Here is a 268994-nt window from a genome sequence, read left to right as displayed (position 1 = left end):
AGCACCCATGCTTACTGCATTACCTAGGTGATGTGGTAGCCACCATTAGTGGGACCACATGATCTAGTTGAAAAGATGTAGGGGAGAAGAGAGCTTGAGCTCTTGCAAGCACATACACACTCACACACACCCTTGAGAAGAGCACACAAGGTGAGAGGCTGAAAATTCATCTTCTTCGTTCACACAACAAAAGAGGTCTACAAAGAAGATAAAGTGACTAACACACATAATAGAGTATATACAAGTAGTCCATAATGTGAGCACGCTAAGAGGAGTGGGTAGATGTGGACTAGTCAGTGTAGTCCAGCTGTGCAGAATCTCTGGTGAAGATATGTCGGTGCTGGCTACCAAACCCGCCAATGATATAAATGTCGAACGGTCATACAGGCACCTCGTGAGTGTCAGCTTATGCAACCTAATCTTGTGTGCTGATGTAGGCCAAGTCAATGTCACCTACCAAGACTCTCTCCCTGATGATGAAGTGGTAATGTACCTCAATGTGTTTCGTCCACACATGGAAAACTGGGTTCCTGGCCAAGTGTATACTCTAATATATGACAACCTTTCTCTCCACATGCAACCCCAAATCAGCACAAACAAGTAGCTTGCGTAACCAAGCTACCTCACATGTTGCCATCGCAGCTCCTCTGTACTCTGCCTCTGTACTCAATAAGGCAACTCTGGGTTGCTTCTAACTACTCCATGTCACAGCAGCACTCCCCAATGAAAACATAAATCCACTGGTAGATCTCCTGTTTGAGATACTACCTGCCCAATCTACATCTATGTACCCATATAGCTCCAATGATTGGTACACCTGCTGCATAATCAGCAGTGTAGATGTGGACTAGTCGGTGTAGTCCAGTTGTAGAATCTATGGCGAAGATATATCAGTGTGCCAACTACCAAACCCGCTAGTGATATAAATGTCGAGAACGGTTGTATAGGTGCCTTGTGAGTGTCAGCTTGACATCTCAACACTAGTCTATTTGTATGGCAGGATAGGCAATTATAGAGTCACTGTTCATTATTGATGATGGAGCCACCCATAATTTTTGAGTTGTAGCTACCAAGACAATAGCCTAGAGTTTGTGCATGAGGGGAGAGTGGCGAGGCTGAGCAGCACGAGGTTCCAATTGCACCCATGATTTCATCCCTAGAGTTGTGCCATGCCATCAACGTCGACAATATATAGCAAGTATATATTTGTACTCTCTTGCAACAATTTATTTCCATAGATGAAATAAATGTGATTGATAAAGTTTTTGTATAGTTGAAACTAATTTAAGTTGTGATAACTTAAATGGCCTTGGTCCAGATCATTGTTTCCCAAAACCTATTTTATTTTCTTATAAACAAAATGTAAATACCAATGCTAAAACCGAGACAATAAAATAAAAGTACGTAATTGCTTTGAGTGATTTATTGTGAGAGTTTAGGGATGTGTTTCTCGATGATATTCTAGATGCTGTTCCATCGTATAGGGAGCTTAACCATGGCATTGATGTGCTACCAAGGTCAAAAACTATAAGCAAACTTGCTTATAGATTAAGCCACTCTGAGGTAAAGGAAGGTGAACAGCAGTTAGTCGAGTATATGAAGAAAGGGTTTATACGCCCGAGTTCTTCACCATGGGCATCACCCACTCTTTTGGTAAAAAAGAAAGATGGGTCTATGAGGATGTACATAAACTACCATGTGCTTAATATTACGATTAAGAACAAATACCCAATGCTATGCATTGACGAGTTGTTTGATCAACTTAATGGTACAAAATATTTTTCTAAGATGGATCTTAGATCGGGGTATCACCAAGTTAAGATGAGGGAACAAGATATTCCCAAGACTACATTTAGGACTCGTTTTGGACATTACGAGCTCCTAGTCATGCCGTTCAGCTTGACGAATGCTCCAACAACATTTATGATGCTAATGCACAAGGTTTTACGTCTATATTTGGGAAAATGTGTGATAGTTTTCATTGACGACATACTTATATATAGTAAGTCGAAAGAAGAACACTTATAGCATTTACACTCAGTGTTCAGACTCCTTAAGGAAAATAAGCTATTTGGGAAGGAATCCAAGTGTGGATTTTTTTTGAGGAGATATTTAGGCCATATTATCTCCGTGGATGGTATGCGAAGGATCTAACAAGGTGGATGCCATTGTTAGATGGCCTGAACCTAAGAAATCTCGAGGAACTACATATTTTTCTAGGCATGTCAAGGCTCTACCGATAGTATGTAAAGGACTACGTGAAGATTGCAATCCCCTTAACCAATGGGTTGAGCATAAAGGATAAAACTATTCATTAGGGGAATCCTCAACAAAGAAGTTTTGAGAAGCTCAAGGTGGCCATCCCAATGGCACCAATATTGAGCATTGTGGACCCTAATGAGCCATTTGTTTTGGAGATTGACGCTAGTAGGGAGGCCATTGGGTTGGTTTTACTGCAAAGGGGATGCCCTGTTGCATTTAAAAGCAAAAAGCTTGACCGTGCCTGCCGTAACTAAACTTACGAGCGAGAGTTACTTGTGATTGTTCATGCTCTTAAAAAGTGGCGACATTACTTGTATTTCACTACTTTTGAGGCCCATACGGATGAAAGTTTGAAATGGCTTTCTAGTCATGGTGAGTTAAAAGCTTGGTGAGCAGAGCTCCTACAAGAGTATGACCTTAAACTCTATTACCAGAGAGGTAAATTTAACGTAGGATGCATTGAATCCCATGCCAATGGTGAATGAGTTAAGTTTCACTACCTTCAAGAGTGATTCTCTGGAATCTCTACATGGTTTATGTGATCATGATTCATCATTTTCAAAGGTATGGTGCACTGTATGCTTATAGACAACATCAGCCACCTCCCTTGTTATAAAGGAATTTGACAAGCGTATGCACTTATTGCCCTCTCATCATGCAAATGGCAAGTTATTCCTCGCATCTAATCATGTTTCTCTACTAAGAGCGCATGGAATGTCCTTGCCTCTCTATATCAGATCTGTAATGAAGCCCGAGTTGCCTATCTTTGGAAAATGCTTGACTTGGAGCATCTAATAGAGGGTGAATCTATGGATGCATTTTTGATCCGTGGTCAAGGATCTACGCGAGAATAGCTCATCAAGATTGATGAGGTTATTCCGGATAGTTCTCTTTTCTCTACCATTCTCAATGGCTTGCCTAAATCATATTAGGGATTTGCTACCACACTCCGCCTCCTAATAAAGAGCAATTCAGAATTGTATACTTTTGATGAGTTGGTGGCTCTCTTGCTTCAGGAAAAGTAGTCTAGTTCCAATCAGAACAATATGCTTGCTTCTAATCATGCATTTGTTGCCTCCCATCATGTGGTAAAGGCAAATTTGGGGCTCCATCTCCTGCTAAGCCTAAGGGCCAAGCACCAACCCAGTTAGATAACCCAAAACCCAAAGAGGAGCTAGCTCAGGAGAAGAAGAGATGCAATTACTGTTAAAAACTTGGTCATGTTTTAGAAGACTGTCAAAAGCAAAAGGAGAGTGAGAAAAAGAAGAAGCAGCAACAAGGACTTGCTGCCACTACAAGTGATAATGCAAAGGAAGCCAATTTTGCACATGATGGCTATGCACTGATAGTAACATGTAGTGATCTACCTTCCTCTTATCTGTCCTTGTCAGATGCTGACCGGCACTTTGATTCTGATGCCACTAAGCACATTACTTAATCCAAGAAGCTATTTTCTACCTTGCACGATGCTTCATCAAGGTGGAACAGTTTTGTGTCCTAACAATGCATCCTATGCCATCAAAGGCATTGGCAATGTGGAATTGACTTCATGCTTTGGGGATCCTTATACTCTTGCTAACACCTTATATGTACCTAGAATCCGCAAGAATCTCATTTCTATCTCAACACCACTTACCAAAGCTAGCTTGAAAATTTAGTTTTCTGATCATTGCTATTCTATTCATGATAGAACTAATTAAGATGTGCTTTTCTTATCTAGTACACTACGTAATGGGCTATACGAGCTTGACATGTATGAAAGAAGTACTGATCCTCATGCAAATGCCCTAACTATTTCAATGCCACAGATTTAGCGTGACACTCAGCTTTGGCATGCTCACTTTGGTCTCTTAAATTTTCCATGTCTTCTGTGGTTACATCATCAAGCTATGGTTCATGAGTTTCCACCTATGCAACTCCCCCACAAGAATGTATGCGAGGGGTGTATATTACGAAAGATACATCGTAAGTCCTTTCCAAAAGATGGCACTGTCCATGCTACTCGCCCATTGTTGGTTCACGTGATCTCCGTGGTCGTATGCGAGTTCCCTCTTTCAGTGGTGGACATCTGTACTTCATGACTTTTATTGATGACTATACACGCTTATGTTAGGTTTAAGGTCTAAAAGTTAAGTTAGATGCCTTCTTAGCTTTCCGTCAGTTTCTTCCTCTTGTTGAAAATATTTGTATGAATTTCATCACACAATTCCAACCTTTTACTATTACTTCATAAAATTTTGACATTTTTGGCTTCTCAGTTGATCCTCATTAGCCAATTTGCTCTGATACCAGCAGGCAGCTGAAAGATCCCTGCCCTGGAGGGGGTGCTAGCAGCGGATTCGGGGGGTGCTAGCAGCGGAAGTAGCACTCCTTGCGCGCGGTGCAGGGTCCTCTCACTCGGGGCCTCGCCCATGGATATCCGGATAGGAGACCAATCCCTCGGTTCTTCCAAAACCGAACCCGAAAAAACTTTCCTTGCCCGAAAAGCACGGGTGATTCCTCCAGGATATTTTTACTCTAACGTAGTCAAGGTCATTACTAACCAAACTGATCTGACCGAACCTATAAAGACACTCGGTCAGATCAAGGAAGAAACTTGCAGAGATCAACGCTTTTTTCCCCATCGAGAGGCACAATTGTTGATTCTTATCCATAGAACAATTACTATCCGGGATTTACTTCATCTATCGTATTATAACAGAATTGAGTCTCATTTTACGGATCCATCAGTCCAGCCTAACCCCCCATGGGTTAGCCAACCACTGTAGTGACGGGATCCAATTTAGAATTTGGTTAGGTTTTGTCCTGGGTACCAGGGAAAAGAGTTCCTAGGCCCCCTAGCCGGATATTCATGCAAATTTAACACCAGTCATGCCACTTACACACCCAATATGAAATTGCCTTTTTCACAGATTCAGCCATCTTTAAAACAATCATTTAATGAAACCATAGTATCACTGATCACAATTCTCCAAAATATCCGGTTGAATCTTAATTTCCAATCATTCCTTCATCGGAGTATCTATAGCATCATTGGCAACCAGAACACTCACCACCTGTCCACTCAGGGGCCTTTTCAATAGTTCCTAGCTCATAGTACCTGGCAATATATTCACTTATAAAAATCAAGATGGAATCTCCGTTGAAGATCAGCAAGATCAACCAACAGATCCATATAAAACAGCTGTTGCAACTTTATCAGTTAGGTCTCCACGACCTTATTCACAAGATGGTCAAAATGCTTTCCCAGCATTCTTGACATAAAACAGTCATTTACAAACAGGTCACAAATACAATTTCTATAATGAACTCTAGTCTTTCCACATTATCCCTCATCAGTCCACATTACTTATTCCACATTCAATTCATATGTGTACCCATTCTCATCCAATCACATCATTTTCCATCTCATCACATCAGATTCATTCACATCACATATCATTCATTCACATCCCATATCATTCATTCACGTCCTGATTCACATGTCATCACATCTCATCCATTCACTCATATCGACGTCACATCCTTTCACATACACATTCGCATTCATTATTCCACCTACACCTCCACATTCGTATATCCACATCCATATCCACATCTATACATCCACATCCACATCCGCATTCATACATCCACATCCATATCCACATCCATACATCCACATCCACATCCACATTCACACATCCACATCCACATCCACATCTACATCCATACATCCATTTTCACATTCACATTCATACATCCACATCCATATCCATACATCCATACATCCATACATCCATACATCCATACATCCATATCCACATCCACATTCATACATCCACATCCACATCCACATCCACATTCACATCTACATTCATACATTCACACATCCACATCCACATTCATACATCCACATCCACATCCATACATCCATATCCACATATACATCCATACATCCATTTTCACATCCACATTCATACATCCACATCCACATCCATACATCCATATCCACATCCACATTCATACATCCACATCCACATCCACATTCATGCATCCACATCCACATCCACATCTCCATACATCCATTTTCACATCCACATTCATACATCCACATCCACATCCACATCTCCATACATCCACATCCACATCCACATTCATACATCCACATCCACATCCACATCCACATCCATACATCCACATCCACATCCACATTCATACATCCACATCCACATCCACATCTACATCCATACATCCATTTCCACATCCACATTCATACATCCACATCCACATCCACATCCATACATCCATATCCACATCCACATTCATACATCCACATCCACATCCACATCCACATCCATACCCACATCCACATCCCTACACCATTTCCACATCCACATCCATGCATCCATATCCACATCCACATTCATACATCCACATCCACATCCACATTCATACACCCACATCCACATCCACATCCCTACATCTATTTCCACATCCACATTCATACATCCACATCCATATCCACATCTATACATCCACATACACATGCATATCCCTTCTTTCATATATACATCTGTATTCACATCCGTGTACTTCCCATCTCACCCTTTCACATATCCTCTTAACCCTTTTCTCATCTCATTATTCACATTTACATCTATTTCCATTACATCACATCTTATCACATCCTATTTTCATTTTATCACATTCATTCACATCCTATCGCATCCCATACACACATCCATTCTCATCCTATTACAACCCATACACATCCTATCACATCCAGTCATCACATGCTATTACCATTTAATAGTTTTTTCTAGATTGATACCGATAATAGGACTTTTTCTAGATTGATACCGATAATAGGACTTTTTCTAAATTTCAACCAATTGCTTGGCCTAATTCAAGATTCTTTTTCTGACAACTAGTTCCGTATTCCTTCTCAATTCCTCAATTAAATTATATTCAATATTCTTCTTTTGAATAAAAGAATTCATGGGATTTGTAGAAATCAATTCTACCCATATTTCCTCTTATGGTAAAATAATCATAAATCGAATTTATACTAAAAAATTCCTCTTCTTCCCATTCAATTTCTAGGATCCCAATTACCATGGGAATTCCTCTTTTCCCATCAAAAATTTCTTATAAAATAAATTCATTTAAAATATCCATTATTTCAATGTGCTAGAAATTTCTCTTTGTCCATCTAAATGATGGAATTCCAAATGCAATAGGAATTTCTCTTTTAACATTTAATTATTTCTTATAGATAATTAAATTTATCTAAAAATTCATCTTTGAGTTTAAATGAATTACCCCATAATTCCAATATGATAGGAAATTCTCTTTTTCCTATCCAATGATGGAATTCCAAATGTAATGAAAATTTCTCTTTTAACATTTAATTATTTCTCATAGATAAATAAATTTATCTAAAAATTCACTTTTGAAATTAAATGAATTATCCCATAATTCCAATATGATAGGAAATTCTCTTTTCCCATCCAATCATGGAATTCCAAATGTAATGGGAATTTCTCTTTTAACATTTAATTATTTCTCATAGATAAATAAATTTATCTAAAAATTCATTTTTGAAATTAAATGAATTATCCCATAATTCCAATAAGATACGAAATTCTATTTTTCCCATCCAATCATGGAATTCCAAATGTAATGGGAATTCCTCTTTTAACATTTAATTATTTCTCATAGATAAATAAATTTATCTAAAAAATTATTTTTAAAATTAAATGAATTATCCCATAATTCCAATATGATAGAAAATTATCTTTTTTCCATCTAATCATGGAATTCCAAATGTAATGGGAATCCCTCTTTTAACATTTAATTATTTCTCATAGATAAATAAATTTATCTAAAAATTCATTAATTATGCATAAACCTAAAAATCAATATTTCTATGATTACAATGAGAATCAATCAGTTTATCTAGGATGACAATTCCTAGAATATGGTAGGAAGTCCTCTTTTTCATACTTTGAATGAAAATGTTTTATGTGTAATTTTTACAAAAAATTTGCCATAGCTCCGCTGCTATTACTGATAAATCTCAATTTATTCATAAAGAATGAACTTTAACATTATGGATATGATTAGAATGATCCCTAATTGGATCATTAATCCATTATGGATTGAATCATAAATTTTCATGAAATAACTAACTTAAAAGCATAAAAAAGCTATTAATTTAGCCTCCAATTAAACAAGCATAGAATTTATTCTTGGATTAGGGAAAAGCTTCATGAGAAGCTTCATTTAGATTGAGAATAGGTCATGGGAATGACCATTCTTTGAGCGAGAGAGAGAGAGAGAAATTACATAAAAACCATTAAAATTAAGCATAAATGAAAATTTATGTATTTCCTTACTACCATTTGTTAATTAACTTCAATAGCATTAAAAAGCCATTCCAATTAAGCTTCTCAAGCTTGAGAGGGGTTGAGAAGAGAGAAACATTGAGAAATTATAGAAAAAGATCAAATTCACCCTTTACTTTACAAATTGCTTGATTCTTTGATCACGGTAGAGGCCCCCAACCAATCAATTGGTTTGGTATGTTGATGGAGCCACCAATGGAGATTGAAGAAAGAGGGAAGCTCCAATTTCTTCAATTTGGAGAGAATTTTAGAGAATAGGAAAAATTATCATTATTTTAGCATAATACTAGCATAGTATAGTTCTCATATTTTTTACAAAGAGCTAAGGATCTATTTATAGGAGAGGGAGGCCTCTAACCAAGTCCAACTAATTTCTAAAATTTTCCAGGTTCAATTTGGTTGAATTTGGACAAGATTTGGACCTAGTTTGGTTCCCTTTTGATTTGGTTTGATCCAAGAGAGAGGAGAGATAAAAATATCACATTATTTTTTAGTTTAAAACTCAAGCATGTGAAGTAGGCGCCTCCTTGAAGGGACTCCCCTTCCTTACACATGTGTCAAAATGGAATCATTATACCCAAAATATCTCATTTTTTTAGTAATACTCATAGTCTTTTACTAATAAACCTTGTACATAGTCAACTCTTCATCTTATGTGGGTGTTTACTCATTTTTGGGTATCTTCTTTTACAAATTGGATTTATCTCCTCCCCACACATGGATTGATCCTATTGGCCCATAGGAACCTTAATTGGACCATAATCCAAAAATTTCTGAAAATCTAGACCCTTAGGCTAAGGTCCTTTATACCTATTTCCAATTAATTCCAATTGCACATTGGAAAGTTCTTTTTGAATTCATGTTTCAGGGGAACCCATTTTAGACACTAGGAGGATTTTTATATCCAAAAATATCTCAATTTTGGACTACCTCCCTCTAGACATTTTCTCTCTCTAGATCAAAACAGGGTAAAACAGAATCTTTCTTTTATTTCAGAGAGGGGAATAATTATAAGATTACAAAGGGAGATTCTTACTCCTGTATACCTGAAAAGATGGGGGGGAGGAATCTTACAGTTACTATTTTTACCCTGTGCTAGTAGGGGTTTTTTCCTCATGAGAACACACCCTTAGTGTGTTAGCCTCGTCAGTCCTCTAAGGGCTACTAGTATGATGTACTCCACATGCTCATTATCTAATTGAGTACATTCCAGCTATTGATATCATCTCTATTGCTCTTTAAGCTTGTGTGTGTGTGTGTGTTTTATATGTGAGTCTTTGCAGAGCATCTCCTTTCACATCCAACACTTCCGACCTATAGATTGTTGATTTAGTTATGCATCGCTAGTCTTGGTCACCCTAACTTCACCTCTCTTATGCTGTTACATCATGAGCTTATGGCATCTGATGCAAAATTGCATGATGTTACTATGCATGATATTTATCATGGAGATGATCCGTACTCTAAATCAGGATTGTCAATTGGTGCTATGCCTGACATTAATCTTGGTGATGATTTGTCTTCAATTGATTATGCTTTAGAGCAGTTGTTAGCAAAATTGTCTCTATGGCTTTTACATTTGAGGGTGGACACATGATGTGTATTGCTCTGATGGTGATGCCTTAATCACATGCATTTGACCCCTTAGTTGTGTTATGTCTTGGAGACATACCTATATGCAGTGATGTTTTACTTGCTAAGATGTATTACTTATGCTAAACTAGCTCCTTGTTTGAGTTGCCTTACCTTTGCAGCTCATTGACATGGATGCTAATAGAGTCAGACTGTTACTCTATCTTTAGCTTGGTTGCCTTATCATTATGCATAATTCAGGATTTCTTTACATCAATCTATGTGGGATTATGCATTTTTTTTACATTGCCATGCTAAGAGGTTTCCTTACAGTCTCATGGTCTAGTTAGATGTAGCCAGCTGATTCCACTGTTGAAATATACAAGTGAATAGGGTGTGTGTGGGAACAAGCTCTTGGATAGAGGCTGTAAAAGAGGAGATGTAATTGTGAAAGAACCTGTGAAAAGGTTAGAAGAATCTACTGGGAGAGAATAATGGGTAGCATGAGGGAATTTAGGAGTGTGGAGATATTCTGGGAGATATTCAGGGAAAAGAGAAGAGGTGGAGAGAATCAGGCAAAAGGTGGAGATATTCTGGGAGTGAATCATGGAGAAATCAATGGGATTTGATGCTTGATGTAAACTCTATAAATTGAGGCATAGCCCTAATGAGAATTTGCTGGTTTTTGAGTATCCATGCCTACATTAATCTATGTGCTAATTATTCACTAATTACGTCTTAATCACTTGTTAATCACTTTGTTAATTATGTTGATTCTAGTGTTTGATCCACCATAGCTCATCATTTAGCTCAAATTTTAACATGGTATCAGAGCCATGCCTAGAATCAACCAGATTTATGAGCCCATTAGTGAATTAATCAGGATTAGTAGGTAATTAGCAAAAAATCAAGTTTTTTAGTGAGTTTTCACTCTTCCCCTTCACCCCCAGCCAGTGGAGGGTCTCTAGCACTTAGCACACATCACATTAGGTCACAAGCTTCTAGCTTAAGCTAGCCAACACCCCTGGCTACCAGCCCATCGAAACGGCGCAGCAAACCGCCGGAGGAATCAGGAGATTTCGCGTTTTTTGCAGGCGCCTTTTTTCTCTGCAGTTTTTGCCATTACTACTTGCTCAAGTCAAATTGCTTCAATTCCTCCTAGCCCAAGGGGTAATCAAGCATGCTCTACAAGCTGGTGAAGACAGAAATCAATTTCATCAAGTCTACAGAGAGATCCAAGCTTTTCATCAAATCTGCAGGTGACTTTGGTAAAACAGAGATTAAGCTTTCATTATTTGGTCAAATCTTGTGTTTCTTGGCTTAATCCTCTACTAGACTCATTGCTATTAATGCCTTTGAAATCATTTGAGCTCATTTGAAGTGGAAGGCACCAGATCTGGGCTCCCCGCATACTCTGTTTTCTGCACACAAACCAGAGCATTAATTTGCTAATCAGTGATTAATCAGTGCTAATCACTGTACTTTGATACAATTGAGGGTTCAAATTAACCATTAGGTATCTGATACAGATCCCTAAAGCTTCAGATTGCAAATCGGAGTTGGTTTGATACTCCAACCATCCCGTACAAATTGGTTACTCTCAATTTAATGTAATTTCTGGTGATTTTATGCTGATAAAATTGTTGTAATCATCTATTAAACACCAGATTGAGTTGTAAAAGGGTAGACACTGCCCTTGAATCTTGAATTTGGATCAAGAGGTAAGACCCCCTTCACATCACCATGAATTCAGCACAGGAAATAGCCAAATTTAATGGAGAATAGTTTTATACATGGCAAACAAAAACCATGTATTTGCTGATGAGGAAAAATCTGTGGGGATTAGTTGAAGGGAGAGATGAATGCCCAGAGAGAGGGAAAAATGAGTGGAAGAGTAGGAATGAAAAAGCATTGGGGCTTATTGCACTCAGTTTAAATGATGAGATCATTCATCATATCACAGGGATACAGTGGGCAAAAGATGCATGGGATGAACTCAATAAATTATTTGGTACACAAGCAAAAAATTCCAAGATAAATCTATTAATGCAATTCTACAAACTGGACATGAAGGAATGTGAACCTTTAATCACACACTTGAACAAATATAAAAGCATTAAGCAACAGCTGGCAGCTATTGGCAAAAAGGTAGAAGATGATGAAGCATTAGCTGTACTTTTGAAGAGTGTGGACAAAGGAGATTATGAAAACATTGTAGCAACACTAAAGAATGTACTTGAATTGAAGATACATGAGATAGAAGCAGCTCTACTGGAGCAAGAGAGCAGAGGCAAAGGAAGAAAGAGCTCGACTCAACAGCAGGAGAGGAAAAAGCATTCTTCACCCGAGGAGGATTCTCTCGAGGACGAGGACGAGGAAGAGGCAGAGTAGGAGGGAGGACCTTCACTTGCCACAAATGTGGAAAGCCAGGACACATGGCGAGAGACTGCTACAGCAAACCCAGTGAAGAAGGAACGACATCGGCAAACTTCATGGAGGCTCCAAGGGAAGTGGAGTCGGATCATCTTTTCTGAGAGAGAGAGAGAGAGACCCCACAACCCAATGTAACCTGCCCCAATAAAGTAAAACCACCTCTGAGCCACCGATGATGTAGGCCAAGTGGTAGATGTATGTGTGAGCACTTTAGTCAAGGTCGCGGGCACTTATAGTAGCCTTGGACACATAGAGAGAGAGAGTGTCAAGGACTATGGAGTTTAGGGACTTGAGGCACTGGTCGCGGGCTATCAAGTAAGAGGGAAACTTGATATAGGGTCCAAGTGTGCTAGGATTATTCACTTGAGGGGAGGTGTTGAAATATGTGTGGGAACAAGCTCTTGGATAGAGGCTGTAAAAGAGGAGATGTAATTGTGAAAGAACCTGTGAAAAGGTTAGAAGAATCTACTGGGAGAGAATAATGGGTAGCATGAGGGAATTTAGGAGTGTGGAGATATTCTGGGAGATATTCAGGGAAAAGAGAAGAGGTGGAGAGAATCAGGCAAAAGGTGGAGATATTCTGGGAGTGAATCATGGAGAAATCAATGGGATTTGATGCTTGATGTAAACTCTATAAATTGAGGCATAGCCCTAATGAGAATTTGCTGGTTTTTGAGTATCCATGCCTACATTAATCTATGTGCTAATTATTCACTAATTACATCTTAATCACTTGCTAATCACTTTGTTAATTATGTTGATTCTAGTGTTTGATCCACCATAGCTCATCATTTAGCTCAAATTTTAACATCCACCTTGTTGGCTTGTCCATTGACAAAGATTATTTTTCAGATGTATTGGCATTCAGTGGACCTAAAAAATTTATCTCTTTATGTTGTTCATATTGCTCACATTATTTGTTTCTTGCTGACTCAATTGAGCCTATTATGGCCTTGAATCAGTCCTCAGCTTTCTGCTGCCATTTATTCAGATTCAGCAGCCCAACTTTCCCGTGTTGCTCTAATGCCATGGATGATGTGCTAATTGAAGATTATGCAGCCCAACTTTCCCGTGTTGCTCTAATGGCCTTGAATCAGTCCTCTGCTTTCTGTTGCCATTTATTCAGATTCAGCAGCCCAACTTTCCCATGTTGCTCTAATGCCATGGATGATGTTGCTCTAATGCCATGGATGATGTGCTAATTGAAGATTATGCAGCCATTGTGATCTCTTGCTGGACAACAGACACATGCTGCCTGGTCATGCATCTTGCTGGGACAACAGTCAGACACATGCTGCCTCTGGTCATGCATCTTATTTTACTGATTCTGCCCTTGTTGCTTTCGAATTACATGAGGAGACACCTTCTCTTCTTTTTGACAATTTGACATTATTTGTTTCTTACTATGACTCAACTGAGCCTATTTTGGCTCTAAATCAGTCCTTTGCTGGCTACCATTCAGTCAGATTCAGTAGCCTAACTTTCCCATAATGCTTTAGTGCCATGGGTGATGGGTTGATTGAAGAGGATTCAGCCATTGTGATCTCTTGTTGATAGCAGTCGAACATGCATTGCCTCTAGTCATGCATCTTATTTTAATGATTCTACCCTCGTCGCTTCAGCATTACATGGGCTACCTTCTCTTCTTAATGCATTTGAAGCAGATCATTAAGTTACAGTCATGCATACAACCTTTTTCTCCTGCTGACATTCAACAGATTTAGCAGAAATTGGCCTTGATGATTTGCTTGTGACGTTAGAGCATGCATTTAATGTTTAAACATTGGGCTTTTACATAATTTAAGTATCCAATTCATAGCAATCGAGGGGGGCCTCCTGCTACCTCCAATGAAGCTTTTGATGCTACCCCTTATCAGTGAATTATCGGATGCCTTTTTAACTATGCACTACCCATCTTGTGTTCAATATGCAGTGTCACAGTTGAGTAGACTTCAGCATTTCCCTAGCTTCAACATTGGCAAGCAGTGAATTACAAATGCGTTTTCTTTATGCTTGTTGCCTACACTAACAACTATCAGGCGCATGATGTTTTGACACTAAGGTGTCTAACAGTGGCTATTGTTTCCAATAGTAGCCACTTCAAGTTATGGAGCTGAGTACAATGCAACACTTACATCTATTGTGGAATATGTATGGCTCTGCCGTCTATTAGCAAATCTTGGTATTAGACAGCTGTCTTCTACCACCATTTTTCACTGTGATAATTAGAGCACATATGTAGTCGCGCAGACATAGCACATTTAGGTGCATTATCATTATGTCAAGAAAGGCCCCATGGAAGAGAGATTGCCTTGACCTATGTGCCTACACAGGCCAATGTAGTAGAGGGGCTTATAAACTCTTTCTAGGGTAGTTTGCTACACCTTATGCATGTTTACACCATTCACTTCAAGGGGGTTTGTTAGCCTAGCTTGCCTAGAAGTCCCTGGTGTGAACAACCCTACACACAAGAATGACAACAAGTCAAGATAATGAAGCAGCAGAGGGACATCTCTTCTAGATCAACAACAAGCAGCAACAGAAACCTCACCACCTTACCCTATGATTGTAAAAGGTCACCAATGAGTAGACCTAGTTCTTTGTATTATGTTTTCTTATCACACTTGACCACCAATGAGTAGACCTAGTTCTTTGTATTATGTTTTCTTATCACACTTGTCCGCCTGAGAGTAGCAATTTATGCACCCAGGGGAGTGATGACATCTTGCATTACCACACTCAACCACCCAGTAGCATGTTGCACTAGGGGGGGTGATGGATCTATTGTAACTCACAGCCAACCACCTTCAAGTAGCCTATACATCATGGCATCAAGGGGGGGTGATGGATCTATTGTAACTCACATCCAACCACCTTCAAGTAGCCTATACATCATGGCATCAAGGGGGGGTGTTGAAAAATGTGGTGCCATGAGGACAAGTTAGGGCAAGGCATGAGTAGAGGATCAGGATTAGGAGCATTTAGCCACATCACACTTTGGCATTATCCCACATGAGCACATATGCAAAAGTTGTACCTCCCTTATATAAAAGGGGTTATTTTCAAGGAATGGAACAAGCTGCTCTTAAGCTTCTCTATGAGTACAAGTCTTCCTCAATGAGACTATGGAGGGCCTAGATAATTTATTACAATTACCACACCATGAATTAGAAGGTGCAACTGCCAACAGGTGCCTCCATTTGGGAACAGGAACAGAGGGTGTGGCATTGTCACTTGTTGACCACTCACATGCTTAATGATAGAAATGCAACACTATGGAGACAGGTCCAGGAAGCCATAAACCAAGTTCAGACACTCCAGGAACTCTTGGCAGCAACAGAAGAAACCCATAGAGATGTGATCTTAAAAAGTGTAAAGGCTTCCAAAGAGCAAGAAAAAAGATACCAGGTACTAGAGAGAAATAATCTAGTCCTCAACCAAACAATAGTACAAAGAATTAAAGAAAATACAGAACTAAAGGCGCAAATGGAGCGAGCCAAAGAATAGATTCAAAAAGAAGTTGTGCACACTAAGGAATAGACCAGCATCCATGCTCAAAAGCTTTAGGAGGTACAATGTACATTCCAATCCAAGGAAGAGGAACTAACAAAGAACTTAACATCTATATCTGCATCCCTCAAAGACACTGACCACAAAGTGCTTTAGCTTTAGACAGAATGGGAACAAATAAACAAAGCAAATGCAGAGAAAGTCAGGGCCTTGAATGAGACAATCAATGCCAAATCTTTGGAGATGGAGAAGCTGGTCAATACCCACAAACAAGAAACGCTATAGATTACTCAACAACTCCAAACCGGCCAAGCATTGGCATCTAAAAGGCTTAAGAAGATCAAATAGTCTAATGAGTTAGAAGCATCAGCCCCAGAAGGGCACAAGAAGATTTGAGGAATTAGATGCAGCCAGAATGGTTAGAGAAACAACAATTTCAGATCTTCTAACAACCAAAGACTCAAGGATACATGAACTAGAGTGCCAGCTAGCTGTCCCCAAGAACGAAGTGAAAGTCGAGTTGCGCTTGCTTCTTGAGTGAGCCTTGAAGATAGGTTCATTTCTTGTGACTCCTCGGGCCCCTCCTCAAACTCTTACTCTCTTTTTGTCTACACTAACACTCTCTTTAATTCAATGAAATAAATTTGTCTGAAGACTTAAGCCTAAGAGATTTAACACTAATTAGGAAAAATACAAAATGCAATGCTGACCCTACCATTATTATGGGTATCTTCCGGGGGGAACCTAGTACTAACTTATCCCAAAGATGTATTCTTCTATCCATTAAACCCTATTGTTCTCAACCTACGTAGTTGGTGTTGGGTGTTGCAAAACTCAGACATCTTGGAAAACAGTGTCGATAAACTAGACTTGTTTGTACCAGATGATATTCCTAATACACCGACCAATTATGAGGTTGTAGCTCAAAGCTAGCTCAAAGTCACCAATGGATAATCAGTCATGGGTGTTTAGAGGTGCATAATACCCATCAACACTTAAATCTTTATGAATCTACTCTCTATCATCCTTTTGGCATTCTTAAACTTTATTGTTATATACATAAACATCTAGAAGCCATGCTGACAACAGTAGTCATCTATAACTTTGATAAAATACACATTGAATATCCTGACACCTCTCTTGAGGAAGTCATAGAACTCTAGGAGTTTATTAAGCTCAACAAACACACCCACCCACCCCCTAGTTCCGGAGAGAGGTTCAAGAGGAAACCACAAGTTCATCTAATCTTCCAGCTGTGTTTTCCTCTGAGTAAGTAAATAACTAAATCCATACCCTAGTGTTCCTCCTACTGAAAAATCCCAAGCAGATTGTCTATTCTCTCATCTTCCCTCTCTTCATTTAGAATTTCCCACTAACACTATCCCCCCCCCTTTGGAGGAGTTGCCAGCACCCCACCCGTCTCCACCATGGCCAACTCAAGAGGTATGTCACACTCAACCACAAGATAATATATATTCAACCTTTTACTTGATGATATTGTGCTTGAGTCTTTATTTGCTATACAGAATATGAAGAATTAATTAGTGTAGGAAATCCATTGTTGAAGCCAAAGTTACTATTCAAGGTGTTGATGCAAATCACACCATTTGAACCTACCAGGCGGATCCTACGAGAAGCTTACTCTGCCATAACCTCTATAAAATAGCCTTATGTACCATATTCTCTCTGAGCACCCATGTCAGAGTTGGAGGAACCATTGCCCATAGCTAGAGAGGGCACCTTATGGGAAAATGTGGCAAGCCATACGAATCTAGCTAATCCTTATTTGGCAAATTTACTTGAAATCTAGAGCTACTATTGCTTCCGCGGTGGAGAAAGGCACATCTAGTTCATACACGTGGGGCCTATACAATAATTGTCACAGATGATGCAAACCCCAAAATTGAAGATTTTGGTATACAGCCAGCATGGCGGCAAGAGTACTTGACAATCCCAAAATACAGTCACCAGTACATGTGTGCTCCGCCCACACAGAGAGTGGATCCATTGTATATGCCACTGAAATGAAGATGGATGCAACTGGAATTCCATGATGCAAAGCACAAGGATTCACGTATAAGCTATGTTGAGATGTCAAATTCAACATGAGCTGACACTCATGAGGTGCTTGCATGACCGTTTGACATTTATATCACTGGTGGGTTTGGTAGCTGGCGCACCGACATATCTTCGCCATAGATTCTATAGCTAGACTACACCGACTAGTCCACACCTACCCACTTCTCTTAGCGTGTTCACATTATGGACCGTTTGTATATAGTCTATTATGTGTGTTAGTCACTTTATCTTCTTTGTAGATCTCTTTTGTTATGTGAAGAAGAAGAAGAACTTTTAGCCTCTCACCTTGTGTGTTCTCTTCTAGGGTTTGTGTGTGTGTGTGTGTGTGTGTGTGTGTGTGTTCTCTTCTAGGGTTTGTGTGAGTGTGTGTGTGTGCTTGGAGCTCAAGCGCTCTTCTCCCCTTCATCTTTTCAAGCTACAACTTTCCTCTATTTTTCCCAGCAGCATTTTCAGATATAGGATAGTAAAGACATCAATTACTGACATGGATACGTGCATGGCGCCGCATCTCGGATCCCATTGTTGTGGCTAGTATCCAATTTTTAAAGTTGATCATGGTACTTCTTGACCAGCCCAAAGAGTGATATGATAGATATGAAGCAGATCAACCACTATTCAACATGAACCAAGGCCCCACTGATAGAGACATGATGTTATACTACCATCGCCTCCAGCTTACATGCATGTAACATTTGAAGATATGGTAGACACCGGGTTCTGGATATCACACTCTGCATTCACAACAATAAGAACCCTAAAAAATCTTCAGTCACGTTGCAACTTCTATCTTCACGAGTTCGACGACCAGGTCTTTAGGCCTCGGTGACCGGTTTTGAACAAAACCTACATCAGCTAGGGGGGATGTTAATCCCAGTTAGGATTAACAATTATGCTCCTCCATTTGAGGACATTAATAAGTGTCATGTAAAGGCACTATAAAATTTGTAACATTATGAGATACTGGCTACCCAAGGCCTTAGTTAGTAAGTGGGCACCCAAGTGTGAATAAGGGCCAATTGTATATAAGGTATTTTCTCATAAATGGACACAATCCCCCTTTGTGGTATGAGAGCTCTTGCCTTGTTTTGAGAGAGAGTGTGAGAGTGTACTCTAGTACATGTTTCTTCTCTATGCTTGTATGCTTGTGTAGAGAAGTGAGTGAGAGAGAGAGATTACCTTGTGTGGTGGTGTGAGCGACTCTACGGTGGCAGTGTGGAGGTGAAGCTTAGAGGATTGGAGCTTCTCTAAGTGAGCTTGGAGACCTCAAGGGACATGAGCTCAAAGCATTAGTAAGTTCCCTATGACGGTTGTGATCTATTGCTTCTTCCAAAGGTGAATGCTTAGAGTTCCTTCTTGGGAGGTGTGGTAGCCCATAACAAGGTCTTGCCTAAGGAAGATGTGGACTATGCAACAATGATAGTTCCAAACTCTAAGGAGTTAAACATCTTTGAATTACCCAATGAGAGCAACGCTCATGAAATGCCATTGGGAAAGTTGAAAACTTGATAAGCCCTATTCTCGATCATCAAGATCAGCAAGAGTCTCATGATTTTTGGTTGAATCTTAGAAATAGATATCCACCAAGATCTAGAGTTCCTACTATCATCAACGCCACTGAACCTCTCAAAGGGTCAGTAAAAGTATCTATTCCTACGTTTCTAAATTACCTCGAAAGTGGTGAGAACTTTGATTATAGGTGTTGGATTCCCACTGGTGACGGCGAGATCTATGAGATTTCCACAACATGCTCAAAAGATGGGAAAGGCAAAATAGCCTAGGGCATCTCACATGTTGCAATCTCTCATGTCAATGCCTATCAAGATGACATTGGGAGAATTTTTACAAGGCAATCCTACCTTGTGAGGGGTCTGTACAACATTGGTTAAAATCAAATTCCCAATCAAGTCCTTGGACATAGAGTCTGAGGGAGAATTTAACATAGATAGGTATGACAATTCTAACTCTCATGTGATGACTAGAGTAATCTTGAGGTGCCCATCAACAAACTTGGGTAGTATCAGTACTACGAAGGAGAAGATACTAATGCCACCATTCCTGTTTTCAGTCTCTGCATCCTTGATGGTGGGGCTGGTGTTAGTATTATAACCAAATCATGTTTGATGAGATGGGGCGAACCACCTTTGGAACCTCTACGGGTGTATCCATCAAGATGGTTGATGGCCCTATTGACAAGCCTCTTGGTAAGACCAGCCACACGACTATGGATAATTATGGTATGCACTTTTCCCATACATTTGTAATCATGGATTTCCAACATCCTACCAATTACAACATAATATTGGGAAGGCCATTTATTATCAGGCAATTGCAAATGATACATGACTAGGGTACGAACCATATTTACCTCCGTAAGAATGAACAAATAATTAGGGTAGATTTGGTGAGTCATAAAGCCTATCCAATGAGCCAAACTCCTTTAGAGTTGGATTCAAATACTACATCTTATACTGAAGAGTTTGTAGAAAGAAGTGTTTGTACGGCAAGCATAAAGCTTTGAGACTAGAAGTAGAATCTTTGAGGAAAAGAAAAACCTCATTGATGATGGGGGAATAAACATTGGTATAAGGAAAGTTGAAGCAGGAGTTTCTGAACAACAAAAAGAGATTGCTTCTCTTCTGGACCCCACTTACTGTGAGAATTTGATGTAGTTGTTGGCTACGATATATGTAGTTCCAAACAAGATTGGAACAAAATCCATGAATGCCAATAATGAGGAAATATCTCTTTACATGATGATTGCTTCTTTTTGCAAGATGGTGATCCTACTACTTTTAGATAGAAAAAGAAGCGTATTCAAAAAGCCAAGAATAATCTTAGAAAAATACAAAAAAGGCCTATCACTATCAACCCTACACCTCATCTAAAGCTTGAAAATGAAAAGAATTTCCTCCAATATGTTGAGGCCATGGTATCCTTTGACGATTTGAGTGAAACCTTAGGTGATGATATGAACCGAGTCATTCCATTTCATAGCACCTCTTAATCAACCTATTGCTTATGAGTCTCAAACCTCACAAAAGTTGTGAAGGTTTTCTCGAAAGAGAAGGAATAAAATTCTCAAGGAAGCTGAATTAGAAGCCAAATGGAAGGCTCAAGAAGAAGAACAGTTGTTGGAAGAGGATACTTCCAAGACCCTTAATTACTTCAAGAATTACAAAGTAGGTGAGTGCTTCGTGCAATGTGACGAAGCTCGATGAACTAAAGGTGAGGGCTTTGAGTCATCATTTGAAGGCCCCACTAAGGTTAAGAAAGTGGACATTGTAGACCTTGGTGAAGATCCCAAACCACTCTATATGTTAACCTATGAAGTGGTCAACAGTCCCCACACATAAATATGAAATACAATTCCTATTGTGAAGATTGACGATTGCTTGATTACATGATTATGATATATCCTTGTAGATGTCTTCACTAATGTCATTTGTCAACTCTCAACAATGGCAATATATACTACAAAGCATACCATAAGGAAAGGTACACAACTTCCAGAACCAAGGCAAGGTTCATGAATAGTACTTACTTATAAAAACTTATGTCGATCATGTGACTTCAAACCAAATAATTAATTAACCTTTGTGAATACTCCCTTTAACTAACGCATATGGCATGTTGGTGTTCAAAAGGAGGATATCTACTTCTTCACTATAGCCTCTTCAATCTTGTTAAGGATCCATGATGGTTTTGGTAGCGTCACTTTGTTGCCTATTTGACCACGTAACATGCATCTTTCCTATATCTTGTAGGTCCTTTCTAGCTGCCATTGTGTCTCTATTACCACACGTGTTGCCAAATGGAACTCCCAAAATTCTTGAAACCTTGAAAATTTGCATGAGATCTAGTAGATGATTAATCAAAGGGGGTTCCCCTTGAATTCTGCAAGCATACTATTCCAATCATGGATGATGCATGGCTAGTGTGACAAAGATCTTGTCCTATGAATACAAAATATGCCAAGTTTGTTAGAGAGGAGATTGATAAGTTGATCAATGCATGTTTCATTTATGAGATAGATAGAACATATTGAGTGGGTTTCTCCTATTGTGGTTGTACCAAAAAAGAATGGAAAACTCCAAGTGTGTGTTGACATGAAAAAGGTCAATGCTGGTTAAAGATCATTATCCTTTATCATTTACTGAACAAGTATTAGAATGAGTGGCAAAGAAAGGAAGCCTATAGCTTCTTGGATGGTTTCTTGGGCTATAACTAGATATAAATAGATCCTACCGATCAGCATAAAACAACATTTATCACCCGATGGGAAACTTATGCCTACTATAGGGTTATTCCTTTTGGTTTGACCAATGCTTTGGCTACATTCCAAATAGAAAAATGTCTAGACATAATGTCTCTACTTTTATAATGGCTATTCTTCATGGTGGGGATGTCAGCTTAGAAAGACCTAATGATCTTTTTGTTGGAATTAGGGTTGCAGAAAAGCACACAAAGCTTGGAGAAGAAGAAGCAAGAATGCACACAACACACAATTTATTAGATTGTGTCAATGTACAAAGATAAGTTAGCCCTAGAATGATGGGTGTATATACAAGCTAGGGAGAAAAACCTCCTAAAGAGAAAAAAAGTGCCCCGACGGTCCTAAGTGTGTTCACACACATCACTGCCTATATATATGGCAACAAATTCCCCCTGGGAGTAATGGTGTGAACGAGAGCTGGCACTCATGTATAGGGAAGTGCCATGCTTGAAGTAGATCAGTCCACAAAGGGGAGCAAGCCCAAAGCTTTACGGAAGCTTCGAACTTCTCACGAGGAAGCGCCTTTGTGAAAAGATCGGCGAGGTTATCATGTGTTGGCACATAGGCCAAGCTGATCTCTCCTGCTGAGAGTCTCTCCCTGACATAGTGATAATGCACCTCAATGTGCTTTGTGTGAGCATGAAAAACTGGTTTCTCGCAACTGCCAATGCGCTCTGACTGTCAGTGTAGATAGAGGTGGCAGACTCCTGTCCAACACCCAAGTCAGCCACCATAAGCCGTCTGAGCCACACACACTCAACCGTAGCTGTGAAAGTACTCAGCTTCACAACTAGAAGTGGCCATAGTAGGTTGCTTCTTGCTCAACCAAGATATGCATGAGCTACCGAGCATGAAACAAAAACCACTTGTGGACACTCTTGTGCCATAGCAACCAGCCCGAAAAAGCATGTAAATCTGGTGGCAACGATCCCCCCTTGGGATAAAACAACCCAAGATATATGGTGCCACTCAAGTAGCGAAAGATGCGTTTAATTGCCTTCCAATGCTGAGACCCTGGGCTATGCATAAACCTGCTCACCTGTGAGACTGCAAACTGAATGTCCGGCCTCGTAAATGCATACATAAATGAGGCAACCAACAGCTGCCTGATAGAGTGTGACATCAAAGTGATCTCCAGCATCATGAAGACTCAACTTCAAACCTGTCTCCATTAGAGTAGCAATAGGCTTGCAGTCTTCAAGGCCAAATCTCCGCAACAATGTCTCAATATACTTTGTTTGACACAAAGCAATACCTCCATCACACTGCTTAAATTGTATCCCCAAATAATGATGCAAATGCCCCAAATCTGACATCTCAAAAGAGGCATTCAAATCAGCCTTAAAATTAGCAATATGTCTCTCATTTGGTCCTGTGAGTAGCATGTCATTGACATAGAGAGCAATGATTAGATGTACATCATCCACATGTTTAACATACAAAGTGCTTTTTGTTGGACTATTCTGAAAACCATGTGCAGTTAATTATGCATGTATCTTTTCATACCAAGCTGGTGGAGCTTGCTTTAAACCATATAAAGCCTTTTTCAACTTGCACACTTTGTTTTCCTGCCCTCTTTGAACAAAACTACGAGGCTGCGATACATACACCTCCTCATGCAAATCTCCATTCAAGAACGCAGTCTTTATGTCCAACTGATGTACATTCCAACCATTATGAGCTGCCAATGCACAAATGCTACGAATGGTAGTCATACGACAAGTGGGAGCAAAGGTCTCATCAAAATCAAGTGGGAGCAAAGGTCTCATCAAAATCAATGCCCTTTTCTTGAGCATAACCCTTTGCACAACAAGTCTAGCCTTATAGCGATCAACACTGCCATCTGGCTTTCGTTTCAACTTAAAAACCCACTTACATCCAATGGCCTTTTTACCAATAGGCAAATCACACAAAGACCATGTACCATTCTTCATTATAGCATCATATTCACTTTGCATTGTAGCCAACCAATTTTCTGATTTTTGTGCCTCATCAAATGAAAGAGGTTCTTCCTCTTCACACATACTAGACACAGCCAAAGCATAACAATCTGATGATAAGAGGCATGCTGAAAACCTGAACGAGTATGACTAGACATAGGTGCATCAATTTTACTATCACGCAAGGTTTGCACCAGCCATTTAGGCATACCTCTAGCCTGCTCATTTTCAGCCCTATCCTCATAAATTATATCCTGTAAATTTGCATCAGAAATAGGCTGATCTATGATGTCATTTGAAATCTGCATAGGCTGAATATTTGTCTCATTAGGACTTACATTTGAATTCCCACCTGTAAATAGAGGCAACAGCGTATCAAATACATCCCGTGAGCTCACATCTGTCTCTTCGGTACATGATAACAAGGGCTGCACAGCATCTTCCATAGAAACAACATCTCGACTAATCAAGATACGCTCTGTGGATGCGGACGATACAATTTGTAACCCTTGCTCTCAGCACTGTAACCAACAAAAATGCATTTGACAGCCTTATCATCCAATTTTCTACGTTGTTGCATAGGCACTAAAGCATAGGCCAAGCAACCAAAGACACGCAAGTGACCAATAGAATGCTTCCTTCCATGCCAAGCTTCATATGGAGTAAGAGACTGCAAGGCCTTAGTGGGACACTTGTTGAGTACATATGCAGCACACATGATAGCCTTAAGCCAAAACACATGTGGAAAAGCTTGGCTCTTGACCATACATCGTGCCATCTCCATAAGTGACCTGTTTTTCCTCTCAGCAACACCATTTTGCTGAGGGGTATACGGCACTGTACATTGGTGTTTTATCCCACGACTAGCCAAAAATGCATCAAACTCTTTAGACATGTACTCCCCCCCTCGATCAGAACGGAGGGTGCCCACAATTGGATACATTTTCAACCATAAGCAAAAACTATTTGAAGCACAAAAACACTTCAGACTTTGCCTTCAGTGGATATATCCATGCATGCCTTGAGTAATCATCAATGAAAGTCACGAAGTACAAGTGTTCACCAAATGATGGAGTTTGCATAGGCCCACATACATCATTATGTACAAGTTGCAATTTGCGAGTGGCCCGCATAGAACCATCCTTTGAAAATGCAGAACGTTGCATTTTGCCCAAAATATAGCCTTCACAAACATGTTTTAATGGTGCCTCAAGAGGGGGCAATGAAGCAACCATATCAAATTTCTGCAAACGCAGCAAACTAGCAAAGTTCAGATGACCAAAACGAGCATGCCATAGTTTTGCATCTGAAACTGCCTTTTCATCAGAAACTGCATTTGCTGAATCTTCCACACACTTTGTCATAAGAATTGAGCCTATACAGCCCACGAAACAAGGTGCCAGATGCAATAATCGTATCACCAGAAGTCAAATCATGAATAGTACATCTGTCATCCACAAATTTGACTACAAGTCCAAGTCTAGCAAGCGCAGAGACAGACAATAGATTCTTTTTATCCCTGGCACATACAAAGCATTTGAAAGTGTGAAAACACTGCCATTTGTAGCAGTAAGCATAATTTTACCAACGCCCTTCACTGGGTAAGAAGCATTATTGGCACATATGACAGTATTCCCATTAGGGACAGCCTCAAGACAAGTGAACATATCACGATGCGAGGTAATGTGCTTTGTAGCACCACTGTCAAAATACCATACATCAGAGTCAACAGAAACTACCAAACATGCATCATGTACAGATGGGTCAAACAGATGCATTATGTACAGATGGGTCAAACTAGCAATACACGTTAAATGCCCACCATTCTGCATTCTGTATCCTGCACAACATTTGCAGAATCTGCATTTGTAGAAGCATCTGCTATTGTGGCTGCATTTGACTCTTTCTTCTTTGTCTCTTTAGCCTTTAGCTTAGGGCAATTCTTAATGACATGATCAGTTGCCTTACAATAGTTTCACCTGATCTTTTTCTTACCTTTATCAAGAGCCTTCTTAGACCTATTGTTGCTACCTATGGAAGGAGAAGAAGTTGCAGACCTACTAATAGGAGAAGAAACAGTGGAAGGGGCTACCTTACCACTTCTTCTCTGGTAAATGCCTGATTAACTGCACGCTGCACCTATCCCTGTTTTGCCTAGACTGCGCTTCTTACAAGAGCTTTTTGACTAAAGTATCATACTTGACAAATCAGGTCTGTCCTTAGTAACAAGTCTCCACGTGGAAGCAAAAGTCTGACATGACTCAGGTAAAGCATCAAGAACAGTTTGCACAAGAGAATGATCAGGAATAATCTCACTTGCAGAAATCAACTATTCTTTGAGATCTTTAATCTCAGCAAGAAAAACATTCATGTCATCATCTTCCTGCATAATCTTCGATTCTAGCTCTTTATGCAGGTAAGAGATTTTTGCCTCGTTATGACCTGCATACAAACCAGCTAGAATATCCCAAGCCTATTTTGCTGTTTTAGCTGAACGAATATGTGGAGTGATGTTACGTTTGACAGAAAGTGCAATAAAGGCATGAGCCTACGCATCTTTACCATCCCAACGAGCTTGTTCAGCAGTGGGTAAAACAGCAGCAACAGTAGAGCTGCTAGAACCTGCAACATCCTCAACAGATCCTACATCCACAGAACCTGGATGTACATCCATACCCTACACAATGTTTCACACTCCTTTTGCAACCAAAACATGCTGCATCATGTATGCCCAAAGTGGGTAGTTGTTGTCTCCATCCAATTTGTCATCAGCAGACAACATGCGAAATACATCATTGCTGTTATATCAGCCATGGCCACTAACTGAAACTGATGCAAAAGCTACCTGTAATGAAGCAAAGACTGAACAGAAAACAACTCGTGTTTTGTAGCACGGTCCATAATAGAATACGCATGTTTGTTTTGTAGAAAACTGCACTATCGAAATTTCTGCACAAAATGATGAAAACACCTGTACAGAACTTGTAATGTAAAAACGAAGCCCGAAACGACCTCAGATTGCAATTTCTGAGAATGTAAAGTCCTACGGGTCTATTTGCAAAGTATAAGAACCTGCACGTGCTCGTGAAAGCTCACCTCAATCATCGGAGAACATGAGTCGGAGGGTGCTGGCGGCGTAGCCCTGGGAGCCGATGCCGGCTTTGATACCAATTGTTGGAATTAGGGTTGCAGAAAAGCACACAAAGCTTGGAGAAGAAGAAGCAAGAATGCACACAACACACAGTTTATTAGATTGTGTCAATGTACAAAGATAAGTTAGCCCTAGAATGATGGGCGTATATACAAGCCGGGGGAAAAAACCTTCTAAAGAGGGAAAAAGTGCCCCGACGGTCCTAAGTGTGTTCACAATCACTGCCTATATATATGGCAACATTTTTTATTTCCCCATTGCATCCTATAGTTCTCAACTTTAGGGACGGGGTTCGGGTACTCCTTAATTCTCAAGATTTTTCTGAAGAGGGGGAGCTTATAGAATTAGGTCTACTTGAGGACTTAACTTTTGAAGCCCCAACTTCTAATGACTACTTAGAACAAAGCCTCTTATGGATGCAAATCTATGGAGATTATGAGGCTAGGGAATGCTATCTGTATTTAAAGGCTAGGCAAAGAAACCTCTATCACCCCTTAGGCATCATGAATTGTTCAGAATTATCCTATTGCATTTAGAAGGGTTGACACAAGGGGGGCAATCTTTAGAATGTGATCTACCCCCATCAATTGATGAAACTAAAGCCAATCAATGAGAAATGGATTTTGCACAACATTTTAATGGAAAGCCACACATCCGAGATGAGGAAGAAGGGTAAAACATGGGTTTGGACAGGTTTACATATCCATATGTCATGGCATTCTTTACTAGTACCCAGCCACCACAAGTGTCACCAGTTTGAAGGTCAAAAGAAACTCATAAGGAGGGTGAAGCTAGAAGAGGAGAAGCTGGGTACTAGTAAAGAATTCCATGTTGAGAAGGATTCGATTTATCACACCAAATTTATGCAAACAAGCCAAGGAATGGGCTTATGAAGTCCAATGGGCAATCATGGAACTCACACTTACTCTAAAAAGATTAATGCATTTTGTGGAAGGTCAAACATTAGAGACTTTGGAACAGGTGGCTAAATGTGTCAAAGAAATTGTTGCACAGGCTCTATCCCAATTGTCCAAGGTGGAAGGGGAGGTTAACAAACTTCCTTCCAAGCACCTACATTATCTACGAGCTATTGAGGACTCAATGGTGGCTAAATGTGTCAAAGAAATTGTTGCACAGGCTCTATCCCAATTGTCCAAGGTGGAAGGGGAGGTTAACAAACTTCCTTCCAAGCACCTACATTATCTACAAGCTATTGAGGACTCAACTTTGGAAGCCATGAGGAGTGAAAGACCATGCTCGGTTTGGGATATTGGCCTTTTTTTATCATTATTTTTAAGTCAAAACACCTATGGCGCCACAAAATTGGTTTACTACAATCAAAATGGTGATCTGCTATCTAAATTTATCTTAATGGTAACTTTGCAGTATGTCTTCAAGCAGTTGAAGAGGGATGATAGAAATTTGATACTATCTTTTCTACCCCATTATGCAATCCCCCCTCTCACATTTGGAATTTTAAGAGCCAGGAATATGGGATAAGGGATCCAAGGGATCTTTTATTATGGCCAATGCACCCATTTGTTCTTAATTTCTGAGCATGGGTGAGATTCATTACTCTCACACAAATATGGGATGATGAGGAAGAGCCGATAGAGCTGCAAGCCCTTATGGTGCTGTATAATTTTAGAAGTTCCTCAAAGTGGCTAAAGGACACTGTTTGGTCATCGCTGGAAGCTTATGGCATGCAAAAAGTCAGGAAATTATATAAACACTTGAAGGATGCAGATAGTGTTCTCTATCACCCTTTGGTAATAGTGAAGTTATTTTATGAAATTTATCGATTCCTAAAAGGAATGCTAATAGGAGAATCCTAAGGCTTAGATTGGACCATGGACTTAATTAACTACTCCAAGGTAGAAGCTATGGAGGTTCCTCATCTTCATTCCTTGTATAATATATTGGGAGAGCTAAGGTAGGAATCTCAGGTAGATAACCAAAGACTCATGGAGCTTACTTACCCTTGCATTGAGGTAAGAAATAGCATGCAGTTTATGCCTACAATGGAAGAAGGATTGCAAATAGTACCTTATGAGGGTCCACCACCTGCAGCACAATAATAGATAATGTTGGGCAAGAGGAAAACACAACTAGGTGGAAGGAAGCATCTCAAATTCCTATGGAAGAATAGGTTGATCTAGAGATGAATTTGTTTGATCCCGTAGATGACACAACAACATCAACAATAGAGGAACACCCTAGGTATAATATCTTTCACTCTGAGCAAGCAGTTCCTGATACTATTCCGAGAAAATTTTGTAAAAGAAGATATGTTCACTCAGAATGCCAAAGGACACTTACTTGGAATTAATCAAAGAAGAAAACCCTTGGTTGCAGCCCGTAGCTTTTCTTTGAGGCACTTATGTAGGTAAGCACATTTGATCCTCAATGCCCATATAACCCTACTTTAGGAGTCAAAACACCCACAACATAAATGATGGAACGAAGGCCTTATTTGGCCTATCCTCTAAGAGGTGATATGGTGGAACATATCAAGCAGCACAGGTGGAAAACAAATGATTTATGGGAGCCATTAGCAAAGTATACGCAGTTTAAGAATCCTCACTTAGTTAATCTACTTGATGTACATATTATTGCTTTCTTGATAGAATACTCCTTTGAAAGATGGAAAAAGGAACATCCACCCCAGTGGAGGAATGAGGAGGATACCCACTACCTCCAAGATACAATGAAAGGCAACTGGGATGGGAGGGAGCACAACTAGAATGGAGACAAAGCTACTTACAGGTGGATCACTATGCCTATGCCTACTACTATTTAAAGAGAATGGGGGGGTGAGAGAGAGCCAAAGCACCTAATTTGCTATCTAAATTTATCTTAATTGTAACTTTGCAATATGACTTCAAGTAGCTGAAGAGGGATGATATAAATTTGATACTATCTTTTCTACTCCATTATACAATTCCCCCTCTGTCACCTTTGGAATTTTTAGCCAGGAATATGGGATAAGGGATCCAAGGGATCTTTTATTATGGCCAATGCACCCATTTGTTCTTAATTTTCGAGCATGGGTGAGATTAATTACTCTCACACAAATATGGGATAATGAGGAAGAGCCGATAGAGCTGCAAGCCCCTATGGTGCTGTATAATTTTATAAGTTCCTCTCACAGTGGCTAAAGGATAGTGTTTGGTGGCTAGAAGCAAGCTTATGGCACACAGGAAGTCAAGAAAGTATATAAACACTTGAAGGATGCAGATAGTGTTCTCTATCACCCTTTGGTAATAGTGAAGTTATTTTATGAAATTTATCGATTCCTAAAAGGAATGCTAATAGGAGAATCCTAAGGCTTAGACTGGACCATGGACTTAATTATCTACCCCAAGGTAGAAGCTGTGGAGGTTCCTTATTGCTTTCTTGATAGAATACTCCTTTGAAAGATGGAAAAAGGAAAGTGGAGGAAAGAGGAGGATACACACTACCTCCAAGATACAATGAAAGGCAACCAAGATGAGAGGGAGCACAACTAGAATGGAGACAAAGCTACTTGCAGGTGGATCACTATGCCTATGCCTACTACTATTTAAAGAGAATGTGGGGGGGAAGAGAGAGCTTGAGCTCCTTGCAAGAAAACACACACACACACACACAAGAGAGTGCAAGACACAAGAGAGAGATGGATGGTTGAATTTTCTTCTCTCTTCTTCTCTTCTTTAACTAAAAGATAAGAGTACATACATAAAGGGAAAGTACTCTCCTACAAGAACATACAAAATGGTCAGTCTATAGTGTGAACCTGACTATATGAGATGGTGCTATAACTATGCCATAACTTTAGTACTCCAAAGTGGCTATCATACAGCCTATCATCCACTGGTGGCATATCAACCATGCCAGTGACATAAGTGCAGAAGCTGTCACCCAGGTGGGTCATTAATGTCTGCCGTAGCACTAGTTGAGCTCTATAACTCAACAATTTCCCTTGAGGTGAACTCCACACACTGCACTTTAAGTAAGCTCCTAAACCTGTGGAGCTTCTCTGTGCCCAATGCTTTCGTGAAGATGTCAGCCACCTGATTCTCTGTGCTGACATATACCACATCTATATCACCTGCTGCTAGAACCTTCTCCCTCACAAAGTGATAATGCACCTCAATGTGCTTTGTTCTAGCATGGTATACTGGGTTACTAGCCAACTGTATGTAGCCAACTGTATGCTACTCATGTTGTCACAATAAATGACAACCGCCCTATCCCACGAGCTCACCCATATCATCAAGTAGCTTCTAAAACCAAGCTATCTCGCAAGCTGCGCCCCATAGGAGCACCCCTGTACTCTACCTTTGTACTCGCGAGACAAGGCAACTTTTGGCTGCTTCTTACTGCTCTAACTCACAGCAGCACTCCCAAATGAGAATATAAAACCACTGGTAGATCTCCTGTCTACAACACTACCAGCCCAATCAACATCTATGTACCCATGTAGTTGTATCTCTATACTAGCCTCATAGAAAAGTCCATAATTAATTGTGGACTTTATGTACCTGAGAATCCGCCTATACGCATCCAAGTGTGGCTTCCTAAGGTCTTGCATAAACTAGCTCACAAGTCCAACATCATAACTCAAGTCTGGCCTAGTAATAGTTATGTAGATCAAGCTACCCACTATGCGCTTGTATGTAGTGGGGTCCTCCAAAAGCTCACCTGTATCTACAAAAATCTTTGCAGTTTGCTCTAATAGCACTAAAATAGGCTTAAGCCTGTTATACCATACTTGGACAACATGTCCAAGCCATATTGCCTCTACAATAACAAAATGCTATGAGGTGATCTCACCACCTCTATGCCCAAAAAATATCGCAGCTCACCCAAATCCTTCATCTCAAACTTTTGCTTCAAAAGCCTCGTCACATCCTGTGTGTCAACATCACTATCACACCAGTGATAATCAAGTCATCCACATAGATGACTAATAGCATGACCCCTCTATCTATCTTTTTCACATAAAGGGAAAAATCTGCATTGGATATTCGAAATCAAATGATAACAAGATACTCCCCATCTTGTTTGACCATGCTCTGGGTGCCTGCTTTAAGCCATACAAGGCTTTGCATAACTTGCACACAAAATTTGGGTGTGCATAAATCTCATAACCTGGTGGCTGTATCATGTAAACTTCTTCTTGCAAATAACCATGCAAGACAGCATTCTTTACATCCATTTGATGTAAAGGCCAACCCTTTGCTGCAGCCATAACAATGATAGGTCTCACGGTTGCCATTCTTGCAATTGGGCTGAATGTCTCTTCATAGTCAATGCCATAGGTTTGTGCATAGCCTTTGCCACCAATCTTGCCTTATACCTACTCACTAACCCATCAGTGTTATGCTTGACTTTATACACCCACTTACATCCAATTGCCTTATTTTCCTTAGGCAAAGGCACTAACTCCCATGTTGCATTTGTATCCAATGCTGACATCTCCTCATTCATGGCATCTCTCCATTTCTTATTTCCAAGTGCTTTCTCAAAACAAGTGCTTTCTCAAAACAAGTGGGCTCTAATTCTTGTATTGCTTTAACCATGTAAGCATAATGATGGGTTGTATATCCATCGTATCTCAATCTATCAACAAGGTACCTAACCCTCGAGGACTTGCATACACCTGGATCACTCTGTTAGGTGTCCTCAAAAAAGCCCTTGTTCTCCTTACACCAGGGTAACCATAGATGGAATGCCAAGCTCCTCATCAGGGCTCTACTTAGAGCCGCTAGAGTCACCATCCACATATCAGTGACCTGCTGACAAATCATGCACAAAAGGTTGATCTACCTTTTCCTTCCCTCTGCATGATTCATGTGTACCTACATTTGTCCTCAACCTCCCTAACCATGGGCTAACATTGGATCCACTACTAGAGGACTCTCCACATCCACTAAGCACCTGTGATGATTGCTGCTCTACATGTGATGCAGTATCAACACTTCTTACATCTGCATCTTCTGTTGCCTTCACTATTGGTGCATACTAGCTATTCATCTCGTCAAAGACAACATCTTTGCTTACTCGTATCTCACGAGTGGTAGGGTTATAACATCTCTAACCTTTTTGCTCCATAGGATAACCAATAAAGATGTATTTCTCTGCCTTTGGATCTAACTTTGTTCTCACTTCATCAGGAACATGCACATATGCAATACACCCAAACACTTTCAAGTGAGACACATTCGGTCTTATGCTTGTAAACTTTTGTTCAGGTGTCATACTATAAACATATGTAGTGGGTGTTCTGTTTATAATGTACACAACAATTGCTACTCCTTTTGCCCAAAAATAATGTGGCATATTCCTTTCATCCAAGGCACATGCCACTTTTGCAATCTGCTTATTTTTTCTTTCTGTAACACCATTTTGCTGTGGAGTGTCTTTTTATTCCCTGCTTCCTCAAGAAATCACTGAGCTCATTAGAGAAATATTCTCCCTCACCATCCGATCTTAGGCATTTTATTTACATGCCTTTTTTCTTCTCGAACAAGGCCTTAAATCTCTCAAAGTGAGCAAATACCTCACTTTTCTCCTTCATGAAGTAAACCCACACTTTCCTAGTGTGGTCATCAATGAATGTAACATAATACATGCAACTTGCAATTGTTGCAGTCTTGGTCGATCCCCATACATCTGAATGTATGACATCTAATGTCCTTGCACTGACATGCTTTTCATGTGGGAAAGCATGTTTGGCCTGCTTACTGTCAGGCTTTTTTCTGAGTGGTCTTTTTCGTCAGTGTACATATGGGTGCATGGCAGTTGTGCAGAGTTTTGCTCAGGAGAGCGTTGCCAGGTGTGTAGTGTGGATCGGTTTGGATTTGAGCCTGTTTACAGGCTTGTCTGGAAGATGGTCAGTTGCAGTTGTTCAGCCGTTCGATGGCTTGAAGTGTGTGGGCGTCCCAAAGAAAAAAATGGGCACTAACCAGTTTGTGTTGAAGGTATGGCATGATGGGCAAATAAATATGAAGGGGCCATGTGCCATGGACATAGTGTGAAAGGTGAGGGTGGCCATCTTAGGCAAAATAGAAAATAAATATATAATATTAAATGGCCAAAAAAAGCAAAGTTGGCGTGGAGCGCTGAAGCGCTGCCAACGTATACTCTAGAAGCAGCCGTAGGAGGCGCGAAGGCGAGCCGGCGAGAGAAAAAGAGAAGTGGCCGCGTTGTTTTGTTGGGGGGCTTCTGGGGGTCGCTTTGCTGGAGGAGCTCAGAGGCGCAGCTCTGCAAGCCAAGCCAAGGGAAGAAGTGGAGCGCAGCAGTGTTGGCCGTCGTCTGGTGAGCTGCAGCAGAGATAGTATGGGAGTCTCCCCGTGTGCGGGTGAGTATGAAATGCTGTGAGGTTGGTGGTGGGCTGGCGTGGTTGGAACGCAGCCGTATGAAGAGGAACTAGCAAGAAAGCAAAGCTGGTTGACAGCGCAGAGAGCTGAAAGCTTGTGGGCCGCCTTGCAGAGGCGTGGTTGATATAGGAAGAAGAGAAGTGTGAACAAAGAGGTAGCTGCAAGTGTCGCGTGGAGACAGGCTCGTGGGTATGAAGGCGCCAGAGAGATACTGGTGCAGCTGGTGTTAAAGCGTGGGAGTGAAGTGGGATGCAGATAAGCTGCAAGTGACAGGCTGGCTGGTGTGGGCCGCCTAGAAGACAGGACAGTGGACAGAGAGGGTGCCGAGTGAAGCACAGAGGGGACAGTGTTGCTGCTTGGTGGTGGGCCGGTAGCAAGGCAGATAAGCTGCCTGGGTTTGTTGCGGGCTGACTGAGGATCAGCACAGAGAGAGACAGAGATTGAGAGAGAGATGATGGTGTAGCTGCTGCTGACGACACATGCAGAAGTGATGGGCTGCAGAGGACTCGAGGGTTAGCTGGTGTGGGCGCCTTCTGGAGCGAGAGTGGCCGGGTTCATTCTGGTGTGATTGGTACAGCAGGCAGGCGAGTGTTGTGGTGATCGGGGATGTGGTGTATCCTCGGCTGACAGGCCTGAGTGAGTGTTTTGTGGGTTGTGTGAGTAAAGCTTCTGTGTCGGGAGAAGCTTGTATGATGTTTTGATCTGGAATAAATTGTTGGGTGGTTGTTTTGTCTACGGTGCCCCTGTTTTTTGCTGTCTGTCTGGCGTGGGTTGGGTGGTAAGTGCGAGAATTGTTCCAGCCGGTGGCTGGTGGTGCCCCCGTTCGTGTGTGTATTCCAAGTTTGCGAGGTGGAAGGGCTATAGAGGCAGGTTCTTTCTTCTTTTTTTCACCTCACATCCTTCTGGTGCCCCCACTGAGGAGTGGCTCTTTCTGGTATAGTTTGACTGAGGATTTCTCAAGGCATTGTGTGACTGAGGAGTGGCTCCTTCTGGTGCCCCCACTGAGGAGTGGCTCTGGCGTTGTTCTTTGCCTAGAAGGGCGTGTGTTCCACTGAGGAGAGCTCAGGGATCGTACAGGTTGTCATGATGTGGTCTTATCCGGAGTTTCATGGAAGGAAGGGTGAAGATGTGTGTGACTTTTTGGAGCAGATGGAGCTGGCATGCATTAGCAACCATGTCACGGATGAAGAGCAGGTTCTGAAGCTGATAAAGATTTTTTTGAAGGGAGATGCCCGAAGCTGGCTGAAGGGTTTTGAAGCAAAGGATACTGGTGTCTTGACCTTGGACAGGTTGAAAGAAGGCCTTTTGGAGCATTTTCAGCAAGTGGAGGATCCTAGTGTGCTTTGGCAGGAGATGAGCGTCTTGAAGCAGGTACATGGGCAATCACTGGATGATTTTGTGAAGGTATTTACATGTTTGTGGAGTAAGTGGTGTATGACATTGAAGCAGGGAGTTCCTCCTATGTTTCTGAAGAAGAGCTTGTTTATTGATGGTTTGCTACCCCATTTGAGGGTCAGAGTTGAGTTGAAGAATCCCAGGTCATTTGATGATGCAGTTAGGGTTGCTAGGGAAAAGGAAGGCAAGGTTTTGAAGCAGATGGAGATGGGTATTTATCCGTATGAGGGTGTTATGTCTGCAAGGGATATGCAGGTTAATTTGGTTATGGTGGGTAAGAGTCCTATGCAAGGTTTGATGAGACAGGAGCCTCAAAGGCCGATACAGGTGCAAAGGGGGATGTTCTATATGCCTTCTGACTTTTTTCCAAAGTCTTTAAAGCATGTGCAGGTGGATGAAGAGCAGATGAAGGAACGAAGTGAAGATGAGAAGTTGCCGGTGGATTCTTCTTTGGATTTGGAGGTCGTGGCTGTTCATGACAGTGATTTGGAAGGTTCTATTGGAGATCGTTTGGAGGATTTGGATGACATGCATGCACATGAAAGTAAAGAGGATGATGCTTTGGAATTGGCTGATGATAAGAAGGACGAGGAGCTGGATACAGGATGTTTTGAGGATGATTCTTTGCTGGATACAGAAAGGGAGGAGGATGGGGTAGAGACTTGTGGTGAAGTGAAGATGGCCCGTGATGCGAATGTGGAGAGCGTGGAGGAAGATCCTATTATCCTGGATTTTCTGGGACAGCTTGATGGTCTGGTACCTGCGCTGGATGATGTGGATGTTGTTCCATTGGATGCATTAGGTGCTGAAAAGTCTTTGGTGGTGGACAATGATACCAGGGGGGTTGGCAACACTGAAGAAGGTATGCATGAGGATTTGGCTGATGAAGAGCGTTGTGATGTGAGTATTGTGCCTGAGGATGATATGTGGGAAGTTGCTAGCCTTGATGAGCAGGAACCAGAGGTAGAGATGGATGTTGATATGGCTGAGAATGTAGCTAAGGCTACCTTACGTGTTGCTGAGATGCTGAAGGCAAAGTGCATGGATGACAAGGGTATTGAACCAGTTGAGCTGTATGGTTGTGAAGAAATGCCTGAACCAGTGGAGCTGGAAGTGCTGGTGGACACTCCCATTGGAGAGGATGTGGATTTTGGTGTGCAGAAAGGTCAAAATGCTAGAACTTGGCCTTCACAGGTGTTGATGGATGGGATGCTAGATGCTGCAATGCTACAGGTTTTGAAGATGGGGAGGTTTGCGGTGGGTGAAGTGGATGTGGATGATTTTCTGGATATGGTTGATGTTTGGTGTGCAGTGATGCAGCAATGGTGTTTGAGGGATGCTGGGGATTGGGATGGTGAGTTACAGATGTTCCCTTTTGATCCTGGTGGATGACTACTGGACTATGCTGAATGCTGCTGAGCATGAATGCTCTAGCAGATGGGGGGGTGGCAAAGTATGTCAGGCTTTTTTCTGAGTGGTCTTTTTCGTCAGTGTACATATGGGTGCATGGCAGTTGTGCAGAGTTTTGCTCAGGAGAGCGTTGCCAGGTGTGTAGTGTGGATCGGTTTGGATTTGAGCCTTTTACAGGCTTGTCTGGAAGATGGTCAGTTGCAGTTGTTCAGCTGTTCGATGGCTTGAAGTGTGTGGGCGTCCCAAAGAAAAAAATGGGCACTAACCAGTTTGTGTTGAAGGTATGGCATGATGGGCAAATAAATATGAAGGGGCCATGTGCCATGGACATAGTGTGAAAGGTGAGGGTGGCCATCTTAGGCAAAATAGAAAATAAATATATAATATTAAATGGCCAAAAAAAGCAAAGTTGGCGTGGAGCGCTGAAGCGCTGCCAACGTATACTCTAGAAGCAGCCGTAGGAGGCGCGAAGGCGAGCCGGCGAGAGAAAAAGAGAAGTGGCCGCGTTGTTTTGTTGGGGGGCTTCTGGGGGTCGCTTTGCTGGAGGAGCTCAGAGGCGCAGCTCTGCAAGCCAAGCCAAGGGAAGAAGTGGAGCGCAGCAGTGTTGGCCGTCGTCTGGTGAGCTGCAGCAGAGATAGTATGGGAGTCTCCCCGTGTGCGGGTGAGTATGAAATGCTGTGAGGTTGGTGGTGGGCTGGCGTGGTTGGAACGCAGCCGTATGAAGAGGAACTAGCAAGAAAGCAAAGCTGGTTGACAGCGCAGAGAGCTGAAAGCTTGTGGGCCGCCTTGCAGAGGCGTGGTTGATATAGGAAGAAGAGAAGTGTGAACAAAGAGGTAGCTGCAAGTGTCGCGTGGAGACAGGCTCGTGGGTATGAAGGCGCCAGAGAGATACTGGTGCAGCTGGTGTTAAAGCGTGGGAGTGAAGTGGGATGCAGATAAGCTGCAAGTGACAGGCTGGCTGGTGTGGGCCGCCTAGAAGACAGGACAGTGGACAGAGAGGGTGCCGAGTGAAGCACAGAGGGGACAGTGTTGCTGCTTGGTGGTGGGCCGGTAGCAAGGCAGATAAGCTGCCTGGGTTTGTTGCGGGCTGACTGAGGATCAGCACAGAGAGAGACAGAGATTGAGAGAGAGATGATGGTGTAGCTGCTGCTGACGACACATGCAGAAGTGATGGGCTGCAGAGGACTCGAGGGTTAGCTGGTGTGGGCGCCTTCTGGAGCGAGAGTGGCCGGGTTCATTCTGGTGTGATTGGTACAGCAGGCAGGCGAGTGTTGTGGTGATCGGGGATGTGGTGTATCCTCGGCTGACAGGCCTGAGTGAGTGTTTTGTGGGTTGTGTGAGTAAAGCTTCTGTGTCGGGAGAAGCTTGTATGATGTTTTGATCTGGAATAAATTGTTGGGTGGTTGTTTTGTCTACGGTGCCCCTGTTTTTTGCTGTCTGTCTGGCGTGGGTTGGGTGGTAAGTGCGAGAATTGTTCCAGCCGGTGGCTGGTGGTGCCCCCGTTCGTGTGTGTATTCCAAGTTTGCGAGGTGGAAGGGCTATAGAGGCAGGTTCTTTCTTCTTTTTTTCACCTCACATCCTTCTGGTGCCCCCACTGAGGAGTGGCTCTTTCTGGTATAGTTTGACTGAGGATTTCTCAAGGCATTGTGTGACTGAGGAGTGGCTCCTTCTGGTGCCCCCACTGAGGAGTGGCTCTGGCGTTGTTCTTTGCCTAGAAGGGCGTGTGTTCCACTGAGGAGAGCTCAGGGATCGTACAGGTTGTCATGATGTGGTCTTATCCGGAGTTTCATGGAAGGAAGGGTGAAGATGTGTGTGACTTTTTGGAGCAGATGGAGCTGGCATGCATTAGCAACCATGTCACGGATGAAGAGCAGGTTCTGAAGCTGATAAAGATTTTTTTGAAGGGAGATGCCCGAAGCTGGCTGAAGGGTTTTGAAGCAAAGGATACTGGTGTCTTGACCTTGGACAGGTTGAAAGAAGGCCTTTTGGAGCATTTTCAGCAAGTGGAGGATCCTAGTGTGCTTTGGCAGGAGATGAGCGTCTTGAAGCAGGTACATGGGCAATCACTGGATGATTTTGTGAAGGTATTTACATGTTTGTGGAGTAAGTGGTGTATGACATTGAAGCAGGGAGTTCCTCCTATGTTTCTGAAGAAGAGCTTGTTTATTGATGGTTTGCTACCCCATTTGAGGGTCAGAGTTGAGTTGAAGAATCCCAGGTCATTTGATGATGCAGTTAGGGTTGCTAGGGAAAAGGAAGGCAAGGTTTTGAAGCAGATGGAGATGGGTATTTATCCGTATGAGGGTGTTATGTCTGCAAGGGATATGCAGGTTAATTTGGTTATGGTGGGTAAGAGTCCTATGCAAGGTTTGATGAGACAGGAGCCTCAAAGGCCGATACAGGTGCAAAGGGGGATGTTCTATATGCCTTCTGACTTTTTTCCAAAGTCTTTAAAGCATGTGCAGGTGGATGAAGAGCAGATGAAGGAACGAAGTGAAGATGAGAAGTTGCCGGTGGATTCTTCTTTGGATTTGGAGGTCGTGGCTATTCATGACAGTGATTTGGAAGGTTCTATTGGAGATCGTTTGGAGGATTTGGATGACATGCATGCACATGAAAGTAAAGAGGATGATGCTTTGGAATTGGCTGATGATAAGAAGGACGAGGAGCTGGATACAGGATGTTTTGAGGATGATTCTTTGCTGGATACAGAAAGGGAGGAGGATGGGGTAGAGACTTGTGGTGAAGTGAAGATGGCCCGTGATGCGAATGTGGAGAGCGTGGAGGAAGATCCTATTATCCTGGATTTTCTGGGACAGCTTGATGGTCTGGTACCTGCGATGGATGATGTGGATGTTGTTCCATTGGATGCATTAGGTGCTGAAAAGTCTTTGGTGGTGGACAATGATACCAGGGGGGTTGGCAACACTGAAGAAGGTATGCATGAGGATTTGGCTGATGAAGAGCGTTGTGATGTGAGTATTGTGCCTGAGGATGATATGTGGGAAGTTGCTAGCCTTGATGAGCAGGAACCAGAGGTAGAGATGGATGTTGATATGGCTGAGAATGTAGCTAAGGCTACCTTACGTGTTGCTGAGATGCTGAAGGCAAAGTGCATGGATGACAAGGGTATTGAACCAGTTGAGCTGTATGGTTGTGAAGAAATGCCTGAACCAGTGGAGCTGGAAGTGCTGGTGGACACTCCCATTGGAGAGGATGTGGATTTTGGTGTGCAGAAAGGTCAAAATGCTAGAACTTGGCCTTCACAGGTGTTGATGGATGGGATGCTAGATGCTGCAATGCTACAGGTTTTGAAGATGGGGAGGTTTGCGGTGGGTGAAGTGGATGTGGATGATTTTCTGGATATGGTTGATGTTTGGTGTGCAGTGATGCAGCAATGGTGTTTGAGGGATGCTGGGGATTGGGATGGTGAGTTACAGATGTTCCCTTTTGATCCTGGTGGATGACTACTGGACTATGCTGAATGCTGCTGAGCATGAATGCTCTAGCAGATGGGGGGGTGGCAAAGTATGTCAGGCTTTTTTCTGAGTGGTCTTTTTCGTCAGTGTACATATGGGTGCATGGCAGTTGTGCAGAGTTTTGCTCAGGAGAGCGTTGCCAGGTGTGTAGTGTGGATCGGTTTGGATTTGAGCCTTTTACAGGCTTGTCTGGAAGATGGTCAGTTGCAGTTGTTCAGCTGTTCGATGGCTTGAAGTGTGTGGGCGTCCCAAAGAAAAAAATGGGCACTAACCAGTTTGTGTTGAAGGTATGGCATGATGGGCAAATAAATATGAAGGGGCCATGTGCCATGGACATAGTGTGAAAGGTGAGGGTGGCCATCTTAGGCAAAATAGAAAATAAATATATAATATTAAATGGCCAAAAAAAGCAAAGTTGGCGTGGAGCGCTGAAGCGCTGCCAACGTATACTCTAGAAGCAGCCGTAGGAGGCGCGAAGGCGAGCCGGCGAGAGAAAAAGAGAAGTGGCCGCGTTGTTTTGTTGGGGGGCTTCTGGGGGTCGCTTTGCTGGAGGAGCTCAGAGGCGCAGCTCTGCAAGCCAAGCCAAGGGAAGAAGTGGAGCGCAGCAGTGTTGGCCGTCGTCTGGTGAGCTGCAGCAGAGATAGTATGGGAGTCTCCCCGTGTGCGGGTGAGTATGAAATGCTGTGAGGTTGGTGGTGGGCTGGCGTGGTTGGAACACAGCCGTATGAAGAGGAACTAGCAAGAAAGCAAAGCTGGTTGACAGCGCAGAGAGCTGAAAGCTTGTGGGCCGCCTTGCAGAGGCGTGGTTGATATAGGAAGAAGAGAAGTGTGAACAAAGAGGTAGCTGCAAGTGTCGCGTGGAGACAGGCTCGTGGGTATGAAGGCGCCAGAGAGATACTGGTGCAGCTGGTGTTAAAGCGTGGGAGTGAAGTGGGATGCAGATAAGCTGCAAGTGACAGGCTGGCTGGTGTGGGCCGCCTAGAAGACAGGACAGTGGACAGAGAGGGTGCCGAGTGAAGCACAGAGGGGACAGTGTTGCTGCTTGGTGGTGGGCCGGTAGCAAGGCAGATAAGCTGCCTGGGTTTGTTGCGGGCTGACTGAGGATCAGCACAGAGAGAGACAGAGATTGAGAGAGAGATGATGGTGTAGCTGCTGCTGACGACACATGCAGAAGTGATGGGCTGCAGAGGACTCGAGGGTTAGCTGGTGTGGGCGCCTTCTGGAGCGAGAGTGGCCGGGTTCATTCTGGTGTGATTGGTACAGCAGGCAGGCGAGTGTTGTGGTGATCGGGGATGTGGTGTATCCTCGGCTGACAGGCCTGAGTGAGTGTTTTGTGGGTTGTGTGAGTAAAGCTTCTGTGTCGGGAGAAGCTTGTATGATGTTTTGATCTGGAATAAATTGTTGGGTGGTTGTTTTGTCTACGGTGCCCCTGTTTTTTGCTGTCTGTCTGGCGTGGGTTGGGTGGTAAGTGCGAGAATTGTTCCAGCCGGTGGCTGGTGGTGCCCCCGTTCGTGTGTGTATTCCAAGTTTGCGAGGTGGAAGGGCTATAGAGGCAGGTTCTTTCTTCTTTTTTTCACCTCACATCCTTCTGGTGCCCCCACTGAGGAGTGGCTCTTTCTGGTATAGTTTGACTGAGGATTTCTCAAGGCATTGTGTGACTGAGGAGTGGCTCCTTCTGGTGCCCCCACTGAGGAGTGGCTCTGGCGTTGTTCTTTGCCTAGAAGGGCGTGTGTTCCACTGAGGAGAGCTCAGGGATCGTACAGGTTGTCATGATGTGGTCTTATCCGGAGTTTCATGGAAGGAAGGGTGAAGATGTGTGTGACTTTTTGGAGCAGATGGAGCTGGCATGCATTAGCAACCATGTCACGGATGAAGAGCAGGTTCTGAAGCTGATAAAGATTTTTTTGAAGGGAGATGCCCGAAGCTGGCTGAAGGGTTTTGAAGCAAAGGATACTGGTGTCTTGACCTTGGACAGGTTGAAAGAAGGCCTTTTGGAGCATTTTCAGCAAGTGGAGGATCCTAGTGTGCTTTGGCAGGAGATGAGCGTCTTGAAGCAGGTACATGGGCAATCACTGGATGATTTTGTGAAGGTATTTACATGTTTGTGGAGTAAGTGGTGTATGACATTGAAGCAGGGAGTTCCTCCTATGTTTCTGAAGAAGAGCTTGTTTATTGATGGTTTGCTACCCCATTTGAGGGTCAGAGTTGAGTTGAAGAATCCCAAGTCATTTGATGATGCAGTTAGGGTTGCTAGGGAAAAGGAAGGCAAGGTTTTGAAGCAGATGGAGATGGGTATTTATCCGTATGAGGGTGTTATGTCTGCAAGGGATATGCAGGTTAATTTGGTTATGGTGGGTAAGAGTCCTATGCAAGGTTTGATGAGACAGGAGCCTCAAAGGCCGATACAGGTGCAAAGGGGGATGTTCTATATGCCTTCTGACTTTTTTCCAAAGTCTTTAAAGCATGTGCAGGTGGATGAAGAGCAGATGAAGGAACGAAGTGAAGATGAGAAGTTGCCGGTGGATTCTTCTTTGGATTTGGAGGTCGTGGCTGTTCATGACAGTGATTTGGAAGGTTCTATTGGAGATCGTTTGGAGGATTTGGATGACATGCATGCACATGAAAGTAAAGAGGATGATGCTTTGGAATTGGCTGATGATAAGAAGGACGAGGAGCTGGATACAGGATGTTTTGAGGATGATTCTTTGCTGGATACAGAAAGGGAGGAGGATGGGGTAGAGACTTGTGGTGAAGTGAAGATGGCCCGTGATGCGAATGTGGAGAGCGTGGAGGAAGATCCTATTATCCTGGATTTTCTGGGACAGCTTGATGGTCTGGTACCTGCGATGGATGATGTGGATGTTGTTCCATTGGATGCATTAGGTGCTGAAAAGTCTTTGGTGGTGGACAATGATACCAGGGGGGTTGGCAACACTGAAGAAGGTATGCATGAGGATTTGGCTGATGAAGAGCGTTGTGATGTGAGTATTGTGCCTGAGGATGATATGTGGGAAGTTGCTAGCCTTGATGAGCAGGAACCAGAGGTAGAGATGGATGTTGATATGGCTGAGAATGTAGCTAAGGCTACCTTACGTGTTGCTGAGATGCTGAAGGCAAAGTGCATGGATGACAAGGGTATTGAACCAGTTGAGCTGTATGGTTGTGAAGAAATGCCTGAACCAGTGGAGCTGGAAGTGCTGGTGGACACTCCCATTGGAGAGGATGTGGATTTTGGTGTGCAGAAAGGTCAAAATGCTAGAACTTGGCCTTCACAGGTGTTGATGGATGGGATGCTAGATGCTGCAATGCTACAGGTTTTGAAGATGGGGAGGTTTGCGGTGGGTGAAGTGGATGTGGATGATTTTTTGGATATGGTTGATGTTTGGTGTGCAGTGATGCAGCCATGGTGTTTGAGGGATGCTGGGGATTGGGATGGTGAGTTACAGATGTTCCCTTTTGATCCTGGTGGATGACTACTGGACTATGCTGAATGCTGCTGAGCATGAATGCTCTAGCAGATGGGGGGGTGGCAAAGTATGTCAGGCTTTTTTCTGAGTGGTCTTTTTCGTCAGTGTACATATGGGTGCATGGCAGTTGTGCAGAGTTTTGCTCAGGAGAGCGTTGCCAGGTGTGTAGTGTGGATCGGTTTGGATTTGAGCCTTACAGGCTTGTCTGGAAGATGGTCAGTTGCAGTTGTTCAGCCGTTCGATGGCTTGAAGTGTGTGGGCGTCCCAAAGAAAAAAATGGGCACTAACCAGTTTGTGTTGAAGGTATGGCATGATGGGCAAATAAATATGAAGGGGCCATGTGCCATGGACATAGTGTGAAAGGTGAGGGTGGCCATCTTAGGCAAAATAGAAAACAAATATATAATATTAAATGGCCAAAAAAAGCAAAGTTGGCGTGGAGCGCTGAAGCGCTGCCAATGTATACTCTAGAAGCAGCCGTAGGAGGCGCGAAGGCGAGCCGGCGAGAGAAAAAGAGAAGTGGCCGCGTTGTTTTGTTGGGGGGCTTCTGGGGGTCGCTTTGCTGGAGGAGCTCAGAGGCGCAGCTCTGCAAGCCAAGCCAAGGGAAGAAGTGGAGCGCAGCAGTGTTGGCCGTCGTCTGGTGAGCTGCAGCAGAGATAGTATGGGAGTCTCCCCGTGTGCGGGTGAGTATGAAATGCTGTGAGGTTGGTGGTGGGCTGGCGTGGTTGGAACGCAGCCGTATGAAGAGGAACTAGCAAGAAAGCAAAGCTGGTTGACAGCGCAGAGAGCTGAAAGCTTGTGGGCCGCCTTGCAGAGGCGTGGTTGATATAGGAAGAAGAGAAGTGTGAACAAAGAGGTAGCTGCAAGTGTCGCGTGGAGACAGGCTCGTGGGTATGAAGGCGCCAGAGAGATACTGGTGCAGCTGGTGTTAAAGCGTGGGAGTGAAGTGGGATGCAGATAAGCTGCAAGTGACAGGCTGGCTGGTGTGGGCCGCCTAGAAGACAGGACAGTGGACAGAGAGGGTGCCGAGTGAAGCACAGAGGGGACAGTGTTGCTGCTTGGTGGTGGGCCGGTAGCAAGGCAGATAAGCTGCCTGGGTTTGTTGCGGGCTGACTGAGGATCAGCACAGAGAGAGACAGAGATTGAGAGAGAGATGATGGTGTAGCTGCTGCTGACGACACATGCAGAAGTGATGGGCTGCAGAGGACTCGAGGGTTAGCTGGTGTGGGCGCCTTCTGGAGCGAGAGTGGCCGGGTTCATTCTGGTGTGATTGGTACAGCAGGCAGGCGAGTGTTGTGGTGATCGGGGATGTGGTGTATCCTCGGCTGACAGGCCTGAGTGAGTGTTTTGTGGGTTGTGTGAGTAAAGCTTCTGTGTCGGGAGAAGCTTGTATAATGTTTTGATCTGGAATAAATTGTTGGGTGGTTGTTTTGTCTACGGTGCCCCTGTTTTTTGCTGTCTGTCTGGCGTGGGTTGGGTGGTAAGTGCGAGAATTGTTCCAGCCGGTGGTTGGTGGTGCCCCCGTTCGTGTGTGTATTCCAAGTTTGCGAGGTGGAAGGGCTATAGAGGCAGGTTCTTTCTTCTTTTTTTCACCTCACACTTACAAGCTGGCATGCTTCACATCCTTTGTGCATACCATCAACCTTAAACTTTGACAAACCTGCAACAATATTTTGGGTCTGCATAGACTTCAGTCTCGCTATACATTCACATGACCAATATGCTTGTGCCATATGTCAATATCTGCAATGACACCTGTTCCATGTACAAACATGGCTTCCTTTACTTCAAGCATGTTCACATCCAAAGTAAACATCCTACCATTTCTGTTACCCTTTGCAACCAAGTGACACTAATTTTTGAAGTCTTCCATAAAACATCCTTTGAGGATTAAACCTCACCCTGCTCAACCATATGTCCAATAGAAACCAGGTTCTTTGTAATATTTGAAACATGAAGTACATCTATCAAGTACTTTATTTTGCCATCTTGCATCATAGACAATGGCACTTCACCAACATGTGGAATAGGATGTGCAATATAATCACATGTTTCTACATAACCTTATTTTTTCATTTTCTACATGTCTCTAAACCACTCAGCATTACTGGTCATGTGGTTAGAGGCACCAAAATCCACATACCATGTATCTTGAGATCTTGACACATCTCCTGTTAACGGAACTGAGCATGTGCTGCATCGCAAATAGCTGCTCACTTCTATCATCACCTCCCTGTTTACTAAATGATGCATAGTTTCCTTGCTAAAACTTTCTACTTTTAATGCCATTCTACTTTTTATAGCAATCCTTTGCCACGTGCCCTGGTTTTCCACAATAATAGCACTATATGCTATTTGCACTCTGATTTCTTTGCCAACCACCTCGGCCTCTTTGGCTCCCCTTGCCTTTAGACTGGCCTCTTCCACCTGTATATGATTGCTGTTTTGTGAACATTGGACTGTTGTCAAGAATTCTGATTTCCTTGTCGGCCACCACCTTGGCGCCACCTCCTGAAAGTTGGGAATATTCTCCTTGACTGCAGTGGAGGTCTTGAATGGCTTGTACTCTTTGCCAAGCCCATTCAAACAGACACTTACCAAGTCATCATCTTCCACTGATACATTATTAGACCCAAGGGATTCAACAATGCCCTTGATCTTTAAAGAATACTCATTGATAGATATGCTTTTCTTTTCCACAGTATGCAGCTCTTATTTTAGCTATAATTTTCTTGCCTTTGTGTTGGTATGGAACATTTGCACTAGGTTCTGCCATGCAATTGCTGGAGTGTTGGCATCCTATATGTGTCCTATCATTATGTTTGTGTATTTTATTCTCCTCTACGGCCACATATCCACCCCTGTCAAATAAGGACCAAATTGAGCTTCTATATCCTATTGCTAGTCCACCCCCTATGATCAAGGTCTTGCCCCTTGAGAAGCTCCTACTTATCAACAAGAGCGGTCCCTCTGCCTTTCTTTCCTCCCAAACCCAAATGCCCATTGGAACCTTGTTAAAAGGTAGTCCAAATTTATGGAATGACCTTCAGGATTGGATGGAAAGAAAACTACAAGCTTTTGTGGAGGAGGGAGCTCCTTTAGATTCCTAAGATGAATCTGAGCCCCATCATCTAGACTTACTCCATCACCACAACCCAGAACCCAAAGGCACACCCACAATTCGAGTAAATGTGATGGGCCACTACTTTGAAAGTGATGACACAAACACAGCCTTGCCCATTTCCTATAATGAACATGTGGTCAAAGGCATCCTAGATGGAGGTGCTGGTGTAAGTATCGTCACACAAACCTACTGGGAAAACTAGGGCCAACCATGCCTTGATCCCACCACATTGGTGATCAGACTTGCGGATCGGAAATCTGCAAAACCCCTGGACATAGCACATAACCTCAGGGTAAAAGTTTGTGACATGACATTCCACCTCACATTTGTGGTCATGGACTTTCGTAATGCTGCCTATGACAGTATCTTGGGTAGACCCTTCATATGCGACAAACATAACTGATCCATGACTAGGACATGCATCATGTCTACCTCCACAAAGGGTATCAAACGCCGCTGAAGGTCAATTTATAAAAAAATACAACATACAATTTCTATATGCAACCTGTAACACAACAATATCTTCTCTGCTCTGTGACTACTGCAATGGTCCTTCAGCACAACCTGAAAGTCACCAGATGTGACCAAAGTATATGTACATACACCCAATGTCAACAATACATGTGCAAACACTATCTGCACTCTAAAAATGCATTGTTGCACTATGTATGGTTGACATTGGGTGTATGTACATGTACTTTGGTCACACCAGATGTGACTAAAGTACATGTACATACACCCAATGTCAACAATACATGTGCAAACACTATCTGCACTCTAAAAATGCATTGCTGCACTATAGTAACCAGATTTCGACCAAAGACAATTCTCAACCAGAACTTTCCGAAACTGTTGAAAATACCTTGTAGTGATAGAATGGAGACTGAGACATGCCTGAAATGCAATTGTGGCTGCAACAAAAACTTCAGTACAAAGTACTTCATAGCACACAAGCACCTCCAAGCTTGCAAAGATAGCTCCTTAATCGAAGATGTGTAGCTCTTAGAGCTACCGAGGGGTGTTGTGCCTAAACCAAGAAGGGAAATAGATGATGATGCTCCTACCCACGTACTGATTCCTTGTTTGCTTGTTGCCTCTTGCTTGCCTCCTTAGCTCTCACACAAACCGCCGCTCTGATACCATAAAGAGAATGTGGGGGAGAGAGAGAACTTGAGTTTCTTGCAGGCAAACATACACACACACACACACAAGAGAGTGCAAGACACAAGAGAGAGATGGATGGCTGAATTTTCTTTTATCTTCTTCTCTTCTCTACAACCATATAACTAAATGATAAGAGTACATACATAAAGGGAAAGTACTCTCCTACAACAACATACAAAATGTTTGGTCTATAGTGTGAACCCAACTATATGAGCTAGTGCTATAACTATGCCATAACTCTAGTACTCCAAAGTGGCTGTCATATAGCGTGTCATCCATTAGCGGCATATTAACCATAATTGCACCAACTGTGCCAGTGACAGAAGTGCGAAAGCTGTCATTCAAGCGGATCATCAATGTCTACCATAGCACTAGTTGAGCTCGATATCTCTCAACACTATTCACCAAGGAGCCTGTGTGTCAATCCATGCTATATACCCTATCCTAGAAGGTGGACTAATTCATTCTTCAAAGATAAATGTGACAGAAATCTCTGTTATATCTTTAATTATCCTAAGTTCCACCCAACTTTCACAAATGTGCAAGAAATGACAAGTCACCTAAAGATAGTATACTATACAAGGAGGCAGATCCTTGATCCTACTTTTGTGGCACGGTTAAATTCATATAGCTCATTATTACACTTTTAGATGTTCCTCATACAAGCACCAGATGGGGAGAGAGCAGTTACTATATGATTTCAATGAAGGACCTAATGAGGATGTGGTGGCTTTCTACTTCCATCGTCTTAGGTTTCTACCCAAGTACATGCTCTATGATTTTGAGACAATGGCAGATACATAATTTTGGCCTCCCTACAAAGCTTTTAGGATAACCCAGTACTCCCTGGAATTAAGGCATTTGGATTGGCAGCATGCTGCCAAATAGTTTTTGTAATATGGAGTCGCCTACCTAAAAGTGGTAGGCATAAGAGTTCAAGTTTAGTTGCCAGTAGGTTTTTTGCCCCCACTGGCATATTCTTGCAAATTTTGTCAAAGTCAATAGTTAGTTTTCTAACCATTGGCATAGTCCTGCCACTTTTCAATAATGTATTTTAAAATCTGCTTGCATGCTCACCAATCTAGTGATTGGCATAAGAGTCAAAAGTTGCCTATGATTTTTTATTCAAGAGCACAGTCTTCCAAAAAGTCATGCATCTACAATAACTTGTACATACTTGCATCTTTATTAATTATTAAAACACACACACATGGTACACTTGAATAATAAAATAGGGAAACCTTGTCAACAAGAGCCATCCAGGTACATCTCTTGATGGGGGGATCTTGGCAGGATATTCCTGGCCCAAGATGTGACCCATCGCCTGGATTACCCCTCAAAATTGCTCTTCTTACACAACATGATCATTTTACTATGGAGCATATAAACACTTGAAATTTTCAAGTCCATGCATTAGGCACTCTTATTTGTTTATACACGTGCACATGCATCTGCACTTAACATTTGGCTTCACCAATTTTAACATTGACAACCAATCTATAGTGGTACATCATGCAATTATCTCAGAAACCTTCCAATGCTCTTACACTTCACAAGCCCTATTCATCGCTTGCCACACTTAAGAAAGCTTAATCATCAATTCAACAACATTAAGGCCTCTACAATGATAACCCAATGATCTCTTTAGTATGGCTGATCTTCAAATTTCCCTAGACTTTGATTTTCCATGCAAAGGTACGAGAATGGACCTACTTCAGATAGGGGGAGATGTTAACCACATTCCCAATGGAGGTTGGCTTAGGCAAGCCCACCAACATACTTTTCAAAGGCCATCTAAGCAAAGTAAGTGGTCGTCATCATCAAGTTATTTCAAAAGGATCGCTTGTAATTTTTGAACCGCCCGAGCGGGTTTTTTAGCACTTCATATAATATTTTATGGATTTTCCTCACTCAAATGAGCGTATCACAATGTAAACAAGGGATGTCCAAGCTAAGTGTAATGTTGACATCACATACACATGTACACTAGTAGGTGTAGAGACACATAGTTCTCATTTTTACACAATGGCCGCCCAAGTTTGGGTGCCCAGCCACTTACAAGTTTTGTATAAATAATAATGTAAGGAATGAGAACACACACTTCCCTTGTGCAATTTTAGAGCTCTTGTGTATAAATAATAATGTAAGGAATGAGAACACACACTTCCCTTGTGCAATTTTAGAGCTCTTGTGTATGTCATGTGCTCTTGCCCTCTTGCTAGTGTGTGTGTGTGTAAGTGTAGCTTGCAGGTTATTGACTTGCACACCACCATGGTTATTGAGCTATGAGAGGAGTTGTCTAAGAGAATCAACATAAATACCGTTCGGTGACAAGCGGTGGAAGGGTAGATGGCACTACCCTCTTCTCAAATCGGTTGGAGAGCCTCCCTTGGGAAGCTAGCTTCTAAATGGATTTGCTTTGCATCCCCAATGACAAGTAAGTTGTTTCATCTCTTGCTCTCTTGTTGAGTCTTCATTGTTGGTGTGTGCATAATGCCTTTGCTTGTGTTTTCCTGAGAGTGTGGTGAGATTAACTTAACAGTAGGAAGGCCACTACATATAGCCCGACGGGATGGGTACATGCTTATTCTGCTCTATGGTTGGGAGGTGAACAAGAGCCCTACCTTCTTCATCTCCACGTAGCCAAATAGTTGATGCATAGCTCGGAATGTCTAAGCAACGATATTGAAGAAAAGATGATGGTAATGGATGGAGGGCACAGGGAATAACCAGATGTCATAGGGCTTTTCCTAATTGCATGCGGGAGCACAAACAGCTCAACCAAGAAGCCAATCTACCATGGCCTAACACACAAAATGCAAACAAGGGTGTGTTACTCACCTCATTGAATTCTGGTTACTAGGATTCTCATGGCTACCATCATTGCAAGAGTACCCGAGAACTCCACTCCACTGCCACTATCACCGCCACTCCAATGGAAGCTTGACCCTCCTCTCACCACTTAGTCTCTCACACTCACTCTCTCACATATGCAAGCAAGCAAGCAAGCATACATATGAGATCAAAAAAGCAAGCAAGAAAGCATACATATGAGATCAAAAAAGCAAGCAAGAAAGCAAGCAAGCAAGTATAAGATATTAGATAGAGAAAAAGAGCACTCTATTGAATTCGCATAAAGAATGAGTTATGAGAGTTACGTTTTTCCTCTTATGTGTAGCTTCTAAGTATAAGATATTAGATAGAGAAGAAGAGCACTCTATTGAATTCGCATAAAGAATGAGTTATGAGAGTTACGTTTTTCCTCTTATGTGTAGCTTCTAGGATTTACACTCTTGGGTGGCCAATGTTAAAATTAGGTCCTAGAGGTCATTCTGCCACTCTAGCTTATGTAACACCTAATCCATAAACAATACTCTCTACCTGAAATCTCATGGTGTGCCTTTAATAGACAAGCGATGAGCACACACATAAAATATACAATACAAGGTTTTCAAGTGAATTCTCGTCATTTCGATGCCTGTTGCCTAAAGGTGGTGAAAATGATATGACGGCCAGCATCGACGCCATAGAGGTCTCTGGAAAGGGTTAACATACCCCCCTTTCTGATGCATATTTTGTCCTGAAAATATGTCGATGTGAAGATGAATAGAGAGTGTATGTTGGATGCATGTTGGCATTGGAAATGTCGAAGGTCTTGTAAGGTTTGCAAGGTAACATGGTATAGCTAGTAAGGTGTTCCTGAGGAAAATAATTAAAATTAAAGCACAATGTAAACACCTAATCATGGTAACATGGTATAGCCAGTAAGGTGTTCCTGAGGAAAATAATTAAAATTAAAGCACAATGTAAACACCTAATCAAGTAGTAGGGAAATGTTGTTGTTACTGGTCAAATTTGTCTAGTTAAGATAAGGGTAATATTAAGGTTCGTCCAAATTTGATCTAAACCAAGATGGAGCAAAAAGCATGCCTTAGGTTATGACCCTAGCCTCTACACACTATCACCCTACAGAGACCAAAGCAAAAGTAGGGCACCACCCTGCAGAGACCCAAGCAATGGCCCAGAGATCTCATACAAGAGTATCTAAGAACCGATAAGTACCTCTACAACGATGGTTTTTTTGAAAAGCCCTTTATTGGTAGGTTTGTAGCCACAAGGTCCTATCCCATGGAAATCAAAGCTACAGTCCCAAGGCTCCATCACTAAGAGAGCCAAAAGTTACTAGCAAGGATACCACTTATTATAGAGGTTCCTTACGCCACATGAAAGGCACAGGGAATGACCAAAGATCATGGGGCTTCACCCAATCTCACTCAGGAGCACAAACAGCTCAAATGAGAAGCCGATCTACCATGTCCTAATGCACAATATGCAAATGGGACTGTGCCACTCACCTCGTTGATGAATGCTAGTTGTTGGGATTCTTGTGGCTACCTGTCTCGCTCAGGAGCACCTAAGAGCTCCACTCCACCACTACCACTGCTACACTCCAATGGAAGCTCGACCCTCCTCTCACCACTTAGTCTCACACACTCACTGTAGGCATATGCTCACTTGCAGTAGTGTTACATGTAAACATGACTTAACTAAGGGCACTTTTTTCCATGTGGTTTTTTCCCTTGGATATCAAGTGTGAAAGGACACTCTATTCATATAACTTTTGTACTTGGATATTATACGGGTGTGACTCACATGCAAGGGTTGACTTGCATTAGTGATCACCACACACTTTGTCTCTCTCTCTCTCTTTGAGTGAGCTTCCTTTTTCTGTAGCTAACCCTAATCTTTGCAAGAAACCCTACTGTGTGTGAGTCAAAACATTTGGTATCAGAGCTTTCTTGCTCCTGCATGGTTGCTGCTCTTGCATGCCACTGGGCTTCCGTCAATTGTTTCATCCATCGCTGTTCAGATCCGTCCACCCGTCTTGTTCCGGCACTCCGTCCATCTCCTGAGCGCCGCCTTGTCGGCCAACCTCCACCACTTTGCACCACCACATGTGGCTCCGCCTCTGCTGCTCGGCCAACCGGCGGTGCTGTTGCCACAATGAGCGACCCCCCGGTGGAGCCCTACCACACCTGTGGCTTATGTGGCATCTGACAAAAACTGCCATTTTTTGGGTCTCTTGTTCCGATAGTTACTTATCGTCTATCACCGTTGACCTTTCGTCTATGGCCCGTGACGCCGGTCCGACCCGACTGGGGTGCCCAAGCAGCTACCCCTTGGTGTGCTTGTTCGATGATGTATAAGTATTCATATTCCCTAAGGCAACGTCTCAATATGTCATCCATACCTCGTCTATACCTCTTCTATAAAGAGTTCCAGTAATAAATTGGTAAGGTTCTGCTTCTTTAAGCAATTTCCTTGCTAGATCTTTCCTTAGCTTCTTTACCTCTAGAAAATGATTAGCGAGAAAGTTAACAATTTTCTCACTCCACTATGGTATAGCCTCAACTTTAAGTAATGTAGCATTGGGTAGATCATTATCTATTCCAATTGGTGCTTCACCATTTGGTACATGAGATAGATGATTACCCATGACATGTTTCTTGCTATATTGTACCACCACTATGAAATCAAATTCGAGAAAAATCAACACAAGAACCTGTGATTCTCCCTATGGAGTAAGGTTTATTCACAAGGTATAGAAGGCTTAATGATTGACATAGAAAACAAATTTATTAGCTAGAAACGTAACGTCAAAATTTCTTCACAGGATACACCATTCCTAAACCTTCACGCTTTATGGTGGTATAATTCATCTCAGCCTCACATAATTATTTTGCGACAGGTAAAACTTATGGGGTAGTCCAATTTATGTTCACCTAGCTGGGCTAGGATGCATCCAATTACAAATGTAGAAGCATCAATATGCACATGAAAGATAACATCCCATTTTAGCACTCGTATTATGGGAGCACTAGATAAAGCTTTCTTTAACATGTCATAGGCTCATTGGCACTCTACTGTCCACTCAAACAATAAAAAGCTTGTACAAGGGATATGCAATCTTGACATTGAAGAGGATGAATCACTTGTAGTAGCCTACATGTCCCATAAACCTTTGGACTCCCTTATAGTTTGTTGGTGGGGGTAATTCAAAGATAATTTTGATTTTACTCTCATCTATGGAAATCCCATTTTCGAACACTATATGTCCTAAGATAACTTCATGTTTAACCTAGAATTGCCATTTGAATGGGTTTAGAGATAGGTAATAAAATATACATCATTCAAATACCTTTCGTAAATTAGGATAAATGCACAAATCATCTAAGAAATCTTCAAGAAACATCCTTAGAAAATCTTTAAAGGCAGTGTTCATCATAAGCCATTAGAATGTGGCCTAGCGCATGTGTTAAGCCAAATGGCATAACTCTATAAGCATAAACTCCGTGTTCTCTATAACAAAAGCGGTTTTCATTTGATCCTTAGAAGCAATGGAAATTTGGTTATATCCTGAATACCCATCCAAGAAGTTGTATGCTTCCTTGCCAGTAGCTACTCGTTTGAGTACATGTTCTGAATATGGCAAGAGGTAAAGATCTTGTCTTGTTACTACATTGATCTTTTTGAGATCGACACACACTTGTAATTTCCCATTCTTTTTAGGCACAACCCTAATGGAAGACACTCAATCCGAATGTTCAGTTTCATAGATGAATTTACATTCAATGAGCTTATCTATCTCTTCTTTAACAATGTTAGCATACTTTGGATTCATTGGATAAGGTCGTTGATGGACAAGTTTAGCATTTGGTACCATGGGGATTGTGTGTTGCTGTTGCACAACCTTAGTATCATGGTAAGTCCATGCATAGCAATACTTATATTCCTTGAGGAGATCAATAAGTTCAATTTCCTCATTTGGAGTGAGGTATTTTGCTATAAAGACTGGCTTAGGGTCTTCTCCAAGTTCAGCCAGTAGCCAGGTCTATTTCTTTTACTTCAGTCAAACCATCATAAACTCCTTCTCCCTCACATGTTGGTTTTCGTGTGGCATTATCAAACACTAACTTATGGTCCGCAATTGTAAAATATTTATAGTGTTCTAGGACAAGATGTAAGTTAGGTGTTGGATCCTATTTTCTTCAACTGTCTTAGCTGCTATAGCTTCTGCTTCCCTCTCTTTCTGGGCCAACTCTTTGTTCTTCTTCCACCTCGCAGAACGATTAAGTTTTAGTTTATTTGTGACATTGATTTTGGCTATCAACTCAATGTGGGGAGGAGGTTTCAATACATAACTTTTGTAATTCCTCTCCCCAGTTGTCAATAAACTTGTGATGTGCATCAAATGCACCAACATATTGCAGGCATTGGGCGGTGATTGTCCTCTCTCCTGTAGCCTTTTATGATGATTGACTGCATAGCATTTACGTCTCTACCATTTTTGGAGATGGTCCTTGTTGTTGGTGTTTTGAAGAACATCATCCCTTTAGATTGGGACTTATTAGTATCAAATTCATAGCTACTCCTTGTAGTTTCTTTTGATGTTGTAAGCTCTATTTTACTCGTAGTAACTCAGGAGTTGGTGTTGCTTCCAATCCCTATTTCAGACTCCTCACCACCATTGGTGCTTGTGCTTGAGTAATCCCATATGGACTCAAGTTCTCTATAACCAATCCCCTTGGCATTAGAAGGTAGAGTACGAATCATTCGTAATGGCACAACCTTGCGGAGCTTCTCACCATTAGGTGTAACCCAGGTATATCCTTTGGTTCCCCAATTATCTATTGTATCCATCATATGTATCCAGTTTATATCATCTTTAGGCTCAATAGCTTGGTTGTTAGCATCCTTGTAGGCTAGGTCCTTAACTACATCAGTCTCTTTTTTGCAAGTACAACAGTATTGCAATGGGGCTGAATACGTGGTGGTGTTTGAATAATTTTCAAAAAGTCCTCCACTACCCATAGGGTGTACGTGCCCACCAGTCACAAGATCAACCTTAATGATGGAATCATCGAATTAGAGGTAGACATGGTTCTTAGACTAGTCATGTACCATCTTTGTCTCTGTCATGAACGAGATTCCTAAGATCATTTCATATGATTCGGATTGTTTGTAAAAGTCCATAACAAGGAAGGTATGTTTAACCTGATGTTTGAGAACCTTGATCTTTAGATCTTATAACATCCTGATAGGTTTGGCAATAGTTTTGTAAGCCATCTTGACAATGATATCCAAGACTTTAAGATGTGGCTTGGCCATCTTCTCCCAGCATTTCTTAGTGATTATGCTCACTCCTACACCATCATTTAGGACTCCCATTATTGTGATGCCCTTGGCGCGGGGACTGGTAGTAATGCATCACACTCATTACCTTCAAAGTATTGTCCCAATTTATTAAGTGGAATTTTAACCATAGATTTGGAATTTTCTTCTTCCGTTGGGACTATTGATTCAGGTACAACTCGAGTTGTCTCCATTGTATAGTGGAGACATGCTTTATGCATGTCAGCAAATCATGGTAATCCTACATTGAGTTCTCCATTAAGGAGAGATCTCATCAATTTATTTAGGATCTCTGCTTAATCGGGCGGTTATCGTTGTACTTATTTGTGATTACCCGTATATACCGTGGGTATAACTGTAGCTCTTTACTGGCAATATATACGAGTAAATCTAAGACCTTGAAATTATAAGCAAAAATGCTATCCAGATGATGAATTCGAATGCTGGATTGATATGATTTTAGAATTCTTGTTGAGAATTGATGAATTGATTTGGATTCTGATTAAAAGATGATGATTTCTGAATTCTGGTTAAAGAAGATGAGCTGATCAAAGCCACAATGAGAATGAATGGGGAGAATCCCAGTGATGATGTTAGTAATTGAAAGACGATTATGACTTCATCACATCACTATGAGATTAGTGGATTGTGCAGATTGTTGTTGTTTGACCTTTGACCCAGTGGATCTAATTAAGGAATGACAAATTAAAAACTTGCATAACTGAAATTTTCGTGGAAAATGTCCAGATTGAATTTTCGGTCTGATGGACCATTATTGTGTTAAGAATATGAATGAATTATTCTCTGGTAATGAGCTCTGTATGTTCTTCTTGTAGAAGGAATCTTTATCCCAAGATTTTGTGGGGGGCTGACCAAACTATAAAGAACCCCAGACTCAGTTGGATCTAAAGTCGGATTTGAATTATAAATAAAGTGGTCTTTTCACTTGAGCGGCTTGGTTAATATGGAAAAAAAGGGACTTAACAAGAATTTTCGTATATTGATATCATGGATCGAGGTCATCGTGGTAGGAATGTTAACCCCCAACTCGATGAGGAAGAGCTTAACCCGGATGTTCGTAAAACTCTTCATATATCACAGCCTGAACCTTTCAAGGGTGAAGGAGAAAACTTGGGCAAAGCTGTGGAGAGGTGGATCGAAGCAATGGAAGAATACTTCGATGTCACTGGGTACAATGAGAAGAGTAAAATGGCTCTTGCAAGGCTGAAGATAGTAGAAACAGCCAGAGTGGCATGGAGAAACCACTATGAGACAAACCGTCTGGATTGAAACACCCAGACATGGAATGATCTCAAGATTTACTTAAGGAAGAGATTCTGTCCTCCCGGCTTTTTAGAAACCAAGATGAATGAATTCTTAGAGTTAACCTAGGGGAGCAGAACTATTGAAGTGTATCACCAAGTGTTTGCTCTCCTCCTCAGGTACTCGCCACTGCTGGATGAGGAACAGCTGATGGCCATGTTCATTCGGGCAATGGACGAACCCTTGAATACCTTGGTGAAGAATGCCAAGCCGGTTTCTATGGCTAAAGCCATACGTATGGCGAAGGATTTCGCCAAGGACTTTGTTGTCAAGGTCCCGCCGAAGCCAGCACCATCATCTTTCAAAAGATTTTTAGCTTCGAAAGGTGATTCCAACTTTCCACTGCCTAAGAGACATGCCTAAGAGACAACAAGGTCAATCTCAGGATATGGGAAGTTCCAGAATAGAGGAAAGGTCCTTTTCTTGGAACTCAATCCCGTGGAATTCAACTTCAGAAGTTCCACCCTTGAACAAAGAAGTGAAATGCTATACCTGTCAAGGATTTGGACATTGCAGTATGGATTGCCCAACTTCTTTTGGATCAAGGTTCTCGGGGCAGGGAAGTCAAGGACCAAGATTCCAGACTCCAGCTCCTTCCTTCCAAAGTAATTAGGTTCCTTTCCGCCAAAATTAGGGAAATCCCAGAGGTAGACCCTCTAGCGAACCCTCAGTGCTTCAATGCAAAATATAAAGTAATGCAAGACCTCTGCCTCAAAATAGGGGAAGTCAAAGAGAGATGTTCCTAGATCGGCCATCCACTTCCAAGGCAGTAACGCTGGAAGTGATTGAAAGAAGAAGAAGATGAAAGAGATTATCCTCCACTTGCGAGATGAGGACATCTCGTGTTTTTTAAGAGGGGTAGGATGTAAGATTCCTCCCTCCATTTTTTGAGATGTAAAGGTGTAAGAACCTCCCCTTCTGTTCTTGTAATTATTCTCCTCTCTAAAATTGAAGAAAGATCTTGTTTTACCCTGTTTTGGCCTAGAGAGAGAAAATGTCTAGAGAGAGATCATTCAAAATTGAGATATCTTTAGATACAAAAATCCTCCTAAATGGTTTCCCCTGAAATAGAAGTTCAAAGTGAACTTTCCAATGTGCATTAGGAATTAATTGAAAATGGCATGGGGACCTTAGCCTAAGGGTCCAGATTTTCAGAAATTTTTGGATTATGGTCCAATTAAGGTTCCAATGGGCCAATTGGATTAATCCAAGTGTTGGGATGAGATAAATCCAATGAATAAAAGAAAATACCCAAAAATGTTGCATTCTTCTTTAATGTTTCTCGTTTCTTGGCTTGCAAGCATGTAAGCACATTCAAGGATACCATGGACAATTGCATGTTTTGCACACTCAAGATGTTAAGAGTTGTATTTTGCGAGACAAGTTCCATTGAAGCAACTTGCCTTGGGGAATCTTGGAATATGTGATCGATGCCACATCATTCACATATGGGTTGTAAAGTTTGAGTGACTATAGGCATGGAGATATTCCAAACCGTGCAGTTTGCCACTTTGTGCGGTCCATGACAATAGAAACATTGAAGTGTTTGCTTAACTTCTTCTTAAGCAGTTTCTACCCTTTGGATTGTTTCTGTTTGTGGAATGGGAGGTTGAGGTTTTGAGGTAACTATAAGTGAATAGGGACATTGGGGTATGTCATGACCAAATGCTTTGCAATGTATGTAGTACACATAGATAGGCCTAAGGTATGCACATTGGGGATTGGGATGGATGTAGTGATGGCAATGACCACAAGCTATTTTGCCATCACTTTGAGAAGCATTAAGGATTTTAATGGTTTAACATGCTCCCTCACAAACACAAGAGAGAAGAAGAAGAGAGTGTTTGCAAGGGTCGAATATGTTGATTTTCACTTGGCCAACCCTATGAAGGTTAACTCCCCAATGTGAGGCCGCTAGGGGCTCACTCTAAACTCTCTTTGCGTCACCCAAAGAGAGATCCAAGTAAGCTAGGTAGGAGCAAGAGGGAAGGAGCTATGAAGAGCTCAACCTCTACCTCATGCCAATCATATGCAAACACGACAAGGTGGAGAGAAATGAGAAGGGAGAGAAGGAGAGAAGGGAGAGCAACACCATTCCTATTCACATACACCAACAATCACAAGCAAGCAAACTACCATAAGCTCAAGAGAGAGAGAGGGAGAGAAGGCAAGACTCAATTGAGACAAATGGGATTGTCCATTTTCATATTCCATAAAATGTCTTATATATATGAGCTCACACTTTACAATGGTTGGCCGCCCAATTACAAATGGGGGCCCAAAACTAGTCTCCCTAGTTTAAGTAGCTCTATGTATATCAATTCCTTATGACTGGCATTACATAAGCCATAAGCTCGGTCACTCCTTGTCTCATTTACAATTGGTGCTTAGTGCGGTTACAAAAATGATGGATTACAAAGGTAGTGTGGTAGCCGCGCGAAAGGTCATGTTAACTAGAGTGGTTAACAAGGATGTTTGGTTTTGAGGGAGCTCATCCTCTCTCTGATAGTTTGGTTGCTTGCCCATAATTTTGGAAATCTCCATGGCCACATTCTTGGATAAGTTACTGAGGCTGTGTGTGATTGCTCTTGTGGTGGTTATTAAGAACTCATTTAGTCCTTGGGAAACCCCCCTTCCTAGATTAGTCAATATGTCCAAGGTTTGGGCATTTAGGGGTTGTAAAGGGTTGGTACCTAGCACTTTTAAAGGTTTAGGACTTGTGGTAGTGCTAGGCAAGAGACCAAATCCTAGAGCAATTAATATGATAGGGGATGTAAAACCCAATGACACGTTGGTTGTCAGCATGGAAAATGGTGCATTTGGGGGATAGATCTCAATGACTTGAAGATTTCAGCCATTGGGTTTGGTTTGGGTGTGGGCCCACATAAGCCCTCTATTGTTGCCTAACGTTGCCATTTGCTCCTTAATGAGCAAGTGCACACGTGGTTTGTTTGTTTGTTTTTGTTTTTGTAGTTTTAAGGTTTTCTTATAGCCTGTTATACAGCCTCAAGAGGCCGAGCGCACCTTTCTCTACAATGGTCTATTTTTGCCCTGATTTACTTAGGTGCTAAGCGCACGTGATTTACTTAGGTGCTAAGTGCACGTGAATGACCTCTTAGAGATATTTTTTCAAAAAAGTGCATGCCACTGGTGTCTTCGATGGAAGAAGGCGCAAGAAGGCATGCAACAACTCTAAGACAAGCCCATAAACAAAAGGCAATCCCATAACAAAAGGTAAGCACATAATTTTAACCATTACACAAAGTGTTGAATTTTGTTCCCTAGCTTATTTCGTTTTCTCATAGATTGGCTTACACAATGGTCTCGGAAGGTTGACTCCTCCAAGTTATAGATTTGGTCTAAACAACGATGCTTTCTCTCTAACGGTTTGTAGAGTCCCAATAGGAGGATGGGTGCATGGGATTTATAGAGTCCCAATAGAAGGATGCTCAACTCAATTACCTAGATCTCTCCAAAGGATATGTTGCTAGAGTTGCGCCAAAGCTTGTGTTCGTAAAAGTGCATGTGATGAACGCCCTCTTAGGATGAACTTTTCCAGAAAAAGTGTATGCGAGTAGCATCCCAGATGGAAGAGGAGGTCTCAAAACCTATTTTCCATCATGGTTTCAAGATGAAAATTTTTACAAAAAGAATTTTTCATTTTTGCAACCCGTTTTTGAATGTGTTCCAAAAGGAATTGGGAAAAATGTTGTATAAGAGAGTTGTAGTATTTTTGGAGTACAACTTTGTCTCTCTCACTTTTTCGTGATTTTGTCCTTTAGACACTCAAAAAGTAGCCAAAATATGGTACACGATCTTTTTCGGGCTATTTTGGGTAATTATTAGTACTTTTAAGCCCATTTTTTACCTTGATTTTTGGGTTGAATTTTGAGGTTGCTGGTCGGAGGCCAAAACAATGGATTTTTCCCTCGAACGCTTGAGACCAATTTTGAAGCGCTCGATGTAGGCTTTCTAATGAGCACTCAAACGCGTTCATCGAACTCACGATTTAGGAGATACGGGCCTCCAAGGAGGGCTGTTTTTTTATACTCTCTTTTTTTCCCACAGACCCTTTTCATGTCATGAAATGTAGGGACCTTTTCACGCCGTGAAATGTAGAGGATCTCATGTCGTGAAATGGATCTCATGCATGAATACGGATTTTTTTCCCTTCTTCACAGATGGGGGACCTTTTCACGTCATGAAATGCAGAGGATCTCACGCATGAAATGGATTTCACGGATTTTTTTCGTGCACAGACTCTTTTCACGCCATGAAATGCAAGGATCTTTTCATGCCGTGAAATGGGGTATTTTATGGATTTGGTTTTTTGCATGGACCCTTTTCACACGTATTTCATGGATTTTTTTGCTTTTTATTTTTGTTTGTTTTTTTAGTCTAGAGGGAAATTCGAGTTTTCTTGTGTGGAGGGAATATTTTTTAATTTTAAATTGGGAAATTATGGGCATTTTCCTAAAAAGGTAAGTGGAAATAAAAAAAGTCAACACTTTTATGACACCCCCTTACACCCTTTATAAATGACTCCCAAAAAACCACTAATCAAAACAATGGGCAATTGTATGTGTAGATTAGAGAGCAAACAACGAAAAAAGCTAAGAGATGGCTCAAATGGCGCCAAAAATGTTATGACTCGCCCAAACCCTCGTCTCAAAACACATCCAACAAAAAGATTTCCTGGTGAACCACAACTGTCATGGGGACCTTTTCGATGGCCGAGCTCGTAACCCCTGAGGTCTCCAAGATCCACAACTCCTTAAGAAGCAATTCCATCATGCCACCCACCACGAGCATTGTCACACCACCACGTTGCACTATGTGTACTCGTCCCTCTTAAATCTATCTTTAAAATTTGTGAATCCCTACACACATACACATGATCTAATGCCCAATCATGCACCAATTTGGATTCCCTCATGAAGGGTCTCCCCAATATTATGTCATATGAGTCTGGTTGGCACAAGAAATCCATTACCACAAATGTATGATGGTATCGAAATGTAAAGAGTTTGTGTTTCACATTCTCCAAAAGTCCAATGGGTCTTGAAGATGATTCATCTGCCATTTTAACGATTAGATCTACTCTTTTTAGATCGGGTTTTCCCTAGTTTTCCAGCAACGTTTTGTGATGATGCTAACCCCTGCCCCACCATCTAGGATAGCCAGTGCGCCTGGTACCCGTCACATGATGAATAGGGATTGTGGCATTTATGTTGTTGCTCTTGTAATAACTTCCCAATTGATTAACTGGTATCTTGACAACTCTTGTTTCCCTTGTGTGTTTTAGGGTTCTTTCTACACTAGAGGTGGTAGAACATCCTCTGTAGTGTCGGCTGGCCTTAGTCCACCTTCTACCCATTTCTTTATGTTTGTCCATAGGGTTGGTGAACTGCGTAGCTCCCAATGGCATTTGCACAGATGTGGATAGTATAGCCGCGAGGCTTCCTATGTCTCTGGGTTCTCTGGCTATTGAGGGTTCCCTCTAGGTGTGTATATCGTATTCATCCCTAGGAAAGGAATGGATGGACTCACTTTGCGCATTTTCCTCAAACATCCTGGTCATTGTGTTTGTTTGAGATCCCTCTTCCGTTTCTTCTGGAATTGGAGTAGGTACATTCAATTCTCTTTCCCTTGCTGGCTTGTTTCTTGGATACATTGTATCACCACTGACCCGGTTAGCCCTTAGCTTTGGCTTCATGAGGCTGTTGACATTCTCCTACTAAGGCCTTGGCATCTTTGAGCTTCCTTATCTCCTCTTTGACATTTGGGTACGCACCGACTCCTTTAGGGGTTGATGGTCTTTTCCTTTACTCCTCTAGGTCAGGCTCTTTGTGGTTGATCTCTTGGTCCCCTTCTTCTCTCGATTGGGTGGATCCGGTGTTGATCGTATCTTCTTTGGATCCATCTTGGAGATTGTGACCCTGGTGTCACCCTTACCCGTTTTTTTCACTCTTCTCCTGTGTGGCTAGTTCTGGAAAGGGTCGCATCTTCTCGGTTCTTCCCTTGTCTCTCAATTGGGCCTAGGCTCGTGTCAGGACATTGAGTGGTGTGATATTTCTAGGCTGCACACACTAATGGTTTGGATGGTGGCTTGATTAGAAGTGGAAGTCAAACCACTTACGCGGTATGGACAATCCTTGATCAAATGATCAATACCACATTTAGTACAAGTGAGTACTGGCATGTCATTGGGCGAAGCAGTCAATTGTTGGGATTGTTGCATATGAACCACATTCTTGTTTGGGCACTCAACAATTCGATGTAGCCCACCACAGCCAAAACATTGTAGTGGTCCTCTCCTCATGTTTGAGTTCATGTCCTTACCCTTCCATTGCACCATGGTTTGAAACACAGGTACTGGCATGTTATTCTGTAGGACATAGAATTCAGGTATGACCTCCACAGCTTCCTCATAGTACTCTCCACTAAGCTCTACTTCACATACTATATCAATATCTTCCGATGGCTCTTCAATCAATACTTGGTTGATTTAAGCCTGTGGTCATTGTGGTGGTAGAATAGGTGGTGGTAGAGGTGAAGTTTCTTGTACCTGAAACAGCCCCCTAGGCAAATAGGAAGAGCTGGGTCGTCCTACAGCTATATTGATTTATACAGGTGGTGCTAGTAAGGACAATAGAGCTCTAGGTGTCGGTAGTTGTGTAACTATTGGAACCTTGGATATTTGCACATTGAAGTGTTATGATTCCCTAATTTTGCATAGTGTGCACAATAGAGTAGTGGCCTTGCTCTTAACTGTGGACATTTGGTGGTAGTGTGATTCAATCTGCACATGGAACACCACACTAATTCCCTACGGGAGTAAAGATGGTTATGCTCATACCCAGATGTTTCTCTTTCCTCCTCTACCTTCAATTTCTCTTGTATTGCATTATTGAGCTCATCCACAGTCATGTTTCCAACTTGCTTGCTCTGAGTTCCAATATCTTGGTGACTTGAAACACGCGAAGTCGTTGTTGCCGAAGATAATCTGATATCTTTTGGTTGCGGAAATTCTAGCATATTATCTTCATATTCAATTGCCAGTTTGCAACATGCATCTAGAGTGGTTGGTCGGGCTAGTACCAGATAATCATACATCTTGTGATCTTTAACTCCTCTCGAAAGCAAGGAAATAGCTGATCATCAATTAGCCTCTCTCGTAGTTTGCACCTTGAATTTAAGTGCTTTAATTGAGACACATAGTCTCTCATCGACTCCATTTCCTTTTGTTTAATATTGTGTAGTTGTGCCACAGGGCTCCATTTGTTGCCACTTTTGGCAAAGCTTGGCACAAACACATTCTTGAGTCGTGTGAAGTTAATCTTAACCTCAAGTTTGAGAGTTCAGAACCACTAATGTGCTTTCCCTTCTAAGGTCAATGACAAAGCATGAATCATTGTCACATCATTGACATGCCCGCAGGTTTTGCATGTGGATTCAAAAATCTCTACATGTTGAATAGGATCCCCATCCCCAGAGAATTTTTGGACGAGCTTGGAAATGATGTGTGGCTACATTTGGAAGGGTTGGGATTCTATCCTTGTGGTTGCATTAAGATCGAGGGTTGGATCCACCCTTGGTATTTGAGGAATTTCTCCCCCCCTACCTAGACCTTGTCCTCATCCTGTGTTTGGTCTTCTAGGTATCTCCGGTTCATGGGATGGTCCTACCACTACACCTTGGGATGGCTCATCATTAGTAGTTGCCTCTGTACACCTTTGCAAAGTTAAGAGTTCCATATCCTGTAGGAACATAGGATGATTGATCATCTTCTTGATGTGGTTTTTGGTGTACAGACGGTCCTCCACTTCGCCCACTGCTCTTGCTAGGTTATCCTCTTCTTCTAGGCTCACAAAACCTTCCTCAACTCTAGGCTCTTCATTTATGGGTTCTAAGTTTGGAATTTCTCCCTCACTTCTTCCCATGACTATTTTTGACTCCTTACCATGTGATTAGAGTAAGTTTAAAATTCCCATCTCCTTTTGTTCAGCTCTCGCCCTTCAAGTATCGAGCTCTTGTTTCCTTAAGCTCAACTCTCGTAGGTTGTCGTTCCACCTCGATCCTTTTTAGATCTAATTCTACTACGCGACCCGTCTTGGTTGCACTCTCCATGTCCCATCTCATTCGGGGGGTGCCGGTGTTTGACAGCCTCGAATTTGATGTTTGGATGGGCACTTCTTGCCTTAGACCAAGTCCAATGCTGGTTGACTGACCCATTCTCGCAGATTGCACTTCTTTGTCATGGTTGGCTTGGAGATCAAAAAATCCTCGGGCGATATGAATGATACCACTGGATCTGGTTGGGGAGGGTGGTTTCTCCTCTTTCTCAAACCTAGAGTATCGCTGCCCTTCTTCCATGAATTCTTCACTACTATTTCAACAGTGGTCAGATTCCTTAAGACACTCAAGTGAGTGCTTACTGAGTGCCCTAAATCCACACTTTTTTGATAGGAAGATCCTGGGTGATTTGATGCACTATCGTCAGGTGTAAGGTTATCTCCGATGAGCTTTCCAGATCGTAAGTGCATGTATGTATGATTTGATAAGCTATTTTGCTATCCCAATTAAGTTTTGATCAAATTCTTTTGACTTGTTTCATAGGCCGTGAGATTGCACAGAACATTTTACGGCATGAAGTGTCAAAAAACAGTTCGTGTCGTGAACAATTTTATGCACTTTCACGTGTTTAAATTTTTTGCTTTTGGATTCGAAATTCCCCATTACCTTGTTATGGGTTTCAATTTTTTCAAGACTTTCTTAGTCTTAATTTGACTATACCAAGTTCATGAGTTTGATTTCATTAAGGCGTGAGATTACAGAAAAAGTTCATGCTTTGAAGAGATAAGGTTTCACGTCATGAAAAGTAATTGGTTCACGTCGTGAACTAAAAATGGTTCCCGCCGTGAAGAGTTTTGAAATAGTTCATGTCGTGAACAATTTTCTACACATTCACGATTCTTAAGTTTGTCAGACCTCATGGTGTCAGAGGTGTCAGGATAAGGCTACCTATTTTTGGCAAGGTAATCCCGTGAATTGCAACATTAATCATGGCATTGATGCTGCCAGGAGTGGTTCACGGTGTGAAGTTGTAGAAAATGGTTTATGTCGTAAATGGTTTTCTTGCAGTTTCACATGGGAACTTACCATGCGACTAATGTGATTCTGGGTGCAAAATACTTATCCAACAGTTTTCAAAATGATTGTGCCATGCCTAAGGAGTGTAATACAAGTTCAAGGCACAATCAATGGCTCCTTATTTTTTTAATTTTTGAAAAAGAAGAAAAACAGAACACCAACCTGCTCATCACGCGTTGATGCTTCCAATGATGCAAATATATAAATTAACTAGAAAAAACAGTGAAGCTCTCTTCCAAGACCACTCCACCACACACATACACAACAAACACAACCAATTTCTCATGATTTTTTACTTGCACACAAATCTTATCCATTCATTTCCTACACAATGCATTACCATAATGCAAAGGTAATCATGAATCTCATGCAATGGGAGCTAAAACTCCAAGAGGAAGGAAAAAACAAAGGTGTTTCCCCGGCAGCGGTGCCAAAAATGTTATGGGCTACCACACCTCCAAGAGGGAACTCAATGCATTCACCTAAAGGAAGAGCAATAGAACACAACTGTTGTAGTGCACTTACCAATGCTTCGAGCTTGAGTCCCTTGAGGCCTCCAAGCTCACTTGTTAAGCTCCAAACCTCCAAGATCCACCTCCACACTGTCACCATAGAGTCGTCCACACTGTCACCATAGAGTCGTTCACACCGTTGCATAAGGAAATCACTCTCTCTCACTCTCACACACACAAGCATGAAACATACAAGTATAGAAGAGACACAAATGCTAAAATGCTCTCTCTCAATCTCTCTCAAGACACAAGGAAGAGCTCTCAATATAGCACAAAGGGGGATTGTGTCTTTTCATTATGAGAAAATGCCTTATATACATTTGGCCCTAATTCACACTTGGGTGCCCAAAACTTACTTAACTAAGGCCTTGGGTGGCCAATATCTCATAATGTACAACTTTTACAGTGTCTTTTCATGACACTTATTAATGTCCTCAATTGGAGGAGCAACTTGTTAATCCAAAATGGGATTAACGTTCATGTGTTCTTGCTCTCTTGGTATTGTGTGTGAGAGAGAGTGTGTCTTGCAGGTTATTGAGTTGCACCACCATGGCTATGGAGCTACGAGAGGAGTTGTCCAAGAGAATCAACATAAACACCATTCGATGATAAGCGGTGGAAGGTAAGATGGCACTAGCCTCTTCTCAAAGCGGTTGGAGAGCCTCCCTTGGGAAGCTCTAAACGGATTTGCTTTGCATCCCCAAATGACAAGCAAGTGGTTTCATCTCTTTCTCTCTTGTTGAACTTTCATTGGTGTGTGCATAATTCCTTTGCTTGTGTTTTCTTTTGAGTGTGGTGAGAATAGGTTAACAATAGGACAAGAGATACCATACTTGAAGAAATAGAGAGTATTGTGTAACCATCTACTACTGACGTTCCATTACCACGTGAATATGCATAAGACATGGTGAGGATGGAGTTTGAAATTGGAAGGGGGGTTGCAACCAATATAGCACTTAGAGAGGCTTAGAGTTGGGCCAAACAAGGCCAACGCACATCTCAAGGAAGATAACCAAATTTGATGTAACTAGAGATCCCATTCAGTACCTAGAGAAGTTTGATCAAATTTTGAGGCCATGGGCTAGATTAGTGATCCCACCAAGATCTGTTCATTTGGACTTTACCTTCAAAGCAAAGCAGCCTAGTGGTTTAGGTCTCTAAAGCCACTTAAAAAGGTGAGCTATGAGGTCTTGAGACACACTTTCATAGTGGGATTCTTACCCAGTGGAACCAAATAGAGCCCAATTGCACAGATCTGTAGAGCAGGAGGAGGGAGAAACCATGTAGGATTACATTGTGGAAACTAAGTATCTCCACATAAGATGCAGAATGGATGACTTATCACTCTTCATTGTGTATGAGATCGAGCACACTGAGTGGGTGTCACCGATAGTGATTGTTCCCAAAAATAATAGAAAGCTTAGAGTGCGTTAACCTCAAAAAGGTTGATGCCGCCACCCATAGTTCACGATACACTACCCCTTGTCCTACATAGACCATATGCTAGAAAGAATCGCCATAGAGGAGAAGCTTACAACTTCTTGGATGGCTTCTTAGGCCACAACCAAGTGATGATTGACCGAGCTGACCAATACAAGATGGCTTTTGTTATATGGAATGGGGAACTTGCCCCTGCCACCTTCCAATGCTTGATGTATACATTCTTCAAAGATCTTCTCGAGAAGATCTTGGAGATATCATGCATGTACTCCAAGTGGAAGGAGCATCTTGCTCATTTTCAGCTAGTGTTAAAAGGTGTATACTTTACCACATCTCATTAAACCCACTCAAATGATAATTCTAGGTAAAACATGGTGTCATCCTTGGGTATATTGTCTCTAAGAATGACATCTCCATGGATGAGAGAACAAGATCTACATGATCTTAGAGTTGCCCACCTATCAACTACAAGGTGGTGCAAAGATTCATGGGGCACATAGGGTTTACAGAAGATTCATCTTCTTGTATGCCATATATTCCATAACTTTATATAAGCCGATTGTCTTTGAATGGACATATGAATGCTAATGAGCATATGCACAACTAAAGAAAGCATTAGAAAGCGCACCCATCATGAGATCCCTTGGGATCTAATCTTCCATGTGCATATAGACGCTTCAGCCTTTGCTATTGGATATATGCTAGCATATCCGAGGGAGCACAATGTGGACTTCCATTTGATCTTTGCTAGTCATCAACTTAATGATGTTGAACACGCAACTATACCATCACTGAAAGATAAGGGTTGGCATGGTATATGCCTTGAACAAGTACATGCATTACCTACTAGCTACCAAATTTGTGTTCTTTGTTGACTATCAAAAGCACTGATGTATTTGGTTAATAAGCCTTGCACCATAGAGCGCATCACCAAATGCAACTTATTCTTTTGGATTTTGATTTCACCATCATGGTGCAAAAGGGGTTTGTGCAGGTTTGTGTGACCACCTTTATGGAATTCCAAATGGAGAACACCTTGTAGGGGTGGAAGATGATATTCTCAATGCTCCATTGTTCCACATTGGCCACATACTAGAACGGATTGAAGACATCACCCCCTACTTGGCCAATGGAGTTCCCATTGATCTCCCCATCAAAAAGGATAAAGCCATATGGCTCATTAGGAAGTAGGCTCCCTATCAATTAATGAGACGGGAATGCTTTACAAGAAGGGTCAAGATGGCATCATGAAGAAGTGAACCATGAAGATGACTTTGTTGCCGTTCTTAAACAAGCCTATTTTGGCATAAGTGGAGGACACTTTACCAGGGACATAACTTCCCACAAGGTTCTCCAGGTTGGAATTTAGTAGCCTACACTCTTTAGAGATGTGGCTGAGTCTATCAAGTGATGAGATGAATGCTAAAGGCTCGCCATAGTCCACGAGAAGGACTAAATGCCTTTAACTCAGTAGTTTCATAACAATTCTTTGAAAAATGGGGTTTATATTTTGTTGTTCCCATTATCCCCCTACTGCTAAGGAAGTTTATGTGCATTTTATCATCATCGCCAATAAATTATTTCAAAAAATGGGCTAAGTCCAAAGCAGTGTAAAAAGCTGACGTGAGAGCTACTCCAAAGTTCCTCTAAGAGAATGTGATTTCTTATTTTGAGGTGGTTTTACGATAAGGGTCCTCACTTTGGGATCGTGTCGTGAGGATGGGACACCCTTGAAGTATCTCGATTGAGTTAGACATCCAATCGCAGCATCCCAAATGCAGTCAGTTGGGGTTTGGGATGTAGCTTGACCAACTTATCGATATTGCCACCTAGGATAGTGTCGATTACCACATAACTCAATCGAGTTACATAGAGGACATTGACAAGGCATTGTGTAACTCAATCGAGTTACAGAGTGGACATCACATATGGTTGTTCAAGGTGCAAGGTGGATATCCACATAACTCGGTCGAGTTATGTGGTTGAATCCATTTATGTGCCACCTGTATCGATTGATTTGGTTACTAGACATCCACCATGGAACTCAATCGAGTTATAAGCTGCATACGTGGATGTCCAATATGTAATTCGATCGAGTTACATATTTACACTATGGCATACATGCAAATCAAGCATGCACATGTCGAAGGATAAAATCAAGTTTTTTTTAAAAAATTGCACGTAACTCGACCAAGTTACGTGAATATCCAACCGGTGATTATAATGTGTAAATCTTGACGACAAAGGAAAAAATCAATTTTAAATTTTATGCGTAACTTGACCGAGTTGTATGAAAACCCATAAAAAAGCTAGAAATTTTATTATTATTATTTTTCCACGTAACTCGACTGAGTTATGTGGATATCCAATCGATGATTAACATGTGTAAATCTCGATGATGAAGGAAAAAATAGTTTTTTATTTTCTGTGTAACTCGATGGAGTTACATGGAATGCCATTAAAAAAAAATTATTTTTAATTTTCTACGTAAATCAACCTAGTTGAGTGGATACCCAACAAGTGGTTAACATGTGTAAATCTCGATAACAAAGGAAAAAAATTAATTTTTTAATTTTCCATGTAAGTTGACCGAGTTACATGGAAACCTAATCGAGTATGAACACATGTCCAGGTCGACAAATGACATAACGATTGAAATAAAAAATAAAAAAATTTAATTTTTCATGTAACTCGGTTGAGTTACGTGGGTACCAATGCATGTATGACACGTGTGTTACGATGAACTAATCGAAGAATGACACATGTACCTTGGCTTCAAAACCTAACACACTAACTTGCTCAAGATATAAAAGTCCTAAAAATCCCCCCCTCATTCTCACTGTTTCACTCTTGGAGCTCCCTCTCTCCCTAATCCACATTAGCTTTCACCTAATCTCCATTAGGAATTTTCTAATCTTCATTACACATTTGATCCCTTTCACACTTAGGTTAGTGTTTTTACTGGAGCAGCCTCATCATCCTCTTTATCATGGACTCACGCGAGTCCATTGAGAGCCTTATAGCCGCAATTTATTGTGAGCTATCGATGGTTCGTGCGAGTGCGGGTGACACACCATCCACTTGGCACATCATGGTGGACCTTGAGGCAATGTTATCCTCCTTACATAGCCTAGGTAGCATCATGTCTATAGTAAATGACTCACTCAGACGTAGCGTACCAATCGAGTTTCATGTGGCTTGTCCTATTGCAATGTGGACAAGCTACCTGACATTAGGGATTCAATTTTAGATCTATTTAGAGATGGGCCAGGGATTTTATCTTGCAGTTGGGAAACCACTTCTTATTTCAAGTGCTCCAACCCAGCCATGGCGGGATATATCTAGAGCCGATATGTAGCTGCTTATGGGAGGATGCCGCACTATTGCCAGATTCCCTTATACTTTGTAAAGCAACTATATGTAGAGTTTGTATTGGGACGAGGTGGATTATACTACTACTCGTGTCTTGGAAGTGGTGCAGGCAGGGGTCGCTTAGGTGAGCAAGGTAGGCAGTGACTCCCTCGGCCTTATACGAGTTGTTGAGGCAGACTTGGTCTAAGGCTGTTGGATTGTACAAAGGGATTGATGTATGCCTTGCTACCAAGAGCATCTAGCATGTGGTGCAACTATTTTCACACACAACACCTTTATTGACTGGGGTTGGTACCTATTTTTGATTTGTTTACTTACATGTACATTAATCCCTTGTGTGTAGTTTTTCTATGTATCGTATTCACGTTTGCTCTACCTACACATTCTACTACTACAGAGCCAGTATCATTAGAGGAAGTTGAGAGACTGACTATAGAGGTGGAGCACATGAGGATAGAGATGGAGAAGATGAGAGCACATATGGGGGAACAGCAGCTATATTAGGAGGTCATGAGGTGCCGCATAGCGAAGCATAAGGCAGAGCACCTTTTTCAGTAATCTCGACAAATTTATCAGAGAGGCTATATGAGAAGGTCATGAGGCATCACATAGCCGAGCATAGGGCAGATAATGTTTTTCATTAGATTGAGACAAGTTGCTTGCAAACAACAACTGAGGAGTCTGTAGTGACCCTAACCTTGCCTTATATCCTTAGCCTCCATCGGAGATTTTGGCCTAATGAGCATTTACTGCTGCAAAAGCCCAGTATAGACTCTACACGAGAGAGAGTGCTCTGTATGTTTTTAGCCCCTCGATGTGGACATGTGCGTATGTGCTAGGGCGCAACCACTTTTTCCACCTGTCTTACATCTCCCTCTTGCTGGTGCAATAGGCTAGGTGCCCAGTATGTAGATTTGACATCGATATAGCCACCTACAAAGTTTTGGGTATCGACGATCTTTTTCCAGTGATAGTAGAGATTAATCCACAGACAGGGCAACCAGTCTCTCACACGACGCGAGAGGACTTGCTACCTAGCGATTACTTTTGAGTCGAGCATCGAGACCCACCTGGAGGGCTTTAAGGAGCAAGCAGAGGTTGAGTGGACCCGATTGAGTGGACCAAGACAGATTTTGAGCAGCTACAAGTTGTTCTAGAGGAGAGCACGCGCATAACACTTCAGTGTGTTGGTTGGAGAATGTGGGGGAGAGGGAGATCTTGAGTTCCTTGCAAGCAAACATGCACACACACACACACACACACAAGAGAGTGCAAGCTAAAAGAGAGAGATGGGTGGTTGAATTTTCTTCTATCTTCTTCTCTTCTCTAATACCATATAACTAAAAGATAAGAGTACATACATAAAGGGAGAGTACTCTCCTACAATAACATACAATGGTTAGTCCATAGTGTGAACCTGACTATATGAGTTGGTGCTGTAATTATGCCATAACTCTTGTACTCTAAAGTGGTTGTCACATAGCCTGTCACCCTAGCGGCATATCAACCATAATCTCACCAACCATGCCAGTTACATAAGTGCAGAAGCTATCACCCATGTGGGTCATCAATGTTTGTTATAGCATTGGTTGAGCTCGATATCTCAACATTCCCCTACGAGCTCAACTCCACACACTGCACTCCAAGTAAGCTCCTAAACCTGTGGAGCTTCGCTATACCCAATGCCTTCGTGAAGATGTCAACCACATGATCCTCTGTGCTATCATATACCATATCTACATCACCTGCTAGAACCTTCTCCCTCACAAAGTGATAGTGTACCTCAATGTTCTTTTCGTTCTAGCATGGTATATAGGGCTACTTGCCAACTATATATGACTCATGGTGTCACAATAAATGACAACTGCCCTATCCACAAGCTCATCCATATTAGCAAGTGGCTTCTAAAACCAAGCTACCTCTATTAACCCATTCTAGGGTTAACAAGAGCTACTACCATTATCTTACATCAAGGAGTCAAGTTAGACACACCAAAAGGTCATACATTCAAGATATGAGGCAATGATGTCCAAATCTACAACTTGGATGGGCGCCCGTAATGGTTCGACGGTGATTTCTGCTTCTCACAAGAGTGTGTGGTAGCAAGTTAGGATGAAGTCTCAAGTGATGTACTTCATGGATATATTATAAAAGTAGTCATTGTAATAGCATTAGGCCTCTTATGAGCCTAAAGTGCCCGATCGGTCACAGTTTAAGTGTGTGAATACTTATGGCCATGTATATAAGTAAAAATTTCTCATAATATACAAGAAACTCTCCTATTGTGCAATAGAGTGTCTTGCTCTTGCTAATTTCTTTCTAATCCACGCTAGTTTGTGTGTGTAAGTCTTCAAGTGAGGCACGCCCCATGGGCAAATGTTCGATAATGATTCAGTCACTCACAACAACTGAGCGGACACATCCATACAAATATGCCAACCTTCAATGGAAAATTCCAAAGAGGAAGAGGAAACAAAAATGTATGCATCACTTCCTCCTCCGGATTTCAGTGAAAACTAGATACATGTGCTAGCTACTAGAGATGTGATGCAACCCAGAGGGACCCAATATGTGGAATCTAGAACTGTTCTCACGACCTCTGTCTATACGGTTAATTGGCAAACTAGTGATGAAGAATCAGAAGAGGAGGCCTCTAGCATAGAAGGGACTATAACACAAGGCCATACCAACGATCAATGCCAGAAGATGGCAAAAATAGAAATGATATATTGCCCGACAAAATGCCCTATTACAAAAAAAAAACCCACGAATGCCCAGTGGGCTGAGATACCTCGAAGCCACTAAGGTACACGATGAGTTTTCTAAGGATTGGGGTGAGGAATTGAGTAAGATATCACTGGAGGGAAAACATAAGGAGAAAGTCATCCTACAAGAGCCAGAAAAACCTAAGCTTACGAAAGCTGGGTGGTGTTAAAAACGGAACAAAGCTCTGGCAAAAGCCAAGCGAGAGGCCAGAAAAGTCATGGCTAAAACAAAAAGTGAGAATGAGGATAAACCAGACTTGCTTTGAGTACCAGTCTGACTGACGGCAAAAAGGGTTAAGGAAGATGGGGGCTGTCCACATCATATGATGGCCCGCGAGACCGAAGTCAAGGAAATTAATATTGTGGGACCAAGGGAGAAAGCCAAACTTGTATACATTGCTAAGGACTTGACTTCAGCTGAACAAGATGAGCTCGTTAATATTATGGGACCAAGGGGAGGAAGCCAAACCTTTATATATTTCTAAGGACTTGAACAAGATGAGCTCATTACCTGTTTGAGCGATGTCGATTATATCGTATATCCCTAAACCCTTTAACGTCAAACCTCCTCAGCACCAATCACTCTTGTCTACAAGAATTAGAACGCCAATTGGCCATATAGGACCGCAGTCAAAGACAAAGAGCCTACGGATTAAATGTGCCTCTCCTTGAGCGAGCCTCGAAGATAGGTTGGTTGCCAGTAACATGGGTCCCTCCTCAAACTCTTACTCTATTTTTGTCTACACTAACCCTCTCCTTGCTTCAATACGATATCAATCTATCTGAGGACCTAGGCCTAGGTGAACTAACCCTCATTAAGCAAAATACTGAGCGTGATGCTGACCCCACTATCATAATGGGAATTTTGCGGGGAGATATAGTATTAACTAATCCACAAGATATTTACTTTTATCTATTACACCCTATTGTGTTAAATCTTCGTAGTTGGTGTCGGGTACTACAAAACTTTGAAATTCTGGACAACAGTGTCGAAAAATTAGACCTGTTTGTTCCAGATGATATTCCCAAAACACTGGCCAACTACGAGGTGGTAGCACAAAGTTATCAATGGATTATAAGCCGTGGGTGGCTAGAAGTCTACAATACTCACCAGCACACTTAAACTTATGTGAGTCTTCTTTATATCACCCTTTCGGTATTCTAAAACTATACTATAATATCTACAAACATGTAGAATCCATGTTAACCAGTGTACTTTACACTTTTGATGCCACCCATATTGAATATCCTATCATAAATCCTAAGGATATCCCTGAACTTCAAGATTTTATGAAATCTCACAAACCTAGCCACCCACCCCCCAGCTTAGGTCATGGTCAGGAAGAGACACCATCTTCATCTTCCATCTCCACTTACCTAGTATATTCTAATGTCGCTAGTAAACTACTTAATCCATATCCTAATGCCCCACCTACTAAACAAGTCTCAAGCTGACTGCATCTTTTCTACTCTCATTCCTCAACATATGATTTTCCCACTAATCCTCTTGCCCTCGAGAAGGTACTGGCATCTCACCTGCCTCTCCCACTGTGCCCTCATGAGATATGCCATACTCTCCCCTAAGACAATATTGAAGCTTTTACTGATGATATAGTTTTGGAGTCATTATCTGGTGCAGAATATGAAGGCTTCATTCGAGCTAGCAATCCACTACTAAAGCCAAAGCTAATGTTCAAGGTGTTAATGCAAATAATACCATTTAAGCCGACTCAAAGAATTCTACTTGAGGCCTACTCCGAGGTCATGCCAACAAAATAACATTATGTACCATACCCTCTGCGCGAGCACCTCGCCCAAATTTAGAATAACTACTCCCTTTGGTTGGAGAGGGTACATTATGGTCTAACGAGGCACGGCAAACAAAATTAGCCAATCCACAATTGGTTGACCTACTGGAAATCCGAATAGTTACATTCATGTGATCAGTTATTCCTTTTGTAGAGGTGGAGGAAAGCTCACCCAGTTCACACACGAGGGGGATATGCAACAATCATCGCAGATGATTCACATCCCAAGTTAGAGCACTTTGGAATACAGTCGGACTGGAGAAAAGAATTCTTAACAATTCTAGAATACAGCCATGTCTATATGTGTGCGCCACCAACTCAACGAGTTGACCCATTGTACATGCCACTAAAGAGAAGATGGACTCCACACTAAAGTTTCAGGAGGCCAAGCAGCACGACTCGCATGTCTGTTAATAACTTCCCAATATTCATGCCAACAACCTTTACATACATATGAGAGCAAAGAAATAGATGCTCACTTGGATACAGGTATGGTGCCGTAACCTAGACTCAACAATCGTGGCTAGTGTTAGATTCTTAAAATTGCTCGTGGTCCTGGTTGATCAACCCAAAGATCCATATGATGGATATAAAGTTGAACAAGTGCAATTCGACATGAATCAAGGTCCATCTAACACGGGCATGATGTTGTACTATCGTTGCCTACGATGTCTTCCTACCTACATGCATGTCACATTCGAGGACATGGTGAACACAGGGTTCTGGGTGATCACACTCAACATTCATAAAAGAACCCTCAAAAAGCTTCAATCACGTCAAAACTTTTACCGTCACTCATGAGTTCGGAGACCATGTCTTTCAACCTTGGTAAAACAGGTTCTAATGAGGACAAAACCTACATCAGGTAGGGGGGGATATTATCCCATTTTGGATCAACAAGTATGCTCCTCCAATTGAGGACATTAATAAGTGTCATGAAAAGGCACTATAAAGTTGTACATTATGAGATATTGGCCACCCAAGTAAGTTTTGGGCGCCCAAGTGTGAATAAGGACCAAATGTATATAAGGCATTTTCTCATAATGAAAAGACACAATCCCTCTTTGTGCTATTAAGAGCTCTTCCTTGTGTCTTGAGAGAGAGCATTCTAGCATTTGTGCCTCTTCTATGCTTGTATGTTTCATGCTTGTGTGGGAGGGTGAGAGAGAGTGATTGCCTTATGCGACAGTGTGAGCGACTCTATGGTGACACCATGGGGATGGAGTTTGGAGTTTTGGAGCTTAACAAGTCATATTGGAGGCCTCAAGGGACTCAAGTTCAAAGCATTGGTAAGTTCCCTACGATAGTTGTGTTCTATTGCTCTTCCTTTAGGTGAATGCATTGAGTTCCCTCTTGGAGGTGTGGTATCCCATAACAATGAAGTACACAAGAGCTCTAAAATTTCACAAGAGAAGTGTGTGTTCTCATTCCTTACATTGTTATTTATACAAAACTTATAAGTGGTCGGGCACCCAAACTTAGGCAACCATTGTGTAAAAATGAGAACTATGTGTCTGTAGACCTACTAGTGTACACATGTATGTGATGCCAGCATTACATTTAGCTCAAACATCCTTTGTTTACATCGTGATGTGCTCATTTGAGTGGGAAAAATATGTGAAATGTTACATGAAGTGCTAAAAAACCCACTCGGGTGGTTCAAAAATTACAAGTGACCCTTTTGAAATAACTTGATGAATGAGGACCACTTGTTTTACTTAGATAGCCTTTGAAAAATATGTTGGTAGGCCCGCCTAAGCCAATTGCCCAGTTAATCGCCATTGGAAATGCAGTTAACATCTCCCCCTACTTGAAGTAGGTCCGCCGTCCTTGAACCTATACATGGAAAATCAAAGTCGAGGGAAATTTGAAGATCAATCATAGTGAAGAGATCATTGGGTTGTCATTGTAGAGGCCTTAATGTTGCTGAATTGATGATTAAGATTTCTTAAGTGTGGCAATGAATAGGGCTTGTGAAGTATAAGAGCCTTGGAAGTTTTTTGAGATAACTACATGATGTAGCAGTATAGATTAGTTGTCGATGTTGAAATTGGTTAAGCCAAGAGTAAGTGCATATGCATGTGCACAGGTATAAACAAATAAGAGTGCCTAATGCATGCACTAGAAAAAGGCAAGTTTCTATATGCTACATAGTAAAATGAACAGCATGATGTGCAAGAAGAGCAATTGAGGGGTAATCTAGGAATTACCCACCAAGATCTCCCCATCCAAAATGTATCTGGATGGCTTCTGATGTTGAGGCTTCTAGTCCTAAAGATAAAAGTGCATAGTGAGTGTTATGTGTGTGTGTGTTTTTATTTTTTATTATTTTTTGAATAGTTAAGTAAGAAACATGTAAATATGTACAAGGAAATTCCATACATGATGGAGTGTCTCAAGACTATGCCCTTGACCAGAAAATCTTAGGCGACATTAGACTCTTATGCCAACACCTAGATTGGCGACACCTCTAGTATGCAAGAAGATTTGGTAAACAAATGTAGATGAAATCATGGAAATACATAATTAGAAAATCAACTAGCGACCTGATGCATGTGCAAGACTCTACCAGTGGGGTCGGAAAACCAACTGGCGACTAGACTTGAACTCTTATGCTTACCAATTTCAGGTAGGCGACTCCAAGTTGCAAGAACTTATTGGCAGCATGTTGCCAATGTAAATGCCTCAATTCTAAAGAGTATTGGGTTCTTCAAAAAGCTTTATACGGAGGCTAAAATTTTGTATCCACTATACTCTCAAAGTCATAGAGCATATACCTAGGTAGAAATCTGAGTTGGTGGAAATAGAAAGCTACCACATCCTCATTTGGGCCTTCTTTGAGATCATATAGTAATTGCTCTTTGCCCCATTTTGTGCCTATTTGTGCAACATCCAAAAGTTTTATAATAAGTTGGATAAATCTAATTGTTGCCACAAAAGAAGGATTAGGTATCTGCCTCCATGCGTATTACAATTCCTTAAGGTGGTTCCTCATGGCATGTATACCTATGAAGGTTGACGGGTGGAACCGATGATAGTTAAAGATACAATGGGGATTCTTGCCTCATTTAGCTTCAAAGACTTCTCTAGTCCACCATTGAGGGTATGGCATAAAGCAACGAAGATTCCTTGGTGAATTATAATAAGCATAAGCATAGTGATCCAGCTATAGTTACTTTTGTCTCCATTTCAGTTGAGTGCCTTCCCATCTTGTTGGCCTTTCACTAAACCTTGGAGGTAGTGTATAACCACCTCTGTCCTCTATGGGATGGTCCTATTTCCATCTGTCAAAAGAATATTCTTTTAAGAAATCAACCACCTGTACATCAAGAAGATCTGCCAGGTGAGGGTTCTTGAATTGTGTGTGTTGTTTTATGGGCTCCCATAGGTCCCCGGCTTTCCATCTGTGTAATTTTATATGCTCTACCATGTCACCCCTAGGAGGATAGGCCAAATAAGGCCTCTTTTTCATCATTTCTGTCGTGGGTGTTTTGACACCTATAGTAGGATCATAAGGGCAGTGAGGATCAAAGGTTGTTACCTACATGAGGATCAAAGGTTGTTACCTACATGAGTGCCTCAAATAGAAGCTGCGACTTCAACCAAGGGTTTCCCTCCTTGATTACTTCCAAATATGTTTCCTCTGGCAATTTCTCAAACATGTCCTTCTTTGCAAAAAGTTCAACCACAGTGTTAGGAGTTGTGGGTGTTGTGTGGTAGATATTGTACCTGTGCTGCTCTTCAGCTTCTGAATTTTTAGTAAGATCTAGAAAATCCCATGCTAATTCAGTTTGTTCATGGGTGGGTAATTGTGATGCCTCTTCCCACCAAGCTGTATCATCTTGAATCCATGCATTGTTCTCCTCGTGTTGTAGAACCTCATGTTGCACTATCTGCAATCCTCCAGATTCTAAAACTATAGGCACATCCCCCATGTTATTCCTCTACACAAGGCAATGATAAGTAAACTATATAAGCCTTTGTGCATTTGCTTGAGAGTCCTACCTGAGTTCCCATAGTTGGTTGTATTGCGAATGCAGATGCTAGAAATCTTGTAAAGGTAGGTCAAGATATCCTACATGACTGAGTATTGTAGTTGCAACCTCACCACTGGTACCTTTACTTTGGCCTTTAGAACCTTTTGATGGTGACAAATGTGGTTGATTATTCACTTGGAATGCATGGACATATGGGTATGCCAATTTGTCTAAAGGTTTGCCCGGTCCTTCTTCTTCCTTTGGGTTAGGTGGCTTGCCATCGAAGTGTTGTTTAAAAACCAGCTTCCCATTGAATGATTTCAGTGTCATCAATGGAGGGGTAATTGATGTGAGGCAAATCAAATTCTAAAAATTTTCCCTGTTTTAGGATTTCTAAATGAAATGTAATGATTCTGAATAACTTCCATATGCCCAAGGGGTGATAAAGATTGCTTTTCCTAGCCCATAAATACAAGGAGCAGTCCCTAGCCTCATAACGTCCAAAAAGTTTCCTCCAAGTAAGGCTTTGATCTACAGATGCTTGGGCTTCAAAGGTTAAGTCCTCTAGAAGACCCACTTCTGTAAGTTCCCCTTCCTCAGAGAAATTTTGAGAATCAATCTAAGCACCCTAACCCATGCCCAAAAATTGATTACTATAGGATGCAATGGGGATATTTTGTCGGGACATCTTTTGAAAAACCCACTACACTACCTCACTTGTCAAAGGAACCTCAGAATCTATGTTTTTTACACTCATAGACAGTAAAAGAGCAGAGGTGCAAAATTTTGGGGTTTTCACTAGAGTTCGTGGGGAAACAGCTAATGTAGCTAGAGCAAAGGCATGGTTAGAGATAGTGGCAAGTAATGTACTTGCCCCTTGTTCTACTGAAGAAATCTCCTCCTCTTTGTGCTAATTCTGCTGCTAGAGAGTAGACTCCAATTCCCTGGCTTTGTCCATAGCTTCAGCATGATACTTTGAGCAATCTTCACCTGCCTTTTGTAGCTGGAATAAGCTGTTCTTTTCTGCCTTATGCTTGAGGTTTAGCCTGACTTCTTCTTCATTCTATTTTTGAAGCTATTGTACCAGGCTTTCCTTGACTTCTTGTAGTCTATGCTCCAAGTAACTACATTGTTATGTTAGTTCTTTTATCTTAGCCATCTCTGCAACCATCTTACTCTAAGCCTGATTCCTATCTATTGTGACCAAGGCAAATTTTTTACTTGAAGTTTCCAACTCTTTTAGCAGAGCTTGATTTTGTTTGTGTACCTTGTCATAACGTTCCCTTTTCTTACTAGTGTCTACAACCCTTTTTAAGGACAACAGTTCTTCCTCTTCCAAATTGGCCACCAACTTATTGATTTTATGTACCTAGTCGGATGATTTCTAGAGTTGGGATTTGAGCTGTGTTATTTGAGTATGTTGTTGGTCAATGACTTGTTGCTTATTAAGTGCCTATTGTTTGTAAAGTTCTACAACCTTCTAGTTGAGTACCCTTGTCAACTCTAAAAGATGTAGCCCGGATTCCTCCTCTACTTGTTCTGTGTCTAAGCCAAACAGAGTGACTACCTGTTATTGTACTTGTTGCACTTTAGGGTTTAGGACTTCCTTTGCAATTCTTTGCTTCTTTGGCTGAAGGTCAGATTGTATTGACACTGCCTCAAGCATTTGAGTGGTCATTCCAGAATCCATTTTTCTCTTACCTTTAGGGTCAACTATTGGTATTGTTGTTGCTGACGCGAATTGTGCTTATGGAGATATTGCAATAGAGATTTCCCTACACATGGATGATGATTCACCATGCACATGTTGGTTGGTTCTGCCCTTAGAGCCTTGATCTCTTTAGTCTTGCCTAGAAGATAAGGATTACCAATGATATACTTATGGTCTGCACAATAAGCAGTGAGGTTGTTAAAGATTATATGTGCCTGATCCTCCTCACCGCCTTCCACCACCAATGATATACTTATGGTCTGCACAATAAGCAGTGAGGTTGTTAAAGATTATATGTGCCTGATCCTCCTCACCGCCTTCCACCACCATAAAAATAGCCCGCGAGTTTATCCTATCATGTATGTCAATGTATTTCATGTGAGTGAGAAGACTGTCTGCTCTATAAGTTATTTCTACTGTAGTATCCTTAATTTGTGCAAAGAATTCTCTATGCAGTCTTACTCCATTTTTTCATGTGTGTACTAATATTTATGGTGCCTGGTTTGACTTTTGAATATGACACCCTTGAAGGCTAGCCAAATGCTGCAATGATTAGCTTTCTATGCTACTTAATCTCAGCCTCATAGTCTCCTATGGTTATTACACCCATCCCTATGTCTGCATCATAAGAGATTAGGAATTCAGCTATAAGAATAGGGTCATAGTAAGGATTACAGGAAGGTGCCATCTTATCCAAGTTAGTTGCCTACAATTTCTCCATTACACCATCTTCCTTAAGAACTAAATAGCATTCTAGTGCATAGTAGGTAAACAACCAAGGATCCTTTTTTGTAATCTTTAGGAACATTTGAACGCGTATGCGTTCTCCATTTGTGCCTGCATCACCCAACCAACTAGATGAATGACCATGCTTAGTTACCCAACCTTCAACATCCTATAAAATGACTTATCTGGTACCTTTGGTATTCATTTTAACCCCTTGGGTTGTCCCTACTATTTTGACTACTTGTTAGACACTACCTGTTTCCTTGTCATCTTGCATTCGATTCAGTGCTTGCATGGGTGTTCTAGGACATTTTTGCTATAAACAAAACTTCTTATTAGTAAGAAAGTGTTGGGTTTCATTTTCTCTACCTGTCGGTCTCAATCAATATGTAATGCAGTACCCAAGTTTCCTGATGAATGACACTATACCCTTCCAGATAGGATTGGAACTTTTGATTGTAAAAATAATAATATCCCCCTTTGAGGGCGAGTTCCAATGGCCCTTTTCCACTTTCTCATGTTTGAAAGTGGTGGTCAAAATCGTGTAGGCTAAAAACCCACAAGATGTCCCTCCCTTGCCTAGACCCAGTACACCCCTCTAGGAGTGTGTATACCCAAATGAATGTAATTATTACAGCTATAGAGGGTGGGTGGACAAGAATAGTTAGAAATTTTTGAAGGGTTAAGAATTGTGAAATTAGGAGTGCAAGTAGTCCATGTATAGTGACTTTCATACCCATGCAGTCTCTAAGTTGGGGGTTTGTAACAAAATACAAGATTTTGCATATTGTGGTAAATTTCGAAAAACTTTCGGCACTCTCCTTTGTATTTTGGACAAATTTTCAATTTTGACTTGTCAAAGAAGCATAAATATGTAATAGATGACAGATAGGGAAGGAAAAACTTACCCATTTGAAAAATAAAAAGATCACATACATACCAGAGGGTGAAGTTATATGATGAGTCGAAGCTCAGATTTTATCGATTGCTCACTCTGATTTGGTGCAATTTTACCTTATTTAAAACCAACAATTTTTACCAATCTGAAGGCTTGTGGAAGCAGGTAGACCATTAGTAAATCGAAACAAAGTTGATGATTTTGCAGTCATAGCTACTGATACGCCCGTCTTGGCCAAACTGTAATTGTTGACTATTGAGCCTTAATCAGTCTGACCAAGAACGCTTTAGTATGCATTGGTTTGCCACCAAACTTTGAATATAATTCAGTAGGAGGCTGAGTGCTATTGTCTATACCCAAAAGGGCATGGAATTGGAGGGTAGGTTGCGATTAAGATCATCAATTATCTTTAGGTCATCAGAGCTGATAACCCTTGATCCACTACTAGTTCACCCTTGTCTTTCTGATTTTTTGGGCACAGATTTTCCTCTTTATTCCATGTATTTGAATAGAGCTTGGCTTCCATCATTGAATAGTGGTTTTACTATTGATGGCTCTGGAACTTGCTTCCGTCATATACCCATCCTTAACCTTATGTGCTTCCACTATCTACAAATCCGTAGCCGATGTTTTCCAAGTAATAGGACACAAGTTCCCTATTTGGATCCACTTTGCAGACTTAGTGGCCATAGATCGACCAATAAAGTCTTTTTGTTGGACAAGGGTGGATTTTCTCTTCCTTCCAGACGGAGTTGGTTTGACAGCATGTGGACTCCACTCATCATTTGTAGGGAGCTTATGGATTTTAGACTTGGGTACCCAAAAGGAGTTCTTGGTGTGTACCAAGGCTGGACATTTTAGGTCTTTTTTGCAACCCATTTGTATTTTTGAACAAAGGACACCAAGGTTGGAAATGAGGAATATTTGCTATGGGTAGGCCATTCATTGTTGCTTAAAATTTACCTTTTCTTGGGCAATAAGACTTCCCTGTCCGGTTCAAGTGTGGCTTCCTCATTTGAAGAGTAGTTGTCTGAAAACCTTGCCCATTCAATGGGTTCAAGCGTATGGTACATTTTGGCATCCGACAAATAGATAGTTTGATTTAGGCGAGCCATGAATGTATGACCTTTCCATTAAATGTCCAAGACATGTCTGGTCATCCAATTTTACATAGTATGACTTCCTCTTTCATTTCCCCTGCACTCATGACATGAAAAATACCTTCCACAAGATCATTTTTGATATAATAAGACACATTTAACAAGTCGAGGCACTTGGAGACACAACCATTGAACAAATTCAATGCTAGACTTGAATCTTGAAGTGTTGGTTTACCCATTCTAGCCCAGGTTTCATAAGACATGAGGCTTAAATCAGCTCCCGTGTCAAGTAAACATAATGAAGGATACAATGTGTAGATGGCACGGAATCCTAGGTATACCCATCCTGGTGGGATATAATTATCATTTTCCTAGTTGTGGCTAGCCACATTGCAATTTTGAATAGATAGTATGTTAGATTGTTGTTTTCTTTTCTCGGCACATGAGCCCTAGCTTTCAATTGAGCGAGCTTTTGTTTCTCTTTCTCCCCATGTTTCCGTAGTTTAGCTTCATGGATGGCTATAAGCATGGTTTCCGTAAGTGGTCCATAAAACCTACGCAACTTGCTCCCATTTACATAGGAGTCAAAAGGTACGCCATGTAAGGTTTCTAATCTGGTTGAGCCGGAATTAGTGAGTTCAGAAATTCTAAATGGACCCATGCCCAACATCTTGAGTTTCCATTTGATCACGTACATCAGTATACTAAGTCACCTTCCTTGAAGTCTTTTTTACTCAAGTGGTTGTTAAACCATTTCTTTTTTCGAAGCTTTTCAACATATAATCCATAGGCTGCATGAAGTCTAGTCTCGTCAAGGCGTTCTAATTGGAACAACCTCTGGGATATCTCATTTCCCTCAAGTTTTTCTGAAATTGCCACTCTTAAAGAGGGCACAATATTTTCCATAGGCATAACTACCTCCAACCCATACAGCATATGAAAGGGAGTCGTTCCAGTAGAAGTCTTATAGGCTGTTCTATAGGCCTAAAGAGCAGCAAGAAGCTTTTGTTCCCAATCGTTTCTTCATTCATTTACTATTTTGGTCAGTATGGTGCATAAAGTCTTGTTAGTACTTTCTGCTTACCCACCATTGTAATAGTATGGCAAAGATTATGCTCCCACATCAGCTGTTGCATCAACAACATTGCATCACTTTTATGAGCTTGCATCTTTGAGCTTACAACTCCTCGAACGTACTTCTGATGCGCTCCTTCTTCTCCAACTACCTTTACTTCTCATTCGATCTGTTGTGTGAGCTTGCTTGCTCTTCATCACCTTCTCTAATGCGCTACAACAAATCTTTCCCTTTAAACTCTTCTAGTGAGCACACCATGTTGGAACTTCAACACAACTCTAAAAGACCTCTCCGGTCTCTTTGTGATGCTCTGATCTCACCATTTACATGGTTGCATCACCAACATATGCCTTCATTAGCTCTTCCTTGAGCTTCATCTCTATAGCACCACCCCAGCATGCTGCTCTCCAGCTCTCTTTTTGGCCGCCCTCTTTCTTATTGTTGCAACCTTCTTTCATAAAAAGATGCAGTGGAGAAGAGAGCTTTGAGCTCTTGCAAGCACGCACACACACACACACACACACACACACACACACACACACATACACACACACAAACCCTAGAAGAGAAAACACAACAAAAGAGGTCTATAAAGAAGATAAAGTTACTTACACACATAATAGAGTATATACAAGCGGTCCATAATGTGAACACGCTAAGTGGAATGGGTAGGTGTGGACTAGTTGGTGTAGTCTAGCTGTAGAATCTCTGGCGAAGATATGTTAGTGCCAGCTACCAAACCCGCCACCAGTGATGTAAATGTCGAATGATCATGCAGGTGCCTCGTGAGTGCTAGCTCATGTTGAGCTTGACATCTCAACATTGTACTCACATTCTTGATACCTTTATCTCTCATATGAGCTTCAAAACTCCATGATGAGATGTGCCCTCATCTTTTTACACTACCAAACCTCCCTCTTGAAGTGTACATAACCATTACCATGACTACCTTGAGCTCACAAATGAACTCCATAACTTTGCATGCTCTCCTTTTTGTATGCTGAACCTTCAAGGGTGCTTCTCCTCACATGGTCTCTCAAATGAACCATAGGTGCATAACCAGAAAAATGAATACTCCAGTAGCATCCACAAACAACTCATCTTTTATGAGCAAATCAGTGAGCACAATCAGCTCCACTTGGACTCCAACCAGCCCATAATTACTTGTTTTCACATGAACAAGCATGCACCTCAGATCCTTGCCAATTGCAAGGTACTAAGGGATTCACACATCCCAAAATAGCAACCCTTTTCCAAATTTCATGAGGCAAAACTCACAAAACCAACCTTCTTGAGACACCTTTATCTCCTTGGCAGCTTCCTTGGTGACACTAAAGACTCCATAGCCTTCATACTGCTGAAATCTTATTTTCAGCTTCCATGGCAGCTTCAAGACTCTCTCCAATCACCAAAACATAATCTCTCTCCAAATGCAATACTATTGACAATGAGTGTGCTAATTTTTTTATACTAAAATGAAAATAATGCTTAATCAAATAACCTCATAAACAAGAAAACTATACATAGATATTCACCATGAATAAGACCCCACCCTAGCTCCGATACCATGTTAACACTCCTAATATGGGATTGATCATGGTGATAGACACAAGATTAAGTATAAGATTTAGGTGGGTTATACCACACTAAAAACCCCATGAGAGAGAGAGAGAGAGAGAGAGAGAAAGAGATTGTACACTCAACCCTAGTTCTCTCTTGCATTCACAACAATGAACCATACAATGATATAGGCCTTCTAGCCTTATCCCACTTTACACATCATCATGCCATGTGGCACTCCCTTTTTTGCTCTTTTGGTCAACACTCACATACCATACAATATCACATGTGGCATTCTCATCTTACCACAAAATCTTGCACCTCTAGGATGCTTTCCCACATACGCACAATACCGCAATTACATCTCTCAACATTAACTTCGACGGGGCCTTCAAATGAGGATTCAGAATCCTCACCCTTTGTTTGCCTAGCCTTTCACATTGTACGAAGCGTTCATCCAATTTGTAATTCCTGAAATAATCAAAAATTTTGGAAGCATCTTCTTCCAATTCATCTTCTTGATCCTTTTGTTTTGTTTCTTTTTCAGCTTCCTTGAGAAGCTTATTCCTTTTCTTTCTAGTAGACCTTTTCTTCTTGATCCTTTTGTTTTGTTTCTTTTTCAGCTTCCTTGAGAAGCTTATTCCTTTTCTTTCTAGTAGACCTTGATAATTTTTGTGAAGTTTGGTCCTCAGACTCAAGGCTAGCTTTTAGACTTAGAGGTTCTGCCTCCATTTTATGAATTGAAATAACCTGGTTAAGGCCATCACCCAAGGTTTCAGTTAACTCATCAAATGATGCATTGCCCCAACATACTGAAGGAAATGTTTTTCATTTTCTAGCTTAGGATGGGGTATAGGGTTTATAGTGACTGGCCTTTTTCATATTTTTCTAAGTTTATTCTTGGCTTTGCAAATACATTTAGAAATTTCTTCATTGGAACTTGTCCCAATAGGGTAGAAAGTAGCAGGGTCACCACTTTACACAAAGAAGCATTCAATATGTAAAGAGATATCTCCTCATTATTGGCATTCATGAATTTTGTTCCCATCGAGTTTGGAACTACGTCTATCATAGCCAACAATTACATCCACTTCTCACAATAAGTGGGGTTTGGAATAGACGCAATCTCTTTTTGTTGTTTGAAAACTTTGGCTTCAACTTTTCTTAGACTTATGTCTATTCCCTCATCAAGGAGCTTTTTGTTTTCAGTGAAGACCATGCTTTCTAAGGTTGTAGCCTTATGCCTGCACACCATACAGATGCTTCTTTTGATAGACTTTTTTGTATGAGATGTGGTATCTAAATTGAGCTCCAAAGGAGTTCGACTCACTGGATGGGCTTTATGACTCGCCAAATCTACCCTAATGATTTTTTCATTCGTCCGAAGGTAAATATGGTTCGTACCCCAGTCATGTATCATTTGTAATTGCCTCATAAATGTCCTTCCCAATATTATGCTATAATTAGTAGGATGCTGGAAATCCATGATTGCAAATGGATTGGTAAAGTGCACATCGTAGAGGTATCCATAGTCATGTGACTAATCTTACCAAGGGGCCTGTTAATAGAGCCATCAACCATCTTGACTGATACACCTATAGGTTCTAAAGGAGGTTCACCCCATCGCATCCAACAAGCTTTAGTCGGGATACTAACACCAGCTCCACCATATCAAGGATGGAAGATACTCGAATTTCTTTATAGGAAATAGGAATGGTTGCATTAGTATCCTCCCCTTCATGGTATTGATATTGCCCAAGTTTATTGATGGGTACCTCAGGAATACTCAAGTTGTCAGAATTATCATCCCTATCAATATCAAATTTGTGTTTTTTAGGGGCAATTTACTCCGCACCCTAGACACCACCTCTCCAAAGGAGTAGGAGTAACTTATATCGCCTATTAGGGCATTTGGCTTTTAAATGTGGACCTTCATAGCGTAGCAAGAGATTGGGGCTCTCTAAGTCAAGGAGTTTATGTCCTTGCTTTTGTTGGGTGAAATCATATTTAATAAGGTGGTATATTCCTCAGAGTTAACCATGGTATACCCTGGAGGCGTGACTGGGTATTCCTTATTTTTTGAAATTTCAACAAGAGAATCATAGTTGAGTTCCATTGTAATGTTCTCCATGTCACTTTCAAGCTTTGCCACCATTTGATGCATTGGGGTCACCCTAGGAGGGACTAGTTGAGGTGGCAAGACTGGAGATGGTAAAAGGTTTGTACCTCCCCCTGCCTGCAATGGACTCTAGGAGTGCACTTGCAGTGCTGGTAATGCCAATGGTCTTTCTGGAGTTGGTAAAACAGGAGCTCCAATTGCTTGATTCATCCTTAAAGTGGGATTGAGTCAGTAACACCCTGTTGGTGTCGTGGTTACCCATGCGATTACAATATCCACACTACAGGTTAGGTCTTGGTTTGAGATACGGGCATTCCATAGTCGTATGATTTGCTTTATAGTATGCACACCAAACCATATCCCTATGTGGATAGACATGGGGATTGCCCGTCTCTTTCGGAACTAGTTTAAACTCATCCTTGAGCTGCTTCATCAGTCGTCCCACCAACTCTGTATTCTCCTTCTTTTCATTAGTTTTTTGAGATCCACTTTTAGAAGGAGTTTTGAATGATGTTTTAGAACCATTAATCACCTTTGGAGGTCCCATTAGATTATCTTCATAATCAATGGCATCTAAGTCACATTCATTGAACGTCCTATGTCTTCAAGCATAGAGGGCATCGTGAAGCTTCTCGCTCTGTAAACCTTATAAGAATAGAGAGATCAACAGTGTCTGGCTGGGCCTTTCCTCAGGATCACAACGATTATACAAGTATTTTGCTTGGTGTGCTTGGTTGATATATTCTCTTACAAATTCACTATCTTTTTATTTCAGAGTGTACCAATTTGTTGTAAAGAGTCACAATGAGCCAAAAACTTAACAATGACTTCACAATGTCCGTAATTAAGTAGAGAGTTGATTAACAGAACTTCATTTGGCTTCAGTTTTTGCATAAGCTATAGAAATATTATTTCAAGTCCTCATATGCTACCTTACTTTCTAGTTCCAGGGTATGAATCCATTTAGCTGCGCCTTGTTCAAGTGTGAAGCCAAACGCTCTGATCTTTGTAGGATTGTCTTTTACACACAATGCTTCACTTACCTACTCAAAAGTTTCAATATGACCATGGGCATCACTGTGCCACTAAACTTAATCATTTTCTTTGACACACTCCAATCCTTGGATGTTGTCCTATCTCTCTCACATTCTCGAGGTAAAGGAGTGCACGAGTGAAGTTCAGTAGTAGGTTCTCTACAGCTTGCTAGTGCCCTAGCAATAGCTTCGGCCATCCTTATAGCATCATCTGTTGATAGGATCCCTGCTGGAGAAACTATAGTGTCCCTAGGAACCAATACATCCACAGTTGGAAAACCTCATGTTTAAGCAGTGTGGACTCTGTTGGGGTAGCGTATACACTCCCACTCCCAATAGGTCGAGCCATATGGATTGGTCCAAAAGTGGTAGGTAGTCCTCTGCTGGTTGCAAAGGTAGGGGCAAATTTAAACTCACCATCTCCCTCTTCTCTTACCATCTCACTAACTGGTGGGGCAAATGCATACTCAGGGTTGATGCGTCCTAGAGTATATGAAAACTTTGGAAATCCACTGGTTGCACCTATACCCCAAGTGCCTTTGGATTGTGCCCCTTGCACAAGTTCTTTGGAATTTTCGGCCTGATGGACCATTATTGTGTTAAGAATATGAATGATATGTTCTGAATGAATTGTTATCTGATAATGAGTTCTATATAAGGGATCTTTATCCCATGATTCTGTGGAGAGCTGACCAATCTAAAGAACCCCAGAATCAGTTGGATCTAAAGTCGGATTTGAATTGTAAATAAAAGGATTTAACAAGAATTTTCGTATTGATAGGATCATGGATCGAGGTCGTCTCGTGGTAGGAATGATAACCCCCAACTCGATGAGGAAGAGCTCGACTTGGATGTTCGTAAAACTCTTCATAGATCGCAGCCTGGACCTTTCAAGGGTGAAGGGGAAAACTTGGGCGAGAGTGTGGAGAAGTGGATCGCAGCAAAATGGAAGAGTACTTCGATGTCATCGGGTACAATGAGAAGAGCAAAATGGCTCTTGCAAGGCTGAAGATAGTAAAGTGCCCCTTGCACAAGTTCTTTTTCTTTACTAGTTCCTGGTAATGATTCACCAAATCCTGATTTTGTTGGCACGAAATCAGGTACAAGTGAGAATTCATGAACTTTAGCTACAAGCTCTACCATGACTTGCTCAATTTCAGGTTCTTCATCACAAGGAAGATACATGTTTTCCCAAACATCTTTGCAAAAATAGAATCCCAAATATGGATTTTCAATCCTAAAAACTACGAGATTCAAGGGGTTTACATCGTGAGATCCTTCACAGGGTACTATATTAAAGACCCTATGGGCTTCATCCATATACACATGCTTACTCAAGGAAGCCATGTAGTGTCTTTTCAACAATGTCATGTCGTCTAGGACTCTTGCCCATTCTCATGGTATTGGTTCGCTCTCAAAGTTTTTCGAGGGGGCCCACCAGGTATGTCAAGAAAAGGATTGAATCATTCTTACAACATTCCCTTTTTGGAAGTTTCTATTTCTTGGTTAGGAATGAGTTCCTAGAACCTAGAATGTTCACTGGAGAAGGAAAAGTGATCCGACTCACTAAAATCCCCCAAGGTTAGTCTTGGCTCCTACGGAGCCTTTTTCAAACTGATCCTTGCTTGCACTGCTACTTGTCGTCGTAGGAGCATGCGGAACTTTGTATGATGCGCTTCTTAAAGAGTTAGGGATCACTCTACCACTTCTCAGGTGCATAGGTTAGTGCCTACTATGAGTCACAACTTTGTTGGAATTAGGGTTGCAGGAATGCACACACAACTTCAAGAAGATGAGGAAGCTTGAGCACAACACAGTAGTGTATTATGAGTGCCAAAATGAAAGATAACAAGCCCTAGAAGATAATGGGCGTATATACAATGCACGGGGGAAAAAACCTCCTAGTGAGGGAAAAAGTGCCCCGGCGGTCCTAAGTGTGTTCACACACATCACTACTATAATATGGTAACAAATCCCCCCTGGAGTGATGCGGTGAACAAGAGCTAGCACTCATGTATAGGGAAGTGTCTAGCTATGTGGACGAATCCACAAAAGGGAGTAAGCCCAAAGCTTTGCGAAAAGCTTCGAACTTCTCACGAGGCAGAGCCTTTGTGAAAAGGTCTGCAAGGTTATCCTGTGTTGGCACATAAGCCAAACTGATCTCTCCTGCAGAGAGTCTCTCCCTGACATAATGGTAGTGCACCTCAATGTGCTTCGTACGAGCATGGAACACTGGGTTCCGCGCAACTGCCAATGCGCTCTGACTGTCAGTGAAGATGGTGGTGGCAGATGGCTGCCCAACACCCAAATCAGCCATAAGGCGTCTGAGCCACACACACTCAACCGTAGCTGTGAAAGCTGCCCTGTACTCAGCTTCACAACTAGAAGTGGCCACAGTAGGCTGCTTCTTGCTCAACCATGATATGCATGAGCTTCCAAGCATGAAGCAAAAACCACTCGTGGACACGCGTGTGTCATAACAACCAGCCCAGTCAGAATCTGAAAAAGCATGTAAATCTGGCGGCAATGATCCCCCCTTGGGATAAAACAACCCAAGATGCCGAGTACCACTCAAATAGCGAAAGATACGCTTCACTGCCTGCCAATGCTTAATGCCTGGGCTATGCATAAATCTGCTCACCTGTGAGACTGCAAACTGAATGTCTGGCCTCGTAATGCATACATAAATGAGGCAACCAACAGCTGTCTGATAGAGTGTGACATCAAAGTGATCTCCAGCATCATGAAGACTCAACTTCAAACCTGTCTCCATTGGAGTAGCAATAGGCTTGCAGTCTTCAAGGCCAAATCTCCGCAACAATGTTTCAATATACTTTGTCTGACACAAAGCAATACCTCCATCACACTGCTTAAATTGTATCCCCAAATAATGATGCAAATGCCCCAAATCTGACATCTCAAAAGAGGCATTCAAATCAGCCTTAAAATCAGCAATATGACTCTCATTTGGTCCTGTGAGCAGCATGTCATCGACATAGAGAGCAATGATTAGATGTACACCATCCACACGTTTAACATACAAAGTGCTTTCTGTTGGACTATTCTGAAACCCATGTGCAGTCAAATATGCATGTATTTTTTCATACCAAGCTCGTGGAGCTTGCTTTAAACCATATAAAGCCTTTTTTAACCTGCACACTTTGTTTTCCTGCCCTCTTTGAACAAAACCACGAGGCTGCGATACATACACCTCCTCATGCAAATCTCCATTTAAGAACGCAGTCTTTATGTCCAGCTGATGTACATTCCAACCATTATGAGCTGCTAATGCACAGATGCTACGAACAGTGGTCATACGACATGTGGGAGCAAAAGTCTCATCAAAATCAATGCCCTTCTCTTGAGCATAACCTTTTGCAACAAGCCTAGCCTTATGGCAATCCACTGTGCCATCAGGCTTACGCTTCAATTTGTATACCCACTTAGTGCCAATGGCCTTCTTGCCAGGGGGCAAGTCACATAAAGACCATGTACTATTCTTCATAATAGCATCGTATTCTGCTTGCATAGCAGCCATCCAATTTTCTGAACTTTGTGCCTCATCAAATGAAACAGGCTCACTTTCATCGCACATACTAGAAACAGCCAATGCATAACAATCTGACGCATAAGAGGCACCATGAGAGCCAGAACGAGTGCGACTAGACAAAGGGGCATCCAACTTGCTGTCACGCAAAGTCTGCACCAGCCATCTAGGCATGTTCCTAGAGCCCTCAATCTCTTGTCTCTCATCCTCAAGTGCATCATGCACATCTGCATCAGATATAGGCTGATCTGTGCCATCATTTAAAACCTGCATAGGCTGAAAAACTGCCTCATGAGGTATTGCACTTGACTGTGCACCACTGAAAAGAGGCAACAATGTATCATAGACATCACGTGAGCTGATATCTGTCTCCTTAGTACATGAAACCAAGGGCTGAACTGCATCTTCCACAAATACAACATCACGGCTAACCAAAATGCGCTTTGTCTGTGGATGATACAAACGATAGCCTTTGCTCTCAGCACTATATCCAACAAAAATACATTTGACAGCTTTGTCATCCAATTTTCTGCGATGTTGCACAGGCACTAATGCATATGCCAGGCAACCAAAAACACGTAAATGGCCAACAGATGGCTTGCGGCTATGCCAAGCCTCATATGGAGTGACAACCTGTAATGCTTTGGTGGGACACCTGTTTAGTACATAAGTGGCACACATGACAGCCTCAAGCCAAAAACCATGTGGTAGACTTTGACTCTTAACCATACATCTTGCCATTTCCATGAGAGACCTGTTTTTTCTCTCAGCCACACCATTTTGTTGTGGTGTATACGGCACTGTACATTGGTGTTTTATCCCACGCTCAGCCAGAAATGCATTAAATTCTGAAGACATATACTCCCCCCCTCGATCTGAACGGAGGGTGCCCATCTTACTTTCTGACACATTTTCAGCCATAACCAAAAACTGTTTGAAGCACAAAAACACTTCGGACTTTGCCTTCAAAGGATATACCCATGCATGCCTAGTAAAATCATCAATGAAAGTCACGAAGTAAAGGTAGTTTCCAAATGATGGAGTTTGCATGGGACCACAAACATCACTGTGAACAAGCTGCAATCTGCGTTCAGCTCTCACTGATCCATCTTTGGGAAAGGAAGCACGCTGCATTTTACCCAATATGCAGCCCTCACAAACATGCTTGACAGGTGCCTCAAGCTTAGGCAAAGAAGACACCATTTCAGATTTCTGCAGGCGCAGCAAACTTGCAAAATTCAGATGACCAAAACGTGCATGCCACAGTTTTGCATTTGAAATAGCCTGCGTATCCATAATAGCACATGCTGAATCCTCTACACATTTGCCATCCATATTGAGCTTATACAGCCCTCGACATAGTGAACCAGATGCTACAATGATGTCACCACAAGAGAGATCATGAACAGTACATCTGTCATCCACAAATTTTACAACCAAACCTGTTTTGGCAAATGCGGAGACTGACAGCAGATTCTTTTTGATCCCTGGCACATACAATGCATCAAAAAGTGTAAAGGTGTTGCCATTTGCAACATTCAGCACAATCTGTCCAACTCCTTCAACGGGATAAGAGGAGTTATTGGCACAAGTGACAGTATTCCCTGTGGGAGCAGACTCAAGGAAAGTGAATAAACTGCGCTGCGAGGTGATATGCTTAGTGGCACCACTGTCAAAGTACCATACATCTGAATCTACTGCAGACATACATGTGTCATGCAAAGATGGGTCATAACTGCACTGCGCATTGAATGCCCATTCTGTATCTAGCACAACATTAGCAGATTCATTGTTAGAAGGAGAGGCATCTGCAACAGCCATACCAGCCTCTTTCTTCTTAGCCTCTTTCGCAGCCAGCTTAGGACACGCTTTGATGACATGATCATTTCCCTTACAGTACTTGCAAAATGTCTTCTGTTTGTCACCCTTCTTCTCATCTTTGTCTTCCTTCTTTGGTTGCGCAGCATTTGCAGATTTCTGCTTACTAGAAGAAAAGCCAGCTTTACCTTTCCCGCTTCTCTGACTAGCAACGAAAGCTTGATCTACGACACGCATAATATTCCTGTTTTGCCTTGACTGGTCTTCTTGCAGCAAAACAGAAACTAACTCCTCAAATGATAAGGCATTGGGATTGCCTTTCATCATCAAGCGAAGAGTGGAAGCAAAACCCTGATAAGAATCTGGTAGACCATTCAAAACAGTCTGCACAAGTGAACTGTCTGACAGGATTTCATCTGCAGAAATGAGCTGCTCTTTGAAATCCTTGATCTTTGTCAAAAAGCTATCCATAGAATCACCTTCGTTCATATGCTCACTCTCCAACTGTTTTCGGAGGTAAGCAACACGACCTCATTTCTTGCCTGATACAATGTGGCAAGTACATCCCAAGCATCCTTAGAAGTCCTGCAGGAGCGAATATGTGGGATAATGGTACGTTTGACAGACAGCGCAATCAAGGCATGAGCCTGCGCATCTCTACCATCCCAACGAATCTGCTCTGCTGAAAGTGGTGGTTCTCGAACAGCTGCTACAGCACTTGTGCCTGCACCATCATCAACAGTACCTGTTTCTGATGTGTTTGCAGCATTCCCAGCCACAATAGGACGTGCATCAATACCCTGCACAATGTTCCATAACCCCTTTGCTACCAATACATGTCGCATCATATATGCCCACAATGGATAGTTGGTGCCATCCAACTTATCCTCAGCAGCCAACATGCGGAATACATCATTGTTGTCAGCCATGGCCAATGACTGTACTACTAGATGTAAATGCTGTCTGTAAGAGGTAAACCTGTATAAAATCGACCTGTGCTATGTAGCACAACCCAAAACAGACGAATGGGCACCTGTCCTGCAGATTTTAATCTTGACAGAAAATCTGCACAGTAGGACGATTTTGCCTGCGCAGTACTTGGAATGCAAAAACGGAGGGCGAAATGACTTCAGATCAAAATTCTGAAACGGCATATACTAACCTGCAGACGCTCGTGAAACCTCGTCGCAATCGGAGGAGATGAAGCGGCAGGTGCCGGTGATGCTGCCCGGGAGGAGGAAGCCTGCTCTGATACCAATTGTTGGAATTAGGGTTGCAGGAATGCACACACAACTTCAAGAAGATGAGGAAGCTTGAGCACAACACAGTAGTGTATTATGAGTGCCAAAATGAAAGATAACAAGCCCTAGAAGATAATGGGCGTATATACAATGCACGGGGGAAAAAACCTCCTAGTGAGGGAAAAAGTGCCCCGGCGGTCCTAAGTGTGTTCACACACATCACTACTATAATATGGTAACAAACTTAGATGGGCCTTTCGTCAACGAATGATAATTTTCCTTCCTGCCAATAGAAGGCAAAAATCAATCCTCACTGATTCCATTTTCAGCTATCTCTTTGATGTTTCTTGTACCTCTTCGATGTTTCATGTATCTCTTTTGTCAGTCTCGTCAAAAGTGAAGGGTAACCGATTGATTAAATTCAAGAATGGCTAGAAATCCTTAAAAGGAGTGTTATGGGACTTAGGAATGTATGCACCTGTATACCAATCTCGAGAATAATAACTACTAAGTGTATTGAATTCAACTCAATCCACAAGTCCAATAATACAACACAATTGGATATACACAAGTTTTTCATCCCAGACTTGGTCCCAAGTGGTCTGTTGATAACAATCCACTAGCAGGGTGTCACCCTTTATTTTAACTAAAGAAGAGCTAGGAATTAATTGTGTAAGATCTTGTATTGAATGATTTCATGAAAATCTTGTATGCGTGTTATTAAGGAATCCTCAATAGCACCATTCATTACATTCAATCCAGTCAATTTACTGGTTCTTTTCTCTAATTTACTAAAAATAGTAATTAGACTAATGATGTCAAGACTAAACCAAATTTCGCAGGTACCAAGTCTGAAGTGCAACTAGGGACTAGGTAAACTCTATTCCTCAGAAAGATGCCCGGTTGGCACACAGGAATCAAACAAGAACTTTTCAACCCTTTTGTGGAAGGGTTTATGACTAGCCCGTATTCTCTTATTGTCAGCAAGATGACAACTTTGCCTAAGCAGGATTCTTGGGCTAGGTAAGGGCTATTGCCAACCAAGTACTTGCCCCAAGCCCTTACTTAATCTAGGAACTACAAGCAAACATGGGTAGAAATTAGTTCCAAAATGAACTAAATTTTCAGCCAAGTAAGCATGTAAAGTCCATTTTTGGAGCGTGCAAAACAAAGGTCATAAAGAGTCCAATCCACACGTGGTTAGGTATGGCTGTATTCCATCCTATTGTTAATAGGCTTGGCACCCTAAATGCTTGATTGGGATTCCCTCTTACTATTTATAGTAGCACTATACTGCCTAGTTGGCCTATGAAGCCCAAAATGACAAATTTCTATTTTTGGCAGTTTAAGACCAAGCTTGGTAGGTTCATGGTCCTTAGGGTTAGTAACACCAGGAAAAAGTCAAAACTAAGTTTGGATACCTGGTGTGAGCGTGAGAGCCAATCTTGGAAGCTTTTGAAGCCCTTTAGAATGGCACCCTCTCAGACGGAGTCAACTTGATTGGGCCGTACCTGCTGACTTCGAACTCCAATTAGGGTGTTCAAGTAGTCAAAAGTTATCTACTGAAAAAAATGAATCCAAATCTAGGAAGACTGTACAAAATTGGATCCTTTGCCAAAAGTTATTACAATTCAAGGAACTGTAACTTTTTGACCTTATAGTTCAGGTAGGGTCAACTTGATCGGGCCATAACGTTTGACTCCGAACTTCGATTGGGGTGTTTGAATAGTCAAAAGTTATCTACAAAAAGCAAGGAATCCAAATCTGGAATGACTATATAGAATTGGGTCGTCTATCGGAAGTTATTATAGTTCAAGGAACTGTAGTGTTTTGACCTATTCTTAAGCGCTTTTCCTGATTTAAATGATTCCTTCGTTATTTGAGTTGATGATTCTGCCCTTAAGTAAATTTAGACATGTTGAGTTGGATAAAATAAAGCTTAGATTAAAGTCTAGGGCTTACTTGGAGGGTCCTTCTCGTTCTAGGAGCTCAATCCTAATAACATGCGAAAGGAGCTTTCCCGACGTGCTTTGTCCTCTATCTTCTTCTAGCTCCAGCGAATGTTTCCCTCCTTTGTTCTCCACAAGATCCAAGGTTCCAATCCAACCTAGCTTGTGCAATCTTGGATAAAAGTTAGAAAATTCAGTAGTATTTCAATACTAAATGTGAACATGGAAGCTTGAGACTATGCAACGGTTACCCGCAACAAGAGTATGTTGTGTGTGCACAAGTGAATAGCTTAAGAGAACATACCAATGCTTACTTGCGAATATGCTTTGGTTGAAGTCCTCTTGATGCTTTTGTTGCTTATGGTAGAGCCCCACACATGCCCAAACAGTACCACTTGCTCACCCAAAGAGTGAGACAACCAAAAACTTATGCCCTTTACAAGAGAATTACAGTGTTTGAGGGGGTTTGCATACCCTCAAACTAAATGCGTTCTCCCCAAAGAGTATGAGCTTTGGCACTTACCTTTACTTACCTAAGTGGTTGTTGAATGTAGGTCTTATAAAGAATGCGATTGGTCCCTCCAGTTATCCCTAAAAGTAGCCCAAAATCAAGCCAACAACATCACTTAATCCACTTAACACAAGAAATTTCAGCCATAGCATAAAATTAAGTGAATTTTAGAAACTTTAAAATAACTCAAATGGACTTCGGGGATTGTGAAAAATGTCGACCTGATTCCAAATATGTTTCCAAATCCCTAAATTGATTCTCGATGGATGAGATATGAGCCTTTACAGTTCACTTTCTAGCACCTCCTACTCTCTGTATGCATAGCAGAGAAGCCAAATACCTGCAAAACACCCAAAATCCTATCCACTTTAAGCAAGATGAATGGCATTGATATTAGAAGCAATGAAGCACACCTTATTCATCTATCCCAAGCCTTAAACATGCTTAAAAATTAATTCAATTACCTCTTAATCACCTTGTTAATTTTCTCAAAAATTAACATGCGTTAAAACAATGTTTTAAGACTTGTTTTAACCCAATTTTGGCATCTTTATTCCAAATCTAATTTTGTATTTTAGATTGGAGGCCTAATGTAAGCAATGAGAACATACACTTCCCTTGTGCAATTTTAGAGCTCTTCTGTACTTCATGTGTTCTTGCCCTCTTGCTAGTGTGTGTGGTGCGAGAGATTGTGTGTGAGTGTGTCTTATAGGTTATTGAGTTGCACCACAATGGCTATGAAGCTATAAGAGGAGTTGTCCAAGAGAATCAACATAAACACTGTTTTGGTTGATGAGCGGTGGAAGGCAAGATGGCACTAGCCTCTTCTTAAAGTGGTTGGAGAGCTTCGCTTGGGAAGCTCTAAGCGGATTTGCTTTGAATTCCCAACAACAAGCAAGTGGTTTCATCTCTTTCTCTCTTGTTGAGCCTTCATTGGTATGTGCATAATGCCTTTACTTGTGTTTTCTTGAGAGTGTGGTGAGAATAGCTTAACATTGGCGCTGCTGTCGAGGAGGCAAGAGCCAAATCTTAGTGCTTTCTCTTTCATTATCTTCCATTTTTGCCTACACTATATGCATAACGATGTGAATAAGGTGAAGGAAGGAAGGGGAAAAGGAGAAGGAAAGGTTTGGTTAGATTTGTGTTTTGTTTTAATTTTTATTGTGTGTTGTTTTCTAGGATAAGGTTGGTTTAAGGGTGTTAGAGTTGTTCATTTTTGTGTGGATTTAGTAGATTAAGGTGTGGAGTGTGGTTTTTGTAAGGAAAAAAAAAAAGGAATTCGTTTTTGGTTTTGCAAGCCAATAACAAAGGGCTTAATTAGTCCAAAATCAGGTTTTTAGACTTAAATCTTGCTTCTTAATTAATATATTAGTGATTAGTTTTGCATTTACATCATTACATATGCATTTTAACCTACATTTGCATTAGTTTGGGGTAAGATAAGATTTTCACTTTTTGGCTTCACAACCATTTACAGAGAGCTCAATTAGCCCAAAATTGAGGTCCATGGATTAAAACTAACTAATTAAACCATATACTATCAAATAGTTTTGTATTTTCAGCATATTAGATGCATTAAAACTTGAATTTCATGCATTTTTGAAGGGATTAATGCATTTGCTAATTACTCTACAAAGAGAGATTAGTGAGGTTAATCTATTTATAACTCAAATATTAGGTCTCATATCCAAAATATGAGCTTAGATTTGGAATTAGGATGCCAAAATTAGGTTAAAACAAGTCTCAAAACATTGTTTTAACACACTTTATTTTTTAAGAAAATTAATAGGGTGATTAAGAGGTAATGGCTAAATTAAATTTTAAGCATGTTTGAGGATTGGGATAGATGAATAAGGTGTGTTTCATTGCTTCTAATATTTATTTGCATCATTACATATGCATTTTAAATTGCATTTGCATTAGTTTTGGGCAAGATAAGATTTTTGTTTTTTGGCTTCACAGCCATTTACATAGAGCTTAATCAATCCAAAATTGAGGTTTAGGGATTAAAACTAACTAATTAAGCTTTGCATTTTCAGCATATTAGATGCATGAAAACTTGAATTTCATGCTCCTTACTTCGCCAAAATGGAGAGGAAATTGGAACTGTGTTCCATGCGACGAAGAAGCTTCTACATGGGCTCGTGTAGAAAGTGAGACTCTTGCTTTGCACTATCTGTGCATGTTGTTGGGTGTTTTGTGAACTACTTGTCCCTAATGGTTCCCTAAGGGTACATCAAAAGTCCCGATTGCCATAAACTATGGTTGGGTTTCTTGGTCGTGGTTAGCTTGGGATAAATATAGCTCAAGATTGACACTAAATGTTTAAAACATTGTGGCATCTGACATGGTCCACTTCCTAAAGAAGTAAACCTTGAGGTTATTGGTCCTACTCTTTCTCCCTCACTAGAGCTTCACCCAAAGAAAGGGCAATTTAATGCTATTTTCACAAAGTTTATAGTGTTATTTTTACAAATCCCATTGGTGAATGTAGGGCTCGAAGGATCATTAGCGGCTTTTGTTTCAAGGAGTTCCATTGTTCTTCCACTCACATCTATGTTCAAATGGCTAATTTCTTCCCAAAACTCCTCACTTGAGGTGGATCTGGGATTCTTGCCTTCTTAAAACAAGGGGAGCACTCTATTGAGTACTAACTGTTTGTTGGGACCAAAGGCTGGGTGGGTTTGAGGAAGCATGGTTTGAATCAATTGTATTAGCATTTCTAATAATCAATATGGATCGAAGTCATACAAAACATTTCACCTTGGTAAAACAATCTTTAGTGCTTCCCCCTAAAGTAGGTCTAAAAGTGATTTTAGACACGTCTATTTAGCTCAAGTTTTTTTTTTTTGCTAGGCTCACATCTTCAGGTGCATGTAGACTTATGTCTCTAGGCTCACATATGTAGGCTCACGTATTTAGGCTTATGTATTTTGGCTCACACCTCTACAGGCTCATGAATGTAGGCTCACGTATGTAGGCTTATGTATGTTGTCTCACGCATCTACATGTTCATGCATGTAGGCTCACACTTTTTTTGTATGAAATAGGCTAACATAGGTTTAGTGAGCGAGACTAGTGTCACGTCTAGTGGGCTCATGCCTATAGGCTCACATCTTTAGATTCATGCCTCTAGACTCATGTCTCTAGGCTCATGTTTGTAGTACACTCATGTCTATAGGGTAACACATTCTTTTTGTAAGAACTAGGCTTATGGATTTGTTTTTTATAAAATAAGCCTACATGGGCTCAAAATTTTATGTAAGAGGCCTATGACAAGGTTGGTGTGTAACTATTGTATAATAATTATACTTAATGCCCCTATAATTGCAAAGATAAGAATTTAAGTTGTAACTAGTACAGAGCTAACAGGAAAACCCTTAAATAACATGAGTAAGTATGCCCTTATAAGTCTTCAAGGGGCACTTTTAATTGGTTGATATAATATTAGGTATACATCCCTCTAGACTCACGTCTGTTGACTCATGCCTTTAGACTCATGGCTCACATGTCTAGACTCATAGCTCAAACATCTAAGCTCACGGCTCATGTCTCCAAGCTCATGTGTGTTAACTTATGTCTTTGCCTCACATCTTTTTTTGTGGGACTATAGGCTCACGTCTCCCAACCCAAGAGTTGGTTTTAACCTTTTCAAATAGTTTTGGACTTGATGGGGGTGATTAAGGTTCCTAATTCTAGTTTAAGGTGTTTATACAAGTGATTAAGTGTTTTTTATTGTTTTTGTTAATTCTATATGCTTGATGGGGGTGATTGAGGTTCTTAATTCTACTTTAAGGTGTTTATGCAAGTGATTAAGTATTTTTTAATTATTTTTGTTAATTTTATATGCTTCTAAGCTACCAATTCCAATCATGCATGAAAAAATATGAAATGCATGAACAAAAATTAAATATCCTCTACTATAATATACACCTAATAGAGCTCAATGCTCATGCTTTCAGAGTGGATTCCACTCCTAATCATAATTGCTAAGCTATTTCTTGTTTTGATGCAGTGAAATCTAAGCCTTGTGGGCTTAAAAATCATGCAAGCATGCTAAGCTATTTCTTGATCAATGCACTAAAATCTAAGCCTTGTGGCCTCAAAAATCATACAAATCACTAAAAAACAAGAGTCTCCTCTTCTAAGATATGAAACTAGAATGCCCTAATGCAAATAAGCTTCTAAAAATATAAAAAACAACAAACTAAATAGCATCCAAAGCTCCAAAATTGTATGCCTTTTTGAGTGTGACATCCCAATCCATACCATGTAATATTGGGTGATCCTACTTGCTTGGAATGGAGGGAAGGCTAAAGCTAAGCCCTAGGCTAGTCCTCGTTACATATTTGGAAGCACCAAATATGTTCAAGTAAAGAGCTTACCTTAGCCCTAGGCTAGTCCATTTGGTAATGCCAAATATGTTCAAGTAAAGAGGTTACCTTAGCCTTGCCAAATATGTTCAAGTCAAGAGCTTACCTTAGCCTTGTCAAATATGTTCAAGTTAAGGGCTTACCTTAGACTTTCCAAATATATTCAAGTTAAGAGCTTACCTTAGCCTTGACGAATCATGTGTCATTGGGTCTTGCCTTTGAGTCGCAGTGTGAATTGTTGGGTGCGCTAGCTCGTTCGTCGAGTACTCACTCCGTTGTCACACTAGAATGTTCCTTTGTTAAGGGAGTGAAGGTAGAGCTCTCTATGCCTAGATGGACACAAAAAGAGAATGGCCTTCACGGTGGTTCTCTCTTACAAAAGGGGATGAAGAAGAAGTTAATGAGGGAGAAAAACCTACAAGCAAACCTATTCATACATGTAAACCATCCTAACATGCAAGACTCCAATAAAACACATGCAAGCAAGAGTAGAGAAAAAGGGGAGCTCACAAGCACTCTATTGTAAGGGAATGAATGTCCATTTCTTATGTACAAGGGCATATGTGCAATCACTTTTATTTCAAATATTGTTATTAAAACTCTTTTGAATTCTCTCTATGTACCAAACATCAAGAGACACCTAACCTTATTACGGCCACCATCACTAATTGTGATTCGAGAGCATACATTAATGGGGATGGTGCGATCATCTTGGATGTTAGAATGACAATGTTATTAGGAGAGGAAGGAGGTGTAGCAACCTTTACAAAATATTGGTATTTTTTCTTCAAGCCAATGTGCGCACAAGTAAGTTGTGGTAAGAGAGTTTTGGACATTTGAGCTCTGTGATCTTAAAAGAGATGTAGAAAAGTGAGATTGCGGCAATCTATGAGTTTTCTGAAGATACTAGATGCATTTGAAGCTTGTATGATGGGAAAACAACATTACAACCATTCAAGAGGCTAACTTTAGAGAAAAGTCACCTCTTTAGCATTTTATTATAAAATGCTATCCCCACTGATCTCACAAGATGGACCTTCTTACTTTATATGACTACAAAGGATGTGGATATATTAAAGAATAAGATAGGTAAATTGAAAGTATGCTTAGATGAAGAAGTTTTGGATGAGAATTCAATTCAATGGAATTCATAGCCTATCACTGCAAAAGGAGCAATGCATCAAGCATAAGCTTACCACCATAGAATTTCCCTATTAGACATTAAATTCATGTTAAGGCCCCTTTTTATGTTGTAGTGTCGTCTTACACAAGATAAATGCCTATTCGAGTGGGTAAGATGGTAGAACGCTATGGTACTCAATTGCAAGTTTCTTCCCCTTATTAGCGTCTTCTTCATCCCCCTTTGTGTAAGATAACCATCATGAAGGCCATTCTCTTTTTGCCTCCATCTAGGCATAGAGAGCTCTACCTTCACCCCCTTAGCAAAGGAGCATTCCGGTGTGGTGAAAACGGAGTGAGGACCCAATGGATGAGCTAGCATACCCACAGTGATTGAAGACAAGAACCAACCAATGACACACATCGGGGAGTTGCATGGGCAAGACCCAATGGCACATGATTTGACAAGCTAAGGTAAGCTCTTGAGTTGAATTGTATGTATGTATACGATCATATATATGTGTGTGTGTGTGCGTGCACGTGCACGTGCATGTGTGTGTGTGTGTGTGTGTAGAATTTCATTTTATTTTCACTAGGATGCAAGATGTTAGTTTCTCTACATAAAAAGGCTTACTAGACCTTTATAAAAGACAGAATAATGCTCTTTTGTATCATTATGCAAGTAGCAAAGTTTCAAGTTTGAGATGTCTGCTTCCTTACTTAACCACATGGTAGAAATTTACATCAATGGAATGCTACAAAGCTTATTTCGAGTGCATTTTTATTTTCTCACATGGTTTTTTTATCCTCAGATTTGTGCACATAGTACCTTCTACTCAAGGGGATGTGTGTTGAGCACATTTCTACTTCTTTCAACTTTATTTACGAGGGCTATGAACTAAAAAGAGGGAGAGGGATAGTACTTAAAGAAACTGAGGTTGGTATATAAAGGTGGAGGACCCATCTTGACTAGTAATAAGACTCAGAGGTCATTCTTGCCCATCCAAGCCTCGATTGTCCCGTGGGTGTCCCATGGGTGGGAGTTACAAATTATGTATGGAGGATCACTCTCATAAAGGTGGGCCGAGTAGTATTGTATAAAGTAGCCCACAAATAATAACAAGATTTTGTGGCTAGCCTTACATAGTTAAAGAACAAAGGTATCATAAGGTGAGCAAGTCATCACCCTCCACCTCCCAAGGAAGGGGCTAGACAACCATTTAGGGGAAAAAATAGGCCAATTACCATGCCCCCAATAGGTGAGCCTCCATGCCAAGCTGTATAGCAATTTTATTTCAAAATTCTTTGTAACTTTTAAAGAATTTGTTTCTTCAAGAAGTCTCCTCAAGAACAACTCCCATGTGGTGCCATGTGTTCCTCTCCCTTACCCATTCTTCAGCATTGAAAACCCACTATTGACCCACTTGCTTACTATTATAGTGAAATAATGTCTAAGCAAGGTTGTAAAGGAGCACTCGCACAATATCATGTTGCTCCATCAAAGACTTTTAAAAAGAAAAATCTAACATTTTTTGTTAATTTGAAAAAAGAGGTACAATCATTGCTTTTGTAACCGCTTGTTCAAGCCACCTCATGTAACTTATGCATTGCTCTTGTAACTATTACTTAATCTTAGGAAAGGGTCTATTCCTTTATTTTATAAATTTTGAGGAGAAAGCTCTCCAACCATGCACAATTAGATATTTGTTTTATATGGACCAAAAAGCATTTGAAGTGTGATTCTTTGCACCATCCGTATATTGATCTTATGTGTATCAACCCAACTATATAAAAAAACCCTATATTCTTTGTGTTTCAAATTTAAAATTGAATCCATATTGAGCACTTGAAGTATCACATTAGGATAGTCATTGACATTTTCATTCATAGTTTTAAATTTTTTTAATAAAATATAAGTTTTTAATGCACTTTTTATTGTTGTTGTGTGGTATCAAAGGTCTATGAGAATAAGTTAAATCATAGACATACTTCTTTTAATACTATTATAGTTCCCCACACCTACAAGACAATAGGTAACATTTGACCCATTGACTCCTACTTATGTGTTTGGTGATTATGGTGACTTGTACTTATGTGGTAATTGTTGCTTTTCTTCTACTAAAGACTCTCTTATTCTTCCAAGTTGTGTGAATGAATCTCAAGTTTATCATTGTACATCAATAAAAAGTCATACTAAGTGTATTCTTGAACATTGTTATCATTTCATTTTAAAATTATAATTCACTTGTAACCATCTAATTTCAAATTATTACAGTTTACAATTTAAGTGTTGGGACTAGTTATATATCTAAGGCAGCGACACTTAGTGATGGGCATACAAATTGCCATGCTATATTTCATTTTTGGGTTATCTCGCAAGGATGGCTTGTGAACACTCTCAATTATCATGGGCATGACATGCCCATGGTCACTAGTTTTAAACAAGATACGAGGGCCATGTGCCACGCTTGTGATACTCTCTTAGAGTTTACAAAATACTCCCTTATATAGCCAAAAACACCATTTTCATGAGGGGAGACTGTAGGGTTGTTTTTGACGTGCATGTTTGGCCTTTAAAAGTGATGGGAAGATGAAGTCATTTTTAATTGATTTATGCCTTCTTTTGAAGAGGGGTTTATAAAATTATACATATATGATGACTAAAATGGAAAGCAAGTTGCAACCACCCATTTGCAAACGAGTGTCCTACCACTGTGTTGCGTTTTTATTGTAGACTTACACATCTACAATAAACATTTTCCAAAACAAAAATTGTAGCATATACCTTCACCCTTGCTTTGCTTTTGATGACTTGACTTCTTATTGTGAACAATGACCATACTTAAATAAACAATAAGTGCAGTGTTAAATGGAAAAAATTTCAAAACAAAAATTGTAAAAAATTCATATAATTTCCTCCATGTTAAGACATAGAATTTCCTCCACAGTCAGATCCCTCGGACCACAAGGTGGTTTGATTGAACCAAAAACCCGATTTGATCGAACCAAAAACCCGACTCCTCTCCAAAGGCCAAAAGAGGCAAGCGAGACATGTATCTTCTCCATGCAGTAAAAAAATAAAAAGTCATACATTTCATTTTCATACTACATTTTGAATCCCAAGCTCTAGACCTTCATAGTATATATTACGATTAAGAGTGTATTAAAAAAAAGTAGTAATTGGGCGCCCTATTAATTAACCCTTAGTTTGGGTTTATGTAGTCTCATTCACTCCAAGCACCACTTTATTTTTTTAGAAAGTGACGCATACTTCCTTCCATACAACACAAACTTCACTGAAGCACAAATCGCATATGCATCGCGCCCAAAGAAACCATTTGCAGACGACGAGACGAAGTGTATTGCCGAGCGACTGCACGCACAACATCATGTAAGGTTCTTTTGTACAAGTAGTTACTTCAAACACTTTATGCTGTTTGTAGTTGATGGTTGACGTGCGTGTGTGTGCGCGCGCGCGCGCGCGCGTGTGTGTCTGTGTGTGTGTGTGTCTCTGTGTGTGTGAGATGTGTGTGTGTGAGAGAGAGAGAGAGAGAGAGAGAGAGAGAGAGAGACGTTTTCTTTGGTTTGTCTGTTTACCAGCTACGGTTTCACCAAGAGCCCAATCCTGTGCAGTACTGATGCTTGCCATTGGTGGAAACACTGATTCATAAGTTGTTTGCAAAACTGAACAGCCATTGATGCAATATATTGAGCATAATTAGCTTTACAACAATCAAAATTGGATGCAACTTGACAGCAATATATCGAGCAGAATTAGCTTGACAACAATATATCGAGCACAATTAGCTTTACAGCAATCAAAATTGGATGCAACTTGACAACAGTAAACACAACAACAAGCTGGGTTTCTTCGTGAGCTTCTTTCCACACAACGCTACTGCTTCCATGGCTGTTCTATCATTCGAATCATATGGAATGCCCTCACAATGTTGAATCAAGTATGGGATTGGGAGCAAAAAATCTAAATTTGTTATTTTAACATGCACAGAAGGTTGAAAAGGCTCCGGTAAGAAGTAGAAAGTGCTAAGCCATGTAAAAGTGCATAGGAAAAAGCTGAGGCTGTCACACGCACCTGTTGTACTAGGGTGCCACGTGCATATTCTGCGTAATCAGCACACTTAGGATACCTTTTGATGCATGTTGTGAGCCCTTGTCCACGAACTGGCACCATCTAGGTCTAGGAGTCCCATGAGTGACGGAAGGTCATATGTAACCCACTTGCAAGCTGTAAATGTTGTACATGGGTTCCAGGCATTCATTAGACCCATGGTTGGGTGCCCAGAAAGCTCATTTGGAATCTAGTGTCTATGTGTGTGCGACTCCGTCCCAAGACACTAGCAAGGTATTATTTGGCCAACGATGCATTTATGGGATCATGGGCAAGATGTGGACAATCCATAGGCACCTAGTGGGTGCCCATTTACCCAAACACAAAGGTGCAAAGGGCTAGACATAGGAAGGCGCCACATAAAAAGGAGAAAAATGGCAGTTACTGAATATTTTGTCCAAAAGTCTCATGTCAGCCTGTAAAAGCTGGCCAACCAGCACCTATAACTAGTATATATACGTGGCTTGCATAATCATCTGCAGTCATCTCAAGCATATGCGTGTACTTTAGAGCCCCCGGGCAAGCCAGTGAAGGAAAATGTGAGCATCTGGAGGTATCATTGTTTTTCAACCCTCTATGAGAATAGGAAAATGTAGGTAATCTTCAAGTTATCATCGTTTTTCAACCCTCTATTAGAACAGGAAAATGTCAAGAAAGAAGGGCGAGTCTTTGGGAAACCCTAATTTTAGGTCAATCTACAGTCAGGTAGATTCACCTCATTCATTGTACTCATTCAGTTGCAACAATGCAAGCAAATACTCTCTTTGTAGGGGTGTAACATGCAACGGAAGTATTCGTATTGGAGGGTCCTGTCACACAAATGCTCACACCGTCTTCTGTATCCTGAGTTTCGCGAGTTTAGCAATCGACTTTAATGACTTCAAACTTTAAAGAGATATGAGAGAGAGATGAGAACTGTACACCGTATGGGGTCCCGAATTACCCACTGAAGGGCACCCTATCCCGTTACCGAGATAGTATTTGCTTTATTATCTTTAAAGAGATTGACGATAAGCCAAACGCAAGACCTCTGAAGACCAAGTGTTGGGCTGAACTGGACACTGCTGTAGAAGCACCAAAGATGTCCAATATCAAGCCTATGCACTCTTCCCAATGGAATGAGAAGGGAATGCAAAGCTGAGGCTGAGAGAGGGGCTGTTTGGGACTGTTCTAGACTGAGTATGAATGCTGTAAATGCTTATGAATGCTGCGTTTTACCTTCACCAAGTGGTTGGAGCAAAACGATGAGATGATGAATGCTGAAGACTGTATGGATGCAGAAAACGCAAGGTGAACTGTTGGCTGAATGCTGAACTGATGCGATTTGCTGATGTAGAAGTGCTGAATGCTCATGCGTTTGAGGCACCTAGGGTTGTAGGAGACAAACGCTGAGGGATGGTGGCTGAAACTGCAATCACTTATGCTCCTTGTGCTGAAGATGCCAAGCGCTCGAATGCTTATGCTGAATATATTGAATGAATGAATGAATATGATGCTGATCTATTTATATGGACCAAAGGAGCCAGTCGGCTGGCTACAGAGCTGGCCGATTGCTCATGTCCACAATAAATGCATAAAAGATGTATAAAATGCTGAAAATGATGGGAAAAATACCAGCAAATATCCTGATAAATACTAGATGATATCTGGGGTTTCTGCAATGGTCTAGATGCCATGAATGAATGATGTGCAATATGCAGAATGCTTTCTAATGCAAACCGTAAGGTTTCTACTGACTCTACATGCATGAATGCGTCTCTTCAAGTGGGTTAAGGGACTTGGACTGATAGACTGACTTGCTATGGCTGAGAATGACCTATGTAGCTCATGCCTGACTTATCCTGGACTGAGGATTACAATGGGAGCACGGCGTACGACAAATATCATCCTGAATGGTACTAATACTGATACAATGTTGCTAGCTTGTCACCATGCACTACAGTGCAGAGTGCATGTGACAAGGGGGGGCCCTTAAGTGGGTAGTTGGGACCCCATTGAGAGTATTGTGTATGCTCTCTCTCTCTCTCTCTCTCTCTTTATATATATATATATATATATATATATATATATATATATATATTTTCGGTGCGAGGACACCCGCGGGGTGTGGCTAGGCGGTATGGGACACCTAGTCTCATTCTGTTTGGAACAGGGCCCAGCATGTAGCTATGGCCTCTAGCTCGGGGGTGAGTCCGTGTTGAGATATTGAGCTTAACTAGTGCTACGGCGGACATTGATGACTCCCGTGGGTGATAACATTTGCACTTATACCACTGGCATGGTTGGTGAGATCATGGTTGATATGTTGCCAGTGGATGACAGACTGTGTGATAGCCACTTTGGAGTACTAGAGTTATGGCATAGTTATAGCGCCAGCTCATATAGTTGGGTTCACACTATGGACTAACCGTTGTATGTTATTGTAGGAGAGTACTGTCTCTTTATGTATGCACTCTTATCTTTTAGTTATATGGTTGTAGAGAAGAGAAGAAGATAGAAGAAAATTCAGCCATCCATCTCTCTCTCTTGTGTGTGTGTTCGCTTGCAAGGAACTCAAGCTCTCTCTTGTGTGTGTGTTCGCTTGCAAGGAACTCAAGCTCTCCCTCTCCCTCACATTCTTGTTAGTCCGGACGGGCTCTTGTTGGACCTGTGTTAGGATTAGGAGGAGGAGTACACAATATAGAGTATACAAAAGTTGTGAGGGAGAGATGGCACACAACTCAATTAGATTTCCTTGAAGTGAGTACCAAAAAACAAGTACAAAGATAAGCACACACTCTAAGTGAAATAAGAGGGTGTTCTTGTGCACGGGAGAAAAAACCTCCTAGTGAGGGAAAAAGTGCCATCTTGGAGTGTTCACACACCACTTTCCATGACAGATATCTACAAATCCTTCCTGGAGTGATGATTTGAACACGTACATGGCATTAGAGCCATGCCTTCAAGAATTTAGTAGCATGCTTGGGGAATATGGACCCAAGGGATAGGGACAAAAATCTTCGAAGAGACACTTGTCGGCAAGTGTAAAAATAATGTTTCTCAGAAGTAGAAGAGCTCATGCAACTCTAGACCAAATTTCAAATGTAAAGAAAAGTTTAGGTTTGTGAAGGCTTCCATGACTCAGAATCAAACCCAGACTTCAGGTCAACCGAATTCCAAGAAGACTCAGAGGAGTGAGTAGAGTCTCTAGAACATTTGGGAGGGCCGGTGCTTTACTTGTGGCCAGACAGGCCATTGAAAAGAGAGTTGCTTGCAAGCCCAGAAAAAGCAAAAGCCTAAGGGAGCTCACTTGACTAAGATTACAGGTGATCCTAAGATTACTTTCATTCATAACACAGTTCTTGATCATAGTTCTTGCATGGATTGTAATTTTCACATGGTACTTTTCAGACCCAATGATCTCATACGCATGTATGGATTAGCATTGGGAAAAATTTTACACATCATATTTGATCCAGGTAGCACTCACAATTTTATTAATGCCAAATTGGTGTAGAAATTGGGAGTGGAGACCCGTCCAAGTGTCTATCATGTGAACCTGGCAGTGGGGCATGGACAGATCTCGGACAGATGTGTGATCCAGTTGCCTATATCTATCGAGAGTTATTCACATAGTTTGCCATGGCTAATCCTCAGGAGGAACTTCATAATCCTTGATTAGGACAGCATTTAGGGCATCATTAGCAATGGGAGTCTTACCATCATCAGCATCAGTATTAGCACCATTAGCGTAAGCATCAGTACCATCATCATCAGTAGCATGATGATGATGATCATCATCATCATCGTCAGCATCACTAGCAGCAACATCATCATCATGAGGGTTTGGATGACTTGTCGGCAGCCAACAGAACTCAGTTGCGGTAGCCAGCAGGTGGTCTAGGCACAGCAGAAGGCCAAGCGCCAGGGTGTAGGCCATCAGGTGTGGGCAGAAGGGAAATATAAGCCTAGCAATTTATGGCATTTAATGCCTATTTCTTGTCCAAGCAGCAGGCTGACAACTGTCTTGCTGGCCGACCTGTACCTCAGCGTAATATATAGGCAAAATGCATCATTTTCAGTCATTCAGCATTACAGAAGTAGCATTCATCAGTTAGCATGTAGGAGGGGGGTTAGAGGTCACCATTTCAGGGCTGGCCAAGGGCCCAACCATGTACAGACATTATGTCACCTTTTTGTACTATATAAAATACAAGAAAACTTGACACCAACTATCTCTCTCTTCTTCTCTCTCCTTTGTCTTAATCATGTTTATTCTGCATCTTGTTCTTAATCATGCTTAGGACTGTGGATCAGTTCAACAAGGCTTCCGCGCATACAACATTGGTATCAGAGCATTCAGGCTCAGCCACTAAGCATAAGTCTCAAGGAGGTGCACTGATCCAGCAGAAGAATGCAACAGGGTAGCAGATGGAGTGGTTTGCAATAGGAAAAGCATTCCCTGAGAGTATGTACTCAGAACGAGTACATCATTAAGCTCTTAGATCAATTCCAAAGGCCTAGCAATAGCCATGATCAGGTGACCCACCGTTGTGTTAAGGGAAGGGGATAGCAGGCATGGGGACAACAGTGGAACAGATGCTCAGGTCTTTAGCAAGACTTGGAAGTGGAGATCAGAAGTGGAAGGTGTTCAAACAAAAATATCAAAGTCAAAGTTAGAGTTAGAAGTAGCAGGTCAAAGTTAGAAGTCCAAGGAGGAAGGATAACAGAGTGTCCACCCTGTCATCAAGTTTAGCAAGAGGGGATGTCATGTGCACACCCGTGCCATGACTAATCCTCAGCAGGTACTTCATAATCCTTGATTAGGAAAGCATTTAGGGCATCATTAGCAGAAGGAGTCTTACTATCATCAGCATCAGCATTAGCACCATCAGCGTAAGCATAGTACCAGCATCATCAGTAGCAACATCATCATCATTATCAGCATCATGAGGGTCTGGATGACCTGTTTGGGCAGCCACAACAGATCTCAGCTGGCAGCCTAGGTAGGAGGCGACCAAGCTGCCAGGGTGCAGGCCATCAGGTGTGGGTAGAAGGGAAGCAAACACAGCAATTTATGGCATTTAATGCCTATCTCTTGTCCAAGCAGCAGGCCGATAGTAGTCTTCTTGGTGGACCTGTACCTCAACATTATATATAACAATCAAGTCATTCAGCATTACAGAAGTAGCATTCATCAGTTAGCACGTAGAAGGGGGCTAGAGGTCACCCCTCCGGGGCTGGCCAAGGGCCCAACCATGTACAGACATAAAGTCATCTTTTGTACCATATAAAATACAAGAAAACCTGACACCAACTATCTCTCTCTTCTTCTCTCTCCTTTGTCTTAATCATGTTTATTCTGTATCTTGTTCTTAATCAGCTTAGGGTTGTGGATCAGTACATCAAGGCTTCCGTGCATGCAACATTTTTTGTTGATGAATCTAGATAAATCACATGCACTTTGCACTATACTGCATGGCGACAAGATGGCTCATCATCAGTGCATCATTGTACAACAGTAGGACCCTTTAGGATATGATTTTGTCGTATGCCGTGGCCCCATTGTAAGCTAGTCCGGGATATGTCAGGCACAAGCTACTACGTAGGTCTTTCCTCAGCCATAGAGTGTCAGTCAGTCGGTCACTCAAGTCCCTCAACCCATTTGAAGAGAATTGTTCATCTCATGTGCATGTGACCGTTCCCTTAGCCTTTATAACCTTGAGCCATAGCATTATAGCCCAATCAGCATTATAAGCATTATATTCAGCATTATTAACTCATTTAGCAAGTCGCGTAGCAGTAGTAAACCAGCCGACCTGTCTCAGCCAGCTGACCAGCCCTATTCTTACATATAAAATTATAAATACCTAGCGTTGCATTCTAGCATTCATTCATTCAAGCATTCTGCAATTGAGTCATCTAGCGATCAACATCCAGGCTGAAGCGCATCATCCCTCTACTCCTTCCTTGCAGAAAACACAACACATCTCAGCCTGCATATTCAGCCAGCCATCGCTTGCATTTTCAGCATCTCACCGCCATAGAACAGTCCCCAATTCAGCCTCTTCTCTTAGCCTCAGTTTGCAGTCCTCCTACAGCCCCTTGGAAGAGTGCATTGGCATCGAGATTGGTTATTATTGGTGCTTCTACAGCAGTGTGTAGTCAGCCCTACTCTTGGTCTTTTGAAGTCTTAATTTGGCTCATCTACAGTCTCAAAGTTAGTCTTGTAGTTATTCTCCTCAAAGAAATAAAGCAAATACTCCTTCAGTGGGTAATTGGGGCCCAATGTTGTGTACCCCTCTCTCTCTCTCTCTCTCTCTCTCTCTCTCTCTTCGCCCGCTTCTCTCCTTCACTTCGCCTCCTTCTCGGCTGCCTCCCGCCTTCCCCTCCTTCACCGCCTCCCTCCTCGCTGACCCCCCTCCTTCGCTTCGCCTGACCCTTCCGCCTCCCGTGTAGCCACCGCTCCCTTCCTGCTCGCTGCCCACCGTGCGACTGCTGCATGATTGCTGTGCGCCCCCCAGCTGGTTGACTCCACCCTCCACCAACTCCCCCTATCTCTTCGCTTCTCTCTGTTTGCTCGCTTCTCTCTGTTCGCTTCTCTCTCTTCGCTTCGCTTCTCTCACTCCGCCCCCACATGCTCTTCGCTTCTCTCTGCTCGCCCCAAAAGGACTCGGCCATATCTCTCTCTCTCCTTGTAGCCCCCTCCCACCACTCACTCTCTCTCTCTCTCTCTCTCTCTCTCTCTCCCGCTTGCTGCCTATCTTTCTCTCTCTTCGCAACAGCCCCCTCTGGCCTCTCTCTCTGTGGGAAGCGCTGCAGACACGCACAGAGCTCTTCCTATGGCCAAGGGTTAATTAATTTTTAACCCAAAACCAGTCTTTTTCAGCCCAAGACAAGATGGAGAGGATCGACATTGAAGACCTGATCAAGGCAGCCATCCAACAACACAAGAAAGAGACGGACAATGCAATTAATATGGTCAACCGGAGCCTTGTTGACAAAGTCAAGAAGCTTGAAGCGCGGATAGCAGCCCAAGATGCAGAGATTGCAAATCTCAAGAAGGAGATAGAAGAAGCACATGCTCAACATAAGCTCGAGGAAGGTGAAATTCAGCCCGTCATGATGGAGGAGCTGAACACCATCAAGGCCCAAGTGAGAACACTTCAAGAGGGAGAAGAAAAGAAGGCCTGGGAGACCTCCTCGTGGGTGGAGGTGCTCACGAAGACGCAAAAGCAAGTAGATGAAATGGAGAAATGGATAGAAGTGGTCAAGAAAGGTAAGAACAAGGAGGCCGAAAGCACATCTACCTCGAAGATTATCAACCTAACCATTGAGGAGGAACAAAGAAGAAAGACAAGGGAACTTTATGTGTGGATCACGGGTCTTAAGGACGGTGACAATGTAGAGGAGGAAGCCAAAGATTTATACACACACATGGGCATTTCGAGGCCTACACACACGGGGGCTTGGAGAGTGGGCAAGAAAGACAAGAATGGACGAGAGAGCTCGAAGGAGAGAGCTCTCATTTTACGCTTTCCCACCTTGGAGGCCAAGAAGGATTTCTTGGCCAAGCGCTCCGTCTTAAGAAAACGGGCATCTTTTTAGGAGATGACCTTACCTTGGCACAGCTAGCACATATGAGGGAGTGCATGCCGGAGATTAGGGCAGCCAGAGAAAAAGGGAAGCTAGCATTTTACAGAGGAGGCAGAGTGGTGCTACTAGAGAGACGCACCACCTGACGGTGCGAGACCTATGGGACCAGTCTGAGACTTGCAGTATGGAACTGCAACGGAGCATTGAGACTAGATGTGGGGGCCTTTAGAGGACAGCTTCAGAGATAGGGACATCATCTTCTACTCGGAGACACATCAGGCCCCAGGCAGCACATTACCGAGAGTGGCGGGATACAGATGGGAGACGACTTGTAGACAGGAGGCTCGTTTGAAGCATGGTGGTCGCGGATCTGGAGGAGTTGCAGTTCTTTTTAGAGAGGAGCTTCAGCCACTCATTTATGTTATGCGCCGTGATGAGAGTGCGAGGTACATGTGGGTCAGAGTGAGGGCAGATGAGGGTAGATCCCTATACATTGCTATATGTTACTTTCCACCCAGCACATCTCATTATGCAGCGCCCAAGGGGCAATCTCCATATATGATTCTAGATGAGGACATATGGGAGTTCTCCAGGGAGGGAGATGTTATCATACTTGGGGACTTTAATGCTCGAACGGCTCAGTACCAGACCTCCTTCTTTGACACTTAGGAGGAGATGTGGAGAGAGATAGATGTGGAGGAGATGTGTTTGACCCGGAGATCACAGGATGAGGTGGAGTGTACTGAGTATGGGAGATACCTCTTGGAGATGGGGACTGCACATGGGCTGGCCATTTTAAATGGCCTAGAGAGGTATCCACTTGCCAGTGGCTTTACTTGCTTTCCACACAGACATGGGGCCAGCACAGTGGATTATGTTTTAGCCTCGCCAACCTTCATCCCGAGTATCGAGGATTTTGCGATTGTCCCCAGGCCCATGGGAGTTACGGTGGATCATGCACTTCTCTCCTTTACGGTGGATTTCCACTACAGTACCCGCCAGGTTGGGCAGTCCTCCTATCACCCGAGATATACCTTCTGTAGAGAGAGTGATGGAGTATACACCGCAGAGATCTACAGCTTGTTGAGTACAGAGGATCCACAGAGGCCATTAGCAGAGCTCACATAGATCCTGACAGAGGCTTTACATACAGCTGCAGCGACGGCCTTCCCACACACGCAACCCACAGTACGACCACGTCCTGGGAGCATGCGCCAGAATAGTTGGTATGATGATGACTGTAGGGAGCTCAGAGCCCGGCTACAGAGAGAGGTGGCCACAGGTGTTTTACTACATATAGACACTGGACAGTCACGCATCATCTTCCGATCCCTCATTCGGCGGAAGAAGAGAGCATTCTTAGCTCTACTGGAGAGAGACATCTATCCGTTGTTTTTGAGTCAGGATTCTGGGGAGGCCTGGAGATTGCTTAGAGAGCACCCCCCGCCTCCGGCCATTACCTCTCCAGATACATGGGGCGAGTATGCAGCCTCCCTCTACACAGTACCAGAGCAGCCACCACTACCGAACCCTCCAGAGCAAAGCAGAGATGGTGAGGAGGGCCATCAACAGATTGCATACAGGGAGGGCACAGGATCATGAGGGCATTGTAGCCGAGCATTTCATACATGCTGGAGATATGATTGTAGACTTGCTAGCTCTCATGTTTAATAGAGCCATGTGTGAGGGGTTTCCTGGGACTTGGAGTACTTCCACGATTGTGCCGGTACCCAAGTCTGGAGATCCGAGCCTGCCGACTAACTACCGCACCATTATGATTGGTCACTCCTGGCCAAGCTATATGCCTCTATTCTTGAGCAGGAGTTGAGCAGATGGGCAGAGAGACAAGGGGTCCGAGCTCAGGGACATTCTCTACTTTGGATCATATCTTTACCCTCAAGGCTATCATTGAGGAGGGCAGAGCACATGGGAGGAGGATCTACTGTGGCTTTGTGGATTTCCGCAAGGCCTTTGACACAGTGCCCAGAGCTAGACTGATGCGCAGGCTGCAAGACTTGGGGTTTCCATGTGAGCTCATTTGGGGTATTATGGCACTTTATGAGACAGTAGTTGGGCAGGTGCGGACTTAAGAGGGTCTTTCCCAGCTAGTACACTCCACTATAGGGGTGAAACAGGGCTGCCCGCTCTCTCCGACTCTATTTTGACTATACATTGATGAGATCTTTGATTATATTGGGACACGAGGGGACAGAGGAGCCCGGTTGGCTGGCACTTGGATACCTCTACTGTTATATGCTGATGATATTGTGCTTATAGCAGACTCACCAGAGGGTATGCAGAGGCACTTGGATACTTTACATGCTTATGCACATGACAGTGGGCTCTCAGTTAACCTTGGTAAGACCAAGGTTATGGTGTTTAACACTACAGCTCAGTCGGTTTGGAGATCAGCGCCTATTTTCACATATGGGCAGGAGACAATGGAGTATTTTCACATATGGGCAGGAGACAGTGGAGTATGTTGACTCATACACATATCTTGGAGTGGTGTTCACTGGGCCCACATTTTCCATGAGGGGGGCAGCAGAGGCCAGATTGACTAGAGGATATGCAGCACTAGGAGGTCTAGAGAGGATGTGCTCACAGGTACAGTTTCAGGAGCCACGCACTAAGCTGTGGCTTTTTGACACGCTGGTCACATCGACTATGCTGTATGGAGTACAAATCTGGGGGCCTAGCCTAGATCGTCACAGTCGATCAGGATGCACATACGATGGATGGAGATCGATGGAGAGACCACTTGTGTCCATGATCTCCAAGATGATTCGGGCTAAGGCCTCGCTACCCCATGAGATTATTAGAGCCGAGATGGGAGCACCACCGATCGTAGTCGAGGCTCTTGCTAGATCAGTGTCCTTCATTCATAGCACCTGGGAGCTTCCCCGACACCGGTATGCACGACTTGCTTTAGAGTCCTCTCATCAGCTAGCCATGGAGGGAGACACTTCATGTTGGTATGTGCAGATAGCATCCTAGTTTGAGCTCCACGGGTTCAGTTTAGACAGACTTCCACCCTTCCAATAGTCTCTGGAGGCACCCTCTCTCACCTTGACACATTCTGAGATTAGTAGAGTCATCAGATAGGACCTCATTCAGTTTGACACTAGGAGGACATGGCTAGAGCCCTCACAGGAGTTGGGGACGAAGATGGCTTTCTATAGAGACCATCTTCTCCGCACCACTGAGGATGGCTTTATACTTAGACCGAGCTACATGGATACCCATCTGTCTCATGGATTGAGGTGTGCCATTGGGCAGATCCGTACCTCTTCACATTAGTTAGAGATGGAGACAGGCAGATTTAGAGGCATACCTCCAGGGGACAGAATTTGTCAGATTTGTTGGATAGAGCCAGAGACGGAGGAGCACTACATCTGTCGCTGCACAGCATATTATGAGATTCGAGGGCGCTACCATTGCCTTTTCAGAGAGGGATTTGGACCACTGGCTAGAGTCATGGACTATTGTGATTAGCGATGCTTGGGTTTTTATCTCCTGGAGTTCCGCAGGCTCAGAGAGTCCATTATCAGGAGCAGACGCCTGACTGGTAGGGAGTCCACACAGAGACAGATTACTGACTTCTTTAGAGGGACTACCCGGGAGGGCACACAGCCGACAGCCCAGCAGTGGGCACCCCGTGGGACTCTAGTTGAGAGAGCTATCCAGTTGGGCAGATCTAGACGCCGGAGGGTTCGCGGATCCTCACATTGGGGACGGTGCCTACACCGGAGGATTTAGAGCATCATTGTGAGGCATCGGGCTCGTCCGACCAGGCATCTCACTATGGCAGATATCCAAGCCATCCGGTAGAGACCCATGCTAGAGCTCCTAGGATGATTACGACTCCAGCCATATACTGTTGTACTCACTGTCACTTTTGTACTCCCTCATATTCATGTATTCATGTATCCATGTACTCATGTACCCCATTTTGACTAGTAGCATTAGCTTCCCACTCTCCCTAGTTGCTACTTCCGGATGCCCCCTACTGATGTATTGTGGGGCTAGATACTTACCTTCAGTTCTTTCTTTTCTTTTCCAACAGTGTATCAGATGTCACATGGTTGTAACTTTTGTATCATAGGTCACTTTGGCCTTTTGAAGATGTTAATATAACATTTCATTTCATTTCATTTCTCTCTCTCTCTCTCTCTCTCTCTCTCTCTCTCTCTCTCTCTCTCTCTCTCTCGCGCTCTCTATTTCTTAAAGTTTGAATCACGAAACTCAGGATACAGAAGGCGGTGTGAGACTTTGTGAGATAGGATCCTTTATCTACGCATAGTTCCGTTGCATGTTACATTGGTATCAGATTTAGCTTGTCCTCACACACCGCATCCTAGCGTGAGAGCATCCTTGGATGGTCAAACTTCGCTCCGGCACGACCACCGACTTGAGCGAAATGTCTACAGAGGAGAGTACACACCATCAGGAAGATGTCTCCCTCGAAGGAGACCATCTTCTTCCACCACCACCAGATACCATAGCTCTACTCAGAGCTTAGAACCACCTTCTTATGGAGCGTCTCCATCTCTTGGAGGGAACTGCAGCAAAACCCACTCCACCAGCTACCCTTGACTTCATTTGTCTTTTCTTTGAGATGGAACAACAAAGACGAGAAGATGAGGCCAGACAGCGGGAAGAAAAAAGTAGCCTACCAGCGAGTAAAATCCAGAAAACGCAGCAAAACAAGGCTGCAAATCTGAAAACGCAGAGGTGAAAAGGGGCAGTAGATAGGGCAGAATCTGGAAACGCAGAAGTGAAAGGTACCACAAAGCCTCTAATCAACCAATTGGCAAACCGACTGCTGCAAACAACCTGTAGATGAAGAAATGCAGCACAAACAGTGCTGCTGCCTTGAAATAGAGCAGGCCGATAGCTGTACAGGAGTTCCAGGGGTCAAGTCTGACGAAGATTGACCACAAATCTGTAGTGGTGAAGTGCCTGGAAGAGGGCAGACCGACCAGCAGCAGCAGAACTGAGAAAAAATGCAGGAGAGAGAGGAGGGAGCAACAAACACTGCAAGTCGCCGACGCTTTGATACCATGATAGAATGCACAACAGAAGATGGGAAAGTGGAAACACAGGAGAGAGCGAGAGAGAGAGATGGAGAGAAAACATAGGCGTATACCTGCTCTCAATATCACCAAACAAGAAAACAAGTCCCGAGCAAGAGGGGAAGAAGACCTCGTATGTGAGGGACTACAGCAAGCCAATATGCAGAGGCACTAAGGCATGCAAGAGGCAAATACCCAAGTCTAGTCTGAGGAGGGAATTGTCAGAATACGCAGCGGAGATGATGACCAAATCTGGGAACACGAGCAAAAACGCAGGCAGGAAAACAGCACAAGAGAGAGAGAGAGATGTAGGCGTGTAACTCTGCTCTATATACACAAGAAGATCCCGAGAAATGATGCAAAAAGTGGTATGGGGCTGGGGGCCTATATATATGCCCCCACATCAGCAGTCGGCCTGTTGTAGGGCAGCCGACTGGACACAGAAATCCTCCACGACTGATAAATACAGTCGGCCAGCATCACAATAGGTCGGCCAGCAGCAGAGGAGTCCCACGACTCATACAGTGCAGTCGGCCAGGCTCTGGGTCCACGTGCCACTACTAGACTGCCTCCCAAAACACAGAAAAAATGGAAAAAATAGGGGAAAAAAATACGGGGAGTGAGGAAAAATGATAAAACACCTGATAAGGGCGGGCACACCCACAACAAAGGCCCTGGTGTATAAAACTGAACAGGAGATGACTTCTAACACCCCCTCTCAGCTCCTGGCTGTGTAACCAACCACTGGGAGCTGGGGTGCCGCCTGAGCAAATCCTGAGAGAGCGACTTCGTGAAGAGGTCCACCGTACTGTCCTCCGTCGAACAGAACTCTAGCAAGATGTCATCAGCAACTATCTGTTCACGAACAAAGTGCCTTTGGATGACCATGGGTTCCTCTAGTGGAAGCCCAAACCTGCAATGTAACCTCCTGTTGCTCCGTAAAACTGCTCCTGGGCCATAAGTAGATCTCCTCGTGTCCGGATCTCCTCCCCAACCCGAGTCACTCCAACCGTGGAGTCGGACTCCATCAATCAATCCCCCTCCTGTGTACAAGAGTCCATGATCCTTCGCATGCCGCAGAAACCACAGGAAACGCAAAAAGTCACAGAGACATCACACTGCTCACAAGGATCAACACCTGTTACGGTGCACAAACAAGTCCTGGAAACCTGATGAAACCTGTCAACCACCCCCTCTGAATCCGGAACCACAAAGCCTGGAGAAACCACCTCCTTCTGCAAGTAAGCACCTGCCCCCTGCCTGGCTTTCTGAAAGGTCCCCGTGGAAAGAACATCCTCAACAGCTGGAAGTTCTATGTCCCGAACACTACGAGACATCAGAGCATAAGTGACCTGTTCAGCTTCCTCTGACTCACGAACACAAGAACTACCAACATCAGTACTGGAAAGTTCCTGCCAACTGCTGCCATCTACTGGCAAGCTATCCACCACCTGGTCTCGGAAAGCCCGCACCTGCAGCGTATCCACACTTAAGTGGCCATTACCAGACTGCCACTCATCACAAACCTGAGGACCTGGGAGAGAGAGTGCTGAAAGCCTGTAAACTCCATTCTCCACTCCACCTTCCCAAACCACTTGGCCTGTTGCTTTGTCCCGGAGAGCAACAAAATGCTCATCAAACTCCACCCGTACGCCAGTCTTGCAAACCTGATGCACTGACAACAGATGAAAACCAACTGCCGGAACGTACAACACCTGGGAGGAATGCTTCCCCCCTCTGCCATCGGGAACTATCTCCATCCTGCCCTCACTGTGAACTGGGATAGTGGACGTATCCCCAGTAAGAATATGACCAGAAAGCCTGCAGAGATCCTGTAAACAAAACGGGAAGGAGTCATGTGCCTGGAAGCACCACTATCGAGAATCCACTCCCGAGTATCCGTTGCGGAGAGTCCTCCAATCTCCTCCCTGCTTGAAGAAAATGAAGCATCGGTGTCCATCACCTCCAGGTGCACAAAAGCCGGAGTCTTCATGATTGCTGCTGAGAAGTCTTCACCCTTCTCGGTCTTCCGCTTGGGACACTGCCTCCAGTAGTGGCCTTTCTTGCCACAATCATTATGAAGGCACTCAAGGGTTAGGGTTAGGGTTTACACAAGTTCAAGCAGGCGTGGAAACCAAGATGCAGAGAGAACACGACTTCAGTATGCTTGATTGATGAAAAAGTGAAGTACAATAGCCACATGATATTGACCCTAAAGATAAGTGTTCACATGTCCGGCCATAAATGTGCCGGGTGGACCAAAACACTTATAAACTGCATATAAGTGAAACTGAGCTAAACTGGGGGAAAAAACCTCCACTAACTGAAGTAAAAAGTGCCCCAGTAATCTACTGATGATCACTAGCACTCCTCTGGGTGCATACACAGCATAAAACCCAACAAACCCCCCTGGAGTGATATGTGATCACTGTACATCATCCACCAAAAGGAAACAAATTCAAAGCATTGCGGAATGCTTCAAATTTCGGATGTGGTAATGCCTTGGTGAAGATGTCTGCCACATTCTGATCTGTAGGACAGTAGATCAGACTGATATCTCCTGCCTGGAGTCTCTCCCGAACAAAATGATAGTGAATCTCAATGTGTTTCGTGCGAGCATGAAACACAGGATTCCTGGCCACAGCAATGGCACTCTGACTATCAGTATAGATAGGTGTAGGCTCCTCCACTGAAATATCCATATCAGTCATGAGACGATGCAGCCAAACACACTCAACAGTAGTAGTGTAGGCTGCTCTGTACTCTGCCTCACAAGACGAAGTGGCCACTGTGGTCTGTTTCTTGCTTAGCCAAGAAATGCATGAAGAGCCAAGGAAGAAACAATTCCCACTAGTGGAATGTCTGGTATCAAAATCACCAGCCCAATCTGAATCACTGTAAGCGTGTAATTGCATGTCACCCCCCTCAGGATAAAGCAATCCAAGAGACAAGGTACCCTGCAAATAACGGAATACACGCTTCACAGCTTGCCAATGTGACAACCGTGGGCTGTGCATGAATCTGCTCAACTGAGAGACTGCATACTGAATATCTGGCCTTGTATTACACAAGTAAATAAGGCACCCAACAGCCTGAGCATATGTAGTGGCATCAAAGGAAACACTGTTATCTTGTAGTGACAGTTTCATCCCAGGCTCCATAGGAGTACTAATAGGCTTGCAATCCTGAAATTTAAACTTCTCCAGAAGTTTAGTAACATAACGTGATTGCAACAACCCAATGCCTCTGTTATCCTGCACAAACTGTATGCCCAAATAGTAATGTACAAGGCCCAAGTCAGACATGTCAAATGTCTGTTGCAGTATCTCCTTAAAAGCTGCAATTTTGTCATCATTTGATCCCATGAGCAAGAGATCATCCACATAAAGACTGATGACCAGCAGATCTGTCTCTTCTTTCTTTACATACAGAGTGGCCTCTGATGGACTGTTCACAAATCCCTGAGTGAGTAGAAAAGCATCTATTTTTGCATACCAAGCTCGTGGAGCTTGTTTCAAACCATACAAGGCCTTTTTCAGCCTGCAAACTTTCCCCTCATGACCATGTTCTGCAAATCCCATGGGCTGAAATACATAAACTTCCTCCTCGAGGTCCCCATGTAGAAATGCAGTCTTTATGTCCAACTGGTGAACAACCCAACCACGATGTGCAGCCAATGCAATGACACACCTAAGTGTCGACATACGGGATGTAGGAGCAAATGTCTCCTCATAATCAATGCCCTTCTTCTGTGCATAGCCCTTTGCAACTAGACGGGCTTTGTACCTGTCAATGGATCCATCTGCATGTCTTTTCAACTTATAGACCCACTTAGTACCAATTGCTTTCTTGCCTTTGGGCAGATCAACCAAATCCTATGTTTGATTCTTTTTAATAGAATCAAACTCATCCTGCATGGCTTTGTTCCAATGCACATTATCTCGTGCATCCACAAATGAATCAGGCTCATCATCATCCTGTAAACTGGCTGCCATAACCAGATTCAAATCCATGATGTGTGCATGCTCATTGGTCCTTGTTTCCCTACGAGTACGACCAGCAAGAGGACCCTCTAAATGGCTGTCCTGTAATGTCCTCAAATACCATCTAGGTATGTGTCTGACCTGTGGTGCCTGCTGCCCCATATTTGGTTCAGCTTCTGGCTCATTTGGCTGCTGAATTTCTGCACCACCTACATCATTTGCTGGCTGTCCTGTACCCTCATGAGTTGGATCACCAACTGTGGAATGAAACTCCATGGGTAGTAGACCTTCAAACACATCATTTTCAGCCTGATTTGCCTCATAACCAGCCATGGATATTTCTGATTTTTCATCAAAAATCACATCCCGACTGATGAATATCTTCCTGGATAGTGGGTCATATAACCTGTAGCCCTTGCTCTCACGGCTATACCCAACAAAAATGCATTTTGTGGCTTTATCATCCAGCTTCCTCCTCAACTCTTTGGGTATGTGTGCATATGCAAGACACCCAAAGATACGAAAATGCGATACAGAAGGCTTGCGGCCATGCCAAGCCTCAAAAGGAGTAATAGAAACCAATGCCTTTGTGGGACATCGATTCAAAATATGACAAGCACACATTACTGCTTCCACCCAAAAGATATGTGGTAGCCTTTTTGCCTTTAGCATACATCTGGCCATCTCCATGAGTGACCGATTCTTCCTTTCTGCAACCCCATTCTGCTGTGGAGTGTAAGGAGTAGTATACTGATGTTTTATACCTCTACTCCCAAGAAAGGAATTTAGCATATGTGACATATATTCCCCCCCTCGGTCAGAACGGAGAGTCTTCACCTTGCATCCTGACTCTGTCTCAGCAAGTGCTACAAAGGCCAAAAATGCATCATATACCTGTGATTTCTGTGTCAACGGATAGACCCAGCATATACGAGAGAAGTCATCAATAAATGTTGCAAAATAGAAGCAACCACCTAATGACTTCGTCTGCATGGGACCACAAAGATCACTGCGTATAAGTTGCAACTTTGCAGTTGCTCTTAGAGCCTGATCACGTGGGAAGGAAAACCTGTGCATTTTTCCCAAAATACATCCTTCACAAATGTGATCTGGAGGCTTCTCCATGAGAGGTAGATCTGTAAACATGTTATGTCGCTGCATAAGCATAAGACTACCAAAATTTACATGCCCCATGCGAGCATGCCATAACTCCGCATCAAGCATAGCTGGAGTAAGAGTGAATGCATGATAAGCAGACTGATCCACTGGCTGAAATGCATCCAACTGATAAAGTCCATGACATAGTGTACCAGTAAGCATCAAGGTCAAGGCATTAGCTTTGTCTCTGACCATGCATTTATCATCATCAAAGTGGACTTGCATTCCACAATGTGCTAAAGAAGAAATGGACAACAAATTCTTCTTTATCCGTGGTACATATAAGGCATCTGTAATGCGGAGAATGGAGCCATCAATGGCTGTGAGCTGAATCTCCCCAATGCCACGAACTGGATATGAAGCATTGTTGGCACACTGAACAGTTTTGCCAACAGGGGCAGGGCCAACATGACTAAACAAATCCCTGCGAGATGTGATATGCTTTGAGGCACCACTATCAAAATACCAAGTACATGCATGCTCTGTCAAACTGAGTGCCTGTGAAGACCAAGAGGCATCATAGCTGCATGTATAAAAACAGTAATCCCTGTCCTCAACAAAAGAAGCAGTCTCTGGAGGAGCTTTAGAAGCATCATTGACAGACATCCCAGCTTCCTTTGCCTTCTCTTTGGCAATCCTCTTCCTACATTCAGTGATGTAGTGACCTGGCTTCTTACAGTAATGACATTTGCCCTTCTTCTTGGGCTGTCCATCACTTTTCTTGGTATCCTGTGAAGAACCACCATCACCTGAGTTTTGATTTGCACTCTTTGGCTGAGTTTTTCCTTTCCCCTTTTGACCTGTAGTAAATGCTTGTTCAGCATTTGTATTCATATTCATATTCTTCCTCATTTGCTCCTCTTGTAGTAAGAGAGCAACAAGTTCCTGATACTTGAGGGGTTCAACAGCATTGCTCATGCTGAGGTTCAAAGAGGTATGAAAAGCCAAGTAAGATCTTGGCAAAACGTGCAAGATGGTGGACACAAGCTGTGTCTCAGGAATAATCTCATCCACATTGATGAGTTGCTCTCTCAAATCCTGCAGCTTGTTCAAGTGGCTAGACATATCATCTCCTTCATTCATCTTCTGATTTTCCAGTTCTCTTTTCAAAAATGAGATCCTAGCCTCATTACGAGCAGCATACATCTGCTCCAAAGTCACCCATGCATTCTGTGAAGAGCCAGCTGAACGAATATGAGGTATAATGGACCTCTGTACTGACAATGCAATGAGTGACAAAGCTTGTGCATCCCTGGCATCCCATGTCTTTTGAGCATTTGTTCTCTGAACAGGCAATGGCTGTCCTGGAGCCTGTACCTGTTGTCCTCGTCCACGAGCACCCCCTTGGGGAGGAGTCTCTGGAGCCAATGGACCTGGACATGGTTCATCACCACTAACAAAATCCCAAAGACCTTTTGCCACAAGCACATTTTTCAGCATAAAACTCCACAAGGAGTAGTTCGTGCCATCCAATTTGTCTTCCTTAGACAAATATGTGAATACATCACTTTGCTGTTGATTTGCCATTATGCTTTACGCACAATGTTGTACCTGTTTACCAAAAAACCCAATAGCAGAAACCCTGATAACAACTGTACTCAACTGAATACAGTTCACCCAAATATGCCTGCACTCTCAATCCTCTGAATGTGCAGCTCAATGCACCAATGACTGAGTAGAGCAGCAAATGGCGTACACAATGCCAAAATGCCCCAAAAATGCCCAAATTTGCTGCACCCAAACTGTGCAAAAAACCTGTATTGTTCTTTGCTAGAAAATCTGCCTGTTGTGCCTGTATATTTTTCACAGAGAAAATAAAAATGCCCAAAAACTGAATTTTAATGCTTACCACTGAATGACTGTGTAGCTTGTGGTATTTCTGCAGGTACTGATCACCAAAGTGCAAGTACAGATGACTGTACTTCACAGGACTGATGTAGGTGGAAGTACTGTGCAGGGAGCGCTTACTGTATGGGCAGGTACAGTTCTGTGTTGGGCGAGCAGGTACACGTCAGGTACAGAATGCGCAGGTTTGTACAGTCGCCAGGTGTGTACAGTCGCCAGGTACGGAGGCAAGTGTACGGGCAGCAGGCGCACAGGTGAATGTGTAGCTGAAGGCGCACAGGTGTACGGGTAGAAGGCGGCGCAGTACAGTAGTTGTAGGCGACGAGTAGTTGTAGGCGACGAGTATAGTGCGCACGTGTGACTGAAGGCGGCGCAGAGGTGTACGGATGCTGTACGGGCAGCAGATGCTGAGACCTCAGTACGGCGCACAACACTGGCAATGTACGGGCAGGGCAGAGCAGCTTCAATGCTCTGATACCAATTGAAGGCACTCAAGGGTTAGGGTTAGGATTTACACAAGTTCAAGCAGGCGTGGAAACCAAGATGCAGAGAGAACACGACTTCAGTATGCTTGATTGATGAAAAAGTGAAGTACAATAGCCACATGATAGTGACCCTAAAGATAAGTGTTCACATGTCCGGCCATAAATGTGCCGGGTGGACCAAAACACTTATAAACTGCATATAAGTGAAACTGAGCTAAACTGGGGGAAAAAACCTCCACTAACTGAAGTAAAAAGTGCCCCAGTAATCTACTGATGATCACTAGCACTCCTCTGGGTGCATACACAGCATAAAACCCAACACATTACAGGTCCTCTCTGCCTTCAGTTTCTCGCGGTCAGCGTCGGACTTCTTCTCAAAAGACTTCGCCGATGAAGCCTTCCCTTTGCCCGAGTTACGGCCTTTTGACCGTTGGCCAGTAAAGGCCTCCGAACCTCCACCCTGAGGAGAGTTCGTGAATCGTTCCTCCTGGTCCAGGACCATGGGCACAAGCTCCTCCCACGTGATGGTGCTGAGCTTGCCTGGTAATCAAAGACGAGTAAAATGCTGAGTACGAAGAGAGCAAATGTGACAGCAACGTGATGGCCATGTCCTCTGACGATATCTCCTTCCCAGCCTGGAGAACTTCCTGTTGAAGAGCCTACAGCTTGTTAATATGCTCCCGCATCGTCGACGACTTTGTGGGGCTCATAACCTGCATCTGTACTTCCAAGGAAATCCTCTTCATGGGCGATACCCTGTTGTAAAGTGAGGCCAAATGCTGCCATATACCTCTGGCCAGCGTCATATGCTTTACATGATTGATTACCTGTGGTGTGCAGTTGAGGAAAATAAACGAACGGACCCTGGCGTTGACACGATCCCACATCTGTGTCTGGGTCTCCCGGTCCTTTCGGGTTGATGGTAACTCCCCTTCCTCTACTTCCGGCCGTGGAACACCAACAACGACGAAATCGGCGAGGTCATAAGACTCCAGAACAGATTCCATCATAACCTTCCATATGCCGTAGTTGCTCCCGTCCAACTGACGGTCCACCGGGAATGTGGGGAGTGTCGGGATCTTCACATGTCTCTCGGCCATCTCAAACAGATCTGCCATAGCGGGGATGTACTCTGAAAAGGGTGGGTTGGTGGGAACAAAGAAGGAATAAAACCTGCAAGTGGCTGTCCAGCAAATCAGCCCGCCTTCCTCTTGCTTCTCCTCTTCCTGATCAGCCCAAAACAGTCCACCAATCAGCCACAAAAACAGTCCCCCTCTTGCTCACACAAATCCCAAGACCTATCTAGAGCCTAGGCTCTGATACCATGTCAGAATACGCAGCGGAGATGATGACCAAATCTGGGAACACGAGCAAAAACGCAGGCAGAAAAACAGCACAAGAGAGAGAGAGAGATGTAGGCGTGTAACTCTGCTCTATATACACAAGAAGATCCCGAGAAATGATACAAAAAGTGGTATGGGGCTGGGGGCCTATATATATGCCCCCACATCAGCAGTCGGCCTGTTGTAGGGCAGCCGACTGGACACAGAAATCCTCCACGACTGATAAATACAGTCGGCCAGCATCACAATAGGTCGGCCAGCAGCAAAGGAGTCCCACGACTCATACAGTGCAGTTGGCCATGTCACAGATGCAGTCGGCCAGGCTCTGGGTCCACCTGCCACACTACTAGACTGCCTCCCAAGCCACAGAAAAAATGGGAAAAATAGGGGAAAAAAATACGGGGAGTGAGGAAAAATGATCAAACACCTGATAAGGGCAGGCACACCCACAACAAAGGCCCTGGTGTATAAAACTGGACAGGAGATGACTTCTAACAGGAATGGCTTGGCTATATATATGTGAAAGTAGGGGCAGTCCACCAGCTCTCTCACGACTAGGGAAAAAGGCAAGACTCCATAAAATGGGGAAAAAATGGGAATATAATGTGAGGGGTGACCAGTCCCTCTAGCTAACAAAGTCAGCCCTAAAGGCTAAAATAGGACACCACAAAGGAAGCCAGCAACAAGGGGATGATGATGTCTAACAAACATTCCTTTACGTAGGGAACTTATGGCGAATTGGATTTAGGTCGGCCATCTATTTTCAAGTTACAAAACATGATCAAAAAGGTCACCAAACATGTGCCCGAATCGGTCCATACTTTCCCTAGGATCTTGCCTAAAAGGCGGCTGCGAGTGGGAAGCATGTCCATGTGCATCCGGATTAAAGTATGCACATAACAACATAATTGGACTAAGTACACCCACAATTACCTTTTGGATAAGCATTGTGCAAGTTGTGAGCCTTGTACAAGGACAGGTTGCCAATTGCCATCTAGGCTGATATCTAGGCAGTATCAAGTCATGTGTTGTACCGCATATCTTATTAGACCAAAGGGAGGGGGGTGTTGGATAATCTAGAAAGGGTTACCAATTGTCTAGCTAAGGAATAGCATTTGCACACACAGGGCAAGGCAAACAAAGTATGGGCAGTGTTTTGGGCAGCCAAATGTGTAGATCCACATGCCCAAATGATGAAAAAACAGGCCGCTCAGCACCACATGTGAAAACGCAGCATTAAAAGCATTACATAGCAAATTTTTTGAATTTTCACCAGTTGTGGGACTAAGGGCTAGCCAATTAGAGCAAGGATCCCCTATATATTGAGAAAAACACTGGAGCCAAGTAAGGAGGCTATCATCTCAAGCAAGCAGCACTCCCAAATCAGCAGAGATCTGAAATTCAGCATTTTGGAGCCTGATAGGCATCAACCCCGGCACAGTTCGGTGTGCAATTCATGTGCCCACAGTCAGCCCGGAACAATCAATGCTGATCTACAACAGATTTGAGCACTTCTGCAGATCAGCCTATTGGTTACACCTATTTTGTACATTGAACATTTCAGCAATGTAAGCAAATACACCGATTGCAGGGGGCCCTTAAGTGGGTAATTTGGACCTGACCAGGTGTTGCTATCTCTCCCTATTCTCTACTTCCTCTCCTCCTCAATTCCATTCTTTCCATCTCTCTTCCAAATCTGAAATTAACACATGCTGTAACCATCATTAATGCTTCCACATAATTTGCATGTAACAACCAACCCAATCCATATGAGATATGAACTCAACACACGGAGGTGGAGTTTGCACATACAGAGGTCCACCCGTTGTGTTCTTATGAGAGCCTACTGTAACCATCATTAATGCTTCCACATAATTTGCATGTAACAACCAACCCAATCCATATGAGATATGAACTCAACACACGGAGGTGGAGTTTGCACATACAGAGGTCCACCCGTTGTGTTCTTATGAGAGCCTACTGTAAGGCCACAATGCACTTGTCATTTATAGAAAGAGGATGACCTTGCGAGGATGGAAACTGCTATGTAGGCGTTTTTAGCGAGAGTCTGGCCTGTCGTGACCTCATTAGCCAGTGCTGCTGTGTGATCTCGCTTGTGGATCTGGATCTTTTGGCACTAGCAATTGTGCTCAGATCTCCAATCTCCATTGAGTGCACACACAGTAAGGAGTCCAGCAACAATTGGCAGTTTGTAACCCTAGTTATCTTAAATTCTATTGATAAAGCAAATGCTTTGCATGGGGAGGAGGGTGACAACAGGCCATTGGAACCATGCTGTGTACAGTTTTGTGTCTGCTGATTAGTGCTGCCTCAGTGATTTTGGCTGCTGTACAGTTTTGTGAGTGCTGCCTTAGTGCTGCTTACAGTTTTTGTGTGTGCTGATTAGTGCTGTGCAATTTACTCTAATGTGTGTGCTGATTAGTGCTGCCTTAGTGATTTTGGCCAACTTTGTTGAGGTAAAATCATCACACTAGTCACGCTTCTGCCACAGTCAATCTTTGATCTCCTTTGCATGCCAGATGTGGTTTTATGAGTACTTGGTCTGTGCGATGCTGTGAGTTTCCAAGATGTTTTAAGGCAAATCCCTTATCAAGAAATGAGGAGGACAGGGATGAACAATTGAAGGCCAAGTTAAAGGCAAAAGATAAACAGAAAACAGAGGAAGGAGGTGTAGGCGAAAGGAGAAGAAAGAAAGGAAAGAAACATGTTATTAACGTCTACAAAAGACCCGAACGGTCTTTGAGACCAGCTGTGACATGTAATCCATGAGTAAACTGGATGTCAAGACAACATGAAAACGTAAAAGACTAGCTGCCGAAAGATAGTCAGGGTCAATGTACTACATAGACCTTGTGTGTACATGTAGGCAGCAGAAAAACCTCATGTGTCCAAGCTCATAATGTGAAAGAAAGACGACTGATGTCTAGTGAAAACCCAGAAGGGTCTATGAGACCAGAAGGTAGTACATATGATCCATGTCTTTCCTGGAAATCATAAAACATGGAATATGCTGGTCCTGCATGTAGGTACATGAAACAAGCCTGTACTATCACTTGTCATTCTCTTCTCTGGACGGATACATAGACGCAATGTCCACCTCCTATGTCGGTGTTGCTCTATGATGCTGAAGGATGTCCTGAATCTGAAGTTGGATGGAGCTGGATAAAAAGAGAGGAGATTCAGAGGAACAGGGAGGAAGCAGAGTGAAGGTAGGCAGCTGCAGCATTCTCATGCTTAAAAATCTTTATTACCTAGCAAGAGAATCCCCCACACGCCAGTGAGGTGATAGCTCAAGTGGTGAAGGTGTTTGCCTAAGACCAAGAGGTCTTGGGCTCAAAACCCCCCTTGGTGCTTCCTTGGCGACATCGCTTATGGACGGGTGTCTTCAGGCGGTGAAAAATTAGTAACTATGGGAGGATCTTGGGCCTAAGGCCAGTTGGAAAGAAAAAAGAATCCCCCACATAGAAGTTACTGGTACAGTTTAGGCCTTGAACACACGCATGCACGTTCGCACACAGGCGTACATACACATTTATTGTACGTATATGTACGCTTGTGTGTGAACATACACAAACATCCTTCTTCCAAACACCCTCCACCATGCAAGCCTCCGTGCCTTCTTTTCAGTTTAGAAGTTCTCTGCTTAGATATAGTGATCTCTAATCAATTACATGAACTGAGCATAATTTTTGTTACAAATGCTAGCGAAGTCCTACAAAATTCTGGTTTTGAGTTTTTGACGCCTTGCCTTCTGACATGACAGTGTAATGTCAAGGTTGGGAACTGGCCACCAAGATGGATGAAAGTTCTTGCAGTGATGCAACACTGATGCAACGCATTTTGCAACTTGAACGAGGTGCTTTTCCGTTTGCATTCACAAATATGAAAATGTGCAATTTGCTTTATGATTGCTTCTCATGAGATTACTTTCTTCATTTGCAAAATGTTGAGAGAATTTTCTATAGGAATGGGTTGAGCAAGGTATAAATTCTACATTGGATTTTGATAGATATATGGTGGCAGTGATTGAAGCTTGAATTTTTTACTAGATGAATTACATAGATTGAAATTACATATGGACATTGTTTGAACTAAGACATGATGGAGCACAAGGCCCATAAAGAAAGGGGCCATGTGGAGTATTATAGAAGGTTTACTCAAGGGTTTGCTCACATTTCTCAGCGCTTGAGCAAGCTTCTTGAAGAAGGATTCACCTATTGATCCTGATGATAATGCATATGATGCATTTGAGAAGCTGAAGGTGGCACATGTTTTGAGTTCACCTAGCTGGGAGAGTTTTTGGTATATGCAGATGCTTCTTTATAGGCAATTGGGAGTACTTCACAGATGCTTCTTTACAGGCTGTTCGGAGTCCTTTGAGCCAAAAGGATGAATAAGGACATGACCATCCTATTCATTTTGCAAGTTGGCAGCTCATACTAGCAGAAAGAAACTGTTCTGTCACTGAAAGAGCAGCTCTTGCTATTATCTTTGCTGTAAATTTTTTTTGCCATTACCTTTCTGCCTCTTCGTAGGAAAGAGCAGGGGTAGCCTGTCACCCAGGCTACTGCCCCCAGGTGATGGTATGTGATGCAGACCGTACCGTCGTTTAGACTGAAAGGATCCTTTGCCAAACCTGTTGCACTTTGGGACAGTCCCAAAGGCAGTGCCGCTGTGCGACTTCGTGGGATGGCTGCAACGCACACACTATGCTGGCCGTTCTCCGATGGCCAACCAAATGCTGACGGTGAGGTTGCAGAGGACTAACTACCAGAGGAAGAGTGTGATCTTCCTTAGTCGATGGCTGTCCCACAAGCGCTGTGAGATCCATCGAGGATTCAACCTAATATACATGCATAAACAAGGTTAGAGAAACCAGATATAAGGGGTGCAGCAGCTCACCACCCAACCGTAGGTTCGTGTCCGCAAACCGGCTAAGGTTCCATCCCCACAGGCCAAGCCAGCCAGCCGTGGCGTCCCATACCACTAGAGCTTGTCCTAAGGGACCTTCAGCAAGACCGCTTGTGATCCGCCACGTCCATGGCAGGAGTAAGCCTCTTGGTCCAGGTCTAGATCACAATGAATCAATAATAACCCAAGACTCACTTATATAGTGCTTATTGTTGGTTCCAAAGCCGTCTCTGAATAGACAATGAAATCTCCCTGTGATCTCATAGTAGACTAGGTACTGGCAATCATAGTGCTCCTCCGACTCAACCCTCGTTTGACAGAGTCTACATGTCCTGTCCTCTCTATCCTCAGTCTATGGCATGATACCCTAAGTTGGCCAGTGGCTATCCTCATAGCATGGGGCATGAAGCCATCGAGATAACTTGGTCTCTGTATGAAATCATCTGCAGTGAATCTCAGGAAATGATCTCTGTAGTACTGGATCTTGGTAGGCAATGGGCCTATGGGTGTGATCCATGTGTTACGTGTGTGTAGCCCCAGTAGAACGTATCCGATCACCCGGTTTCGTGTCCTCATATCATGTCACCCCTAGAAAAAGAAAAAGAAAGAAAGAAAAGATATATTAACATCTACGGAAGGTCAAATTGGCCTATGAGACAAATCTGTATACAACAAGTCCATGTCTTGTGAGTATCATGGAAAGAAAAACTGAAATGAAAAGGTAATCCTAGTCGTATGAAGCTCACTATGTAGTCACTGTCTAGCACGCTATAGATGTACAATCATGATAAGTGGTATACTACTAATTCCACGCAATGGAGATGGTGGGGTGTAGTACATCATACATGGGGCATGGGGCGAGGAGGACTCACACATTTGCTGGGTGTAGCCTCTGGACTCTCTCCTCCATACCTCTGGATCTGGGCAGACTGGGCCTGATGGAGTAGTGGTGGTTTGCGTCTGGGTAGTTGCGGTCTCCTGGCAGCTTTGATCTCCGAGGCTCTCTGTAGTGTGAGCCCTCGTCGGAAGGTAGATGATACAGGGGAGGGGGATGTGGCTCTCTGATAGGCCTGAAGAAGTTGGTGATCTGTGGGCTAGGATCTTTGGCTCTGCACTTGTACAAGCCTCTCTCTATGTCGGTGTAGCTCAAGGAGGAAAAGGCCTAGGCATCTCTGATCAGGATGCTCCATCACCCGGCTAAGTGGGCCAAAACCCTCTCTGAACAAGCAGTGGTATCTCCCTATGATCTCATAATATATAGGGCGTTTGCATATGTAATGCTCCTCTGACTCTACCTATCTATGGCATAATCTGCATACTCTGTCCTCTCTAGGGGTCCGTGCTGCTCTCCCTACCTCAATCTCTGGAGTGAGAGGAAACTCATCATGCTGGAAGGGCGGTAATCTATCCATGTCGAGCCCATGTGCTGAGAACCACTCATCTATTGCAGCAAACCATGATGGGTGATGGCCCTCTGTGGCAATACTCTGTGAGGACTCCATGGCTAAGCGGGGTAGTCTCATTGGACCCATGGCTCTGATGCATCTGATGTACGCTGTGGTTTGAAATAGAGCCTCTACCAGCATGGGGGGCATTGCAAGCCCTGCTCTGACGATCTCATGTGGTACTTATGGTTTGCTTCGAATCATCCTGGGGATCATGAGGATCTGCGGTCTCTCCATCCAATGCCGATCATATGTGGAGAGGTTAGGGGCCCATATTGGTGTTGCATACATCATCGCTGGGGTGACTAAGGTGTCAAATAGCCATCCTTTGGTGTGAGGCTCTTGGAAGTGAGCTTGATGACACTGTTGCTCCATCAATGCAAGGGCAGCATAACCTCGGGTGAGCCTGTCCTGTGATGCCTGTCTCATCGAGAAACGGCTGCCATTACTAGTGAAGGTAATACCCAAGTATACATATGATTCTGTCACCTCCACCTAACTGCCTCTATATGTGATCATTGTATCTTTCAGAACCTTTTTGGAAGTGTGAAAGATCATGACCTTGGTTTTCCCAAGGTTCATTGAAAGGCCTCTTTGTGTACAAAATCATCTAAGGCGTCCATGTGGCGCTGCAGTCCCTCCTGTGAGTGAGATATTAAAATGCTGTCATCCGCATATAGTAGTAAAGTGACCAAAACCCCTGAGAGTGATGCACCATTCCCTCCTCCTTTGTCTATGAAGTCCGTGACCTCATCTATGTACAGGTGAAAGAGTGTCGGGGAAAGTGGGCAGCCCTGCTTCACCCATAGTACTATGTATCTCCTCTGACAGATCACCTGGCATCTGGTTCATCCCGTCACTCTCTCATATAAAGCAATGATCCCCCAGTGTAACATGCGGAAGCTTCGGGGGAGATCGGTAACTTCAATGCTCAGAAATCAGCACACTTGTCGTGACGAAAATTAACGCACAAAACTGAATGTCGATGTGCAGAAAAATAGAGAGAGAGAGAGGGAGAAGAGGACACAATATTGGGTCCCGAATACCCTCTCTAGGGCCCCCACCACGAATGGTGTATTTGCTTTTATTAGAATGATGTAAGATGCTGAAATAAAAGACTGACTGAACCTTTCTTGGCTGAGAGGAATCTCTGCCCTTGACCTGCAATCCCTCACCCCTTCTGCGTTAGCTTGATTTGGGCTGTCCTGGCCCTTGCTAGCTTGAGCACTTGGCAAATGATGAGATAACACAAATGATTTGTGGCCTTGGTAGGTATTTATACTCCTCAGGACAAGCAGTTGGTCAGTTTACTGCAGCCGGCTGTCCCAAAAGTGCTCCACGACTGATAAAATACAGCATAATTTCTAATAAATGCTGCGCATGGCTTTCATATTGGGCTGGGCACTAGGCGCATGGTGAACAGGCTGCTGGGCACTGTGCGCATGACATAAGGGATGCTGGGCAGCCTGTATGGGCTGCCCCACACATGCCCTACAGTCCCCTAGGGCTGGATAACCAGTTGGTTACCCTTGCAAGAGCTCTGGGACTGTCCTAAAGCCCTCCTATGGCCCTCCCATGGCTGGAGTGTACAACCAGGGCCTTCCTAGCCCTTACGGGGATTGTCTTGTACTTTCCCCATGCCCACATGAGTTCCTGGGGTAGCCCTATGGGCTGGCCCCTTTTCCTAAATGCAAACCCTAACTGTCTACACAGTGTTCTAGCATCCGGTATCATACCAGATACACAGAGTCACTGACATCATTCCAGAGGGAGACTCACAGCACGGACTGGCACTGTTTCATGTGCAGGACAATGCACACCTGACCTTGGACTCATGTGTAGGACAATGCATACCTGACCTCGGACGACTTGGATGGAACCCTGGTTGACTCGTCCCGGACTGGGCTCACGTGGGACCAATTTACCATCCCAGGTCTTGCACCTTCTGACATCTGTACAGATATGTCTACGTGGCATCCAAGTGCGGGATGCACATGACATCCCCTTTTGCTTAACTTGATGGAGGTTGCATAGCCTCCAAATAATCTTTCAATAACGCCAGATAGTCCTCGAGAAACTCTTTGTCAAGCCATACCGCTTCGTGGGTCCCTCGGTCTTGAAACTTCGTGAGGAACTGTCTTTGCCTTCGGCTGAAGCCATGCTTGAAACGGTGCAAAAGGATCTGTTCTGGAACCATAACTTCTACTTCATCAATAATATCTGGTTCCGCCTCGTCTTTAACTTCTGAAGGAATTGGACCTGCATATGACATGAAACACATTGTGCATAGTGCAACTCGGAGGTAGCTTCAACTGCATTGAAACCTCATCAATCTTTTTCTGGATGGGAAAAGGTCCGAAGCTCCTGAATGACAACTTTGGGCATCGCTTGCCCACCTGCTTCAACCTTTGCTTCATAATCCGAAGATAAACTCAATCCCCTTACGAAAACTTCATATCCCTTTGGTCTTTATTTGCCTGTCGAGTGTAAGCCTCTTGCGCTTTAGCCAATCTGTCTTTTACCGACTCTAAAATCTCCTGGTAAGACTCCGTCACTCTGTTCGCTTCAGGTACTGAAGACGAGGTCTTGGTCAAAAATGACTGGAAAGGTCTTCCAAACGTTGCTTCATATGGAGTCGTGTCAATAGCTGAAGAAAAAGAATCATTCAAAACAGCTTGAACTAAAGGCAAATATGATTCCCAGTTACCTTGTTGATCGTGGACATAACACTTCAGCATATCAAAGGCCAACTGGTTGTATATCTCTGTCTAGCCGTCGGTCTGTGGGTGAAATGCACTGGACAAATTCAATTTAGTACCAAAGTTATCAAACAATGCCCTCCAAAAATGATTGGTAAACTTGGCATCGCGGTCTGACACTATGGTCCTAGGAATCCCGTCAATCGGATACCAATGCCAAATGAACAACTGGGCAACATCCTCGGCGGTCACATTGGCCTTGCAAGGAATAAGCATAACAAATTTGCCAAATCTATCAACAATAGTTAAGCACTGAGTATTACGCTTACTCGGATTGGGAGGCAGATTCGTGACAAAGTCCATTGAAATATCTTGGAAAGGACCCTTAGGAATTGGCAAGGGCTGTAATAACCCTATCTGCTTTCCACGAGGAGCTTTCACCTTTTGACAAATATCACAGCGTTGTACATATGTAAACACATCTCGCCTCATCTTTGGCCAATAATATTGCCGTTCCAATTCTCCAGAGTCGAATTCATGCCCCTATGACCACCAGTAATGGCGTCATGGGCATCATGGAGAAGAGCTGCCCTGAACGACTTCATGACACACAGTCGGCCTTTGTAGAAAAGCCAACCATTGCGTATCAAAAAGTGGCATGGTCCTGTGGCATCCAATGCCTGTTCCCATTGTGTACCGAATTTCTCGGAATCCGCGTACGTGTGCTTCATGTCATCTAGTCTTGTACCAACAAGGTCGAGTCTAGTGGACTGAATGGAAGTCACTTGTCCCTTCCTGCTCAACGTATCGGCCACTGGATTGGCCTTTCTTGGAAGGTACTCAATCATACCACCAAATTGTTGGAATATCTGGCTCCAGCGGTATTGTTGGTTACTCCATAGTGCACTTGGCATTGTTTGAATCCAGTGTAATGCCTGATGGTCAGTGCGAACCTCAAAGTCACGGCCATAAAGAAAATGTTTCCAATGTTTCAAGGCTTGTATAATTGCAAGGAGTTCACGATCGTAGACTGAGTAATTCTTCTCTGCGGGTAGTAACTTACGAGACATGTAAGCTATTGGATGACCATTCTGTTGTAACATACCGCCAATTGCGATGTTACTCGCATCGGTGATCACTTGAAATGGCTCGTCCCACGAGGCAAGTGCTAAAGAAGGCGCTTTTGATAAAGCCACCTTGAGGTTCTTGAATGCCTCCAACGCTCGTGGAGTCATTCGAATCCGTTGCCTTCTTGTCTTAACACCCTTTAGCAGATCTGTGAGATCTGTCGAGAGGTCAGAATACTTGTCTATGTGGGTGGAGTATGCGTGGCATATACCCACAAAGGATCTGATGTCATATGCTGTCTGAGATACTTTCCAATTGACAATCTTGGCCACTTTAGCCAGATCAAGTCGAATGCCTTCTGCACTAATTATGTATTCCAAGTAATGGACCTAGAACAAATAAAATTCCGACTTCTTTTCATTGACGTAGAGCTCGTTGCTTTCCAGCAACTTAAGAACTTTCTCCACATCAATGTCATGCCGCTCAACCGTAGCTGAAAATACCAGTATGTCGTCTAGAAATATGAACACACACTTTCCAATCAAATCTTGGAAAACTCGCATCACCATGCGGTTGAATGTAGCTGGGGCGTTTGTCAAGCCAAATGGCATGACCACAAATTATAGTGGGCCCGTTCCGTACGGAAGGCTGTCTTGGGATGTCCCCCTCCACAATCCTCACCTGGTGGTACCCACTCTTTAAATCAAGTTTCGAGAATATCTTAGCTCCATTCAGTCTCTTGAGAATATAATCTATTCGAGGCATCAGGAATCTACTCTTGATAGTCAGCTTATTGAGTGCACGATAATCGACACACAACCGAGAAGACCCATCTTTCTTCTTGACAAATAAGATCGGTGCTGCAAATGGTGACACGCTGGGGTGGATAAAGCCAGATTGCAACAATTCTTGGAGTTGGCGGTCCAACTCCAATTCCATTGCCTTGGAAAGGCGATATGAAAACTTGCTCGGGGGTTCCGAGCTTGGGAGGAGGTCAATCTTGTGGTCCTCTGGTTTGGACGGGGGGAGCTGGGGAGGGAGACTGTCCCGAAGAAAAATCTTCTGGAACTTTTCATGGAGAGCCAAATACTTCTTGGAAGCACTGGCCACCGTCTGGGCTGTCTAGATGTATATGATTGCACAATGTGCGCCTTTCTTGACTGCTTGCTTAGCCTGCACAAGTGGCTTATGAGTGGAAAGTTCGGAATTCTTGGCTCACACTTAATGGTCACTGGGGCGTTTGACACATTCCGATTAATCTGGAACGTGTGCTTGTCCCACTTGACATCAGGAAGAAACTTGTGAAACCACTGAATGCCCAAAATTATGTCTGCTCCTACAAGAGGGGCAACCATAAAATTGCGCACAAATTCAATGCCTTGAATAACTAATTTAGCACCTAGAACTTCATACTTGACGCTCGTTATCATGCCTATGCTAAAACCCTCAACTTGTTTGTCCACCGAAGTCAGGATGAAATGGGCACGCTGAGCGGCTTGTTCTGTGACCACGTCCTCCGTGCTGCCGGTGACAAACAAGACAGCAACTTTCTGGCCACCTATGTAGCCAAAGGACTTGAGCAATTCGTTGCGCTCATACTCTTGGTCATGGGCGCCCTTCTGCTTATCTTCGAGTTCCCGGCTAATAATTGCTCCAACTGAAGCATTGGGATTTGAAGAACTAGGGGCAGCCACTGGGGTCTGTGTGGGAGCTGCGCTCACCACTGAAGTTGTGGAGGCTGTGGCGGCGGTCTTTGGAGCGGTAGTCTTCTTAGGACATTCCCGAGAAGTGTGGCCTTTTGTATGACAAAAGAAACACCTACCCTCCTCCTTGCACTGAGAAATCTCCTCAGCACTCAACTTGCCACCTGTCTTGCTTGCCTCCACTTTCTGGTCTAGAGTAAGCTTGGATGCATTGTTCGAGTTGTTGGAGCTAGAGGCTCCCGTGCTTTGTCTTGGGGAAGATCCCGTTTGGTTCTCGCCTTTCCCTCCTTGAGGTGGTAGCCTTGGGAGTAGCCGACTGGGAAGTCTTGGGCTTGCCACCATTATGCTTCATTTTTGCACTCTGCGCAAGCGAGAGTGCGTCTTCGAAGGTGGTTGGCCTAAACATACGCACCTCCCATTGGATTTGCATGTCAAGGCCATACAAAAACTGCCCTTTCTTGTCCGAATCAGATAAGCCTAATTGCAAACATAAAGTTGAAATTCTATTGGCAAACTGAAGGACTGGTTGTGCGTTGTGACGCACTCCCCTGAACTCGTCTTCGAGTCGCTCAAGATAGTGGGGCGGTAGAAACTGCTGCTTAAGGTCGCGGACAAACTCGTCCCACACATAAGCTACCATACCTAATCTAGTGTGGGCATGAGCCCACCGAGTCCACCAAGGAATGGCCTCACCTTCCAAGTACCAATTGGCTAAGATCACTCTGTCAGTATCTATCTTTCTAACTACGGCAAAGTAAGCTTCATACTGATGCAACCATGAATAAAGAGTTGTGGGGTCGACTTTACCATTATACCTACTGAAGTTCATTTTCTCGGGAAAATGATTCGAGGGCGCCGCTGGTGTCAATCTGGCGTCCAAAGTTGCAAGGTAACGCTCATGTTCCACGCGTCGCATGGCTTCGTCTTCACGTTGTCGGATCTCCAATGCACGCATCTGCAACTCAAGCAAAGAGCTCAGCTACAGTCGTGACCCCGCGAGAGGGTCCCTGTGTCAAGGATCTGGAATCTGTGATACGGAAGGAGAGGGAGGAGGAGTGGAAAACGCGACACTGGAGAACGGGTACGCTCTTCTAGAGCGAGGATCTGCGCCTTCTGCTCTTCCAACTTGGTAGTCTGGTCTGCGATTGCTAGCATCATCTGCTGGAACATCTCTGTAACACTCAAGCCTGGTGCCCTAGCTGGGCTGTCCGGTGCCCTCTTGTCCCAAGGTTCTTGGTCTCTCTTGTCGTCGAAGCTTGTGATAGCAGGAAAACGCACTTCCTTTCCGGAGCGCAATCTGACCATCCACTTTGTGTGTGGGGGACTTCCGGAGGCTGAAAACCAACCGTCCTTCGAGGGACAGGAGTCACTCCGAAGGGGGTAGTCCACCGGAGTCTGAAAACCAACCACACGAGCGAGAAAAAATTCTGGTTTCTTTGCTGAATCTTTACACTTGAAGTAGGCTCTGATACCATTGTAACATGCTGTGTGGTGCATGTATATCATACTGGAAAGGTGGTAGGTGATCTATGTCGAGACCATGCTGAGTGAGCCACTGTATCATCTGTGAATACCATGATCTCCTATCTCCACTCTCTGCGAGCTGCCTAGACGCCTCAAAAGCTCTATGTGAGAGTCGATCTGATGGCATATCTCTGATCCTTTGTATGAAGCAGATCCTCTGGAAGAGGGCCTCTACTAGCATAGGAGGTGCAACAAACTCTGTCCGGACAATGTCATGTGGGACGGAGGGTTTGCTGTGGATCATCCGTGAGAGCATGAGAATCTGAGGCCTCTCTATCTGAGACCATGTGGAGGTGGCGAGCCTAGGTGCCCATACTGCTGCAGCATACATCAAAGCAGGGGTGACTAGTGTGTCAAACAACCACCCCTTCGTGCGGGGCCCGTGGAAGTGTGCCTGGTGACACTGTCTCTCTAGCATGGCCAGAGCTGCATACCCTCGTGTGAGTCTATCCCTGGCTGCTTGTGCCATAGTAAATCTTCTTGGCGGAGTCGTAAATGTAATCCCCAGGTACACACATGAGTCTACCACCTCTACCTGTCCACTTGCTAGTGTGAAGATGGCCTGTCGTCAAACTGGCCCTGAGGTGTGGAAAATCATGGCCTTGGTTTTCCGAAGGTTCACTGTAAGCCCCCTCAAGGGGGCTTAGAGAGAGAGAAAAAAAGAAAGAAGAAAGATATATTAATGTCTACGAGAGGCCAAAGTCGGCCTATGAGACAAAAAATAATACAACTGTATTCTTCCGGTCATCGGAAGAAAAGAAACAAAAGAAAAAGTGTGCATGTGTCTGGATACAACTGTGTGTGTGAAATGAAATGAAATGAAATGCTATATTAACGTCTTCAAAAGGCCATAATGACCTATGAGACCAAAAGTTACATCATGGTGGATCTGATACAATGTGAGAGAGAGAGAGAGAGAGAGAGAGAGAGAGAGAGAGAGAGAGAGAGAGAGAGAGAGAGAGAGAGAACTATATTAACGTCCTTTAGAGGCCACATCTGACCTATAGGACTAATCAGATACATCCATGTGATTACATTCCACTTCGGGGGCAACAAAATGAAAATAGAGATAAAACTAAAAATAGTTCAAATTCCCTACATGACCATCCTAGATAACATGAAGGATTTCTCTAGCAGCTACTCTTCATTACTACCATGTTTGGTTGTCCTGAAATCTGCAATAACAGCTCTACCTCTACGGTAGACTGCCCATTTTCCTTGTTTCCTTGCTTCGTATACTTTATTGAGTTCTTGTTTCCTGTTTTTTAGTTGTGTGGCTGTGAGTTCATCCGCCATCCACACCTTCGTTCCCTTAAGTGACCTTGTTTGCTTCACGACTTTAATTTTGTCTTTCATATCTGCGTACCTCAAAACCACATGTTTTCCTTTGATTGCGAGAGAGAGAGAGAGAGAGAGAGAGAGAGAGAGAGAGAGAGAGAGAGAGAGAGAGAGAGAGCGTACCTCAAAACCACATGTTTTCCTTTGATTGCCACTGAGAGAGAAAGAAAGAAAGAAAGAAAAGAAAGATTTTATTAACGTCTTCCAAAAGAGAGAGAGAGAGAGAGAGAGAGAGAGAAAGAAAGAAAGAAAGAAAGATTTTATTAACGTCTTCCAAAAGACCGAACTCGGCCTATGAGACAAATCGGAGTACCTGTATGGGGTATCCTCTGTCATCCCAACAAAATGAAAAAGTACTGAATAAAAAAGCTGAATCTGGGTGTGCAGGGGATGGAGCTCTACTACTAGAAGAATGCAAAGCTATATGCATGGAGTATACAATCATGATATGCAACCTAGCTAGCTCCATCCTGTACCATACTGGGGGTATAAAATGGTATACATCAGTGAAGGGGGTGTCCACAGCTCCGTGAAGAACATGCCTGGGTGTGCTCTGAAGCGAGCCTGTCGCTCCGCACCCTCTCTGTGAAACTGAGCTCTGATCTCTGTCATCTCTCTCTGGTATAAGCGCGGTGTCCGAAAGCCAGGTGTCCTCTGTCTCCTGCGGGCTCTAAGAGAGAGAGAGAGAGAGAGAGAGAGAGAGAGAGAGAAATGAAATGAAATGAAATGATATATTAACGTCTTCAAAAGGCCAAAATGACCTATGAGACCAAAAAGGTTACAACAATTGGTGGATCTGATACAATGTCTGTGTAAGGAAAGCTAAAAACAATTAAACAACTAACTGAAACTGAAACAACTATGAGGAAAAGTACGGTACCAGAGAGAGAGAGAGAGAGAGAGAGAGAGAGAGAGAGAGAGATTTGAGAGAGATTCTATTAACGTCTTCCAAAAGACCGAACTCGGCCTATGAGACAAATCGGTGTACCTGTATGGGGTATCCTCTGTCATCCCAACAAAATGAAAAAGTACTGAACTAAAAAGCTGAATCTGGGTGTGCAATAAGTACAATGAGTGGTGAAGGGGATGGAGCTCTACTACTAGGAGAATGCAAAGCTATATGCATGAAGTATACAATCATGATATGCAACCTAGCTAGCTCCATCCTGTACCATGCTGGGGGTATAAAATGGTATACATCAATGAAGGGGGTGTCCACAGCTCCTGAAAAACATGCCTGGGTGTGCTCTGAAGTGAGCTAGTCGCTCTGCACCCTCTCTGTGAAACTGAGCTCTGATCTCTGTCATCTCTCTCTGGTATAGGCGTGGTGTCCGAAAGCCAGGTGTCCTCTGTCTCCTGTGGGCTCTGAGTCTCTCTGCTCTCTGGAGAGTAATTCCCTGCCGTGTAGGGGCTGGGAGTGGGATGGATCTCTGAAAAAATGTAGTAATCTGTCTGTCGTCCCCCCTCTGGAGCTGTCTGAGCCTATAATGATGTCTCTCTGTGGCGCTGTATGTCTAGAATGAATCTCCCCAGTATGCGCTGGTCTGCTGCCTCAAAGATCTGGCGTAGGGAATGTGGCTCTCTGAATAAAATGGGATATCTCTCTCTGATGGCTGTATATGCTCTGCATCTGCATACATAATGCTCCTCACTCTCCACCTCCTCTTTGCACAATCTGCATACCCTCTCCTCTCGGGGGATCCGTGCTGCTCTACCAGTCTCAATCTCCAATCGGTGTGATGAAACTCTAAGCTGACCAATAGCCACTCGGGAGCCGTGGGGTAAAAAGCCCTCCATGTATCTAGGTCTCTCTATAAATCCATCATCAGTGATACTCATGAAGTGATCTCTGTAGTATAGCATCTTCGGTGGAAGAGGCTGTGTAGGCGATATCCATGTCTCTCGTGTATAGAGCTGCCATAGATCCTGTCTCAATACTCTGTTCCTCTCACTATGAGAGAGACGGATATGTGGTGCATCCCTGTCATACTGGAATGGTGGTAGATGATCCATCTCTAGGCCATGCTGTGAGAACCAATGTGTGACCTATGCATACCATGATCCTCTGTCTCCTGCCTTAGCCAGCTGTCTAGATGCCTCAAAAGCTCTGTATGACAATCTGTCCTGTGGCATCTCTCGGAATTTGTCTAGCAGGCATATAGTCTGAAATATGGCCTCTACCATCATAGGGGGCGCAGCAAACTCTGCTCGGATAATGTCATGAGGTACTGACGGTTTGCTGCGTATCATGCGTGCCATCATGAGGGCCTCTGTTCTCTCTGTCTGTGTCCACCAATGGGTAGCAAGGCCTGGCGCCCATACCGCTGCTCCATACATCAATGCCGGTGTGACTAATGTGTCAAATAGCCACCCCTTCGTCCGAGGCTCCTGAAAATGCGCCTGGTGGCACTGTCTCTCTAGCATAGCCAATGCTGCATATCCCCGTGTCAATCTAGCTCTGGCTGCTAAACCCATGGTGAAGCTGCTGCAGAGAAGGTAACCCCTAGGTACACGTATGATGTCACCACCTCCACGTGGCGTCCTGCGAGAGTGAATGTCAGCTGACTCCTGCCCTGTCTCGATGTATGAAAGACCATAACCTTGGTTTTCCCAAGGTTCACAGTAAGACCCCTCTGTGCAGAAATCATCGAGTGCATGTAGATGCTGCTGTAGACCACATGGAGACTCAGACACTAATACAATATCATCAGCATAAAGCATAATATGTACTGAGGTACCTGCTAAATCAACCCCATCTCCACCTCCCGTGTAATGAAGTCAGCCACCTCATCAATGTATAACCCAAATAGCGTGGGGGAAAGTGGGCATCCTTGCTTCACACCAATGGTGCTAGCAATAGTCTCGGAGATACCTCCTGGACATCTGACTCACCCAAAAACCTGCTCATATAATGCATAGATGCCCCATGTCATATCTGTTGGTATGCCAAGAAAGGCACTGAAAGAGCCTCTCTCGTGGTACTGTGTCAAATGCCTTGCGGAAATCCACAAAGCAGCAATAGGGCTTTCTCTTCCTCACTCTGGCCTGATCAATCATACATCTCAAAGTGATTACATGTTCAGTGGTAGAGAAAGCTCTCTTGAAGCCTGCTTGCCCTGATGTTCGTAAACCTGCTCGCTTAGCAGATAAGCTAAGCTCTTGCTCCAACACTGCACCATAGAGTTTGGCCAGCATGTGGCCAACCGTAACCGTCCTGTAGTTGCTCGGATCGAGCATATCCCCTGTTTTGTGAATCGGCACAATGGTGTGCATCGTCCACTCCGCAAGCAAACCCTCTGCTATAGTGCCCTGTTAAACAGGTGTGCAAGAAAAGGAGCCAAAGAATCTACTGCATATATGAGATGCTCACCCTGCAGGCCCGTATGGTCGGCGGCCCGTCCATGCTGTAGGCGGCGGATAGCTTCCTTTACCATCGAGTGGGTAAAGAAGCTAGCTGTGGTAGGTCGAGGCTCCTGTGGCTGAGGTATAGGTGGCTGCTGTGGGGCGTGGTATAGGCCCTCTGCATATGTGTGCCATGTCTGTGGGTTTGCAATAGGTGTCGGTGTCCGGGGCTCTCTGAAGTGCCGCCATGAGACAGGGCTATCTCTACTCATGAAGAAATGAAAGATCTCTAGCTCCTGTATCTCTGCGAAGGCCCGCCTTTTGCGGTGAGTAAGTCTCCTCATCTCTCTCCTCGACTCCTGCTCTGTGATGGCTCCCAAGGCTCTCTGTATGCGGAGCCATGAGTATAGGGCTCTGCACTCGTCATCATACCATCTGTTCTGGGGCATAGTCCCAGATCTGGCAGGCTCTCCTAAGTGTACATGATGTGGGAAGCTCTGTAATGCAGCCGTGTGTAGGAGTGATGCCAGCTGGGCTGTAATGGTATCCATAGGTGCCAGGGGATCCATGAGTAGGAGCCCATCCTCTACTTTGCCAGTGTATATGTTTGCCATGTCGTGTGTGAAGTAGATGGTAGTGTGTGGCGTCGGTATGTGGGGGGCTGGTGATACTGGTGATCCGGCTAGTGAAAATGCCAAGTATGTATGATCTGCCCCAATAGGACGAGGTGGAATGGAGAATGAGGTGACAAGCTGTGATGCCTCCAAAGACCCCATAATGTAGTCTACCACCGTGCCTCCGGTCCGTGTATGACCCCCATATGGGAAGCATGTTAGCCCTCCTGATCCCGGCCACTGTAGCATCCCATTATAAATAACGAGACGACGCAGGGCTCCCAACTCTAGGAAGTGGTCCCCATAATGTCCTTTTGTCTGGTCAAGTGTCCTCTGATGCCCGACTAGTCCCTATCTCCTCTGGATCCACAGGGTGGAGGATCTCCATGTCATCATAGTCATACACCTCACACTGTCTGCTCTGTGTGTGGGCATTGAAGTCGCCCGTAAGAAATACTTCCCCTAGTGTAGAAGGGGGTGTCCATAGCTCCCTGAAGAACATGCCTGGGTGTGCTCTGAAGCGAGCTAGTCGCTCCGCACCCTCTCTGTGAAACTGAGCTCTGATCTCTGTCATCTCTCTCTGGTATAGGCGTGGTGTCCAAAAGCCAGGTGTCATCTGTCTCGTGCGGGCTCTGAGTGTCTCTGCTCTCTGGAGAGTAATTCCCTGCCGTGTAGGGGTTGGGAGTGGGATGGATCTTTGAAAAAATGTAGTAATCTGTGTCTGTCGTCCCCCCTTTGGAGCTGTCTGAGCCTGTAGTGATGTCTCTCTGTGGCGCTTTATGTCTAGAATGAATCTCCCCAATATGCGCTGGTCTGCTGCCTCAAAGATCTGGCGTAGGGAATGTGGCTCTCTGAATAAAATGGGATATCTCTCTCTCATGGCTGTATATGCTCTGCATCTGCATACATAATGCTCCTCACTCTCCACCTCCTCTCTGCACAATCTGCATACCCTCTCCTCTCGGGGGATCCGTGCTGCTCTGCCAGTCTCAATCTCCAATCGGTGTGATGAAACTCTAAGCTGACCAATAGCCACTCGGGAGCCGTGTGGTAAAAAGCCCTCCATGTATCTAGGCCTCTCTATAAATCCATCATCAGTGATACTCATGAAGTGATCTCTGTAGTATAGCATCTTCGGTGGAAGAGGTTGTGTAGGCGATATCCATGTCTCTCGTGTATAGAGCTGCCATAGATCCTGTCTCAATACTCTGTTCCTCTCACTATGAGAGAGACGGATATGTGGTGCATCCCTGTCATACTGGAATGGTGGTAGATGATCCATGTCTAGGCCATGCTGTGAGAACCAATGTGTGACCTGTGCATACCATGATCCTCTGTCTCCCGTCTCAGCCAGCTGTCTAGATGCCTCAAAAGCTCTGTATGACAATCTGTCCTGTGGCATCTCTCTGAATCTGTCTAGCAAGCATATAGTCTGAAATATGGCCTCTACCATCATAGGAGGCGCAGCAAACTCTGCTGGGATAATGTCATGGGGTACTGACGGTTTGCTGCGTATCATGCGTGCCATCATGAGGGCCTGTGGTCTCTCTATCTGTGTCCACCAATGGGTAGCAAGGCCTGGCGCCCATACCGCTGCTCCATACATCAATGCCGGTGTGACTAATGTGTCAAATAGCAATGCACCTAGTGGCACTCTCTCTCTAGCATAGCCAATGCTGCATATCCCCGTGTCAATCTAGCTCTGGCTGCTGAACCCATGGTGAAGCGTGTGGTTGCTGCAGAGAAGGTAACCCCTAGGTACACGTATGATGTCACCACCTTCACCTGGCATCCTGCGATAGTGAATGTCAGCTGACTCCTGCCCTATCTCGATGTATGAAAGACCATAACCTTGGTTTTCCCAAGGTTCAGAGTAAGACCCCTCTGTGTGCAGAAATCATCGAGTGCATGTTGATGCTGCTGTAGACCACCTGGAGACTCAGACACTAATACAATATCATCAGCATAAAGCATAATATGTACTGAGGTACGTGCTAAATCAACTCCACCGGAAAGTGGGCATCCTTGCTTCACACCAATGGTGCTAGCAATAGTCTCGGACATACCTCCTGGACATCTGACTCGACCAAAAACCTGCTCATATAATGCATAGATGCCCCATGTCATATCGGCTGGTATGCCAAGAGACTGGAGGCGCTGAGAGAGAGCTAGAGAGAGCTAGAGAGAGAGAGAGAGAGAGAGAGAGAGAGAGAGAGAGAGAGAGAGAGAGAGAGAGAGAGAGAGAGAGAGATTTTATTAACGTCTTCCAAAAGACCGAACTCGGCCTATGAGACAAATCGGAGAGAGAGAGAGAGATGATGATGATGAAATGAAAACGTCTGCAAAAGGCCATAATGACCTATGAGACCAAAAAGTTACATCATGGTGGATCTGATACAATGTCTTGATAAAAAACCAGAAAATGAAAAATAAAGATGATACTACTGGCACCTAGAAAATGAAACTGGAACTGGAAGGTAAACAGAAACCCTTATAGGGTGTGAATATAGTGAGAGGGGGGGGGGGGGGGGGTACGCTATGGAGGTGAGTGGAGTACAGTGAGGGGATACAATATCATATGGGACGGGGGGGTACACTACGGAGGTGCCTCCATCTCATAATATGTGCCGCATCGGACCCTGGCGGATCTCCTCAATATCCTCTGTGGTTAGCACCCTGACTAGGTGTCCCGCATATCTCGCAAGAATAATCCGAATCCGCCGCTGCAACCTCCGTCTATGTTGGGATGCCCTCCTCCGTAGTCGTGGGCGTCTGGACCACCCAAGCTCAATCGCACGATCAATCAGTGTACCGCTGGTGTGGGCGGTATCCATGTCCTGCTGCTGCTGTGGTCCATCTGGCGCAGTGATGGCTGGACTAAAGAAGTCTGTAATGTGCCGAGTCTGGCTCTCTGTGCGCCTAAGCAGGCTATCTCTATATCTCCGCTGCTCAAGCAAGAACAATCCCAAACACCTCTGGTCCTGGTACCCCATGACTCTGGAAAGTGGTCCAAAACCCTCTCTGAATAAACAGTGGAAACGACCACGTATCTCATAGTATGCAGTACAATGGCATATATAATGCAGCTCTGTCTCTGGCTCCCCATGGCATACTCGGCATATCCTGGCCTCAGCTGGTATACCTCTATATCGGCCAATCTCAATCTCAAGCTGGTGTGAGGATGTGCGAATCTGACCAATAGCACATCGTACTGCATGAGACAAGTGTACATCCATGTAATTGGGTCTGATGTGAGCTGAAGAAAATGCTCTCTGTAGAAAGCCATCTTCGTGCCCAGCTCCTCAGTCGGCTATATCCATGTCCTCCTAATGTCTAGCTGAACTAAACCCTGACGGATGAGTCTGGTAATCTCTGTCCATGTGAGAGTGAGAGAGGGTGCATCCAGAGAATACTGGAAGGGAGGCAATCTGGCCATGCTAAAACCATGTGCCTGGAACCAAGATGTCATTTGTCCATACCAACAAGCCGTGTCTCCCTGTAAAGCCGTGCCTGGAACCAAGATGTCATTTGTCCATACCAACAAGCCGTGTCTCCCTGTAAAGCTAACTGTCGGGAGGACTCAAGGGCGAGGCGTGCATATCTATTTGGGGGGAGATCCCACAAGCCATGTATGTAGGAGACTGATCTCGTAAGAGCCTCAATCACCAGAGGGGCAGCTGCCAGCTCTGCTCGAATAATCTCATGAGGTACCACGGCCTTGGCTCTAATAATCCTAGCAATCATAGATACCAAAGGCCTCTCCATCCGCCTGCGCTGTGATGGCCCACTGAAGGTCCCCATATCTGCACTCCATAAAGCATAGCTGATGTCACTAGAGTGTCAAAAAGCCAAAGTTTCGTTCGAGGTTCCTAAAACTGAACCTGCGAACACATCCTCTCCAAACCACCCAGGGCTGCATGTGCTCTAGTCAATCTAGTCTCTGCTGCTTTCCTCATCGAAAACACTGGCCCACTGAATACTACCCCAAGATATGTATATGCATCTGTATACTCCCCAATCTCCTGCCCATATGTAAATGTGGGAGCTGATCGCCTAACCCACTGTGGTGTGGTGTTAAACACCATAACCTTGGTTTTGCCAAGGTTGACAGACAATCCACTATCATGTGCAAACTCATGTAAAGCATCCAGATGACGCTACATACCCTTAGGGGAGTTAGAGATCAACACAATATCATCAGCATATAACAATAGTGGGATCCATGTACCTGCTAGCTGGGCTCCTCTGTCCCCCAATCTCTCAATGTAGTCAGAAGCCTCATCCACATACATACCAAACAATGAAGGAGATAACGGGCAACCTTGCTTCACTCCTATAGTGGAGTGAACCAAAGTAGAGACCCCCTCTGGGGTGCGTACCTGTCCTGCAACTGATCTATATAAAGCCATAATCCCCCATATGAGCTCTGTGGGTACCCCCATCTCCTGTAATCGCCTCATCAATCTGGCTCTGGGCACTGTATCAAATGCTTTGCTGAAGTCCACAAAGCTACAATAAATCCGTCGCCCATGCGACCTGCCCTCCTCAATAATGGCCCGCAGAGTCAAGATGTGGTCAAGAGTATAGAAACCTCTCCTGAACCCTGCCTGTCCCTTTGCTCGAATGCCCTCTCTCTCTGCCCATCTACTCAACTGCTGCTCAAGAATGGATGCATACAATTGTGCTAGTGTGTGACCAATCATGATAGTGCGATAATTCCCTGGCTCCATAGGGTCCGCTCACTTGAAGATAGGCACGATGGTGGACCTACTCCAAGTCTTGGGTAAGCCTTCACACATAGCACGATTGAACATCACTGCTAGAAGCTCTGCCAGCATGTCTCTCGCATGAATAAAGTGCTCAGCAACCAATCCATCATGATCATATGCTTTCCTAGTCTTCATCCTATCAATGGCCTTCCTTACCATCTCTGCGGTAAAGAAAGTACATGTCTGTGGGCATGGTGCTGGCGGGTCAGGAAAAGGTGTCTGTCCAGGAACTGTATAGAGATGCTGCATAGCTACCCCAGACCTCTGTAGAAGTGATGGCCAAAGCAGGGGAGGACTCATGAAACAAACGCCAAGCCTCCCTCGAATCCTGGCTCAAGAACAGCTGGTATAATTCCTGCTCTAGCTGAGCAAGGAAGGCCCGCTTCTTCCTTCGCACAAGGCACCGGAAGGCAATACATGACTGTCGGTGAGTAGTGACTCCCAAAGCAACCTCCCGCTGCAGTCGGGCTCTTGTCTCTGTGCACTCCTCATCATACCAGCTGTTCTGGGGCATACACCGAGAACGCTGTCTCTGGCCAGGCTGAGTATGTGGATATGCCTCTCTCGCTGCATCTTGTAAAGTCTCTGTCAGTATATGGGTCAGCTCCTCCAAAGGTCTCCCTGGCTCCTCTGTGTACAGACGTCTATAGATCCCATCTGTGTCGACAGCATCAGTCTCTGAAGTAAAAGTATATCGAGTGTGATCTGCCCCTCGTGTCCTCTGAGCTGTGGTAAAGTGAAAAGAGATGGTCAATGTCAATAATGCATGATCCACTACTACCCCAATGGGCCGAGATCCAACTGTGAAGTCCTCAATGCATGAAACAAAGCTCGGCATAGCCATAACATAATCCACTGTGCTAGCACCATGTCTATGTGGAAAGCAAGTAAATCCAGCTGCTGACGGAAACCTATGCAAGCCATTAAGTATGGCCAACCCATGTGCAGTCCCCATATCTACCAAATATCTCCCATACTCTGTGCACTCCACATCGTGTGAGCGTCTGTCTAATCCCATATCCAGAGTGTCCAGCTCTCTGAGCATCTCCTCTGAGGTATCATAAAAGGCTATCTGGCGGTTGCCCGTCCTGGCATTAAAGTCCCCTAACAGGATGATGTCTCCATCCCTAGAGAACTCCCATATGTCATCATCTAGCACAGAGAAAGGAGACTGCCCTCTAGGTGCTGCATATGTCGATGTACTAGGAGCAAAATAGCATATGGCAATATACAGGAATTTGCCTGTGTCGGCCCTCAGTCTCACCCACATATATCTGGCCTGATCATCTCTCCGAACGAGAGATGTGATAGAAGCACGAGAAATATGTTGCACAACTCAAATGATACTCTTGTAATTAGAGAACCTCCCAAGTACATGCTTTTATGGGGATCAAGCCTTATCTTCTGACCTAGACTTCAACAAGGGCTGTTCACACCACTGCAAAAAGAAATATGTGAAGTGTTCTGGAGCTGAAGATGGAGCTCCCCCCTCCGCTCTTTCTCTCGCCTATCCGCCTGCTCCCCATCCGTCTGCAGCTCACGCCCCCCCATCCTCCCTTCTACCTCCCCCTCTTCTATATGTAGAGAGAGAGAGAGATGTGATAGAAGCACGAGAAATATGTTGCACAACTCAAATGATACTCTTGTAATTAGAGAACCTCCCAAGTACATGCTTTTATAGGGATGAAGCCTGATCTTCTGACCTAGACTTCAACAAGGGCTGTTCACACCACTGCAAAAAGAAATATGTGAAGTGTTCTGGAGCTGAAGATGGAGCTCCCCCCTCCCCTCTTTCTCTCGCCTGTCCGCCTGCTCCCCATCCGTCTGCAGCTCACGCCCCCCATCCTCCCTTCTACCTCCCCCTCTTCTGTATGTAGCCCTCTGTTAAATATTAATAGTGATTAATGTGGGAATAAACAAGTGCTAGGTGGTTGAGGAAACTAGCACTGAATGTAAGCCTTAAATAAAGCGGTTCCCAATGTGTGCGAACAACCGTTAGTATGTACAAGTCTCTTGTGTAGGAATAGCCTTTTAAAAGGCATATGTGGTGGCATCATACTTAGAATATGTGGTGGAAGCGTATTTAGCATATGTGGTGGCATCACATCTAGCATATGCTTAGAATATGTAATGAGGTCTCTCCTATAAAAACGACCTACTTCTATAATGACTCCCGCCTAGCCGTTTCCGCCTTGGCCCCCCTTGCCTTCCGCGCCTCAATAGCCTAAGCCCTGCCTCTTCTCCGCCGTACCCTCTTCCCCGCCTTCCCTCTGTGCTTCCAGCCGCTCCCCCCTCATTACCCTCTCTCTTGTTTTCCCATCCAGGTGTTTATTGCTCTCGGTTTTTTTTAAAAAAAATCTGTGGCAATTTTCGACATCTTTTGGTCTCGAGTCCCCAGGAGGACTCCATGGCAGCCACTTCATCATCCCTGACCGAGGCTGCTGTTCCTTGCCTCTCTTCTTCTAAAGAGGATCTCCAACTCCTTGCTTCGACAGTTGCCCCTTTTGGAGGCCTCCACCTTGGTATGCAAGATTGTGGGTAGCCGCCTGGCGTGCGGACTGTTCATCTCAGCGCACCTCGAAAGATCATTGACATTCATCCTCTGGGGCATGGCTACTACTAGGTTGAGTTCGATTTACGTGCAACTTTGGACACAGTCATGCAGCTGAGTCCTGTCGCATTGTGTACGGCCCAAGCCTTGTTTGCGAGGTTGCAGCACGGCTTCGACCCGACATCGGACCCTTTGGCTGGCATCTAAGGCTTTCTTGTGACAGTATGCTTTCCAGGTTTTAGGAAGGAATACCTTCCTCTCCTCGTGTGGCAATAGGTGGTTGTGATTGGGAGGGTGATGGAATCCCCCCCAACTGTCGCTTCGATTCTTGCATGGACGGCCGGGATTCCATCCATTCGTATTTGCATCGCCTCCCTAGATTCAGTGCCTCACACTATTTCGATCCCTGGTCTGTGGGGAGACCCAATTAGGGAGAGAGTTGAGTACTCTGGCCTCCCAAGCCAAAGTTTCATTTGTTGCTAGATGGGACACCTCGCTAGAGTTTGCCCTCATCGGCAGTCCAGGAGGCTGGCTCCAATCGTTCCCCTAGTTCAAACCCTCCCCAGGGGGTGGGTGGGACACAGGCCCCCATGTACCAGAGCACCAAGCCCCGTGCAGGAGAGTGGTAGACCGCTAGCTCGAGGCGGGACTGCCAGTCGATGTCGAGCGCCGAGTGGCATCGGGCGCATCAGGCTGGCAGGATCCAGGAGGATACGGTTGTGTCAGAGAACCATTTTGAGCATTTATATCAGCAACGCCCGACGGTGATGGGCCCCACTCTGTTCCTTCGAGGAACATGCCCCCCCCCACAAACTTCTTCTAGAGACCGTTACCGCATCAGGACCCCCCTCCAAGTTTTTAGCCCCCCACTGGGGATTGCTGACCCTCCAGAGCAGGTAGTGGGCCTGGCCTCGCAGCCATCTCCTCCTCCCCCCCTCGACAGGCAAATCCTTCTCCCTCCCCCCCGAGAGGGGATTTGGGAGAGGCTTGATTTTCGCTTAGGAGCAGTGTGGCAGGAGCCTTGGATGTAGGTCTGCGCGAGATTAACAGTCTTTTACAGGAGGCAGCAGAAAACAGATTGGTTGGCTTTTGAGAGCAGGAGAGCAGTATTCGCAAGGCCTTGCTTCTCTACAGCGGCTTCAGGAGAGTGCATCAGATAGCCCGTGGATTGAGAGTAAGCTGGCTGCCACCCGTACAGCTTGCATTTAGACAGCTACCCTTAGAGGCTTAGGAGAGAGGTCTTATTGGGATCCGAGACAGAGACGGACTTAGTGTTGACGTCGACTCTTCCATCCCTCCAGAGTGGCTGGCCCATACCGGATCCTTCTCCTCCGCAGTGGCGGCTGGGAATGTTCACCAACACGGTATACCCCTAACCATTCATGGCACGTACTCTGCTTTACTCACCTTCTCTATTGGGCTTCATGGTAGACTGGAGCGATCAGAGACCCCCCCCCCCCCCCCTTAGAGGACCTCAAGGGATGCACTTTGCAGTGGGTGAGGGTGGCTGGCACATGAGTGGCATATCGACCCTCCACCGGCCAAGGTGGACAGAGAGAGACTATGGTGGCTATGGATGTGGGAGGGCCGGGCTATTACGAGCCTCCGGTGGGACCCGAGAGAGTGGACATGGCAAGATCTAGAGACAGGGAGGAATCGCCTGGTACCCGCTTCTTTGCTTACACTGCACGACTGGGCTGCAGGATTCAGAGGTAAGAAGTGGCAGTCCCAGGGCCTCCCACCACACCCACCTCTGCTCACTGCTGTGTTGCATGCTGTCATATGGCCTCCCACCTATATGGCCTGTACGGCCTGCTGACTTGGCTGTGTAGCCTGCCACGTGCCCTGTACGGCTTGTACAGGTGGCTGTGCAGCCTTACCCTCTGGCTGTCTGCTCCATCCATGCCGCCTATGCATGCCATAAGCTGCAAGAAGCTTCCAATATTAGCTTGCTTTCTCCTAGTCCTAGGGCTCCCCTAACCCTTCCAAATTAGGCCACTAGTCCGGAGGATTAGTACCAGGTATGTAACTTAGGACCCATAAGCAATACCATGATCAAAACATCCAAGAACATAAACCTTTCCACAAGCAGGGTTGACTTCTTTCAAAGGTATGGGGCCCAACCCCTCCAACCCCTCTAAAAATGGATTCCAGCCCTTGATTTACTTGATCAAGTGAAAGATTTGGTTGCAAGCTACTGTACCAAATCTGTCCTGAGCAGCGACATCCAATCCTCTGTCAACAAATTGCAACACCTATAGTCCTGAGAGATATAATTACAGATTGTGATGGTAGCACATGCATCAATTAGTCAATCATAGGTGCACATTTGATTCTTGCATGTTCGATTGTACCCAATAGAAGTCTTCTTTTTGAGTAGAAAGATGTACATAGGCTGTATAGGGCAGTGAAATCTATCATGCTTGTGTATATGGATATCATCTACTTCTTCCACCTCTGAGCTTCATAGGATGGTCGATATCCTCCTTTCTTTTCTTCTGCTCCAAGTGATCCCATTTGCATTATCTACTTTTTGATAGGTTTTGCCAGCAGTGATGTACAATCGACAAACTTAATGTTTTCCGTTGATTGCTCCATATTTTTGGGATGAAAAGTAAATCTTTTTTTGTTTATTTATCATACTTATTGTAATCTCCTTTTCTTAAATAAAAAGAAGGTTTTGAAAGTATGGGGATCCCAATGAGCAAGCAAGTGTTTGTTCTGGAGCTCTTTAGCATATTGCCTTTGTTGTGCCCTAAACACTATGTTTATGCATTTTTAATTTTTTTTTCTTTTACAATCATCACTTCCCAAAAATTCCCCCCCCCCCCATGTGGAAAGGCTGAAATTCATTATTCTAACTTTTTTTTAATTGTAGAGCGCGATGAACTTCGACTTGATGTTGAGCATCTATGCATGCAACAATCTGGAATGTCAGGCAAAGTTGACATTTTATCCCAAATACAGGCACGAAGGTAGGTGTCACTATGGGTGCAAATTGGTCAATTCAACTAGATTTGAGGAAAAGTATTTACCTTGTCTTCCATGTTTTCCACTTTGGCTTTTTTGCCTTCTATGTTTCTGGTTTGAAATTATGAATTTGTAAAGGAATTCTTGAGTTAAAAGTGATGGCTTATGGCCTCAAATACCCCTTGTCATGTTAGATATTGCTAAGGCTAGGACCTTAGAAAAAGTGCAAAGCTTGAGGTGTTGATGAAGGCTACCTTGAAGATTGTATAAATAGGTGTAAAAAGGGAGCCTTTTTTTTTTCCCAAGAAAACGTCCTTCATGAATCATAAAAGCAACGTCCACAAAGAGATGCTGATGTTGAGTTCCAAGCGCAAGCTTATCTGGGTTGGAGTCCATGGAGGAGTTGCGTAGTAGCAAGGAAACTCGTTTCCTACCTTTTGTAGAAAATGAAACGCTTCCTAAAGGTTTCCAACCTTGGAAATGCTTTTTTTATCATCGTTTTTTTTAACCTTGAATTTTTGGATATGAATGCTTTTTTTTTTTTAAACATTAAATTTTGGACAGGAATGTTGTCTATTCAATGTTTCTTGTCTTGGAAGTTGATTGTTTCGTAGCTTACATGCTTTGTACAGCTTTTTGGCATAAAATAGGCAGCATACATATGATTTTTTTGACCCCCCTTAGGAAACATTCAAGAAACCTCTGGCATTTGTAGGAGCAATGGGAAAATTTAATGGCTCAAATTTCCACAGTTGGCAACTCCAAACTTGATTGAATTTGATGGAGAAGGGTGTGTTGGTAGTAGTCTTGTGGAACCCACCAAAAAGATTAAGTCATGCGAATGAAAAATGAGAAGGCAATGGGCATTATCGGTCTTGGTCTTGGAAAGGGATACATCCAACGTTTGGATTTTGCTATGAGTGCAAAAGAAGCTTGGAACAAATTTAATACATTGTTTCTCAGTTAAAGGGCACATCTAGACCTTGGTGCATTTCGGTCGTGGCATCTTAAACCTAGTATATTTTCGGTGCAGTTGGCACATTTCCAATGTACCTTACTATACATTCCCAGTGTTGTAAACACATTCCAGGTCTTGTGACATCTACTTCCATTGTTTTTCTAATGTGCATTAAGGGTGTTTTGAAGCTCTCATCACAGGGAGACTCTTCTTGTACACACCAAGAAGTTGTAATAAGGAAATCCACAGTGTAGCATTTGGAACACGTGGTGTCCATAAGAACCAGTTCCTATCATCATACCATTGGCTAGCTGTGCAGAGCATACCTTCTAGTATCTTTTGAGTACAGGTTCTCGCGGTAGGAGAGCAGCACATGCTTGCAGCAGTGCAGGTATAGAAGGGAACTTTAGAAGAGAAGATCCTCGTGGAGCTGAGTACAGAGCAGCTGCCACAATCAAGCATGAAGATGAAGGTGGTGCTGGAGATTCATCCTATGAAGATGACTCGTCAGCAGTGGGCCAAGCTTCAAGGGCAAAGGAGTGCCCACGAGTGAAGTTCAAGGTTTTCCGACAAGTCTTGGACATTCTTTCATTGGGACACAACTCTGTACATACACGCATTTAACATTACCACATTACTACTAGAGGGGAGATTGTTGGGAATATTCACATTCACGGTAGTGAAAATATGTAATGGGTTAGTAAATAAAAATGATGCTAGGTGGCTGTGTAAACTAGCTCTTGTTTATGTGTGAACTAGGGCTTAAATAAAGTGGTTCTTGATAAAAAACAGGTAGAGGGAGAGGAGACACACACAGGAGCAAACCCTAATGTATATTGCAATTCCTAACCATAGAGGGAAGCCATCTCCCTTCTCACACAATGCATAATCCAAAATACACAACACACACTATGTGTTGTGTCCACACACAGCTAACCCTAGCTAATGTCCCCACACTATGACCAGCTGGACGCGGTCATTTATGTCTCACACATGCTGCTACCTAACATGCCAGCACATAGCATAGCTGGCACACACTGACATCGAGCTTGAATCTCAACAGCCCCTCTCAAGCTCATGATGTACTGCCATAGATGAAGATGTAGATGAGCTTGGGCTATCAAAGCTCTCAACACTCCCCCTCAAGCTTATCCCACGTACTCCCAACATAGTACGGAAGTACTCAAACTTCTCCCTGCTAAGTGGCTTTGTTAAGATGTCGGCCACCTGCTCTTCAGTCTTCACATACTTTAAATCCACTGTACCATCGAGCACTTTCTCTCTGACAAAGTGATAGTGGACCTCTATGTGTTTGGTCCGCGCATGAAAAACTGGATTCTTAGCCAACTGTATGCTGCTCATGTTGTCACAATGAATGACAACCTTGCCATCAATAGGCTCACCCAAATCAGCCAAGAGACTCTTTAACCATACTCCTTCACATGTAGCAATGGCTGCACCCCTGTATTCAGCCTCTGTACTAGATAAAGCAACAATAGGTTGCTTCTTGCTACTCCAACTCACCACTGCACTCCCAAATGTAAAGGCATAGCCACTAGTAGACCTCTTGTCATATGAGCTACCTGCCCAATCTGCATCTGTGTAGCCATGTACATCCAAGCCTTTACCATGCTCATAAAGAAGACCATAATGTGCAGTGGTCTTTACATATCGCATAATGCGTCTCATTGCATCCAAATGAGGTTTTCTGGGGCTCTGCATAAATTGGCTTACTAGCCCCACAGCATAACTGAGATCCGGGCGTGTGATAGTCATGTAAATAAGGCTTCCAACTATCTTTCTATACATAGATGGATCATCCAAGTCTTCACCAAAATCAGCCCGCAACTTCACATTCTACCCCAAAGGTGTACTCATTGATTTTGCCAACATATCCAATGCATATTGGCGTTGCACTAACCATGTACCTGCATGGTCTTTGATCACTTCACATTCTGCTCCAAAGGTGTACTCATTAGCTTACACCCTGTCATCCTATATTTTGCCAACATATCCAATGCATATTGGCGTTGCACTAACCATGTACCTGCATGGTCTTTGATCACTTCAATGCCAAGAAAATATCTCAATTCACCCAAGTCTTTCATGTCGAACTGCCCACTCGATGCCTTCTTGACATGCATAACATCTGTAGCATGATCTCCTGTGACAATCAAGTCATCCACATAGATGACAAGTAAGACAATCCCATGATTTGTTTTCTTCACATAGAGTGAAGAATTTGCTGTAGAAACTTGAAATCCAAGGGAGAGAAGATATCGGCTCATCTTATCACTCCAAGCACGAGGTGCTTGCTTCAAACCATATAATGCTTTCTTTAATATGCATACATGAGTGGGATACCTTGGGTGTACATATCCTTCTGGCTGTGCCATTCTTCTTGTAGATCACCATTTAGAAATGCATTTTTCACATCCATTTGATGCATTTCCCAACCATTTGTTGCTGCAGCCATAGCAATGACTGCCCTCATTGTTCCCATCTTTGCAACTGGACTAAATGTTAGTCCAAGCCTTGGGTTTGTGCATAACCCTTAGCTACCAATCTCGCTTTATGGCGTTCAATGGAACCATCTGACTTGCATTTCACTTTGTAAACCCATTTGCAACCAATAACATTTTTTTTTGTGGTAATGCAACCAAATCCCATGTTTCATTATGAACCAAAGCGTCCATCTCAACATCCATTTCCTTCTCCCATACATTGTTCCCAATAGCTTCTGTATAGCATGTAGGTTCCACATGCTTCACCAAAGAGGTCATATATGCGTAATGCATAGCAAAATCATGATATGTCAACCTGTCAACAGGATACTTGACCCTTTGGGATCTCCGCAATGCGTGCGGATCACTCTGAACACCTGTCACTCTAGCATGTGGAGGCACATATCTATCCTGCCTTGCACCAGGTGTGCGTAAAACGGGCATGCCAAGTTCCTCATCCAAACTCTCTGAACTTTACGACTCATAACCTGTAATGCCAATTTCTTCAACTTTCTTTTTCCCTTTATCCACAGCACTACTCCCAGTGCTCACACTCTCATGCCTCAAGCGTCCTGACCATGGACGTATAGTGCTACTCTCAGACTCTACTGGCCCAGACATAGAAATAGAACTTGCTTGTGGCAAGTTCACATGCACATCAACATCAAGAGAATCAATGACACCCTCATTCTTTGCTTTGTATCAACTAGCAAGTTCATCAAACACCACATCTCGTGAGATAACCACTTGCCTAGTTTGTGGATTGTAACATTTATATGCCTTGCGATCTTGTGCATATCCAACAAACACACATTTTTCTGCCTTAGGATCCAATTTCCTCCTCCTCTCGTCAGGCACATGTACATAATCTATGCAACCAAACACTTTGAGGTGTCCAATGTCTGGCCTAAAGCCTGTAAGCCGCATCTCCGGTGTACTTCCATGTATGGCTGCTGTGGGTGTCTTATTAAGTATATACACTGCAGTGGCACATGCTTCTGCCCAATAATAGTCTGGCATGCTCTTTTCATTGAGCATCGCCCTGGCCACTTCACAAATGACTCTCTTCTTCCTCTCAGCAACACCATTTTGCTGAGGTGTAGTGTTCCAGATACTCCAAAGTACTCAACAAACTTCACTTTTCATGTAGAAAATCAAACTGATTGCATCCAAAATGAACTGGCATACGCAATCCAAGGTACCCTGTTTTGGCTCCAAGGCTTCAAATTGCAATGTAGTGGTTCAATCAAGTGTGGATAACTTGCATTGACACCTAAACAAGCTCAATGTTGCATATCAACACCAACCAAGGTGTGTACATATCAATTTTGTCAAACCCCCTTCTCTGTTTTGAGAAAAAACTAGAAAAACCAGTAAAACCAGTAGTAGAATTGCTCTAATTTCTTCAATGCTTGTTCAAATTGAGAGACCAGGCATTCATTAGCTTAGCAATGATGTCCACTAACTCCATGTAAAAGGAATTAGACCAATTGTTTAAGATGAGAGAGTAATTAGTCGATTAATCACACTCTGTTTCACTAATCACAGTAGACAGCTTGTTTAATTAGCTCATTTCCAGCTCCATAGATCATAATTTCTCCAACCAATCATGTAGCAACCTCCTTGAGTTTGTGTATTATCCAATTGCTAAGCAAAGTTTGGATTTAATCAACCACACAAGTGGAATTTGGCCTCCACTTATCAAAAGTATGAGAAAATGCTTTGTTTCTGCTGTATGATCTACGCTGCCTGCTTCTGAGGGGATTTGGGCTGATTGTATTGTCAATTGAGAGTATATTTAGTTGCCAAGGCATGTGTACAACCCATCAATTGAGTAATTTTTGCCAAAAACTAGCTCTAATTTCATCCACCAAGTGACTCTTTTTCTCTGTTTTGTGAGAGCTTCAAAAACAATAATTTTTAATCATTCAAATGCATCATACTTGCTCCAAATTCACAGTAGGGCTTGCACATGAGTTGCCAATACATTCCCATTTGCCAGATACATGTTTCTTTGTCAGATTTGCATCCATTTTCACAATACATCACCGCTTCCAAGCTCCAATGGAAAGCTTGCAAAAAACCAGAATTTTCTTTTGCTTTGGGCAACCCTAATTTGCCTTGTTTGTGCTTGAATCACCTGCAATCCGCTCAAGGGTGTTTAGTAGTCCTTACCCGGTAGGCCAAGCTCTCAGATCTGATAGAAATCGGTGTGCTCCAAGCTTCACAGCATCAATGCCAAGCTTCACAGCATTAATGGCAAGCTTCACAGCTTTTCTTCACAGCTTCTTCTCCCTCTTCTCTCACTCACTCATAAACCCTAATAGAGAGCACCAAGCTCTGATACCATGATGAAAAACAGGTAGAGGGAGAGGAGACACACACACAGGAGTAAACCCTAATGTATATTGCAAACCCTAATCATAGAGGGAAGCCATCTCCCTTCTCACACAATGCATAAAGCCATAATCCATAATACACAACACACACTATGTGTTGTGTCCACACACAGCTAACCCTAGCTAATGTCCACACACTATGACCAGCTGGATGCGATCATTTATGTCTGACACATGCTGCTACCTAACATGCCAGCACATAGCACAGCTGGCACACACTGACATCGAGCTTGAATCTCAACAGTTCTAGTGTGTGAACAACCGCTAATGTGTAGGTTCATTTATGTGTGGGAACAACCCCTTAGAGGATCTTATGTTAATGTAAGCAACGATGTGTAAAGGAGACACCTTTGTGACGTAGACCCTCTGGGTCTTTTGAAGACGTTCATATATCTTTCTTTCTTTCTCTCTCTTCCACCACCTCTACAACCTTCACAAACCCTAGAGCTCTAACTTGCAAATCCTAACTACAAAAACAATGGTTCACCCTATTTTCCCATTATACCAAGTATTTTAGGCATTGCATGTTTCAAATCTATGGGTTTTTTGGGATTGTGCCTTGATGCTTTTCGTAATACGGGCACTACTTGAAGCTTTTCTTAATCTCTTTTAGAATTTTCCACCCTCACTCCTTGAATAAAGAGAAGGAGAAATATCGTATGTAGACTTCGTTTATGTTTTCTAATCTTATAGACTTTCAACACATAATGATATAAACGACTTGCTTGCATATTCGCGATGCTGCAACTGGTGGTAGAGAAAATAGGTGTCCATCAAAATGATTCTTAGAAGTTAATCCTTGAATGTTCAAATTTGGGTTTTACATGGCCAAAGACACAATGGTATACATAATGCTATGCATGTATGGGTGCATTGTACCTTCCATTATCACCTGGCTTCTATTGAATTAGCAGTGAGACTTCAATCAAATACACACTTTCTCACTTTTGTATTGACTATCACGCATCTGGACTAAGTGGAAGCATCATCTCTTTTGTGAAAGTCATCTTTTCTCAAGACATCCTTTTTGAATTTACAGGATCACTGGCCTGGAGCAGGAGGTGGAACTATGCAAGCAGAAGTTGGATGCATGCACGAGAAGGAATAACAAGTTACATGATGAATTATCAGAGGCCCACCACATAAAGGTAAAAAATGGATGAAGATTTGGACATGAGCAATTTATGTTTTGATTATATCAGAAAGGTGGCTCAAAGCTAGGCATGGCAATCATGTTATTCTTGTTGCACACAGGCTCACTTTGCTGATCTTTTGAAATCTGAGACCGACAAGGTAAGGTTTTCTCAACCATTTTCTAGATCGGTTGGGTCATTCAAAATAAATCATTTTTGGTATGGCTGCCGCTTGCAAGCCAAGACTGAAGATTACTGCAGATTGAAAAAACTACTTGATTTTCTATCAGAACCTTGAACTGGAAAAAGAGATAAAGTTCTTTCAGAGTAAAGTTGCAAATGCCCTTGTGGAGAGGGACCGGGCACTTTTGCAGGTTTCTATTCAAAGTCTAGATATTTACAAGGATTTTCATGTCTGATTAAGTTTGGTTTCTCCTGTTTTTAAATGGTTTTTGTTGATGTTAGTCAGGTTGAGAAGTGCCAAGAGAAGGAGAAAGAGCTTGTTGGAAAGATAAACCAACTGCAGGACAGGTAGTTCGAGCATGCAGAAGTTTACCTTCAATTGAAATAACACACGTATGCAGCAGAAGTTTACCTTCAATTGAAATAACACACGTATGCAGCAGAAGTTTACCTTCAATTGAAATAACACGCGCATACTTACCCAAGCACGCGCATCCATGTGTGTACACACCCTCACCCATGTTCATGCAGGCATGACCTAAGCATGCATAGATACATCCATGTGTGCACACACCCTCACCCTGTTCAAGCTTACAAACTGAAGCTAAAGATAGTTGCTTTCTTAGAACAATTTTTGTTCTCATTGCAGTTGTGTGATGCTTCTGCTTGTTTATGCAGGCTGGAACGGATTATATCAGATCTTCTCGAACAGAAAAAGTACCGTGCAGATTTGCAGAGCAATATGGAAGCAGAAAAGGAATATTCTAAGAATCTCCAAAATGTGCTGCTGATGCATAAAACCCAACTAAATAAATTCATTTTTTTAAATGTTAAAGGTTATGATGAATGATGTTGCTTCACTCTCTGTGTAGGTTGTCGATTTTTTCTGGGAAATTCGAAGCAAGGTGGGTGAATTTAAGCATGCTAAGGGCCCTGGTGATAGAGCAAGAGTTTTGCTACAGGATCCCAAAAATAGCTGGGTATATGGAGACATAAAGAAAGAGTTGGAGAGTGTACGCAGTCAAGTTGAAGAGGCTGAAGCAGCTCTGGTAGGAAAGGAGGTCAACATGAACTCTTCTGTAGGCTTTTTATTTTGTTTCTTCAAAAAGATCTCTGAAGGTGTCTTTTTGTAACTATCTTGTGTTAGAGCTATTATTGAAATGGAAATATGCAGGCTGCGCTACAAGAAGAGTATCATGCTTCTGTAGCATTGGTGTCTGGTTTGCAGAGGCAGTTACAAGAAGTGAGCTTTTAGACTATGCCTTCCAATTTTCATACTATGCATATGGACGATATGAACTTATTTTTCTGAAGAAAGACACTTAGATTCTCCTTGTGTTGCAATGTTATATTTATGTTTGTGTGCGTGTGTGTATCTATGATATATGTATGTGTGTTTGTGTATGTATGTATTTTTGTATATTATATTCAACTTAAATTTTTTTGTAGGCAATTGTTTTCAAACAACATGCAGAGGAACAGTGTCTGCTGCTTAAAGAGAGAGTGGTATGACCTCTCACAGCAAGATTTTTCTGGCTTTTCATCTTAGAGAAGTAGTTTTTTGTTTATCAATGGATTTTTTGACATTTAGTTATCTCAGTTGCATTTGGCAGTGGTTATCAATGCTAAAGTCAGGACAATTCAGTCGATCATGGTTGGATATAAGGAAGATGTCATTGCAACGTTGAAAGAAGAAGAAAAGTGGGCCAGCTCACTATTTGAAACCTTTCAATCTCTAACTTTCTGTTCCGATTCTATGATCCAAACAAAGAAAAATTTGCAAGGAATCAAATTGCAAACAGTATCTTGCATTGAAGACGAGTTGGGTGGGAGCATGGAACAGGCTGATAACAGAGAAGCTTGTCACACAGACATATTCGGCAAGGTAATTGGGTTAAACCAATGAACTCCTTTTTGCATCAACTTCATGTCTCTTCCTTTCTTGTGTTAGGGAAGCTAGCCTTTGATACCTATCAAGTTATCTTGCTATCAATAAGCTGCTTTAGCCCAGCATGGACTTCATAGAACTACTAAAAAATTTCCTATTCAAGATTTAAGGTAGACTAGGTTAATTAAGTCTTGAATAAGGAGTTCTTTTTCTACCAAGTGAAGATTGACTAAAATGCTTTTTCAGGACAACTACATAGGCAGCATACCTTCATCGGATTATGACATGCAGATTAAGGATACCAGGGAGGCATTGGCTCTTGCACTAGAAGAGAAGGTATGATAGTTTGTTGCAACTGATAAGGTTTTGATTATTCTTGTAGCATATGTATGTTTGGTTTGGATAGAAATGATGAGATTAAGCTGTCCTAATGATTTTTTTGTGCTTGTAACCTGGAAATGTGAAAGGTTTAGCACTATTTGGCTACACGCACGCATGCATTTGCGTATAGATTATGGATAAGGGTACATAGTTGTGTATAGACTCGTAGATTACAAACAGTACTATAAAGAAAGTTCCAAACCGGTACTAAAAGTTCCAACTCAGGGATTGTATACTCCAGTCTCCATTGTTTCATTCTTAATCTCGATTAATCAATGGGTATTTAAGATGCAACAGGTCTCAATGAGAGTCAGTTGTGTAGTTCTCAAGAATTCCTTGCAATCTTAGAATAATCTCCAAAGAGAACAGTACAATGTCCCCTCCATAATTCCAAATAGGACCAAGCTGCTGTATTATTGCCATCACACTTTACCAAGAAGACGTCCTCCGCTTGGTTACTTAGGATCATTGCTTGAGCTGGAGAAACATCAAACCATCCCCCCCCCCCCCCCCCCCCCCCCCCCCCCCCGCGCCTGCATCCGTGTGCCCCATCCCCTCGCTTCAGTTTGTGTCCCCCTCCTCCCCCGCTGCCGCCTGACCCTCGCCAGCCGCCTCTGTCAGCACCCTCTGCCCCCTGTGCTTCTTTCAGTCTGCTGCCACCTGACCCTCACCAGCTGCGTCTGTCAGCACCCTCTGCCCCCTGCACTCCCCCCCCCTCCTCTCCTCGTTTCTTCCGTCTGCCGCCTCTTCCTGCCCCCTTCTTTCTGCTGCCTCTTCCTCCCTTTCGCACCTTGACCCTGTGCTGCCAAGGGCTTGTTTCCTTTTGTGGCATGGTATCACCACCCTTGGTCGTTTCCCTCAGGAGGACTCCATGGCACACGCTCCGACAACCCCTACTGAGGCCACCCCTCCTTGCCCGTCTTTCTCTAAGGCAGACATCTAGCTCCTTGCAGAAGCGACAGTCGCCTTCTTGGAGGCCTCCACATTGATCTATAAGCTAGTTGGTAGCCACCTGGCACATGGACAGCTCAGGGATCTTTTGCAGACTAGCCTCATCAGTGAGCCTGGAAAGATCACTGATATTCATCCTTTGGGGCGTGGATACTACCAGGTCGAGTTTGATTCTCCCGGTCTTCCTAGCACAACTCCCCATCAAGGGGGAGGGGGGGATCCCAGCCCCCATGATTCAAAGCACCAAGCTCCGGCCCCGGAGGATCCCGGTGCAGAAGTGGCAGGCCACCAGTTTGTGGCGGAACTGCTGTCGGGCTTCCAGGCTAAAGCGGTGCCATTATGCGCGCCAGTCTAGTGGGCCCCAGGAGGATACGGTTATGTCAGAGAACCGTTTTGAGCACATATCACAGCAGCCCACCGCCGATAGTGATGTTTCCCGTGCTCCACGCCCCCGCGCCCCCCCCCCCAAACACAAAATCACATTGCAAGACCCGCCGCCGCCTGCCCCCCCTTTCTGGAGGCCGTTACCTTGTCGACCCCTCTCCATGTTCCCGCGAGGCCCTCTGACCCATCAGAATCCCTGATGGGCCCGGCTTCTCAGCCTCAGCCTCCCCTTCCTTGCAGGTGATCCTTTCTTCCTCCGGTCTCCTCCCCTCAGCCCTCGTCATCCCCCCCCCCCCCCCCCCCCCCCCCCCCCCCGCCTCCCCTATCTTCAGGTCCGACTTGCCCTCCTTCAGCTCCTTCGGCTCCTTCGGCTCCTTCAGTCCTTCCCCCCTCGGCATCATCAGGACACAAAACACCCCCCCCCCAGCCCCACCAAATCCACCTTGCATGAGCTTGCCCTCCTCCCACCGGCGTTGCCATGCCTGGGGCCACGCCTGACCTGCAGAGGTGGAAGCAAACTACTCGGTTCACCGCTCGATCCACCATTTCTTAGAGCCTGTAGAGCAATGACCATCGCTGCCTTTTCGGTGCATCTTCACCCTCCAGACACCCCCCCCCCCCCCCAAAAAAAAAAAAAAAACCGGGGGGCGAAATTCTAGGGCAGCTAGTAGACTACAGCTTTTTAAGATGCCTCCCCATCGAGGGAGCGGGAATCTTTGAGGTGACAGGCCCCCATCCGAATCTGCGTGGTTTTGCATCACTCCAGGCCTTCCACACCCCTGAGAGTGGTGTGATGATTTTCTCCTTCCCTCTGAGTGTGGCGCTACGGACGGAATGGAGCGTGGACTTCGTGTCTGCCGCCATTCACGGGCAAGCATTAGAGCTCTCACATCATCTGCAGGATCTACATATCACCGACGTGCTCACTCACTTCTGGCCATTGTCACGGATGGAGATGGGTGGCTCTGGCCACAAGGACCTTGGAGGGGAGGGGAGCTGAGTGTCCTCCAATCTGGAGGTGCTTCTCTTTGTCCTTCATGTTTCAGTGGCAGTACCTCTCCCACCCTCCTAGATATACCTTCATTGTGAGAGATGGAGCCTAGAGTATGCATATTCCAAATTTCCAAGGCCTGGACAGAGTGGCTTCACATGGAGAGCAAGATTCGTGCTCTCATTGCAACGCTTCGCCCCAGGACAGATAATGATTGCTCTCCATCCAAACCCACGCCCACGACTCTTGGAGTGGAGGGCAGTTTTGCCTTCCACTGCTCTTAGATATGTGGATTGTTTGGGAGGACCGCAATGGTTGCAAAGGCTCAGGATTCTCAGAGAGGAGCTACACAGAGCCATAGTTGGCAGACCCGGACCCATTGACATTCTCATTCTCCAAGAGAATTATCTATCCGAGGGTCATACTCGTTGTTGCGGAAGATTCTTCTGTTGGATTTCAATGCTCCACCCTCATAATGTATTATCTAGGGACCGGCTAGCTCATGTTTGTACGGCTCCCCCTTTTTTTTTCCCTTTCTTCGGGGAGAAAGATCCTTCTATTAGTTAACAAAAAACCAGCCTCCAAGGGCTAAATACAACCACAAAGGGCTAGACACACACACGCCTCCATGTACGGGGCAGGGATCAAAGAATCAAAAGGTGGAGGAAGATGCACTTCTTCTCCGGCTGGCGGCTCTATGAGGAGAAGGCTATCTCATAGAGGGGGAGGGGGAGGGAATAACCACAGTGGGTGGAGCCTTTTATTGAAATGGGCAATCACATTGTTTCATTTATCACTCGCCACCACTACATTTTGGCTGTATTTCGACAGAGATCCCCAAAGGATCTCTTAAAGTATTCAGATACACGCTTTGCATATAATTTCCTTATGCTAAAGCGTCTTTTTAAAGTGAAGAATCATTTGAGGCAGCTTGTAGTTTGTGAGGAGTGGGATGCATGGCGAGAGCGTACCTCAGTGGCAGGTATTCGATGCAGGTCCATAGTTCTTGATGACACTTTTTGGGACACTGTTGAGGTATTGTTGCAGGTTGTGCGGCCAATCATTCTTATGTTGAGGCTTCTTGATGGAGATGAGCCTTGCATTGGCAAGGTGTACGAGGGGATGGACAGGTTGATTGAGAGAATCCTATCTCTACAGACTTTGGATGGGGGTAGGAGACAGGAGCTATCTCGTCTTGCGACAGGCAGGTGGACAGAGTATCACTCTGCATTAGAGGCTGTTGCATTTGTGGTGGATCCAGAATTTCAAGGCAAAGGATAAGAGACAGATGCAGAGGTTGTGCAGGGTTGGGAGGATATCTTGAGGAAGCTTGTACCCAGTGCAGATGATAGGAGGAGGGTTCGTGAAGACCTTTCCTTCTATTGACAAAAGAGAGGCCTCTTCACTTTGCAGGATGCACAAAATGATAGGTTCAAGATATCCAGTGCACGGTGGTGGGAGGATTATGGGGCAGATATACCATTGCTGCAAAGATTGGCCATTCGAGTGCTTAGCCAGGGTGCTAGCTCCTCGCCATGTGAGCGCTTATGGAGCAGTTTTGGGAACATTGCAAGCAAGAAGAGGAACAGGCTTGGTGTCCAGAAGGCAAATGACCTTGTATTTGTTAATGCGAACTTGCGTTTGCTTAACAAGTTCAGGGCTGAGTATACTCCAGAGCCATTTATTGGATTTTGCCTTGATCTTGATGACAATGATGGTGAGGATCAGCCAGAGGGAGAGGATGATGTGGAGCAGCATGAGGATGAGCAGATTGAGGGACAGCCTGGACAGGAGGATGAGATCCCACTTGCTGATGACTAGTCTTTGACTCACCAGTTACCTTGGCCCTTGAGGCTAGTTTTGTACTTGCTGATGACTAGTCTTTGACTCACCAGTTACCTTGGCCCTTGAGGCTAGTTTTGTACTTGTCATGCGATGTACTTTCTTTTTCAGTTTCTATATATCCTCATGCGATGTACTTTCTTTTCAGTTTCTATTTGGAGTCTGGACTCTTTAAATTTTTAATGTTTAAGACTTTAAAGTTTAATCTTGGATATTTTAATTGTTTTGTCATTTTATGTCATATGCTGACATGTCATATGACGTGGCGTTCCCTGACGTTCCCGATCTGCTCCCGTTCCCGTTCCCGTTCCCGTTCCCGTTCCCGTTCCTGTTCCAGCATCCGACGTTCCCGGAACGTGGTAACTATGCTCTTGTCTCACTTTGGTCCACTTTCTTGCCACATGTCCCAATCTAAGAGATGGGTCCTTCCATAAACTTTATCTCTAAAAATATCCCAACTGGTAGACATTCTGTCATAGGCACTTTGCCAACTCTTGGTATCTACTCAATTCAAGATGTAATGACGCGAACAGATTTTCCATCGGAGTCAGGCCAAAAATAGCAACTCTCGTAAATTTTAGGAGTGTGGTCCTTTGTATTCTAGGATAATCCCCCATTCCCAAAGCTTGTACTTTCCAAATATTTAGACATCCTGGAGTCCCACCAGACCCCTTTCATACTGGGAAATGTCCAAGCTGGTGACATCCTTCCCAGCTTCTTAAAAGTTGTCCGCAACTTTAAGCTTCAAGCCATATATTCAAGATATAATCATGTCCCATTAAGTGGGCGAGACGAGACAGTCTCAAAAATCTAATATAACTGAAGAATCCATGTCCGAAAGCAATGGGTGAGACTAAGTCTGTCTCCATAATACCAATATCAAAATCATGTCCCAAAATAAATGGGCGAGAATTCTATGGAAGATATGCTAGACACAGGCACAAGAGCCAATTGTGTCTCAATCACCAATATCAATGAGATAATCAAATGCCAATGAAAATCACGAACCAGGTGCTAAGACACTTAAATAAGTGCCATGCACAAGAAACTAGTGCCTCGCACAGAAACATGTGCTATGCACACAAACTGGTGCCATTCAAGAGCACAAACCATGGTGACAGAGAAGCTGGTTCTCCATAGTTTTGGCAATCGTTTCTCCCAATCCCAACAGTTCCCATGTTCTCCCATACAATCCCAACTCTGATCAACAAGCATGGTGTGGAAACAATGAAACACTCACTCCACAATCGCAACATGAATCCACGTGTATAGTGGAGCGTTCATTGAATTGTCCTCTCACAATCCCAACATGAATCCACATGCGTGGTGAGATGAACAATGAACCTCTTGGCCTCTGTATGGGGAGATAGTGATTCTAATATGGCTTTTAAAAATAAATAAATCCATGTCCCAAATAAATGGGCGAGACAAAACAGTCCCATAAGTCCAGATATCATAATCATGTCCCAAGTAAATGAGTGAGACAAATCAGTCCCCTGCCAACAAGGCATCGGTCCACATGGCCCTTGGCATAGGCATAAGTCTCGTGCCAACCAGGCGTCATGTTCACTTTACCACTTGCACTCCGTGTTGGTACTCTGACCACACCTTGGATGAGAGGTAGGCTCAAGTAACAAGATAAAACAATCATTCACAGGCATAGATAGCCTGGTGTTCCATAAGCATTTCTGCTACACATAATTTATAGGCATTTCGGCCACCAACTCACACCACCTTCTCAAGTGCCCATGTTCCCTTCCATCAGCCCTCTATTGTTTCACCCAGATATGGTAGAAACAATCTTCAAGAGAGCACGTAGGACAAGAGAACACTACACATGGTATGTTGTGCTCGACACACTACCCTCTGAAGTGCCCATGTTCCCTTCTATCTGCTCTCTATTGTTCCACCCACACATGGTAGAAACAATCTTCAAGAGAGCACGTAGGACACGAGAACACTACACAAGGTATGTGAACCATGAGTTCCATAAGTCCAATGCATCCCAAATAAAGGGAGCCATAAAGAATAATCCATCCTAGTAAAAGGGAGTCATAACATAATCCATAAACCTTGGGAGTAGAGGTGGACTTTTATCCTTAAAAGCATCATATCCATGAGATATCCAAAGATTTCTTCTCTATAAACTCGGACAGATTCGTCCATAGAAATTGCTTGTGAAGCCCAATATCTATATAAATCTCGTCCAAGAAAGAAATCTCCATAGATATAGAGAGCCATAAACAATGTTTCCCTGAAACCATCTCAAGGCAAACAATAAAACCTTTCTCCTTGCATGGCTGTACAAGGGTTAGTGAACATCAAAAATACTTCATAGTAAATAGCAAAAGCACCAACTTTGCAAACTTAAAGTATACTTAGCTTTTCTCTGCCAGGTTGGTCATGAAGCCAAAAGAAATATCTTGTCACCATATCCTTCAGATATCCTGAGATATATCTCCATATAGGTTGCCTGTAAGCTTGATAATACAATCCACAATATCCATATGGAAAGAGTGCTAAACGTGTGCACATAAAGCCAACTCCATACTTCCAACATAAATTTTGTGAATTTATAAATCCTTAGACCAAGCTGTCTATTGCTCATGCTCTTGCTTCATAGGCTATGAAGTGGCTGGCCATGCTTAATAGCAAGGATGGTAAGTGTGGCCCCCACTTGAGATCTTTTCTCTTCCTTATTGATAGAAGGAAGTCTCCGCTTCCAAGAAAGCCTATGCTCTGATACCAATGTAACTCGCGGCGGTGCCCGGGGGACTAGGGCCTTTGACACACTTGTTGATACCGTCAATGCATATTAAAACATTAAAACATGGCCACAGCCTTAACACATATCCATCATCACTTTGCATAAAGCATAAAAACTGGACAAAACATCCACAAATGCTGAAAATGGAGCTCGCACGTGTGACACTGCATAGAGGCCGGAATGGGCCGACCCCTCCCTTGGAGTATTTTATTACCCAAGGAGAATAATATCATGTACAAGCTTTGAGGGCCTTACTCTCCCCATGGGAGATGTTGGATTATCCATATTCAAATGCCATAACACAGCCCAACACGAGGCTACCAAGCCGGAACATAGGCTATAGAAATGCCGAGCTACTAATATAATCCATATACCTACGTGTGGGTACTGATTCTTCCCCAAAAACCACGGGTCTTCATGCAATAGAGCTGGTACAATAAGTACAATGCTCCGTTCAGCCGGTACAGCAGGTACAGTGGCTGGTACAATAGGGGCAGCAAGTACAAATGCTGGTACAGTAGGTATAGTGGTTGGTATAGCAAGTACAAAAGCTGGTATGGCCGGTACAATGGTTGGTACAGTAGGTACAACAAGTACAAGGATTGGTACAGCCAGTACAGTGGTTGTACAGTAGGTACAAGGATTGGTGGTACAAGTACAATGGCTAGAAATCATAATAAATGATTAAATACCCTTGCCTTCAGTATTTCTTCACGATGGAAGCCTGCAAAACAGTCCCCAACAGCCGGTATTCTTCATGGGCAGCCTTCAAGAGAGAGAGAAAGAGAGTAGCCATCATTAGGGCAACCTGTAACGATGGTAGAGGCTAGTGTGCAGCAAGAGAGCCTCCATTAATGAAGAGAGAGGGCTCCAATTCATAGATTTGGGCCTCCCATGAGCTAAAATGGCAAGAGAAGGCTACAATGACAAGTGGAGAGCCACACAATAGCTGAAGTGACAAGTGTGAGGCCACTTGTCTCACTTTGATCCACTTTCTAACAAGTGTCAGGCCACTTGTCTCACTTTGGTCCACTTTCTTGCCACATGTCCCAATCTAAGAGATGGGTCCTTCCATAAACTTCATCTCTAAAAATATCCAAACTCGTAGACATACTGTCATAGGCACTTTGCCAACTCTTGGTATCTGCTCAATTCGAGATGTAATGACGCGAACAGAATTTCCGTCGGAGTCAGGCCAAAAATAGCAACTCTCCTAAATTTTAGGAGTGTGGTCCTTTGTATTCTAGGATAATCCACCATTCCCAAAGCTTGTACTTTCCAAATATTTAGACATCCTGGAGTCCACCAGACCTCTTTCATACTGGGAAATATCCAGGTTGGTGACACCAGGGGCTCATTGGGACCAGCAGGCCTCACTGGAATATGAAAACTTGAGGAGTCGTCTCGGTGGGGTAACGATCGCCAGACCAAAGGGGCTCTCGTAGTGACTTGGGGGAGAAAGGGGAAGGGGGGGGAGGGGGTGCGCGCTGGGGGGCTTGGGGGACATCGCCAACGGGTGTATGCTGCAAAAAATGCTCGAAACAGCTCTGGGACATAACCGAATCGTCCTATACTCCGTCAGCTTGGCGTGCACGGTGATGCCGCCCAGCTCTGGAAGTCGGCTGGCGGCCCTAACGCTGGCCGACAGTCTACCACTCTTCGGTAGCAAAGTCATCCGCGGTTGGGTCCTGGTGCTCGGCTGCTTGAGGGCTTGCATCTCTCCCGGCCCCTTGATGATGATCTGAGCTGCGACCTGGTCCCGGGAGGGGGAACACCGGAGGCGGTCTCCTGCACTGGCATCGAGGGCAAGCTCTAGTGAGATGTCCCATCTGCCTACAAATGAAGCATTGGCCTGGGAGGCCTGAGTACTCTACTCCCTGTAGAATGGGGTCGCCCCAGAGGCATGGAAGGGATATGACGTTGTGAGGTGAAAAAAAAGAAGAAAAGACCACTGCCTCTATAGCCCTTCACCTCCCAAACTTGGAAACACACACACGAACGGGGGCACCACCAGCCACCGGCTGGAACACTTCTCACTCAGTTCACCACACCACCCACGCCAGAAAGACAGCACAAAACAGGGGCACCATAGACAAAGTAAACACCCAGCAACATATTCCCAGTCAAAACATTTCATACAAGCTTCTCCCGACACAGAAGCCTTACTCACACAACTTACAAACACTCAAGCCTGGATTTACTGCCAAGGGAATTCCACCACGGCCACACCACCTCAGGAATTGCGACCTTGCGTCTGACGACCAAGCCTTTTCAACCACAAACACATCAACACTCTGACCTGTCACTACCGAGGATACACCACATCCTCAATCACCGCGAACCTCTCGCCTGCGTGCTGTGCCAATCACACCAGAAAGAACCCGGCCACTCTCACTCTTCAGAAGGCGCCCCACCAGCTAACTCTCAACTCTCTCTGTAGCCCATCACTTCTGTGTGTGTCGCTAGCAGCAGCTACCCAAACATCTCTCTCTCAGTGCTGATCCTCTGCCAGCCTGACAACAAACCCAAGCAGCTTATCTGCCCTTTGAACCCCTTCTCTTTGACGTGCTATCAGCCCCACCAGCCTCTGCACAATCCCTCAACCATACAAACACTCACTTCACTTCACTCCTGTGCATCCAGCCCCTGCTCTTTGCCTGTCCACAGTCGGCACCTTCCAGCCCGTCGCCAGTATCTCTCCACTGAGACGGTCCTCCACACGTTGGCACCACCCCTCGCCAGACAGCTCCTCTGGCTGCCAAAAAGTAACCCCCAGGGCGATCTCTACCTTCTAGGCGGCTCCCCTGCTCAGTCACAGCCGGCTCCAAAGGCGGCTCTCACCCAAAACCCGTCGACGTTGCCACATCTGCAGCCTGCCAATAAAACATCGCATTGTCTTTGCTAGCAGCCACCGGCTAGCCACCTTCTACTGCAGTCGACACTCCATCACGTCTCTTCGATCACGACGGCTCGTACCAACTGCAGCTGCCCCGTATTGGTAACGCCCCCCAGTCTCTACATGACGGCTTTTCCAATCTTGCCTCACAACGAACCCAGAGGCGGCTCCTCTTCTCTAGTTGGCACACTCCAGTCCGTCGCCAGTAGCACGCTTCCCTCTGCTCACACGTGCGGCTGCTTCTCCAGGGCGACCTCCCACTTTGTGTGCGCCTGCGGCTACGCCCGGGAGCCCCTGACACCAGCCTGTCACCTGTCGAGCGCACACAGAGGTGGCCTTCCAGCCCCTCTCACTTCGCTGTGATCCTCTGTGGCCGCCTTGTTCTCGCGGCTGCTCTTCACCAGCTAGCCCCCGACTTTCTCTGCGACCACCTTCCCGAATGTCTGCGCTGGCAGCACGGTTATCCTCTACGTGGCTATTGCTTTAGTTGGCCACATCAATATTATTATTATTTTTCTTAGAGCTTCAATGATGGCCACCAAGACCTTCCATTTCACACCAATTTAAAGGCAACATTGGCCCCTTCAACCTTAAATGCTCCCATGCTTCCATACCTCTTCAAACACGACCTTCCGAGTGCCCACTTTTTTAAAGGGACGCGTACACATACGAGCTACCGAACAGCTAATACCACCTGCAATAGCTGACCTTACTCCGGACAAGCCTGCACAAGCCCAAAACAAAAGCCATCCATCCTATACACCTGGCAACGCATTCCAAACAAAGCTCTTCACACACACCGTGCATTCATATGTACACAAGCCCATAATACCTCTCAGAAAAACGCCTGACATACTTTGCCAACCCCCCCATCTGCTAGAGCATTCATGCTCAGCAGCAAAAGATAAAGTCCAGTAGCTATCCACTAGGATCAAAAGGAAACATCTAACTGACCATCCCATTTCCTACCATCCATGAAACACAATGGCTGCATCACTACATACCAGACGTCAACCATATCCAGAAAATCATTCACGTCCACTTCACCCATCATAAACCTCCTCGTCTTCAAAACCTATGGCATTGCAGCATTTAGCATCCAATTCATCAACACCAGTGAAGGCTAGGTTCCAACATTTTGACCTTTCTGCACACCAAAATCCACATCCTTTCCAACAGCAATGTCCACAAGCACTTCCAGCTCTTGTAAAACAGGCATCTCTTCACAACCATATAGCTTAACTGGTTCAGAATCCTTATCATCCATGGACTTTACCTTTAGCATTTCAGCAACATGTAAAGAAGCCTTTGTTACACTCTCAACCATATCTGCATCCATGTCTATCTCTGGCTCCTGTTCATCAAGGCTAGCAACTTCCCATATATCATCCTCAAGCATAATACTGTCATCACAACGCTCTTCATCAGCCAAATCTACATGCATACCTTCTTGAGTGTTGCCAACCCCCCTGGTATCATCGTCCAAAGACTCCCCAGCACCTACTAATGCATCAGATGGAAAAACATCCATACCATTCATTGCAGGTACCATGCCACCATCAAGCTGTCCAAGAAAATCCATAATGATAGGATCTTCCTCCATACTCTCCACATCTGCATTGCAAACCATCTTCGCTTCACCACAAGTCTCTACCCCATCCTCCTCCCTTGTAGAATCTGGCAAAGAATCATCCTCAAAGCATCCTGTATCCAGTTCCTCTTCCTTCTTATCATCAGCCAATCCCAAGGCATCATCCTCTTTATTTCCATGTGCATGCATGTCATCCGGATCCGAATGCAATTGATCTCCAATAGAGCCTTCCAAATCACTGTCATGAACAGCCACGACGTCCAAATCCAAAGAAGAATCCACTGGCAACTCCTCATCCTGCTTTTCATCCTGCACATCCTTAGCTTCAATCGCATCATCAATCTTCTCATCCACCTTCACCTGCTTTAAAAACTTTGGAAAAAAATCAGAAGGCACATAGAACATCCCCCTTTGCACCTGTATCGGCCTTTGAGGTTCCTGTCTAACCAAACTTTGCATAGGACTCTTATCCACACCTCAACCAAATTCACATGCATATCTCTTGCAGACATAACACCTTCATACGGATAAATACCCATCTCCATCTGCTTCAAAATCTTGCCTTCCTTTTCCCTAGCAACCCTAACTGCATCATCAAATGACTTGGGATTCTTTAACTCAACCCTGACCTTCAAATGGGGTAACAAACCATCAATAAACAAGCTCTTCTTCAGAAACATAGGAGGAACTTCTTGCTTTAATGTCAAACACCATTTACCCCATAAACATGTAAATAGTGATTGCCCATGAACCTGCTTCAAGATGCTCAACTCCTGCCAAAGCACACTAGAATCCTCCACTTGCTGAAAACGCTCCAAAAGTCCTTTCAATCTGTCTAAGGTCAAAACACCAGCATCCTCTGCTTCAAAATCCTTAAGCCAGCTTCGGGCATCTCCCTTCAAGAAAATCTTTATCAGCTTCAAAACCTGCTCTTCATCTGTCACATGATTGCTAATGCATGCCAACTCCATTTGCTCCAAAAAGTCACACACATCTTCACCCTTCCTGCCATGAAATTCAGGATAAGACCACATCATGAAAACCTGTAACAATCCCTGAGCTCTCCTTAGTGGAACATACGCCCTTCTAGGCAAAGAACAACGCCGGAGTTATCCTCAGTGGGGGCACCAGAAGGATGTGAGGTGAAAAAAAAGAAGAAAAGACCATTGTCTCTATAGCCCTTCACCTCCCAAACTTGGAAACACACACATGAACGGGGGCACCACCAGCCACCGGCTAGAACACTTCTCACTCAGTTCACCACACCACCCACACCAGAAAGACAGCACAAAACAGGGCACCATAGACAAAGTAAACACCCAGCAACATATTCCCAGTCAAAACATTTCATACAAGCTTCTCCCGACACAAAAGCCTTACTCACACAACTTACAAACACTCAGTCCTGGATTTACTGCCACGGGAATTCCACCACGGCCACACCACCTCAGGAATTGCGACCTTGCGTCTGACGACCAAGCCTTTTCAACCACAAACACATCAACACTCTGACCTGTCACTATCGAGGATACACCACATCCTCAATCACCGCGAACCTCTCGCCTGCGTGCTGTGCCAATCACACCAGAAAGAACCCGGCCACTCTCACTCTTCAGAAGGCGCCCCACCAGCTAACCCTCAACTCTCTCTGCAGCCCATCACTTCTGTGTGTGTCGCCAGCAGCAGCTACCCAAACATCTCTCTCTCAGTGCTGATCCTCTGCTAGCCTGACAACAAACCCAAGCAGCGTATCTGCCCTTTGAACCCCTTCTCTTTGACGTGCTATCAGCCCCACCAGCCTCTGCACGATCCCTCAACCATACAAACACTCACTTCACTTCACTCCTGCGCATCCAGCCCCTGCTCTTTGCCTGTCCACAGTCGGCACCTTCCAGCCCGTCGCCAGTATCTCTCCACTGAGACGGTCCTCCACACGTTGGCACCACCCCTCACCAGACAGCTCCTCTGGCTGCCAAAAAGTAACCCCCAGGGCGATCTCTACCTTCGAGGCGGCTCCCCTGCTCAGTCACAGCCGGCTCCAAAGGTGGCTCTCACCCAAAACCCGTCCACGTTACCACATCTGCAGCCTGCCAATAAAACATCGCATTGCCTTTGCTAGCAGCCACCGGCTACCTTCTACTGCAGTCAACACTCCATCACGTCTCTTCGATCACGGCGGCTCGTACCAACTGCAGCTGCCCCGTATTGGTAACGCCCCCCAGTCTCTACATGACGGCTTTTCCAATCTTGCCTCACAACGAACCCAGAGGCGGCTCCTCTTCTCTAGTTGGCACACTCCGGTCCGTCGCCAGTAGCACGCTTCCCTCTGCTCACACCTGCGGCTGCTTCTCCAGGGCGACCTCCCACTTTGTGTGTGCCTGCGGCTACGCGCGGGAGCCCCTGACACCAGCCTGTCACCTGTCGAGCGCACACAGAGGTGGCCTTCCAGCCCCTCTCACTTCGCTGTGATCCTCTGTGGCCGCCTTGTTCTCGCGGCTGCTCTTCACCAGCTAGCCCCCGACTTTCTCTGCGACCACCTTCCTGAACGTCTGCGCTGGCAGCACGGTTATCCTCTACGTGGCTATTGCTTTAGTTGGCCACATCAATATTATTATTATTTTTCTTAGAGCTTCAATGATGGCCACCAAGACCTTCCATTTCACACCAATTTAAAGGCAACATTGGCCCCTTCAACCTTAAATGCTCCCATGCTTCCATACCTCTTCAAACACGACCTTCCGAGTGCCCACTTTTTTAAAGGGACGCGTACACATACGAGCTACCGAACAGCTGATACCACCTGCGGCTGACCTTACTCCGGACAGGCCTGCACAAGCCCAAAACAAAAGCCATCCATCCTATACACCTGGCAACGCATTCCAAACAAAGCTCTTCACACACGCCATGCATTCATATGTACACAAGCCCAGAATACCTCTCAGAAAAACGCCTGACAACGTTGTCGGAGGGGTTTTAGTCCAAAGATCGTATCCACTAGGGATCAAAGAGAGAAGGAAGTAGAGAATAGGAGATAGAAGAGAAGAAAAGAATAGACAAGAGGTGCACAAGATAAAGACAAAGCTCAATGAATCAAAGCACTATGTATTGATAGAACCTGCGAAGATAAACAAAATCCTTGTCTGGGACTACACGGAAGCAATCTCCAAGCATTAGATCTCCTGGAGCTCCCTGGTAGACCAAAAACGCGCACCAAACATTAACTTCTTCTCTGCTGCTCAGACCGGCTGTTTGCTGCCTGTCAACTGCGATCGAGCACGTGTGCGAATTCACAAGCCCTCCCTTTTTTGCATGAGGTCTCCCAAACTGGCTGAAAGCAACTTGCTTTTTGCATGTCACCCTATTCTAGAAGTTTTCTACACCTTTTTAGGATATATACAAGAAATAATATCCAAAATATCAAAAATAGGCTAAAATTGTCCAAAAATCTCGTATTTTTGAACCATCCATACTATGGATACTGACACTAATGACTAATAGGGCATTGACTCTCCAGATCAATAAGAAAGCTGGATGATGATGCACTCCAGGGTTTTTCACACTGTGTCTGTGTAGCGGCACGACATCCACCCCCTCTGAATCTGCACATCCTCCGGTATGTGCCAAAGTCCTAGTTGTCACCAGATTCTGAGTCCTCCTCATCCTCCGCAACCATATCCTTTGCTTCTTCATCTTCCATATCTTCCTGGCTAGCCCTTGTATCATGGCCACTGAGTTTTGGCAACTCATAGGCTAGATTCCTGCCTCTTGAATAATTTGATTCTTTTCCCTGCTACCGGAAGTTTTATGGCTGTCCCATCTAGCTCATTTAATGCATAAGTAGCATTATCAAACACCTGTCTTACCACATAGGGTCCGAACCATCGTTTGGAGACTTTACGCATGGCACTATGCTGGTTGTCCAAACTACTGTCATAAACCAGCACCCAATCCCCATCTTGTATGGTTCTTGGCCTCAATCTATGTCTTTTGTCAAACCGTTTCTTGTTTTGTATCCTTGCTGCCCTTAACTTTGCAACTGCTGCCTCTATGTCTTCTGACTTTCTTTCCAACTGTCTAATACGTAAGGCCAACAACTCCGCTCGATTCAACTCCTCTTCCCAAGGTAGCACACTCCATGTGACTGTCATCTCTTCTATCGGCATGATAGGTTTTTGACCGTACATCAATTCAGCAGGCATATATCCTGTAACAGCACTATGAGTTGTTCTGTCAGCCCACAAAGCATAAGGGAGCAATCGTGGCCACTCTTTTACCTTCTCTCCACATGCTTTTGCCAATGCCTTCACAATAGGTGGATGACCTCTTTCACTTTTGCCATTTCCTTCAGGGTTATAAGCTGAAGTTAAAGCAAGCTTTATCCCCAGCCGTGCAAAGAAATCATGGGCTTCATCTGCATCCAGTTCACCCCTATCTGCTGTAATTTTTCCCACACAGCCATACCGACAAAAGATCTCTTCTAAGAGAAAAGTACACACTGCATTTGTTGTCTTGGTACGTAGAGCTCTCCCTTCCACTTGATTAGTCAAGTCTTCACGGGCAAGTACGAGATATCTCATTTGCCAAAGACCTATAGGCATCGTGACTAAATCCACCACCCACTTAAAATGAAGAGACAAGGGATATGTGGGCTGTAATCCATCCCGATGTCTCACAGATGAATACATTTGACATGTCGTACATGTTTCCACAAAGTGAGCAACATCCTTATACATGCCCTGCCACCAATATCTTTCTTTGATCTTTGCAAAAGTACCCCAAACACCTCTATGGCCAGCCCATAAGCTTTCATGAAATTCTTGCATAACGTTTACTTGTGAAGCTCTGTCACCCAGAACTCGCAATGGCATACCCTGTTTCTTCTTAGCATGTTTCCACAAGTACCCATCTTTTAAGAAAAACCCATAGGCTTTCCTCTTGATCTTCTTAAACTCCTCATCCGACCACTCGTCTCTCTTTGTTAATGTAATGAGGTATTGACCAATTCTCAGCCACTCTCCTGCATATGTCTTCCAAAAACACTTCTACGCAAGATACATAGCATCTAAAGTGTTTTCTCTTTGCTGTCCAAGCTTCTGTTAGTGCTGTAGCAACTCTTTGCATTGCTAAATTCACTCTTACTGCACTTGTACTTGATAAACCAGCTGCTGTATTTACTGCATTTAATGTTGTCCTTGCATTCATGAGAGATGTACCTGTAGTTACAACGGTTGCCAATTCAGTTTCACCAATCAAAACATCATTTTCAGCTGCAAGAAAGTCGTCTTCTTCCTCCTCATCCATCATCCCATCTTCATTCTCATAGCGTGCCCGAGATAACATGTCTGCTACTGGGTTATCTCTTCCTGCAATATGCTGAAATTCAGGGTTCAAAGATTTGATGTATGCAATCCACCGGAGCATAGCAATGTCTGGGGTAGCACAACTAGTAATCATACCCAATACCGGCAAACAATCAGTCTCAATGACTACACGAGCACCCATAAAATACTCCTTATCACATTTAAGGGCTGTCACAATTCCCCATAATTCTCTTTTTACATGTGGATACCTCCTCTGTCGTTCGGTCAATACTTTAGCACCAAATCGAATTGCATATTTTTGCCCTTCCTCATCATCTTGCCCAATCGCCCATCCAATCCCGATTGGGCTCGTATCAACAGTAATAATGATAGGCTTCCCATGTGAATAATCAGCCTTTCTCAATGTAGGAGCAGATTTCAAGAGCCGCTTCAATTTCTTCGTTGCTTTCTGATGCTTCCTTTCCCAGTGAAACCTCTGACCTTTCCTCAAGAGCTGATATAGAGCATCAACTACATGTGCAAAGTGAGGGATCCATATCAAATAGAACACACATGCACCCAAGAATCTACGCACCTCAGATACATTCGTGCATACATCTTGCATTCCATCAATCCCATCTATTTTCACTGGTGATGGTCTTTGCCCATAGGGCCCACACTTATGCCCAACAATCAAAACCTCTTCAATTCCAAAGACTGACTTTTGTCTAGAAAGATTTAAATGCACCTCTTCTAGACGCGTCAAAATCCTTTCACAATCAACAATATGGTCTGCAACAAAGTGTCTGCACCCATGAGCATCCATCTCTTCATTCTTTTCATCCACTGCACACCCTTTGATTGGAACATCATCCAAGAAGGGCATTGTCAATTGTGGTATAAAATCCCAGAGTACCCGATTCATAGCATTTGTCATGTGTGCCACTGAGTTCGTTGCACCTTGCGGGAGAGTACACATCCGTACTAACCCCAGGGGAGTCTTCATGGTCGTGATATCCCTGCTCTCAACTGCAAGCTGAAACTGATCATACCCTGAGTAAAGATCACCCAAAGAATAGATCGCTCTGCCTGCAAAAGCCTTTGCAAATTCATCAACTACAGGACCTGCACCCACATTTCTTATGGTCACTTTATTGACTGGTTGCATATCTTGAATAAATCTCAAAGCCCCATTCTTTTTGGGCACAGTAAACCAACGATTTGAGTACGGGGCTGAAGAGGGCTCCAAGATCTTCATGCGAATCTTCTCATTTAGCAAATCCATTAGCTTTGGCAAGTAAGCTTTAGGCACTGGAATAGGCCTCAAGTTCCATGGTACATGTGGCACAGTAAATATTACCATAGGAGAGACAACATTCGGATCCACACAACCTATTTCAGCTGGCTGAAATGCAAATGCTTTCCCATGCCTAGCCAACATCTGCATAAAACAATCACTTTCAGCAGGCAAATGAAGCCCTTCTGCACCAACTTTCAATTCCTGTACTGTTTCAGCTGTAAACTGATGACCTATATCTTTATAATCCCGTATACTTGGCTGCCTTGACACTTTCTCATATAGACCCTCACTATCTAGTGGAAGCGGCAAAGCAACTGGTTTCACCTTTTTGTCAACCGTCTTATACTTTGTCTCCACAACTGCGTGAGCCCATTGTAATCCTTCCTGCTGAGCAAACAATGTTATAACATCATATATGTCCAAAGAACATACTGACAACACTCTATTTTCAGCCTCATTTTCTGCATGTATAGTTGCTGAAATTTCAGCCATAGTGTCAGTAATATTCAGCCCATAAAAGAGGCTTGAAATGCCTTCATTTTCAGCTAACAACCCCAATGCTCTCAGTTCCTTAGTAGCCCGTTTCATAGATATGCGTTCAGCCTTGCACATAGCTTCCATAGGCTTAAACCAACATGAACTGTTTGCTGTAAACTGAGAATAACCAGCAGTAAATACATGCTTCATTCCATCAAGAGGTGAGTACATGCTCTGAACAGCACTACTGTAGCCCCGCATTATAGCAGTGCTCAATGAAAATCTAGGTCTTTGAATTCCCTTGCATTTCGAGGCAAAGGAGACTCTCGAAGCGTCAGGATGATTAACACAAACGGTAAGAAATTGGACTGCTTTCCTCCCATCCTTGCTTCTGACTCTTGCATAAGCAGAACCATCATCAAGCACCTTTGTTTCCATACGCACTCTTGTAATATAGGGCTGTCCCAAAATCACTGCATATGAGGAATTATCTTGCACAAAGAAGTGTTGCTCTTCTTGTACATCACCAATCGTCACTTTTACATTAGGACATGCAGCATAGAGCTCCCCCGAAGAATTATTTGCAGCCCTCATACGCCAACCATGATGAGTGTCCACATGCCATGCACCATTCTCATACAATCCACGCTCAATGACATTAATCTCAGTCCCGTGGTCAAGCAAAGCAACACAAGGAGTTTCACTCTCCCCTATTTTCACTACCGTTTCAGTGGTAGCCCTTGCCCAGTGATTTCTTGTGTAATGACTCCGAGGAATAAACCTTGGAGTCTCTTCCCCATATTGTTGCATCTGCCTTACTCCACCATGCATATTGCTACAAGACAATGCATTTTCAGCCACTTTCTTCTCTTTTCCACATGCTGTCCACTGATTAGCAGCATCCTCCATAGATAAACTAGCACTTACATCATGCTCATATTCAGCCCGAATGCCCAACAAACCAGTTTCCTCTTCCAATTGCAGCAATGCACTAGTGGTATCACCAAGAAACTGACGCTTCCTCTTAATTATGTCAATGATTTCATCATGAAATTCCCGCTTGGCGATGCCAAGCACCTCTCCCAAGGTGAACTCCACCCGACTGTTTAAAATCCGTTCTTCAAGAACATTCTTGAGATCCGTGGCTGTCTCAATATCAGACTGCAGCTTATATCCCGGCTGCTTGCCCTTCTTTTTGCTCTCTTGTTTGCTATCCTGTTTCTGCTCTTGCCCAACCTCTTCCATAACATGCTCGGGAGGTGGCTGATTTGCAGCTTTAGGCTGATCCACACTTCTTCTTGCCATTCTCTTAGATGTCCCTGCATTATCTTCATCTCTTTTTCGTTTCTCTTCCACAAGTACATCCATGTTTTGCACCTTTGCTAGATATGCATACACTGAATATGCATCTACCGGTGATTCCCAGCCAGTTATGTCACGAATGTCTTGCCCTGCATGAGACATTTCACTATCAGTAGCTGCATGCAAAGCATGTGTCCATATTGCAGCCTTAAGACCAACCATCACTTGGCCAGGCATTCTATCCAACTGTAGACCAAAAGTAGAAGCATGTACAGTCGCATAAGCATTTCGGACAGCCAAGTCTTCCAACAACTTTTGCATACCTCCCTTTCCAAAATTCAAAGCAAGAGGCAATCTTGTTTCTTGTGCATAGATCTTGCCATCTTTCCAAAAGATGAGCTGTCGTGCCAAGGCCTCCTGATAAGCAGCACAATCCTTCCTTTCATGCTGCAAACTATCACACCACATAACCAATTCATCTAATACATCGTCCCTAACAGTGGGAACAACAGGTGCAGCCATAGGGTTAGCCACAGAAGTGGGTGGCTTACTGGATACATCAACTGTTTTGCCCGTAACAGTGGGCAAGCTAGATACATGCAATCTTTCTCTTCTTCTATGCTTTTTCACCAATGCAGTAACAGCTTCCTTAACATGTCTACACTCTGTTTTAAGCCCTGTCTCTGTAGTCTGATCCTCTAACAAATCATCAAGCTTCTCTTGAAGCTCAGGATCTGCCGCTTGTAGAAACAATTCAATTTTCTGACTTGCAAGAGCCTGCTGTTCTGCAGGATCTAACTGCTCAAACCGACTTTCAAATTCTCTTAATAACTCTGTAGCCACAAGACCCTTATTGGGTTGTAGAACCCACTCTTGGAAACTCTTGCGGGTAATTAAACTCGTGTCTTCAATGTAAAATTCTTCCCTGAGTGTCTTCTTGAAAGCTACCCAATCAGCATCCTACATGTACAATTCGGTAACTCGGGCTTTCAATTAATGTACAGTGACCCGTACAAAATACTGGCTCCATGCAAGTTGAGCCACCCCAAAGAACTCCATCTTTTGAGCATAGGCATGCAAATATGCAGATACATTCCTGCCATTAAACAACTTCATCTCACGCTCTACTGCTTGCAGAGCATTCATCACAACAGTTTCTGTTTGAGCAGAAGCCTGCATCACTTGTTGTTGTTGTTGTACCTGCATAAGCATGTTCATATTCTGCACTAACTGCTGCAAAACATCACTAGAAATTGTGCTTGAAGGTTCTCCCATCCTGTCTTTCCTTCCGACAACCTTTCACGTCGGGTTCACCAATGTCGGAGGGGTTTTAGTCGAAAGATCGTACCCACCGGGGATCAGAGAGAGAAGGACGTAGAGAATAGGAGATAGAAGAGAAGAAAAGACTAGACAAGAGGTGCACAAGATAAAGACAAAGCTCAATGAATCAAAGCACTATGTATTGATAGAACCTGTGAAGATAAACAAAATCCTTGTCTGGGACTACACGGAAGCAATCTCCAAGCATTAGATCTCTTGGAGCTCCCTGGTAGACCAAAAACGCACACCAAACATTAACTTCTTCTCTGCTGCTCAGATCGCAAATCTGATGGTTCCGTTGGCTTCGAAAGGTGGGTAAAACCCTAGGATGCCCTGTTAGAATTCTGCCAGGTCACTCCTCCTCCTTCTTCCCCACTCGAAGTGCTGTTTGCTACCTGTCAACTGCGATCGCGCACGCGCGCGAATTCGCAAGCCCTCCCTTTTTTGCATGAGATCTCCCAAACTGGCTGAAAGCAACTTGCTTTTTGCATGTCACCCTATTCTAGAAGTTTTCTACACCTTTTTAGGATATTTACAAGAAATAATATCCAAAATATCAAAAATAGGCTAAAATTGTCCAAAAATCTCGTATTTTTGAACCATCCATACTACGGACACTGACACTAATGACTAATAGGGGATTGACTCTCTAGATCAATAAGAAAGCTGGATGATGATGCACTCCAGGGTTTTTCACAGTGTCCGCGTAGCGGCACGACAACGTGAGGCGGCAATACAGATGCGAACGGATGGAATCTCGGCCGCCCGTGCGAGGGCCGAAGCGGCAATAGGGGGGATTCCATCACTCTCCCAATGGCTCCACCAATCATTGGGAGAAGAGGAAGGTATTCCTTCTTGAGGCCTGGGAAGCATACTGTCATGGGAAAGCTTGAAACGCCAGCCAGTGGGTCGGATGCGGAGTCAAAGCCGTGCTGCCACCTCGCAAAGAAAGCGTGGGCCATACGCAACTCAGTTGCATGACTCTATTTGACACCGCTGGCGAGTCAAACTCAACCTGGGTTGTCCGCGCGCCGAGCGGCTACCAACAATCTTACACACCAGAGTGGAGGCCTCTATGGATTCAATTGTCATAGTGGGGAGCTGGATGTCCGCTTCTGAGAAGAAAAGGCAAGGGATAGCGGCCTGGGTCGGGGATGACGGAGCGGCTGCCATGGAGTCCTCTTGAGGGGTGAAGACCACTGGGAGTCGAGGCTTGCCAAATGAAAAATTCCAAGAACTAGAGAAACTGCCTGATGAAACGAAGGGGACGAAGAGTCGGAGCCAAAGGGAGACGTTGGGGGGGGCTGGAGAGGTTGTGGGGGAGGGAAGCAAGGGAGGGGGAAGGTTGTTTTTTGGGGGGGGGGGGGGGGGGGGGGGGCTACGGGGAGTTGGGGTGAGGAGAGAGAGGCTCAGGTTGAGCCGAGGGAGGGGAGCACGTGGGGGGCAGCGTGAGAGAGAAAAGGGGGAGGGGCGAGGAAGAGGGGGGGGGGTGGGGGGGGGGGTACGTAGGGGGGATAAGGGTGGGAGAGGTGTGAATGCGGAAGGAGGGGGGGAGGGGTGCGCATGCTTAAGGAGGGGGTACGTGAGGGGCGTAGACAGGTAGAGGGTGAGAGGAGGCGGCAGTGAAAGGAGGGGCGCAAGCAACGAAGCTGTTCACAGGGGGGGTGCTCGCAGCTCCCGATAGGCGATTAGTGTCTATGAGTTAAAATTGTATGGCCCCCATAGCCATGGTTGAGCAGCTCCGATGCCCAACATCCCCGTATTCACACGAGAAGGTGGCCTATGAGGCCAGATGGTTTAAAGACAACGCGGATTAAATTTGGCACACTACCAAATAGGCTACATGCTATACTGGACTGTTATCGCATAACGGTCCACACATGGAGTAGGTAGACGTTACTTTGGGACAATCTGTCTTAACGGGACTCAAGACGAGCCCGGATGGCCATGGGAAGTGGAGCAACTGCTACATAGTTGCAAGTACATCTTTATGGGTCGAGTCTACACCATGGACGGTAGCACCGACTATGACTACGGACCTATGCGGCATGTCACAGCCACCTCGCGTATACAAGCCTATATAGATACACGTCTTACCCCTTCTCCACACAGTTCAGCAGCCATCAGTGTGTTGGAAATAAGTGCACACTAGGTATACTCTTTTCCTAGTCTAGTATAAACTTTTGTCTTGAGTCTTGTGTGTCTGCCATGTGGCATCTTATTTGTCCCACATATCAGCGTGGCTACTATCTCTTGTACTACACACCTATATATTGCGGGTGTCACATCATAAGAAGTATCTAGCTTGTGTCTTGTCTACACTCATCTCAAGGTAACTCTTTGTCCTTCAATCTTGTTCTTATTTCACTTCTAGTCTTCTAGTTTCTAGCTCTTGTTTCATATTTTTGACATGGTATCAGAGCAGGCTGCTCCTGCCCTGTGTTGCCCGCCATAGCTTCAAGCCACCATCTCCCTAGCTGCGCTCAGCTTTTAGGACCAGCCGCACCTATTCTACTTCAGTTCTGCCCTGCTGCTACTGCAGGCCTTTCTTTTTACCTCAGCCTATTCACATTCAGTTCAGGCTGGGCCTGTTCAGTTGCTGTCCAGCCACTTTCTTGTTGCCGCCCTGTTCCAGAGGCTGTTCCGGCCTGTTTTCCAGCAGCTGCTGCGGACTCCCGTACGTGTTCAAGCTCATACAGCTCCTGGCCGACCTGTTTTTGACGTTGCAGCCCGACTTGGACCTTCGTGGGCATTTGCTACAACTGTCTATTTCTACAACAGTCTGCTCACGCCCTGATTACAGCCGCTATCTATTTTTTTCCCCTTCAGGCCGCCTAACCTATTCAGTTCTGCCATCGCTTCCTCTTGAAGAGTCTACAAGGTACTGTGCATTGTCTCCTTTTGTTCATGCTCATATCTGCAAACTGCTGGTTCCTCATACTTCGATGGGCTGTCACATGCTATGGCCTTGACAAGTGGTGAGAGAGCAGGCTTCTAAAAACAATTTGGATCTCTTCTTTCATTCATTTCTGCAATCTTGTAAGGGAATAGACACTGCCCTTGCATTTTAGCAAGAGGTAAGACCTTCCCACATGGCCTCTTCTACTCATTCTCTCATGTCTATCGACAAATTCAATGGGTCCAACTTTCATACTTGGCAAATCAAAATCAAGTGCCATCTTATGAAAGAAAGTCTTTGGGACGTTGTTCACCATGCTGCTCCCGAAGATTCTGACATTGAGCAAGTTGTCACTTATGTTCCCTCTGCCAAGAATGACAAAGCCTATGCTATCATCTTGCTCGGTCTTGGAGATGATTACATTCATCACATCTCCGACATACAGTCTGCTTCTCGAGCATGGATCACTTTGGATACCCTTTTTGGACCCCGCTCTAAAAACTCTAAGTTTGCACTTATGATCTCATTCTTTGATCTATATATGCAGGAGGGAGCTACTATAGCCTCTCATGTCAATTATCTTCGCAGTCTTATGGTTCAGCTTGCATCAGTGAAGTCCCCCATCTCCGAAGATATTGCTATTGCTGTGCTTCTCAAAAGCTTACCTGACACCTATGCTACTCTTGTCACTACCTTCAAGTATCACAATAATCCTACTCTTGAAGGTATCATCAATGCTCTCCAAGAAGAGGAAAGAACTCAACAACAAAAGGTAACTGACACTGCATTTTTAGCAAAGAAAGGAAGTTCTAAGGTAAGAAAGCCTTGCACCCATTGTGGCAAAACTAATCATACGGAGAAGGACTGCTTCAAGGCTCATCCATGTACCATTTGTGGCCGTGATAATCACCGGGAGAAGGACTGCTACTCTAAACCCTCTACATCAGCTCCTACATCTACCTCAGCCCATGTTGCTGCAGCATCTCCATCAGCAGATCTTGCTGTTCATTCCTCATACGATGAAACGTGGGCTTTCTGATTACTTCATCTTTCTTGTCTACCACTTTGACCACCGATGATGTAGGTCAAGGGGTTCTAGTGTCTTACTCATTCTGCTTTTGGACCTCTCTCTTGTTCCTACCCAAGAGGCAGAGATTGCCCTTGAGGAGGGGATGTCTTCAAGGTCCATCTGTTTGTCTACAGTCAGTCTTCTGTCTATCTAGTCTTGTCTGTCTGTCTATTTGTCTATCAATCTGACCGTGTCTTGTTTTGGATCCATCTTGTCCCTATCCTTGTGGACCCATATGAGGATGAGGATATCACTTGAGGAGGGGTGTCTCAGGATCTTTGTCTGTCATGTCTTCTGTCTTGTCTCTCAGTCTATCGGTCTTTATGTTTGTCTTCTAGGCTTGTCTTTCTGTCTTTCTCCTAGTGTCCACTTAAGGAGGGTGTTGGAAAATAAGTGCACACTAGGTGTACTCTTTTCCTAGTCTAGTATAAACTTTTGTCTTGAGTCTTGTGTGTCTGCCATGTGGCATCTTATTTGTCCCACATATCAACGTGGCTACTATCTCTTGTACTACACACCTATATATTGTGGGTGTCACATCATAAGAAGTATCTAGCTTGTGTCTTGTCTACACTCATCTCGAGGTAACTCTTTGTCCTTCAATCTTGTTTTTATTTCACTTCTAGTCTTCTAGTTTCTAGCTCTTGTTTCATATTTTGTCAGTTCTACTCCTCTTACATTCAAGGAGTTCAGCTCATTGCTTCGGGATGAGGAGATGAGGATGCAAAGTCACAATCATGGAGACCAGGCTTTCTCCGCTAACACAAAGAAGAAGGGTGATAATTCTAACTCTTTAAATAAAAAGAAAAAGGTTAAATGCTTTTACTATAACAAGAAAGGGCACAGCGCCAAAGAATGTAGGAAAAAGCAAGCAGATGCCAAGAACGGCACTCTAAAGACCAAGGAAGAATCCAGTCATGCTGTAGAAATAGAGCTATTTGTTGCCATTGAAAAGTGTGCAGGGAGACGGCTAACGTTGCAGCACATGATCATTCTTGGATCATCGCGACAGAGGGGCTTCTAGGCAAACGACCAGTCGCAAGGATTAGTATTTCTCCCTAAAGCCTGTGTGAGATGACATCATGGTGGCAGTGGGCAATGATGCAAAGTACCCAATAAAAGGTTCAGGTAGTATTTCATTTATGTATAAAGAAGATTGTACAAAAAGTCTTTCAAATGGTTTGGATTCCAAATATGAAGAGAAACCTCCTTTTTGTCTCAGCAATCACAAACCGTGGCTTGCAAGTTCACTTCGATAAGAATGGTGCAGCCATTCTGGATGGAGATGATAAGGTCGTTGCAAAGGGCATTCGGAGAAACAACTTGTATTAGCTTTCGGTGTTTGCAGTCTAGGCCGACTTGAGTAGTAGCCTCGTGGGTCTGTTTCAACCTGTAGAGTGCCTTCCATAATCTGTAAACTTTTCTTAAACCACGAACCCAGATGATTGTTCCATGTATACCTCCTCGAGGTTTCCTTTGAGAGGAAAGTAGATTTTACATTCATTTGGAAAACAATCCATCCCCATTGTGTTACTAATGCAAGAACAGTGCTGATTGTGGTTAACTTGGCTGTACAAAACCTTTGGCGATTAGCCATGCCTTGCACTTTTCCAAAGTACCCTTAGATCTGTATTTTGCTTTGTAAACCCACCTAGTGCCAATTACCTTATGCCTTGGAGGACGATCTACAAGGTCCCAAGTGTGGTTTTTCAGGATGGAGTCATATTTTGCTTGCATGGTTGCCATCCACTTCAGATTCCCTTGTGCTTCAACAAAGGTGGTAAGCTCTTGAATCTTGAGTCCCTCTTCCATAAGAGAAAAATTGACAAGATTCTCCAGAGCCCTATTTTGCTCCTCTAGCCTTCTGGATCTACGAACATCTTGAGGCACATTCTCGATGGTTCGAGGTTTTACTCCATCCAAAAGTTGCTTGTATCACTTAGGGAATCGCTTACCTTTTTGTGGCACATCATGCTCTTGTTCACTTTCAAGATCCATGTCCATAGGAAATGCATTGGGCTGCCCTCAATCAAAATGCGAGGAAGCTTGTGTGTATGTGGAGGTTGTGTTGCTTTAGTGACGTTCTTGTTGCATGATGAAGGAGGAGAAAGCTCCTCCTCCATCAGACATGATTGTTCTTGGAATACCACATCACGGCTCACTGTGATCTTCTTTGCCTAAGAGTGATAGAGCCGATATCCCCTCGACTCCATGCTATAACCCAAGAAGATGCATTTCTGGCTTTTGGCATCCAATTTGGTTCTCTGAGCATCTGAAACATGTACATAACTTTCACACCCAAAATCTTTCAAGTCTGCAGTTAAAGGTTTCTTACCCGAGTAGGCCTATAACGGAGTCATCCCTTTGACAGCCTTTGTTGCACTCCTATTAAGAATGTACACAACCGTGTTAACTGCCTTAGCCCATAAGAATTTAGGTAGAATTCTATCATTAAGCATATGCCTAGCCATCTCAACAATACCAGGATTCTTGCGCTCTGCAACACCATTTTGCTGCAGAGTGTGAGTGGTAGTGAGCTCCTGCTTTATGCCTCTTTCTTTGCTGAAACCCAAGAATTCATCAGGCACGAATTCTCCTCCTCGGTCTGTTCTAAACTGCTTCAATTTTGATTCTATCTCAGTTTCAACCAATGCAAGCCATTCCCAAAAGCTTGAGACTTTTTCTTAAGAAAATACACCCAAATCTTCCTACTGTAATCCTAAAAAATAGGAAGAACCTTCAAGTGCAATTGTACTCGTCTTTTCACATAGATCAGCGTGTATGAGTTGAAGAGGAGCCTTGACCCTAAAACTAGCCTCTTGTGGAAAGGGTTTCCGGTGCTGCTTACCCATCATGCAAGCTTCACATAAATCTGGACCATAGTAACAAAAAAACCGTTTCTAGCTTTCGAAACCTCAAAACTTTGAAACGGTTTTTAAAAACCTCGAAACCTCTCTAGTACGGCAGTTTCTCCAAAATTTCAGGTTTATTCTCCTCCCCCTCAATTTTTTTGGGGGTTTTTTTACAATTGTTTTTCTTCCATATCCTCATCACCTTCTTTCTCTCTTCTTCTCCTACCTCCCTCCTTCCCTTTTCCATCTTCTGCTACTTCTTTCACCTCTACTCCTCTTCCTTCATTCTCTTCTTCTCTCCTCTTTATCTTCCTTTCTCTTCGTCTCTCCTCTTCTTCTCCCTTGCTTTTCTTCTCCTTTTCTCTTCTCCTCTTCTCTTCTTTTCCTTTTTTCTTCATACACCATCCTTCAATGTTTTAAATCTTTCCCAATTTCAACCTTTTCTTCTTCAATTTCTTAAGAGTCCTTGATTGAACCACTTGTGACATCTAATCAAGCAAAATTACCATTATGCCTCACCAAAATAAGGATGGTTCCCCGAGATGTGTGAGAAGACACCATTTTTTTTTATCATTACACTATGTTTTTAGATGGCTACTATAAGTTCTTTAAGTATTTATACTTTATGAAATTATTGATTTTTCGAAACCTCGCGGTTTCTTAGCCGAGGGACGAAACCTTTTGAAACAAAACCCCAAAAACCTCGAAACGAAAAAAAACTCGAAACGTTTCTTGTGACTATGATCTGGACTGTAAGAAATTGGTGGCAAATGCTCAACTACCTTACCTTTCTGCATCTCTAAAAGAGTCTGCATACTGAGATGCCCATCTCTCATGCCAAAGCATGGTACCAGAGGATTGATGCTTACTTTGTGAGTATTGGTCTCTTACGTAGCCCTTCACATGCAAATTTGTATGTTTTTTGTCATTGTTCTCTATGTAGATGGCCTCTTCTTGACAAGGGATCATCAAAAAAGATCTCACAAACATAACAAATGCTTAGTGCAAAGTTTGAGATGACATATCGTGGGCTTATGCATTATTGTTTGGGGATTGAGGTCTAGCAGGAGCCAAATAACATTTTTCTCTCTCAATAGAAATATGCAAGTGAGATACTCAAGGCATTTGGCGTGACTAAATGCAAGGCAGTCCCAATGGAGGTTGATGTGAAGTTGTCCATCAAAGACACCTCAAACCTTGTGGATCAGACCTTATATAGGAAATTGGTTGGTAGTCTTATCTTCTTGTGTAATACTAGACCAGACATCAATTTTGCTGTTGGTGTTTTAAGCAGGTTCTCCAACAAACCTCTAGAGAATAATTGGAAAGTAGGTATGCGGGTGTTGCGATACATCCAAGGTACATAGGAGTACGGCATCACCTATGATGTGGGCAAGACCCTCAGTGGCTTTTGTGACTCAGATTGGCCAGGTGACTTCGACATTGATTGGGTATTGTTTTCTCTTGGTTCAAGATGCATTTCTTGGATCAGTAAGAAACAGCCCACTATTGCATTCTCATCAGCAAAGGCTGTGTGCAGAGTTTCATGCTCTACATCATGTGAGGCATTGTGGCTGGGGAGGATTCTACGGGATATGGGAGTGGTGCAGAAGCATCCTACAATGCTCCAATGTGACAACCAGAGTTGCATGGCCATTGCTTTGAATCCCGTGTTTCATGCTCTAACGAAACACATTGAGATTCATTCTCTCTTTGTGCGTGAACTCATCATGTTCAGGGAGGTTGAGATGGTCTACTGCTCGACAACGACAGAGGACTGTGCAAACATCTTCACAAAGGCTCTTAGAAGGGATGGGTCGCCCTCTCACGCGACTTCAATGGGATCCGGGAGAGTGGACATGGCATGATCCCTTTGATAGAGAGGAGGCTCTTGGCACCCCTTTCTTTGCTTACACTGCACGGTTGGGCTGCAGGATTTAGTTGCGCGTGATTGAGGGCACTCCAGCAGCAACGGGCAGCATTGGCAGTCTCAGGGCCTCCCTCCTCAATCTCTCTATGGAAGAGGTAGTGGGACTGTCTTCGGCCTTGAAAGATTACACTCTTTCTGTGGCAGTTGGCACATTGGAGCCTGGCGGTTAGCACTTGGCTGGCCATCGAAGTGCAAGGTGCGGCCATCTTTAGGAGTCCCAGCAGCATTGCCTTCGGGATTGCCCAAAGGTTCAACAAGTTTGGCAGAGGATTCTCCGCATTCCCACTGCGGAAACCCCCCCCCCCCCCCCCCCCCCCCCCGCGGCGCTTTGGGACACAGTTGCTTGGGCCACTGAGGAGGATGGTGGGAGCCTTGCCTTGCCTTGCAAGTCTCTCATCTCGGTATCTTTGAAGTTCTAGTTCTAGCTCCCTCTTCTAATCATCGGGTTCCTGGTTCCTGCTAGAGATGGGAAATTTGCAGCAATATTGCTGTGTGGCATATTTGGAGAGCTCACTGTAGAGTGAGGCCATTGAGGGCACTCTGACCTGGCCAGCTGAGTCCATCCGGAGCATTTGGCTCGATATCATTCATACCCTCATGGACATTGGAGGAAGGTTCAGGGTGGCTCCGATCGCATGTAGAAGCACTGTGAGGCCCTCTTGCGGATTTGACGTCACAGCCCTTTCCTCACTGACAGTGGTGGTGAGCCCACTTGGCATTATAGACCACCTGTGTTGTTGTACCCCCCCCCCCCCCCCCCCCCCCCCCCCAATTGTATGTGGTAGTCTTCTCCCCCAGAGCAGCCAGCCGAGGGAGGAGCACCCCTTCCCGCTTTTTCTCAGTTTTCTTGATTATCGCTCCCCTCTATGGAACTGAGTTTGTTTGGTAACTAATAGAAGGATCTCTGTCCTGGGGGGGGAGAGAGAAAGAAAACGTCCCCTGATGGAGGGAGACTATGTTGGAGAGGGAGATGGGAAGAGCCACTCTAGGGGCCTTTACCATTGGCAGAGATTCAAAGAATGTGTGCCTTCAATTCTTCTGGCGCTTTGAGGCAGCTAGTAAATCTTGCTGAATGTGCTCCCAAGTCCATGGCACGAACTATCTCATCAGGGGGACCAAAAAGGAAAGGGAAAGGGGAGAGAAGGAAGAGAGGGGATGTGTGCATTGAGGGCAGGTCCCACGTGTGTGGGGCCTGGGCAGCATGGTGTGCCTCCATGGGGATGATTCCAAATCGTGACTGTGTTTTTCCTTGCCACTTCTTTTTCAGGTGGCCACGCTATTGCTACTATCCCAACAAGAAGAGCGACACTTTCTAGAGGAAAACATGGTTGCTGCTCGAGAATACCAAATTGCAGAGCTACAGAAGCAGCTCTTACAGGTTAGCTCGCACTTAGTCAAGCTAACATAAAATCTACACAGTTCTCATCTAAGAATCAAAATCATAAGTACATCATTGTATGGCTTTAGGTGACAAGTGATAAAGGAAAAGCTCTTATAGAAGTTGCAAACCTTCACGAAGAACTTCAAAAGGTTCAGGAACAACAGTGGTGAGTTTAATTAACATAAGAATCTTTGTAAAAATGCAAGTGATATATCAGAGAGCACATTTGACTTGTTCGTGGGATTGCCTGCAGCAAGCTGAAACAAATGTTTCAGCACAGTCACGGTACTAACGCCAGCAATCGAATGCTTCCAGCAACTTGGAGTAAAGATGCACTTCAAGAGACTTCAAAACTCCCAGAAAACATGGATACACATGATGATCGAAACAATGTTTCTCCTCACTGGCCTTTGAAATATTGGTTGAAAGGATTAGATTATGTGGGCTCCAAATTTCGTGGTCAAGATTTTGTTAGGACTAAAGTGAAAGGAAGACCTAGTATAGCCAGGTAAATTTCACTAAAACACAGGTTCAAGATGCTTTTTCCTTGATATTTTAAAAGCAAGAGTAAACCATTTTTCTTCAAAGCTAATGAGGTTAAATTGTGGTGTGCTTCGGAAGGTTACAAGCTGAAAATGCTGCTCTGTGGGATATTCTGTCTAGCCTTCAGCAACTCTGCAGTTTAGCCAACCGACTACATCAAACGATAGTTAAGGTATGAGAAATTACACAAAACAAACCACCCCCCCCCCCCCCCCCCCCCCCGCCCCCCGAACACACACACACACACCTCCCCCCCTCGCCCCCCCCCAGCTGCATGCACCCTTTTTGTCCTCCTCCTTCCCTCAACAAAACCACCACCACACCACATCCACCCACCAAAAACACCCCCAACAAATGCGCACACAGGCATGCTGTCTCCTCTTTCGTACCTTTTTCCACTCCTCATCGTCTTTTTCCTGTGTGTGTGATTATTTGAGCATGAAGTTGTCATTCCACAGAAAAGGAGCGAAACTTAATCATGCTTATGAGCAACATATGGGAGAATAATTAACACAGCATAACGTTTTGCGTACTTTACGTTTTAGAGAATGGTTAGCACGGTGTGGTGTCAAAGTACACTTTTTGGTGAGTCGTGACAAATGCATTGATTGCAGGTGGTGGGCAAACCATGGACCAAACATGATGGTGCTGTCTCCAGTGCTGTGCAAACAATCGATGGTGTCATAGCAGAGGCACGGCATCTAAGAGTAGCGGTAAGTAGCTCATTGCCATTGAGTTACTCAGGCTGCAGCATTGCTGAGTCACCAACGAAGGAAATGGATAAGATAAAGCCGCATGTTTTAGATGCTGAAAGAACAGGAGTGCCTACTTTTGGAATGGCATTACTAGATTCTATTATTCTTGCTGCAGAAATTTGTAGAACATGTCTAACTGCACACAAAAAGTCATTTGCAAGCAACAGTTTCACAATCTTCCACCAGTAAAAGTTTAGTAGTTTGTCTTTTGCGTGTACTGGGGAAATCTTTGCATCAGGTTTCTGAAATGGAAATCCATGTTTTTTTAACATTTTCCCACTTCCAAGTACATGAAATAGTACACAACATGAAGTATTACAGATGCGATATGATCCAAGACGATGTTGTGAGTGTGAGCAAGAGCTTCAAGGGTATGCTCTCAGGTTGAAATCTTTAAGCCCTGCATGGTATGGCCTTACCACTGTTGAATCCACCAAGCTTTAGTTGTCTGTTGATTCTAACAAACACGTTGTAGACGGGGTTTTCCAAACAATGATACCATATTTCCAGACAATGGCCTTCCTTGATGTTCTTGAAACTCTAGAAGCTACTTCATTCATTATTGGCTTTCATTTTGTGTCTCTTCAACTATTGTTATGTTTTTATAAATAACTAGTCTTGATGGCAACTATATCCATTGGAAACATAACTGCCTAGATTCTTGATTTTGTTGAGTCGACTCATATGGATGGTTCGATTAGCAACTATCAAGCTCCTTGATGTTAAGGAGCATTGAATAACATGTGACATTGTGAAGTGTAGCTGCTTTGCTCCTAAGATCCGCAATGACATTCAAGTTGTTCCCAATATGAATAAGTAGACTTCTTACAAATTCATGGATGATGCAAGGTTATTCATGGAATTTGTTGGATGATGAGTGAGGTGGCAACGTCATGTATCATTAGGTGTTTACCTGCCAAGGTAGCAACATAAATGCAAAGTAATGCTATTAAAATAGATAAAAGTAAACAAAGAATATTGAGGTAGTATTCTAGGCTTGAGCTTAGTAACAAGTTATCATCACACCACCATTCATAGTCCACTTGAAGCTACAAGATTCGGAGAATGAAAAGTATTTTTGCTTTTGAGATTTCTTGGCCTTAGAATGTGAAACAAAGTACATCAATTCAAGCTGCTACTCCATACAAACTCTTTACCTGTCCCTCAAGCTATTTTACCATTAGCAGGAGAAGAACTATGTAAGAAGTGTTGTCCTCAAAGTTCATCTTCTTACCTTGGACATAGCATTAGCAGGAGAAGAAACATGTAAGAAGTGTTGTCCTCAAAGTTCATCTTCTCACCTTGGACATAGCATTCATCCTCCATCCATACTACCTTTATCACTAATTCATGCCTTTTGTTGCTACTAGAGAAAAGCTAGCCAACTATTTACGATGAAATCAAAGGTGGTCATTGTGTAACAACGCATTTTCGAAGTGATGCAATTGAGCTAGGTGTTTGTTAAAATGTTGGGAGAACTTCAAGGGTTTGAGTCTTATTCTAGCTTTTTAAGTGCCATTTTTTTTTTTGGTGGGTTCATTGTGATTTGGCATGGGGTCTCTTTTTTTCATTATTTGGACTTGGTCCTCAAATTCTCTCTCTTGGTCTCGTACTCCCTTGACCCTTCTTTAGTTGATTCACTTGCATACCATCTTATGGAAAAGGATACAACAAACTAGATGCCTTGCTTGTTATATATTAATGGAGGTGAGTTTTTATATTAAAAGGGATGCTTGAGGAGTGTGTTAGCAAAAGAGGGCAAAAGTGCATAGGGTAACCCAGACAATGTGATTATTGTTAGATAAGTGAAAGGTTCATGTAATATCAAAAGGTGGTTGAGGAGGATGCTTAGAGGCATGTGCAATTGATGAGATGACATTTATTTTTTTCTAAAGAAGGCAGTTGATAGTTACCTGAAGGCAAGGAGATCTTGGGTAGTCCATTTTAAAACAGATGAAAGATTGATAGAGAAGACTTAAAAATGTTATGATAAACATGTAGAACATCAAAGAAATGGAGCAAACATGGAGATACAATGAAATGGCTTTTTCATGAAAAAGATGAATCCCTAAAATGCCTATCAACTTGATGTGATATGGAAGACTCGATGTACGAGATGAAACTTGTAGCCTCAAGGTCATGAGTTGTAAAAAAGGGAAAAATACTCATACATGGGTTATGTATAGGAGTTTAAACATGGGCCTGATTAAGCTGACTCTGCTATTTTCAATAAAGCTCCTATGAAATGAGGGGCTCCTAAATTCTGATGATATGGGAGTATAACATTCCTATCCAAGTTGAAGGGATTATATAGGGCTAAAGAAAAAGCATACAAATAAGGATTTTAACATCTTGATATTGGAAGAAATGAGTACAAGGTCCATTAATGTGCAAAAAATATAGATCTTGAACAAGACACAAGAGTTGGCCGCCAACACCCTGCATAGTTTTAGAACCATACCATGTAGCCAAACTTAGTTTCTTTGACATCTACTACTACTTCAAATGTAGCCCATGTTGCTTTCTTTGACATCTACAAGAACCAATACCCTGAGAGAGTTGGTGCACAAGATGGAGACGCACCGCACTACCATCATCATTGAGGATGTCACACGGGTGTTAAATATAAGATGTGTGTGTGTGTGTGTGTGGAGGAGAATAGAGGTCAAATTGTTTTCATGGATGATTTGAAGTAAGCCCTCAGTACCCCACTCCGTTATTCTTGCAGAGTTTGGAGAAACCCCCTTTGGTAGTTGATGCCCTCTTCTAGTTCATAAACTGCATGTACGCCTTGGATAGAGATAGGCTCACCTAGTCATCATTGGAGTCATCTAGGCAACTAGCCGAGATGGGACAAGTCTGGGTTTGGTATGCCAAGGTTATACAATTGTTCCCTCTCACATGGGCTTCATATGGACTGTCTACCCCCATTCCACAACTACAGCCTGATGTACCACAATTACATCTCACCCACCAGGACATTAATCGACTTATTTGAGCCGACCTTTTAGATTAGAGACCAAGTCACATGGTTGGATCCATTACAACTTCTTAAGATGCGGTTATATCGGGACCACTTTATGAGGCTTATAGAGGATGGCTTCATTCAGAAGCATGGCTATCTTCACATAACAATCATATGCCATGAGAATTACAATCAACTAGATCAGAGTCTCGTCACACCACCTAAAGGTGGAGACTAGATGAGCAAAGGGAATTGCTAGAGAGAACATGTTTTGTCCAGTGTACTGTGAGATTCAAGGAAGGTTTCATTGTCTCTTTAGAGAGGGATTTGGACCATTGTCTTGAGTCATTGATTTCTTGGACTAGCGATTCCTAATAGAGAGAAACACTATCATAGAGGTCAACTATGTAGAGGGGCACAACATATGCTACCTCACAACCCTTCTTTTATCATCCATGTGCCTCTGCATCTCCACCAATGCCTCCCTAGACAAAGTGATCCAGGTGCAGGATGCTCGAGACTCATTGATCCAAGGAAATCCTCCACCCGACAACTCCAGATCCAAGAGATTATCCACAGATATATAGAAGTGCCGCTCCTCCACAGGTAGCGATCGTGGTGGAGAGAGCCTCTGTATCGCCAAAGATGTCAAGGACCCACTCTGATACTCAGGGCTTGGGAAAACATAGGTTGTGTAGAGTTTGCTCACATTTGTGGGAAAAGAATCCTCTTCAAAATTTTCAAGTTTTAGTTATATTTTGGAAATTTTATAGAGAAATGCCTTCTCAAAATGATCGATTTTCTCTTCAAATTACAATGAGAAGATTTTCATTTTCTCTTCAAATTACAATGAGAAGATATTCAATCCGGCTCAATAAAATGTATTTCCCGAAGACTAGTACCACTTGCACTTATATGGCTATTTTTTGTTTCGATTCTAGTTGGCTTTATTTAGCAAGTTCGCTCACTTCATGGACACATTATAGCACTTCGGGTCTCATAGTCTCTATGTCTTTTTGTAGACATCTATCTCTCTCTCTCTCTCTCTTAAAAAATGTTTGTCATTAAAACCTTAATTTTAAGATATATTTTTCTCACCCACATGACACCACACACACACACAAAACATTTTTTGTAAAAGCACCCACATAGCCTCACATACACGACAACATATATAATACACATATACATAGAGATTCTCTTTGCTTATTTTTTCTTTTTTTACACACACACATGTATATAGAACAAATCACATATGATTCAATAATTAAAACCGTTAAAGATGGAAGTAAAACACATCAATAATATAGAGAAGTCAAGGACCACCTTGATATATATATATTAGCTTGATGCTTATATTTAAACTAACTTCACCATGATTGGGTATGTTTCTTTGATTGTTTTCTAAGATGCAAAGTCATATAACTACCATCATTCAAACTAATATAACATACTCATGTTATATACATGGATTACATTGCAAATTACTTGAACGATATGCCATTAAGCAATTCCTATCCCTTAAACACTTTTATCACTAATTGTAAGGCTTTGTGCTGAGTCAAAACACAATATTAACCTTTGTGTGTTGATAAGAATGTATCCAACACAAAGGATACATGAAAGGTAGTTGAGTCAACACACACTATCACCCCTATACACCCTATTATTAACTTTGCGTTGTGCCTTGTTTTTAAACCTAGTAGGCAAATTGAACTTGATTCTGGTAGACTCCAAGAACCACAAAGTCATCATACCCCGTTTACTATTTGAATCTCTTATACTTTTACGTGTTCTAAACCCTTCTATTGCTAACTAGAGTAAATTTGCTACTCTACAAGCCGAGAACTTTATTGGTACCTCTTGATTTTAAACTCAATCATTTTTCTTTAAAATATGTTGATCCTTTCAGACCACTATTAACCAAGATCCAAAAACAAACTGAATTTACCAAATCATGTTGGAATACTTTTTGGCCATACATCAAGTGTTAGTGTAGCATTAATAATGTTTATCACACGTACAAAGCTTTCATCATTAGGTTGATACTTTGTTTTAAACAATATTGGGTCTTTCTTCAAGTTCAGTTTCGTCTATGCTTTTTTTAGGTTGGATTGCTTTTTTTTTCCATCAAATTTTTTTCTCTTGCTTCTACTACCCTGAGCAGCCTGTAGTGCTTATTTGACATGCCTTCTGGTTTCCCCATGAACATTACATTCTGTAAAAAGAAAACAAACTACTCTTTCCTGTTCTCATCTGCCACATTCTTAACTTGATGCATGTTGCCTGTTTTGGGAATCTCCTCCTCCACTATGGGTTTCATGCTTGTGTCCAACGCTCCGTCCATCGGTAACCCTAGTGCATAGTGCACTATGAGATCTGAGATCTTGATAGGTTCCTTCCCTTCCACATGTAGTTCATTTCAAGAAACCGGTTGATGAGTTTGCCCCCATCCTTGGGGTCCTAAAGATCCTCCCAGTGGCGAGCGAGTAGCTTTTCAAAGCCGCACTTCCTCGCCCACTCCTGGTGTTCTTTTTTCTTCATGTCGGGAATCATCATTGGCATGCAAAGGCTTTTCTCTGGCCTTAGACTCTTGCTGACCTTTGGCATGGCTTTGTCTTCTAAGAGAGTGTTGCGATTTGGTGAGAGAGCTGTGTGCAAGAAAGCAAGTTGAGAGTATGCATGTTTGGGTTCCTTGTGCTCTTTTTTGCGATGCTTTTTCCTTTTTCCTTCCTTTCTTAGGGCATTGTCATTTTTGACCTCCCACTTCTTGATGTGATTTGACTCTTGATTTGTATCATCCTTGCCGTCCTGGCATAAAGGCATTAAAGTTTTCTTGCCACCTCCCCGTCTTACCATTGCATGTGGAATTTTAATGTCATTTGTCCTTCATGCGGTTACTTATGCCAACATGGTGGCAATTCGCATTGTTGATGTGGATCTGGCTTGCGTACACTTGGTCACTTACTTCTTTGCTCTCCTGGGCCAGGCCTTGATTTGTTATGGAATTATGTTCTTCTGTGGACTGGCCACCCCCTTTTGTTGCTTTTTGGATTTTCTGTGTCATTGTCTCTAGTGAGATCATGCCACGGCAGATGCTCCGGACCAGCTCCTTGTCCTCTACTTGTTCTGTAACTTCCACCTGTTGGCCCATGTATTTCCTCATCCTGAAGCCTTTCACTATTTTGGAAAAAGGCATACCATCGAGGCTTTCTAACTGACCAAGTTTTTCACCATGAATGGTCCTATCCACCAGATTTTGAATTTTTTGGGGCACAATCCCAACTTGGAGTTGTAGACCAATACAAGGTCTCCTTGCTTGAAAATTGTGCTTGAGATGCCTGTCAATCCAAGCTTTCCTTCTCTATTACACTATCTCTGTGCCTGTAGAGAGCTAAGTTATCTTTCTTCTTCTAAGGCTAGGAGCTCTTGTATTCTGTGCTCTCGAAATTCTTCCATTGGTAGCTTTTCTTGGATTGCCACTCTCAAACTGGGCACCACAAATTTCCATGGGCACTATTGCCTCCAGCCCATAGACTAGTTTGAATGGTGTTTTTGAGACTTTGTAAGATGTGCGAAATGCACATAGGGCTGCATCTAGCTTCTGGTCCCAATCATCCTTGTTGGCATTTATAATCTTCTTTAGGATTTTGTTTAGAACCTTTGTTGGTAGATTTCGCCACCTGGCCATTGCACTATGGGTAATAGGTTGAGGACTTCTTGTGATTGATAAGGTACTTTTCCAACAACCCTTTCATCACCTTGTTCATGAAATGGGTGCCTTGGTCACTGACTATTTCCATCGACAATCCATGCCTAGCAATAATGTCCTTGAAGAGGAACTTCATCACCTCTTGTAGAATGGCTCTTCATAGCTTTAGCTTCCAACCATTTGGTGAAATAATCAGTTTGCCACAATGATATATTCACACTTTCTACGTTTTGTGGGTGGCTTCATTGGTCCAACAAAATACAATCCCCACTCCATGAATGGAAATAGCGACAGTACGGGTAAGATGGGCAATCTATCAGAATCACCAAGTTGACCCATCCCCACTGACAGACATCACATTGTTAATCCCATTTTGGATTAACAAACATGATCCTCCAATTGAGGACATAAGTGTCATGAAACGGCATTATAAAAGTTGTACATTATGAGATATTGGCCACCCAAGGCCTAGATAAGTAAGTTTTTGTGAGATCCCACTGTCCCCTCTGCGCACCGTAATCCCGATTGATAGCAGCGGAAGTAACTTCCTCTTGCGTGGGGCAGGGTTTCCCACTCGAGGCCTCACCCTCAAATGTCTAGACACGAGACTAATCTGGTGGTCATTCCGAAACCGAAACCGAGAAAATTTCCCTTGCCTGGAAAACGGGGACGATTCCACCTTTTTGATTTTTATAACGAATTTTCTAACGGGGTCAAGAGATTAAACTATCCTTCACCTGAATAAACCAGATAGAAGGAAAACTAGAACAGACTTAACTTGAAGAAAATAATGCTTTTTTCCTAACTGAAATCAGACAAAACGATAGAAATTCCTCTCTCAGAGTATTTACTTATTCACTTATCAAATACTCATAGAAATTAAACATAGAATTAAAGAGAATTCTCATATAAAAATTCTTTATGCATCTATTTATGCATAAAATCCAACTTCAATGGAAATAACACTTTTATATAAAAGAAAAATCCTTTTATGCATCTATTTATGCATAAAATCAATTTAATAGGAATAACACTTTTAAAATAAAAGGAATTTCTTTATGCATCTATTTATGCCTAAAAATTAATTTTTATAGGAATAATGCTTTTATAATTAAAAAAATTTCCTTTATGCATCTTCCTATGCATAGAAATTAAATTCAATGAAAATAATACTTTTATAATTAAAAAATTCCATTATGCATCTTTCTATGCATATAAATTAAATTCAATGAAAATAACACTTTTATAATAAAAATTTCCATTATGCATCTTTCTATGCATATAAATTAAATTCAATAAAAATTACACTTTTATAATAAAAAAAATTTCCATTATGCATATAAATTAAATTCAATGAGAATAACACTTTTATAATTAAAAAAATTTCCATTATGCATCTTTCTATGCATATAAATTAAATTCAATAAAAATAACACTTTTATAATAAAAAATTTCCATTATGCATCTTTCTATGCATATAAATTAAATTCAATGAAAATAACACTTTTATAATAAAAAAATTTCCATCATGCATCTTTCTATGCATATAAATAAATTCAATGAAAATAATACTTTTATAATAAAAAAATTTCCATTATGCATCTTTCTATGCATATAAAATTCAATGAAAATAACACTTTTATAATAAAAAAATTTCCATTATGCATCTTTCTATGCATATAAATTAAATTCAATGAAAATAACACTTTTATAATAAAAAAATTTCCAATATGCATCTTTCTATGCATATAAATTAATTTCAATAATTAATATCAATGATATCCATGCATATTCATAGGTGAATATGTACATGGAGTAAATAAAAATATTTCTTTTAGAATGCACAAATGGTGGGAATTACTCTTTTAGAATAACATAAAAATAAACTTTATTTTTCATAAAATTCAAGAAAATTTTACCATAACCTCCTTTGTATGGCTGACCATTTCTCAAATTTTAACATTCTATTTTCAATTTAAAATTAACCCCAATTTGAAGTAAAGTACTCTAATCTACTCAATTTTCACTTTCTAGTGAGTAAACAATAAGAAAAGTCTAATCAATTTATTTGTTACTCATTTTAGGATAAAGAAAGGCTGAATTCTTAAGGAAGAGAAAGGGGTAGCCTTTTCATCAAGGTATAACATCAGGATTCACTTTAATCAGCTATAAAAAAACAAGGAAATTAGATACCATAGAAAAAGTAGAAATTTTAGCTTACATGGAGTTTTGTAAGCTTTTCTTTGGCTTGAGGGATTGAAGATTCTACTCTTGTTTGGATCAAGAGTGGCCACCAATTTCTTTGGAGAGGATTTAGTCAAAAACAATTGAATTATCAAGAGAATTCAATGTAATTGGCTCTGGGTAGGAGTAGAGTAACAGTGCATAAACACTATTAAGCTTTTACAAAGGGAGAGGCTTCTATTTATAGGAAAAAGTGAGTCTTAAAACAAGCAAATTGATTCTAGAATTTTCCAGATCAGTTTGATCAAATTTTGACCATTTTTGGGTCAGTTCAGCTTACTTTTTGGAACTAGACTTGAAATAGGAGAGAGGAGAGATGAAATATCTCACTTAATTGATTTAAAATTGGGAAGCAATGATGAGAAAAAAGGCACCTCCTTCATGAGGGGAATCCCCACTTTGCGGTGTCAAAATTTCATTTTTTTAATGTTTCCTTTGGCCCTTAGTCCACTCTTCATCTTATGTGAGTATTTACTCATTTTTGTGGGGTTTTTCTTTATTTCTTCAATTTATCTCCTCTCTACATTTTGATTAATCTTATTGGTCCCTCAGAACCTTAATCCAAAATTTTCAAAAAATTTGGACCCTTAGGCTGTGGTCTTTTGAGTAGATTATAATTTATTTCTAATGTACCTTAGGAAATTCTTTTTAAACTTCTATTTCGGGAGAATTTATTTTAATAAGAAATGATATTTTTTCATCCAAGATATCTAAAAACTGAGTTACCTCTCTCTAGAATATTTTCTCTCTCTAGGCCAAAACAGGTAGAAACAAGATCTTTTATTATTCTGAAAAGGGGACTGATTATAGGGGAAGAAACTGGACATCTTGAGGGGTTGGGGAGGAATCTTACAGTTTTGGGCGCCCAAGTGTGAATAAGAGCCAAATGTATATAAGGCATTTTCTCATAATGAAAAGACACAATCCTCTTTTGTGCTATAGAGAGCTCTTCCTTGTGTCTTGAGAGAGATTGAGAGAGAGAGCATTCTAGCATTGTTCCTCTTCTATTGTATGATTCATGCTTATGTGGGAGGGTGAGACAGAGTGATTACCTTATGCAATGGTGCGAGCAACTCTACGGTGACAACATGGAGGTGAAGCTTGGAGGTTTAGAGCTTAACAAGTGAGCTTGGAGGCCTCAAGGGACCCAAGTTCGAAGCATTGGTAAGTGCCCTATGACAGTTGTGATCTATTGCTCATCCTTTAGGTGAATGCACTGAGTTCCCTCTTGGGGTGTGGTAGCCCATAACATTTTTGGCACCGCTATTGGGGAAACACCTTTGTTTCTTCCTTCCTCTTGGAGTTTCATCTCCCATTGCATGAGATTCATGATTTCCCTTGCATTCTGGTAGTTCATTGTGTAGAAAATGAATGGATAAGATTTGTGTGGAAGTAAGAAATCGTGTGAAATTGGTTGTGGTTGTGGTTGTGTGTGGTGGAGTGGTGTTAGAATAGAGCTTCACTGTTTTTTCTAGACTATTTTGATAATTGCATCATTGGAAGCATCAACGTGAATGAATAGGTTGGTGTTCTGTTTTCTTGTTTTCTAAAAATTCACAAAAATAAAAAACATAAGGAGCCATTGACTATGCCGTAAACTTGTATTCCACTCCTTAGGCATGGCACAATCATTTTGGGAACCGTTGGATAAGTATTTTGCACCCAAAATCATAACATTCGACGTGGGAAGTTTCCATGTGAAACTGTAGAAAAATGTTCATGCCACATGAACGTTTTCTGTAACTTCACGCCGCGAATTGCTCCCGACATTAGTGCCGTAATTAACGTTGCAAATCACGGGATTGCCTTGAAAAAATAGGTAACCTTATCCTAACACCTTTGACACCATGAAGTCTAACAAGATTTAGAATTGTGAAAGTTTAGAAATTCGTTCATGCCGTGAACTTTTTCACAACTCTTCACAGCGTGAACCAATCAGTTCATGACATGAGCCAATTAGAAAATCTTCACGGCGTGAACCATTTTTTGTTCACGACGTGAACTTTTTCTGCAAACTCATGGTTTAGTCCAATCCAACACACAGTCAGCAGGCTAGGGCCACGAAGGTCGGTAAAGGAGGGATGCTACAACAAGAAATGAGGGGTTCTGACCCTAAGAGCAAAAATTTTTGAACACGTGAAAGTGCAGAAAAACATTCACGACGTGAACCATTTTCTGACACTTCACGCCGTGAACTATTCTCTGCAATCTCATGGTCTTGGAAACAGAGCAACAAAATCAGATCAAAATTAATTTGGGTCAACAAAGTAGCTTATCAAATCATACATACATGCACTTAAGATTTGGAAAGCTCATTGGAGACGATCTTACACCTGACAATAGTGCATCGAATCACCCAAGATCTTCCTATCAAAAAAGTGTGGGTTCAAGTCATTCAACAAGCACACACCTGAGTGTCTTAAGGAACCTGACCACCGTTGTTGAAACTAGTAGTGAAGAATCCATGGAAGAAGGGCTGACGTACTCTGGGTTTGGGGAAGATTCAGCGGTATCATTGATATTGCCCGGGGATTTTTTGGTCTCCAAACCAGTCATGACGAAGAAGCGCAATCTGCGGGACATGGGTCCGTCAACCAGTGCTGGACTCGAACCACGACAAGAAGTGCCCAACCAAATGTAAAATTCAAGGCTTTCAAACACTGGCACCCCCCGAATGAGATGAGACATGGAAAGTGCGGCTATGACGGGTAAAGTATTCTTCCCCACCTCAGAATAAGTAGAGTTAGATATCAGAAGGAGCAAGGTGGAACGATAGCCTACGAGAGTTGAGCTTAAGGGAACAAGAGCTCGATACTTGAAGGGCGAGAGCTGAGCAAAAGGAAATGGGAAGTTTAAACCTACTCCAATCATGGGGTAAAGAGCTGGAATTGGTCATGGAAAGAAGTGAGGGAGAAATTCCAAACTTGGAACCCATAAATGTGGATCCCAGAGCTGAGGAAGGGTTTACAACCATAGAAGAAGAGGATAACCTAGCAAGAGTGGCGAGAGCAAAGTGGAGGACCATCTGTACACCAAAAAAGATATTGAGCAGATGATCAATCATCCTACGTTCCTACAAGACATGGAACTTTTAATTCTGCAAAGGCGTACAGAGGCAACTAATGATGAGCCACTCCAAGGTACAATGGCAGGACGATCCCATGGACTAGAGACACCTAGAAGAGCCAATACAAGAAGAGGACTAGGTCTAGGGGAAGGGGAGGAGAAACTCCTCAAAGACCAAGGATGGATCCAACCATTGACCTTAATGTAGCCACAAGGACAAATCTGCTAAATATGGCGGCATCAATGGACCGAGGAATGGTCAAAGAACTAGGCACTGCTCTAGAATCCCGACCCTCCCAGATGAAGCCACATATAATTTCCAAACTCATCCAAAAATTCTCTTGGGGGGAGACGGAGATCCTATCCAACATGTAGAGATTTTTGAATCCACATGTGAAACCTGCGGGCTTGTCAGTGATGTGACAATGATTCTTGCCTTCTCACTGACCCTGGAAGGGAAAGCGCATCAATGGTTCTGAACCCTCAAGCCCGAGGATAAGGCTCACACGACTCAAGAATGTGTTCATGCCCAGTTTTGCCAGAAGTGGTGATAGATGGAGCCCTATGGCAAAGTTGCATAATATCAAACAAAAGGAAGTTGAGTCGATGAGAGACTATGTGTCTCAACTTAAGCACTTAAATTCAAGGTTAACTGATCAGTTATCGCCTTGCTCTTCCGAAGAGGGGTTAGAGACCACAAGATGCATGATTATCTGGTACTAGCCTGACCAGCTACTCTTGATGTATGTTGCAAATTGGCAATTGAATATGAAGATAATATGCTAGAATTGCTGCAACCGGAAGATCAAGACATCTTCAGCAACTACGACTTCTCATGTCTTGAGTCACCAAGAAATTGGAACTCGGAGAAAGCAAGTCAGAAACATGATTGTGGACGAGCTCAATAACGTTATACTAGAGAAATTGAAATTAAAGGAGGAAAGAGAAACATCTGGACATGGACATAATCATCTTTACCTCCACAGGGAATTGGTGCGGTGCTCTATGTGCAAATTGAATCACACTACCATCGAATGTCCACAATTAAGAGCAAGGCCATTACTCTATTGTGCACATTTGTGTGTAAAATTAGGGAATCATGACACTTCAATGTGCAGATATCCAAGATTTCAAAATGTTGCATAGCTACCAGCACTTAGAGCTCCATTGGCTTTACTTGCGCCACCTGGACAGATCACTGCTACTACTGTAGGACAACCCAACTCTTCCTACTTACCTAGGGGGATGTTCCGGCGGGTACAAGATGCTTCACCTCTGCCACCACTAGTTCTACCACCACAACCATTGTAGGCTAAAATTAACCAAGTATTGATTGAAGAGCCATCAGAAGATGTTGATATGGTACGTGAAACCCCCACACGACCTTTTTCTGTATGGTTAATTGGCAGACCATTGATGAAACATCAGAAGAGGAGACCTCTAGTATGGAAGGGACCATAACACAGGGCCGTACCAATGCTCAACGCCTCAAAAGGTGGCGAAAACAAAAATGATATATTGCCCGACGAAATGCCCTATTACGAAGAAAATCCATGAATGCCCAGTGGCTGAGATACCTTGAGGCCACTAAGGTACTTAATAAGTTTTCTAAGGATTGGGGTGAGGAGTTGAGTAAGATATCACTAGAGGGAAGACACAAGGAAAGAGTCACCCTCTAAGAGCTAGAAACACCTAAGCTTACAAAAGCTGAGCATCGAAAACGCAATAAAGCCTTGGCAGAAGCGGAACGTGAGGCTAGAAAGATCATGACTAAAACCAAAAGTGAAAATGAAGACAAACCAGACTTGCTCTCAATACCTGACCACTTCAAAACCTATACTATTGACAAGCGAAAAGTGGTCCGACTGACGGCAACAAGGGTTAAGGAGGATGGATCATATGGAAGTCAAGGAAGTTGATATTGCGGGACCAGGGGAGGAAGCTCGACCCATATACATTGCTAAGGACTTGACTTCGGTTGAAGAAGATGAGCTCGCTTCTCTCCTAAAGGAATTTAAGGACTGTTTTGCCTGGAATTACAAGGAGATGAAGGGGGTACCACCTGAGGTAGTACAACATACGATTCCAACCATGGAAGGGTCAAGGCCAACCAGGCAGAAGGCATACCAGATGAATCCTAAGTATGTGGCAATTGTAAAGGAGAAAATAGACAAGCTCAATACTGCGGATTTCATCTATGAAATCGAACATACGGATTGGTTGTCACCAATCATAATCATGCCAAAAAAGAATGGAAAACTTAGGGTATGTGTTGATCTTAAAAAGGTCAATGCATCTACTAGGAAATACCATTATCTACTACCCTATATGGAACATGTTTTGGAAAGAGTGGCTGGTGAAGAAGCTTACAGCTTCTTGGATAGATTCTCCAGTTACAATCAGGTGTCCATAGAACTAGAGGACCAGCATAAGACAACTTTCAACACAATGTGGGGGACATTTGCATACAAAGTTATGCCCTTTGTTCTCACCAATGCCCCAGCAACATTTCAACGGTTGATGTGCACAGCCCTCAAAGACTACTTACAAAAGTGGTTGGAGATATTGATTGATGATCTGTGTGCACACTCTTGATGTGCGGACCATTTGGTCTACTGAAGGAAAGTGTTCAAGCGATGTCGATTATATCGTATATCCCTGAACCCTTTAAAGTGTCAGTTTTGGGTCAAACATGGTGTGATATTGGGACACATTCTCTCAAAGAACGGTATATCCATGGATGATAGCAAGGTCAAGTTGATATTGGAACTGCCACCGCCTACCAATTACAAAGGTGTGCAAAGATTTATGGGCCATGTGGGATATTACCACCTCTTCATAATTTTCTATGTTGAGATCGCCAGACCATTGTACAAGCTACTCATTGTCTTTGAATGGATTGAGGAATGCGAGGAAGCATATGATCAACTGAAGCAAGCATTGGCTAGCGTGCCAATTTTATGACCCCCCAATTGGGATCTCATATTTCATGTGCATATTGATGCATCAAACTTTGCTATATTGGTTGTGTACTAGCCCAGCATGGTGAGTTCAAATTGGACTATCCAATCTGCTTTGCTAGTCAGTCAGTTAAATGATGCAGAGGAACTACACCACCACAGAGAGGGAAGGATCGGCCATGGTTTATGCCGTTAAGAAGTATCAACATTACCTATTGGCCAACAAATTTGTATTCTTTGTGGACCATCAAGCCTTATTATACTTAGTGAATAAGCCTTGCACCCACGGGGAGAATCACATGATGGTTGTTATTATTGTTGGAATTCGACTTTATAGTCAGCGGTAAGAAAAGGAACACAGCATGTGTTAGCCGTAAGCTGACAGCAGCCCTATGGGCATATCGAACATCATACAAGGTAGCGACGGGATACATTCCCTTCCATATAGCTTATGGTGTTGAGGCAGTAATGCCTATAGAATACCTAGTCCCGAGCTTAAGGATTGCAGTACAAGAACGTCTGATGGAGAATACACTAGCTGAAAGGCTAATTGACTTAGAAAAGCTTGATGAGAACAACACGTCATGCCTAGCAAGTACAAGAACTCTAACACAATTCCAGGGCCAAAGAAGAGGAGCTGCAAACAAATCCAACAGCTATCCTCCAATTTGAAAAGCAGTGGAGGACAAAGCCACTCACTTACAGCAAGAAAGAGAACAATCCAACACGGCACATGCAGAGAAAATAAGAACAATTAATGACACCATAAGTTCCAGTCAAGTCGAAATGCAAAGGATGGGATTGGCCCACCAAGAAGCAATGGCACAACTTACACAGCAACTCCAAGACAGTCAGAGGCTCTGGCTGCCGAAAGGCTCCAAAGAATCACTGAAGCTCAAGAAAGCAAAGCAACAGCCAGGTGTGCCCAAGAGGAAGCAACCTAAAGATTCGAGGAATTGGATGCTGCTGCAAGGATGGTTCGTGAAACTGCCATATCAAACCTCCTCAGCAACAATGATTCTCGTGTACAAGAGTTAGAACGACAATTGGCAATACAAGACAGAAGTCAGTGGGCCGGAGCCTATACAGATGACCTACGCCTATTGCTTGAGCATGCCTCAGAGTTGGGTCATTTGCCAGTAACTCCTCAGGCCCCTCCTCAAACTCTCACAATGTTTTTGTCTACACTAACCCTCTCTTTACTTGAGTACGATATAAATCTATCTGAAGACCTAGGCCTAGGTGAACTAACCCTTATTAAGCAGAATACTGAACACGATGCTGACCCTACAATAATAATGGGAATTTTTTCCCGGGGGGGGGGGGGGGGGGACATAGTCTTAACTAATCCACAAGATATCTTCTTTTACCCATTACATACATCCTATTGTGTTAAACCTTCGTAGTTGGTGTCGGGTACTCCAAAATTCTAAAATTCTAGACAACAGTGTCAAAAAATTAGACCTTTTTATTCCGGATGACATTCCCGAGACACCGGCCAACTATGAGGTGGTAGCACATAGCTATCAGTGGATTATAAGCCATGGGTGGCTCGAAGTTTATAATACTCACCAACATCTTAACTTATGTGAGTCTACCTTGTATCATCCTTTTGGAATTCTAAAGCTATACTCTAATATCTACAAACACTTAGAATCCATGTTAACCAATGTACAATACAATTTTGATGCCACTCATATTGAATATCCTACAATAAATTCCGATAAAATCCTTGACTTACAAGAGTTTATGAAATCTCACAAGCCTAGCCACCCACTCCCTAGCACAGGTCATGGTCAGGAAGAAACCTCGACTTCATCTTCAATGTCCACTTATCCTGTCTATTCTAATGTCGCTAGTAAACTCCTTAAGCCCTATCCTAATACCCCACCTACTAACACATCTTAGGTCGGCTGCATATTCTCTACTTTCACTCCTCCGTAGATAGATTTTCCCACTAACCCTCTCGCCCCCGAGGAGATACTAGCACCTCACCTGTCTCCCCAACGGCAACATCAAGAGGTACGCTATCCTATTCCCCGGGACAATATTGAAGCCTTAATTGATGACACAATTTTGGAATCATTGTCTAGTGTGCAGAATACGAGGGCTTCATTCGCGCTGGCAATCCTCTCTTAAGGCCAAAGTTGATGTTCAAGGTGCTCATGCAAGTAACTCCATTTGAGTCAACTCGACGGATTATGCCAGAAGCCTACTCCGAGGTCACACCAACAAAGCAGCATTATGCGCCATACCCTCTCTAGCACCTCGCCTTGATTTAGAAGTATTACTTCCCTTGGCTGGAGAAGGCACATTATGGGCAAATGTGGCAAAGCACACAAAATTGGCCAATCCCCAATTGGCTGACCTGCTGGAAATCTGGATTGTCACCTTCACGATCAGCTACTACTACTTCTGCAGGTGGAGAAAGGCTCACCCCATACACACAAGAGATGGTTATGCCACAATTGTCACAGTTGAGAGGCGTAGCCCAAACTAGAAGATTTTGGAATACAGCCAGTAGACTGGCAAAAAGAGTACTTAACAATTCCAAAGTACATCCAAGTCTATATGTGCACGCCACCAACACAACGAGTTGACCCATTGTACATGTCAATTAATAGAAGATGGACTCCACTGGAGTTTCAGGAGGCCAAGCTGCGCGACTCCCATGTCTGCTACAACTTTCTAATCTTCATGCAAGCAACCTTTTCAGACATAGAGGAGAAAAGGAAGCAAATGCTTACTTGGATACAAGCTTGGCACCGTATCTCGGATCCAGCGATTGTGGTGGCAAATGTAAGATTTTTGAAATTGCTGGTGGTCTTGACTGACCAACCTAAAGAACCCTATGATGGCCATGACACTGAGCACCTACAATTCGACATGAATCAAGGCCCATCTAATCGGGGGGGCAAGATGTTGTATTACCATCGCCTAAGGTGTCTTCCGGCTTACATGCATGTCATGTTCGAGGACATGGTGGACACAGGATTCTGGTCCCACTCAGCGTTCAGACGCACACTTAGAAAGCTTCAATCATGAAGGAATTTCTATCGACATGAGTCTGGTGACATGTCTTTAGACCTCGATAAACAGGTTCTGGACAAAACCTACATCAGGAAGAGGGGGATGTTAATCCCATTTTGAATTAACAAGCATGCCCCTCCAATTGAGGACATTAATAAGTGTCATGAAACGGCACTATAAAAGTTATACATTATGAGATATTGGCCACCCAAGGCCTAGTTAAGTAAGTTTTGGGTGCCCAAGTGTGAATAAGGGCCAAATGTATATAAGGCATTTTCTCATAATGAAAAGACACAATCCCCTTTTGTGCTATAGAGAGCTCTTCTTTGTGTCGTGAGAGAGATTGAGAGAGAGAGAGAATTCTAGCATTGTTTGTCTTCTATGCTTGTATGATTCATGCTTGTGTGGGAGAGTGAGAGAGAGTGATTGCCTTATGCGACAGTGTGAGCGACTCTACAATGACAACGTGGAGGTGGAGCTTAACAAGTGAGCTTGGATGCCTCAAGGGACTCAAATTCAAAGCATTGGTATGTGCCCGATGACGGTTGTGATCTATTGCTCATCCTTTAGGTGAATGCACTGAGTTCCCTCTCGGAGGTGTGGTACCATAACACCCAGCTTCCCCTAGAGGAGTTACCTTAGACTAGGGCTCTGAATTCCAGCATGCCCAATGCCCCTGCCCCCTAGACATCGGCCACGATCCCCTCATCAACTCTAGATCAAGGATATGCTCCACCGCCATCGAGCTACCTTTCCATGTGACATAGCTGAGGGACACCTCTTATCCACCCATGATTGATATTTTGGATACCATCTATTTAGGACTAATGCTCCTGTCATGTTTCATGTTCCTAGTGTTTCATGATGAGTTTCCATGGATAGTTTTGTATCACCCCAATGAGATATCTATGTTTTGTTTCTATTTTATTTTCCATTCCACCATGATGAGATATGCCATGGATATTATTATATCATTATGGTCTCATAGGCCCATGCTTAATATATCTTTCTTCTTTTCTTTCTCTCTGTTCCTATTATTCTTCTCTCCCTCTATCTCCCCCCCTCTCTCTCTCTCTCCTGCTCTCTCTCTCTCTCTCTCTCTCTCTCTCTCTCTCTCTCTCTCTCTCTTTGCACACTCCTCTTCTTCTTCTTCTTTTTCTCTCTGTGTATCAAACTTCCTTGAACTATCTCTCTCTCCCTTATCCTCTCTCCACTGGATCTTGTTGGTCATAATACTCATAGCTCTCTTTTTTGTGGTTTTTTGTCTCTGCGAGCAGAGTTACCGAGTACTATTGTATTGGCGTGGTTCTTGGAGGAACCGGTTGAGGGGGTAGTACTGGAGGTGGATATGGCAGTTGGGCGGTCTACAAATACCTTGCCTAAATGGTTTTGGTATGCGGGCACTAGAGCTTATGCATGTTGAGGAGCAACTGGTGGGGCTGGCAAGGCCAATGGTGGTTGCCCACATGCAGGTAGCATCTGTCTCACCGGTGGTGCCAAAGTCCATCCAACTAGGGTTTCCTTAGTACCAAAAATAAGTTGTGTCATGATTCCCATGGTGCTGCCAATGAACACAAAATTATTGTTATCTAGGCCTTAGTGTTGGATAATCTTGTATGATTCTAGGTGGCAAATTGCACACCAAACCTTATCTCTTCATGGGAATAGATGTAAGTGTCCAATTTGAGGTGCTTCTTAAGGTTTCCCTTATTAGGGCTGGCCCTACAACCACTACTGGCCTAAACAATTTAGCGAATTCTCTGCTAACTCATACATTCTCTAGGACTCTAGCTGGTGCTGGTTGGGCACCCTTGTCTAACTATAAGGTTTGGATTATCTGTGCCTTATCTCTTGGTTAGGGTGGATGACTTCTACATCCTTGTCTTATAGGTTATCTACCAGGGATATTACCTCATGCAGCAATAGTACTCATTGCAGATGTAGAGCCTAGACCTATAGAGATGATCGCGAAGCCTCTTGCTCTTGAGATCGATCATAAATCGATCAATGAGCGATAGCTCATCCCACGATCTTTCGTGGGTGTTTCATCTCATGTGGAGATGTGTGCAATGGGGCTTCATCTAGCTCCATTGCGCGAGAATCCCACTATGAAAGTGTCTCAAGACCTCGTAGCTTTCCTTTTGAAGTGGGTTACCACTGGCTTGCTTTGTCTTCAAGGAAAATGAGAAAATCTTGGTGGGCGCATTGAATCATTCCACGGCCTTGCAAATTTGATCAAACTTCTCTAGGTAATGAATGGGAACCTTCATTCCATCGAATTTGGTCAGATGTGGATTGGATTGGTTTTTCCCAACTCTGAGCCTCTAGGTACTATGTTGGTCACAACCCCCCTTCCCATTTCAAACACCATCCTCAACATGTCTCCTCATATTCACATGGTTGGGGAACGTAAGGAGGTGGTTGCGTGAAACCCTATGTTTGAGGGTATGGGTTTTTCGTGGCCTTAAGGCTCGTTGTTGCGAGCTAAGGACATGTTATCTCGTGGATTCCTTGGTGATGAGGTAGTTCTTGACATTGGCTCCTTACCTCTCTCCATGTTCCTTCTTGTTCCTCTTCTAAACAAAGAAGAATTTGAACTTGCTTTCATGGTAAAGACGCTTTTGTAACGGGCTGTTATGAAGAGAGGAGGACTCCTGCTTGCACTATGTGTGTTTACTATTGGGTGTATTGTGGAACATTCATCCCTGGTGGTACAGCAAAAGAGACATGTCCCGATTACCTCACTACAGTTGTTAGACTGCTTAAGATAAACCCAGCTTAGAATCGACACCAAATGTTTGAAACATTGTGACATCGAACATGGTTTGATCGCTTCCTATAGGAGCAAACGTTGAGGTTCTTGGTCCTACTCCCGCTCCTTCACTGGAGATGCACCCAAAAATAGGATGATTGAATGCCTTCTACATAAAATCTAAGGCACTGTTTATAGATCCACTTCGTGAATCCGAAGTTCATGGTGGCTCCTGTTTCCAGGTGTTCGGTTCTTCCTCCACTCGCGTATGTGCTTCGTTGGTTCATTTCCTTCCAAAGCTCCTTACTCCAAAGGAGTTTAATCTTCTTAATAGGAGAGGAATTTTTTGACTACTAGTCGTCTATTAGGATCGAAGGCTTGGTGGATTTGAGGAGGTGTGGTTTGATGTGCTACAATTGACTTTATTATTGTTTTCAACAATTAGTCCAGATCAGGTTCGCATCAAAGGTCCCAGGTGTCTTGGATGCAAGTCTGAAAATAGTTTGACAGTTTTTTTTTATTCTTATTTTTTTACTGCTAGACTCGCATGCTTATATTCACATCTCCAGGCTCACGTCTTCATGTATGCAAGCCTATGCATGCAAGTTCATATATGTAGGTTCAAGTCTCTAGGCTCATATATCCAGGTTCATGTCTCTAGACTCATGTCTCCATGCTCATGTATGTAAACTCACATATCCACGTTTACATCTCTAAACTCACGTTTGTAGGCTCCAAAAACTTTATGTTTTTCAGGGTGTGACCTACCGACAATATTGGGTGATTCCAATAGCTTAGAATGGACGAAAAAACAAAGCTAAGCCCTAGGCTATTCCCAACAGTCGCACCATATATGTTCATGTCAAGAGCTTATCTTAGTCTTGCCGAAGCATGTGTCATTGTGTCTCTTGCCTTGGAGCCGCAAATGCAACTTTTCCCATTTTGGATGCGCTAGCTCGTCTGTCACATCCTTCACTCCGTTGTCACACCAAAATGCTCCTTACCAATGGAGTGAAGGGAGAGTTCTCTATGCCTTGAAGGAAGCAACAACAGAACCGTCTTCTATGGTGGTTCTTTCTCACAAAAGACAAGAAAAGAAGAAAAAGCTAATGCAAGAAGAAAACCTAAAATCAAACTTATCCAGCATGCATCCATCAAACAAGCAAAAAGAGAAAAAAAGGAGAGCTCACAAATAAACTATTGCAAGGGGATGATTGTGTATTGCTTATTGTCAAAATTGACTTATATATAAGCTAACCAAACTTAAAAATGATCCGATCTTTATTATTAGTCTTAAGCAACTATATACAGTAAGTCCGCAGACTTTCCTTAACTGACATTAGGCACATGGTAAAGCTACTTTATACATTCCAACATCATCTTACAAAAAGTGTCCCTCTACGCAAGTAAGATGACTAAGCGCCTTACGGTAGGTTGGGCGAGCTATTAACCAATGGAGTTGCTAACAAAAGCAAATAGAGAAAGTCCTTTGTGATGGTTCTCTCTCACAAAAGGCCATGGAACAATGATGTAAACTGGCTATTGCATTCCTCTCTTCTTCTCCCTCATGCAAGGCACAAGTGTTTCCATTTTGGTAAGCAAATACACTATTGGCTGCAAGTAACAAAGGTCCAAAACAATCCCAAAATCAACATGACGCAAAAACACGTCATCTATCTAGGTGAGATTATTACCCAACAAGTGTACTTTGTTGGCAACCTACAGCCATGGCCTGCATGTCATTCATGGGCATCATCATGGATTTACAACCCTATAAGCAATCCTTTGCATTCATATATTAATAAACCAAATACATAACAATGGCAACCCTTCTAGGAGTTATGGATAACCGAATCTTGTTTATTCTCTCCCAAACCTCTTGTATAGTTCTAGTTTTGTTAAAAGTGTTGTCTGCTAAAGGTCCATTATGATTTCACACGTTACACACTCATTACTTTATTCATTTCATTTTGCTATTTTTCAAGTGATTTTTTTTAACATTGTCACAATCATTTCATTTTGCTTAAACAATGGAGCTGATATCTATTTCATGCAAGTGGGTGTTGCTGCTGATGGAGGCAGCATGCCAAGTATGAAGGCTTTTCAGAGGCAACTAGAATGTATATATATCAACTCACTCTATTTAATTTGAATGCACTGTCTCTTTCTCTAAACCATCAATAGCTAGGACACTGAAGTTAAGTGACATAAAGAGTTGCAGAATCAATATGTTCAAGGTGAAACCTTGTAGTCACGTCTAAGAATCATATTGATACTAAGATGGCAAACAGGCCAGTCTCTTACACCTTGGAAATGAATTGTGCATGTGTCTTCTTAAGGCACCAACTCTGCTCAATCTAGAGGAGATCATCAATGCCGCTGTACAAGAGAACTAATACAAAAAGCATGAAAACGTATACTTTGACTCAGTATCTTTTTTCCCTGACAAAAAAAAGAAAAACCGTCTCCCTCATTTCATGCATTCTCTCTCCTCTTGAAAGTGGGTTGGTATTCGCCCTCATGCAGATTTACACTTTTCTACTAATAGAAGGACCTCTCCCTTTTGTTGGGGAAGATTTACTCTTAGCCTGCCTCACTCCTGCATCATTTGTAGAATCCCATACGTCAGCGAGGTCTTTTGAAGGCCTCTTATGTTTGTGCAATTTATTAAGTTAAACAGGAGCACACCTTCACCAGCACATAAATGCCCTCTAAAGACAATTCCTTCCATTTGATTTTGCCTCTTCATGTCAATAATATATGTGATTCATGTACCTGTGTAGCTCATGTGGTTCAAAGGCATGCCAGTAACAGATTCCAGACACCATCAACCTCCCCCCACCACCACCTCTTATCATTACAAGAGTCGCCTTAGCAATTTTTATCCCCCAGTCCACCTACAAACATTACAATACCCCATGGTGAATATAACCAATGGTCTTTACAAACATCCTCTATGCAGTATTGCCATCTTAACTCATCACAGCATGCAATCCATCTGCTTCTGTTCTCTTTGGGAACAAAGATTAAATTACAGCAGGCCATTTGCCAAGCACTTCCACCATTTAATGCACTTCTTGAGCTTTCAATCTTTCACAGAAGATGTGTTGACCAGCTTTGGCCGCCCTACCACAGGATCCATCTCCACCTTGAATCCCATTTGAGCCAACCCCCCTGGAGTAAGGGGGCCTTTCAGCTGCATTTCTGAAATTTCTTTACTGTTCTCCATGTTACCATCTACAAGATTCCGTACTGCCCACAAACCCCACTCCCTCAAGAAAGGATTCTCCTCATCCACAACACACTGTTGCAAAATGAGTAACAGGCCTCCCAGGTTCCTCACCTCATCTTGCACAGCCCGATTCTGGTGTGATGCATTCCCAACAATTGCCACGAGGTCCCTGCGGTATCCTTGATAGGGAATTCTACTCCTAGTCACCTTTGAATACTCCTCTGCTGGATTTGGATCAGAACCAGACATTTGAAGCATGTTAACTTCCTTGCTAGTGCAAGCTTGAACTCCATGCTCTGCAGTTAAATCCACATTGCCATGCTTCTTGGTGGCTTGAAAAATGAGCTCTGGAGGCCCAAGATCTTCAAGAAGCTCTATGCACAACCTGATGAGGCCATGAGACAAAAGCTCAGCTACAATTGACAATCTGTAATGTCCACCAGCTTTGCTCTGTTCTTCACTTTCCCAGCCAGAAAGAACTTTAAATATTTCAAGCAAATACCCCAATACATCAATAGTCGGGACTCGACAAGGTCGAGTAGCATAGGGAGTTCCAGCTATTGATGTATTGGGGCATGCTCTTGAAATAGTTAAAGTACTTACCCTTATAGAGTGTGAAGCAACCCTTATGGTCTTTGCTAAGAATTCTATTGACTCTGATGGAATGGGCAGGTCAATCTGTTCTCTTCGAAAGAGATTGCTATGTGCCTGCGCCTTCTCAACTAGAATGTCAAGCAGGAAGCTTAGCAAAGTAGCCTGCTCAGACGAAAAAAGGGATTCTTCTGGCTGATGAGTAGGAGTGGAGAAACTGGACGGATCTCTTAAATTTGCGAAGAGGAGAGGCAACAGAGGCTCTCTGAGACAGAGATCTGATACAAGAAGGTATATCCAATCACTGGCACCACTGCACAGAACACCTGCTGCAAAAACATAAATATCATTAAGGAAAAGCTACAACGTTGACTTCATAATAAGCGGCTAATCACAACCTTCATTGCTTGCATCCTTGATTTCGGTAAGAGTCTCATCACAAGATCATCCAAAGATTCTAGAGTACACACTAGGCTATCACATTTCATATCCAAGAGTAAGATGCAAACCTATGAGTCAACCATTAACCCAAGACTACTGTGAATGCTATGTGGCACGCCATATGACCCTTACTCATGATTTTGAGTCAGAATATCAAGATCCATGACTCTTACTACGAACATCCCTCATGTGCTCCAGAGTTAAGCTTGAGTCGCAATGTCATCATGAACTCTTACAATAGCATTCCTATCCATGACTGCTGCAAATGCTGTATGAAATTCCATGCCTACTTATATGCCTTGGGCATCACTACCCTAGTCTTGATAGGCACAAGGTTAGAATTAGCATCTTTACCCGTGAAGTAAAATTCTGGATTGATGTAGTGCAAGAGAGACTTACCATGGGATGCCGCTGCTCTCAAGCAATCAGAAAGGAGCACGGCTCCTTCACCATGGCACAAATCCTTCAATCGGTGGCTAACCCCATGGCTGCAAGTGTAGAGCACCATGCAAAGAGGCTCCATCATCCTACTTTCTCCCGCTATCAGGGCGAGAGCTCTGAATCTGGTTGGGAAGAACGTCATCCATACGGCTTCTTTTTGAGCTTCACCCCCTCCACAGGCGTTGCCAAGAAGCTGCAGGGAAGCGTGCAGAACAGCAATCAGCTCTGGCCGTTTCTGCGGTTGAAGTTCAAGGGTGTAATCGAAGAGGAGGGCAACCAACTGCACGCCATTGCCGTCCAGGAAAGCTTGCTGGTTGGAATTTTCCCCGGCACACAGGTTCCTTACCAGCTTGAGATGAAGACACAGAGCTCTGGGTGTATTGTTTGGGCTGAGGAGCGGGAGGAGGCGGGGGACAGCATCGATCGCCGCAAGCAGGCGGCGCTGTAGCGGCGAACGCGATAGATGTATCAAACGCTCCAAGCGTAAGCGTACTTCATCTTCTTCTTCGTCTGCTGCTGTTGCTCTGCTGAGAAGGACGATCTCGTTCAAAAGTGTCTGCGCCTCTTCCTCTCCAGCCACAACCACCTCCATGAGTAGGGTAGAAGTGAAGCAAGGTTAACCAAAATACGTGACGAACAAAAACAATCACTCCACTAAGGTTATCATGTGCAAAAACTTCTAGACATGCATCATCCTATATTTAGCTATAGTTAATGCAACACAGAGTTGGAGGAGGGAGAGAGAGAGAGAGAGAGAGAGAGAGAGGGGGGGGTAGGGCAAGGGAACACATCAACAGAAAGAGGTAAAGTCTCCCTCCTGTAAGCAAAAATGTTTCTTATATTGCATAGCTAGATCCACTGTATGGGTTCATCACCCATAAGAACATCAATGTGAATCCACGTAGTGTGCATGTATTGGGTAATGTGCAATATTCCTCAGGTATAAATGCTTTATTATGGGATGGGATTCTTTTTTATTACTTAGCCATTGTGTCATCTCGATTCGTGCAACTCTTGATTTGATTAATCATAATTTGACATGTAATCTTTAATTGTAGGTTTCTTCTTACAATAGCTGCTTCTTCTTTCTCCACCTTTTTTGAGAGAGAACTACCACGAAGACAAATCTCTTCTTGCCTCCATCTAGGCATTGAGAGCTCTCCCCGTTAGTTATTTGGAAGCAGAGTTTCTTATTGAATCCAAAAGACCCCGTGTCCCTATTTGGGACACTGCTCAATGGTGGACAATGAGCCTACCATCTTTGTAGTAGTAGATAGCCCACTTGCATGCTCTACAGGCCTCATGAATTGTCAGTGCATCACCTCATGCCTGTGCTAGGGTGATCATGATCATTTCCCACGTACACCTATGTGTCCTTGAGGGCAACCCATCTGTCTAAGAAAGCCTGTCTAATATGGTGGCATCATGGAATCTGAGGGGGCGCTCTCATGTCATATCCTTTCCCTCCATGTATCTACAAAGGGGGGGTGATCCCATCCACTCCAATCATCTGGCAAAGCCTCATGAAATCCGCCTTGGGGGAAGCCCCCACACTTGCACATGGAAGGCCCTATCCTTCTTGCGTTTCTCCTCCTCAAGAGTCTCATGTATGATCTCTATGGGGGTTTATGCTTCTTCACCACCTGCACCCAATCTTTCTTAGTGGTATGCAGTTCTTCCCACAACTTATCACTCGTCGCAACCTTCAACTGCTCCAAGTCCGTCCTTAGACCTTCAGTTCCCCGTCCTCCATTGTATGTTCCTTGATCGTAGCCTTTAGTGCTTCCATTTCTGTCTCGAGTTCCCCTATCACTGGGATAGCCTCCTCTGGCATTTCCTATTATTGCATCCCTCTCTCTTTCAACATCCAAATCTCCTCCTCTCCTAGTGGTTCACCTTTACTGCCAATTCTTCAATCTTCTTGCCTAACTGTTTTTCATGTTGGTTCAAGACCCTATCCGAAACCTTCTTGTGTTCACCCAGTGCCTTCTTGGTGTTGTCCCTCCACCACTGTCTTGATGTATGCCTGTAGCTCTTGTAGATTCATTATGTCTTCCCCATAGTTGTTGCCTTGGGCCTGAGCAAGGGTGCATGGGATAAGGGAGGTAGCAAAGGGTAGTGTAGTCGGTTGTGCGGCACACCACAAACAGAAAAGAGGCATAGGGCATGCGTGAATAGCAAAGAGGGAGAGGGCACATGCATAGCATGAACAACAAAGATGCAAAGGGCACGTGCACATCACGAACAACAAAGAAGTAAAGGGTAAGCACACAGCACGAACAACAAAGACCAGGCAGAACAGGGTGAGGTAGAAGAGGTTGGGGCCTGTGCATGCAGTAGTAGTAACACTAGTAGGCCGGCATGGCAGGGCAAGGCAGGGCCTGTGCACACAGAGCAGCAACTGGAGCAAGACAGGGTGATGCAGTGCAGGCCCTGCCAGTGCGCGGTGCATGAAGAAAGAGTCTAGGGCTAGGGCTAGGGGTGGATGCTCATGCCATGAGAGAGAGAGAGAGAGAGAGAGAGAGAGAGAGAGAGAGCAGATAAGGAGGTTGAGAAACAAAGAGAGATGGAGAGAGAGAGAGAGAGAGAGAGAGAGAGAGAGAGAGAGAGAGAGAGGAGAGAGAGAGAGAGAGAAAGAAGGGAATAAAGAGAACACGGAGAGGAGATACAAGGAGAGAGAGAGAGAGAGAGAGAGAGAGAGAGAGAGAGAGAGAGAGAGAGAGAGAGCAGATAAGGAGGTTGAGAAACAGAGAGAGATGGAGAGAAATGGAGAGGGGAGAGAAGAGGGGAGAGGGGAGAGAGAAATGAAATGAAATGTTATATTAACATCTTCAAAAGGCCAAAGTGACCTATGAGACCAAAGTTACAACCATGTGACATCTGATACACTGTCTAGAAAAGAAAAGAAAGAACTGAAGGTAAGTATCTAGCATCAATGGCTCAAGTGGAAGAATGCACGCGATACCGATCCCCTTTTGAAGAGTAAAAAGGAGCCAAAGTAGTTTCTTAAAGATGTTGCCTCAGATGTGGAATGACATTCCCAACACCCTCAAAGAGGAGACTCCTTGTTGCAAGATATGGCATGGACGGTAATTGCAACCGAAAACTTCTTGTCTGATGTCAGGCATACAATTGCAAACCTTGAGAATGAGGACAACAGTTCAGAAAGCAGCCGGGAGAGTGATTCTGAAGCTTCTAATGCTAATCCGGATACTCATTATGGTTGCCCTCTTAATGGAGTGGATATGGCTGCAATTAACCATCCAAATGAGGAGATTTTGGCTGCTTGGAATGTCCTTAAAGAGCATGGTGGTGATCAACAGCAGCACATTAATTATATCCCCCATGTTAGTGATGGTGCATGGCATAAGCTGAATGAGTAGCTTGTCCCTCTTCCCAATGAGGATGATGCCGTATCAGTTTTTTGGAAGAAGCCCATACCAATGTGATGAAGCAGATGTATGGCACATGTTCTCGCCAAGCGGGGCAATAGAGGTCATGAACACTTGGGCTGAAATATTTCTAGATTCCGGTTTTGTACCTCCTACATACCAATATCCGCATGATCAATACGGATTGGGTTTTGGCCAAGTGTGGTCCGATAGGAAATGTGTCGGAGCACAATCATGTATATGAGGATGCCCATCCTTTGCCCAATAATCCGGAGAAGCAAGCTTTTCATGAGTCTCCATTATATGTACAGTTGATGGCAGAATTCCTACATGATCCGGAAGAGGAGGCTTTTGCCTACAGATGATGTATGTGGGAAAAACTTGACTTGGGACCTTTTTACTTTAGTTGATGATAACCCAAAGGCATTGACAGTCCACACGGAGATGCCCCCATGGCATGCAACAGTGGTAGATGTTTATGATGTGGTTCATGGTGATTTTGCTGACCTGGTGGTTCATCCGAAATATGTGGTGCCTAGACACAATGAAGCAGAATCAATCGAAATTACCCACAAAAGAAGCACAAAATCTGAATTTGTAGTAAACATTGCTTAGAATCCTCGTGGATATGGTAGGGATCTTGCCCATATCCTTGCGAAGCAGAAAGCTCTATGTGGTATGCATTCCATAGAGTCATGGTCATCAGATACATGGAAGGGGGAGAAGGATGGAGATGTCCAGGACGCTTCCTTGAATGTTGATTGCCTTGAAACCCCATATTCTCATGTTCATGCTGTTGTGGATCAGGATGATCTAGTTCCAAGTGATAAGAAGGTTCTCATCAAATGTGGATTTCTTACAGAAGCACAAGAGGTGTTTGATACACTGTTAGTCCGAGAGGCAGTCTCCCGGAATGCTTCGATCTCTAGATATGCTGATGAAGAGCTCAGTAAGGAAGCATTGGATTGCTTGTGGAACAAGTGCAATGTGCCATGATGGTGGAAGGAAGAGCAAAAGACAAAGACAACCAGCAGGGAGATATCCCAGATGTTATGGTTGCCTTGGAGCAGCATGATAGGGCTGAATTGCTTGTATCCAATCTTCAACCCATTGAGCAACAAGCTCTTTTTGAGATCGAAGATAATGCCAATCTACATGAGCAAAGGTGGTTAGACAGCCCCATGACACCAAAGATGCAGCTCGAGGAGCAGCATGGTTACCAGATACATGCTCAAAGGAGCAGGATACATACATGGTAGATGCTCGTATGAATGAGCAGAATGTTCGCTTTGAAGATGCTCTCACTTAGTTGCATTATATGTCTCGTATAATGATATTTTATCGAAAAATACGAGGATATACGTGAATAAATGTATAATTCAAGGAATAACATTTTTTTAGCATTTGATTCAATCGAAAGATATTCGAACGAAAGCCATTTGATCGAAAAGCATTCGATCAAAAACTTTTCAATCGAAAGCCATTCGATCGAATAAAAAGCCCCGAAATAAAAAACGTGAAATCTCCCCCTATTTTCACCATTTATCTTACTCTCTCCCTCTCTCCCTCCCTCTCTCTCTCTCTCTCTCTTTCTCTCTCTCTTTCTCTCTCTTTTACCATTTGCATAGGTTAAAAAAAGTAAAAATTTTAAATTTTAGATTTTTTAAATTAGAATTTTCAAATGCGTTTTCAAATTAGAATTTGTTTTAAATTTTTCAAAAATGCATTGTTCTCATTTGTATTGCATATGTTGTCCCACTCCGCTATTGTTAACGGATACCGCTGTGGGACAACAATTTGTTGTAAAGCATGTTTAAATTTTAAAAAAATTATCTTCATTTGCATTTGCATGGCAGTGTCACTGCAACGTTGAATCAGACATTATTGTGATTACTGTAGCCTACTTCACCACTGCTAAGTGATGCGACGGGTGGTGATTGTAGGTTTGTTTGTTTGCTACCTGTGTGCACTGTGCCACTGTTTTGAGTGGCATTGTGCACTTCCAGGTTTTTGTTTGTATTCACCCGTGTGAGTACTCTGTCATCACTGTTTCCGGTGGCAATGTATCACTTCCGGGTCTTTCCCTCTTCTCTTTAGGCACCACCTATGTACAACTTTGTCATTGGTTCGGGCGGCATTGTTATACTACCAGGTTCCCATATCGTAGATTCTAGAATATAGATTAGTTGCTAGAACACCCCTAGCATTTGTACTCATCAGTGCCACTGATTTGGACGGCACTTTGAGCACTTATGTTCCCTAGGAATGGTAGGGGGAGGCAGTGTTGAGATAGTCGAACGTTTGTGCCACTATTACGGGTGGTATCGAAGTTCAGCTAGCTTGATACTCTCTTTCATTCCATTCATTATGATAAGCTTTTGCATAGCCATGCATGGTGAAATCAACATTCATGATTCTATCATGCTTTAGATTTAGGTTTATAGCTTGAAACTAGGCATATCCATAGTTTTCTTTATCTCCTGACTATATAGCTTAGGTATATCCATGCTGGAATCAGTATTCTACCCATTGACTATATATAGCACATATCCATTGACTATTCTACCCATTTTACTTCATCTCTTGAGTCTTGTCTTGGTTATGTGTATACACATAACCAAGACAAGACTATTCTACCCATTTTACTTCATCTCTTGAGTCTTGTCTTGGTTATGTGTATACACATATATTAGCACATATATGCGCTTATGTCTAAGCACTAATGCACACACATACATACATGTATTAATGTTTGTCCTTTGTTTGTTATTGTCTTCATGTCCTTTGTGTGTTATTGTCTTCATGTATTAATGTGGATACACCAGCGTCACCACGAAATGTTTCATGTTAAAACGCAGAGTTTTGGTATGAAATGTTTCACCCCGTCACAAAGACAAAACGAAACACAGAACCGAAACGTCTAAGCACTAATGCACACACACACATGTATTAATGTTTGTCCTTTGTTTGTTATTGTAGTCAAATTGGTTATGTAAGCATTATCACACAAATATTAATGCACACACGTATGCACTAATGTGAATGTCTCCATCTATGTATTGTTATAAATTGTCCATTTTCATCTCGATAGGTTTACTGGTATACCTGGATTCAGCCATGAGCTTTTCAGAGCCAGAGCAAGTGCCTACGCAAGCACCTGTGCAAGCACCAGCGCAAGCGTTAGAGCAAGTGCCAGAGCAACTACCTGAGGGATTTGTACGAAAACTCCAATTGACAAGGGACAAACATCACAGACTTATAATGGCAATTGGGAATGTTTTGAGTTTCAAACTTAACTCTTTTGTGCGCACACAGTTGTTTAGACTAGTGGGACAGAACCCATCAAAAGAATCCAAAACAAATGTACCCACCGAAAGCTATCAAATCTTCAGCATCATGTGGGACTTTCTGCCATTCTTTTGGAGAGATTTGTGGAGAAAACTAAAACAATGCCAAATAATCATCAAGTGCCCCTATACTTCATCCAGCAACTGTTTTGTGAGGAATTCCTTAACAAGCAAGTCAATTGGGATGATAAGCCACCACAAGGGGGTGCGGCTCAAGGTCACCCAGCTGATAAAAAGAGAGCAAAGATGGAGGGGAGAGAAATACGACGAACGAAGCCTCTTGTGCTCACACCTCATGAGCACATGAACATTCAATCTTTTGTCGTCGGAGTTACGCTAGCAACTCAAGGTACGACAGCGCAACAACTACTGCAAGACTATGAAGCCTTGCGAAGAGAGAACGAACAGCTAAGGAGAACCATAAGAGCGCAAGAGGCAAAGCTCTTGCAGTATGAAGAAAAGTATGGAGCATTGCTAGATGAATCTCCTCACTTTCAATTGAACGATCTTCTTAACAGGCCCATTTCACCATCGCCTATTAACTTAGGCGATGATTAAATTTGATCCCCCTCAATTAAACATTTGTAGACATTGATCCCCCTATATTAAACTTTTGTAGACATCAACTTTACTACAGATTTTGTAATTGCACCAAAATTTTATGCGTAATGCAAAGTACTTGGTGTTCTTTTAATTAATTCTGACTTGTGTGTATGAAAACAAAATTTTTGAAGTTCTTGGTAGTCTTAAAATTGATTATGCCTTGTGTTTGAAAACAAAAGTTTTGAAGTACTGAGTCTTGTCATTTTAATCATCCCGAAGCAAAACGGGAGCTATATCATCGATCTCCAATGATACATCAGAGGCGTTCGAGTCTATCTTCCATTCTTCTTCTTCATCTTCACTTCCACTTTCCTCAACAATCACTTCATGTGTTTGCTTTGGAGTGATCCGTGTATCTCGTTCTACCACTCGGGTTGCAATGGATTGGGACTTATGTAGCAACCTCATATTGCAAAAGCAGTACACAAGCGCCGAAGCTCTTGTTGCCTTTAATCTGTTACGTCTTTTGATGTGAATAAAATCGTACACTGACCAATTTCTCTCGCAACTACCTGAGAATGCAGCAACGCTCAACACCACACACACATTAATGTGTTGCAATTCAAATGTTTGACTGCCATATTCTTTCCACCACATTGGGGGACTTAAGTGTTTGATGGCATCCAAACATCATTCATCACCAAAGTTTTCAATTTTATTTCTAAATTGGACACGCGGGTGATAAGCAACTTTACCTTTGTCACCTGGCAATAATGTGCTACACACTTCTTTGAAGTTAGCCATGACCTCACTGTTGCTAGACTACTCATGCATTTGAAAGGCTGGGTCTAACGCAAAGGCCACACCATGAAGTGGAGTATGCATCATAGTCCATCTCTTTGTAGTGCAAAAAAAAATCTCATTTCGCTCTGTTGTTGTAAGTTTTTCTCATGAGATTCAATAGTTTTGATAGCTTGAGACATCAGCCAGTATACCTTGCCCCCATGACAAATTTATCGGTGTCAACAATGCATAGCAACTCCACAAATGGTTTAGCCACACTTTGAATTTTTTATACCTTACTCCAAAAAGAAGTCGAGGTTACTAAGTTGACACATCTTGTGGGCAGCCACAATATGGGTGGCATGCTTGCTTGTCCATGCCTGAAAACGTCGATATGCCATGGTTTCATGTAGAGCAGCTCGAACTAACATAAGCCTTTCTAACACATAATAGCTTGTCTCGCGAATCTTGTGGTGTAGAATATTTGCAAGCACTTATCACTCTTAGTACGAAACAGTGTATAAGTAAACTGATGTTCGCGAATGAATTTCACAATATGGTTAGCTTCTACAAGAGTTGGCTGAACAAAACTCATCTTTCCAATACCTTTTAACAACAAATTCAATGTATGTGCAGCACATGGCACCCATGTAATCTTAGGATATTTCTCCTAAATCAAATGGACGGCATTTTTGAAGTTTGACGCATTACCAGTGCATATTGCAGTTACATATTTTGGACCACCCACACGGGCAATAGCCCTTTCATCAGTTTAGCAAGATAAGAACTTGCCTTCTCTTTAAGTGAAGTATCAATTGCGTCTAGGAAATTGTGCCCCTTGGACATATACACATAATGTTAATTAATGGTTTTTTGACAACTTGTCCATCCATCCAACGCAATAGTACATCCAAAGCCTGGCACAAAATCAAGCACTGTACGTGCAAGGCTTTGCTCCATGGTATGCTTTACTTTATCCAAGTACTCTGTGCGCATTTTATTGTAAGGTGGAATAGTAAATTTTGATCCTGCTTTTGCTGTGCAAAACAACACATCTTGAAATACAGGGTTATGCATGACATTAAATGATATCCCACAAGCAACAAACGTTTGTGTCCAAAACGCATCTCCAATGTTGCAGTTCGATCAAAGGCAGAATATAGTGGACTAGATTGTTTGCTCACACCATTACTTCATCTTGAGGCAGCAGTGCACATAGGAGGCGTTGAGTGCATGTTAGAGGGTTCCCCAATTTATGAAGGAGCATTCTCTTGCTGAGCTAACGCATTCTCTTGCTGAACTGATGCATTCTCTAACGCTACTACTGACACATTCACTTGTGGACATACCGCATCCTCATCCTAACCAATGCATCCTTGAGAGCATGATTCCTATAATATGTGGCGATATTTGTTACCTTTGGTTTCCATGGATACTACCTTGGTTTTTAGTTTTGCAGCATACTTATATAACTTAGTGCTAACGTTAGGTGGCGAGTTAGAACAAGCTGCAATATTAACACCGACTCTGAATAGATTCTCCTGAACCCTCGTTGCACTGCCATGAAATTCATGGCCACAAGACTTACACTTAACATGAGATGTGTATCTACCACGCTTCAACTCTTCTACATAGTCCCACTAAGGCCCTCAGGATCCACCCATCGTAATCTTAAGCTGTTTTAAGCACAAAATGACTCATGAGCAACTTTACATCAATAAATGATGCCATAAAATAACCTACACATCAATAAAATGACCATTGATGCCATAAAATAACCTACACATCTACCATTATGCATTCTACACTTTAAAATTTCTATTTCTAATTTTGAATTCATATTGAAAAATAATTGTATACACAAACAAAGAAGTAAATACAAATAACAACAAATATCCACACTTATTGAATCCTACTACCCTAATGCCATTTATGAAGCTAGCTTCTAACACGGTCTATCAACAATGTCCCACCCCTTAGACTCGAGTGTGAACTATGTTCAAGCACAAGGGATTCTAGCTTTTGCAATTTAATAACCTATACCCCAGTGTGAACAATGTTCCAACACACAGGGGATTCTAGCTCCGTTAAGTAACCTAAACCCTAGTGTGAACAATGTTCCAACAAGGGATTCTAGCTCCATTAATTAACCTAAACCCTAGTGTGAACCATGTTCCAACACAAGGGATTCTAGCTACTTTAATTGACCTAAGTCCTAGTGTGAACAATGTTCCAACACAAGGGATTCTAACTACTTTAATTGACCTAAGACCTAGTGTGAACAATGTACCAACACAAGGGATTCTAGCTAATTTAATTGATCTAAACCCTAGTGTGAACAATGTTCAAACACAAGGGATTCTAACTACTTAGACTCACTAGCCCTAGTGTGAACTATGTTGAAACACAAGGGTCTCAACCTACCTAAATTGCTTAATTTAATAGTTCTAACTAAATTAGATTTTTTTTTCTTACCACAAGTGGCAAGAGGCAGATTCCTTTTGTAGGAACCCAGGGAATTATACAATGACAATGCGTCCCATAAGCAATCTTATATAGCTAATAGTAATTGTTTTGATAGAATTGAATTTGAATGAAAGGCATAAATAGAATACCTTTCGCGATCGTATGGCATTCGATCGTATGACATTCGATCGTATACCATACGATCAATTTGGTGGGACTAAAACGTTAAGTTGACTAATGTCCAACGTGGCATGGAATAATACGACCATATTTTAAGTGTATTTGACTAAATACGCCCTTATTCGTGTATAACGTATAACTCATATAACGTATAATGCAACTTAGTACTCCGATGGATGAGCAGGATGGGTTGTAGCATGCACCCATGGATGAGTTAAAGGGTGAGGCAATGGAGAAGCTGTGTGGCCGAGAGAGCCCGAGAATGCCCTCACATGTTGAGATCCCTTGGATGGATAAACAGGTGAATCACCGGTATGCAATTTATGCTCGGATAATGAGCAAGGGAGATTCGGATGATCCAAATGGTGGTTCTAGCCATGATGATGGGATGGTTATGCTAAAAGTTAAAAGAGCATGGAAGGAGCATGAAGGCTGGAAGAGCCAAGTGATGCCCTTGGATGTCTCTAACCTTGCATTACGTTTCTCGCATGGTGTAGATAGTCCGAAAAATCCAGTTTCCAGTTTCGATGAACATGATGACATAGACTGGTTTGACATGTTGCTTTTCCGATGATGATATTCCTGTCTATGGTGATAGCCTTGCAAAGGTTGATGCAGCTTGGTTTGACACCTTGCTGTAAGAGGACGTTGATCCTGTATATACCAGATGCAGTGGAGCATGGATTGAGTGCTCTTGTTGAGCCTACATAACATCATGAAGATGTGGATAGAGTGCTTAATTGGCTGCTTATGCACACTCTTGTGCTATTTAGCAAAATTTTTTGACAATGATGTGCCATGTTCATCGAGTCGAGCTTGAAGTATTGTGCTAATTGGGGTACGTCAACATGTAGCAGATGTTGGAGCTTCATCGATATATCTTTTTGATGGACAGGGTTATGCCTACCTCGTGTCTACTCCATGCCAGTAGAGTATGGACATACTTGTGAGACGACGGTTTTATGTTTTCATTTTGTATGATCATGGCTGGATAGCCTTGTATTGAATGGGTTCCCAGCCCTGGCATGTTGCCATGAAATGGTTGCATTGTACTTGCACTAGATTCATATTATGTGCACAACATTGTCATGACCTTGATTATAGGTTCGGGTCATCGGATTGCGAATCTGACCCATCGGGTGTGCCAAGTGTTGGCTACTGGACAGCCACAGCTTAACGCCACTGGATATCAGAGCCGGTGAAATGACGCACTTTATTATAGAGCCGGCGTGCCACAATTAGGTGTGTCCACCTGTATGAGCATTCACGATTAAGGGGATTTTGTGAGAGAACTGCAATGGATACCTGCTTTGTTTTTCTATGTTCTTTTGTCTTTTCTTTGTTCTTTCTCTCTTAGGGCAAGAATGCCACTAACAAATCTATATCAAGAAAATCAAGAAAATCAAGAAAATGCTCTACATGGCCATTGGCATGGGGCTTCCTCTTATGATCGAGTATTGGATCATTCTTGATCAAGAATGCAATCATTGTAGCTTCTTGCTAATTTCTTGATCAAGAATGCAATCATTGTAGGTTCCTGCTACTTTCTTAATAATTTTTAAAGATTTCCAAGTTATGGAGACATTATTCAAGCCTATAATTTTTGTGAGTGCAACTATTAATTGATCCTTGCATGCATACTCAAGATTTGGTGATGCTAATACTTGATTAGAATAACATTATGCACTAGTGATGGCTTATGTGAAAGCATTGGATATTTTGATGTCTTATGTGAAGTGTTGCAAGCAATTGTGAAGTAAACTCAAGAAATGAAAGCATTGGGAATGCATGTAAAATGAAAGCATTGGGAATGCATGTAAAATTTTTAGAATGATTTCTTGTTGATTGACTTGAGTCTATGTGATGAGAGGCTTATCCCAATGAAGCATACCACATGCTTATAAAAAACAAGCTATTGGAGAGTATGATGGAATATGGAAAATGTGATTCCATAAGCATAAATCCGTGCTTGGATTTGTAAGTGGTTTAACTCTCATCGCACTCTAGCATTTATCTATTTCTTGTACAAGTGTTGAAGCTAGATATGTGGTGAGGGTACCATGGCAATAAGGAGAAGAGGCCAAGGAGAGTGTGTCTTGAACTTTTCATGCCGTGAACGCCATGGTAAAGCAGTATGGAAAGGGATTAGGTACGTGGAGGTGAAGAAATGGCCCTAACTTTTACCTTGGAGTAAAACTCAGTAAGAGGGTGAAAAGGCTTTGGCCGGGAGATTGGCAAGTAAGAGCACTAATTCGGCATATTATGCTTAGTAATTGGCAAATGCAATAGATGAACAATTGGTGCATGAGTTGGTATTTGTTGATATTTGATATTTGATATTGGATACATTGGATGCACTTTTTGATTTGAGGGTTGGTTGTGCAAATACAAAGGAGGTTATGCTAAAAAATTTGCAAAGTACATATATGGTGCTTATGGACTAAGTTTGGGATGCTCAAATACATGCCCAAGGTTGGGATAAAACTTTTGATTCATTGGAATATTGGCAAATGCAATTGGGGTGAACAATGTAAATTTTGGGACACTTTGATTATGTTATGTGTAGAATCAAAAAACCCTAATTTAGTCATTAATGGTTGGGGCTATTTGTGAGTGTTTGTATAGCCTTTTAGTACTCTCTAAAGGCTACATTTAACAAGGTTAACCGCAAGGAGAAAACCCTAATTCAGTCACAACCAAGGTGTTTACATATTTTGAGAGTACTCCCTTTGAGCCTCAAGAAGAGCCATTGAACTCCTTGATCCATTACCATTTGGCTAGTCAATGGGCATAGTTGACTTTTTGAAAAGTTAAAACATAATATACTTGCACTTTGACTTTGACCAAACCCTCTTTGGAGTAGGTAGTACTTATCAATATCGCGCCATCAAGCAAAAAACCAAGGATTTCAACAAGATTTGAGTATTTTATGCCTAAACTACATTTGTAACTATCACAATGGGAAGAGGCCAAAACTTCAAACATAGGGCAACTTCAAGGAAGCTTTTGTGCATGATGAAGTGGGTGCCAATGATGTAAGGGAGGAGCAACTCACAAATCTATCCTCTCACATGGAAGTACAGGAAGAAAGCAATGTCAATGAAGTAGCACATGAGGATGTTGATACATTGGAGGTGCCTAAAGTTGGAGGAGACATGAATATCGTCTTGTACTTCATACGAAAGCTTTGTGACCGAATGGATAGAAATGATGACCTAACCATGGAAAGGCATAAGAACTTGGTGGACCAAATGGATCAAAGATTTCATTTCATGGTGGGCAAAGAAATCCAAGATGGAGTCTCTAACTTGAAACAAGAGTGGAGTAGAGGCAAAGAGATGTTGGGTGAGCCAACAAGGCATGCCTATACATCAAACAAACTGCAAGTTAGTGGGACACAAGGCCATATACCATTTGAGAATGCAAGGTATACAAATGGATCAAATTCTTTACAAGCTAGTTTGCCTTTCAACCATGGTCACATCATGGTTTTACACATGCAAAAGAGAATTTACCTCCACAATCGATGCATCATAGTGGGTCACACATGTATGGAATGCCTACACAACAAGCTAGGATGCAAGGTTCATCATCAATGCGAGGAAGAAACCTTGATAAGGATAAGGATTTAGCTTTGGATGAGCCAATTATGGATGGAACTTGGAAGGCATATGGTTAATCATCACTTCAATGAGTTTTGACCTAATCATGCTAGATCACATGGACATCATAGAGGTGATGGAGATAAGTTTAAAGGGATGAAGGATAAATTTACCATTAAAAAGTTCAAAGGTGAAGGTTCTTCTAAAGAAGAATTTGAACAATGGATCAACAAGATGAAACTTTACTTTGAGCTTAGTACTCGTAGTAGTGATAGAGCTGAAGTCTTGTCTGCTACATTACATTTGGAGGGTTATGTCCATGCATGGGGCGGCACTTAAATGTTCATGATTACATGATAGAGCCGAAGTCTTGTTTGCTACATTACATTTGGAGGGTTATGTCCATGCATGGGGCGGCACTTAAATGTTCATGATTACATGATCACTACTTGGGTGGATTTCAAGAATAAGATGAGAGTCTGACGTACGTCCATTTTAGCCCTAAGCCAATCTAGGATGGTGGAAAAATGGGATGATCTCACTCGAAAGAGAAGTGTAAAGGGTTATATGCATAAGTTCACTCCATGTAGAAGGCTTGAGTGAGGAGTACAAATTGAGAGAGTTCATAAAAGGGTTACAAAATAACATTAGAGTTGATGTGGATATGCTCAAAGCCCAACACGCCATGCAACTTGTTATACAGAAATTTATGAGGTAAAATATACACATGAAGCAAGGCAAAGAGAAAGGGTTGATTCGAACACTCCATCCATGTGCAAAACTTCAAGTGGTGTTGCACCTCATACACCGGACATCCTAGACTCCCTACTATGTATAGAAGAGGTGGGAGAGAAATTTTCAAATTTGATACATCTCTTTTTAGATGTAAGATTCCTCCCTCTGGCTTTTGAGATGTAAAGGTGTAAGAACCTCCCCTTCAATCTCTGTAATGATCCCCTATTTCAGAATGCAAGAAAATATTATTTTTCTTTGTTTTTGGTCTAGAGAGAGAAAATATTCTAGTGAGAGATAATATAGTTTTAAAATATTTTTAGATAAGTATTTTCTCCCAGTCAATAGGAAGAGATCTCCTGAAGCAGAATTTCAAAAAGAGTTTTCCAATGTGCATTAGAAATTAATTGAAAATGTGTATTGGACATCTTAACCTAGGGATATATAATTTTAGAAAATTTCTTATTAAGGTCCAAAGAGTGTTCTAAAGGGCCAATAGAGTTAACCCAAGTGTTGGGATGAGAAAAATTCAAAGAATAAAAGAAAATCCCCTAAAAATGAGTAAATTCTCACATAAGATGAAGAGATGGCTAGTACTGGGGTTTATTAGTAAAAAATGTGATTTATTAGAATAAAAATAGAATTTTGACACCTCGGGAAGGGTCATCAAGGAGGCGCCTAGAAATCACATCAAGGAGGTATTTTAATTCAAAAATATCATAAAGTTGTTAGATATTTCATCTCTCCTCTCACCTCTTTCAAACTAGATCAAAAAGTGGACAAAACTAGTCTAAAACTTATCCAAAATGGATCAAACTAAAGCTAGAAGCCTCTAGATTCAAGTTGGACTTGGTTGGTGGCCTCCCACACCTATAAATAGATCCCCAATCCTTTGTATTTTCATATTAGAGTAACTTTATGCTAGTATAATTTTCAGTGTAGTGTATTTCTATTATCCCTCTTTGGCCCTCCATTGTGAAGCTTTGGGGTTTTCCTAAACCTCTTCTTCTCTTGAAAATTACCCTTTTCCCTTGGTGGCTAAGCCTTTTCTTTGGGGACTACTCAACTTTTGCAAGGTAAAAGAATCGAGCAAACCAAGGATAAGCCTAAACAATGTTGTTTATGCTCTCTTTTTAATGTTATTCTTCTTCCCAACCTCCCTCATGCTTGGAAAGCATTTTATTCTATGGGTTTCCTCTTAAAAACCATGCTTTTCTTGATTATGATGAATTAATGTTTATGTTTAAGCTTTGGTTTATACATAAACTAATTCTTATGTTAAAAGTGTGATTTTAACCATTCTCAATTCATAAAAATCATGGGGAAGTTACGGCAAAATTTTATCAGTAGTAGAAAATGAAGGTTTATGCAATTTTTATTCTAAAAGAGGAACTTTGAGTATTATCATTTCATAGAAAATGCGGGGAAACTATGACAAAAGTTTATTATTAGAAAATGAGGGATTTGTATAAACTAATTTTTATATTAAAAGTGAACTTTTGGACATTCTCATTTCATAGAAAATATGAAAAAACTATGGTAAAATTTTTATCATTAAAAAAATAAAATTTATACATAATTAATTTTTATTCTAAAAGTGTAATTTTAAGCATTCTCAATTCATAGAAAATATGGAGAAGCTATGGAAAAATTTATATCATTAGAGAATGAATTTATGCAAAATAAAATTTATGCTAAAAGTGGAGTTTTGAGCATTATTCATTTGTCAAAAAAAGTTATGTATAAATTTTCTAGATTCATTCAATTTATGAGAATTATGAGAATGATTCATTTAGATAAAAATGAATTAGTTGGGTACATAAATGTTTTATGCTGAAAGAGAAAATATGGGTGTAATTGATTTTTAAATCCCATGAAGTCGTCTTTTATTCAAAAAGAAGAATATTGAGCATATCTTATTTTGGAAAAATTAAGAAAAGAATGTGAAAATATTCATAAGAATGCATCAAGAAAACATGAATAAGTTTTAATCACAAAGAGAAGTTATGAACGCATTAACTTTTGGAATTATAGAGTATACATCTAGATTCTCAAAAAATAGAATCTTGGGTACATTCTGAACGGGAAAAGGAACTCCCTGAAAAAAAGACCAGAAACATGCGTGGTTGAATGAACATAAATAATTGTGACTGATTTATTCCTAGATTCCCTGGAAAAGGAATCTGAAATACTTGAAAGAATCGAGGATCCTAAAGTGAACGGAATTTAGACAAAGGCAGTATAATGATACACGTGGATGCTTTTATTGTGGTAAGCCTGGACATGTGCAGGCAGATTGTTATAAGAAGCAGGCTGACATGCAAAATGGAAAATTGCAGCAAAACAACTATGCATCCTCGAGCAGAAACAATGAGGATAATGAAAGGTTGTTTGTTATGCAGCATGTCGTGAATGCCATGTCTGAAAATGTTGAAGCAGCACATAAAGATGATGTATGGTATCTTGATTCAGGTGCTTCGAACCACATGACAAGTCATGGGGAGTGGTTCAAGGAGATGAAAAACCTTAAAAGACCAGGTTTTGTGGAAACAGGGGATGACACTGCTCATCCAATTGCCCATGTTGAAGATGTGCCATTGTCTATGCAGGATGGCAAAGTGAAGTACCTTGCAGATGTACTTCATGTTCCGAACATAACAAAGAATCTGGTTTCAGTTGGCCAGATAATTGAGCAGGGTTTGCAGGTTCGGTTTACCCTGATGGTTGTTATGTTGAAGACTTTAAAGATAGGTGCAAGTTGGTTGCAAAAGGCAACAGAGTGAGCAGAATGTTTACGTTGAATGTAAACATGCCTGAAGTGAGTGCTGCGATGTTTGCAAATGATTCAGGAATTGTGGCAGACACAGACATTTGGCATAAAAGAATTGGACATGTGAATGTGCAGAGAATGAAGTTTATGCAGACTAAAGGAATTGTGACAGGGCTTCCAAAATTTAAAGCGAAAGGTATGCAGAGAATATGTGAAGCATGCCAATTTGGAAAGCAAACAAAGCATGTATTTCCACGTAACAGATATGTGAGCAGAAATGCACTAGATGTTGTGCATTCAGATGTATGGGGTACTACGAAGACCATGTCTATGGGAGGCTGCAGGTATTATGTGACATTTATTGATGACCACACAAGGAAAGTGTGGGTATACTTCATGAAGGAGAAGGGTGAGGTGTTCACTCACTTTCAGAATTTCAGAGTTATGGTTAAAAAGCAAACAAGGAAATATGTAAAATGCCTAAGATCAGATGGAGGGTACTTCTCCAATGAGTTCTCTGAATTTTTGAAGAAGAATGATATTCGGAGACAGTTTACATGCAGATACACTCTGCAGCAAAATGGAGTTGCTGAGCGGAAAAACACGCACATTGCTGAGATTGCGCGAGCATTGATGGAAGAGAAGAATATACCGCATAGCTATTAGGCTGAGGCTGTTTCTACAGCAGTTTACATCATGAACAGGACTCCAACTGCAGCCATACATGATGTAACTCCAGAGGAGAGGTTTACTGGCAGAAAACCTGATTTGTCTCATCTGAAAGTCTTTGGATGCATTGCATATGTGCATGTGCCAGATGAGCTGAGAACTAAGCTGGATCCAGAAGCTGAAAAATGTGTGTTTATTGGACATTCCCTTGAGCAAAAGGGATACAGGTGCTATAACCCTGCTACACGTGAGTTGAGAGTAAGCAGGGATGTTGTTTTTGATGAAATGAGCAGCTGGTATGCTGCTGAAAAAGAAGCTATTGGGGCTGATGTGAGTGGAAGTGTGGTTGCACAGAATGCAAGTCAGCAATCACAGTCTTTTGAGTGGACCAGGAGAGTCCTCGTCTAGTGGTTCAGTTGATAAACCATGGAGTGGCAGGCTGCGTCATAATACCAGTCCTGCAAATGTGATTAGTACATCACATAAAGGAAAAGAGAAAGTGGTTGAGCCCCTTAGTATGCCTGACATTTCTGCAGGGCATTCTCATGTTGATGGAGAGTCTAGTGGCTCAGAGATGAGCCTTGATGAGGAGCTTGGGATCCCAGCTATGAGAACACCTGGTGTAAAGAAGGCTATGGAAGCCATGAATGCAAAGCTGTGAAGATCAAGGAGAGTGAAGAATCCTATGCAGAGGTTTACCTATGATGGTTATGTGGCACATCACTATGCATACATGACAAAGGTTGTGCAGGTTGTAGAGCCCACATGCATTGAGATGTCACATATTAGAATCTATCTTTTAATGGGAAAGGCATAACTTGAGCATGTATCAACTCCACCTTTGTCAGAGGTGGTAGATTTGGAATCTACTTTTCAAGCGCTTTTCAATGGTATTTCACATGTGGGGGTTTTGACGTAAGGTACACAAAGTTCACCATGGCCCCCTTTTTTCTAGCAAAGTCATGACATAGCTTTTCTTAGAGAGCCCTTTTTAGTACAATTTTGCCTAACGACACCTAACTCTACTATAATATATCCACTGTCTTTGTCATCGTTGGTCTTTATGTGGATGACATCTTGCTTCTCAATAGTTGGATCTATGTATTTCTAGTGAAGTCATGACATGGCTTTTCTTAGAGGGCCCTTTTCAACTCCAAAATTTTCCTAATGGCATCTAAGTCTAATATAATGAATCCACTATATATGTGGATGACATCTTGCTTCTTAGTAAAATCGGATCTAGGTTTTGACTGCGAAGAATTAGATTTCTTGGGCCTTCCCTCTTCATACTGGCAGTCCCCTCTCCTAATGTGTTGGAGTTCAGGTCACTTATGACCATGTCCATGGTGGCCTACAATTATCTCAATCTAAATTTATCGATAAGATTCTCCATCGTTATGATACGGCTACCTGCAATGGCATACCCATACCACTCACTCCTAACATGAAGTTATCTATTGATGTAAGAACTAAACAGGAAGAATACACACTCTATCACCCCTTTGTGGAGTGAGGGGGAGGGGGAGGGGTGGGCCAGATTTGAACTTGGGTCCTCCACCAATCGTCTCCTAGTCTTTGAATGATGCTCACGAAACAATATGATGGAGAGGCTAAAGCGGACTAAGTCCCAGCCAGTAGTGGTGCGGGTTCGATCTGTGCTCTCTGTAGTGTTGTGCGTCCACGTAACCGAAGTTGGTGGGTGTGTGATTGTGTATATAAAAACCGGGCAAAACTTTTAAAAAAAAGGAAACAATATGATGGAACCCACCAAGAGCAAAAACCATGCAGCGTGTATATGAATTAACAAGTACTCCACGCAACAACCAAATCATAAGAGCGGCCGGGATACAATTGAAGGTCACATTATTGGCCTATGTGGATGGAGCGGCTGCCATTTGAGTGACCTTGATCCAGGAAGGGCGAGAGGAGATGCGCTGCCACCAGTCATTGACGTGCTTGCGGGAGGTGATGAGTTGGGGCGTTTTGGCGGAGTTGATGAGGGACTTGGTGCGCGGGAGGTGGGAGAGGTCGGCCAGGCTGAAGAAGTCCCCCGCCAGGTATGGGCTCTCCGACAGCCGCGCCTCGTACACGTCCAGCACCTTCTCCAGCTTCTCCATGTTGGCCTTCACCACCTCCTCGTCTGGCCTCACGCCCTTCTTCGGACACGACACCAGCTGGTACACCAGCGCAGACGCCGCCGCATGGAAGTTCTGCGACTCCACCTCCAACCACTGCTCGACGCGCGCCCTCTCCTCCAGCGTCCTACCGTACAACGGGCTCCCTTGCCCTTCGTACTTGAGGGCCACGTATCTGGCGATGGCACGGGACTCTGCAACCGCCCATGCAGACGCAGTTATATTGCAACCCACATCACGTGTATGCATGCATCCATGTCCAGTAAACCCTAATCCATTAACACGGGAAAAAATAATATCTCTCACCGAAAATCGTAAGATCCCCATCTTCCACCACTGGTATAACCCCAAAAGGCTGCATGCATCAGGCCACAGTAAGGCACACAAATTGCGTACTAGCTGCTACCATTAATTGAGCATGGAGCAGAGCTGTTGGCTTAGGATCACCTGCAATGCAAGGTACTCTGGTTTCTTGTGAGCGCCAGTCGCAAGATCAACAGGCACCAGCTCGAAGTCTGTGACTTCCTTCTCGAAAATGGTGGTCAACACACGCCCAGTGCAGCTGGACCTGGCTAGACCGTGGATCTTAAGCGTCATGGTGATATAGATGAATATGACACAGACAGAGAGAGAGAGAGAGAGAGAGAGAGCGAGAGCTTTGAGATTGCCCTTGAATACAAAGTGAGAAGAGAGCACTGTCTGAGTCAAAAGATGTACAGATATAAAGGAGATAGCCTGCATCAAGGTACATGATCGACGGGATTCCAATGACCCTTCTAATTTCTAAACACCACCTAAGATGCTACATTCGATTATTTATTTATTCCATAGAGACCACCAAAGGTCATGAGTATCGTCATCATCGTTATCTGCTTGAATTAGGCTGCCACAGAACAAGTTAAGAAATAAACCGCAGGCCCACCAGATATAAGCTCCAAACATGAAGCCTCCATGTCAGGCTATCGTCTTTTACACTGACCATCTTTTGAAACCCAAAGTCTTATGGACAACCTTACCATGCTTCTACCAAGTTACTTTAACCTCCCCCCCGCCCCCCACACATGTATTGAGAGCATTAAAAGAGTGGCTATCTTGCAAGTTGCTACAGTTTTGTACACACACATATGATCAATCATGTTCAACATGGAGAAGACATAAATAATGTTGGTAGAAACCTGAAAAGTGTCATAGAATACGTACGTACCCTATAAAAATCCTTGATTCGGAAGCAATGTGTGTGATGCCTAGACTAGAGGCAAGAAATGAGAAAGAAAGGGGAACACTCATGAACCGGAGTTTGCATGGTAGAACTCATACAGGAGGGCTCACTCATCTTCTCAAAAGGGAGAAACCATAGCTAGGATTAGCAAACTATATTTATCATTACTAGGTAATTCATCTCTTAAAGTGTGGCAACATGTTTGTGTAAGCACCTTTAAGTATGTATAAGGGTGTCTATGTGTGTGAACAACCTCTTAAGGCTATACATTATTATGTATGTATGTGAACCACCTCTTAGAGGGGTCACATAATATCTAGATATTATATGTGTGCTTGACATAAGCACTGATGCCATTAAGAAAACCTTTGTAACCTATAAAGGGGCTTATAATTTGATTGAAGAAATAAATAAATAGTCACATCATTGAGTCTTGTACTTTGACTCTCTCTCTCTCTAGCTTGTTTTGTCTATGCCCCTAACCCTAGACTAGCTTAACCCTAATCAGGCATGAACCTTCAATTGGTATCAGAGCTTCTTCCTATAATAATAGCTATGTCTACACGTGTGTATACGCCACATCTTCTAGCATGGACACAATAGGGATAGCAGTTGTATCAATAGATTTCGGCTCATCAAGCTCTTAAAAAAAATATAGGAGTGTTTAAAACCACTTGGAAACCTACTACATCTTTGGGCTTGCAGCATTAGACCTTGGTACAAGCAATGCAGGGGGTTTTAGGCTAAATCTTGCCATCAGGACTACTGCAACAATAATCCAAGCTACTAGTGCTGATGAAGAGACTACCCCAGAAGCTCTAGAATAGATCTAACACTGGGAGGAGCCCATATCCCATAGTATGACCTAGCCTTACATGGCTACCCTTAGCGGTACCCCAAATTTCCCACAAGGGCAAGGGTAATAATCGGCATATGCCATTCCACCACCAAACCTACCCAGTACCCATACTATCCTTCACCGTTACCTCAACCTTCTCCTACACCACTACCTATTGCACTAACCATTGAAGATATCGTGAGGATAGCAACCCAAATAGAGATGGGGATAGTGACAGGGGCTCATTATTAGCAACTCTACCACCAGCAATTACACAATAGTGATGCCAAACTGAGATAACAAAAAATGACCAAACCAATGCAAATTGCAAAGCTGATGCTAAAGTTCAATGGGATTAGAGATCCCATTGCACACTTAGAAGTGTTTGATCAAATGTGCGACATATGTGGTCGACCCAATGACCTAGCAAGGGTGAGTGCCTTCAGACTCTCACCATGGAAGGGAAGGTGGGATAGTGGTTGTGATCACTGAAACCAGAAGACAAGGCTAATTTTCACACCCTAAAGATTGCCTTCAATAGGGTATTCCTATCAAGGAACCCAATGGAACCTAGTTGGTTACCTCTACCATGTCAAAAGCAGCAAGAGAAATAATCAATGATATTCTTGTTGTTGTCTTCTCTTTGTAGTCCCATAATGTAATGGCTACCACTAGACCATAGCATTGACATCTGCCTATTGTACTCCATCACATTGAAGATGTAAGCATCTCCAAGGTAGTTGTAGCAGCCTCACCATCAGCATTGGCCTAGGGTATCATCCCCTATGACCTTGATTGGCTATCTCAGTGGGTGAACTTATAGCCCCACCATCTCTCACATGGAGCCAAGTTGCTACCTACTATATGGCCACACCCATACACTACCGGCTTCACATTACGGCTACCACCTAACATTCTATAGCACTCCACATCATCACCATCATATACTACCCTCACTTGTGCAAGCCACTCCTATGCCAATATTGCTCGCATCTCTACTCAAAGTCATAGCCACAAAATAATGCAAAAGCACAATGTCATGGGCCTAATACAAAAGGTAAGAGAAGTTGCACCTTAAATGGCGCCAACTAACAAAGATTGGTTTGGGCATTTCTTGCTCTTATGTAAGGACGAAAGAGGCATAAGCACAAGGAGTAGATGGAAACCACCATTGCCATAGCTAGAGCTTTATAAAGCGTTTCCTATAGATGCTAGCTACAATAGGAGGGCTTCTATAAAAGTAGAGAAGAAAGGACCTTAAGACCTAAACAACATCGGAGCAAGCACTTGAAAAAATCATGACGAGGTACAAAAGCATTAATCTCAATTTTTTCATCAATATTAAAAATTGAGGGTGTATTACAAGCATTAAAGGGGTGCTAAAACCTCTCATAATACCAATTTTAGAAAACCCTAGTTTTTGGAAAAACCCTATTTTTGAGAAACCCTAATTTTTCTCAAGGTGTAAGATGAAAAGTATGATGTATGTAATGATTCAACCTCTGAGCCAGCAAATGAGTAGGTTAAGTTAGAATCAAGAAGAAGTGATGAAAAATGTGGTGCTACAAAGCATAGGGGTTGAATCCTAATAATCAACATAAATTTTTGACATGCTAGGGGTTCATCTGATATGTGTTGAGTCTCGATAGTCAACATAAAATTTCAATGTGTGTAGGGGTCGAATCCCAATAGTCAACATAAAATTTAGATATCCTAGGGGTTGAATCTCAATAGTCAACATAAAATTTAGATATCCTAGGGGTTGAATCTCAATAGTCAACATAAAATTTCGATAGCACAAGGGTTGAATCCCGATAATCAACATAAGATTTTGATGTGATAGGGGTTCATCTGATATGTGTTCCATATGTACTAGTCTCGTCAGCATGGTTCCTTGCTGCATTGGATGTGATGGTAACACCAGCAGTGAAACATCTAAGGTTCTGTATGGGTTTCTTACCAAGGTAGGGTCCATTGCTACATGAGTAGCATTTGGTCTAGTTGTAGGTTGGGTTGGTAAAGCTAATGGCTAGGGAGCTACTATGGTAATGCATGCATTCTTATCATTCTAGCTATTCGTTGTGCATGGTAGGCAGCTACTATGGCAATGCATGCATGCATTCTAGCTATTCGTTGTGCATGGTTAGGCAGGTAGACGACTCATAAATTTCCACATCTTTTGCAATACCCACACCACTAGTTCCCTCTTGCTCTCAAGACTAGGAACTCATGTACTTGTGGATGGCACTCTTTTGCAACCAACACACAAGTTAATTCTCCTCTTGGAGCTAAATGCGAATGACCCATCTCCACTTTGAATGCCTTTACAGGTTGTCCACCCTTGCTTCTTACTTGTAATTACACCCACTTGGTGCGGCCTCGCGGTGCGGCTAACGGGCAAAGACGGATTGCACATTGGTATGAAAATATGTGAGTTTGATACGTGTGTTTAACGGGCAAAGATGGATTGGTATGAAAAGATGTGAGTTTGATAGGTGCGGCTAATAGGAAAAGATGGATTGCTCATTGGTATGAAAAGATGTGAGTTTGATAGTCTCCTAAATTATTGCACTTGTAAGGCACAAGCACTTCCAACCTAAGGTAAGCTTTTAGATGTGATACATCATGAATCTTTGTAGTTGGTGGTAGTTCCAACTCGGTGTATTCTCCCATTAGGGATTCTTGTCGAAAAATCAAGGTCTTACCTATGTCTTGTGTGTAAACACTCTTAAACTGTGGCAACATGTTTGTGTAAGCACCTTTAAGTATGTATAAGGGTGTCCATGTGTGTGAACAACCTCTTAAGGCTATACATTATTATGTATGTATGTGAACCACCTCTTAGAGGGGTCACATAATATCTAGATATTATATGTGTGCTTGAGATAAGTAGTGATGTCATTAAGAAAACCTTTGTAACCTATAAAGGGGCTTAAAATTTGATTGAAGAACTCAATAAATAGTCACATCATTGAGTCTTGTACTTTCACTCTCTCTCTAGCTTGTTTTGTCTCTTTCTCTCTCCTTGTTGACTATTTCAACATAACCACCATGGATTTGATCTTTGAGCCTCCATGGGCGTTATCGCCTATGCCCCTAACGCTAGACTAGCCTAACCCTAATCAGGCATGAACCTTCAATTGGTATCAGAGCTTCTTCCTATAATAACAGTTATGTCTACACGCTTGTATACGCCACATCTTCTAGCATGGACACAATAGGGATAGCAGTTGTATCAACAGATTTTGGCTCATCAAGCTCTTAAAACACAAATACAGGAGTGTTTAAAACCACTTCTAAAGCTACTACATCTTTGGGCTTGCAGCATTAGATTAAAACCACTTCTAAAGCTACTACATCTTTGGGCTTGCAGCATTAGACCTTGGTACAAGCAATGCAGAGGGTTTTAGGCTAAATCTTGCCATCAGGACTACTTCAACGATAATCCAAGCTACTAGTGATGAAGAGACTACCCAAGAAGCTCTAGAATAGATCTAACACTGGGAGGAGCCCATATCCCATAGTATGACCTAGCCTTACATGGCTACCCTTAGTGGTACCCCAAATTTCCCACAAGGGCAAGGGTAATAATCTGCATATGCCATTCCACCACCAAACCTACCAGTACCCATACTATCCTTCACCATTACCTCAACCTTCTCCTATTGCACTAACCATTGAAGATATCGTGAGGATAGCAACCCAAATAGAGATGGGGATGACAGGGTCTTGTTAGCAACTCTACTACTAGCAATTGCAGAATAGTGATGCCAAAACTGAGATAACAAAAAATGACCAAACCAATGCAAATTGCAAAGTTGATGCTAAAGTTCAATGGGATTAGAGATCCCATTGCACACTTAGAAGTGTTTGATCAAATGTGCGACATATGTGGTCGACCCAATGACCTAGCAAGGGTGAGTGCCTTTAGCCTCTCACCATGGAAGGGAAGGTGGGATAGTGGTTGTGATCACTGAAACCAAAAGACAAGGCTAATTTTGACACCCTAAAGATTGCATTCAATAGGGTATTCCTATCAAGGAACCCAATGGAACCTAGTTGGTTACCTCTACCATGTCAAAAGCAGCAAGAGAAACAATCAATGATATTGCTCTTGTTGTCTTCTCTTTGAAGTCCCATGTAATGGATACCACTAGACCATAGCATTAACATCTGCCGATTGTACTCCATCACATTGAAAATGTAAGCATCTCCAAGGTAGTTGTAGCAGCCTCACCATCAGCATTGGCCTAGGCTATCATCACCTATGACCTTGATTTGCTATCTCAGTGGTGAACTTATAGCCCCACCATCTCTCACATGGAGCCAAGTTGCTACCTACTATATGGCCACACCCATACACTATCGGCTTCACATTACGGCTACCACCTGACATTCTATAGCACTCCACATCATCACCATCATATACTACCCTCACTTGTGCAAGCCACTCCTATGCGAATATTGCTCGCACCTCTACTTGAAGTCATAGCCGCAAAATAATGCAAAAGCACATGGGCCCAATACAAAAGGTAAGAGAGGTTGCACCTTAAATGGCACTAACTAACAAAGATTGGTTTGGGCATTTCTTGCTCTTATGTAAGGGCGATAGGCGCATAAGCACAATACAAAAGGTAAGAGAGGTTGCACCTTAAATGGCGCTAACTAACAAAGATTGGTTTGGGCATTTCTTGCTCTTATGTAAGGGCGACAGGCGCATAAGCAAAAGGAGTAGATGGAATCCACCATTGCCATAGCTAGAGCTCCATAAAGATTTTCCTATAGATCCTAGCTACAATATGCTAGCTACAATAGGAGGGCTTCTACAAAAGTAGAGAAGAAAGGACCTTAAGACCTAAACAACATCAGAGCAAGCACTTGAAAAAATCATGACGAGGTAGAAAGGCATTAATGTCAATTTTTTCATCAATATTAAAAATTGAGGGTGTATTACAAGCATTAAAGGGGTGCTACAACCTCTCATAATACCAATTTCAGAAAACCCTATTTTTGAGAAACCCTAATTTTTCTGAAGGTGTAAGATGAAAAGTATGATGTATGTAATGATTCAACCTCTGAGCCAGCAAATGAGTAGGTTAAGTTAGAATCAAGAAGAAGTGATGAAAAATGTGGTGCTACAAAGCATAGGGGTTGAATCCTGATAATCAACATAAATTTTTGACATGCTAGGGGTTCATCTGATATGTGTTGAGTCCCGATAGTCAACATAAAAGTTCAATGTGCGTAGGGGTTGAATCCCAGTAGTCAACATAAAATTTAGATATCCTAGGGGTTGAATCTCAATAGTCAACATAAAATTTCGATAGCACAAGGGTTGAATCCCGATAATCAACATAAAATTTTGATGTGCTAGGGGGTTCATCTGATATGTGTTCCATATGTACTAGTCTCGTCAGCATGGTTCCTTGCTGCATTGGATGTGGTGGTAACACCAGCAGTGAGACATCTAAGGTTTTGTATGGGTTTCTTACCAATGTAGGGTCCATTGCTACACATGAGTAGCATTTGATCTAGTTGTAGGTTGGGTTGGTAAAGCTAATGGCTAGGGAGCTACTGTGGTAATGCATGCATTCCTATCATTCTCGCTATTTGTTGTGCATGGTAGGCAGCTAGACAACTCATAAATTTCCACATCTTTTGCAATACCCACACCACTAGTTCCCTCTTGCTCTCAAGACTAGGAACTCATGTACTTGTGGTTGGCACTCTTTTGCAAACAACACACCAAGTTAATTCTCCTCTTGGAGCTAAATGCGAATGACACATCTCCACTTCGAATGCCTTCACAGGTTGTCCACCCTTGCTTCTTACTTGTAATTACACTCACTAGGTGTGGCTAACGGGCAAAGATGGATTGCACATTGGTATGAAAATATGTGAGTTTGATAGGTGTGTTTAACGGACAAAGATGGATTGGCATGAAAAGATGTGAGTTTGATAGGTGCGGCTCTAACAGGCAAAGATGGATTGCACATTGGTATGAAAAGATGTGAGTTTGATAGTCTCATAAATGATTACACTTGTAAGGCTAAATTTCTTGTATTAGACATGGGTTCCATTGACATTGTATTGGGATGTGATCGGTTTTGGCTACTCTTGGGTGTATTGGGATGTGATCAGTTTTGGCTACTCTTGGGTCTTTCATAATGAATTTACAGCTTGGATACATGCATTTTTTGCATGGTAATAAAGCGGTTACATTAATCAAAACTTATATGCCAAGGATGAAGTTGATTAATGCTGCATAACTCAAGAGGGAGCATGAAGAGTATGGGTTGTATGCACATGTTACATCTTTGTAAAGGAAGAAGAAAATGGTGACACAAGGACAAAGTAATGCATGAAGGTATGAAGAGGTTGCTCAAGGAGTATGAAGAGGTTTCTCAAGGAGTATGAAGACGTATTCAAAGTGCCCAAGTGCTTGTTGGCAAAGAGGGGTGGATCATGTGATAGAGCTTGAGACACATGCCAAGCCCGTCAACCTCCCACCAACACACCACCATATAGGTTGTCAAAGGTTGAAAAAGAAGAAGTGGCAAGGCAAGTACAAGAACTCATTATGATGGGATGTGCACTCCTTTTTAATCACCAAACATTTGCATCTCCCGTACTATGTTGGCAATACTTCATGCCATCAAGAAATGATATCACTATTTGTATGGGAGCCATTCTTTGTTAAATGTGATCATAGGTACTCTAATACTTCTTATCTCAACAAAATATTTCTCCTAAGCAAAGAAGGTTGGTGGCCACTCCACAAAAATATGACTTTGACATCTCTTACATGAAAGGGAAGGAGATTAATGTTAAGGCAGACACATTGTCACACATTTAGGCATGTTCATTAATGCTAATTTCAATGGTGCATAAAGATTGGATGATGGAGATATAAGAAGAGTATATTTTGGATGAGGAAGTGGCATCATTATAGCATAAATTATAGCATGGTTCCCATGAAGAAATGCCACATTATAAGCTTCATAATGGACTCATTTTCTAAAAGGATAAGGTCTACTTTGTGCCTACATCAAGCTATAAGGAAAGGGTGTTGGAAGAAATGCACTCTTCTCCATTGTTAGGACACATGGGCCTATTTAAGACTTGACAAAGTGCGAAAAAGCTTTTATTGGAAGGGGATGTGGAAGGATATGCATGCTTTTGTGATTAGTTGTCTACCATGCCTACAAAACACACACACAAGCTTGGTGATTTGCTTCAGCGTGTGCCTATTCCCAAGGGAAAATAGACTCACATTTTTTTGGACTTCATTATTTTGGGCCTACCTCACACAAGGAGGGGATGAGATAGTGTATATGTGGTTGTCTATCAAGGGAAAATAGACTCACATTTTTTTGGACTTCATTTGGGGCCTACCTCACATAAGGAGTGGATGGGATAGTATATATGTGGTTGTGTATCGCATGACAAAAGTGGCACACTTCAGGGTGGAAGCATATTAACCTTCTCAAAATAGCATGTCCATGGACATTGCTTATAAGCATACAATGTTCTTCTTGTAGGGAAACAAATTTTTGAGTTGTCTATTTACTTGAATTTAAAATTATTCAAGGGGAGTGAAAAGTTTTTTGGACCCACTTGTATACTTTAATTTAATATTCAGAACTTGGAGGGAGAGTAGTTTGAAAAAGCTTACCACTTGTATACTTTAATTTAATATTCAAAACTTGGATGGAGAGTAGCTTGAAAATGCTTTTTTAGTTACGACGTTATCCACGTTACCCACGTCATCACTACTGATTGAGTTTCTCATTTTCCTCTCTCTCTCTCTCTCTCTCTCTCTCTCTCTCTCTCTCTCTCCACGACACCTATGTTGGGAAGGACCAATCTTTTTCCTACAGCAGGTCCCATCATTTTCTTGAGGGAAAGGCTAAATTTTTTCTTGATGAAAAATGTATTTAAATGTTGTAATCCACAATGTGTGCTTGCAAACCTTGTTGTCTCAACACTTTTCTTACTGTCGTTACTTGCAATTTAGCAAGATTTATACTAATTTGTGTAGATTTGTACCAATCTAATAGATTTGTAATCTTTATCCAAGTTGGAAGAAAGCGACAAGATTAGAATGTTTTAATCCACAATGTGTGCTTGCAAACCTTGTCTTCTCAACACTTTTCTTGTTGTCTTTACCTGCAATACATCAAGATTTATACTAATATGTGTAGATTTGTAATCTTTGTCCAAGTTAGTGACAAGATTAGAAGGATTTTGATCAAAAATCACTTATTGTTGCTATTCTACATCAAGATTAGATTTTAGCGCAATAAACTTTGCATAATTTGTAAACTTCTCTATTCTTCATTGTAGATCTGCACAACAAAATAGTATCCAAGTTCTTTGCAAGAAAGTGACAAGATTAGAAGGATTTTGATCAAGAATCACTTATTGTTGCTATTCTACATCAAGATTTGATTTCAGCACAATAAACTTTGCATAATTTGTAAACTTCTCTATTCTTCATTGTAGATCTGCACAACAGAACATCAAGCACTAGAGGAGGAAAATTGTCACACAAAAATAGATCATCAATGAGTACATCAAGTAGTTCTTTGAAGGGTTTCCTAGACAAATGTGCGCTTTTGTCGCACGAGTCGTAGCTGGGGACTTGCCGAACACCGTATGCGAGCCACGGATGGCTGCAAGTATACAACCACGAAAGCAAGCTCAAACAGAATGCAAAGGTATGTCACTCACCGCGAAAACCGCCATCGTGAAGGATTCTTGCATTGCACAGTGAAGGAGGAGCCGCTATGCCGTTCACACATGGGCGCCCATACATGGCCGGCCAATCCTAACCCTTATCCTGCTGACATTCAAGGTGCGCCTCTCATCGGCGATCACCCAATCCCTTTATCCTTTACATATGGTGCCGACAAGTCCGGCCCATGACTCAGAATATTTAAATTAATTACATGACGTAAAACATAGTACGTCTCAATGTCCATCACTCATAGGTTAACATGCCCCCCTTCCTGATGTAGATTCCGTCCTCGGAAGCTATGGTATGGTAAGCTTGATAGGGCTTGTTATGGTAGACCGTCTGCAAAACAGGGAAGTAGAGTGAAAGTATGCTGGAATTCAAAAGATATAAAGTGTAATAAATTCAAGCATGTTAGACCACAATGGATGTTGCTATGAGAACTTAGTTTAAGGGGTCACCTGAATGAGCTAGTGTAGCCAATTAACAGGAGTTTGAAATTATTGAAAGTAAATCAAGAGTTAGCAAGGTGTCAAAGGTTATCAAGGTTTATAACTGGCCTAAGTCAAGGAAAATAACCAAGCTTAATAAATAAACAGATGACCACAATGTGTCTACTCTAAGAACAATGTGTCTACTCTAAGAACAAGTTAATACCACGAGCCTAGGGACAAACAAAACATCAGAGTTACAGGAGCCTTTGGCCTTTATTTATTTATGCACATGACAATTTTTACACACAATGGCGACCTCCCTAAGGCAAAACTAACATCGATCCTGGTGCCATGTTAATCACAAGGCATTCTCCAAGAATCTATTAGTTCACCTTAGGCAAGGCTACCCCCAACCAACCTAGGGCATCGGTCTGGAGTAGAATACTCCTCGCCTACCAAGTGTCAATAAGGCGATAGGCCAACATTAGAGCACATAATAGACTTGCATTGCCATTTATTGTAGGCTTTTTTTTGGGTAAATTTATTTCTTTTGATCTTCGCTCCTGAACTATAATGTGTTCTTATATCCTTTTGACCAAGGGGTAAAAGCTATGTCTTAGAGGTCAACACACACATGGCCAGGTGTCAAACATTAAGATGGTTTGACCCTAGACTTAAGACAATCGTATTCCAAGGCTAACTAAAGACTGCATGCATTCTCAAAGAATATATCCAATAAGGTTAAACTTATTAATGATTTACACTAACACGTCAGGCAACTTCAAAAACTAAGTAGTGCTTTGAAAATTTCCATGTGGTCATGCATTATAGTTCATGCAATTAATTGAACAGTAAAAACGAAAGAGAGTGGGTATGGAAGAATTACACCAGTATTTTGGAGATCTCCTTGATTCGATGAGAGAAATGCCCGCAATTTGATGAGATATTTATATATGAGCATTGCGACTATCTTAGGACTTGAAAGCAAACCCACCTCAAACTTTTCAACCTGTACAATCAACTAACCAGCACTATACCTTGAGAGACACATCAGTGTGAAAAATTTAAGACTCGTTTAAGGACTCCAAACTAGAAACAACTTGAAAACACTAACCTACCTACCAGTCACCATACTGTCACTGAGGATATTGTAAGAGGATGTTGTAGAGTCCTGGCTCTAGCCCTAAGGCTAAGCCTATATCCGCATCATCCAAATAAATAAAGTCAACCTCAGTAGTGCCATGAGTTTCATCCGTCCATTCATCATCGTCAAATATATCGTTTTCGTTTTCCCATCCACATAAACTCATCAAGAATGTAACCATGCGAGAATAGTCATCTTGTGGAAAAGGAAAGTCTTGGGCTATCGGGGATATGTCCTCTACTACGGAGTAGGGGTCAGTCATGGTCAATAGGCGAATTAGCCATTCTAATTTCTCAACATTTTTCTCTCTGGCTAGTACATCTATATGATCCAATTTGGTTTTAATTACAGGATAGCACATGTGAAATATCTGAGAAAGGTACAGATGATACCTCTCACCAAAGGTGGGAGTGGATGAAGTGTGTGATGATCGTGCATCTGCCATATCTGCAAACACAGATATAGCATCAGTAGGTTTATGTGACAGGTCAATCTAGTTCTTGATTGTATACAGATATTTTTGCTCTTAATGTGCTCTTGCTCTTTTTACTATTTTTTGCTTTTCTTTTCTTTTCTCTTCTGTGTATGAAGCTATATATATACATCCCCTTGAATTTGGCAATTACATGGTCAGAGGAGAAGGTTAGGGAGGAAGCAATAGAATGTCGAGCATGAGTACATGCTCCCCCTTTCCTTGGGTAGATCATATTTTCTGCAATGATGTTGCATCTTGGAACCAATTTGTCCAGCGGGTCATAGGTGGTGATGTGGGCAGATAGCTTTTTATGACCCTTGTGGCCACATCAAATTGCAGAGATGGTAGTGTACGCTCTCATTGACGAATGGAGGAAATGGTTTCCGACGATACTTTTACAAAGGGAGACATAGACTCATTGGTCTCTTGTTGGGTGTTGACAAGAGTAGGTGTAGAGCATGAAGAAACTTCTATATCAACGTGTGCCTGGCATGAGGAGCTAGAAGCTTCATGTGGCTCCCTCCGTCCTGAGCTAGGTGGTATTGATTGATATCATTTGGGAATCCAAACTAGCTCTGGAAGAAGTGGTGTGGAGCACTCTGTTACCTTTCCTTTACCACGGTCTTGAATTGTCATTGGGGTGGCAACATTTGGTTTGCAAGGTTTTACAGGTGATGTAGAGGGATTCAGCTTATGCTTAGGGACCCAAATTTGGTCATTCCCTTCGTAATACCCTTGGGCTACTAATAATTTTTTAGGGATCCATCGTGATATTACATTGCCCTTTCTCGGGTGGGTAGCTGCTTTCCTTCTACGAGGCTTCTTGTCTGAACAAGATTGAGCAGGGAAAGTAGCTGTTATTTAACGGAGCTTTTGGGACCCATTTGTATGTACTCTTTGGCATAGTAAGTGGAATTTTGGAGACCACACTGCCTGTTTCCACTCTTGGTGTTGAAGCGTTAGAGGGGTGGCAAACAATCAAAGATGGTTTTGCCCCACTGGACTTTGTGATTTTTCATTATCTAGCATTTTGTTCAGAGTCGATGGCTTAGGAGCGGGATTTTGAGCGGTCAGACTAAGTGTTGGTTCTTGCGTTGTGACTCGTCTGGTTGCCCAATCGATATTGCACTTGGTGGCCAACATCCATTTGCGCCCCAAGTTTACAGTCCCTTCCATGGTACCAGCAGGTGTCAGGCTAAAATCTGAAAGGGTTTTTTGGTCAGTGTACATATGGTGCGTGTGGTTTGCAAATAAATTTTGCCCTGAATGCCCTGGCAAGTGTACAGGCTGGGTGGTTTGGTTGAAAGCTGGTATTTGCACGTGTTTTTTCTGGAGTAAATATGGGAGATCTGGAGCTTATTCGGGATGCAAGTATGGCACCGACTGTGGTCGTATTTGGAAATTCATAATGTTGATGATGTGGATGATGACAGTTGGCAGCATTGTTTGGAAAGCTGATGATGTTCCTGATGACAAAGTCATGGTGCGGCGTGATGGCCCGAAGCATAAGGAGAAGGAGGCCCTTTTAGCATGGTGTGTGGCCATTACATTGTGGGTTTAAGGCTTTTTGGAAAATAAAATAAAATATATATAACTATGGCCAATTTAGAAGGCCACGTGGAGGGAAAAGGTGGCGGCCAGCTTTGCTTCGAGAAGATGGCGAGGAAGTCTGGAGGGAGCGCCGCCTGTTCAAAGGACCGGAAGGGGAGTAGTCGCTTTAGCTCGGGCCAGCTGCAGAGAGAGAGCTGAGGGGCCGCCGTGTGCCAGACAAGTGCTTGGAGATTGCTCCTGTGAGGCTGAACTTGTGTAGGAAACACTGTGTCTGGAATTTCGATTTTTCTCGGGTTTGGCTCCAGTTCTCTTTGTGTTTCTTCCACCAAACCCCTTAAGTGTTGCACTTGTTCAATTTCCTCAACTAGGTTTGGGTAGGTTCCAATCTTTTTCTTGAGGGTTTTTTGCCCACGTGGCTTGTCTTAGGGAGTCTCAGTCAGTTTGGGTGGCCGAGAGGGCATTAGCTGACTTGGTTGTGGGGCCGAGGAAGTTTCCTTCTGTTTCTCCTTATTTATGTATTCACTTGATTCTCCTTCGTTGAGCTCCCGAGTGGGTTCCTCCCTTAAGGTAGTGGCTTTGGTCCCCATGGTTTCTATTGAATCAGAATCATCTTCAGGATCATTCATATACATGGGGTCGTCTCCTGTTCCTATGTTAGTCTTTGAACTAGGCTTGGAGCTCGTGGCATTAAGCGATCTCTTCCGTCGCATTTTCTTTTTCTTTGCTCGAGCAATTGATGCAGTATCCCTCTCTTCAAGAATGTAGTTTTGATTTTGAAGCATTGACCGTGTAACTACATTCGCGGGTACAACAGGTATGGTTCCTCGTGCCTGGTTGGTGACCTCAACCAAATTCAATGGCGTAATCTTGGGTGCACTAGGATTATGTGGACATTGAGCGATCAAATGATCTATGCCACGTCGATTACATGTAAGTACTGGCATTCTTGATGTGCTTCCTTGATTTGGTTACATTTGAGTAGCGATCTTCTGTAGCCTATTAGGGCACTCTGCTACACGATGCGGTCCACCACAATCGTAGCATTGAAGAGGTGGTCTCCTTGCCAAGGTATTAAGGTTTTGCCCTCTTGTGGCGAGAGCAGCCGCTTGATATACAGGCTTGACTTGCCCAAAATGATCCTCCATGTAGTAATGGGGAGTCATTTCAAACGTATTAATCCCATATGGAGCAGTGGGGTCTATCTCCTCTTCATAATTCCCACACGCACTATGTGACTCACAACCCATTTGGTTTATTGGGGTAATCCTTGGTGGATGTGGAGGTTGTGGTCCTAGCACTAGCGGTGGTAACGGCACAGACTGGACTACATTCGGGTTCCTTGGAACTATGTGCTGTGACGGTTGCTCGACAGGTTGTGCACGCATCAGCGCGGGTACTTGAGGTGTGTTTGACCAGGCTAGTGGTGCCTGATTTGCCAACATACACTTAAGTATTAGGCAATCCTTAGATTGATGGCCATATTTACCACACGCATTGCAATTCCCAGTGAATTTAACTCTGAATGTGGGACATTCACTCGTGCTATGTGGTCCTAAGTAAACCGAACACCATTGTTGCTCTCTTCTTGGGTACATATGGCTATTTTGAGGAGCTCGATTACCCCTAAAGTATTCTTGGAGAGCCTTAGTAAGGTCGGTCACACAGGCATTTCGGATATCTTGGGCTCCTTGGCAATAGGTTTTACCGTCATTGGCTCGTGCCCAGATACTTGCAAACTAACGGATTTTGTTTCCGAAGACACCTTTTTACCTGCAATCATCAAGTTGTCTTCTAACTGGATTGCATTGGTAGTGACTTCTTCCCACGTTGTAAGACCTCTAATTACTAAGCCATTGTATATGTCCTCGTGGCGCAATCCGCGGATGAATCTATCAAGCAGTTGGTTGTTATTGAAGCGCTCATCGGGAGTGCAGCGAGAATTTAGATGCTTCAATCGACTAATAAAGTCTCTCACTGACTCCCCTTCCTCACGTTCAGCTTTTTGGAGTTGAGATGCTACTCCCCAAAGCACACCCTCGCGTATGTATTCCTTCAAGAACAATCTCTTGAGAGTGGGGTAGTCAGTGCGCTCTTCAACCCTTAAGGTTCGATACCAATCTTCGGCCTTTCCACTCAAGGTTAAGCCTAAGGCTTTACACTTATGCAGCTCATTGTGCTCTTCCAAGGAGTCACACACGTGTTCGAAGACTTCAATGTGCTTCCTAACATCCTTGTTACCCACTGAAGTTCTGAGTGAGCTTAGCCACTTGTACCGCCTTGCTTCTGGGTTCTCTCTCAGGCATGCCCCGCATGTTTTCCGCAATAGATCGTCCGATCGTCTGAGCAAACACTGCGAGATCTCCTAGGTGAGCAGGCATAGTTAGTGGAGGCACTTCTGGGATAGCCTGGTTGATAGGAGTTGGCATTGGTCTTGGTATGTAGGCAGCTGACGTAGGTTGTGATATATGGTTAGGCCTAGCTCCTCTTGGATAAGGGTTGTGATAAGGCGGTTGTGGAGCATACACCATTGGCATTCTAAGAGGCGTAGGAGCTACATGAGCATGAGTAGCGATAGGTACATATGGTCGATAGGCACTGGCACGCACTGTTGTAGGTACTATTCCACTAGGTAGTGGTGTCGTACTAACTACAGTGGTAACAAGTGCGCCTTCCGTCATGCTCATCATTGGAGTAGGCATTGTGGATTCCCTAATGGAAAGTTGAGCCAAGGTTGGAAAGCTAAAGTTACTGCTCGTGGGCTCAACTTGCATTGAGACTCCAGGTGAAACAACATACGAAGGGTCTATGGGACTCACCGAGGGAGTCTCCAATTGTGATAGGGTTGGTTGTTTGGTCTTGCCGTATCCAAAAATCTCATAGGGCCAGTGGAAACTAGGTTCACTTCCCTATTTTGCCTCTCAAATTGGATAATTCTATGAATGACCTCACATATCATTTGTTGTTGCTCCTCTAGATTAGTGGCGCTAGATGTAGATCGTATGACTTCTAACCAACCTACATGGTATGTGCAACCCGTGTACAGGTCAGTCAGAGTCTCCGTGTGTAGATCATATTCCCAATTTTCATTGAGAAATATCCCATCCAGACTTGGTATGCCAAACGGTTCTCTTGAAGTGGACGCAATGTCACTTCTTATGGATTGACTTCTAAAGACCTCTACTTTAGGGAGAGCATCAGAAGGTGGTAGCTCAGTAGGGCCTTCATTAAATGAAGTGGGTAGAATATCCACATGGACACTCTTTGGGAGGGTAGGGTCTACGTGAGATGCGAATGGTGAATCTACTACCCCTCCTTCTTCGTTTACTTCGCTTGTCGCATGTTCAGAGCATGTAGCTCTACTAAAGGTCTCTATTAGATGACTAAACATGCTACATCCGGGTTGTGGGGCCCACACTGGCATGTTTTGGCTTGTCTGCTCACAGGGTTCTTGGTAGGGTGCCCTTCCATGGCTTCTGAGTCAGAGGACGAATCACTATCCGCTATTCGTGGATCTTGGGTTGCACTTCCTTGGGTTCCAGCTGAAGGCCAAGATGCCAACGTGAAGGGATGGTGTGAGCCTGCGTAAACTGAAATGCTTTCTAGTGGCTCAGACTCTAGCACCCGACCAGAGCGTAGATGCATGTGACGTGGGTACCCTACAGGCGTTGGTTACTATTCTTGAAGTCCACACAAGTGGTTTCTTAGGTGTTTCACGCCCCGTTTTTACTTGCTTTTATATTGTTTTTAACCCGTTTCTAACCCCCTTACTTATGGTCGAACCTGAACTAGGACGTGTGATAGCTCGAAACGAGCATATCATTTAAAGGGTCATAGCGTGCTTTACAGCACCGTGTTCGCTTATCCAGAGCTCCTGTGTGGTCCTCAAAACAGTCTGTTTCCTTGTGGGGGAAGGGGTGCAGGCCTATTTGCTTGTGGAGGAAAGGGTGAAGGCTTTATCCCACATGCTCACTTCACTCCTTGGGGGGTGGGCTACATATAGAGCTCCACTTCCCTTAAGCTCTCACTTGAAAGAAAGCTATGGAGGCTCACTCTCATATATATATATATCAAAAGACCGAGGCCGGGGCCGGGGTCGAGGTTGATTGGGGGTTTTTCTTTTCAAATTTTTTTTCTCCAAATAAATTTTTTTCTCTCCACATTTGTTTTTTTTAATTGATTTTTATTTTTTTTTCAAATTTAATTTTCTCTTTTTTTTTCTCTTTTTGCCTTTTTTGATTTTTTTTTTGATTTTTTGATTTTTATTTTTTTTCCCAAAAAGTTTTCTAGGATTTCTTTCTAGGGTTTGGACTTGGCCGTAGGCCTAGGGATTCAGAAATCCCCCCTCTTTCCACGTCGCAATGCAGAAACCCAGAAAAACAGAAACCTAAGCTAGAAAATAACCAGGAAACCAGACTTGCAGAAACAAATTGTAGAGCACGCAACAGCATCAACAACATACACACAATCGCCTTTCCTATTGTATGAATTTCACTTCACGCAGCAGACCGAGCTGCAAACTGGAGCTTGGTGCAGGGCATTTCCCTGACAGCGGCGCCAAAAATGTGCGCTTTTACCGCATGAACGAATTGTAGCTGGGGACTTGCCGAACACCGTATGTGAGCCACGAATGGCTGCAAGCATACAACCAGGAAAGCAAACTCAAACAGAATGCAAAGGTGTGTTACTCACTGCGAAAACCGCCGCCGTGAGGATTCCTGCATCGCAGCAGTGAAGGAGGAGCCGCCCGTTCGCCGCTCTACCGCCTCGCCGCTCTACCGCCTCGCCGCCGCCCGTTCGCCGCTCTACCGCCTCGCCGCCGCCATGCTGCTACACAGTGCTCGATTGCTCTCTCACTCTCTCTCTCTCTCTCTCTCTCACACGTAGGAGAAGGAAACCAAGAGGATAAGGCAAGCAAGAGCACTCTTGTATTCAACACATTGAGAATAAGAGTTTTAGGGTTACATTTGACTCTTATAGGTGACTTGGCCGTTCACACATGGGCGCCTACATGGTCGGCCGATCCTAACCCTTATCCTACTGTTTGACATTCAAGGTGCGCCTCTCATTGGCGATCACTCAATCCCTTTATCCTTTACATATGGTGCCGACAAGTCCGGCCCATGACTCAGAATATTTAAATTAATTACATGACGTAAAACATAGTACGTCTCAATGTCCGCCGTCATAGGTTAACAACTCCTCTCCCCTCCTTCCTACTCCACTTCCTCCCCCCTCCTCCCAACTTCACCTCAACTCAGCCCAGCCCAACCCACCTCCTCCCACTACAACCATATGCTCTCCCTTTGCTCTCTCTCTCTCTCTCTCTCTCTCTCTCTCTCTCCATGCTCTCCCTCCCTCTTCCCCTATCTTTCTCACTCTCTCTGCCTATTTTATGCTCATTTATCACTTTCTCACCACCTCCTCCCCCCCTCTCTCTTTCTCCCTCTCTTCCCCTATCTTATGATCATTTCTCGCTTTCTCACCACCTCCTCCCCCCTTCTAAACCCATTGCAACCAACTCCCTCTCCCTCTCTCTCTCCCTCACCCTCTCCCCCAACACTCTCTCTCCCTCTACACTTTCTCACCACCTCCTCCCCCCTTCTAAACCCATTGCAACCAACTCCCTCTCCCTCTCTCTCTCCCTCACCCTCTCCCCCAACACT

The 268994-nt window shown here is 43.1% G+C and overlaps 3 protein-coding genes across 10 annotated transcripts; 1 reads left to right on the top strand and 2 right to left on the bottom strand.

The window, feature by feature from the left end:
- The first annotated feature begins 109578 nt into the window (after positions 1–109578).
- MEE13 (myosin heavy chain-like protein) lies at positions 109579–203465 on the top strand. 7 transcript variants are annotated; one of them, XM_086816744.1, is made up of 19 exons: positions 109602–109727; positions 109937–110209; positions 135714–135806; positions 160793–160889; positions 167785–167893; positions 168000–168038; positions 168169–168252; positions 168348–168409; positions 168740–168842; positions 168934–169110; positions 169236–169304; positions 169511–169567; positions 169662–169946; positions 170196–170285; positions 201469–201579; positions 201669–201748; positions 201836–202090; positions 202204–202297; positions 202740–203465. In XM_086816744.1, exons 3-19 carry the CDS (start codon positions 135746–135748, stop codon positions 203067–203069), a joined length of 2103 nt encoding a protein of 700 aa, XP_086672870.1. In that variant the 5' UTR covers positions 109602–109727; positions 109937–110209; positions 135714–135745; the 3' UTR covers positions 203070–203465. The 7 variants fall into 7 exon arrangements, with proteins under 7 accessions (XP_086672869.1, XP_086672870.1, XP_086672871.1 ...); XM_086816745.1 differs by having other exon boundaries at positions 109937–110295; XM_086816747.1 differs by having other exon boundaries at positions 109937–110295; positions 168344–168409.
- A 22840-nt stretch (positions 203466–226305) lies between these two features.
- On the bottom strand, positions 226306–228959 carry MEE50 (ARM repeat superfamily protein). Of its 2 annotated transcripts, none has more exons than XM_086816741.1 (2): positions 228273–228959; positions 226306–227761 (listed from the first exon to the last, which is right to left on the bottom strand). In XM_086816741.1, the coding sequence occupies exons 1-2, from the start codon at positions 228904–228906 to the stop codon at positions 226695–226697; spliced, it is 1701 nt and encodes a 566-aa protein (XP_086672867.1). In that variant the 5' UTR covers positions 228907–228959; the 3' UTR covers positions 226306–226694. The 2 variants fall into 2 exon arrangements, with proteins under 2 accessions (XP_086672867.1, XP_086672868.1); XM_086816742.1 differs by having other exon boundaries at positions 226306–227758.
- Positions 228960–248589: 19630 nt separating this feature from the next.
- LOC147626727 (glutathione S-transferase F10-like) lies at positions 248590–249600 on the bottom strand. Its single transcript, XM_086816740.1, has 3 exons — positions 249381–249600; positions 249240–249288; positions 248590–249127 (listed from the first exon to the last, which is right to left on the bottom strand). The coding sequence occupies exons 1-3, from the start codon at positions 249528–249530 to the stop codon at positions 248670–248672; spliced, it is 657 nt and encodes a 218-aa protein (XP_086672866.1). The 5' UTR covers positions 249531–249600; the 3' UTR covers positions 248590–248669.
- Between the last annotated feature and the right edge of the window lie 19394 nt (positions 249601–268994).

The sequence above is a fragment of the Cibotium barometz genome, chromosome 22, assembly GCF_041138505.1.
Source record: "Cibotium barometz isolate CiBa-2024 chromosome 22, ASM4113850v1, whole genome shotgun sequence".
Lineage (NCBI taxonomy): Eukaryota > Viridiplantae > Streptophyta > Polypodiopsida > Cyatheales > Cibotiaceae > Cibotium > Cibotium barometz.
This window is presented reverse-complemented; position numbering and strand designations above follow the sequence as displayed.

Excerpts from the sequence above, each read along its gene's own strand:
- MEE13 (XM_086816743.1), top strand. The coding sequence starts at position 135,746 with ATGGATGAAAGTTCTTGCAGTGATGCAACACTGATGCAACGCATTTTG. Across the intron at positions 160,890-167,784 it reads TCCCAAATACAGGCACGAAG|GATCACTGGCCTGGAGCAGG; the intron begins GTAGGTGTCACT and ends TTGAATTTACAG. Across the intron at positions 170,286-201,468 it reads CTCTTGCACTAGAAGAGAAG|GTGGCCACGCTATTGCTACT; the intron begins GTATGATAGTTT and ends CTTCTTTTTCAG.
- MEE50 (XM_086816741.1), bottom strand. The coding sequence starts at position 228,906 with ATGGAGGTGGTTGTGGCTGGAGAGGAAGAGGCGCAGACACTTTTGAAC. Across the intron at positions 227,762-228,272 it reads GAGAGCAGCGGCATCCCATG|CAGGTGTTCTGTGCAGTGGT; the intron begins GTAAGTCTCTCT and ends ATGTTTTTGCAG.
- LOC147626727 (XM_086816740.1), bottom strand. The coding sequence starts at position 249,530 with ATGACGCTTAAGATCCACGGTCTAGCCAGGTCCAGCTGCACTGGGCGT. Across the intron at positions 249,289-249,380 it reads CAGAGTACCTTGCATTGCAG|CCTTTTGGGGTTATACCAGT; the intron begins GTGATCCTAAGC and ends TGATGCATGCAG. Across the intron at positions 249,128-249,239 it reads TGGGGATCTTACGATTTTCG|AGTCCCGTGCCATCGCCAGA; the intron begins GTGAGAGATATT and ends GGGCGGTTGCAG.